Source organism: Osmerus mordax, chromosome 14 (genome assembly GCF_038355195.1).
Source record: "Osmerus mordax isolate fOsmMor3 chromosome 14, fOsmMor3.pri, whole genome shotgun sequence".
In the NCBI taxonomy this organism is placed as follows: Eukaryota; Metazoa; Chordata; class Actinopteri; order Osmeriformes; family Osmeridae; genus Osmerus; species Osmerus mordax.
In genome coordinates, this window is record NC_090063.1 from 4,655,944 (window position 1) to 4,936,763 (window position 280,820).

The 280,820-nt window shown below is 49.7% G+C and overlaps 13 protein-coding genes across 26 annotated transcripts in view; 7 read left to right on the forward strand and 6 right to left on the reverse strand.

Annotated features, from left to right (window-relative positions):
• The first annotated feature begins 14,878 nt into the window (after positions 1-14,878).
• Positions 14,879-48,260, forward strand: rapgef1b (Rap guanine nucleotide exchange factor (GEF) 1b). Of its 5 annotated transcripts, XM_067249911.1 has the most exons (27): positions 14,879-15,051; positions 27,130-27,275; positions 27,688-27,866; positions 29,522-29,678; positions 29,873-29,955; positions 30,142-30,294; positions 30,996-31,046; positions 31,752-31,866; positions 32,761-32,947; positions 33,327-33,839; positions 34,461-34,663; positions 37,360-37,521; positions 39,616-39,762; positions 40,513-40,605; positions 41,584-41,669; positions 42,063-42,168; positions 42,905-42,980; positions 43,440-43,524; positions 43,773-43,865; positions 44,208-44,393; positions 44,586-44,670; positions 44,859-44,953; positions 45,122-45,200; positions 45,471-45,572; positions 46,123-46,220; positions 46,377-46,505; positions 46,753-48,260. In XM_067249911.1, exons 1-27 carry the CDS (start codon positions 15,024-15,026, stop codon positions 46,901-46,903), a joined length of 3,588 nt encoding a protein of 1,195 aa, XP_067106012.1. In that variant the 5' UTR covers positions 14,879-15,023; the 3' UTR covers positions 46,904-48,260. The 5 variants fall into 5 exon arrangements, with proteins under 5 accessions (XP_067106012.1, XP_067106008.1, XP_067106009.1 ...); XM_067249907.1 differs by lacking the exon at positions 30,996-31,046; XM_067249908.1 differs by lacking the exon at positions 30,996-31,046 and having other exon boundaries at positions 32,764-32,947.
• Positions 48,261-48,323: 63 nt separating this feature from the next.
• uck1 (uridine-cytidine kinase 1) lies at positions 48,324-51,389 on the reverse strand. The gene is made up of 7 exons (XM_067249912.1): positions 51,236-51,389; positions 50,278-50,437; positions 49,937-50,033; positions 49,637-49,779; positions 49,463-49,557; positions 49,325-49,373; positions 48,324-49,094 (listed from the first exon to the last, which is right to left on the reverse strand). Exons 1-7 carry the CDS (start codon positions 51,320-51,322, stop codon positions 48,901-48,903), a joined length of 825 nt encoding a protein of 274 aa, XP_067106013.1. The 5' UTR covers positions 51,323-51,389; the 3' UTR covers positions 48,324-48,900.
• A 2,258-nt stretch (positions 51,390-53,647) lies between these two features.
• si:dkey-31c13.1 (uncharacterized protein LOC100002197 homolog) lies at positions 53,648-58,212 on the forward strand. Of its 2 annotated transcripts, XM_067250717.1 has the most exons (10): positions 53,648-53,873; positions 54,042-54,220; positions 54,322-54,450; positions 54,598-54,747; positions 54,954-55,193; positions 55,415-55,790; positions 56,086-56,324; positions 56,626-56,801; positions 57,283-57,547; positions 57,678-57,895. In XM_067250717.1, exons 1-10 carry the CDS (start codon positions 53,741-53,743, stop codon positions 57,756-57,758), a joined length of 1,968 nt encoding a protein of 655 aa, XP_067106818.1. In that variant the 5' UTR covers positions 53,648-53,740; the 3' UTR covers positions 57,759-57,895. The 2 variants fall into 2 exon arrangements, with proteins under 2 accessions (XP_067106818.1, XP_067106817.1); XM_067250716.1 differs by having other exon boundaries at positions 57,283-58,212.
• Positions 58,213-58,622: 410 nt separating this feature from the next.
• LOC136955943 (volume-regulated anion channel subunit LRRC8A-like) lies at positions 58,623-76,058 on the forward strand. Of its 8 annotated transcripts, none has more exons than XM_067249712.1 (14): positions 58,623-58,754; positions 63,992-66,107; positions 68,819-69,088; positions 72,159-72,233; positions 72,589-72,747; positions 73,036-73,111; positions 73,191-73,238; positions 73,364-73,419; positions 73,525-73,587; positions 73,675-73,696; positions 73,874-74,200; positions 74,278-74,394; positions 74,806-74,932; positions 75,034-76,058. In XM_067249712.1, the coding sequence occupies exons 2-14, from the start codon at positions 64,002-64,004 to the stop codon at positions 75,077-75,079; spliced, it is 3,492 nt and encodes a 1,163-aa protein (XP_067105813.1). In that variant the 5' UTR covers positions 58,623-58,754; positions 63,992-64,001; the 3' UTR covers positions 75,080-76,058. The 8 variants fall into 8 exon arrangements, with proteins under 8 accessions (XP_067105813.1, XP_067105816.1, XP_067105817.1 ...); XM_067249715.1 differs by having other exon boundaries at positions 73,874-74,002; XM_067249713.1 differs by lacking the exon at positions 58,623-58,754 and adding an exon at positions 61,649-61,710.
• Positions 76,059-77,371: 1,313 nt separating this feature from the next.
• On the reverse strand, positions 77,372-80,117 carry dolk (dolichol kinase). The gene is made up of 2 exons (XM_067249720.1): positions 80,022-80,117; positions 77,372-79,309 (listed from the first exon to the last, which is right to left on the reverse strand). The coding sequence occupies exon 2, from the start codon at positions 79,128-79,130 to the stop codon at positions 77,559-77,561; it is 1,572 nt and encodes a 523-aa protein (XP_067105821.1). The 5' UTR covers positions 79,131-79,309; positions 80,022-80,117; the 3' UTR covers positions 77,372-77,558.
• Positions 80,118-80,345: 228 nt separating this feature from the next.
• On the forward strand, positions 80,346-96,495 carry nup188 (nucleoporin 188). Its single transcript, XM_067249675.1, has 43 exons — positions 80,346-80,371; positions 81,033-81,087; positions 81,280-81,353; positions 81,448-81,532; positions 81,622-81,702; positions 81,792-81,836; positions 81,934-82,026; positions 82,135-82,254; positions 82,364-82,575; positions 82,782-82,896; positions 83,153-83,353; positions 83,674-83,763; positions 84,701-84,766; positions 85,007-85,126; positions 85,231-85,357; positions 85,643-85,798; positions 85,938-86,064; positions 86,258-86,345; positions 86,481-86,557; positions 86,652-86,766; positions 86,946-87,066; positions 87,265-87,331; positions 87,544-87,669; positions 87,957-88,197; positions 88,873-89,079; positions 89,314-89,483; positions 89,629-89,698; positions 89,794-89,861; positions 90,115-90,310; positions 90,756-90,833; positions 91,026-91,111; positions 91,703-91,848; positions 92,034-92,212; positions 92,324-92,524; positions 92,761-92,853; positions 92,942-93,094; positions 93,217-93,354; positions 93,459-93,533; positions 93,803-94,036; positions 94,166-94,297; positions 94,425-94,495; positions 94,595-94,724; positions 94,978-96,495. Exons 1-43 carry the CDS (start codon positions 80,346-80,348, stop codon positions 95,155-95,157), a joined length of 5,235 nt encoding a protein of 1,744 aa, XP_067105776.1. The 3' UTR covers positions 95,158-96,495.
• A 111-nt stretch (positions 96,496-96,606) lies between these two features.
• On the reverse strand, positions 96,607-131,082 carry cdk5rap2 (CDK5 regulatory subunit associated protein 2). The gene is made up of 52 exons (XM_067249674.1): positions 130,946-131,082; positions 127,973-128,025; positions 126,795-126,856; positions 125,721-125,831; positions 124,370-124,446; positions 123,907-124,030; positions 123,517-123,713; positions 123,252-123,414; positions 123,026-123,079; positions 119,574-119,708; positions 119,200-119,319; positions 118,820-118,912; positions 118,235-118,312; positions 117,995-118,135; positions 117,719-117,889; positions 117,468-117,578; positions 117,171-117,308; positions 116,801-116,980; positions 116,466-116,660; positions 116,170-116,361; positions 115,773-115,905; positions 115,326-115,459; positions 114,905-115,021; positions 114,649-114,795; positions 114,333-114,445; positions 113,944-114,083; positions 111,697-111,837; positions 111,336-111,445; positions 110,812-111,012; positions 110,190-110,288; positions 109,881-110,038; positions 109,282-109,729; positions 107,568-109,188; positions 106,819-106,932; positions 106,202-106,350; positions 105,581-105,963; positions 105,052-105,284; positions 104,479-104,530; positions 103,089-103,276; positions 101,624-101,974; positions 101,292-101,417; positions 100,964-101,080; positions 100,645-100,834; positions 99,964-100,079; positions 99,571-99,852; positions 99,372-99,452; positions 98,993-99,240; positions 98,717-98,875; positions 98,183-98,321; positions 97,900-97,946; positions 97,680-97,734; positions 96,607-97,156 (listed from the first exon to the last, which is right to left on the reverse strand). The coding sequence occupies exons 1-52, from the start codon at positions 131,014-131,016 to the stop codon at positions 97,002-97,004; spliced, it is 9,213 nt and encodes a 3,070-aa protein (XP_067105775.1). The 5' UTR covers positions 131,017-131,082; the 3' UTR covers positions 96,607-97,001.
• Positions 131,083-133,214: 2,132 nt separating this feature from the next.
• On the reverse strand, positions 133,215-208,207 carry col27a1a (collagen, type XXVII, alpha 1a). The gene is made up of 60 exons (XM_067250231.1): positions 207,939-208,207; positions 202,767-202,837; positions 197,382-198,931; positions 191,944-191,997; positions 184,759-184,812; positions 182,452-182,505; positions 182,092-182,145; positions 174,714-174,758; positions 172,382-172,435; positions 171,986-172,030; positions 170,294-170,347; positions 169,633-169,677; positions 163,427-163,480; positions 161,731-161,775; positions 160,647-160,700; positions 159,733-159,777; positions 159,174-159,227; positions 158,574-158,627; positions 158,408-158,461; positions 158,202-158,255; positions 157,937-157,990; positions 157,686-157,730; positions 155,408-155,461; positions 155,281-155,325; positions 154,969-155,022; positions 154,784-154,837; positions 152,654-152,707; positions 151,736-151,789; positions 147,823-147,876; positions 147,581-147,625; positions 147,238-147,282; positions 146,345-146,398; positions 145,545-145,598; positions 144,699-144,752; positions 144,118-144,171; positions 143,881-143,934; positions 143,488-143,595; positions 143,148-143,201; positions 142,864-142,971; positions 142,624-142,677; positions 142,457-142,510; positions 141,518-141,574; positions 141,328-141,381; positions 141,009-141,062; positions 140,844-140,897; positions 140,128-140,181; positions 139,900-140,007; positions 139,587-139,802; positions 139,375-139,428; positions 138,549-138,611; positions 138,311-138,364; positions 138,165-138,200; positions 138,031-138,048; positions 137,867-137,902; positions 137,728-137,754; positions 137,590-137,643; positions 137,182-137,350; positions 136,495-136,604; positions 136,015-136,233; positions 133,215-135,867 (listed from the first exon to the last, which is right to left on the reverse strand). The coding sequence occupies exons 1-60, from the start codon at positions 207,989-207,991 to the stop codon at positions 135,721-135,723; spliced, it is 5,337 nt and encodes a 1,778-aa protein (XP_067106332.1). The 5' UTR covers positions 207,992-208,207; the 3' UTR covers positions 133,215-135,720.
• A 24,808-nt stretch (positions 208,208-233,015) lies between these two features.
• On the forward strand, positions 233,016-236,635 carry psmd5 (proteasome 26S subunit, non-ATPase 5). Its single transcript, XM_067250709.1, has 10 exons — positions 233,016-233,188; positions 233,732-233,876; positions 233,989-234,102; positions 234,193-234,321; positions 234,772-234,881; positions 234,980-235,122; positions 235,296-235,487; positions 235,603-235,712; positions 235,831-235,971; positions 236,202-236,635. Exons 1-10 carry the CDS (start codon positions 233,016-233,018, stop codon positions 236,457-236,459), a joined length of 1,515 nt encoding a protein of 504 aa, XP_067106810.1. The 3' UTR covers positions 236,460-236,635.
• A 1,518-nt stretch (positions 236,636-238,153) lies between these two features.
• On the reverse strand, positions 238,154-239,557 carry LOC136956327 (beta-1,3-galactosyltransferase 9). Its single transcript, XM_067250232.1, has 2 exons — positions 239,552-239,557; positions 238,154-239,266 (listed from the first exon to the last, which is right to left on the reverse strand). The coding sequence occupies exons 1-2, from the start codon at positions 239,555-239,557 to the stop codon at positions 238,154-238,156; spliced, it is 1,119 nt and encodes a 372-aa protein (XP_067106333.1).
• A 908-nt stretch (positions 239,558-240,465) lies between these two features.
• Positions 240,466-249,442, forward strand: si:ch73-29c22.1 (kelch-like protein diablo). 2 transcript variants are annotated; one of them, XM_067250903.1, is made up of 8 exons: positions 240,466-240,568; positions 244,355-244,533; positions 245,173-245,356; positions 246,945-247,088; positions 247,219-247,352; positions 248,381-248,592; positions 248,853-248,959; positions 249,106-249,442. In XM_067250903.1, exons 1-8 carry the CDS (start codon positions 240,555-240,557, stop codon positions 249,167-249,169), a joined length of 1,038 nt encoding a protein of 345 aa, XP_067107004.1. In that variant the 5' UTR covers positions 240,466-240,554; the 3' UTR covers positions 249,170-249,442. The 2 variants fall into 2 exon arrangements, with proteins under 2 accessions (XP_067107004.1, XP_067107003.1); XM_067250902.1 differs by lacking the exon at positions 240,466-240,568 and adding an exon at positions 244,051-244,086 and having other exon boundaries at positions 244,325-244,533.
• Positions 249,443-249,863: 421 nt separating this feature from the next.
• Positions 249,864-277,392, forward strand: kcnt1a (potassium sodium-activated channel subfamily T member 1a). Its single transcript, XM_067250302.1, has 31 exons — positions 249,864-250,024; positions 253,380-253,541; positions 260,319-260,398; positions 260,886-261,024; positions 261,512-261,559; positions 262,212-262,260; positions 262,381-262,440; positions 262,671-262,745; positions 264,315-264,398; positions 264,545-264,639; positions 264,761-264,941; positions 265,422-265,586; positions 266,521-266,657; positions 268,023-268,086; positions 268,271-268,379; positions 269,040-269,148; positions 271,041-271,190; positions 271,536-271,759; positions 271,888-272,104; positions 272,478-272,583; positions 272,716-272,888; positions 274,137-274,208; positions 274,430-274,564; positions 275,021-275,132; positions 275,318-275,419; positions 275,767-275,850; positions 276,050-276,178; positions 276,285-276,582; positions 276,893-276,955; positions 277,051-277,135; positions 277,275-277,392. The coding sequence occupies exons 1-31, from the start codon at positions 249,864-249,866 to the stop codon at positions 277,390-277,392; spliced, it is 3,786 nt and encodes a 1,261-aa protein (XP_067106403.1).
• Positions 277,393-278,267: 875 nt separating this feature from the next.
• The window catches only part of camsap1a (calmodulin regulated spectrin-associated protein 1a), a 25,219-nt gene continuing 22,666 nt past the window's right edge, over positions 278,268-280,820 (reverse strand). The window contains exon 19 of the mRNA XM_067250446.1: positions 278,268-280,820. This exon is cut by the window's right edge and continues 49 nt beyond it. Coding sequence (XP_067106547.1) covers positions 280,579-280,820 — 242 coding nt within the window. The 3' untranslated portion in view covers positions 278,268-280,578.

A 280,820-nucleotide genomic window follows, 5' to 3' on the forward strand; every position in this document is an offset into this window, starting at 1 on the left:
ACACGTCCTGCTCTCTTTCCCGTGCTGGTGGGTGAGTTGATGCGAGCTGTTTCATCCAACTTAACGATGGCCAACGGAATCAATGTGAAAAATGCATTTGGCGATTGATTATCCTACAGGCCACACCACAGGAACAAGGAGACTGCTTTCCTTTCCCCTGTGCTAAGTGTTGCTTGTCAGCCGACACGGGCTGCTGTGAGCACTCATGTGGGGCAGAAAACATCAAGGTTGAACATTCGCAGAGCACACAGGGAATATGGCCCTTTTTTTTTGATCCACTTTTCCCGACTGGTCACTCCGATGACATTCCTTGTAGCGGTGGGCCTGAAGGGCTTTTAGAGCGAGGTCCCCTTTAGCCGTCTGTCTGAACGCCAGTTAGAAAAACATTAGAGTTGAAATATTAATGTTGTAATATGGCGTTGTTGGAAAGCTGTGAGCTGTGAGGAGGCATATTTGTCACACTCCAAAAAGCTGCTGCCGCCATAAAAATGGCGGAGGGAAAAAGCAACTGCTTTTCAGTGCCGGTGACTTCCGGAAGATGACCTTGGTCATAAGAGAGGTCAGAGGGGAAGAAACCTGCAGGCCTGCTAAAGCTAACCTTTCTGGCTCTGTGTTTTCATTCGAATAGGAGGAGAGCAATTTGAATCTGGTCAAGTTGCAGGAACGATGTGCAGTCCTCCTCCTCCCTCCTCCTCCTCCTCCCTCCTCCTCCTCCCTCCTCCTCCTCCTCCTCCTCCTCCTCCTCCTCCTCCTCCTCCTCCCTCCTCCTCCTCCTCCCTCCTCCTCCTCCTCCTCCTCCTCCTCCTCCTCCTCCTCCCTCCTCCTCGTCCTCCTCCTCCTCCCTCCTCCTCCTCCTCCTCCTCCTCCTCCTCCTCCTCCTCCTCCTCCTCCCTCCTCCTCCCTCCTCCTCCTCCTTCTCTTCCTCACCCCTTTTCCTCATCCTTTCCATCTTCATCCTCGTCCTCCTCCTCCTCCTCCCTCCTCCTCCTCCTCCTCCTCCTCCTCCTCCTCCTCCTCCTCCTCCCTCCTCCTCCTCCTCCTCCTCCTCCCTCCTCCTCCCCCTCCTCCTCCTCCTCCTCCTCCCTCCTCCTCCTCCTTCTCTTCCTCACCCCTTTTCCTCATCCTTTCCATCTTCATCCTCGTCCTCATCACCGCCGTTATCGTTACCGTCCTTGTCTTCGTCATCCTCACCATCGACATCATCACCTTCTCAGATTGACTGTAACACACAGAGAAGCACCTATGTCTCATGTTCATCTGTTCTGCTGGCTGGGTTCATCTCATTAATGTTGTCTCTCCTCCAGGTTCCACTGGGCTTTCTTTACCGTCGCAGGCCAACTTGAAGTCTTGCTTCATCAGTCTGTTCCCCAAAGTGCCTCCATTTTAGCATGAAACTTGTTGTGCTTGTATTTACATAATAATCTATCCCAAAAAAAACAACACCAGTATTAAACGTAGATGTAACATTGGGCTTGTTTAATAAATGCCTTTGTACGATATCTCTCTCTCTCTCCGTCTCTCTCTCTCCATCTCTCTCCTTCTCATCTTTGCGCAACAGATGGCCGAGGAGAGAGTCAGCGACACGTTTATTTTCTCTGTTCTTGATTTCAACATGAATTTGGCTTAATTGGATTGCCTTCTGAACCCACATATTCCATATCTCCGCTCCAGCGAAGATATTTTCATCTTTCCTCATTGGGCAACTTGATGTGGTTCTTATTTTGCTTGAGAAAAAGGTTTTCGTTTTCAGCCCAGATATAATTTTTGGGGGCATGTTGCGACACCACAGAGAGTCAGAAGACTGAAACACAATTCAGGAGACTTGAGGGAGAAAACGATCAAGTGCACCCACGTGCATTTTAATGAACAAAGTTAATCTTTTTCTTTTTGAAACGGTTCTTCCCGGGGAGCCTCGCTCCACCATACTGATTGGATGTGTGTCCGGCTCTCCCTGTGTCTCTCTCTCTTGCGTCTCTCTCTCCCTGTGTCTCTCTCTCCTGTGTGTCTCTCTCTGTGTGTCTCTCTCTCCCTGTGTCTCTCTCTCCCTGTGTCTCTCTCTCCTTGTGTCTCTCTCTCCCTGTGTCTCTCTCTCTGTGTCTCTCTCTCCCTGTGTCTCTCTCTCTGTGTCTCTCTCTCCCTGTGTCTCTCTCTCCCTGTGTCTTTCTCTCCCTGTGTCTCTCTCTCTCCCTGTCTCTCTCTCTCTCTCTCTCTGTGTCTCTCTCTCCCTGTGTCTCTCTCTCCCTGCGTCTCTCTCTCCCTGTGTCTCCCTCTCCCTGTGTCTTTCTCTCCCTGTGTCTCTCTCTCCCTGTGTCTCTCTCTCTGTGTCTCTCTCTCCCTGCATCTCTCTCTCCCTGCGTCTCTCCCTCCCTGTGTCTCTCTCTCCCTGCGTCTCTCCCACCCTGTGTCTCTCTCTCCCTGCGTCTCTCTCTCCCTGTGTCTCCCTCTCCCTGTGTCTTTCTCTCCCTGTGTCTCTCTCTCCCTGTGTCTCTCTCTCTGTGTCTCTCTCTCCCTGCATCTCTCTCTCCCTGCGTCTCTCCCTCCCTGTGTCTCTCTCTCCCTGCGTCTCTCCCACCCTGTGTCTCTCTCTCCCTGCGTCTCTCTCTCCCTGTGTCTCTCTCTCCCTGCGTCTCTCCCTCCCTGCGTCTCTCCCTCCCTGCGTCTCTCTCTCCCTGTGTCTCTCTCTCCCTGTGTCTCTCTTTCCCTGTGTCTCTCTCTCCCTGTGTCTCTCTCTCCCTGCGTCTCTCTCTCCCTGTGTCTCTCTCTCCTTGCGTCTCTCTCTCCCTGCGTCTCTCTCTCCCTGTGTCTCTCTCTCCCTGTGTCTCTCTCTCCCTGCGTCTCTCTCTCCTTGCGTCTCTCTCTCCTTGCGTCTCTCTCTCCCTTTAAAACCGTTTAAAATGAGGGTTGCTGTCCCTGGTTGTAACTCTCTGGGGATGTCGAAACGTACAGAACTCCAGTAAACTCATTCGTTAGTATGGTGTCCATCATCTTTCTCATCTCCATTCTCGTCACAGCATCTTTCTCATCCCATAATTGTTGGTTGTCATGGTAACTATCGTTTTCGATTCTCTTTCATCCCCGATCCTCATTATCTTTGAAATAGAGCTTTGTTAGGAGTCACATCACTGAGAGGTGGCAAGAACTCTGTCCCCCAGGCCTGTGATGAATACAACAAATACACACTACTCAGGAAGGGTATGAGGCATTCATCAATATCGTCATTGGAGTTCAACCTGGGAGAGTTTGGTACACAAGCGCATGCGCGTGTCCCGCAGTGAGCGTGTCCTCACATGTGTGTGTGTGTGTGTGTGTGTGTACAGACAGGTTGCAGTTGAGTCCGGGCCGATCTTGATTGAATTTGTGAAGAAATGCAAATATGTCATCGGCGTCGTGACGCCTATGGCGACAGAGAAAGTGCTGCAGCGGGTCAACTCAGAGGTCGGGGACCAGTGGGGGGAAGATGGGGGGGTTCAGTGTGGGGGGGGGGGGGGGAGGGAGGGAGGGAGGGGCAATGATGTGAATTCCATCGATCCCGGGCTTCCTGACAAGTGTTCAGTGATTTCCTGTCCCTGGCAGAAATATTGTGCTTGTTAATCCATTTGAGTCAGAAAATCAAGGAACTAGGGTGGGGGGACGGGGTGGGGGGGGACGGGGGTTGGGGTGAGGTGGGGGACGGGGTGGGGGCTGTAAGGCAGGGTGGGGTGAAGAGTGGGTGCAGGGGGGGGGGGGGGGTGGTGCATTAGAGAGAGGAGAGGTGGGAGCAGGTCAACGCTAACAGGATGCTAATGAGACCGGGCTAATCAATGTGTGCTTAATCAGCCCTTCAACTCAGTACAGACTGGAGAGAGGCTTAGGGGGAGGAGAGGTGGGGTAGGGGGGTGGAGGGGGCGGGCTGCTGGAGGGCGTGTGGGGCTGGTGTTGAGAGGAGTTCATGAGAAAGTGCAGGTCCAACCTCGGATTCACACCACTCGCTCCCTCCCTGGCTCTCTCCCTCTCTCTCTTTCTGTCATGCTGATCTGGAGGCTGTATCACGACAGTCTGTCTGACCCGGCGGTGATGATGCTGTACTTTCACCCCTTTAAGAAAACAAACCTCCGCAAAGACACTGAGTACCACGACTAGGTGACAATCTGGGATTCAAGCTGAACCAAAAGTAAATTGATGGCCATTAGTTACCAGACAGCAATGATGATATACCGCTTGATTGCATCAGTTATGTGCTTTCAAAAAAGCAAACCTGTTTTTTAAGCTGAATCTATTTAGAGAAACCCATTATTCCCTCTAAACATTGGGCTTAAGCTAACTGTTCTCCCCCTGCAACCCTCCTACCTCCCTATCTCACTCCCCTTCTTTCTTTTCACCCTCTCTTTTCTCCTTTACCTTGCCTCTAGGGCACATTGAACAGGGCAGTTTTTTTCCAGTGGGGAAGGTTTCTGGTGTTGCGCATTAATCCTGTCCTTTACCCACTCAGGAAAAGGCCACAACTCAATCAGTCTCATGTCCCCGATGCCGGTGCCCTGTAAAAAATGACTTGGTACCCTGAGTTGACAGGCCTGAGATGGGAAGAGAAGAATTAATCTCACGGAAAGATCCGGAATATAAAAAAAGGAAAAATAAACTAGAAAAGGAACAAAAAATACAGCAGGAACACGGGCAGGCGTTTAGGTTTATCAAGTGTACACACACACACAAACATACATAATTCATATGGACGTGCTCATACACACATTTTCAGGAAATACACAAATACAGTTGTCCACACAGTCTCTCAAACTCTCTGGTAAATAGCACATACACACATTCCCCCATACACACACAAACACACACTCACCCACACTCTCCCTCACACACACACACATACTTAAGGTGTTGCAGTGTGTGAAGATGAGTGCACACAGCCAGCTGTACAGTTACATCAGTGTGAGAGAGAGGGTAGGGATCAGTCCATATTACGATCTAATCTGTATCGCCCACGGCAACCGGGGGAAAAGGGGCTTGGGGGATAGGAGGCTGGAGCTGTGGGGGGAGGGGGGGGAGGGGGAGGCAATGTGAACATGTACTGTTATCCACAGGAGAAGTTCAGAAACATGACTGGTGTGAATATTCCACAGCAGGTCAGGTCAACAGGCAACAGGAAGCTTCCCAAGACTTGGATGCCCCCGGGGACTCTTGACCCGTTGCTTGGCGTCCGCCACTTCCTGTCCTGCCCGATGGAGCCTGACGTGGGAGGCTCACGGCGAAGAAGAGAAGAGGCATGGGGAATGTGTGTGTGTCTGTTCTGCATGCTCGTGTGTGTGTGGCTTGCTGTGAGGGTTGCTGTGTGTTCATTCCTGGCAGGGCGCCAAATCAATGCTCCCACCAAAAGAGTGTGTCTGTGTGCCGCAGTGGGGTCTGTATTGGGATCTGGAGAGAGAAGAGAGAGAAGAGAGAATCAGTCACATCAGAGTGGAGAAATGGAGGATTTGCAGATAGATTGCTAGATCCTTGCCAAAAACTCTGTTCTGGGGAGAAACAGCTAAAGAAGTGGTTTTGTCTCTCTCTCTCTCTCTCTCTCTCTCTCTCTCTCTCTCTCTCTCTTGTCTCTTTCTCTCTTTGTCCCTTTCTGTCTCTTTCTCTTCCTCTCTCTCTGTCTCTCCATCTCTGTCTCTCGCTTTGCCTCTCTCTCCCTCTCTCTTCCCCTCTCTCTTTCTTTTTCTGTCTCTCTCTCTTTGCCTCTCTCTCTCTCTATCTCTCATAGCTGGACTGGACCACGAGCGTGCGATGAACATGAATGGAGATAAATCAGACCAGATCTCATCCCGCTGTGGGTCCATGGCGAGTCCACCGATCAAGTCTCACACCAGCTCATCATCCTTACGGTGCCATGACAACACAGAGGTCAACGTCATCCCCCGATCTAGCGCTGCATCGACCAGCTTCGCTCTTCAATCTGCATGTTCCTCGTCCGCGGCACGCCTTAACTTAGCTGTACGTGTCATATGAACGAGGAGAGCCGCCACCTGCCTTGTAAACCCACAGTCTGTGATCATGGACTGACAGCAGTCTGATGATGTCACACACCAGACACGAGTGTTCCTGTGTTTAATTTGTGGAGGAACACAAGCAAAGTCCTGGCTGGCTGGCTGGGTGACTGGCTGGCTGGCTGGTTGGACAGTTGTCTGGCTGGCTGGGTAGCTGGCTGACTGGCTTGCTGGCTGGCTGCCTGGCTGCCTGGCTGGGTGGCTAGCTGGCTGGCAGGCTAGCTGACTAGCTAGCTGAATGGGTGTTTTGTTAGCTGTTAGTCTGTCTTGGCTGGCTGTCTGCCTTGTTGAATGTCTTGATTGCTGGTTATCCTGCTGGCTGGTTTGCCGTCTGTCCGTGTGGTTCTCGTTAGTGTTGGAGTGCGGCGCTGTCATTAGGCTGTCTCCACACACGCCCACTGTCTCTAATGATGCAGAAGCGGGCCTGGCCAAGCCCGGCACCAGCCGTTTGAAGACGGCGATGAAGGAGAAGATGGGTGGATGGAAAAAAAGGTGAATGGTTTGAAGACGGTCGTGAAAAAAAGGAAAAGAAAACATGTATGTCCTAAAGGTGGAGATGATATCAGAGCAGATGCGAGGAGGGTGTGTGTGAGTGTGTGTGGATGAAGTGTGTGTGTGTGTGTGTGTGTGTGTGTGTGTGTGTGTGTGTGTGTGTGTGTAGGAAAGAGGGGGGGGGTGTGTACATGCAATGTTGCTGTTGTGGGTGTGACGTTGTGTCTACTGCATCTGTGTGTCTGTCCGTTCAACTGTAAACTATACATGTGTGCATCGATGCACCCATGCATCTGTCTGTCTGTCTGTCTGTACAACTGTCTGTCTGTCTATCTGTCTGTCTGTCTGTCTGTCTGTTTGTCAGCCCATGTGTCTGTCTGTCACCCAATCTGTCTGACTGCATGACTAACTGTCTGTCTGTCTGTCTGTCTGTCTGTCTGTCTGTCTGTCTGTCTGTCTGTAGGTGTTTGAAGTCCTCCCGTTGCTATGGGAGCCTTTGAGGGACTCGGGGATCACTAAGCACATCCAGGAGTCAACTCCTTTAAAGAGACAACGTGATCATCTCCAAACTTTTCATCTGTGGTTGTTGAAAGGGGGCCGTACCGACTTGTCTACGGCACTTCGACCGAGCTGCCACATCTCAATCAGCTATTGGTCCAAAACGATCTGCTGGGTGGTCGGACGGCGTCTCAAAGCGTACCCCGCCTATCTTACTGTGTGGCCATGTCTCAGGGGGCTTATGTACAGGCGTCCATCTTGCACTAGTCTTAACATCTAGAGCGGGAATACACGCCTGTCACCAGTACAGCAGAGCAGGGGCGTTCCGGCGCTTTCCGCTCGGCTCTGCATAGGAATGAGAGGGGGAAAGATATTAAATATTCTGTTTGATTGCATATCCAGCTGCAGTTTCTCACAGAGGGGATTTTGCTTTTCACTCGTCGTGCCGTACACAAGCACTTTAGCGCTTTAACAAATATTTTTCCCCTGACAATGTCTCAGCCCACCGCCGCTTCAGCGTTTACACCAAGTAACAAACCCACCGCCAGCTTCACCCAGGGCTGGGCGGAGAGGAACTACCACCCCCTTACACCCCCCACAAAGGGAATTATTGACATTGTTAACTTATGTGTTTATCGTATGGGGGGGGGGGGGGGCAAGCTGTTTGTACAATAAACAAGAGTTTGCATCCCCCCCCCCCCACCACCACCACCACCACCACTAGCTTTTATATAGACGTGCTCTAATCTTTTGACAATGATGAGGGTGACCTTGGCGCCTTTGTAGCGGGTCGTGGGCTCGTTTCGCTAACGGATTTCTTAAGGCAATACTGATTTTCATTGTAGGAGCCGGATCCAGGGATCTCTGAATTGGGCTGCTCCAGCCCAGGTCTCCCTGAAAATCAAGGGTCCGTTTGACAGAGCCTGGCTCTCCTCATCTCTGGCCGGGGTTTTGAAGGCTCATTAGGCCAGGAGATCAAAGGGGTGGCAGGGCCTGCGGAGGGCAGACTGGACGCTGCGGGCTGTTTCCATGTGTTTATCACCCGCGCTGCCATCTTGGCTCCAGCCGCTGTCCGTCCGTCCGTCCGAGGCCCAGATCTCGGCTGGCACGTTCTCTCTGTTCGGCTGCCATTTTGGGTCCATCCATCAGGAGCCTGTGCAGAGGCCGACAGACTTACTTCAGATGGCCTGCCCAAACCTGCATACACACTTATGAGCACACGCACAGACACGCGGAATGATACACACATAGACACACGCTGATAAACATACACACATAGACACACACTCATACATACATCAACACACAAAAACCAGAAACATACCACTAACACACACCATTAGAAAGACAGGGCAGGTCTAGGCTGAAGTGGAAAAACATACAAACAATGATTTCATCAGAATTTGTTTTTGATGCTCTGACCCAATACTCTTATCTCTGGATTATAGCTACTAGATGTACTGCTGCTATGGGGATTAATCTGCTGTTTCTATTAATTGTGCATGTCTTGTTCTAGTGGTTTTATCATTTTCTTTATCTAGCTTCAACTCAAATTATAATCTGCCTTTTGTCCCTGACAAGCAGGTGGTTGCAGATCTGCAATGAAATAGTTTGACTTCCCCTGCCCCTAAGGCCCTGAGATACCTTATAGGACACACACACAGACATAAACCCCACACAATCCACACACACACACACACACACATACACCCCAGCTCTCGGAGCAGTGCATTGAGGGAGACCAATTCCAGGCTTTTATCAGTGTCTGTCAGCACAGCGTGGAAAGCTTTTTCCAAATACTATAACATCCGAGTCAATAATGTATATATCAGAGCACCACTCCCCCACTGTGTGGCCCTGGGTCTATGGAGACCAACACAGCTGATCCTTGGATGTGTGGCCTCGGTCGTGAACTGAGGGGAGGGGTGACGGACAGACAGACGGACATTTCTCCGTCGGTCAGTCTTCAAGGAGGTCCACTCTTCAAGCAACAGTGACCAGAGAGACTGGAGGGAGGAGAGAGGGAGAGACACTCACCGTGCAAACTGTAAACACACTTTAAACACACTATCCAGGGAGTCAGAGCTTTGGTTTTCTGACGAGGGCCTGCTTCTGAATTTGGATTTCTCTTTCCATCCTTCTATCTCTCCGTCCATCCCTCCATCATCTGGTACATGGAAAATAATACACATCATTCTAAGGAACAAAGAAGGAGATTAATGAGTCATGATTGTGTGCGCGTGTGTTGTTGTGGAAACTTAGCTACAGTACACTATTTAAATTGATACGTGAGGTAAGCGCTAAGGCGAAATCAGCAAACACAATTTTGTCAAAGTAGCTTTTAATCCATCTAGTAGCTTCTAATCCGTAGATGTGTTTGCGTGTGTGTGCTAGTGTGTGCACGTTCACGTGTGCGTGCGGTTTCAACTGTGTCATCCGGGGTGTCTGAAAGACCTGGGAGTTGAGTATAGTACAGCGCACCAGAGTTCAGCAGTCACTCTCTGTCACAGCTTAACAGATGTAGCTTCCATGACTAAACCGTCTCCTGGATGGCTGTCAGCACCAGGCTGCCAGAAACGACAGATCCACTTCCTGTTTCTTACAGTTTCTCTTTTGTGCCTGTGTTTGCTCAGTGACTGAGAGGACTGATAATGAGAGAGAGAGAGAGAGAGGGGGGGGGGGGGATATATCTCTACTGTCTGTACTACACTCCCTCTCTCGCTTTCTCTCTCCCTTTCTGTTCTTTCTGCTATAATCTCTTTCTGTCTCTCCCTTTGCTTCTTCCTTGCTCTGTCTTTCTTTCTCTCTCTCTCTCTCTCTCTCTCTCTCTCTCTCTCTCTCTCTCTCTCTCTCTCTCTCTCTCTCTCTCTCTCTCTCTCTCTCTCTCTCTCTCTCTCTCTCTGTCTCTCTCTCTCTCTTTCTCTCTCTCTCTCTCTCTCTCTCTCTCTCTCTGCCTGTATGTGTGCGGGTTGTGTGCATGTGTGTGTACGTGTGTGCTATTCAGCCTGGTGTGCCACAAAGTAGGACTAGGAGTGCACAAGTCAATACCAAGGTATTTCTGTGTGTGTTTCCTAACATGTGGTCGAGGTGTGTGTGTGTCTTTGTGTGTGTTGACAGGTAGGGCAGGATCTACATTAATAATAAGCTGTCAGGGTGTGTTGTTTGGCGGTGGTGAGAGCGATTAGGCCTGACTTGCTCTCTGCATGTGACAGTCTGCGCCACACATGAAATACGTCGCAGAAAAAAGCCACGCTTTCATTTCTCCACTCTAACACTTCATGAATTCATAAACGCACACACTCTGCAGCAACACCCCCCTCTCTCTCTCTCTTTATCTCTCTCCACCTTCAGCTTTTTCCCCCTTTCTCTCTTTCTTTCTCTCCCTCTCTCTCTCTCTCTCGCTCTCGCTCTCGCTTTCTCTCTCTCCCTTTAGCTTTATTCCCTCTTTCTCTCTCTATCTCTTTCTCTCTCTTTTCATCATCCCACTCCAACATCAAACAGCAGAACGCATGTCTATGGATGACATGCAGATAAAAGGTTGTCCTCATTTTATCTCTGACAATCACGTCATCAATAATTCCTATTCAGACAAATCTAAATGTGTTTGCAATATCTGGTTACTATGTGGTGTCCATCCATTGGATAAGCATTGAAAGTATCTTATCTCCTCAGGACTAGGCAACAACCTCACCAGCACCACACACATACACACGTGTGCACACACACACACACACACACACAGACGTGCACACAAATACACACGTGTCCACACACACACACACACACACACACATACACACACACACACCTAAAGGGTCCATGAAGGTCTCTTTTGTATTTTATCATGAAACTTTCTAGATTAAGTATGTGCTTAGCGTGTAAGTATGTGCCTTCCTTGCTCCAGTACAGTGTGATGGCTTTATCGGGGGGTGGGACTGGACCTGCATGTGGACCCGATCAGCTCCAGTATGGCAGAAAGAACCTGGGGTGTTTAGTTCCAGGACTCGACCCCATCACCCCATTAAATACCTCCGTCCTGCGGAGCTGTATAGAGCAGAGGATGAATGGATGACATTTAGTCCAGGAAACTAGTGGATGGGCAGAGGAGGCCTACCGCTGGGAATGGTCTGTGAGACCGCACCTTTCTTCTCACTCGCTCTCCCTCTCTTTTTATTTATCCCTAATTATTCCTGAAATAATACTACTGTTCTTAAAAGCCCTTATCAGTGGGCTGGCCTCTTCAACCCCAGCCCAGAGTATGCCCCCTTGTGGGAGGGGGTGAACTAGGGTAGAGCTGGGAGGGCTGGTGTATGTGTGTGTGTGTGCATGTGGAGGGCTGGTGTATGTGTGTGTGTGTGCATGTGGAGGGATTGGAGGGGGGGGGGCAGTGGTCAGGGCAGGAGATGGGGGGGGGGGGGGGCAGTATCCACATCGAGGTCTCCTGTGGCTGGGTTCCTTTCACACTCACTGCCCCTCTCCGCTCGGCACTCTGGGTAAATGTCAGCCAGAAAAGACTGGGGGCCCCCGAAACAGAGAGGGGGAGAACCTTTCCATAGTGAGGGGCCCGACCCCACGTTTGAACACTCCCAGAAGTGAGAGACAGACAGAGATGAGAAGAAAGACTGAAGGAGTAACAGACAGATTTAAAGTGGGAGACAAAGGGAAAGAGAGACAGATCCGAAGAAAGTGAAAAGAGAAACAGAGTTAAGAAAAGAGAAGTGAGAGAGAGTGAGAGAGAGAGACAGAGAGAGAGAGAGAGAGAGAGAGAGTAGACGGAGAGGTGAGAAGACAGCTGTGCTCTCAACAGAACCGGCCGCACCCTTTAGCGCTCCAAAGAGCACTACAACAATGCCTGGCTCAGCACATAAATAATTCCTGTGTTAGGACCTGTGTGTGTGTGGTGTGTGTGTGTGGATGTGTGTGTGTGTGCATGTGTCCACATGCATACAGACAGTACAGTCCTTTATGTGTGTGAGATAGGTAGTGTGAAAGATTCTCTTAACCTTTAGGTGTCTTTGACTGTGTGTATAGCTATATAGACGGTTGATTCAGCGAGCCTTTGACTGTGAGAGACCGTACAAGTGTATGTGCATATGCGTGTTCATCAGATAGTATGTATGAGTTTCCAGAACACTCTCCTCGGCTGGTTCTCCAGACCTGACGTTGTTGGTGCGCGTTCATGTGTGTATGTGTGTGAGTGGCAGTGACAGAATACTCTGCTCCCATGCAGTATTGAGTGGGTTGTGACCTAGGCATTATGTCCAGTTTGACCGCCATGGTCCCCCATCCAACTTCCTGACTTTACAGGCTGAGGTCACACCACACACACACACACACACACACACAACCATTCACACACTCGCACCCTCAGTCTTAATTCCGCCTTGGAAAACGCTCTTGAAAACACAGTTGCCGGTGTGTCCTCACTGAAGTGGCAAAGACAGAGGAGTCAATTTGTTGTTGAGGTGTTTTTTCCTCGTCTCTCCCCTCGTAAATGTATTCAGTTGTTTAAGCCCCTCTGATCCTTTTCTCGCTCGGCCCCCGACAGAAGGGAGGTGCACGGAGTGTCCTCATCGCTAGCCAAGGTTAACCGAAGCCTAAACTGTGTTTGAGCTTGCCCCGTTGCACGCCCACCACTGCCAAGATCAAACACCCACCCTTTAGCTCTCTCTCCCTTTCTCTCGTCCCTTGACACCCATCTCTCTTCCCCTCTCCTGTCCTCTACTGACACTGTCTCCCTCTCTCTCTTCTCTCATTCTTCTCTGACATGTCTCTCTCTCTCTTTGCACTTAAAAATCTCTCCCCACTCCCCAGCTACAAATCCAGTGGATATCTGGTTTTCTTTGGCACCTACTCTCTCCAATGCTTTATGCGGTTGGTTAACTAGCAGAGCTAAATGTTCACAACCTTCCCGATTTTGAAGCTCATAAGTTCACGATATATTTCCTTTCATATTGCTTTGATTGGGGTTATTTGCAAAAGTAGTGAGCTCATTCTCACTCGGTGCACGGTGGTGCTTTACGCGATTCAAGGTCTTCCATAGCTCTTCAGCGCCACCCTGTGGATGGTCCATTTGCAGGATTGTCGATGTTTTGTTGTCACTGGCTCTGACGTGTATATTCAGCCACTAGGTGTCAGCCTACAGTTGGGTTACCTTAAAAGCAAGACAGAACCACATTCAGTACAGTGCATTACTACTACCAAATTGCATAAAAAAACAAAAAACTGTCATGTGCAGTTGCAGGCCACGTTTTCCAACACTATGAGTACAATGTGTGTTTTCCTTTCTCACTTCAAAATAGTGTCGTGTTGAGTTGCTGGTGATGTTTTCTGTTTGGATGTTTCCTCTGTATAACTCGAGACAACTATCATCTCCGTAAACCTGCGCCTCGTGCATTAATTGTACATAGCGGGACAAGTTAGCCCTTATTTCTCGGCGTGAGAAATGGTTAAAATGCGTGACAAATACAAGGTGTTGCGTGAAAGCGTGAGGAATGGTTGAAATGCGTGAGTCTTACGGCGAATGCGTGAGACTTGAGAGCCCTGGAGGGGTACCTAGACAGCTAAAAGGCTGTCATGGTGTCTTCACCTGCCCTGACAGGCCTGACGAAGCAGAAGAACTCTTTGTTCCTGGTTGTGTTTTTTCCCCTCTATGATTTCACCATAGCCTCCAGAAACACATTCCACACTTACAAACACACTCACTGGCACACAAATACAGTATACACACTCCCACAGGTACAAACACAGATATACAAACACACAGACACACAAATAAAAGAAATAATGATGCACATACACGATCTATCTCTCTCATTCATTTGTATACACACCCTATTACCGTATTTGCTCTTATTGTGTGATGAGTGGGTGTGTTTTTGTGTAGGTGATTATTTATACGAACGTCAAATTCCTCCACTGCGAGAGACAATAATACAATTACACAACATATAGGCTAGCTAAATGCTCATTGTTAAGAAAAAAAACGGATTGAGGGTACATTATTACTGAAAAGAGGCATTGGAAGATCTCAGAGGGAAGATGTCGTGCTCTCCATGAATGTAGATAGGGCCCATGCAGCATGCTCGAGCTCTCTGCCCTCATGACTGAAGCATGGAAAAGCTGACCCAGATCACTCAGGGAATGCAGATCTCCCGGCCAGTCACATCCATTATTCATAACAGGCAAGCCATTCCTCATATACAATCTTCGTATTTCGAAACGTTACCGAAAGCAGTGTTTCGTTTGGATGGTTTTGTCATCTCCAAACCGATTGACTGTGGACCAAAGCAATGTGGTCTGTCTGGGCCGTCCAAAGTAAAAACGTAGGCTTTGTAAACTGTCCAACAGGGGGCTGTGAGGTGCAACATTTGCCAAGAAAGAGACCGTGACAACACATTCAGAAAGTACATACATCTATTGTTACTGTAGCCTATTGGTGGTGGTATCATTATATCATTTCCTATTAGTAGGTATATTATAAGAAGTAGAGAATCGTACCATTTATATAGACTGAAAGCCAAATATTGTCCCAGTGGGTTTGTGAGTATGTTGCATTGGCTAATGGTATATGTTATAAAGCTATCTATGATACAAAAAACATAAATCTCAACATTAGCACAGCATGAAGTTTATGATTAACAACGTATTGAACAAATGGATTTAAACCTTCTGCCTCATCTTGTTGACAGACTGACAATCTTAATTCCAGACACAAGGGATCGCTCTTGTTCACGATGAGGACACATAGGGTCTGGTCTGGACTCCAGACAGTGCTCCGTAGTCCGTACTGTGCCTAGTGAAAATTGCTTGGAAGACGGACCGCGACAGCTCTACATCGAGTCACGCCAATGTGTGCGGCTCATAAATCTATCGCCGTACCACTACCATATTCATCTCACGGACACACGTGTGAACCGAGAATGCGGGAATAATCGGAGGCGACACGGCGAGACGCGTTGGTTGTTGTCTAACGTTTATTGTTGATCTGCGAGTGAAATCACTGCTGGCTACGAAATGTCGGGGAAAATAGAGAGCAAGCAAGGTAAGCACGGTCCGCTAGCCTCCGTACCGCTGCGCGCATAACGGGCTGTGTGTACTCTTACACATTGGGGATGGGTAGGCCTAACGGGGGTCTCTCACTACGTTCTGGTGGTCTACACATATATTACCGGAGCCTTTCTTAGTTGACTGCCAGCTTGGTTTCGCTTATTCGATTAAATAGTGTTTCTGGGATAGCTAATGTCGTTAGCATGCTGCTTCTAAATTCCAGCTGCTAAGCAGCAGTCCAATAATGGGAAATAGCAAGCAAGCTAACGTTTACGTTTATCGTCAAGCCTACTATCGTTGTTTTTGTAAACATTGTATTTTTTATATCCTTAGGACTGTAACTTGAAAAATGTTTTGGCTAGGACCAGCTGTTGTTGTCGGGGTTATTTAGTTGAAATGAATACCATGATGAACGATAGCGCGGTTTGCTACAGTACTGTTCTGTTCAACTGGCTTGTTGTAGCTTGCTAGCTGTATAGCCATTTAATCGGACAACCCGTGGTCACACCATCTCCCAGTCTAATATTAAATCAGGGAATAGTAGGGCACATCCTCACAGCTGGCAAGCAGAACTGATCTCACCGGTTAGATATGCACCGCCGAGTATTCGTATTATTTCTCTCTGTCTGATTCAGCTTTGCTTTGTAAATGAACCCTGTTGACTTGCAATGCTGGCAGACAGTCCACAGACTAGACTTCGGTTAGGTAGTGTGCATCACGCCCCGTCGGTGACCGTAAAAAACACAGTTTTCCATTGTGCACGTGGCATATTTGCTATGACATTAAGTTGTATAGTCATTGTGCCATAATTTGCAATGCATGCGACGTGGGGACAACATGAAAGTGTCACTCCAGTGCTACAAGCCACCCTTGTCTAGTTCGAATGAAAAGGAAACGAGGGGTGTTCACAGTCTGTATTTGAACAGAAACGATATCGTCGGCCAGTCTAGCATCCCACCCGACCCCACCAGCTGTCTCCTCGCCTCCTTCCCGAGTCTATGCGGTGACATACTCCTTTCGTAAAGCAGTATTGTTGGTGTTTTTCACCAAGACAGTATCTTGCCAGTTAAAAGCAGACACACGTTTCAGATTGCCAGTGTGTCAATGAGAAAGGCAGGGTGGGTGTTTGATAGAAAAGGAAAGTGAGGGTGTGTTTGTGTGTCAACCCCCCTCCCCCGCTATCCCTTTGGGAGGGTGGTGTGTGGCCTGCCTGGTTGCATTTACTGGGTCACCTGTTAGTGAGTTGCTTGTGCTCCTCTCTGGTCCTCATGTGCCCATCGATTCCAGATATGTGCCCCAAGGGCGGACTATCTGGCCGGGCAGCTGTCAGCTGGAAAAGGTCTCAGCTCCATGGTGACCAGGCCGAAGCAGGATGAGCCTCAGACAAGAATGAAAGAGGTCTAGTTTTATGATTCTACTGAGGCAGACAGACAAGCACAGCGGAGGTTTAATCGACAGCTAAACAAAGGCATTGTGTGTGGGGTGGGGTGCTAGTTGTTGTGTTGTCAGCCCAGTTTTTTAACTCACAGTCCGTAATACACTCTTGTTGCTTAGCCAGAGCAAACTAAAACCATGGGAGGGTTGTGTGTGTGTGCGCACATGGGTGTGTCGCTATCCTTCTGACTACAAGACAAACTCATCATCATGGCCAGTTGGCTGTGATGTCAAAGGGCTGCATGCTTCCTTATCGCCATGGACACAGTGTTCTGCAGTCACTGTCTGGTTAGTCTCTGGGGGGTGGCAAAAGGGAGGGGGGGGGGGGTTCTGTCACCTGTTTAAAAGTTGCTCAGGCGGTCTGCCCTTGTCTGTGTCAGGCAGTAGGATGCCACTTCAGAGGGCGGCCAGAGGACACACACACACACACTAACTCTGTAACTGGGAATGCTCCAACAGTAACAAATGCTGTGCCTCTGGTGTCGCCCAAGAACTAACAACAGCAGGAAGCCAATCTCACATCCTAACCTTTTCCTTCCACAGTGAGAAAATGAACTGGGAGGAAGAAGAATGTGTGTGTGTGTGTGTGTGTGTCTCGTCAAAGTATTTGACATATCCATGGGTGTGTTAAGTCTTGGCTCTCTGAATGAAACCAACAGGAGGGGGGGCTGCTGTGGGTGAAGGGCTGCTGTATGAAGGGGGGGGACAGTTTGCATTACTCCCAGTCACTGCCTGAACTTGTATAATAGAGAATATCAAAAGACAGAAAGTTGTTTGTGACCCATCTGAGAGAGTAGGCATGTACTCCTACAATGTCCCATGTTGTCTCGAACGAAACTTCCCACCCGGAACAAAACATTTTTTACAGGCGAGCTTTCGTTGTCATGGCTGCATGCAGTGTAACGGACTCGATTTGGAACCATGCGGCCTACTGTAGCTAGTCTATCAGAAGCCTTTGGTTGCTTGCTTCATTCATGGCTTTGTCGCCGTGCATGAGTTTGCCATCTCTTCCCTGTTTGATAGTGTACATGCGTGTGTATTTGCGAGTGAGTGTTAAGAGCTGCTGGTATGTCAGACTGACTATCTGTTATATTATTAGCTCAGTGACTTCTCTATGACCGGACTGGAGGCAATCGAGCGGAACTGATCCATCACTTCCTCGTTGTGGTCTCTCTCTCCCCAGCCGTGCGTGTGTGCGCATCAGTCCATCCGTCCATGTGTCACAGACGGTTACTAGGTTACCAGGTAACTCAAGCTACGTAAGGCAACGTGAAAATTGTTGTTATTGCTGTAGTGGCGGTATGACCGCTCAGGCCTCCAGGCTACGTGTAGCCTGACTGCGACCCGAAGCCCCTATCGCCGTCCACGCTGTGCCGGAGTGGTTGACTTGGCCAGAGGCTTCAGGCTCACAGCGTGCTCCAGTCTGAGTGCTTCTCAAAGCGGAGAGTCTTAAGGGCCTCGGCTTGTGTTGCAATTTTGTGGTTTGATGGCTGTGAGTATTTTAGCTATCCGTTCTGCAATGAGAGGCTTGCCCTCGCTATATAGGCCTGTGTGTGCTGTAATTAGGTTTGAGAGGGAGAGAGCTAGAGAGAGGTAGAGAGAGAGACATAGCGAGAGAGAGAGAGAGAGAGAGAGAGAGAGAGAGAGAGAGAGGGGAGAGGCAGAGACGTAACTCCAGTGCCCTGGTGGGAACCGAGTCCCATATGTGCCTCATATCTGGGAGAAGGACGGGAAGACTGGATGGATGGATGAGAGCAAGATATACCGGAATTGGATCGACAATCTTTCGGCCGGCAAGTAGACCTGCTCAACTGCCCAAGAGCTTTCCCAGCCGCCGTGCGGCCACGCTCTTCGTTTTCGTGAAGAAACTCGCACCGGACCAGTCAGGAAGGCAGGTACTTGGCCGAAACCAAGGCGTTACGGATCTTTGGCCCTCGTGCCTCCCTGTTGTGGTTCTCTCGTGAAGCCACGTGGGTTTTTCCACATCGCCTGAGGGTGTCATGGTCCAGGTCACCCCGGGACCGGTGTCCTAGCTGATCGAAGCGCCCACGACCTCAACAATCAATCGTGGCCTTCAACGTGCGCAGAAGATCCGGACCAGCTCCACCACCATCGCCCGTGACGAGCCGGAGTGCTCCACCAAGCCGCCCCCCCCCCCCCCTCCCTCGCTTGAACTTGACACCTTCCTCTCTGATGGATCATTTTCCTGGGCTCTCGTGATTAGGCCACTGTCAGCCTCGGATCCAGCTCATCTAGAAGGGCTATTTCAGGGCGTCTTCTTCTACTGTTTCTGTGGTGTGAGTCAACCAGGGTGATGGGGGGGAGGGGGTGTCATCATGAGATTGACTAACTGTACAGAGATAGACCGTTGGGTAAGAATGACTCGTTAAGTCCTCTTGGGAAGTGAACAGACAGGCATTAGCTTAGTGTCCCACGTATCGTCATTGAGAGACTGGTAGACTGCTAGGGTCTGCCGTCCACAAGTTTGCGGTTCCCGGTTGGATGAGCTGGATGACGTTTGGATGCGAGTAGATATCGGACTTTTTTGGGGTACCTCACTTTGTTGACCCGGTTCGGAAGCTAGCCGGCAGTCTTCACGTTCAGGCAGCTTGTATGCTGGATCCCTAACCTGCCAGGGAAGTGTCCGCGCCAGGGAGCTACCGGTCCTGGAGTGGCCATCTGGATTATTCTCTTCTGGACTTCTGGTTGCCTACTGCATTTCTCCACTGATTTCCTGGATCTCCAGCCCACTCGCCTGTACCGGTTCCCAGTGTTGAGCAGCTTTTCCGGGGCATGATCCAGGCTCTCGTTCCAGCTGAATGGGCAACGTAAGCTGGAGGAGCCAGCCGTCCTGCGAGGACCTGGCCTCCTCTCTACCCGAAGACCCGGAGGACGGAGCAGGTAAACGGCGTAAAAACCGCCTGGCGATCCGACCCCCTTGAGGGGGTGTTTGAATGCTCTGAAACTGGTTTGCTTCAAGTCAGACAGACGCTCGCTACATTAGCTACCGCGCTGCTTGGAAATGACCGGTTGTGTGATGAATGACAGGTCTGTCTAGACTCTTCGCCATTGTGTTAAAGGGAATTGGTTTTGATTTGAATTGTTGTTCCTCTATTTCGGGACTGAGCCCCCCCCCCCCACCACCACCACCACCCCCCTCACCACCCCCCTCCCCCTTCCAGTCTCCTCTTCTTTCTTCTTCTGCACACAGTATTCCTGTTTTTAGCTTTTATGTTCAGAAAAACAGAAGAGCTGGCAGAAGGTCCCCCAGGGGACATTCCTCCCTGGGCTCTCTGTGTCATGTGGCTTTTGTGAAGGTGCTCATTTGCTCTGCCGAACCCTAGGGTGGACCCATTGACAGCCAGTCAGACACACACAGACAGCGAGGCCACAAGCTCCTCTCCTCCTCTCCCCTATAGTCGACGCGATCCATACAGTAGCAGCCGGGCCGAATCCTGTCACCTGCACATTACCGAGCCGCTCGTTAGAGCTAGCCGTGTTTATTAGGCAGGTCTGCGGGCTGAGATAGTCGGGAGAGTGCTGCAAGCACAGGGAGAAACTCTGTAATTGAGGTGGTTGAGTCCATCATGGAGTAATTACACTGTGCTGGGTGCCGTAATGCCTTGTTTTGAGAATACACGGCCGCGGTGTGTGGGGCCTAATGAGTGTGCGTTTAACCCAGCAGGCGGTAAAGATAGTGTGTGTTATTGTGAGACAGGAAGAAGTGCCATAACCAGCTCCAACACCTCAGCTGTGATGGGAGGGCTAATTAAGGAGTGTGCGCGCCTGTGTGTGTGTGTGTGTGTGTGTGTGTGCATGTGTGTACACATACCAGACATATTCAGACTGGTTGGACATCTAACGACCAGCTACTGTAGCCAGCTAGGACTGAGTTTAGACACAGCTGAGCCATGATGCTGCAGTGTAGCGTTAAACACACACACACACCAGCAGTGCCCTGCCAAACACAGCAACAAACGGGCTGCATTTGATCCACAGTGAAACATACATTGGCCTTGGCTGAGTTAGTGTGTGTGTGTGTGTGTGAGTGAGTGTTGATCTGAGTATAATATTTCTGTAGCCTCAGCAGAGAGAGCAGAAATAGTCTCTCACTGAGGGAAGAGGAGGAGAAAGGAGATGAGCGAAGAGGGAGGGAGCGATGAAAGGAGACAGTGGAGAGGGGAGAGCAAAGGGGGGGGGGGGAGGGAGAGGAAGGGATTCGGGGGGGAGAGAGAAGAGGGGATAAAGGAGGATAAAAGAAGGAGGGGGTAGGGAAGGAGAATGTAACGGGGCGTGTGGTGGGCTGACAGCCTGATGGAATGTGGAACTCTAGAGAAGAGTTCCGTGTTAAGGCATGTCAGGCCTGCGTGTGCGTGTGTGTTTCCTATTCTAGAAATATCCTCTACAGACAGGCACACTGGGACAAACAAAAGCTAGCTGACTTACAAACCCAGACAGACAGAAAGGAGCCTCTTGCACACACACACCTAAACACACACACCTAAACACACACACCTAAACACACACACACACACACACACACACACATTTAGCCACCCTGTCTGGTATACCTGTACACAGTGGGGGACACAATCTCACTCCAAAACATACTTTGGCAAACACACACTCTGTATGCATGCGATCAGCCAGTGTGGAGCATCCTTGGCCCCGCGGGCAGAGCGTGGTCTTTCTGCTCGAGTACGCCTGCAAGAGCGTGACCCACTTCCCCCCCCCTGGACAACCAAGCCTGGCTCTGCCTCTGAAGGCCCCACATGAAGCCTGGGTCTCGCCTGGGACTCCTGCCCGTCTCGAGCCTCTCATCTGTGGGGAGAGCTCCCCGCTGACTCCCACCATCCAGATGTGCGTGTGGGCCTGTGGTTCCTGACAGGCAGGGTGTGAATAGACAAAGCCGTTTGTATGGAGACAGTAGTGTCAGTCTCTTCACAGTGCTGAAGGCCCTTGTGCTCTGAGAGGGCTTCCAGTTAAGCTTCCCTGCCTCTCTCTGCCTCCCTGCCCCTCTCTGCCTCCCTGCCTCTCTGCCTCTCTCTGCCTCCCAGTCTTCCCTCCCAGTCAAGCTGTCTTTAAGTGATTTCTGCTTCAGAGGCTATTTGTGCTCCTAGGATCACTCTATCTGAAGAGCTTTACAACTGCTCTCGCTGTGTGTGTGTGTGTGTGTGTGTGTGTGTGTGTGTGTTTACAACTCAACAAAAGTGTCTTTCTTCAGACGTCGATCCACATCATCAATCTTGTAGCACGCATGTGCTGCCCTGGCCCTGACTCTGCTCTGGACTGCTCCACATTAAAGACGCAGTCAAAAACAAACCCAAAAAACAAACAGTCGGATTCATCGGAAGCGGCAAATAACTGATGCAAAATGCAGGATGCCTGTGCTCGTCCTGATCTTGTCCTGCACTCGTGCAGTTGGAGGGAGCACACAGGGAGGAAACGGGCTTTGCCGTCCCCCCGGTATCAAGGCTCTCAAGATGGCAGCCCGGCCCGGCCTGGCCTGGTTAGTAGTGTTTCCCTGAGCTGACCTTCTGTCTCTACCAGTCTCACTGCAAAAGCACAGGGCTGACACCCATACTGGAATGCTGAACAGTGCACCAAGAGACAGGAACTGGCCACACAAGGTCACTCAAAGGACTGCAGCTTTGTGAGTGTGTGTGTGTGTGTGTGTGTGTGTGTGTGTGTGTGTGTGTGTGTGTGTGAGAGAGACCGCCCGGCTAGCCTGGTGTAGGTGAGTCAGTGTCTTATAGCTGTTGGACTTGGGAGTTGGCAAAGGTAGAGGGAGTGGCTCAGGCTATCTGTGTGTGTGTGTGTGTGTGTGTGTGTGTGTGTGTGTGTGTGTGGTGTGTATATATATATGTGTGTGTAAGGGCGGGTGGGGGGAGTGTACAGGAAATAGGGTGACTGACCTCTTGACGTCAGGAGGGAAGGAGCAGGAGGGGCGGCTGGCTTGACGGCACTGGGGCCGTCAGGAGGATCACATCATGTGGGACATGGACTGGCACACGCACGCTCATTCCTTCAGCGGCAGAAACCATTGCGCAACACTGTGCCACATCTTAACCAACAACACAGTGACACGGACAGCAGCCCATTTGTGGCTTTACTCAGCTCAGCTGTGTGTGAAATACCAGAGCCCTGGGCCATGTTGACGCATTGTGTGTGTGTGTGTGTTTGACTGAGAGAGATGTGTGTGTGTGAGAGACAGACAAATGGTGAATGAGTGTGTGTGTGACTCACAGGCAGCCTCGCAACTAAAAGTCATCCACCAGAGCTCACAGGCCATTGATGGCAGCAGGGCTCCAGCCCAGTTCTGTTGTGTGTGTGTGTGTGTGTGTGTGTGTGTGGTGGCATCATTGTTGTACCAACCAGGCCCTGCGGCATCCTATTCTTTCAGCTGCCCTGCCTACTCCATGAATAGTGCAGGGTGTGTATGTGTGTTTGAGCGCTCTGCATCCATGATTGAATGACCTGGCCCATGGGCATCTCCTAACCCCCGTCAACCACATGCTATCCCGCCAAGCGCTCTCATTAACACACGCACACACATTTCCACACACGGAGACCTCGACCTGGATTTCAGCACCAGGGTCCAATGCGTGGTGGAGGGCTTCTATTGACCAGATGAATGCGTGTAGCACGAACATTACATCCACTGAGGCGAGGGTCCTGTCATGGAAGCAGCCTTTCTGATATGGAGTGGCATTGTGGACGGATCGTCCATCAATTATCACACACACACAGGAGAGAACGAGAGTGCGTGGCCGGGGGAAAGGGAGGGCGGGCGGGCAAGACGGAGGCCCTGTCGAGTGAGGAGAGGGGGACGGGAGAGGGACGATTCCCGAATTGGGAAAGCGAGAGAGGGATGGGGAGGGAGGAGAGGGAGGAGAGGGCGGGGGCGCAGGTGCGTGTTGCTCCTGGAGACGTGAATGTGGGAGCCCTCTCAGCCGCAGACCCCAGGTTCTAATTTCCTGTTTTGCATCTGATTAGCCGTTGTCAGTGCCAGATGCGTGGCACTCTCCCGCTAGTGTTACAGGAGTGAGACATATAAGGTAGTGTGAGACGTGTGTGTGTGTCTGAAGGTGTGATCTCTGACTCACAGGATCCATGGTGAACAACCCTTGAGAGAGCTGTGGTTGTTCTGACAGAGAACTCCGAATCTGGCTCCGTCACACACGCACGCACATGCACAGTTTGCATATGTATGCGCACTCCTAGGTCAATGAGTTACAATTCCGTTCCCCCTGTCAGGGGTCTGGGGCAAGCATGTCGTGTGTGTGTGTGTGTGTGTGTGGCTGCACGTGTGTGACTGCGTGTGCGCAGGCAGGAAACATCGATGTGTGCTGGGGATGTGTAGCTGCAGGCGCTGTGGCATGGCTAACGGAGCATGGAAAAGAACACAGATAATCGATACCCCTGATCCATTACACAAAAGACTACTACTGTGTGTGTGTGCGCATGTTACATGTGTCGCACCCACTCTGATCCTAGCATGCCATGAGGGGAGGACGCTGAGTTCCCTGTGGTCTCCGAGTGGGAAGATCAAGGTGCATCATGGGGGTTGTAGTTCTGAGGCGCCAGGGGAACACTGGGTCGTTGTCCCTGGGGAGAGGGATGAGTGGCGCAGTCAGCGAGTTCGGGAAAGGGGCTCCAAGGGTGCGGACTCCCTTGAACACAATTTGACTTCCTGTCCCGCCCCTGTGGGACTTCCTGTGGCTCATTGTTTCTGAGCGGGCTCAGTGAGAGCAGGAAAAACCAGGGGGGGGTCACACCTCTGTCTTCATCAACCAATAGGATTGGCTGGAGCTGTCGTCACGGCTGGAGCTGTCGTCACGGCTGGAGCTGTCGTCACGGCTGGAGCTGTCGTCACGGCTGGAGCTGTCGTCACTGCTGTTGCTGTTGTCACTGCTGTAGCTGCGCTAGCATGTTTGGAACTTGGAATATCCATGCAGTAGACCAGCCGAAGTTGTCTTCATATTGTGTGTGGTGTGCATGCTCAGCAAGGTGTGTGTGTGGTGCATTTGTTTCTGGTGTGTGTAAGTAATGTTTGCATGCAGGTGTGTGTGTGTGTGCGTGTGTCAGAAAGGATTAGCCATTTAGCAGGACTCTAGCTGCTTACTACGCTTACTACTAAGCAGTGCTTAGTGAGCCTCTTTTAATGGGATCCTTATCTGAGAGTTTTCATGGGATCTGGGTCTATGTAATATGCATGTCACCACGCGCACACACACACACACGTAGCCCCCAGCCTCTCATTTGAGTCGTCAACAGTAATTGCGAGCTTCCGTTGAGCTTGTCTGCCCGTTCTCCACGCCTCATTTCTGTTAACGTGGACTTGGAGGAAACGGGGAGTCCTGCTTTGTTGAGCGCTTGATTCTGTCTCATCCAACGCTCCCCCCCCCCCCTCCACTCCAGACCCCAGCTTGTATCTGCACTCTCTCTCTATTCTCTTCCTTCACCACTCTCGCTCCCCCCCCCCCCCCCCATCCTCCCTCTCCCGCTCTCTCTGAACTCCCATGTTCTGTATTTAACAGCTGGCACCAAGACCTCTCTGACACCCCATGTCATCTTTTTAGCGGCCTCAACAAGTCGGCGCGCCCACGCACACAACACACACACACGCGCGCACACACACTTCTGCTGCAGCTTATATTATACCTACCTCTGTGGTTCAGTGGGTGACAGCTGTGAGTGCCCCCCCCCCCTCCTCCCACACACACTTTGTGTATCACCTGCCCCCCCCCCCCCCTGCCCCTCTTGTGAGGAGAGGGCAAGGTTGGGGCAGCTGTCCTGCATCTAGCCTCTAACCTGCACCTAAAACATATTGTGTCCAAACTTTGCCAAGTGTCTGGTGTGTGTTTGGTGTGTCCATGCAAGTGTGTGTGTGTGTGTGTGTGTGTCCAGAGGGAGTTGGGTGTGACGGAATGGAGGTCCAGGGCGGCTTGACTCCACCAGGGCCGGACTGGCCTGCATCTCTTTATCTGGGTCAGCCTACTTCTGTCTGACTGGCGGGTTTCTGTTCTAAACAAAGAGAGAGTGGAGGGAGACCAGGGAGGGGAGAGAGAGAGAGAGAGAGGAGGACCAGAGAGAGACCAGACAGAGGCTGAAAGGGAAGAGGGATGAGGGAGAGAGATGGAGAGCGAGCTTGCTCAGAGAAGAGGCTTGACTGGCTCTCTGCTTGTGTACGCCGTCCTCCCCTCGGTCTGACATCATCCTCCCCACCCCTTGTTCCAGACACATGGTGACATCACCATTCCCCCCCGCCCCCCCACACTCCCGGTAACCCAGGGCGACTGCAGCAGCTGGAGAGGGACTGCGAAGCTGGTCAGACAGGGAGTTGGTGGTGGGTGGTCAGTGGACGGTGACACAGGAAATGGGGTTCCACCCTCCTCTCTCTCTCTCTCCCCCTTCTCTCGCTCTCTGTCTCGCGCTCTATTCTCTATTTCTTTCTCTCTCTTTGCCTCTGTCCCTCTATTTCTTTCTCCTTCTCTCTCCCTCTCTGTCCCGCCCCCCCCCCCCCCCCCCCCCCCACCTGATGTCGTTTCCTGCCTCCCTCACACTTCCACAGGAGGGGGGGGAGGGGACTTCCCCTCTTCTGTTCTCCTGAAGCCACAGAGGATGAGGGAAGCACCCCGACCAGAGAAGCATTCTGATTGGTGGGGGCAGGTTTTGGAGGTCAGAGGTCACCGCAGGCAGACAGGTTGGGACTGGATCAGCTGTGGCTTTGGGACAGTCCTCTGGTGTGTCACTGAGGCTGGTAGAATGCCACCACAGCTTAGTCAGTACGCACCCCCCCCCCCCCACACACACACACACACACACACGTACACAGGGAGATTACAGGAGCTAGACAGACGGTCTCTGATAAAGTCTGCAGGAAAGACAGGCTTTTTCTTCTTTGGCCGTGCTCCAGGTGTAGGGAAGGAGAGAACAAGGGAGGGAGGAGAGAAACGGAGTGGTATACTGGGTGAAACAAAGGTAGGGAGTATGGGAGAAAGGAACAGAGAGTGTGTGTCTGAGAGAGTGTGTGTGTGTGTGTGTGTGTGAGTGAGAGAGAGAGTTGGAGAGAGAGAGAGAGAATGTGTGAGGCGAGAAAGGGAGAGACTGAGAGACAGAAGGAGAGACTGTCTGCGTGAGAGACAATCACCAGGGGGCTGTTCTCTCTCCTCTTTCCATCACCAGTTGGAGGACACAGTTAAATGACTGCTATTATGAAACTGCTCCTAATTAAGCAGTAAAAAGTGATATCCATCTCCTCTAACCAGCCTGCTCTCAGAGGACTGTGTGGGTATGTGTCCCTGGGTGTGTATGTGTCCCTGGGTGTGTGTGTGTGTCTATGGGTGTGTGTGTGTGTACCTGGGGTGTGAGTCAATGGGTGTGTGTGTGTGTTGATGTATTTGTATGTGTGCCACCAGAGGAAGTGAATGGACAATGTGATAACCAATAGGAGCTCTGTGCTACTCAAGCCTGTACAGACGCTGATAGCAGCCTGCCGGCCGCACTGCTGGACACACACACACACACACACCCTGCCCTTGAACTGCAGCTTAGCAGTCACAAAACGCCATCGTCTCTGTGTGTCTACGTTGGTCTCTATCTCTCTCTCATGGTCCCCCTCTCCTGTCGTCTGCAGACTCCCAGCGCTCCCACCTCTCCTCCTTCACCATGAAGCTGATGGACAAGTTTCACTCCCCGAAGATCAAGAGGACGCCGTCCAAGAAGGGCAAGCAGCTTCAGCCCGAACCGGCCGTCAAGAGCACTGAGAAACCTGTCAACAAGGTGCGTGTGTGTGTGTTTGTGTGTGTGTGTGTGTGTGTGTGTGGGCAGGGGGGGGGGGGGGGAGCACTCTCCCACTTAGTCCTGTTGATCTATTTTTACATTTAGTTTTCTGTATCTGTGTGTGTGTGTGTGTTTGCATCTGTTTGTGTGTTTCCTGTGGTTTGTCCAGTAGAAGACAAACAAAGTAAAAAGTCTATAGAAACACCCTCTCTGCAGGCCGCGAGGGGTTCGGAGAGCGCCACGTGTGGCTCCATTTCAGACCCAATTCATTGATAGAGAGAGCCCTGCATGGCTCCATTCCAGACGAGTTCAGATTCCAGAGAGCACTTATGTCAGGCTTGTTGCAAAAGCATCTTACAGCTTGTGTCTGGTATTCTGACCTGTGTGTGTGTGTGTGTGTGCGCGTGTGCAGAAGGTGAGTCGTCTGGAGGAGCAGGAGAAGGAGGTGGTGAGCGCCCTGCGCTACTTCAAGACCATTGTGGACAAGATGGTGGTGGAGAAGAAGGTTCTGGAGATGCTGCCTGGATCGGCCAGCAAGGTTCTGGAGGCCATCTTGCCTCTGGTCCAAGCAGAGGCCCGGATCCAGCAGAGGTGGGTCTAAAGCTGGGTGCCAGTCCCGTACGATCTAGTAGCGCCTCAGATCCTTGAGGTTGAACCTCTGCGGAACTTTCTACATTCCCCGTTTGGATGTCCCTTTGGTTTAAAGCTGCCCTGTGCTTGATCTGGGCCTCGGTCCTGGCCTTGTCTAGTCAAGAACATGCACAGGTGGGTCTAGGGAATCCCATATGACCTGGTCCTGGGGGAATAGACTTACCGCACAGGTGGGTTGAGTTACAATGTTTATGGTACCCTTGTGGAGCTCTGCGGGGAGGGAGGGGGGGGGTTGTTTTCATAGGGGAGGGGGGTGTAGGTTGGGGGGGATATAGGATAGGGGCCTCCCAATGTGATGATACCTCCTAGTATTACCTGAGGCTAAAAACCAGGTCCTGACAAGAGGAAGTTGTTGTTTCAACACTTGGGCTCCTGTTGAGAATCGAATGAGTTCCTCAGAGCACGGAGGATTAAGAGAATGGATAGGAAGTCGGGGAACCTGCCTAAGCAAGTCGCACAGGGCTCTTCCCGGACCACCGGAAAAAAAACCATTTGGAATAAGAGGAGTTAAAACCACAGTGGAATCGTCTCTCGAAATGACATCATGACACATACCGCCCACAGGCTTCCTGTGTAGTTTAGTCAAGGACTGCTCAGTTTATGTCATCATGTTGTGGTTTGACAGAATTTCATGGTTTTTTTTGTTGTTCGTTTTTTTTTAATATCAGGAACGTGTATATAGTGTGTGTGTGTGTGTGTGTGAGAGGAGGAGGAGGTGGGGAGGTGGGGAAGCTGGGTGAAGAATGGATGTGTGAGGATGCGGCCCTCCTGCTGACGAGAGGGGGCATGTTAGAACGGCTCCCTCCTCACCTCCTCCTCTCCGTCTTCCGCTGGCTCTCGCTCTCTCTCCTGCGTGTCTTGCGAGAGTTAAGGGCGGCCCGCTTGGCCTCCCATGGCTTGTGTCGACTTTGCATTTAATTACAGGTACGGTTCGATTGATGGAGTAGAAAGGGATAGATTGACGGTAAGATGGATGGGCGGCGAGAGCGACCTGACGGATTGCTGAGCATGTGACCTTGGTGTCCCATGCCCCAGCTACAACCCCTCCCACCCCATACATGACATACCTGAAGTCAAACAAAGGCCCCGTCTAACATCTCTAATCAATCGCTTAGCCTAACTGCTATTCTGAGTGGATGCTAACCGCTAATCGGACTGCTAGCCCCTCTGCTAGCCTAAGCTTCAGCCCCGGCTGGTTTAGACATCAGCCTGGATCGAAACGGAGGAGGGATCTTCCAGCTCGAGAGGATGAGTCAGCGACGGCGTGTTCGGACTGGCCCCGACCACAACGCCCTAGTGCAGCCCCGTTCCCAGCCCTCGGCCCGGTCCCAGCAGCACCTCAGCCCTGCAGCCTCTCTCTCTCCCCAGCACCACACCTCTGCCCTGGGAAGCCCTGGCTCTCTGCCTCCTGGTCCTGGTCCAGTTGTGTCCCCAGCGCCCCACGCCGCCGCCTTCTCCAGCTCCTCTTCCCCTCAGAGGAAGCCGGGGAGGCGGAACATGGCTCTAGATGTCTCTGTATTCCAAATGCGTGATGACTCTTGTATTCCAAGTCTAGGAAGTCTAACATCTTAACGTCCTCCCCCCCTCCCCCCCAGCTCGGCACTGTCCTCCTGTCACAACCGTGTGTACCAGAGCCTGGCCAATCTTATTCGCTGGTCAGACCAGGTGATGCTGGACGGCATCGACCTGGAGGACAAGGACAACGTGGTCGCCGTCACCACGGTGATCAAGGCCGTGCTGGATGGCGTCAAGGTGAGAGCCGGTGAAATCGTCTGAGGGCGTCGACCTGTGTACCGCCGCGTGCGTGTTCATGTGTGTTAGTGAGGGAGGGATCTTGAGCCATGGGACCCTGAACTGGATCCACCCACACACACACACACACACACATATAAATCAGAAGTTCCAGATCTGACTGAGAAGGTTGTTGATGAATGTGTGGTTGACAGGAGCTGGTGAAGCTCACCATAGAGAAGCAGGAGCAGCCTTCACCCACCATCCCCAACATGCCCCCTGCCACTGCTCCAGAGAGGTGAGGGAAACGCCCTCCCCTACATACTGTACACACACCACACACACACACTTACAGGCCAACACTATCACAGGACATCTCTTATCAACAAATCTTAAACGCACTCTCTCTGTCTGTCTCTCTCTCGGTCTCTCTGTCTCTGTGTCTCTCTATCTCTGTCATTCTCTCTCTCTCTCTCTCCTCCAGCTCGTCAGAGTTGCCCCTCACTGAGCTGGAGAAGGAGATCCTGAGTAAGACCACGCCCCCGGCCACGCCCAAAGGCGCGGCGGCCCACTCGGCAGAAGAAGACGTGGCCCCGCCCAAACCCCCCCTCCCCGGGGCCAAGATGGCGGAGCTGAGGTAAGGGCAGGAGGGAGGAGGCGGGGAGAAAGAGACATCTCTGGTTCAGGGTCCCGTTTCAACAGGCCACTCTCCCTTTCCCCGTGATCGCAGACTGAGCCAGGGAGATCGTCCTGCTTCCTCATGCTATTTCTCGAACTTCCCGTTTCAACGTGTCTCAATGAGTGCGGCTCTTCTTCTTTTCTTTTTTTTTTACGGTCTACGGTTCGCCGTGGAAACAGAAGTGAGCCCCCCCCCCCCCCTGGTTTCCTCTTGTCTGTGGTCACAGCAGAAGTGGCTAATTTAGTTGTGCGGTCGCGAAACCTTTGCTTATGCCGCACCTCTCGACTTGAGAAATTCACTTGAAAGGCTTTGAGACAGGAATAGATCTGTGGCTGTAAGCACTCCATAGAAATACACCTGATGAACAATAAGGCAGTCAGTTGAAGTGTGTACCTGGGGTGTTTGACAAGGCCGTTTTGAGAATGGCGAGCGAGAACTTCCTTGTTGTCACCAGGTTCCAATCCTTCCCCCGAGAGAAGCTATCAGTCTTGGTGTTTGTACTTTGGGTTTGGTGGGCAGCCCTTTCTATTTCTCTTTGTTTTCTCTCTCCCTCTCTTTCTTTCTCTCTCTTTTCTCTTTGTACCTATCACTCTGTCTCAAATTCTATCTTCATCATGTTCTCTGGTTTCCCTCCTCCCTCTGTGTCGTCACGGTAACAGAGCACAGTTGAGTGCTGATGCTGCCCAGAGGAGACCCTCCCAGAAGGACAAGTATGTCAGCCAATGGGATCGCCCCTCTGCATCATGAGATCCCACCCCCTTTATGACATAACCCCCACCCCCCATACTGCATCCTGATTGGTGGAGTGCTTTATCTCTGCATGACAGAGTCCCCCTAGTTTGCGTCTTTGCATCGCGGCGCACACTGAAGCACTTCCACCCAATCAGGAGCCTGATCAGTGCATGAGTGTGTGTGACTGACCAATCAGAGTCCTCCTTGCTGTGTCCTTCATGGCCCTCTTTTTTTTTCTTCATGGCTCATTGTGATCTGGCATATTGACTTGACCGTGTGTTGAGGTTGGGTTTGAGATTGAAGCCTGTTGTTGCCAAGGATGATAGAAGCCCAGACTCACTGCTATCATCAGGCTACCATCCATCTCTCGAACGTGTGTGTGTACGTGTGTATGTGCGCGTGTCAATGCATATGTGTGCACATATGTATGATCATACACAACATGCTTCCCAATTAACTCCTCCATGGTCAAAGTACTTCTAGTCCACACTCACCATGACATTCCAGGGAATATGACAATTCTAACATTTTAAGCGTCTCTCTTGTCTTGTCTCTCTCCCCCCTTTTCTCCTCTCCTCTCTTTCTGTCCTTCCTCCATCCCCCGTTATCTCCCTCTACCCTCCCTCCCCCCATTTCTCTCTCCCCTTCATCCCTGTCCCCATCTTTCCCTCCCTCCTCCACAGCCCTCCCCCGGCGCTGCCCCCTAAGAAGCGCCAGTCTGCCCCCTCGCCCACCCGGGTGGCGGTGGTGGCCCCCATGAGCCGGGGCTCTAGCCTACCCTGCAGCGTGCACCGACAGGTAGGACTACACCCCAGCTACCATGACCCCTAGCATATAGGTAGGACTACACCCCAGCTACCACGACCCCTAGCATATAGGTAGGACTACACCCCAGCTACCATGACCCCTAGCATATAGGTAGGACTACACTCCAGCTACCATGACCCCTAGCATATGGGTAGGACTACACCCCAGCTACCATGACCCCTAGCATATAGGTAGGACTACACTCCAGCTACCATGACCCCTAGCATATGGGTAGGACTACACCCCAGCTACCATGACCCCTAGCATATGGGTAGGACTACACCCCAGCTACCATGACCCCTAGCATATAGGTAGGACTACACCCCAGCTACCATGACCCCTAGCATATAGGTAGGACTACACTCCAGCTACCATGACCCCTAGCATATGGGTAGGACTACACCCCAGCTACCATGACCCCTAGCATATGGGTAGGACTACACCCCAGCTACCATGACCCCTAGCATATGGGTAGGACTACACCCCAGCTACCATGACCCCTAGCATATGGGTAGGACTACACCCCAGCTACCATGACCCCTAGCATATGGGTAGGACTACACCCCAGCTACCATGACCCCTAGCATATAGGTAGGACTACACCCCAGCTACCATGACCCCTAGCATATGGGTAGGACTACACCCCAGCTACCATGACCCCTAGCATATAGGTAGGACTACACTCCAGCTACCATGAACCCTCGCAGTCTGGTAGGGTAAAATGGCACACAGATGGGTAGGACTATGAGCCCACAATGCACTGTGGCAGGAACCACAACCCTGACAGACTGGCAAAGTATGGCAGGTCAACACAGAATGCATCACCTAGCTTTTAATGGACGGTGTCTATGTGCTTTGTGTGTGTTCTCTCTCGTGTGTGTGTAGCAGCAGGACTACGAGCAGGAGTATCTTCAGAGGCGTTTCTCGGGGGGCAGCCAGTCGTACGGGGGCGACTCCCCCCGCCTGTCCCCCTGCGGGAGCATGGGCAAGCTGAGCAAGTCGGACGAGCAGCTGTCCTCCATGGAGCAGGACAGCGGACAGTGCTCCCGCAACACCAGCTGTGAGACCCTGGGTAGGCCCACAGCACACTGCACACTGCACACTGCCCACTGCACACTCACTGCCCCCGGGGCACCGCAATCAGGCACACGCTCACAAACTCCCATAGATTGTATACAGTGACTCACACACACCCTTCCAAGTAGAGTTACGGCGGACAGTCGCACACACGCGTGCGTCCTTTCACTCGCTGACAAACTCGCACACGCACACTTACACACAGGCCCACTGACACACTCACCCACTCACTTTGTCTCTGGACAAAGAAGATATCTGAAGAACTTTCACTTTCCTTTTTCGCAGACATACGATGCCCTATTGAACCAGAAATATAAAAACAAGTTCAGAACACTCTCTCTCTCCCCCCCTCTCTCCTCCCCCTCCTGTTCCAGACAACACAGAAAACTACGACCCGGACTATGACTTCCTCCACCAGGACCTCTCCGTGGGGGACCACCTGCCCCCCGCCCCTGTGGGGGGGTGCCTGAGCCCCCTCCCGGAGTCCCACAGCGAGTCCTCCTCCCCCGTCCCCGGCCAGCTCCCCTCGCACCCCCGCTTCAGCGCCCCGCCCCCCCAGCACTCCGAGTACTGGAGTCCTCAGCCGCAGGGGGTCCCCGGGGGGGGCGCCCACCCCCTCTCCTCCCGTAGGAGCGCGCCCCCCGCCCTCCCTCAGAAGAAGCGACGCAGCGCCCAGGTGTCTCCCTTCCCGGACGGCGGCTCGCGGCTCCTGTACGAGCGCTACCCGTCGCAGTACGACAACCTGTCGGAGGAGGAGATGCTCGCCACGCCGCCGTTCCCGCTCTTCACGCCGTCGCCGAGCAACGGCGACGTGTTCGTGGTGCAGTACGAGACTGGCGACGTGCCCACCAGCCCCCCGCCCCTCCCCGAGAAGAAGGCCAAACAAAGTGAGTGGAGGGAGGGAGGAACAAGAGTGTGTGTGTGTGTGTGTGTGTGTGTGTGTGTGTGTGTGTGTGTGTAGAGAGAGAGACAGGAAGCAGACTCCAGGATTTGCACAATGGGCCTTGGTTCTGAGGGCATACAGGGCAAACTATGTCACGTCCTGCCAAGCTACTGTATGATGTCATGCTATGATGTAACTACCCCTGGAATGTCATTGTTGATGGAAAAAGTTAGCACTTAGTTCAAAATCCAAACTGACGATGTCATCTCTATAGATAGCTTACAGGCCGGGCCTTGCCATAGTCGAAAGCACATGGCATCTGCTGTATTTAGGTTAGTTGTGTTGCCGACCTTGAGTTACCTCACGGTTTGACCAATCATCATGCAGATGATGGCATCCCAATCACTTTTTATCGCAAAGCTAGTCAGCCTAAAAGCCTGTTAGCGAGCGTGAGTGTATATCAAGAGGAGTAGTTTTATTTTCAAATGTGGGTAGGACAGCTTTTTTAATAACGGAGAATGAGGTTGTATTTGATTTTTTTTTTTATAGGGAGGGGGGGGCAGATTTGGCCACTGGGGGGTGCTCTGCCAGGCTGACTGTGTGTGTGTGTGTGTGTGCGTCCCAGTCCTACAGTACATGCAGTTCGTGGAGGACTACTCGGAGCCCCAGCCCTCGGTGTTCTACCAGACGCCGCAGAACGAGAGCATCTACGAGCAGCGCAACAAGCGCTTCCAGGAAGTCTACGGCTTCAACGACTCCTTCTCCAGCACCGACTCTGTCCACGAGCCCCTGCCGCCTCCTGCCCTGCCGCCCAAACAGAGACAGCTGGTGAGTGTGTGTGTGTGTGTGTGTGTGTGTGTGTGTGTGTCCTGTCCTCAGCACCCCACGAGATGCGATGATCGCCCACTCTGCTTCAGGTGCTACACCGGTCGGATCCGGTTGTGGTGCCACAGGTCGCCCGTCTCACTCTTGAGGTGAAGATGTTCATTAGTAAAGATCACACTGAAGTTCTCATCCAGGTCCCTTACTAACATGGGCTTCATGCCAGGAGAGCGATTACATATCCAACACCTGGAGCAACGAGGACGTTCAGGGCCCCTTAGGAACAACCAAGATCAGCTCCCAAGCTGCCATGCTGGAGAGGAGTCATGGTCGTGAGGCCAGAGGTTGTGGGTTTGAATCCCCCAGGAGAAGCATGCAGTCAGAATGGCTCCCCAGAGAAGAAGGGGCCTGCCTGGGTCACTGCCAAGCAGCCAACCAGCTCCCTGGACCAGATGTCCAAAGGACAGGACTCCTATGTCTCCCTGACCTATGATTGGCCAGAAAGGACAGATGTCAGACATGTTTGTGACTCTGATTTGTCTGTTGAAGACAGAGGGGGCGGGCGGGGGGGGGTGGGGGTGGGGGGGGGGTGGGTGGGTGGGTGGGTGGGTATGTGGAGCCTGGCCCGAACCTGAACTACATTCCTCTTCTAATCCTCATCAATTCTCCCTGCCATGTTATCTTGTTATCCTCCTAGTCACTCTCTCTCTCTCTCTCTCTCTCTCTCTGTCACTCTCTGTCTCTCGCTCTCCCTCTCCCTCCAGCTTCCTCTGAGATGTGTGTGTGTGTCTGGTAGTCAGTAAGGCAGATAAGTCTTTATCTGTGCTGAATCAGATCCCCCCCCTCCCCTCAGTCTGCCCCTACTCTGCCCTGAGCTGCCCTCCAGGTTAATAGTGAGCAATGTGTCTGTCTGACAATGCATCCTGGGGACAGGGGTGGGGGGGTCAGATGAGATCGATGTCAGATGAGTTTGATTGGTCCACTAGCCCTCACGTCAACCTGGCATAGGCAGAGAACAAAGGACTGGACCATCGTTGAAACGTCATTCTACAAATTGGCATAGCAATGGGACAATTGCAACATCTGGCCTCGCCAGTCAACTCTCGACCTCTGTCACTGTCCCCGTCTGGGCATTACATGATTGTGGCCTGGTGACCAAGGTGGCTGCTGGGTAATAAGGTCAGGGTTAGCCTACTGAGCCTACGTTCTAATTCCCGGGCTTGTTAGTCAAGTATTATCCAACTGAGTGTGGTTCTGGAGGGATTTAGAAGGGCAGGCTTAGCCCAGATTCGGGGGGAAAACTCCCAGTGTGCCGATCACTGAGCACAGGAGGGGAACAGAGACAGCGAGATGAAGGGAAAGAGAGAGAGAGAGAGAGAGAGAGGGAGACGGAGCGTGAGAGAGGTGGATGGCTTCCGGGCGAGGGAGAGATTTTGGAAAGAGAGCTTGAATCGTTTCAACTTCATCCCCTGTTCTCCTTCTCCTCGTCTGTCCATTTCAATTCTTTTTTCCATCTCCTTCCGCCGAAGCGGCTGGCCGTGCCCCCTCGCCCGCCCCCCCCCCCCCCCCCCCCCCCCCCCCTGCTGGCTTGTGGGTAATCTGCTGTTGATGTTAGAGAGGTGATGAGGCGGCGGCCCAGCCCTATAAGCCAGTTAGCCCGGCGGCTAAGCCCGTGTTCCAGCCCAGCACGCTCGTCCGACTTGACACGGGGCTTTGGGCATTTGGCGTGGCGTCTGCGGAGGACGAGGAGGGGAACGGGGAGAGGATGAGGACCATGTGCTGCTGGAGATTATGATGTTGCTTAGTGCTGGAGATGAGCCACCTTGCCTGATGTGTGGGGGCTGCAAAGCACACAGACCCAAACACACTATATATGCAGACAGAACGAGAGAGAGACAACAGAGAGGGAGAGAGACAGAGGGAGAGAGACAGAGGGAGAGAGACAGAGGGAGGGAGACAGAGGGAGGGAGAGAGAGAGAGAGAGAGAGAGGGAGGAAGGAAGAGAGAGAGAGAGGGAGAGAGGGAGGGAGAGGGAGGGAGGGGGAGGGAGAGGAGGAGAGACAGACGGACATTCTGTAGATACAGAGAGAGAGAGACGTTTTGTAAATACAGAGAGAGACAAACTATCGATACAAAGAGAGAGACATGCAGAGAGACACTGGGACAGATGGGTTCAGAAAGACGCGGAAAGGGAGAACTCGAGAGGCCGAGTCCTTTCAGGATGACCACATCCACCCTGACTGCAGTACCGCACGTCCAACTCCTTCGCCGTTCTCCCCCATTGTGCCGTCACCGTCAGCCTTGGGACAATCTTGGACCTTTCACCGGCCACAGGGTGTGCGTCTGTGTGGGTTCACGGTCAGTGTGACACACAGTGTTTCTCCTCTGGACATTCTACGACGCCGCGCGCCATTGCAGCGAGCGCGCTCTCTCTCTCTCTGCCTCCGAAACCTAACTCTGCTTCTCCTGTCCGCTTCGTACTGATCAGACTGATGACCTGTCCTTCTCTTTTCTTTCTCCCTCTTTCCTTTAACGCCTCCTCCTCCCTCCTCCTCCACCCCCCCCCTCTCTTCCACTCTTCCTCGAGACTCTTCCTCCGTTCACGCCGATGTTCTCCCCCTCTCTTTCTCTCTCTCTTTGTTTTCCGTCCTCCCTCCTGTTCCCGCTCTCTCGCTCCTTCACCCACCCCCCCCCCCCCTCAGACCTCCCACTCCTCCTCCCCCTCCTCCTCCTCCTCCTCCTCTCTCTCCTGTCACTTCCAGCCCTCGGTAGTGGCCCTGGAGGAGGCGGGGCCTGGGCTGGGGCTCAGCATGTCTGTCTCTAACTCCTACCTGAGTGGCCACGCCTCCCTGACCACGCCCACGGTGAGTGAGTCCCGCCCAATCAGCGCGGGGGGGTGGGGGGGGGCGGGTAAGGGGCCCGGCTTCTCTGTGTGCTGTGCGGTTCCGTGCCGCGGGCCCCTCCCTCCATTTTTTTGGGTTCCGTTCCGTTTGGCTGTGTTCTTGTCTTTTGTTCCTTGTTCTGTTCCCATGTTCCCATTGTGTGTGTGTGTGCGTGCTGTGTCACTTTGTTGTTATGGTGTTTTGTTTGCTTTGTGGGCATGGCTCCATTCTAGATTCTGAGATCGTGGCAATTAGGTGGTGTGTGTGGTGACCGTTTAGACGTCTGTGTTTCGTGACGTGTGTGCTGTTGTTCTTTCAAACTAACTGGAACTAGATGAACCAGGGGATCATCTCTTAAGACGATCAGACCAGGGCCTCCGAGCAGCCTGTCTACCTGCTGAATGGGCTCCGAGTTATGACACCACCCTGACCTCTGACCCTCTGTGCATTAGAGGAGGGGGTGTGTGTTGGGGGGGGGGGGGGGGGGCGGTGCTTGTGCGTGTGTTGGGGGGAGGGGTGTGTGTGACCCTGAGGGGGGACAGGACGTATGCATCGACATCAGCGTGTGTGCATCAACATCTCCCTGAGGAACCGGAGGAATGCTCACCAGATGGACCTGATGCTAAACAGACTCCCTCTTCCCTAACCTCTCCTCCCCGTCCTCTTCGCTCTACCTCTGCCACCTTCCTTCCCTCTCTGTGCACCCTCTCTCGCTTCTCAGCTCTCGCCTCACTCTCGCTCTATATTGTCTAACCTATCCCCTCCCTCCATCCTCCCTCTCTCTCTCTCTCTCTCATCCCCGGTTTCTCCCTTTTTCCACTAGCACATCTTTTTCTTTCCTCCCCTTTCCTCCTTTCTTTCTCCCCTCCTTTCCTCTCTCCCCTCCCCCCGCCCTCTGCTATGTCTGCCAGTGGAATGTCCACATTCCTGAACTCCTCAGGGCGTGATGTTTTGGGGGCAGGGGGGGGGGGGTGCTGTCATGGGAGAAGGGAAGGATGGAGGGAAGACAGAAGGATGGAGGGAGGCTTGGAAGGGGAGAGAAAGAAGGAAAAATACAATTCCTCATTTTCTGTGAACTCCCCTCCTCCCCATGTCTGTCTGATTGGCTACTAGGAGGTTTGGTTCTGTGTGCATGTGTTTGTGTGTCAATAAATGAGCATGTATGAGAGAGAGAGACAGACAGGGAGACATACAGACAGGGAGACATACAGACAGGGAGACATACAGAGAGAGAGAGAGACAGACAGAGAGAGAGACAGAGACAGACAGACAGACAGACAGACAGACAGACAGACAGACAGACAGAGAGACAGACAGACAGACAGACAGACAGACAGACAGACAGAGAGACAGACAGACAGAGAGAGACAGACAGACAGACAGACAGAGAGAGAGAGACAGAGAGAGAGAGACAGAGAGAGACAGAGAGAGACAGAGAGAGACAGAGAGAGACAGAGAGAGACAGAGAGAGACAGAAAGAGACAGAAAGAGACAGAAAGAGACAGAAAGAGAGACAGAGGTGTTTATCAGTGATCTGTTCTGGGTGCTGGTATGCAGCGTCAGGTCTGGTATGTAGGACATGCTCCAGCAGGTTGGTCTGCCTCTGACTGGAATCTCCTCACCTCAACATGCTGACCTCACACACACACTCACACTCTGCACAGATGCCTATTTGTTGACACACAAAGGCTTTGCACACGCACGCACACACACACTCACACTCAAAGTTCTGGAGAAAGGGCAGCACTGTGATCCCGGCATGTGTGTTTGTGTTCATGCTGTCCATCAGTCAGCGGCTCCTCTGTGTGTTCCCTTAACACAGAAGATAAAGCTCTATGTTGCCATGGCAGGAGGTGTGTTGTGTGTTTAGGTGTGTGTGTGTACACAATGTGTTCAGATAACAGTCCATTATAACAGTTCTGCTAGGTAGGAGGTGCTGGAGAACACGGTGAACTTCTTTGTTTTTTTCTCTCTTTCTTCAGCTGCTTTTTCTTTCTGTTCTTTCTTAGCCTCTCTGACCTCCCATCCTGTCCCTCCTTCCCTCTTCCTGCTTCTCCGTCTTTCCACCAATAACAGAGCTTGGACCAAGCTTCCTTGACCAATGCCACCATTCTGGATGGCAGTGGGGGCGGGCCCAACGGTTCCCTGGCCGGGTCATTGGGCTCTGTGGCTGTCTGTCTTCCTTCTGAGTCTTCTCTCACCGACTCTCTCCACACCTCAGCGGTGAGCCTCCACCATCGACAGGCAGGCAGACAGGCAGTAAGACAGACAGACAGACAGACAGACATACAAGCAGACAGACAGGTAGAAAGGCAGGTAGGCAGAGAGACACACACCTCTCGAGATGCACAGTCAGCAGGAATGAGTGCGTGGCCGTGTGGAACAGGAGGACGGCAGATCCTGGATCAGATAAGAGATGGGAGCACGGATATTCCTTAGCAGTGTTCGAGGTGGATTCAGCTCAGACAGCAACATCGTGACACACTCATCCGCCAGACCGCCCATACGGTTACAACTCTCACCATGTGTCATAGCCCCCCCCCCCCCTTCCACACCCACCCACACACAGTTAAAGACTAGTCCTGCGCAACGCAACCTCTACAAGTAAGTTCTCGTGTGGACATGTCGATTGGTGGATAATTAGGTTTTGAGGGCCGGTCGACAGGAGCTGTAGTATCAGCGCAGCTGCTGTTGTTTTCTTACTGTAGTCTGGTATTAAATGTCCATGGTGTAATCGGTGCTGCAGAGAGCTACCATGAGAACACGTTGGTCTCCGTGGTCTCCTGCATTCTCTCTCAACCCAACCACAGAGAGACCACAAGTGAATCACGAACCCTACTGCCCCCTGCTGGTTACCTAGTGGTACTGCAGAGCGAAAGACCCGACGAGACCCTCTGTTATGCAAACGCCTGATCCTCTCCCTCCGTCCTGCTTCCTCAACGGTCGTGTGTGTCCCCTCCTCTCTTCCCGTAGAGTGAGAGCGCCAACGACGAGGGCGGCGAGGGGGAGTACGTCAACCTGTACTCGTCCAGCCAGGCCAATGGGGAGCTCCCGCTTCCCCTCAGAGTAAGTAGCTGACCCAATCAGCATCCAGGGACCAGTTCCATTTCTGACACGTAACCTGCATCCCTGAGTCCCAATCTGGGCCGGTTCCATTTCGACCCACCCCAATCAGTTCTGGATGTAAACTGGAACACAGGCTGTGTCTCATTCCAATATAACGGCTGGTTGAATGAGGGGCCTGTTCCTATCCTGAATTGACTAGGCTCAAATGGGATCTCAATGCAGCCTAACCCCCCCCCCCCCACACACACACTCACAGCATGCAGGTGCTGGGATTGTGATAGGGGGCTTGTGATGCTGCTCATTGGGGAGATGTCTGTGTGTTGTCAAAGTATGGTCTGGCTGATTGAATGTCTGGCTGGCTGGCTGGCTGGCTGGCTGGCTGAAAGAGCTGTGCTTCCAAAGTGTGTGGTATCATCTATTCCAACCTGGACTGAAGCTGCCTGCGCTGATTGAATGGCTGTATGGCCTAGTGTGTGTGGGTGTGTGTGTGTGTGTAACTGACTGGGGATTTACTGTAACATGGTTCACTGGTTTCTAATTTTCCAACATTCCCCATAACAGCCTGTGTGTTTGTTTGTGTACGCCTGTGTGTGTAACATCTGGTTGGTGGCATGTTGTGTATCGGGGTTGGTCTGTACGTGTGTGTGTGTGTGTGTGTGTGTGTGTGCCCACTCATGTGTGTATATAACTCTTGGTGTCTGTTCTGCTCTTTTACAAAACATCTACAAACGATTGGTGGATTTCACACATACATATCTCGTCATAGCCCTATACAGTAGTGTCATGTGACTTGATAAAGGCAGCATGTCACATGACAACTGCTAATACCCTGTAACTAGTGCATGGGATGAACCAGACCCTTAGATACCTCTCCTCATTGCATGGTCTCCTGTTTCACTAACACTACACCTGGTTCCACATGATGTTACTCTCCACTCACCCTGATACATCTCTCCCTCTCTCTCACACACACACCAGGAGCCAATCGCAGCTGATGATGTCCTTCAAGACTCCGCCCCTCAGATGCCGTCCTCCAATAGTAAAGAGGCTTTGGACAAGGAGAGGTATGAGATCAGGTGACCGTGCAGGGTGTAGTGTGTGACTGCTGACATTAGACTCAAGACGCTAATCCTGCTAATGATGCTAATGATGCTAGGTAACATGCTAGCATGCTAGTTTTAATCATGCTAGAACACGGTTTGTGTGTGTGGGCTTGAATATTGCTGAAATGCTAAAACCCTAAGTAAATGAGGCTAGGAAAAAGTGCGGATTACACATTTTGTTACACTGCTAGTCTTGGAAACAGAGGTGCTATTGGTGCCATTAGATTGAATTGTTTTTGCGAGCTGATAGCCAGCTAGATTAGGCTATATGGTTGTGGTGTAGCATGTTGTTTGTTTTTGATTTGTTTTATATATATATGTATTTGCAAGTGTGTTTGTGTGTTGTGTTTGTAGAAGGCAGAAGTCTACAGAGTCGGGCCAAAGCGACGAGGAGGAGGTGGACGAGCTCTCTCTCATTGACCATAAGGAGATTATGAGCAGGATTACACTAAAACAGGAGGTAACACACTCACTGATGTTACAGTATGCTACACACGCCACTGCTGATGTTACAGTATGCTACATGCTAACGTAGCCCCTTACATGGTGTTGGGATTTCTTTTGGTCACAGTTGAATGACGTGAAGTTAGTACCTCATCAGTAGTACCTCATTCAGTAGTACCTCATTCAATACAAAACACATGCATGGAGAGGCTGCTAGTCTGTTGGGATGTTCATTATCAGTTGACTTCCTGCTGCCTTCTAGAGGCAGTCCTGAGGAACTGCAGGGCAGGTTCTCCCTTCATTTCCTTTCTTTTTTCTGTTTGCTGCAGTCTGACAGGACTGTGTGTGTGTGAGAGAGAGAGTGAGGGAGGGAGATTGTCTGAAATTCTGTTCACTCTGCAAGGTCAGAGATGGGGAGGGAGGGATAGTGTGTGTGTGTGGGGGGGGGGTGAAGAGAAGGGGCGGTTTTAGCAACAAAGGACAGCTGTAGCTTTAAATGAAGGTACTACTGGGGTGATATGCTGCTGTGATCAGCATGTGCCAGCTCTCCCTCCCTCTCTCTCCCCTCCCTCCCTCCGTCTCTCTCTCCCTTCGTCAGGGAGGGTGGTGCGTGGCAGGGACGGTTGGGGGTGGACAGAGATGAGGGGAGCTGCATTTTGGGCTAGACTGCATTCCTGTTTTAATTCCTCATCAATGCTCTCTAACCCGCTCTCTCTCTCTCTTTTTCATCGCCCTTTGTTTCTCTCCGTCAGAACGATGATGGTCCTGACGTGAGGGCTGGATCAGGAGACATCCTGCTGGTTCATGCCACAGAGACCGACCGCAAAGGTACGCATCTCTCTCTCTCTCTCCGTCTCTCTCTCTCTCACTCTCTTTCTCTCTCTGTGTCTCTCTATCTCCCCCTCTCAATCACTCTCTCTCTTTTGTTTCTCTCTCTCCCTCTCTTTCCCTCTCTCTCTCTAATCGGTTCATCCTTTATATATGCTACTGTGATTCTAGGTCAGCGTCTACTGTGAGCCTTGATTATAGATCAGAACCTGAGCTTGAGCTAGGCTCATTACTGAGTGAACATGAAGGGACTGATAAAATGAGCTCCTTCACCATATGGTTCTGTTTAATCCAGGATGAGGTTAGATAGTTATAGCTCTAGGCAAGTTGGACTCGCATTATTTATTTTGTGTGTGTGGCCTGCCTCGTGAAATCCTGAAACGTGAAACGGTCAGAAGATGTTGTGTTTTCATCTCTGTGCCTGAAGCAGTGGACTGAACATGTGTTGTCCTCCTCTAGATCTGGTGCTGTACTGTGAGGCCTTCCTGACCACCTACCGGACCTTCATCACCCCTGAGGATCTCATTAAGAAGCTACACTACAGATATCCTTCACACCCGAACCCCTGCAACTGGTCTGACAACCACAACTCAACCGTTTAGCAACAGTTTCAACTGTAATTCTGTACCAGAAGATGATTCGATCCATGTGTCCATTAGTGTTGGTGTGCATGACAACTGTCATGTCAGTGTTGAACTCTGAAAGGGAAGTGGTCTCATGTAGCTAGCAGGGTTGCATGGGAAGATGTTCTTTTCCAGAAACTTCTGTCTGTTTACCTTGACCCCGGAGCACATACACCAGGTTCTGTCACAGCCCAGACACCTTCAAAAAGCGGGTCAGCAAGAACACCTTCTTCGTGTTGGTCCGCGTGGTGGACGAGCTGTGGTGAGTAGGAGCCTCCGGCTGAACTGTGGACTTCCATGGAGGACCCTGCAGGATCTCCTGAGGTTCTGCTCGGAGAATCTGGAAGCAGAACGCCTGCCAGCGTTGCATGTCAGACTTGAGAGGCGCTTCCCTGCTATGTGAAGGAATTTATCCTTTCTCTCTTTTCTCTCTCTCTCTCTCTTGGACTCTCCTCCCTCCCTGGTCTTCCTAATCCTCTCTTCCTTATGTCCTTCGATCCTCTTCTCCTTTCCATCCTCTTATCTGTCTTTCTATTCTCTCTCATGGCTGCACTCGACTTTCGTCCTTTCCTTTCCTCTCATCCCCGCCCCCCGCCCCACCCAGTCTGGTGGAGCTGACGGAGGACATCCTGAAGCAGCTGATGGATCTGGTCTTCAGGCTGGTGTGCAACGGCGAGCTCAGCCTGGCCCGCGTCCTCCGCAAGAACATCCTGGACAAGGTGGAGCAGAAGAAGCTGCTCCGATACACCAACTCCCTCAAGCCGCTCGCTGCAAGAGGCGTCTCGGCCAGGTACGGGGGGGGGGGGGGGGGGTCAGGGGAAAAGCCCCTCCTCAGAGATACACGCCACACCAGTCCTCCTTATAAAAGGACTCGTCGCCAGAGGCGTTTTGGGGGTCTGGGGTCAAGGGGTCAGGGATTGGAGCGGAACTCGCCACGCCAGAGATGTGCTACCTCGGTTGACACTGGCATTCTGTCCTACAGACCGGGGACTCTACACGACTTCCGCAGTCATGAGATCGCCGACCAGCTCACTCTACTGGACGCCGAGCTCTTCTACAAGATTGAGGTAGGAGACACTTCCTGTTCCGGTTGCAGTCAGTCGTTAACGGATGAGATTGGAACGTGTCTGGGAGCTTGGTAGGAGTGAACATGGGCGAGTCAGACATTATTGGTTCTCAATCTTCTGTCTCTCTCTGTCTCACTCTCTCTCTGTTTGTCTCTCTCTCTCTGTCTTCCCTCCTTCCTTTCTCCCAGATTCCAGAAGTGCTTCTGTGGGCCAAGGAGCAGAATGAAGAGAAGAGTCCCAACCTGACCCAGTTCACGGAGCACTTTAACAACATGAGCTACTGGTGAGACAAGAATCATTCTCTTGTCTCTCTTTCCGTCCTCTCTCTCTGTGTCTTTCTTTCCGAGTCTCTCTCTTTCTCAGTAAAACACGCATAAAAAAAAAAAAAACTCACACACACACGTTCCGGGCCCCAGACCTCCCTGGTAACGTCTGTCCTCCTGTCCTCTAGGGTGCGCTCTCTGATCATACAGCAGGAGAAGGCCCAGGACAGAGAGAAGCTGCTCCTCAAGTTCATCAAGATCATGAAGGTTGGTCAAACCATCACACCCAACACATCTTTCACCGCTCCCAACATCCTCAATCCGTTTCCCTTTCTGGACACGGACTAGGAATTTGTCGTGTCGACTCGTGTGTTGACTTGCGACTCCTACTGCATACATTGTGAATCCGTGAAGCATCTGTAGTCTCCGTTGCTCTACGATCCTTGGTACCGGATCTGGAGGGTTCTCCCAGTCAGTAGACTGGGATTGAACGCACTCTCACTGTGACCCCCCATCCCTTCCTGTTCCTCCATGCAGCACTTAAGGAAGCTGAACAACTTCAACTCGTACCTGGCCATCCTGTCGGCACTGGACTCCGCCCCCATCCGCAGGCTGGAGTGGCAGAAACAGACCTCTGAGGTGAGACAGGCCGGAGAGGAGAGACCCGATGGTCTGTTACGCCGTGACTGCACCGTAACGATACTATTGTGATACTGTTCTGGCACTGTTATGATGGCGAGAGGAGGAACAGAGGAGTGTTGGTTGTGATCAGAGGGTGAGATGGGCTGGTCTCGGTGGTGAGACAGGCTGTTCCTGGGTGTGATCAGAGGGTGAGATGGGCTGGTCTAGGTAGTGAGACAGGCTGTTCCTGGGTTGTGATCAGAGGGTGAGATGGGCTGGTCTAGGTAGTGAGACAGGCTGTTCCTGGGTGTGATCAGAGGGTGAGATGGGCTGGTCTAGGTAGTGAGACAGGCTGTTCCTGGGTTGTGATCAGAGGGTGAGATGGGCTGGTCTAGGTAGTGAGACAGGCTGTTCTTGGGTGTGATCAGTGTAGCATCACTGTGCCACGTCTCAGATATGAATCTGTTAAACATGCATGAAGCCAGCCTCGGAGCACAGAGAGGATGTTCATGTCACTCACCTCCCTACTCCCTTCCTCTACTTCCTTCCTGCCTCCCCCCTCTCTCAGGGATTGGAGGAGTACTGCACATTGATTGACAGCTCTTCGTCCTTCAGAGCGTACAGAGCAGCTCTGGCTGAAGTGGAGCCACCCTGTATTCCATACCTGTAAGTGAGAGCAGTGTGTGTGTTTGTGTGGATGTGTGCGTGCGTGCAACATGCGGCAAATCGGGTGAATGGGACTGTCTACTCTTTTTCGGATCCCTCTATCTCTTCCAGCTCTCACTCCACCTCCCTCCCTCTCTCTCTCCCTCCTCCCTCCAGGGGTTTGATCCTGCAGGATCTGACGTTCGTCCACCTGGGGAACCCCGACCTCATAGAGGGGAAGGTCAACTTCTCCAAACGCTGGCAGCAGTTCAACATCCTTGACAGCATGAGGCGCTTCCAGCAAGTGTAAGTCACCAGGATGCAGCCACACACACCAGGACCCAGACTTACACACACACACACATTTATACTATATTCACTGCAGGAGATTATTTATTTTGAAGTCACTTAAATGCCTGCTTTCTGGGTCGTATTTGCATCCAGGCATAACCTCATGATAACCAAAGTCATAGGACATCTTTTATTTTGCCCCGTCCACCTCCCCTCTCTCCCCCCTCTCTCTCCCTCCCTCTCTCTCCCTCTCTCTCTCCAGGCACTACGAGCTGAAGCGCAACGACGACATTGTCTCCTTCTTCAACGACTTCAGCGACCACCTGGCCGAGGAGGCGCTGTGGGAGCTGTCCCTGAAGATCAAGCCCAGGAACATCACCCGCCGCAGGACAGAGCGCGAGGAGAAGACCTAGAGACCTCGCCCCCCCCCCCCCCGACCCCCCGTCTCCGCCCCTTCACAGGCTAGGCCACCCCCCTCCCTCCCACCGTGCTTCAGACACTACACTCACTTTACTACAAACAGACCCACAGATGGAGGGACTGGGAGACCGACGGACACTAAGAGCAGGGGAGGAGGAAGAGAGGAAGGGCAGACTGAGAAACTGGAGATTAAAAACTGTTTACAGAAGCTCCACTGCTGTGGGAGACTGGGTTTGGGATTATAATCTGCACTGGGATTGGGATTATAATCTGTCAACTCGGCTGTCTGCTATGGAGTGAAGCTGGCAGGGGAGAGAGACCCTGTACAACCATGGGAGATAGGAGAGGAGGGAGAGGCACTGTGCTGCCAAGGAGGAGAGGATGCAAGGAGGAGCCCTGACCGGGAGAGGACAGGGAGCTGAAGGCACCCTCCCGTCCGCTCCCTTCTGGATTGGAGATTGTGTGTGCGCTCGCGTGCGTGTTTGAGATGAACACTACTCTATAGCCACCTGAGATATTCCCAACTCACCCCGCCCCCCTCACCCACCCCTCACCCCCATGTGTTTGCCATGGGGTCAGCCCCCCCACCCACACACACACGCATACACACTTCACCCCAGCACACCTTCCCCAGTGTTCCGGAACAGTCTGACAGGAACTGTGATTTCACAAAGCAGACTGGGCTGGGAGTGGGTGTGTCTTGGGCCGGGTGGCCTCTGAGGGGTGGAAAGACCATGAGGGGCGGGACTTACTAAAGAGATTTTGTTCCGAGTTTTTTTGTGTAAGAATCATGTATGGTTATGATGTATTATATACAATACTCCTTTTGTTCTGAAAAAGGATGTTTATGCTCAAATGAGAAGAGCTCATTTTAGAGAGCTTCTCCCAAGTGCCATAGAAATGTGCACTAAAAAAAGCAACAAAAAAATACACACAAAAGAGAATTACTAAAGATGCTGTGATCTATGTCTGTCATTCTCAATCATTGTGTGCCATGTTCAAGTATAGACCACCATCAGGCAATCAGAATCACGTGTGTAGTTCAAACGTGCGTGTGTACAGTACTCGTCAGAAAGTGTGCATGTGGCAAAGAGCGTGTGTTTGTGCGTGTGGGAATGAGAGAATGTGGAAACGTAAACAGCAGTCCATTAGAGACGTGTGTTTTGTCAGTCCATTCAGTGCTCTAGTTTTTCCATTCATATTTCTTTGAAATAATCGTCTCAATCCACACATCACTGTTGTTCTCCAAACCCAATAAAACTGCTCTGTTTATACATACTTTCCTGGGCTGTTTTTCTCCAAGCAGGAGAGAATATCCTGTGATGCTCATTTTGCTCACTGTGAGACACTTGAGATTAAGTTATTTTAAGTTCCATGCAACTTGACAGCTCCCCAAAAAAATCTAAACAGCCATTAACACATTAAGTATTTATTAGTTTAAATTTTTTGGAAGAATACAAAAAAAAAATAGTTTAAGGCATCAGTTTACCTTTTAAATATACAGAACATCACAAGGGCAATGCAGAGGCTACCATATTTTACATTCCCAACAAAATATTAAAACGTGATAAGTGAGTACATGGCCTGATATATATATATATACATACATACATACATTCAGAATTAAATGTTCAAGCAACCAGAAGGTAATTCATGAAAGAGTTTGAGTAACTTCATAAATAGTAGAACTTTAACCAACAGTGAACCGCACAGGTTATAAAACAAATAGTGCAAAGCGAAATTCATTCAAAACAAATATGATCATCGTTTGGGGAAAAAAAACAGTTGCCATGGTGTGTATCGACCTCTTCCCAGCGAAGCTGGAAGGTTGTTCAGAATGGAAGACAACCTCAGGAAGATGTGTGTCACTAAGCACCTGTACCTCGAGTGGTTCTGTGATCTCCAGGCGTGTCAGCGACCCACCTCGCTAATAGAGCTAGACCTCGTCAGTAACGATACACACACACACACACACACACACAGAGTTGTCTCAGTGCGGGCGGCTGCTGGGCTCCAGTAGGGCTCTCTTCCCTGGGGGGTTAGGGATGCCGTTGGCCAGCTCCCCCTGCTCTGAGATGGTCCTCTTCAAGCCCCTGGCGTGGCTGTTAAGGGACCCGCGCTGCCACTTGCAGATGTCACCGTTCAGGATGTCCTGGATGTGCTGAACTATCAGGTTGATGGCCACTGAGAAGAAAGAAAAAGGAGAGAGTGAGATCTAGTACATGTTTTCCTGAAATGTGTCTCAGTTTGCTCCCTCTAGGATTAGGTACAGGGTCTGCGGCGCATACTAAATGCACTATTTGTATGTTGTTTTCGATAAAACCATCTGCTAAATGAATAAATATAAAGTCAATGTAAAACAGGAACACTCAAAATGATGAACAAAATGATGCCTAGTGAGACATTGGTAGTACCCATGTTGTCGACTCCTCGAGGAATGATGACATCAGCATACTTCTTGGTCTGGGAAAATAGAATACAAATCATTTTTAAAGCCGATGAGATAATGAAAAAGATAAATACGGGACAGCGATAGTTCACAGGAGACTCACAGGCAGGCAGAATTCTTCGAAAGCCGGCTTGACAAACGTGGTATACTGAGTGAGGATCTGCTCCAAGTCTCGACCTCTTTTCATGTCACGCAATACTACAAGGAAAGCACAAAAGGTCAGGACGAAGACGTGTGCATGCGGGCGCGCGTGTGTGCGGTGGGGGCGTGGATATACCTCTGCGTGACAGCCTGACGTCAGAGTCTGTATCCACAAACAGCTTCATGTGGAACATGTCTCTCACTTCCTGCATGTAGAATACCAGGATCCCCTCGAACAGAACCACGTCCGCAGGGTAAACTGTGATTTTCTCCTGCAGCCTGGACACACATATACACAAACCTTATGCCTGTAGTATAAGACTGCCAATGACAATGTCTATACATTAGCTGTTTTGATGAAGAGTGCAACTGAATTTCCATATTTTATGTCCTCTGGGAAATGTGGGAATTGTCAAATGTGTATGAAATGTCTTACCTGGAATGGGTGACAAAGTCATATGTGGGGACCTCAACCACTCTCCCCTCTACAATGTCTTTCAAGGTCCGGTACATCAACTCGTTGTCAAAGGCATCTGCACAAGACAAATCAATATTATCCAGTAACATTTAGACAACATGCAGTTTATACTATGCAGGACAGGCCAACAGATTGATTGCTTTCTCTAAATCGAAACTTAAATCTACATTTTAAGTTTCACAATCAGTAAAATACTTGTAGCTTCACTTTTCGTACAGAGGATGCATTGCAACACGTGTGAACTGAATGTATCTGATTTTATATTACAACTACGTATGTTGGTGACTACAGTAACCTACCGGGGTGGTCAAAGTTATATTGGCCCTTCAGCGCCTTGGCCTTCTGGTCGGGAGTCAGGACCCGGTAAAAACTGTCCTGGCTGACTATAGCCACCTTCCGCTGACGATGGTCCACTTTGTTCTGCCCCAACATTTCCATGATCTTGGCACATACCGTTGACTGAAAATAGACAACGTAGCAGTAGTAGTCATTGACATGGTCTATGCTCCTGAGTCCTGTTTAAAGACTCCAGTGTTTCCTCTACGTGCATTTTTTCCTCTACGTGCATTTTGCAGCGAAACAATAAATGAAATTCCAACAACGTTTACTTAAGCTCCGTAGGCCTATGTGTTCTATAATATTCATGATTGTATTTTCAGGTGAGTTTGTTAGCTACAATGTTTTCCTCCCAGATGAGAAAGATGCATAATTGCTTCAGATAGATAGCACTAGTAGTAGGCTACATTACGATTCAGATAGCGAGGGGATCCGAAATTTTAAGGAAAAGAAAAAGTCTTTCTCACTTTAAATCCTGGAGGAAACACTGGACTCCGACCTTTTATTCCCACCAAACATGCAACCGCGTGACCCACTGCTTGTGGAACTGGATTGTCCAAACACAGCAGGAGATTTATTGATGTTGGCTTCACTACAAATTGATCATACTGGCTCTTCAACATAAGCTAGTGGTTTACTTGGTACTAAGCTACCCGCTGACAGCTAATGTGGTTTCCTAATTGATGGCCTAATATGTACATTCTGAATCCGTATTTGATGTTTAGGAAAGGGCAGGGGTGTGTCTGTTGTATGACAGTTGACAGCTATGCTACTGACTAGCAACAGTAAACTAAGCTATCTACTTGAAGTAAAAAGTAGCTAGCGAGCTAATACATACTGCGCCATTTCTGCAACGATAGCCAATCAAGTAAACTAGCACTAGCACACAAAATGTGTACATGACAAAGTTAGCTGTAATACCTTGCCACTTGCAGTCCCGCCGCTAACCCCGATAAGAAAAGGACGGTGCCTCGGCCGCTCCACCTCCATCAGCCCCATGGACGTCATATATGGACCGTTTTGTGAATACAGCTGGTGAATTTGCTCCAAGCTAGTTACTCACTCACTGACAGTCACTGTCCAAAATCCCGGGTCCCGCTCTCGTATGAACGACCGCGAGAGCACACACACCACAAGTCACGAGAACAGAATCCTTGAACATAATCAGAGACCGTCTACGGATTTAGACATTAGACTTATTAGACATTCTCTGACATAATTTATAGTAATTAATTCATAAAGAATGGATGATTAACATGTGACATTTGTATATTATTTTATTAAAACTCAGACTTGAGTCACTGGTATCCTTGCATGGGTTTTAAATACGTAGGCTACTTTTAAGCATTTCGAAATACAATTTAAAATGTATCGAATGTAGGTCTCGGAGTAAACAGATCGAGCTATCATTGCTTTTGAACATTGTGCTCCTATATCATTTCATCATCCAAAAATCCCATTACATCACAATTAACATGTCATCAAGGTTCAGTCTGATATGGTTTGATTTAGTTTCATTTAATTTATCACATGATTAAGTTGTGGGATACAGAGGAAGCAGGAGTCAGTGGGCAAGTCTGAATATCTCAGTAAAATAACTAGACAACAGACCCTCATCTGCTCGGTGAGTGACTGTATGTGTCTTTATTTGTCTTCCAGCAGACAGAAACAATAGTAGCCCCAGTGACTGACTCTAGGTGCCCTCCAGTGCTAGTGAGTACCAAAACCCCCAAAACCTATAGTTGTGAAGGAACCAACCAAGCTCCCTGCCCAAATCTCAGCTCCTACAACAAAGAAGACTATGTCTACTGCCCCTTCGCTCACACGTTGACCCAAACTGTCGACTCCAACCTGCCCGCCCTCCCAGACATTCCCAGAAGTTAGTCACAAGTTAGATCCAAAATGGCAGCTATAAAAATGACATGATTCGATCTGGCCTTGTTATTTCCTGGTTAGACATTGCCCCCCCTAAAAAGCTCAAATAAATCATTGAAGTGGGTGATTTGGATGTCTTTATAGAAGAAAACAAATAAAGAATTAGAAATCAAAAGGGACTTTATTACACTACAGCTAAAACACAATTTAACATTTTCACTCACTCTTTCTCATTCTTCTTCTTCTTTGTCTCACACACACACACACACACACACACACACACACACACACACACACACACACACACACACACACACACACACACACACACACACACACACACGCACACTTATGATTTCCCAGAGTCACTGTCTGTTTTTCCTCCTCCTTCCTTAACGGACTCCTCTGCAACGATCTCCCAGGCTTCTCCTCCCTCTATCCTCCTCACCACCTCTCCCTTGGCAGCCAGAATCTCCTCAATGTTCCTGACGTAGACAAACAGTATCAAATCAATTGTATTTGTATTGCCCTTTTTACAAACAATGTCACAGAGGGCTTCACGACCATAGAACTGCCCCTCAGCCAACCTCAACCAACCTCAACCCTCAAGGAAGACAAGGAAAAACTCCCAGAAAAACAGTCCTGATGAGTTTCTTATAGTCGTGTGCATGATCACTGTGAACAGGGTGTGTGTTGCATTAGGAGGACTCGCCACCCACCTCTTTCCCTCCAGGTCTGAGAACCATCCCAAGTTGTCAGCAATGATGTGGTGTTTCTCACATCCTGGGCACGTCACTATGACAACACCTTTGTGATAGGCCAACTTGGATATGCGCTTTGTGGACCTGGTCGAGCACACCTGTGTGGATGCAAACAAAGTGACATTAAAATCGTGATGTTCATGAAAACTGTAACTGACCTGATAAGTATAATTTATGACCTTGCATGTGTAAACCAATTGATAATGTTTTGATTCAATCTTCCCAATGGCTCCATCGCTTCCCACAAGAGAGGTTTTTGAGAAATATCTTCGCAGAGCATGTCCGTGTCCACACTGATCGATGATAGCTGATACAGTTGGTCCTTGATATAGAGGAGTGGCTGCCCTTCTCATTTTTAACTGGAGAATTTCATCAGGTGCTGAGTGAAAGTACAGTCGTCTAACTGTCAATGACGTAAAACGTGAACATAAGACTGATATTTCCTGATTATTCCAAAATATCGTATTAAGCGTCCGCATGGAGTTTGAAAGTAACATCTTTGGAACATTTGACACCTTAAGATAAACAATGTGCTTCTGTCGCAGTTTTATGACGTTATTAGTAAATACAACCATCATTTTATTTGAACCAATAGTTTCTCTCCAATCGTTTGCGGTCGTTGGTCACATGAGCCAATGAATTTACCAAAACATTGAAAGCGTTTCCGGTTCCCTTCCACAGACTGAGCAAGAAATAGAAGAGCACAAGTTACATGTTAAGCCTGTATGGCACGCAAACTAAACATATGCTAAACAATTAGCTAGTGCAGTAGACAAATTAATGGCTCGCAATGTTTCCGTTAAAGATTATCAACATTTTCATCTGTGAATCGTTACAACAGGTCAATGACCGGATCTGCCAAGTCGAAGCGTCAACTTTTGTCAAATACGTTGTCTACTCAATGGATAAAGGTTTCACTGAAGGCACGTTGTTGTCAGAAAGCTAACCAAGTCTGCCCACGAAATAATGTTGTTGACGGGAATAGTAGTAGCTAGAAACTTTAGTATATATTGTCATGTTATTACGTTTGACAGGTCGCTAGACCTCTCTTGCTCTGTCTTTAGTCCAAATCCTTTGTTTTCTCCCAGTAGATTGGAAACCCCAAAGTAAAAACAAAGTGTACTGGGAATGGCTGAAGGGCAAAGACACTCCCTGCATCCCTTTCGACGGCGTTCCTTTTATGTTTATCGGACAGAAGGTTATGGGGTGCCATCGCGGCCGTGAGAAGGACAGCACAAAGAAGCAGCGTTACATTGAAGCCAGAGCGAAGGTACAGGAAAGACAGGTGTTCTACAGAACCGCGAGGGCCACATACTTCCTCTTGGCTTAATACATAAAATAAATACCGTTCTACTACTGTCATCATTTCAGGCAACCAAGGAAGAAATGGAAGCAAGGAAAGGAAAGAAGGGGAAGAGAGTTCACTTGATTCAAACTAAGAAGTTGTCCTGCCCTGCCAAAGTAGCAGTCACTCGCATTGCCAAGTTTAATGGGTTCAAGGTAATGGAGTGCTGAGTTAAGCATTAACAGCTGCTTAGTGAAGTTGCTAAACCATATGACAATTAACACATTTTACTTAGTAAATATTCTACTTATTCTATGCTGGGTGTCTGAGTGCATATGTGTGTGTGTGTGTGTTTCCAACAGCTGGATACGGATCGAGTGCGAGAGAAGAAGGCTAAGTCCATGGCCATCAGACAAGCGCTCCTGGTGGACCCAGCCTCAGTGGAGTGGAAGATCCTGTACTATGTAAGAGTGCCTAACATCTCGGACCACGTGGGCCACCCTATTGGAAAGGTAAACACGGTGACATGTCTCTCAAGAACAAGATGGGATTATCCTCACTAAATCACAAATGGCGACAAATACGTCAAGTCATTCTTGATTTGACAGAAATGCTATTTTTATTCGATTTTTGGAATCTAGTCCACCTATGTGCCATCATCAAGCACAATAATTACCCAGTGGCTCACCCTGTCCTCCCCTTCCTCTCATTCCCCCAGGGGGCGGACGACGTGGACGACCGTGTGAGGGACTACATCCGCTCCATGGTGAAGCGGGGCGTGACCCGGGTGCAGGAGATGAAGGTCCACATGGTGAAGTACGTGAGGACAGAGCTGTTCAAGGACGGGGCTGCCCCTCCACACAGGAAGTACTTCCCCACCCAGAGGACCATCAGGGACATCATGACTCAAACTCGAACAGAGGAGAACTTCACCAAGATTGACCTTGCCAACCTTGTGGTGAGAAGACTGTGCTGTGCTACTACTAGTTTAGTATTACTGCCGTACCACTACTATATACTACAACAGTGGCAGGACATCTTACTGCTACTATTGTGCTGTGTTGTAAAACTGTTACAACTGTACTATACCATGTATAAGTTGTTATTCCTTTTCTAATTCGCTCCCAAGTTACTGAAATTCATCTCAATTATCAATTGCGTATGTGTGTGTCCCTGTAGTCTCTATCAAACAGCTGGAAAGAGGAGGCGCCCCAGACCAGCTACCTCTTCAGGACGCAGTCGGAGACCCAGAACATGTTGCTATGCTACCAGACCGAGTGGCAACGGGCGCTGCTGCATCTCTACGGCGGCGAGGTCTTCTTCCTGGACTCCGCCTACAAGCGGGCGCGCCTGCCCCTGCCGCTGTACCTCGTGTGCGTGCGCACCAACGCCAGCCTGGTGGCCGTGGGGATGTTCGTGGTGCAGTCCCGCAGCGCCGAGGCGCTGAAGGACGCGCTGGGCGTGTTCAGGCAGTGGAATCCGGGATGGAGCCCTGCGTACTGCCTCACTGAGGACTGCCCTGTGGAGATGGAGGCTGTGGAGGCCGTCTTCTCTGGTGAGCCGGCAGGGTCCCGCTGGTCAGGCTGTCACTATGTAATACGAATGTTCTCTTTATTGCCTAGTTTGTATAAAAGAAGGTTCGAGTAGAAGAGGACGTTGATTATATGCGACACCCTCTGTTGGTCTAGTCAAGGCACTAAAACAGAGCAACCACAACCCCAATGAGAACTGTAAAAAGGGGTGGAAAAATGTCCTCATGATCTACAATAACCCCCCTCCCCCCCTCTACACTGTCAGAGCAAGTGTGCAGCAGGTAGCTAGCAAGCTAATGATTCTGCTTCCTGTGTCAGGCTCTTTGGCGGTCTACAACGACTTCCTGAGGGAGAGGACGTGGACCCAGTGGCTGGGCAACCGAGCCCGTGGAGTCACAGACCAGGCCGAGGTGTTGGAGAAGATGAAAGCCATCGCTGGGGCACTGACCAAAGACGACCACAGGAGGGCGCTGTGGCACCTCCAGGAGAGCTCCATCTGGTCACAGAGACCTCTCTTCAGGAACTGGTTCTCTAAAAAGTGGCTGACAGAAGAGAAGGTTTGTTGTGCATGTCGGTGCTGAGCTGCACCAGGCCTCAGTCGCTAGAGGAGGCCGACTTGAGACAAAGAAGCGCTTTATTGCTCTCTGTGAGGGTGATTGATAACAACATATATTGACTGTTTTTGTCCAACGGCATATTTCCACACATCAATAATACCACCATATCAATACTCATAATCACGTCGCGGACATTGCACAGCTCATTAAATCCAGCCCATTTAAACAACAACGTTTCATCATGTGTGTGTGTTTGTGTGTTTTTGTGTGTGTGTGCACACATGCGCCTGTGCCGTGGCAGAGGTGGGTGAGCGTGGCGCGGGCTGAGCAAGTGAACCTGGTGTCCATCATGAATGGAGGAATGCAGCTCCAGAAGGAGTTCTTCTCCCACCAGGACCTGCGAGTCCACAAGAGCAGCTCCCTCAGTCACATCCTGCGTTTCCTGGCCAGTGACCTCTTCCCTCAGATGCTCCAGAGGTATAGATGGATGGATACATTGTCTGCCAGACAGACACTTCATTCATCATCACGAGTGAAGACATCTCGAAAATAATTAGGACATTTTTGCATAATAGTAGTGTATCAAAACGAGAGAGAGAGAGAGAGAGAGAGAGAGAGAGAGAGAGAGAGAGAGAGAGAGAGAGAGAGAGAGAGAATGCTCAACTCACAACAAAAAACTCAGACATTCAATTGTGAGTTTTATACTGTAGATAAATTCAACCTTCGAACATGTTGCAAAACTCTGAAGCCTGCAGAGCCTTTGACGTGTTCCTACATGTTACACTGATATGGTTAGTTAATGTTATCAAATCAGATGCTACTGGTAAAGGACAAGAGAACATTATTATGTCATGGGTCATTTTAATTGCATATAGATTTCTCAAGCTTATAAACCTTATACATCAGGGACTGTGAATCCGAATCTAAGACAGTCTCTCCTGCATTCTCTAATCCGCAGATACAGCAACCTCAACAGCCAGTCCTCCAGAGAGTTCATCCTCAATCCCAAAATCCCTCCCTTCCTGTGGCACCGGCCCAGAACGGTGGTTTCCTGGATGATGGACAAAATGGAGTCGGCCGTCCAGTGTCTGTTTTCGCAGGTGGAGGTTGTGGGCGAGGGGATCTTCAGGGCCTGGAGCAGCTCTGAGGACGGGTCGAGCCACATGCACCTGGTCCGATTCGGCTCAGAGACCAGCCTGCCGTCGTGCGGGTGTGAGGACTGGGTGAGTCAGCGCCTACCCTGTGAACACTTCTGCCAGGTGTTTAGGCTGCTTCCAGACTGGGGCTGGGAGCACCTCAGCCCCCTCTACAGGGACCACCCCCTGCTCACCCTCCACACCCCTCAACCCTCAGAGGTGGAAGGGGCCGTTGCAGAGCTCGTGGACCCCGCGTCCCTGGATCCCTGCCCGGACTGGGATGGCCCAGAGGTCATAGTTCCGTCCACCCCTCTGGTTCTGTCCCCCGCTACCCCACAGGCCCAACCCACCTCCCAGGTTCTGCTCCTCACGCCAGCCACCCCAGTTCTGTCTTGCCCGTCTGTGGCGAGGGTTCTGGACAGCACGCCAGCCGCCAGCGACCGGGATGAGCTGCAGAGGGAGTGTGAGTCCAGACTCAAGTCTGTCATGGAGGACGTGAAGAAGATCAGAGACTTGGACCAGCTCCAGGAGCTGCGGCAGAAACTGGAGGTTTTGCAGGCGCAGACCCAGAGGATAGCCTCTGCCCAGACCGCTCGCTCTCCCCAGACTACTGGGGGGCTCGTGGGCAAGAGAAAGAGGGCAGGGGTGGACATCATCGTAGCAATGCCAAAGCGTGTCAATGTCCTCTCCAGAATCGATTATGAGAATGTTCAGAAATAAGTTTTTTGCTGTGGATGAATGTACTGGATGAATAAAGAATGATTTAATGTATTTTTTTCCTTTAACAAACACAATGAACTTGTTGCTTAGCCCTCATATATTTGTGTGATCACTGTTTTCTGTATAAAGTCTGGACACAGCTATTTGTTATAATCATATAACCAATTGCTAATGGTTTTGTCAGTGTTTTGAACAGTTGCCCTTACGTTTGGTGAATAACATAATTACGACCAATTGTACACTATTACAACGCATAACCTATGAGTACTGTACGCACTATGCGCAACAATATCGAGATGTGTCCTTAGGTGTTCTAGGTTTCCAGCTGAAGCTGCCTCGGCGTATGAGGAGTGGTGCTGCTAGAAACTGACGCACTCGGTGCAAACGCAGTGTGAAGGCATTGGAGCGCGATGGTCCCATGTTTCTGTGACACAACTTCCTGGGTGGAGACGCCTGTTCCCTCAGAGTTTTTCCACCGTGGCACGGGTGGTGAACGTTGCCCGTCTTCGAAAATCTTAAGAAATGTATCAATTACATGCGGGAGAGGAGAAAGACAGTAACTGCTACAAATTAGGTAAGTTGTCTCTACACGCTAGTTGATGGTACTGTTGCTGTATTTGAGTGAGAGATTGGCTGTATAATATGACATCGCTTCCCGTCACTGAGGTGTTGATTGGGAAGCTCTGCTAAAGAACCTGACAGTAAGATGTTATTTAAATGGATCGTAAACAAGCGATAACACAGATAGCATATTATAAGTTAAGGCGCTATGTAAACAATATACTTGGGCGCTTTATTAACAGCAATAAATTGCACTGAAGCCGCACACGTGCCATAACCAGCCGGTGTGCATTAGCCAATGCATTACTGTACTGTCGTGTCTTATACGTGATTGACAGATCGCCCCGCTAGACTCGTACAGTCGGGTTTGTGTTTAAAGAAGGAAGACGATGAAGCAAATGAGTAGATTTGTTTTGGCAGCGACAACAAGATATAGGTTGTCGTCGTAATTGTAGGCCAAATTATAAACCTACACGCCAAAGAATTGGGTCTATACTGGACTCAAGACAGTATGTGTCAGTGGCCTCTTGTAGCCAACAGCTTTGCCAGCCCATAATTTCTATAAACCGCTGGATGACATTTGAGAATTTACTCAAATACAGACACGTTGTTGGATTCATAAAACGTGTTGGAACTGAATCCTGCCGCCACTCTTGGGCTACAAAATTCGATGTCTTCATCTCATGAAAGTAAGCGCCGCTTTGGAAGTTAACTGTGTTATTAACTTTGTCAGATAGCCTATATTCTTTGCAGGCTATTGTGTTATACAGTTAATCCATAGCCTTGTCCATTATATTCCCTGACATACTATTACACTACTCCACGGTTCCACTCCCTGCATAGGTCTAAAAGCTGTTAGGACTGGCGTAAGCATAATGAGCTCCTACACCTGCATGGTTATTTATTAGTGTGTGTCAGTGGACACGTATGTAACCAGGATGATGGGTGGGGGGTGGGCGGGTTTGGGCTAGAAGATGGAGATGCTTCTGTTATGTAACTGTGTCACTGGCTCAGTGGCTAGACATGGAACAGGTTGTAGGGGTGTGTGTGTTCTTGATGATCATTACTCACACACACACACAGAGTAGGCTCCTTCTCAGAACTCCCCGTCCTACTGTAACTTCCCCTGAAGGGATCTGACCACCAAAGTGAACACCCACAGCCGGTTACACACTTAAAGATGTTCGAGATCTCTATCTGAAAACACAAATGCAGAAACCGAGTTTCTTAACAAGTTAGAAAAGAGGGAGACATAGTCCAACTGCCATCTCTGACTTGTTGGCCTGTGTAGTACTGTAATACGCCAACGTCATCCTTGGTAGAACAGTCCTTGGTTCAGCAGGGGAGCTAGTTTGGTTCTGTCTGTGTGTCCAATGCCCCCGGCCTCTCTCTGTCTCCCCCTCTCGCTCAATACACCTGGACGTAGGCTGTGCCTGGACAATGGCAGCTTTGTCTCCAGGTGGATGAACTCTACCTGGACCGAGATAGGGGTTAGAGGTTGGTTGGTTACGCTCTATATACAAGATAGACTTGGAGCTGGTAGTGTTGCTATGGTGGACGGTATGTATTGCTTTCAGTAGAAGGTTGGCATTAGTCAAGAAAGATGGGGGCAACTGACTCTGGAACTGGCTGTACGTAGCTGGAGAGAGGACTGACTAAGCTGAAGATAATTAGAGAGTTGAGGGTTGTTGAGACATTCACTGTAGCTATCATGGTGGGTATCATTTGTGCTCCTCGAAAGCCAAAATGATACGTTCCCCCTCTAAGATCCTGTCAATGCCCCCCTGCCATCCCACAAAAGCCACTCTGTTCCTGGGCGTGATCAGGTTACTTTAATCCACCTACTAAATGACCTAAATAAATAAACAGCCGTTGTGGCCAGGTCCCTCTTTTTTAGACATACAGGATAGAACAGTATAGCAGAGAGCCCACAGTCTTTGCTATAGTAAACATCTAGTATTATCTAGGAGAGGGTTTCCCAAGAGACCATCTGTCAAATGTTTCTGAGGGGGAAGTTAAGACAGTGTCTGATGCCTCAGTAATGGGGAGGGGGGAAGGGGAAGGTGGATGGACAGAGGCAGGCAGGCAGACAGACAGACAGACAGGGGGAGTTGGCATCTTTGGTGTACTACTACATGTACATTTTTACATTGGCATTTTTGTAACTTAGCAGATATTTTCATCCCAATACAAAGGTCCAAGGCAATGGGTATATTTGTCCAGAGTAAAGGAACCAGAACCTAATGTGCTGTACTCCAATAGGAAATAGTGATGTTGTTTTCCTTCTGATCCAGGACAGACTAGATCCATCTAGGTTACACTGACCCCAGGTGGAGCTCGAAAAAAAATGAATGATTCATCCAGCTGCAATAGTGATCTTAGAAACTCCCATGATGGTGTCGGATGTAAGCCAGAAAGGGCTCTGTCCACTGATACGGTTTGTGCAAAGTCACAGTGTGAGGGGGGCAGAGGGGGGCAGACTATACGGCTGTTATAGTCTCTAAATACACATTCAGTTCCCAAACCCTCAGACACAGACATGATTGTAAGTCGCAGCAGCTTGACTGGGAATATGAACAGCCTGACTTTTTTTCACTAGGCTGAAGTAACAGCGGGGGGGGGGGGGGGGGGGGGGGGGGGGGTGGGCGAATGTAGATTTTTAGTCGAAACAGGGAGTGTGTGTATTTAGTTAGGTTAGGCTGCATCGTGCTATACAGGGAAGCCAAGTTCCAGGGGAAAGAATTAAGATGGCTTCTCAGTCCTCAGACATTCTGGTTTGGACTGGATAAAGCTCTTTTGTGAAACCACACTCCCTCAACCCGCTTCCTGTTGGTTTGGGGCGGGGTCGAAGGGGGGGGGGGGGGGGGTTGTGTTAGGTGGGGAGGGGAGGACAGACGTTGAAGAGAAGGACACTTTTGGAGAAGTCTCAAATCTCGTATAGGATGGGAAGAGGAAAGGAAAATGCGTGTGTAAGGATTTTGTTCATTTTGAAGATGTTATATTTTTGATGATCTGGCACATTTGGAAGGTGAAGGTTTGTGTGTATCCAAAGACGGATACAGGATATATGATTCAGATGAACATGTACAACACAGACACAATGTCAGACACACACAGTTTGTGTTCCAGTGACACCCATCCAAGATATCTTCCTACCCCAGGAAATAGTTGCATTTGTGTTTTCAGATAAAGATCTAGAACATGTTTAAGTGTGTAACCGGCTGTGGGTGTTCACTCTGGTGGTCAGATCCCTTCAGGGGAAGGGGGAAGTTACAGTAGGACAGGGGGAGTTCTGAGAAGGAGCCTACTCTGTGTGTGTGTGTGTGTGTGTGTGTGTGTAAGTAATGATTAATTCCCAGAGGAATGCCCCATGGTCATGTTCTCTTCCATTTCACGTGCTGTCTGGCTGTAGAAGATCAGAACTCCTAGAGGGGCTATGAGGTAGGTTTGGGTTGATGCCAGGACTGGCTGCAGTCTAGAATCTTCTTTAGTTCTTAATTTCACATACTCAGGAGATCTGGAAGGCAGTGTGTTACACTGATATAACAAATATGCAAGTTTGAGACCTGATGACCCTGTCACACGGTACCTTTGCAAACGACTCACCCTGGTGACTGTATGCTAACCAGGGGTGGGGTTGAGAGATTGGGGTGTGAGGTGTATACTTCTCTACAGACACTTAACCACACCCACTGGGGAGCGTGCACAAAAGTAGGAGAGGAAGATAATCTAACGAAGAATACGAAAAGAATGGACACTATTTGCTTTCAGAAGTCATGTTTAATATTGTTTATACATTAATTTATATATAAATACATTTAACTCAATTTCAGACAGGCGTTTAGTGTTGGATGGATTTAGATTTTGAGTTTTACAGACAAAAATTCAAATTCAAGTTCCTTTGTCTTCCCAAGCCGTCACTTTGAGTGTGCTATAACCAGCATGAAAACCCCTGTTAAAAGGTCTATTTGAATTTGAATACTTCTTTTGTTCTAACTTTTTTTATTGTGTTGGGGTCATTTTACTGCTGTTGGCCAGGTGTCCTTTCACTTGGTTGTGATGTTTAAGGAAGAGCCACTAGATTTTCTGTTTAGTTGAGCTCAGAATACCTTGCCATGGGCTCCTTGTCTTAAGCTCTGTGTTTAATATATCTACACACTCCTGTGTGCTTTGAACGTAGCTTCATTCTCATTTCACTTGGAAGTACCCGTGTAGTCGACCACGTTTAAGGTATGATTTTGAATTCCTTGTATTGTAATAGTGCTGTGCATGGATTGTTTTACAATTTAGACGATACTAAACATATTGGCTTTTTAGTCACTAGTTCTCTTATATCCATACCGTGCTCAGTTGTAAGTTTCTTTTTTTACTTTTGATTTCAACTGATTCCTTTTTCAATGCGTGAGTCAGTGTTTATTTTTATACACACATCAATCCTCAGATTATTCTATTTTTACTGTGCGTGTGTGCCGTGTCGGGCACTTTGTATCTAGCTTGCTCTGCGTTCCTGGAGCTATCTGTCGCTGTCTGAACACAGATGAAAACACTTGCAGGATGTTTGGGATTGCCCTGACGCATAGCAGACTGTCTACAGCAGCCAAACATAATGACAGCTCCCCCGGCGCACCAACCTGGAAACTCACACACACCGTGGCCAGGAAATGGCTGACCGGGACTCTATGGAAAGCAGCACAAAGATGATCTCTTAATTTCTAAGAACTAATGTGGTGCCCAGCTGTAAATGGTTGGCCAAATATTGATTGTGATATGAATATCCATAACTGATCTGTTTTGTATGTCACTTAAGGGACTGCCATATTATAATTTAAGATACAATTCATTAAAAGATATCCGTATTCTTTAAGTGACCAAGAAGGGAAGTAAATGTTTGAGCAAGAGAGTGATGGGGCCTAATATCATGTTTATACGATCAAATCAAATTTATTTGTATTAATTTATTTGTACGATGAGCTTGTAAATACAGGAAATAAGTCTTTATATTTAGTCATCACCATATTGTTGGTGTCTGTGTGTGTGTTGTGTTGACACGTTCCAAAGTGTATCTCTGCCTTACATGACTGCTGAAAGTAAAGCTGGTTGGATAATGGAAGTGGTGTTGTACATGTCACAGGCACAAGCTGGTACATGACATCTCCTTCTGTAAGCTTTTAGAGTACCAGGACACACCAGTGCATTGACCTAACATAAACCTTATTTCTCTGCCGCTCCCCCAACTCCCCCACCCTGCAGGTAAACCATCATGATCCCCATCACCGAGCTCCGGTACTTTGCCGATACTCAGCCGGCGTACCGCATCCTGAAGCCATGGTGGGACGTCTTCACCGACTACATCTCCGTCGTCATGCTCATGATCGCCGTGTTCGGGGGCACACTGCAGGTCACCCAGGACAAGATGATCTGCCTGCCCTGCAAGTGGGTGGTCGGTCAATCCTGCAACGACGCCAACGCCACCATCCCCATCTCCTCGGAGCCCAAGGGCATCCAGTACGACCTCGACCGGCACCAGTACAACTATGTTGATGCGGTCTGCTACGAGAACAAGCTGCACTGGTTCGCCAAGTACTTTCCTTACCTGGTCCTCCTCCACACCTTAATTTTCCTGGCCTGCAGTAACTTCTGGTTCAAGTTCCCCAGGACGAGTTCCAAGCTGGAGCATTTCGTTTCCATCCTGCTGAAGTGCTTCGACTCTCCCTGGACCACGAGGGCCCTGTCGGAGACGGTGGTGGAGGAGAGCGACCCCAAGCCGCTGGGGAAAATGAACGGCTCCACGGACAAGAAGGCGTCCTCCTTGTGCGAGGACGTGGAGGCGAGCGTGCCCATGCTCCAGAGGACCAAGTCCCGCATTGAGCAGGGCATTGTCGATCGCTCGGAGACCGGCGTCCTGGACAAGAAGGAAGGAGAGCAGGCCAAAGCTCTCTTTGAGAAGGTCAAGAAGTTCAGGATCCATGTGGAGGAAGGGGACATAGTCTACAGACTCTACATCCGCCAGACTATCATCAAAGTCATCAAATTCATACTGATCATCTGCTACACAGCCTACTATGTGCGCTACATCAAATTTAGCGTCCCCTGTCAGGTAGACATTGAGAGGCTGACAGGATACCGTATGTACCACTGTGCACACCCACTAGCTACCCTCTTCAAGATCCTGGCCTGCTTCTACATCAGCTTGGTAGGGGTGTATGGCCTCATCTGCATGTACACACTCTGCTGGATGGTCACCCGTTCCCTAAAACGCTACTCCTTCGAGTCGATCCGCGAGGAAAGCAGCTACAGCGACATCCCAGACGTGAAGAATGACTTTGCCTTCATGCTGCACATGATCGACCAGTATGACCCCCTCTACTCCAAACGCTTCGCGGTCTTCCTGTCCGAGGTGAGCGAGAACAAACTGAGGCAGCTGAACCTCAACAACGAGTGGACCCTCGAGAAGCTGAGGCAGAGGATCACCAAGAACTCCCAGGAGAAGCTGGAGCTGCACCTCTTCATGCTCAGCGGGATCCCGGACACGGTCTTCGACCTGCTGGAGCTGGAGGTCCTGAAGCTGGAGCTCATCCCGGACGTCACCATTCCCCCCATCATCGCCCAGCTGGCCAGTCTGAGGGAGATGTGGCTCTACCACACACCGGCCAAAATCGAGGCCCCGGCTTTGGCCTTCCTCCGGGAGAACCTCAAGTCCCTCCACATCAAGTTCACGGACATTAAGGAGATCCCTCTGTGGATTTACAGCCTGAAGACCCTCAGTGAGCTGCACCTGACGGGGAACCTGAGCGCAGACAACAACCGCTTCATTGTCATCGACGGCCTACGGGAGCTCAAGAGGCTCAAGGTCCTTCGGCTGAAGAGCAACCTCACCAAGCTCCCCCAGGTGGTGACCGACGTGGGCGTCCACCTCCAGAAGCTGTCCATCAACAACGAGGGCACCAAGCTGATGGTCCTCAACAGCCTGAAGAAGATGGTGAACCTGACGGAGCTGGAGCTGATGCGCTGCGACCTCGAACGCATCCCCCACTCCATCTTCAGCCTGCACAACCTGCAGGAGATCGACCTGAAGGACAACAACCTGAAGACCATCGAGGAGATCATCAGCTTCCAGCACCTCCACCGGCTGGTCTGCCTTAAGCTCTGGTACAACCAGATTGCCTATATCCCCATCCAGATTGGCACGCTGACCAACCTGGAGAGGCTGTACCTGAACAGGAATAAGATCGAGAAGATCCCGAGCCAGCTGTTCTACTGCCGTAAACTGCGCTTCCTGGACCTCAGCCACAACAACCTGACCAGCATCCATGCCGATGTGGGCTTTCTACAGAACCTGCAGTATTTTGCTGTTACCGCCAACCGGGTAAGAACCCTAGAACAGGGGTGTGTCTTTGTCTGTTAGGCCCAACTGTTCTTCTTCCTACTTCTTTCTCTTCCTTTATTCCACCTCCTTTCAACTATTTCACGTCTGAGCACGCTCAAAGGTCGTAGTGGGTAACATGAGGGTAGGGCTTATCATTAGCACGGAGACAGGTTTGAGAGCAGCCATGGGATAAAAATGGGGCATTTCGGACAGGTTTGTGCTTTACTCATTCCAGTTAAAGGGACAAAGGTTTGGCCTCCCAAGAACCTTTGATGGAGTCATTACAGGAAGATGTGTTAAAGTATTATTTCAACAAGTCATTTGTGTACTTGATTGAAAAGTCATATTATTTTTTTATGAATAGTGGACTAATGCAATGGTGTGTGTGTGTGTGTGTGTGCAGTTAAACTAATGTATTCCTTGATGGAGACAGAGGAGTTAGTGTTTCGCTAATGTCCCTGTCACGCTTCCGGCTCGACATAAGAGCTTCTGTCTCCATGGAGTGATGGAGCAGGCAAATCTTTTCTACCACAATCACCCCTTCACAGCAAAGCTCAAGACTGTTGGTTGACTTAGAAAGCAAGGGAAAGTATTTCAGTATACCCTATACAATAGATTTTTATTAGGCTTTCCTATTGAACCAGAAAAATCCCTACGCTCATTGTTTCACTTAATTTTCTCTCCGGAATCTCGCAGGTTGACACCAAATGATCTGATACAAATGACAACATTTAATCACCCACGATTCAATCAATCGATCGATTAGAACAACAAATCACATGACTTACATCAAAGGTTTGCTTAGCAACAGTTATGTATCACATGGTTAGAACAACCATAGAGCATAACAAAGCACTCCGATTGGCCAGTCTGATAAAATACTAAACCAAATGCTTGTCCATACGAGAGAAATCAGACTGACACATGGAGTGAAACAGACTCTGTAAGCTTGCAGGATTCCAATTTGCCATATAGTAGATAGAAAGTTTGGAATGAACTCTTTAGTCTTGGTACATAGCAAACCTCCATCTCACTACTCCTCCTTCACACTTGTCTACCCACTGTGCTGAACAGATGTCTTGGGGGCGGGGGCGAGACCGGCTCCTGTAGATGACACCTCAGGAAGAGTTCATCTTACAAACATATCATTCCCCAGGTCTAGTAAGAAGGCCACGGGGTAACTAATACAGGTGTGGACTTGAAGACATTTTTCACTGGTTGAAATGTGACTTGAGGAAATTCTTCAGAGGCTGAAATGTGAATTCTGGAAATGTTATGAAGCATGAAAATGCAAGGATTAGAGGACCAAGGGTTCTGCATGGTTGTTCTGGACAGATCCAAGCATTCTTCTCGACCAGTCAGTCAGAAGACACGCTCTCTCGCGTGTTTTTGACTCCGGCCACTGTACTGTTACGTGTGCATCACTTGCGCAGTATCTATTCCGTTGAATATAGCTGACTCGTCAAGTTTATCAAGGAATTTGATTTCCAGTCATAAACATGCACAACCCTGCCAACCGTCAAGTTATACAACCGGCCTTTAGCTGTTTGCGTGCACGTGTGTTTTGGATCATATGGCTCCAGTCAAAAAAGCTATTAATATAGTGTTTTAAATTGGACCCAGCCCACTTTTTAAATGTGCATGCGTGTGTTTTGGTGCAGTCACATGGTTCCTGTTAAAGAAGCTATTAATATTGTTGTTCAGCGTACCTGTGTGTGGCACCACACTGAGAATTGGGCTTTTGGAAGAGCGGTATGCGTCCGAGAATAGCCTTGTTTACTAGGCCTCCTTGGTGTGTTCTGGGTTTCTGCAACCCTCCTCCTATACTATGCCAGTAGCACATTAGCAACCCAAATGGGATGTGTAATCATCAGTAAACGCTGTATTCAGATTGACTCGGAACCAGGAGTCTTTTAGCTGGACACATTTGATCAATCTGTAGAAAGAAACTTGAAAAAAAAGGGGAATAATGTGATTTTAAATGTGCGGCCCAATATATGGTTCTCTATTGAGCCAGTTGTTTGAAATTGTAATTGGCTTAATTTCTTGAATAATTTTATATAATGTGCTATTGTGTCTTAACAATGGTCCTTTCTGTTCATTATAATGTACATACTTCGATATGGAATGGAACAATTTGGATGTAGTTAACTAATTCTATGATAAGGCTTTGTAGTATCATGTCCTGTCTGGTTTTATATGACTGTTTCCTATTAGTGTTTAAAACATGACACTGAACTTTGAGTCTAATGCCCGCCTTTGATTGGCTTTCTGCCTCTGGACAGAATCTTTGGCAACTCCATCATTGGTTAAGGGAGCTAAGTTTGTTGTCTGATTGGGTAAAGATAGTGGGAACAGTATGTTCCACCCTCCCCCCCCCCCCCCCCCCCCCCATGTGCTGTTGCCAGTCTGTGGTGCTCAACTATGTCAGCAAAAGAGTCTATGCAATACACACCTTTCAACCCCCATCTAGACAATAACAAAACCTTTTTTATTGTGATACTGCTGTACCCAAAGCACCACAGATTTGTTAGCAACAGTCATGATTTAGAAAATAAATCTAATTATGGATCTTACTATGGAGTACAACTCTTTGTTTGTGACCAAATAGGAAGTACTGTTTTTCCTTCTTTGAATCCAGTGTTGTGTAACATAACTTATAATTCACTTGAATTTACTTCTACCTCTCTGTTCTCTTCTCTGCCCCTCAGATTGAATCCCTTCCTCCGGAGCTGTTCCAGTGCAAGAAGCTCCGCACCCTGAACCTGGGGAGCAACTGCCTGCAGACCCTGCCGTCCCGCTTCGGGGAGCTGACGGGCCTGACCCAGCTGGAGCTCCGGGGGAACCGTCTGGAGTGCCTCCCCGTTGAGCTGGGAGAGTGCCGGCTGCTGAAGAAGAGCAGCCTGGTGGTGGAGGAGGACCTGTTCAACACCCTGCCCATGGAGGTCAAGGAGCAGCTGTGGAGGGCCGACAAGGAGCAGGTCTGAGCAGGAGGAGAGGCTGGAGGAAGAGGGGGACCAGTGAGGAAGAGATGAGAGGCTTGAGAAATGGGAGTGGAGGAGAAGGGAGGACAAGGGTCAGCAGTGGAGGTCAGACAATAAAGGAGTAGAGAGAAAGTGAGGGACAGACATGAAGACAGAGGGAGGTAATTTGGGTTCGGGGTCTGCTGTCCTGGCTGAATATTAAATTTACAGGGTCATAGTTTCTGACTGATCTCCACTTGCCAACTATGTGCCACTCTCACTTCATATGGTGGTTTTTTCATTTAAATTAATAACCAGAGGAGCAAACCAAAAGAGAGCTGTTTGAAAAACCTTTGAGGATCAAGGTACTTTGCAGTACTGAATATCAGTACAGAACAAAGAGAGACAACAGAAGAAGCAACGTGCAAAGACCTGCATGTGAATCTACACAGCACCCCTGGGCGGCTAAAACATATACAATCACTGGAGACAGACATTTAGAAATAGATTGTCCAATTGTTCAGCTACAACCCAAGTAATTCCATCAAGCCAACATTTGAGATTGCGAGAGTGGTGTTTAGATTTCCTCAGTAACAGTTTAAAAGTAAACAGGATGTTAAACCAGCACTCTGCTGAGATGTGTAGGAGGGAGGGTAGTTACAGGATCTTAGAGAGTAGTAGAACTCTACCAATGTCTACAAATAAACATAACAATCACACTCCCTTCACAGACTCTGGAGGACTTTGCGTTGGCCAAGATACAGTCGAGGTTGGATGCAATACCCTGCTCGAGTATTAAGTAGCAAGATTCAAAGACTTTATACGTAATGACTGGTTGAATGGCTTTGTCAAGAAGAGATTTACCAAAAGGGATTTCCTGAAAAGCAACCTGTTTTACTTCTATGGCCTTACATCTGGGTGTATAAACTTGTCTAAGATGATCACAGACATCCTGTCAACTCCTGACCCTCTTCATATGTCTAAACCTGTACGGCTTGTATAATGTAGGGTCGTTCATTTCCTTGTTATAGTTACAGTAGCTGCAGGCTTTATAGGGCATTGATCTCAACATCTCATCCATTGTTTAAAAGATATATCAAATAGATGTTTGATATAAAGAATAAAACAAGATGAGATGACTGCATCTTCATAACCAGTTAGTTACATGGTTTGTCTGTGGAATCTCCCTCAAAACATTGTACATATGTTTTATTTATATACCTGAACCTCTCCCCTCTTCAACCAGTGGAAAATCTCCTGGAACGCTCCTGTCCGTTGTTGGTGAAGGCCAGGTTAAAATGCAAAGGGGCAAGAGGCTGGCAATGCGTAGCCCAAACTCGCTGGTCGAGGTATTGATGGACAAGTGTGTTCAGATGTTACCAGACTCCTTGTAGTCCTTTTTTGAAAAGTAATAAGACAAAGACCAAGCAGGTCTTAACTCCCTCTGCTGCTGATCCTACTGGTTGGTCTGTGTACTGGTGATTAATAAATGTTGCTTACTCGACCTAAGCTGACAGATTGCCATATGATCTTAACTCAGGGCTGGACTGAAGAGGCCTGCTGGTTTTGAGCTAGTAGATAGCTGGCTAGAACTGAATGTGGGCATTTCATGTTGGAAACAATTCTACTAAAGTTCTTTTGTTACCATGAAGTAGCCCTTTGCTTTCCTTGACCTTTAACACAGTGTGAGTGTGTTTCTCTCTCTCTGATGTATGACTTCCTGTTGTGTCACGAGACAGAAAACTGCTTTCTTTGCCTAAAAGTCCATTAACCCACACAAGCACAAACCATTCCAGCCAGTCACTATGGAAAACATAACATAGTATGCATGTAAGAGGAGGCCAAATGTATTTCCTGAAAGGGTAGGGGAACGGGAAAGTGTGCGTGTGTCCCAGAGAAAAAAGCTTGCATGTTGCTTTGCCCACCACAGAAAAATGCTCTGTACAGCACTGTGCCAGCACTTTAAGTATAGGCCATTCCATGATCATTACAACCCACACATCTAATCAACCCCTCAAACATGCAGAGAGAAAGGCTGAATTAGATAACCGCTATGAGACTAGCATGGGTGGAGCACCCCCTGGTGGAGACAGTGTAACAGACATTTCGTTGTCAGATGAAAGGAAAAAACGAATCAAGTTGTGTTGCCGCCCCATTGTGACCATCCTTTAACTTCACATGGCCAGTCCATGTAACAGCTACTGTTTCTTTTTAAAGTTTTATAAGTGACAGACAATATATTTATTGTCTTATGGGCATTGAACTAAATGAACAGATTTGAGTGCAGTCTTCTGTCTAACACTAACACAGGGTGGCTGTGAAGCCCCTTGAGCATGTGTGTGTATGTAGGCCTTTAGTTTGTGACAGTGATTCTTGGTCCATTATTTTTGGTTCTCCATCCTGTTGATACGTGTTGATTGAAATGCTATATGGCTGACTCAGATACTGCATTGTATGCTTTCCCACCCTCTGTCTGTTTCATGTCACCGATGTGACAGAAGATATGTGAGCTGTTTTTGAGTCAATGGACAAATTATATGTATTTTCATCACTGATGCCTATGAATGACGTTTTTTTTCCTTTGCCAAAATGGGTGATAGCAGGCTGAATGGAAGCCCGAGCCCTGTAACAAAGAGCCTATCAAAGCCCAATGGGCATTTTAGTGCTACTACTTTTTGTACTATTCTAAAATAAACAATGTCAATAAAATAAAACACATTAACACCATACTGTCTTTCTTTGTATCTGCGCTTGTCTTGTCACATTGAGTTCATTCAGTGAAATCCATCAAAGTCTTTGCATAACAGTACACACCGCAAACCTTAGCTAGAAAAGGTAAATAAAGGGTATGGACGGAGGTCAGGAGAGTGCATGGCATGCCCCATGGAAAAGGCTCTTGGACTTGACATTGTCAAGTTGGAGTTGGGGCAATGATTCGACAAAACAAATTCACCACCGATGTAAAAGACAGCCACGTCGTTACCACGCAGAGGTAACGAAGGAGTTAAAGTCCAAAATCCTATTATTGCTTCACCATGGTTACAGTTTAATCGAGTTAGACCGCTCTCTTCTTCACATTGTATTTCAGACCCGGATGACTGCAGAGTTTCTCCATATACCAACTATTAACATGGATTTCTTGTCGGATCTAGACGCGCAAAAGGTATGTGTTAACATTTTATTATAAACGCCTTATCGTCGGCCTTATTGGTGACAGTAAACATGTAGCCTAGCTAATGTCGCTGCTTTGTGTTTTGGTTTTATTCTGTTTAAATCGCACGAGAACAAGTCACATGTATTAATTGTGCACGTGCTTTTATAACGTTCAAATGTATCGCGCTCCTGTTAGTGTTCTGAGTGAGTCTGTGTTGACTCATGTTACATAACATTAGCTGCAGCCTAAAGTAACAGGAACAGTAGGCTACCGAATAGCTAAAGTAAATGTAAGCATTAGTCTACTAATATATTGTCCAATATGTAGGTATTAAGTGGTCAACTCTCTGGTGGTCCCCTGGCAGTACCGCGAGGACGGTTACCTGGTTCTTGACGGGCTGCTCACGCCGAAAGAATGTGACTCTCTCAGGGAGCGGATGGGCGAGATTGTGGACCGAATGGATGTTCCACAACACTGTCGGATCCAGTTTTCCACCAATCACGACGAACAACTAAAAACACAGGTATTCAAGGGGTCAACCTATGTATTACTAATGTGTGTTTTTGTTTTATCAGACAATATTTGAACATTGCAATATGTCTTTTCCATGCTTCCTGTCACAAAAGATGCAGGTAAAGTTTCTGTCTTCTTGCTTTAGCTTAGATTAACTACGCTCTCTCGCCCTCTTTCCTTTTGTCTGCATTTGCCCATGTTTGAACGATAGTGTAAACACTAGTCAACCCCTAGTCTGTGCAAACTGACCATAATTGGACGGATCATGTGACTTCAGCAACATTCGTTTCATTTGCAGGGCAACGCAGACTATTTCATCACCAGTGGCGATAAGATCCGGTTCTTCTTCGAAAAGGGAGTTTTTAACGATGACGGTATGCGTTTCAATCAGCTTTGCTATTTGCTCCCCTGCTGACATGAAGCAAAATAAAATAAAACTGTCTCAAATTTTAGGGGATTTCATTGTGCCAAAGGAACGTTCCCTGAACAAAATTGGGCATGGTGAGTAACGTTGGGCTGTGTCCACTGTTTCCCTTAACTTAATAAGACAATTTGGGGAAAAATTAAAGAACGTATGGAAATGACGTTATCACTTTATAATGCAGACATGGTCTTGTCTCCCTCAGCTCTCCATGCCTATGAGCCTTTATACAAGAACGTCACTCATTCACCCAAAATTCAGGTGAGAGAGACCTGGGCTAACTTATGAGTTATGAATGAAACAAACTTTATACTATTAGATTGAAATGAATCACCTCTCTCTTGCTCGCTCTCTCTCTCTCTCCAGGGTATATCTAAGAAATTGGGCATGAAGAGTCCTATGATTCTTCAGAGCATGTACATTTTCAAGGTAATAGAGAATATTACTTTCATCTGGATACTGCTCTGTGTATCTGTGCAACCCTGATTTTACATTTGCCAACCCATTGCTTTTCAGCAACCAGGAATTGGGGGAGAGGGTAAGATGTCTGTAAATACTGCAAAGGATATATTCACAGCAATGTTTAGGTGTGCTGTGAGTCTTTTCAGAGGTGCGACTGACTTTGTGTCCCATTTTCTCTCTGTCTCTCTCTCTGTCTCTCTCTCTCTCTCTCTCTCGGTCTCTCTCTCATATCCCTCCTCTGCCCACCCCTCAGTGACACCCCACCAGGACGCCACCTTCCTGTACACTGAGCCCCTGGGGAGAGTGATGGGGGTGTGGATTGCCCTTGAGGATGCCACCCTGGACAACGGCTGTCTCTGGTTCATCCCGGGCTCACAAAACAGTAAGGCCGTCTGTCGGAAGAGAGACCCTCAGCTGAGCTCACACAGCAGTGCACACAGCCGTCTACAGCGGCACACGACACCGGTGTGTGTTTGTCATCTCAGTTACTGGATGGGTGTAAGCACAAGGCTCCTGCACTTGTCCCATGCTTTCGACTCCAGGTTAGGGGAATGGACAGGCGCTCACTTCAAGGACAAAGGTGGACTCTTTGGACAGAGTTCTCCTCACTCCTGTCAGTCATTGTCTATATAGCTGCTTTTTCCCCCCCACTTCTAGGTGGGATCTCCCGAAGGATGGTGCGTACTGCCGAAGGCACCTACCCCTTGACGGACTTCATAGGCAGAGAGCAGAGCTATGACGACACGCTGTTCGTCCCTGCGCCCGTCAAGAAAGGCAAGTGTCTCACAGAGTAAGACACCTCCAGGGAGTTGCTGTGTCGTTGCTTAGCGATGACCTCAGAGTCACCTAGAGGGCTAGGCCAATGAGACCAGGCCAGAGGCTTGCTGGGGGATGGGGCAGGGAGGGGGTGGGGAGTAGTGCAGTCTAGTATAGTATATGTGCGTTGTGTGTGTGTGTACACTGAGTTTTAGCTTCACTCCAGGGTGATCAGGTGGCAGGGTGAATGTGGGTCAAACAACCAGGCCGAGCGGTTTGGACTAAGCCCGGGAGACTTCTGGCACTTAACAGTGAAGCTGGCCTCCTCACTTACATACGAATCTGCTGAACTGTTCCTTGCCAAATTAATTCTCTCTTGTGAAAGACAACTCTCTTGTTTCCTCTCCTGCTCCACTACTTGTCCCTCAGGTGGGGTGGTTTTGATCCATGGAGAGGTGGTCCACCGCAGTGCCCAGAACACTTCAGATGCCTCCCGCCACGTCTATACCTTCCACATCATGGACTCCCAGGACACCTGCTGGAGCCCCGACAACTGGTCAGGACTAATAATAGTACCCAGGGTAGTGTGGGTATAGGAACTGTTGGAGGAACTGAGTGCTGTAGATTGACAGGTCATTGTGTGCTGTTCCTATCCAGGTTACAGCCCACTGAGGAGCTTCCATTCCCAGCTCTCTACACTTAGACGACCCTGCACACCGAAGGACACAACGTTCCGTCGGCGGGAGGGAGGGAGAGAGAAACAGAGGACATCTGAGTCCCCCTGGAACTGAACAGGACCATGACAAAGCAGTATTCTTCTACCAGCAGATATTAGTTATTTGTAGGCCTTCTGACCATAAATGTAATCAAGTTATGTAATTCTAAATACTAAGCAGAGCATAGAGCAGGAGATGGTTTTGGCTGAGGGATCACAATCTTCAGACATTATGTTCAACAGGAGCAATGGACCAAAATGTGAAGTACAATCCATGGTGTGACATTTCATGATTGGATCAGCTCTTTTACTTTAGAAAATATTTTTTAATAAATGCAAAACACTTTTGTCCGATAAAGTTGTTTTTGGCATTGTTGGTGTCTAGATGATATACTCAGAGCAAAAGAAAAACTTGATGTGAGAAATGCTTGAATTGGAAAAGTATTGCTAAATCCCTGGGTTTCAGTAGTGCAGAAGGAAAGGAATAAAGACATTCTAGCCCTGTGGGTTATCTCATTAAATATGAACTCAGTCACACAGATTCCCCCTCTATGTATGCCTGTGTATACATAACTGTATATATTCAAGTTGTATTAGATTGAAGGGTCGCATAAGTGAATGTTTGAAGATATATACACACACATTTAGTAATAACAGAGTTGAACATCTGTTCTACTTAACCTCTGTTGTCAGATGCTAGTTGCTCCTTCCACAGTGTGTCCTGAGACTCAGAGGAGAGAAGGAGGACAGGGGAGGTAACATAAGAGGCCTTTATTGATGCTTATCTACCATGCAATACCAGTGTTTCCAAACAGTCAAAAGCAGTGATTAAAAAAACGTGTCCCAAAAAATCATACTTTGAACAAAATATCAGAAATTAGCAGTTTGTATTTGAAAAAGTACCACTTAATTCAATTACAGAAATCAAATACTGTATTGGTTCCATGCTGAATAATAAACATTGAAAAATTGTAACAACATACATTGTTTTAAACAGTCCCAAGAATGCACTGCAAACTGGAGGAGGGCTTGAGATTCCAGTGAAATGTCATAACTGCAGTGATGGAGGAGTGGTGTCCCATGGTGTCCCAGATTAGCTCTAAGTGTTACATTTAATGTTAGAGCTCATTTCAGTATTAGCCTAGTCAAGTTAATTTAGTTAATGTGGTAATGATGAATACGTTTTACATTAAAGCCTAAAACACAGGGAAAATAGACATGTTATTGGGTCAAAATCCAATTCAAAACCAATCGGGAGGCCCTGTTTATTCTTTTCATATAAAAATAAGGAAGCATAAGAATCAAGAAAATGTATGTTATCAATGAGAGGCCACAATGACCAAAGAGTAGACCTAAAAAGATTTCAGTTCAACAAAAAATATACTGTAGGGTATTTTTTGTATACAAGTTACAGTACAGGATTTCACATTATAAAGTCATGCTTAAGAGTATTGTCATACGGAAGTATGGACCCGCCCACAGAGTTCACCTTCTGAAAACCAACCATGCTTTCAGCTGTCCTATCCTACACTATCCACAGTACTAGGTAATGACTAATACAAAATATACATCTTTAAGGCGAATACAAGTCCAGCGGTCAGTCTTTAATATATTGCCACAACAAGAAAAGGCAAAATACAATATATTACTTCCATCTGACTCAACAAGCTTGCTTAAATGATCATGTTCTTCAAAAGGCTGTACCAAGTTGTAGGCCTTCTTCATATTTTAAATAACAAAACAAATCACACACATTATAGAAACATATCTTTCAGCAGTGTCTGTTCATCCCAAACTCCTGTGACTGATTATGGGGTTCAAGAGGGGGGGATAGTTCCCATGGTTCAGTGTATCGGTACCTTCCACTACAACACAAAGCTGTGTACAATGCAAAAAACTCATTTGTGTATCCCGTTCTCTTTCTCTCTCACACACCCTCCCTTCCTGCATCCTTACTCAGGATACTGGGAATAATAAATAAAAAAAGTAGTGTAGACATTGAAACATAGCTAGTATCTGAATCCAACCGGTTCTACTGTCATGCTTACAGTACCTCTGCAGAACAGTAGAGTAAAAAGGGACATTGGAGTGGCTACCAGCCAACCATATGAGTTACTTCTCATCATTCATTTATGCAAGCTAAAGATGACCAAAGCTCAGATATCAGATCTCAGATAGTTAAGCCTTATCATGTGACAGCCATGGTGATTTTTTCCACACAGTCAAGTAAATGTTAAGATTATCTTTGCAGCATTAATACCAATGATATCATACCTTCACTTCTACACAACATAGCGCCCCCCCCCCCCATGTTGAATGATGTCCTGATCTCCTGCAGGGTTCTTGGAACTAAAGCTGCTTCCCTGTATTGGTATTTGTCACACTTCCACTCTGACCCCTCACCTTCCCACCCCTGCTGGCCTCCGATAGGCCACCAGTGTGGCTTAGTGTGCTCTGATTGGCCAGGTCAGAGCAGGAGGAGGATGAAGAGGTAGAGGGGGAGGAGCAGGTTGTCTATCTGGGAGGTGTAGGCCTCCAGCATGGCAACCAGAGTGATGGAGCCCACAATCCAGGAGTAGCTGGAGTTCAGGTTGATGGTCCCATCAAAGATGAGGAACATCGCCACGGCGATGATCTGGGCAAACACGGAGGTGGCCGTGCCCTCCATGGTTTTCTTGGTGCCGGGCCAGCGGATCTCCCCCATGGTGCTGCCGAACACAGAGGCCACCGTATCCCCCACGCCCACCGCCAGCACCCCAGCATAGGGCACCAGGCCTCCGGCCCCGGGGAGGATCCCCTTGGGGGAGCAGGGCCCCGGGAACAGCCAGATGGGCAGGGACATCCCCACCAGCAGGTAGACGTGAGTGAGGATGAGGGGCCCGGAGTCACGCTCGTCCAGAAACAAGGTGAGCAGTTGCCTGAGGGGTTGGCCGAGGGGACGGATACGGAAGTACCTCACGTACTCCAGCAAGAGGAAGGCCCCCAGGCAGCCCACGGACGCCACGTGGAGCAGCTGGCGATCGTACACCAGCCCGGGGACAAACGTCGCCACCACTATGAGGTGGAAATACTTCCGCACCACGGTGGACGCCTGGTGCTTCTTGGAGCCTGAAGTGCGCTGGTAGTTCTGGTGGAGCACCACACACGTGGCCACAACCCCTAGGAAGGCCCAGTACGCCAGCAGGCAGAGTCTCTTGTCGTTGAACGTGACAAAGTCCAGCAACCACATTATGGGATGTCTGCGGATGAGCAGCGAGAGCCAGGGCATGAGGATCCCCAGGGCCAGCACGGCCGTCATCATGTGAAAGAAGAGAGACGACACCCAGGTCTCCGACTCCATGAAGCAGAAGAGCAGGGCGAAGAACACCCCCAGCAGCAGCGACCCCACCACCACCACAGGCAGGAAGTAGTTCACCGGGTCGCCCTTGGCCTCGGCCAGGTTGAGCGAGCGCTTGATCAGCTGGTTGATGATGAAGCTGATGCCGCCCATGATGAGCAGGGCCTCGCCTGGCGTGAAGCACCGCGGCAGCAGGTACAGGACGATCAGGCTGAGGTACACGAAGATCAGCAGGACCTCCAGCACCTCGATGACCTCGGACACCGTCAGGGTCTGCTTGGTGGTGTAGAGGATGGCGCTGCTCGCCACACCCGCGATCACACAGGTGTTGGTCGGCACCGGCCGCGTGATCCCCAGCGCGATGAGGGACAGGAAGAGCGCCAGCATCATGCCCGTGACGGTCACCACCATGGAGAAGCGCTCAAAGTAGACGTTCCCGGAGGCGGCGCACCTCTCCTTCAGCACCAGCCCCAGCAAGGGCATCACCATGCAGGCCGGCACGATGCCGCTGTTGGCGGACGGGCGGAACTGGAAGACGGCGCCCCCGTTCTTGAGCAGGCGGTCCCACTTGTGCTGGACGTAGAAGGCCTGGATGACCAGGGCCACACAGCACCAGGAGTGCTGGTTCCACAGGGCTGTGTGGACGCACAGAACCATGGAAAACACCACGGCAGACTCCACCAGCACTGGGTTGGTCTGCATGACTGCGCTGGACAGAGAAGAAGGGGCGGAGGGAGGAAAGGAAGGATGGATGGAGGGGAAAGGAAAGCGGGTGGAGAGAGCGTTTTCCAAATGGGTGTGGTAACAAGACAGCCGGTCAGTTCCTCTCTTGTTCACACATCATCAGTCTGCCACTCTCCTTTCAGCCCAAATGGTTACATCTGCAGAAACAAGATTAAATCTGAATAGCATGTGATGACAACCCTTCCATAATCAAACTGAATATATACAGTAGTGTATAAGAGCCTAGTAAACTCTCTGGTGTCTCACAACAGTTCAGTTTATCTAAAGTCCAGAATTGCAAGCCTGAACTTTGGCCTACAGAATATTGAATGAATCATTGCCACATCATTCACCCACATGCTCACACTACTTAGTGTGGTAGTGTACCGCTAGACTTCCTGGCGAAACGGATGCGAATGGATTCTATCTTTATCGTACAACAAAATGAATAGTAATATCAGTAACTCTTAATACTTCTTTTTACAGGCTACCTCGAAGGATAGCTTGAATTTACCGTGGGCTGTGCTCAGGTCTAACCTTTTGTTCTATATTGAGGTGGGGGTGGGGAGTCAGTGCCATAAAATTACGAGTGCCATTGAAAATAAAGATAATGCAGGTAGGAATGCTTTCTCCTTCGGCAGAACTAACACGAACTAACACGGCACTAGAGGCATTCCCACTGTTGTGAGAAATGCCTTAATGCAATTTCAACCAAGGATGCAGCGACTCAACATCCCTGGTAAGCTTGCTCAGCTAGTTTGCTAGCTGACTGGCTACACAATTCAGGCGACTAGCTACTCCTGTATGTCGCACAAACGCGGTTACCATGTATTGCGCTTGTAAATGAGTATCAAGCAGATGAGTACTTACCAAATTAGTGTAGGACATTAACTGTTGGTCTTCTTCACAGACACCCGACCTTTCAACAATTATTTTCCCCTATCATCTGGCGTTACTCACACCCAGTAGGAGGGGGCCATGTTTGACAGCTGGGTCACGTGGTACACAGAAACGAAAAATGATTCATTATGTTTTATTTTAATCATATGTTTCTGAAAAGTGAATTAGATATCAGCTGTTGAAGTGGAGCAATTCATATAAATGTATCAGCATTAAAAATGAATATGAAACGTTCAGGCTACGTGACGCGGGTGCATGTTGTGGGAAGCAACCAATCAGGTGGCAGACAAGAAGATGGCGAACTCGGAGATGTGTGTCAGGTACCTAGCTGACGAGCTAACTTAATGAAAGAAACTTATATAACTAATTATTTTAGGAATCTAAAGCTATGTGAAGTCTATAAATATGCGTGCATGTGTTAAAGTTAGGATATTTCCTAAATGTCTTGTCACACTTTGAGTTTCTCAAACAAGCTGTATTGTAAGCTAACTTTAGCCAGCTAGCTTTTTGCCTTTCTTTTGAATGGCAGTGAAGCGCGGTCGATAGTTTTCAATCACATGCTGCCAGACAACAGCATACAATACCAACAGCTCAGAAGTTCTTCTTAGTCAACCAGGCACATTTGCTAATGAATACTTGAGTGACTAAGCGGTAGCTGAATAGAAATGCTTTGGGTTTGTATTGCCTGAAAAAGCTAGCTAACGGCACGCTAGCTATTTAGCTAGCTAAAATGTGCGGGACAGCTGCAAGAGTCGTGGATGATGCGTCGCAACAATCTGTCATGTAATACATGATGTAGTAGTGTAATAGTGTACTTATGCATTGTATCAATATACGTATGTGACATTTTACGAATGACTTAGTCTTCGAAATACAATGTCAGTGTTCTTGGCTGTTGTTACAATAGCATGTGAGTGGTATATAGTTTGATAATTATCATGGCTTCATAATATTCAGACGTAGCATATTAAATCCACACAGGAGCAGTCGAGAGTTATGGACCATCTTACTTGGCAGATCTGCTTTGCGGGAGCCGGTATGTCAAGATTTCCTCTGTCTTATACCAGGCATTACAAACAGTGGACTGTGTGGATTTGTTGTATGCTTCAGTTAACATCTGATTAATGTACAAAGTAGTTACGAAAATTCTTAACTTATTTATTGGTGTTTATCCTCTGTATAAAAAAAAGTACTATCCTTGTATGACTTCAATTGTTTATGGACAAAGGCTCAAATCGAAGCAGAGTTGGACAGAAATTGGGAGAGGTTACTGCAGGGATTGAGTTACTACAAAGCACCAAGGTATGGTGGTGTCAATCTGAGTACTTCACATTTTTAAGTTGAATACTTTTCAACAGTCTGCCCGATGATCACTACATATCTGTTTATTTTGTAGTTCATCATCAGCAGATAAACTAAAAGCTGACAAAGATGTTGCACAGACATTGAAAGACTTTGGTCTAAGGATCAGTAAAGTACTGGTAGGTAACTCATTTCAATGTCCTTTAAGAGCTGTCAGACTGAATCTGTATGTATTGTTCTAATCTTGTGGAATATTTGATTGTTACAGGGTCTCAGCGAACAACAGAGTGTGCATATTCTGCAGTGTTACTTACAGGAAGACTACAGAGGGACTCGGAATTCACTCAAGGTGAAGCGTGTGTCTGTGTGTGTGTGTGTGTGTGTGTACATAAAAAAAAAAATGAAACCAGACTTGACTTGTGTTATTTTCCATCAAAGGCTGTCCTTCAAGATGAGAGACAGAGCCAAACCCTCATTCTCAAAGTAGGCACACCCCCAACAGCAATACCATGAAGAAGTTTTGGTCATCCTCTCGTAGAAAACATATTTGTAAATCTGTGCGTGTGTGTTTTCTCCCCAGGTGGCAGACTATTACTACGAGGAGCGCGTGTGTCTGCTGAGATGTGTGCTCCTGCTGTTGACGTACTTCCAGGACGAACGTCACCCGTACCGGGTGAGCAGCCGCTGGAAGCTTAGTCACATCTCGCGCACTTACTCTGGAGTTACACGCTCAAGGTTTCTTTTGTTATCTGTTTGTGTGTGTATGTTGCTGTCTGTCAAGGCGGAGTACTCGAACTGCGTGAGCAAGTTGGAGAAGGACCTGGTGACCAACTACCAGAAGCAGTTTGAGACTCTCTTCAAAGCTGAGGCCCCGACATGGGAGACCCACGGCAACCTGATGGTGAGACGTCCGAGCCCCGCTCCTCGGCTGGTTCAGTATCTGAGCTGAGGTGTGCTCACCCAGGACCAGGTGTTCCTATGCAGTATATCTGTGTGTGTGTGTGTTGCAGACAGAGAGGCAGGTGTCTCGGTGGTTTCTCCAGTGTCTGAGGGAGCAGTCTCTGCTGCTGGAGATCCTCTTCCTGTACTACGCCTACTTCGAAATGGGCCCCACCGACCTGCTCAGCTTCACCAAGATGTTCAAGGAGCAGGGCTTCGGCCAGCGCCAGACCAACAGGCACCTGGTGGACAAGAGCATGGATGCCCTTGTCGACCGCATAGGGTGAGCAGCAGGCTGATTCTGAGATTCACCTGGAACGAAATAAGTGGGCGGACAGCACTGTTTTGGAAGTTACATATAGTAGGCTACCATAATAACTCTGCAGTCTGGATTACTTGAGGCTGTGGGAGGCATTATGATGAAGATGACCGAACATTATGGGTGTCCCTTTTGTCAACATCCAACATTGTTCTCTGTGTGTCATGCAGATACTTCAGCTCTCTGATCCTGGTGGAGGGGATGGACATCGACTTCCTGCACAAGTGCGCTCTGGAGGACCGCACCGAGCAGCACCAGTTCTCCAGCAGTCCCGTCATCTGCAAGGTACGCACGACCACCACTACAGCCAGGATTTCATGTGCACAAGACAGCCCGGTTAGGAAGATGAACAGGGAAACAGACTTGCAGTCGGTTCTGCTATCCCCTCAATGTTTCATGTATGAGACAGTGCTGAGTCCACAAATTATTCTGTGAAACGTGCAGGCTTCTCTATCCATCTCTCCATGCATTTCTTAAGTTCTCCATCTTTCTGTCCGTATCTCTGTCCCTCCATCCACTCTCCTTCTCTCCGCGTCTCCAGGAGATGGACCAGCTGCTCCTCACGTTCGGGGACATTCCTCACCACGGCCCGGTCCTGCTGGCCTGGGTCTTACTGAGGCACACGCTGAGCCCAGACGAGGCCAGCCCGGTGGTGCGGCGAATAGGGAACACGGCGCTGCAGCTGGGGGTGTTCCAGTACCTCACCCCCTTGCTGCAGGGCCTCGGAGGCTCGGGCAACAACGTGAGTAGCAGGACATGGACACACAAACACACACTCACCTTATGGTCGTCGCAAAAACCTAAATGTAGGCATGTGTAACCAAGTTCAATTGGTTCAACTCATTCCGCAGTATCAATACCGCCCAGCCGTGCCATTTAAATAGCTATCTTTTTGGTGGCATAGCTTGCTGAGATGGTTTATCACAGGTGGTCAGTTGCATCTGTGAGTTAGAGGACCTTATGTTGAACTTGAGTGAGGAAGCAAGCGATGACTGACAAGCGGCACCAGTGATGTTGGTCATCTTCAGGATGTTTAAAGCTCCACATGTTCTCTCCTCCCAGTGCACGGCCAGCACAGCCAGGATGTGCATCTACGGCCTCCTGTCCTTTGTTGTCACGTCCTTTGAGGAGGAGACTCTGGGCAGCCAGCAGGTAGGACTGGCCTTACTGATGATAACCTAGCTTTGCTGATAAATCCCTGTCCTTACTGATGATAACCTAGCTTTGCTGATAAATCCCTGTCCTTACTGATGATAACCTAGCTTTGCTGATAAATCCCTGGCCTTACTGATGATAACCTAGCTTTGCTGATAAATCCCTGTCCTTACTGATGATAACCTAGCTTTGCTGATAAATCCCTGTCCTTACTGATGATAACCTAGCTTTGCTGATAAATCCCTGGCCTTACTGATGATAACCTAGCTTTGCTGATAAATCCCTGGCCTTACTGATGATAACCTAGCTTTGCTGATAAATCCCTGTCCTTACTGATGATAACCTAGCTTTGCTGATAAATCCCTGGCCTTACTGATGATAACCTAGCTTTGCTGATAAATCCCTGGCCTTACTGATGATAACCTAGCTTTGCTGATAAATCCCTGTCCTTACTAATGATAACCTAACTTTGCTGATAAATCCCTGTCCTTACTAATGATAACCTACTTTGCTGATAAATCCCTGTCCTTACTAATGATAACCTAGCTTTGCTGATAAATCCCTGTCCTTACTAATGATAACCTAGCTTTGCTGATAAATCCCTGGCCTTACTGATGATAACCTAGCTTTGCTGATAAATCCCTGTCCTTACTAATGATAACCTAGCTTTGCTGATAAATCCCTGGCCTTACTGATGATAACCTAGCTTTGCTGATAAATCCCTGGCCTTACTGATGATAACCTAGCTTAGGTGATATATCACCGGCATTGCTGATGTTACCTTAGCTGTGTTAAATCTGACACCAGTCACCCTATTTTACAAGGACGACACGCAACAAAAATAGAGGGCTTTGGGGCTAAGACCTCCATGAAGTTTTGACAGACTGAACCTCCAAAAGGTATGACGAGCCTGATGTGTGTTGTTGTCCCTCAGCACCTGATCAACGCGGCCTGCGAGGTCCTGTCTGCCCCCAGCCTGGCCGAGCTCTTCTGGGAAACGGTAAGCAGGAGCATGGCTCCACAACGGAGAGGGAGCTCCTCCGTGTAGGCCACAGGGCTTTTATCGGATGGCAAAAGCTGTGTGCAAGATACTGGAATGACTCGTCAAATTCAAATCAAGGCTGTACTTTTTCGGACTCGAAACGATCTATCATACAAACAAGGAGAGTGTGTACATCTCCGAATGTGACATCCTGTGTTCGGTTGATCCTCATGTGTTTCCACTGGTTGTGTTTGTCAGAAGCCCAACCTGGGTCTGGGGATGGTCCTGGACAGTGCTGTAGGAATGTTCCCTCATAAGACTGGGCCACTGCTACAGCTGCTCACCGCTCTTCTCTCTGACAAGTCCACCGCTAAGAAGGTACACACCCACACAAGCTTATTTTGTTTCTTTTTTTTTTCACTTACCCAACCATTCCAAATGACGTTTGAACTCTTATTTTGAACTTTGTGTGTGTGTATCAGGTGTACACATTCCTGGACAAGATGTCCTTCTACACGGAGGTTTACAAGCAGAAGCCCAGTGACGTCCTCTCCAGAGAGGACGAGACTCTGTGGAGGAGACAGACTCCCAAGCTGCTCTACCCTCTAGGTGTGTTCAGCTGGACCTGTGTGTGTGTTAGCTGTTCAGACTTTGTTCAGCTGTGTGTGTGCGTGCCGTTATGTCACGTCTATGCAAATTCTGTATTCTCACTTGTTTCTCTCCTAATGTAATTTTTTGGTATCTTGTCTGATCTCTTTCTCTGCTGGTCTCTCTCTGCTGGTCTCTCTCTGCTGGTCTCTCTGCTGGTCTCTTTCTCTCTCTCCTGGTCTCTCTTCTGGTCTCTCTTTCCTCTGGTATCTCTCTCCCTCTCCTGGTGTCTGGTCTCCCCTCCAGGTGTGGGCCAGACCAACCTGCGTGTGCCTCAGGGGGTTCTGGGCCAGGTGTGTGCGGGTGAGCAGGGCTACGTGGTCCGCTGGGACTACTCCTACAGCGCCTGGACCCTCTTCACTTGCGAGATCGAGATGCTGCTGCATGTCGTCTCCACCGCAGGTACACACACACACACACACACACACACACACAAGCTTCTCCATGCACGCTCATATCCTGATGACCAAAAATGTGCTTAAACTCTATTTTTGGTGCGTTATTTCCTTCTGTCTCTCCCTCCCCTCCGGTCCCTGTCTAGATGTGATTATGCACTGTGAGAGAGTGAAGCCCATCCTGGACCTCATCCATAAGGTCATCAGCACTGACTGGACTGTGTCTGACTGCCTCCTGCCTCTCACCTCACGCATCTACATGCTGCTGCAGAGGTGAGGAACACACACACACACAGACTATTCTCATACAGATGTCTCAAATGATCTCTATGAAGCACGAACCTCTGTTTGTCTGTGGTCTCCCACAGGTGGTTAGACTGTGACCTAAATGAACGTGAGGTCTCAACCTCCACAGATTTCTTGAGCTTTTCTTGCCTTTCATCTTTCCCCCTCCCCCCTCCATCAGGCTCACGTCAGTCATCAACCCTCCGGTGGAGGTCATCGCCTCCTGCGTCAACTGCCTCATCGTCCTGGCGGCCAGGATGCCCGGCAAGGTGGGATTACCGATCATCCCTCCTAACCCGGGGTTATAATCTGTCTGACCGGGGTCAAAATTATGGCGTTGTCTCTCTGTTACAGCGCACGTACCGGCTCAATGTGTTTGTCGCCTTTCTTCTCTCTCTTCTTAGGTTTGGTCCAGTTTACACCACACGGGCTTCCTCCCCTTTGCCTCGTCCCCTCCAACCAACATGGCACAGTCCATCAGGTAGGCGTTCAAAGGCCACATTTGGGTCGTACCAAATATTTGGAGGTGGTGTGTCAATGTAATCTGACGCAAAGTTCCCCCCGTCTTTCTTTAGCGCGGAGGGGATGAAAGCGGGTAACTACGGTAACCTGCTGGTCCTGATCGAGCAGCCGAGGGGGGAGTACTCCGTCACCATCGCCTTCCTCCGTCTCCTCACCACCCTCGTCAAGGTAACGCCCCCGTGAACTCCAGGCGGATCTGATATGCCTTTTAATGTGCCTTTTTTGCCACATGATGTCTTGAATGTATGTATGTCATGAATGTATTATGCTTGTGGTGGGTTTGCCGTTTTCCCCCTCACACACTTTCTGTGCATTTCCTTCTCCCCCCCACACACACACTCACACAGGGTCAGCTGGGCAGCACCCAGAGCAAAGGTCTGATCCCTTGTGTGCTGCTGGTGCTCAAAGAGATGCTGCCCACCTACCACAAGTGGCGCTACAACACCTACGGGGTCAGGGAGAGGATAGGTGAGGGGCTCTGGCACTGCACTGGACCACAATGTGGCCCAATCCTACTGCCTGTCACATGACTTTAGATTTGTATTCTGCTCCGAAGACGTGTTGAGTGTTTTCATTGCACCTCGTCATCTCTCCCTCCCTCTGTTCCTCTCTCCTCCCTCCATCCTCCTCTTCTCCCCCTCCTCCCTCCTCTCCTCCCTGCCGTAGGGTGCCTGATCCTGGAGCTGGTCCACGCCATCCTCAACCTGAGCCCGGAGGGAGAGGACCAGGGCAGGTATGGTACACCCAGGGTCAGATGGAGGACAGACAACAGCGTGTCTAGTGTTGTAAAATGAGATGACTGGTTGACAGTATTGTGAACACCCGGAGATGAAAATGGCCAAAGAGCGCGTTGTCTTTTTTTGTGTATTCAAAAATGGTTGCTTCTTGTGTTCCTATTTGTCACATTCTCACACACTCCTTCACACCGTCTCTCCCTCCCTCCAGCACCCCCACCCTGCAGTCCCTGTGCATCTACAGCCTGGCCAACACAGAGGCCGGCCAGGCCGTGGTCAACATCATGGGCGTGGGGGTGGACACCATCGACGTGGTCCTGGCTGCCCAGCCCAGCAGGTAGGACCTGGGACTAGACTCACCTGGGACTATACTCACCTGGGACTAGACTCACCTGGGACTAGACTCACCTGGGACTAGACTCACCTGGGACTAGACTCACCTGGGACTAGACTAGCCCCTCAAGGGATTCTAATACTTGAGGGGCTAAAGCTCATTTGAGTTTAACTGAAGTATACTAAGACAAACAGTAACTGGCAAGCAGTGTTAAACTCTGCTGACTGGTTGTCCCTCCCTCCGTCTGTCATCCCTCTCCTCCCTGCCCTCCCTCTCCTCCCTCCCTCCAGTGGTGGCTCTGAGAGCCCGGGTCAGATCCTGATCCAGACGGTGAAGCTGGCCTTCTCCGTCACCAACAACGTGATCCGCCTGAAGCCCCCCTCCGACCTGGTGTCCCCCCTGGAGCAGGCGCTCACGCAGCACGGTGGCCACGGCAACAACCTCATCTCCGTGCTGGCCAAGTACATCTACCACAAGCACGACCCCGCGCTGCCTCGCCTCGCCATCCAGCTGCTCAAGAGGCTGGCCACGGTACTACCCACAGTTACACACACAATACTGACTGTTAGAGGCTGTACACACACACACACAGCCAGACACACACAGCCAGACACACACACAGCCAGACACACAAAGATTTTCTTGGTTTCTTTCGTTTCCTTACATAATTCTCACATTTTCATACACGTGTCGTACACAGAATGGGAAGGGGGAATTTTTCATCTAGAATTCAAAGACTTACATTTACATTTAGTCATTTAGCAGACGCTCTTATCCAGAGCGACTTACAGTAAGTACAGGGACATTACCCCCGAGGCAAGTAGGGTGAAGTGCCTTGCCCAAGGACACAACGTCATTTTGCACAGCCGGGAATCGAACCAGTGACCTTCTGATTACTAGCCCGATTCTCTAACCGCTCAGCCACCTGACTCACTTACACGGAGGAATGACAGTGGTCGCAATTTACACCAATGGGAGGGGAACGATCATAATCAATCCTCATCAATCAATGCTACGGTATCAGTTCTACATCAGTAGTAGTAGTTGTCTCTCTGTCACAACTTGGTGGCTCTTAGGTCTTTCTGATGCTGCAGTTGAAGTAGTGCTGAAGCAGAAACACTAGCGTGTGTTTTAGTAGCAGCAGTGATGCCAGTAGTAGTTATGTGATGGCACCACTGTCCCTGTCTCTGTCCTGCTCACGTCCAGGTGGCGCCCATGTCCGTGTACGCCTGCCTGGGCATCGACGCGGCCGCCATCCGGGACGCCTTCCTCACGCGGCTCCAGAGCCGCACGGAGGACATGAGGATCAAGGTCATGACCTTGGAGTTCCTCACCGTCGCCGTGGAGACGCAGCCCGGCCTCATCGAGCTCTTCCTCAACCTGGAGGTCAAGGACGGCAGCGAGGGGTCAAAGGTGAGAGGTGGTTGCCACGGGGGAAAGGATTTTGAGGGCTTTTTGGGCCAATTCTGCATATCTTCATTTGTTTCCTAATGAACCTATTGGCATTATATGGATAACATGGTGACTCAAGTCAATACATGTGAATCTCATTTTTTTTCTTCTGTTTCTTTCTTGTTCCTCCCTTGTCCTGGTCTCCTACTCTCTTCTCCTCCCTCTCTCTCTTCTCCTCCATCTCCCCGTCCCCAGGAGTTCCTGCTGGGAGAGTGGAGCTGTCTGCAGGTGGTTCTGGACCTGATAGACTCTGGCCAGCGGGGGCAGTACTGGTGCCCCCCCCTGCTACAGCGAGCTGCCATGGCCTTCCTGCACGCCCTCTGGCAGGACCGCCGCGACAGCGCCATCTCCGTCCTGCGCACCAAGTAAGACACCAGCACGCACACACACACCCACACACATGTAAGGCCACGGTCACACTTAAGCAACTTCTTCTAGTATAAAAATGGCGACAACCAATAGATGAACAATTTGTGTAATGGGTACTTGAAAATGTTTTTCTACCTTCAGAGAGAAGTTTTGGGAGAACCTGACCACCCCCCTCTTTGCATCGCTCCCCCCCCCCTCCGACAGCACTGAGGTGAGGAACCTGACACACACACACACCTAGAGATTATTATAAATATCACATGCGCGATCTAAGAGGAGACACCTGACTCTGACCTTCTCACCCAGCCCTGTGTGCTGGAGACGTGTGCCTTTGTCATGAAGATCATCGGCCTGGAGATCTACTACGTCGTCAGGTAAAACAATCAAACATGGCCGTCACTGCTTCACTTCCTGACTGGATCACTGTTGTCTTTGTGTTAATGGGTCACACCCAATCTTCTAGAATTCCAATTAGTATATGCCTGGTAAATAAGGTCGTTTTTAGCAGTAGTTTGAGCACATTTTCTACCCGGAATTTTTTTTTTTTTTTTTTTATATGTATATATATTTGTATATGTGTACCTATGTATATATGTATTTGTATATGTTGCTGTGATGTTTTTCCAGTGGCTCCCTGGAGCAGTCTCTGAAAGATGCGCTCCAGAAGTTCTCCAGCGGGCGGCGCTACGAGTTCTGGTCCCAGTACGTCAAGTCCCTGGTGGTGCAGGTAGCAGAGACGGAGGAGGAGGGGGTGCGGGCCTTCTCTGAGATCCAGATGCTCATCTCAGCCTGGCGCATGCTGCTCATACTGTCCACCAGTCACGTACGTGTCTGTTACATACACACACACACAGATACACATACAGACACACGCATACACACACACACACACACAGATACACATACAGACACACACATACACACACACACACACACACACACACAGATACTGCTTTTTCTTTCTTAGTCAGTGCTCTCTCTCTCATACACACATACATGCTCTCTCTTTCTCTCACATACACATTCACACTGGGCTTTCTCTCTTCACTCACTGCTCTCTTTCTCTCACCTGTACTGATTTTACAGTTATAGAATACATATTAGATAAATGTGTTATCTAAATATTATATTTTAGTCTGTTGACAGTATTGAAAAGGTTGATTGACAGATGATAATCAGTAGTAGTTTGGATGCACTTGCCATTATTTCTGGTTCCGGATGGTCCCTAAGCGTAGAGCAGTGTTCTGATTGGCTGTTATGTTGTCCAGTCAGATGTGATGCAGCTGACAGACGACTCCACCAAACTCAAGCTCTTCATGGACGTCCTGGACGCCACCAAGGCTGCTGTGAGTCGTCACGGCAACATCATCCAGCTCCTCATCTCACCCTGTCAACTCCATGACTCCAAGTCTCTCTCTCTGTCTCTGTCTCTCTCTCTCTCTCTCTTTTCCTCTACCCGTCCTTCGCTCCATAGTAAAGTCCTAGTGTCTCTCCCTCCCTGGTTGCTCCAGTATCAGTAAAGTGTGTGTCTCTCTCAGCTGCTGGTGCCCTCCTCAGTGCCGTGTCTGCGTCTGGGCTCCATGATGGCCACGCTGCTCCTCATTCTGCTCAAGCAGTGGAGAAGGTAAACCACACCTCACTGGAGATGCAGGTATGCATGGAGCAGGGGAGCCACATCCAGAGTTAGGGTTTGATTGCGGTTTTCGATGCTGGAAAGAGATGAGCGGTGAAGTCATTTGCTAACGATGCCTAGAATCGTCATGTGATTCATGTGACTTTTAGAACTGATAGAGGTTCAAACCTGAAGCCAATTTCATTAGCGATACATTATAGAACAAGCTTACCATACATATGGAAGAAGAAGAAAGAGAGGTTTGTGGTATATTGGGATTTGTGAAAAGCCTTGAAAGAGGCTTGCACAAACAAGAGGATATTCCAGGACAGTTGTTCCACCTGTCACAGCACAAGGAGCTGTGTGGGTCTACTGTATTCCAAACAGCACACATCATTAACACCTGCTTCTACACCAGTTGGGTTCTGTGGGCCAGTCGAATTCCCTTTCTTTCAAGGCTTTTCACAAACCATAACTTCCCCAAATAAATCTTCATTCTTCTTTTTATACAATGCATACATACGTACACATTATTATAAATCATCATCTGATGTTGAGAAACTTCATTCTTCATCCCCCCCCCCCCCCCCCCCCCCCCCCCAGTCTGGTGGCGGGGGCCCCAGACGTGCTGTCCCCCCTGTCCCTGATCCTGGAGAGTGTCCTGCAGGCCGACCAGCACCTGGTGGAGAGGACCAAGGCCAAGGTGTTCTCTGCCCTCATATCTGTCCTGCAGATACAGGGGCTCAACGGTGGGTTTGTGTGTGTGTGTGTGTGTGTGTGTGTGTATATAAAAGTGTGTCTGTGTCACTGGCGATTACCCTGTGTGGGGTTGGATGGTAGTGTGTGTGTGTGTGTGTGTGGTCTCTTGTTTAACCACCCGTGTGTGTGCGGTTCAGCCGCCTTCAGACTGACTGTCCCCTCTGCCCCGCCCCAGGTGGAGAGATCTCCCAGCTGCCCCAGCTGCTGCTGTGTGTGTGCGAGACGGTGCAGGACGAGGCGCTGGCCTTGATTGACAGCACGCGTCACACGGCCACGCTGGGGGAGGGGCTGGAGGACAAGGACAGCATGGAGACGGACAACCCCCGGAGCCTGCAGAAGGACCAGAGAGACGGGGTGAGGGAGGGGAGGGATCTGAACCAGGACCGAAGGACAATTCCAGTTGATTTAGTTTGAATTTATCTCTAAAATGTTCTGTCTCCGTCTCTCTCTCTCTCTCTCTGTCAGGTGTGTGTGCTCGGGCTCCACCTGGCTAAGGAGCTGTGTCGCGTGGACGAGGATGGGGAACACTGGGTTCTGGTGCTGAGGAAGGTTCCGGTTCTGCCCTCTGTCCTCAGTGCTCTGGAACTGAGCCTGCGCTGCAAACAGAACCTGTACTTCACAGAGGCTGTGCTGCACCTGCTGCTCACACTGGCCCGCACGCCGCAGGTAGGGGAGCGGGATGTGTAGAAAACACACACACACACGCCCCAGGTAGGGGAGAGGGATGTGTAGAAAACACATACACACACACATACCACAGGTACACATTCTACAGGTACAGACACACACTCCACAAGTACACTCACGGCACATGCACACACAAATGCAACCATTACTGGCTGGTCCCTGAGGTGAATCTGAATGAGCCTGATGTGTGTGTGTGTGTGTGCGCGGTCATGCAGGGGGCAGCAGCGGTGGCTGGAGCTGGAGTCATCCAGAGTATCTGCCTGCCTCTCCTCAGCGTCTACGAAGCCCACGCCAACGGAGCCTCCCAGGTGAACACCGTGACCAGCTGACCTCCTGGTGATTCGCTTCACATTTTGGCGTGCGTGTGTGTCAATGCGTGTGCGTGTGTTCTCTCAGGCGTTCTCCCGTAAGCCCCAGGACGCCCCCTGCTGGCCAGGTGTGTATCGTCTCTGCATGTCTCTGATGGAGAGCCTGCTGAAGACCCTGCGCTACAACTTCATCAACGAGGCTCTCGACTTCCTAGGAGTCCACCAGGAGCGCATCCTGCAGGTGTGTGTGTGTCACCTGAGGATTCACATATCAAATTCCATCCAGTCTAAACAAGCAACTACCTAACTACTTCCTTTCCCTCCTCTGTGAACTCTCCTTCCTCCCTCCCTCCTCTCCCCCAGTGTCTGAACGCGGTGCGTACGGTGCAGAGCCTGGTGTGTCTGGATGAGGCTGACCACACGGTGGGCTTCCTGCTGCAGCTGTCCAGCTTCTCTAAGGAGTGGCAGTTCCACCTGCCCAAGCTGCTGCTGGACATCCAGGTGAGGGGCGCACACACACTTACACAGGTCCACACACACACACACACGCACAGCAGTACCAAAGGAGCCTCCCTCTTCATGTTTCATTGTGTGTGTCGCCTCAGGTGAACCTGTGCTACCTGTGTCAGACCTGCACCTACCTCCTCCACAGCAAGAAGATGCTGCACCACTACCTCCAGGTCAGACCAACACACACACACACACTAAGACTACCACACTCACCTGACACACACACATACCAAGACTACCACACTCACCTGACACACACATACTAAGACTACAACACACACCAAGACTACCACACTCACCTAACAGACACACACACACACACGTCATAATGGAACGATTAGAATTGATGTTCTGAAATACTCATTACAAACATTTTACAAACGGCTTACTTGTGTAAATGAGTTCAGATTGTAAAAGGTCACCACCTCCCCACTGGCAGGCAAAGAACGGTGAGGCGCTCCCCCCCAACTCCCTCCCCCGACCCCAGCGTGCCCCCAACACCCCCTCCAAGCCGGCCCCCGGGGGAGGAGCCGCAGCGGGGGGAGGGGAGAGGGAGGAGGTGGAGCAGAAGGCCGTGCTGGCCGTGCAGTGCAGCCTGCTGAAGATCCTGTCCAAGACGCTGGCCACCCTGCAGCGCTTCACCCCCGACTGCTGTCAGATCCTGCTGGACCAGGTCAGCACCTTCCCGGGCCCTCGACAGCACCTGCTTCACCTGGAGCTGGCCCCTGTCTGTCGATGCTGTCAATCCTCCCTCGTAGTCCCTCCCTCCCCTCATCTCTCTCTGCCTCCCTCCCTCCTCCAGTGTATGGACCTGGCAGAGTACAGGACCCTCTTCGTCTTTAGCTTCACCAACCCGGCCTTCGACTCGGACGTGGCGCCCTCCTTCGGAACCCTGCTGGCCACCATCAACGTGGCGCTAAGCATGCTGGGAGAGGTAGTTGTTCCAGCGCCTCCACGTGCCTCCTGGGCGTCTGCGGCAGTCGACTCTGTTCCACTGTGTGCTAAGGGGGGAGTTGTGGAGTAGCTAACAGCCTGGTGTGTGTGTGTGTGTGTGTGCTCAGGTGGAGAAGAAGGAGCCGGCCTCCCTGAGTGTGGCGTTCCTGGTCTCGTCTGAGGAGGTCCAGGCCCTGAAGTAAGGAGCTGGAGAAGAGGCTCACAGGAATATAAAGCTGCCTTATATGTAAGGAACATTTATGTAACTCTGTGTGTGTGTGTGTGTGTGTGTGTCCAGGTCCCTGCTGATGTTCACCATGGAGAACTGCTTCTACGTGTTGATCTCCCAGGCGGTGCGCTGTCTGAAAGACCCCAGCGTCCCCCCCAGAGACAAGCAGAGGCAGAAGCAGGAGCTGAGCTCTGAGCTGGTGCGTCTGCCTCTCCCTCTTCCTCCCTTGTTTCTCCTCTCCCCCCTTTTTCTTTCTCACCCTTTTTTTCTTAATTTCTTTTTAAACCATGTCTTTTCTCTGCTCTAAACACTCCTTTTTCTAAATCTTCAGGCTCTCTTGTACCTTATCAGACATTCAGCCATAGCGTAGTCCTGTTCCAAGTCACATTTTCACTTAAAGGAACATTCTCCTCAACATGTATCCACCACCCTCCCTCCCTCCTCCCCCCCAGAGCACCCTGCTGTCCAGCCTGTCCCGCCACTTTCGCCGGGGCTCCCCCTCCTCCCCGGCCGGCGGCCTGCTGCCCTCCCCCCAGACCAAGCCCTCCGCCTCGGGCTCCAAGGCCAGCCACGAGGGCCAGGAGCCGTTCATCCAGCTGGTGCAGGCCTTCGTCAGACACATTCAGGGATAAGACCCGCCCGGAGAGCCCAAAGAACCAGGAACAAACGGATACAAGGACCACACAGGAGCAAGGACAAGTCGGTGGGGTGAAAGGGTATTTAAAAATTAAAAAACAAGTAAAAATAAAAAAGGTGAGGATGTAGAATTCAAAGCCTAGACACGGCTCGACAGCTGTCTTGATGTGTAGCTCCGTTCCTGGGTGAGCCAAAGTACAGGCAGAGCGGTGACACGAGACACTCGCCTCCTCAATTCTTACAATGGATGAATCATTGTAAGAATGTGTACAGCTAAGAACTTCCAAGTGCTAACATAGACATGGTGCTACTGTCTCCATCAAACCTGATATTTGAATGCATTGTAAATCCAGGCTCTGTGACTGGCTACCAGTTTGAGTGCCTGCACAGCGATTGGTTACTTGTATGTGTTCCTGCTCACTTATCGGGTGCCAGTACACAGGCCACCTTATGAATGTTTAATTGATTTGATTTTGCCAAACAAACATAGTGGCGTGGGGACTTGAGATTTAGCTCACTTTGGGCTAGTAAATGAGTAGACCCTGATCTCTGGAGCTCCAGTGGTTCCTCTCTGCCACAACCAACCAGTCTCTCTGAGGCCTGGTGCACGCAGACCAAAGTCTTCAGTAGGTCTAGATGTCTCCAAGGCAGTCGGCATCCAGAAATGAAACCTAGCTAATTTAACATGGGGAGTCTATAAGGGAACCAGTCTGAGTTGTAAAAGATCTCGGTGCTATCGAATGTGTTGTTTTTGACTCTCCACAGACCTAGTTTTATAGGTCAACTTCAAATTCCCTCATGTGGTGCCAAGCAGAGGAAACTAAGCATGTAGGATGATTATCCTGTGAAGGGCACATTAACCGAATTTACATTATACATGTTATGTACCAGTGACCTGTTAGGATAGTTGACAAGCTTGCCTTGGGAAGTCAGTACTGGTAGTTACTCTGTATTCTGAATCTGTTTGCTACTTCTCTCTCTCCCGTGACTTTTATAATGTCTGGATGGGGGGGTATACTTTTGCTATATATTCAACTCTATTTTTAAACATTCTCTTTTTGTGCTGTGATGTTTTCTGCAATTTTCTGAACTCCTCGCTTCCACCTGTTAAACGATACAATCGACTCCTTTCCAGCTGTTTATACGTGACATAGTGGTCAAGGTGTATACCCCCTCCCTTCATTGAAAAAAGAACACGTTTATATGATAATAAAGGAGCTTTTGTAGAAGTACCAGTGTAGCATCGTACTTGCTTGAATTGTTTTGGTTTGTGCAGTGCCATAGTTTACATACTACTATTAGTGTGTGTATTTTGTAATTAAAGTATGTATAAGTCTATATATTACAGCGTGTCTTTAGGAGATTACTATGGTCGCTACTAGCAACCATTTTTTTAAACATGTTGAGGCATAAACGGGTGGTTTAAACAATTCGAATGAGCACGGTTTAAAATGCAACAATTTACTTTTCTTTTTGAATTTGAACTCAGTACACACACTAGCCCAGGAGTAAAGTACAGTAAGTTTACAGGAACAACTTGGAAGGAACAACTGATAAGACATCTCTCCTCAATCTGTCATATAAAAAGGAAAATTACCAAAGAAATAAAACATGTCCAAATTTCATATTTACAAGAGCCGGACAAAATAGCCTGTTACATAATAAAAATAATCTTTTACAACCTGCGTACCAAAAAATAGGTCTGAGATGTGCTTGGAATACAGTACAACTTCCCAAATATATAATTTGAATATTTCAAAGAACCAATAAGCAGATAAGACAGTACTACAGCAGGGGAAAGGGGCGGGGCCATTAGGTAGCATTAAAAGCCGTGTGTGGTCTAGTAGCTACAGTGCGAGGAGGCGTCGCTGTTCCTCTCCTCCGAGCATTCCGAGTGTCTGTCTCCGGGGGGGCTCCGAACAGGAAGTTGGACAGTCACTTCCTGTTGAGGGGCTCCTGCCGTTCTGAGTCCTACTGACCACTGACTGGCACCTCCTGAAGGAGAAGATAAGGATTATCACATCAATGTAGATAAAACATCATAAACATACACACTCAAATGTGTGATGTCAGGGTTTAGGTAAACCTTGCAAAACTAATCTTTTTAGCCAACAGGTTTGTCTGATCCATGCAGCTTTGAGATTAAATAAAAGGGTTACTTTGAAAACCAGCAACTGTCAATAACAGCATTTTGGTCACAATATCTGGACAAAGGGTGAACGAACAGGGAATGGATTTATGGGCAATGGTCAATTCATGCACCTGTCATCCATCAACCGCTCAGCCTAGAAACATCAAAGCTGAAGAGGTTTAGGTCCCAGCATGCATTTGGGCCTGGAGGTTAGAAAACCATTTCATGCGAAAGCATTCCACAAGAACACCTTTTCCAGATAAACAAACTCTTGAATTCGACAACTTTTGGAGGAAACCAAAAGTTAGCGTACTTAAAAATAACACGAGTCATGCAGGATGACTTAACACTGTGAAAGGCCCGTGCCTCACACAAACACACACTAACCTTCCTCTGGGTCTCCAGACTGACCCTTCAGGCCAAAGAGGGTGTAATAATTTGTCTGACATTTGACCCATATGAACAAGGAAGAAGAGAGAGAGAGAGATAAGAGACACCGGCAGATGGAGAGTTATTACAGAGGAACCTTCCCTGAGGCAGACGGGGTTAGTGGTTGGAATAAGTGATGGACCAGCTCACAGCTGCAGGTTCAGGTTGTAGGACTCACCTCCAGATTCCCCCGGGCCTTCTTCAGAACTCCGTGGGTCAGCGCCACTGGATTCACAAAAACACAGAAAAGGGGCCGTGTCACCACTCTGACCTGACCGGACCCACTCAGCCTTGGATCCGACAACCAACTTCTGTCGGTGCACTATGCATGTAAGGTCTCACTGGTGAGGATAATCCAGAAATGGCTACAAAAAACATGTACGTGTTGAATGGGTATGACTGCTACGTGGGAGGGCCGGGGTCAGAGGCGCGCTCGTCTGTGAGGAGGTGTGAGGACGTACGCTGGTCTATGATGACCCTCTCCATGCCCTCCTTCAGCTGGTTGGTGGAGCGCAGACGTTTCACCGCCCCGTTCAGCATCCTCTCCTGCTGGGACAGCCTGGCCTTCAGGCGGGACACCTCACTCTGCAGGAGCTCCTCCTGACGGGGGGGAGAAGGAGAGAGAGAGGGGGAGAAAGAGAAGGAGAGAGAGAGAAGGAAGGAGAAGGAAGGAGAGAGACAACAGAACAGCAAAATACATCAGATTGATTTCGTTCCCAGTCTTACCACCTGTGGCAGACCACCGACCACAAACAGCGGTTCGTGCTTCATAGAGCTCCTTTGAGACGTTTGTCACCGGTGACAGAGTGAGATGGGGCTTGGGGACCGAGATGATTCCGATGACTCGGGATACAGTGTGTGTGCTTGGAAGGGGAGTCGACATGGTTGTGTCCAAGGTTTGTGCGTGCGTACAGTACTGCGTGCGTCTGGGTGACCGATGACATAGTCCGGTATGTGTATGTCCATGTTCTCCTGTTCTCTGTGTGTGTTCTTACTTGCTGGTGGTTGTAGGAGCTGTTCTCCCCTGTGGGGGGGCTGGCAGGCAGGGAGACCCTCCAGTAGAGCTTGAGCAGCCTGGCTGCCTCCTCCAGGACCTGCTGCATGGTGCTCACACTGACGCACAGGCCTGACACCTGCTGCCCCGGCTCTGAGGCCTGCACACACACACACACACACACACAGTCTTATTCACACACCGTACCACCTTTTTGCACACCTTCACTTTTTGAATACAGCCTACCACACTAATGTGTGTGTGTGTGTGCATTTACCCTGTTGTCCTGGCCCTGCGCACACTCCTGCAGGCGCGTGTCCAGGCTGCGCGTGAGCCGGCGGGCCTCGGAGATCTGCTTGCGCAGGGCGCTGTGGTCCTCCGTCAGGCCCAGCACGTGGCGCCCGCCGCGGCTCGCCCAGAGACGGTGACCCGGCACCAGGCGGGACGGGCCGCTCGTGACGCTGTCCCCTCCAGAGCTGCACTGGGACTCACCGTCCTGCTCCGACCGGGGCTGGCGCTTAGCGTCTGGGCGGACACACACACACACACAAGCACACAGAAACACACACAAGTTAGTACAAACTCACCTTTTACTCTGTAAATGACATTAACCTTCCAGCCGTCGTAGACTTGAGGTCTTGCTGGGTCTTGGTTACCATGGTGATCAGAGGCGGGGTCATGGTGAGAGTGGGAGGAGTGGTGGAGAGGGTCACGACCTGGAGACCTGCCTCCGTCCTCTGAAACACACACACACACACGGTCAACACTACCAACAACACATCAGTATACATCAGAGCGTGTGTGTCTGTGTATATGAACACGTGTGTGTGTGTGTGTGTGTGTGTGTGTGTCTACCTGGCGTGGAGAGCAGGTAGTTGATGTTGATGGTGTCTCTGCTGGGTCCTGAGTGGAGCTGCTCCTCCAGCCTCCGTCTCAGAGCCGTGTTGGTGTGGATGCTCCTCTCCAGCTGCACACGCAGGTGACGCATCTCCTTCAGAAGCTCCCCCAGGTCCAGCGGTACAGAGCCAGGACCAAGGCCAGGGCCAGGGCCAGGGCCAGGACCAAGGCCAGGACCAGGACCAAGGCCAGGGCCAGGACCAAGGCCAGGGCCAGGACCCTGAGCTACGTGAGGAGACTCTGCAGGAAAGGAAAATGGGTCAAACACCCATGGGAATCTCAGGACCAAGACTATAACCAGTACTAATACTAGTACTCTCTGTGACTCAGGGCTAGAGTGTGTGTACGTACCTGTGTGTGTTCCAGTCTTGATCTTCTCGTAGACCTGCAGCTCCACGCGTAGAGACTGCAGGAGGTTCTGGCTGTCTGAGAGCTGCTGTCTCTGGTGCTTCACCTCACACTGCAGCCTGGGGGGGGGGGGGGGGGGGTACACACATCAACATCACCTCACACTGCAGCCTGGGGGGGGGGGTACACACATCAACATCACCTCACACTGCAGCCTGGGGGGGGGGGGGGGGGGGGGTGGGGGGGTGAACACACACGGAGTGAACGTACACACGACATTCCAGTAACCGTCCACACACACACACACACACAGGAAAGGGAGAGGAGAAGCGATGTCACCCAACACCAGACTCCTGGTGTCAGGTGTCCACCCCACTCAACTGTGTCACTGGGGCCCAGGTCACAGGTCCTCACTACTGTGTGTGTGTGTGTGTGCCTCTATTACACATATGGTTCCCTTTGACTGCCATGGTAATGATGATAATGAAGATGTAAAGAGTGTAATGTCACAGTCATTATGATGACAGTATCTTCTAATTGGTGTATGTGCGTGTCGTTTCATGTTGCATGGGGAGATTGGGACGACGATACGACAGTGTTGCTAAAGCATCCATGTGTGTGTGTGTACCCTGTGCAGTTCCTCCCTGCACGGGTACAGGCTCTCCTGCAGGTGTGTGTGTGTACCTGTGCAGTTCCTCCCTGCTGTAGTGCAGGCTCTCCTGCAGGTGTGTGTTCTCCTGGGAGCTCCTCTCCAGTGTGTCCTGCAGGCGAGCGTGTTCCTGCCTCAGAAGCTCCGCCTCCTTCCTGCTCTGCTCCAGCTTGGCCGTCCTCCTGGCCAGGGCCTCGCGCAGCTTGTCATTCTCCTTCTGCTTGTCTGGGACACGCACACAACTATGACGTGCGTGTGCGCATGTGTCTGTCTTATCGAACGTATATGCGTGTGTTGTTGTGTAAAAACAGCTCCCCTGGGGTGTGTGTGTGTCTGTGTGTGTGTGTGTGCTACCTCTGGAGCCCATGCTGAGCTGCTCCTTCAGAACCTGGTTCTGCTCCCAGAGGAGACGCAGCTCGCTGGTCAGCTGACCCTGGTCCTCCATACCCTGGATGAAGATGTTGGTGGCTGCTGGACACACACACACACACACACACACAGTCAGTCAGGGTCAGGTAGGATTGACCTTGGTTCTGAGACCTGCGAAGGGACTAAATCGATCCACAATTTGGAGCCCAAACACATGTAGTAGTACAGTCTTTTGAGGAAATGTTAAAAGGGTGACTGTACGCATGTTGAGTGATTTCATACCGTGTGTGTGTGTGTGTGTGTGTGTGTGTACCTGGGTCTCGGTCCACCTCAGCCAGCCTCCTCTCGAGCTGCTCTCTGAGCCGGTCGTTGGTGCGGATCGTCTCCTCTAGACGTTGTCTCAGAGCCCTGATCTCCAGCAGGTGCTCCGCCAGCAGGTCTGATGGGCAGACACACACACACACACACACATTTACATACACGCTTTCACAGAGACATCTACAGAGACACCTACAAACTGTACAAACAAAGATCAAAAGCTTTTTTCAAGAAGAAATTGATCACCTCTTGATCAACACCAAACCCTACCCCTCACCCCACCTCCAGGTGAAGATCCCCCCCTTAGGTCAGACTCGGGTCCAGTACCTGGGTTCATGTTGTGTTGCTGGGCTGTGTCCTGCTGTGTGCCTGACAGTCCTTCTCCTATCTGGGCCTCCCTCTGTGGCGCTGGCCCTGCGTGGTCCTGGTTCTGGACCTGGTTGTGAGCCTGGTTCTGGTTCTGGTCCAGGATCGAGCGGTGGAGGTCCAGCTCGCTACGCAGGGTGGCGTTGAGCTCCTCGCTGCTCCTCAGCTGGTCCTGCAGGCGAACGTTCTCCCTCTGCAGCCTGACGGAGCTCCCCTCGTGGCCGGACACGCCCCCGGCTTTGGCTCCACCCCCGAAACGTTTGGCTGCAGACTCGGAGGACGTCGCCAGATCTCCATTGGAATCTTTCAGCCCTGTGGTGGAAGGCAATGAATATTAGGATGAAGACACGTGAAGAGAAAGATCGCTCAGCATCTCGGGGTCAAAAATACCCTTGTTCCTTTTGGAAGCTTCCAGAGCCTGCTTCCATCTCCTGAGAGAGACCTCTTCCTGTTTCTCTGTCTGGTCTTCCTCTTTATCCATCTCCTCGGGTCTAGCGTTAGCTAAACAATCGCTGTGTCTGTTTGCCTTGGGTAGACCTGCTTGGCCTTGTACGCAACAGTCGTCTCAGTTTGCGTAGCTTCTGTAGACTATCTTGTCAGCAGTGTACTAGCCTAGCAGCTGCTTTAGCGACGCGTCTCCAAGTTCTCAGGTAACCTGTGAGTTAGTGAGCTCCAACTGTACGTTAGCTAGCTAAGCATCTCTCAACTAAAACACATTCAGGCAGCGTTACAGGAAAAGAACGTTTTGGCTTTGGATCCTGCTCTCTCTTCATCCCCCATCTCTATCTCCACCCCCCCCTCTCTCCATCCCCCCCCCCCTCTCTCTCTACCCCCCCCTCTCTCCTCCCACGTGTCAGTCACCCACATCATGCATCTCTCTAATAGCCCTCATTGTCTCCTCTCAAGGGAAACACAATTTGAAGATTAAACCGGATAGGTGCTCCTGAATAATGCAGCTCCAAGCAGAGGATGGAGGGATGGAGGGCTAGAGGTAAGAGAACACCTGTCCTGCCCTTGGCTGGCCCTCTTTGTTCTGCGGGACGGCTGACTGGACCACAATGGGCCTGAGTGGAAAAGAAGTGCCATTACTACAACATGCCCACTACCCGGCCAGACCAGAAGCAGGGATAGGTCGAGGACCAGAGATTCAGGCAATCTCATCAGGGGGGGAAAAAGATCCATATTTAATGCAGCGAGGACAGACCCGGTCTAATCCTCGACTGAAGTAACCTTCCACCCAGTCACAAACTTTACCAGGCCCTGTAATAATTCAGCCAGTCCAGCCAGTGTCTATATCCACATGACTAGACTACAGCAAAAAAACATGACTATGACCCAAGATATACAATATATAAAAGAAGTATACCAAAACAGCTCAGAGCGGTCCGGTATGTTAATCTGGCTCTGTCCAGGTCCGGCTGCTTACCGTGTAGACCTGGGCGGCCATTTTGTGAGGCGTAGGACGTGAGGCTGTTGCGGGAGGCGTTGGCTTCCTGCGACGCCCTGTCGGAGAGGTCGGAGGCCGAGGAGAGGTGGCTGCTGGGAGTTTGTCCTCTCAGCTGCCTCTGCAGGCTGTGGACCAAACGGGTCTTCTCCTGAAGCTCCTTAGAGAGTCTGAGGGAGGGAGGGAGAGATAAATGGAGGGAGGGAAGAGCAGAGACGAGAGACAAGAGAAGAAAGGCGAATCCAAGGTGAGAGAGGTGAGGCAGCTTAAAGGTGGGACGAACTGATAAGAGACTGGAGTATCCGCTGTACAGCTTCCACACAGTCTGACACACACAGACTGAAACACAATCTGTACTCAGTCCAACGTCGGCTCACAATGCAAGAACCGGAGAAAACCCCTCGAAAGAAGAAGAAAACGTTCACACAAAGGAACAGGAAAAATTAAATAAAAAATCTGTCAATCAACTTCCGTTGTTTTCAGATTTTCCACTTCAGAGTCAGAGTAGCCATCTTGAAGGAGGAGGAGGAAGAGAGAGTTCACAGCAAACGCATGCTCCCGTCCTGGTCCAGTCCACTCACAGATCCAGCTGCTCTCTGGTGCACTCAGACAGGCTCTGGTTCTGCTGGACCAGGAAGTAGAGGTGCTGCTGCAGCAGCTCACGCTCGCCCTCTAGCTGAGAGCGCAGGTGCTCGATCTCCTCCTCCAGCCTGGCGAAGGTGTCTGATGGCTCGATGTCGCCCTCCGGCTGACAGGTCAGGTACTGCAACTCCTGGTGAGGCAGTCCAGGGCTAGCCGCACCAGGGACAGGGGCGAGAACCCTACTCTGTCAGTGTGACCTCATGACTGACACCAAAGCTGAGCCCCACGAGGCTAGGGAGAGCCGTTTAGCAGCGTGGCCTGCTGGTGTATCTGCTCAGGGGACGTAGCTAGTGACTACAGTCAGGGGGTTAGGATTATCATGCTAGTCGAAAGAGGGAGTCAGATGGCTGAGTGGTTAGGGAATCGGGCTAGTAATCCGAAGGTTGCCAGTTCGATTCCCGGTCATGCCAACTGACGTTGTGTCCTTAGGCAAGGCACTTCACCCTACTTGCCTCGGGGGAATGTCCCTGTACTTACTGTAAGTCGCTCTGGATAAGAGCGTCTGCTAAATGACTAAATGTAAATGTATGTAAATGTAGTCGGTTTTGCTAGCCGTGCTAAAATGCTAACCTGAGGCCAAGATCACTTTCCTTCAAGCTCTCGACACAAGTTCTCCAAGGAATAAAGTGTGTTTAAGTGTGTAAAGTCTAACTTAAGGAGAAGGCTTCCTGGAAGAGGTATTTGTGTGTATATGTGTGTGGCTGTGTGTGTGTGCGGTAGAGAGCGGTACCTTTGAGCCAGCTCCAGCACGGCTGCGTCCTCTTCATCTTGATGGCCGCCTCCTAGGAGACGAGGACAGAGAGAGAGACATGGTGAAGGAGCCGTCCTGCTGCATCACTGTCACAACTCTGTTTCTCTCCCTCTCTATCCGTCTCGTTCCCGCGTCCTCTCTCGCCCTCTCAAGGGAGTGATCTCTCTCTCCCTTTCTCCCTCACAGGGGTAGCCTGCATCGTCAGTCTCCAGAGATCGGTGAACCACGACGGAGTACTTGTTTTCTCTACCTCACCCTGTCCACCATCTTGGATGGCGTGCGCCGAGTCACGCCAAGAGAGAAAGCTGCTTGGAGTAGTGAAAGGCCCAGTGTTGGGCTGGTGTGTGTGTTGGTATTGGCCCTTTGGCCCCACTCTGTTTGGGCTGGCGCGGTCGAGATGGCGTGAGTGTGGTGTCAGTGTCACCAAGGGATGGCACACTTGACTAAACAGAGCTGGCTTCACCTCAGGGCTGTCTACTACATCTGGATGACCCCAAACGACCCTGCGTTCCGTGCCACCTTGACCCCAAACCACCCTGCGTTCTGTCCTACCTTTCTCCAAGCGGCCCTCCAGGCTCTCCTGGATATTGAGGCTCTTGTCCAGCTGCTCCCTGAAGACCTCCCCCAGGTAGTAGTCCACGTCGCTGGCCTGCAGCAGCTCCTCGAAGGCCCGGCTCAGCTCCTCCAGCTGGTGGCGCTGCAGGGCACCCAGACCGCGGCTCTGCTGGATCTGCTGCCTCAGCTGGGACAGCTCCCGGGCCTGGGACTGGACCAGAGAGTCCATCCTGGAGGAGGAGGAGGAGAGGGGGTGAGGTGTGTGAAAAGGGGGGATGGAGGGAGGGGTGGAGGAGAGGACGCGGGGTGGGATGGAGAAGTAGACACGGGGAAGAAGGAGGGGATTGATGCAAGGTGGGAGGGGGGAATGGATGGAGAGAGGGATGGGTAGAGGAGAGGAAGGAGGGGGGAGGGAGAGAAACCAGAATGTAAGAGACAGCTGAAGTGAGAGACAGAAAGAGCAAGAGCGCAAAAGGGAGAGAGGGTGAGAGAGAGAGAGACAGTGAAAGAGAGAGAGAGCTGGTACCTGGCAGGAGAGGCGGAGCGGCTCCGATGCTGGACCTGCTGCAGCTGCTCGCTCATGCTCCGGTTCACCCTCCTCTCCCTCTCCAGCTCCACGCTCAGACGCCCGATCCTCTCCTCCATCGCCTGCCTCTCCTCCTCCTTCCCTCCTCCTTCCCCTCGCTCCAGGAGACCCGCAGGGGCCCCGTCCCGGGCGCCGGCCCCGCCGGGCCCTCCGGCGGGCGGGTCGGAGGAGAGGGAGTTGGGCCGCAGCAGGGCCTGGAGGTGGACGGTGACCCTGAGCTGGCTCTCCAGGTGACGCTTCAGCTCCGTGATCTGAGCTCGGAGCTCGGCTGGGTCCTCCGACACGCCGTAGTCCTCGTACGTCTGCAGGCTCTTCAGACCCACCTGGGGGAGGAGAGGGGGGGTGGGGGGAGAGGAGAGGGGGGGTGGGGGTGGGGGGAGGGCAATGGGCAAGAAAGAGGTCAAGACAGAGAGACAGAAAGAGACATAAAAAGGGAGAGAGGGAGCAAGAGTGGAAGGAGGAGAAGATTGCACTGAAGGGTTCGACAGGGACAAATAAAAAATAGTTGCCATGTCCATGTATATGGGGTTTTGACAGCAGGGGGGGGGGTCAGGCTGGTACCTTGGGGGAGCTGAGAGCGGGGGAGCTGGGGTAGGAGGCGCTGGAGGGCGAGTCCAGGTTCTCTGTGGAGGAGAAGGTGGTCTGGTCCTGGGGCAGGGACGGGAGACTGCAAGAGCCGCTGGGACGAGGCTGCAGACCGCCAAACATGTCTGAGGAACCACACACACACACATCGTCAAAAAGGGATATGATCTGAATACCAGCTGACATGAATGGGTAGAGAGTGAGAGAAGAAAGAGTTTAGCTTGGGTGCATAAGAACCAGGGAAGAGCAGGATAGGACCAGACAGGAGATATTATCATTTGGAGTGAGTGATCATTCCAATACTCCAGAGAGAGAGAGAGAGAGACCATGCAGGAGACTCAAGCAGAGAGAGACAAGCATGTCTTCTGGTCACAGCGTAACCAGAACCCAGGTAAAAACCAGAACAAACAGAAGACCCAGATCTCTCACACACACACACACACACACACGTGTGGGTTATAGAATAAGTAGTGCCCATTCCTCATGCAAACAGACTCCAGCAGCCACAAGTGGGATTCATCGTTAGTGTCCACTCTCCAGACAGACATGCACCGAGCGGCTGTCCAGACGGACGTCTAGACGAGGTGTTCTACCTGTGCTACTGCTCTCCTCCCTATCCACCTCAGTCTCACTCTTGCCACTGGTCTCGTAACCCAGGTCCTGCTGGTCCACCTGCACGCCCTTTTCATCCCGCTCCGGAGGGGGCGCTAGACAACACACGCCAAGGGGTTAGGAGCGCCACGTCCACTGGACGCCGGTGTGTGTGTGTTCCTGTCCCTCTGCGCTCGCTCTCAATTTTTCTTGCCACCCCCCCCCCTCTCTTTCAGACAGGGAAAGCCAAGGTCCGTTTTGATCCTGGCTTATGTGTCCGCCGTCGCTTTATGGTCACATGGGAAGAGGAGGCACACAGGTGCCTGCTCTCTGCGACCTGGCTGTCGGGAGCATGCGTCAAAGCCAGTCCAAAGCTCCCTCTGGTGCATACGGTAAGGTCTGCCTCTCATGCCTCACACACCTGCAAACATGCATCTCTACCCACACAGATGCACTTACAGGCTTGTGTGCAGTGTCTATACGGTTTATTTCATGGTATGACTAGGTTATATATAATTAGGGCCCAGTTTCCCCAGACGTGGATTATGCTTAGTCCTAGACTAAAAACCTTTTCAATGGAGATCTTCATGAAATATTTCTCTTACTGCAGGACTAGGCTTAATCCATGTCTGGGAAACTTGGCCTATATGTATTTAGTTATATATTTGAATTGTCCCAATTTTAAATAGTAAATGACTGGCAGACCCATCGTGGCCAGACTGCAGGTGGGATATATAAGGTGACACCTTACCCGTATGTGAAGCTCCTTCACTGGACTTCTTGGAGTTGTGCAGGGCGATGATGGACTGAGCCGTGGCCAGCTTCTCCTCCAGGCTCCTGCACGTCTTCTTCTTCTCCTTCAGGGCCTTCTGCAAGGCCTCCGTCTGAGCCTGGGCGTTTCCTGATGCTGCTGCCCCGGGAGCGGGCTCCCGCAGCTGGGCATCGCGCGTCTCCAGGGCGGCCTGGAGCTCCGAGATCCTCTGGGCATGTTCGTAGAAGAGCCTCTGGAGGAGGCAGAGGTTGTGGTGGGGGTTCTGGGCGGACGGTCCCCCGGCTCCAGCCCCTGCCGGTGTCTGGTTCTGGTGGGTGGAGGTTCTGCAGGGTCCTGCTGAGCCCGCCTCTCCCAGTGCTTCCTTCTCTTTCATGACTCTCTGGAGCCTGTCCAGCTGTGTCTGGAGGTCCGAACCGGTCTGAGCCAGTCTGTCGGCAGAGAAGGTGGAGCCTGTAGCGGCACAGAGAACTGCGAGAGAGGCTATAGCTGCCTCCGTGACTCCCAGACACTCCGACAGACGCCTGCACATCTCCTCCTGGCTCGCACCCGTCCTCTCTGACGACGCCATCTTGTTTCTCCCATGCTGTCCCTCCACCTGTCTGTTGCCGCTGCCCTCCGGGCCAGAGGGGGCGGTGTTGGCTTTGGCGTCCCCTCCCGGCCGCGCAGCAGCTGCCTCGGCGGCCCTCAGCCTCTCCTGCAGCTCGGCGTTGAGCCTGCTCTGCTCCCACAGCGCCTCCTGCAGGGAGTCGGCCTGTCGCTGCAGCTCTTGGTCCGGGCCCCGTTGCCCGCCGGCGGCCCCGGGCCCCCCGGCCGGCCCGCGGCCGTCCAGGGAGGCGTTGACCTGGCGCAGGGCGGCCTCCAGCCTCACGCACAGCTCCTGGGGGTCGCCCCGGCCGTCCGAGCCGTCGGACGAGGACGGCGAGGTGGCGCTGAGAGAGGAGATGGCCGTCTCCGCCATGCTGAGACACTCCACCAGCTGGCTGTTGAGCTTCTCCTTCTCCTGCAGCGCCTTCTGCAGTTCCACACACTGCCTGCGGAGGGCAGGGTCGGAGCCGGGGCCGGCGGGTGGCCCTCCCCCTGCCTGGCTGTCCAGGTTGCAGGCGGTGAGGTAAGCGATGGTGGACTCTGCGGCCTGCAGGGCCTCCAGGTACTGGCGGTTCAGCTTGTCCTTCTCCTGGAGCTGAGCTTGAAGCTCCTCCCACTCCGCTACCTGCTCCTCCAATCGGACGACCAGCCCCTCCTTCTCCTGGCACTCCTGGTGGAGGAGCTCCAGCTGGGCCAGGAGCTCTCTGTCAGACTGGCCCTGCCAGGGCTCCATCTCAGCGGCCTGGTGGTCCTCCAAGCCTGGGCCTTTCCTGACCTCCATGCCCAGTCTGGCCCCCGGGTGCTGGGCCGACCCTAGGTTGACGTCCAGGGTGGAGCTTGGGGAATCGGAGCCTGGAGATGTCTTTTGATCGGACCCGTAAACTCCTCTGTGGTCCTGGTTGGGGGGCTGTGCTTCGTTGGAGCTGTCTGGCTGCACAGACTCTCTGCTGCCCCACCCACTGCTGCCCTCGCTCTTCAGCCTCACAGGAACCGGGAGGCGAGACTTGAGCCCCGCCTGAAACACAGCCAAGAACATCACGAGACCATCGAGACACCAACAAAAGGTAACAAAATAAAAAGAGATCTATACGTTTGAGAGAGATCTTACCGCCCGTTTGGATGCCTGCTGTTGGTGACTCTTGCTTGGTGACCGGCCCTTGGTGTGGAGACTGCTTCCCTGGGGGGTGAGATGATCTCCCCGCGTCTTCCCTTTCGTCTCTCCCTCCTTCCCTCTTCCCCTCCTCTGCGCTCCCTTCTTCTCGGCCCGCAGACTCTCGGTCTCCCGGCTCACACCAGCGACCAGCTCCGGGTCGAGGTTCATCTGCCCGTCGGCGGCCGCAAGAACCGCGTTGGTCTCCAGCTGCTCCTGCAGGAGGCGGATGACCCTGCGGTGACCTCCGGCCTCCGACCTCAGCCTGTCCACGGTCTGCCGCAGGTCAGCCTCGCTGGTGACGCAGCTGTCGTCGCTCTCCTTCTCCCTCCTCTCGGACGACTTCCCCTCCTTCAGGAGCCCTCGCAGCTCTAGGCGCTCCGACCTCAGCCTCTGGACCTCGTCCCTGAAACGTCATCATCCCTTTCGTCATCACTCTTCAAATATAAACATCAGGAAAACCCACAAGCCTGACGTGTCATTCGATGTTTGTTTTGGACGTCGATATCTTGACCTGAGCCAGCAGAGAGCCATATGGAGATGTCCTGGTGTCTCACCTGAGCTGATTGGCTGACAGGACTCCACATTCGTCCAGGAGAGACCGGAGCAGCTCTCCCTCCCCCCTCTCCCCTCCCCTCGGGCTGGCGTCTGCCATCGTCCCCTGCCCCCCGTCCACAGCCTGAGAGAGACCATGAGCAAGGCGAGGTAAGGAACTCTGGGGAATGAAACACCAGGAATACGGCGACTTTGATTCGGGATAAGCTGTTCGTCATGCTTCCCCCCCCCCCCAAAATGTCTTTGATTTGATCAACGTCCATACGAGGAAGGCTCGTCCCCTCCTTCTAGACATGCTCCCCCGTGCATACCTGACCCGGACTGCGGTCTGCCTGCAGTATCCCATCCAATCCTGAGGGGGGCGCTGTGCCCTGCCCTCCAGCCTGCTGCCTCATCGTCCTCTCTATGAGCTACAGTAATGGGGTGGCAGGCGAATGTGACACACATGGCTTGGTAAAAGAAAATGCAATGAAAGAACAGAACCCGTAAAAAGCACTGCACAGCAACGGCAGGATGGGGTGAGAGGCCTAATGGGAGGAGGAGGAGGGGGTGGAAGAGGAGGAGATGGAGTAGAAAGAGGAGGAGGAGGTGGAGGACAGGTCCATGGACACAGAGATAAGAAAACAGGGACTGGTTAGAGGAGGGATGGAGAAAAAGAGGGAGGTAGGAGATGCTACCTACAGCAGACAGACAAGACACAGGTTAGAGAGTTCAGACAGATCACTACTGACAAAAGTGCCACGGATAAGGCATTAGTAGCTACCAGGCAGAGGTGAAATTTCAGGGTCAGAAGTCAAAGGTTAGGAGGAAGTGGAGGATGATCCTCAGATGCAGAGGAAGGATAAGGAACTAAAAAAACAAGGAACTGGCTGGTTCTGAACCAGCTCGTTGAGCCAGGCAGCCAAGACATTGGTTTATATCTACGTGTCTAACCTGTGTCCTGGGCTTGCTGCCTGCGAGGCCAGCCTCCGTCCTCCCAGAGGGGTCGAGGGTCGGGTCAGGGTCAGCCTCCGTCCTCCCAGAGGGGTCGAGGGTCGGGTCAGGGTCAGCGTCTGTCCTCTCCTCCGTCAGCCTCCTCTGGAGGTCAGCGTTGGTAGCCTGAAGCCTGCTGACCTGATCCTGCAGCTCCACAAGCTGGAGCAGAGACACACCCAGGGTGAGAAAACCCCCACCTGCTGTACAGGCTCAATCACCTAGATCAGATCGAACATATTGATACATCCACTCACTTTCCAAACGCGTAATGTGCAGAATTCTTAGGCACCCAAAAATATATCAAATGTATATAATATATATATATATTATTTTTTTTTTTACTTTTTCGCTGTACATCCAAGGATATATTTGAAATCCAAATGATGGGACTCGATAACCAGACACGAATCATTGGATACGCCATGAAACGTGTTTTTGGTGGGCTTCTCTGGAAGATTAGCCGGTCCTGGGTGAGAGTTCACCTTGTGTCTGAGCTCCTCGTCTGACAGCTGGGACAGCCCCCTCTCCTCCCCCTCCCCCACGCAGATGCTCATGTAGGACGTCTGGTCGGCCACGAAGCTCATGGTGTCTGCTGCAGAGGAGAGAGAGGAATCAGCTACGCGTGCCAACCGCATCCATCACGGTCGTCGTTCACGGTTCACGTTTAGCGTTTTCGGAACTCCTGCATTTGGCCATTCAAAGGTGTCACACTTCTTGAGGGCACAGACTAGAATTGTCTGCGATGCTAACAGAGGCTAAAATACAGGATAGTGTTCCTCTAGATGGTGGTTGTGTTGTGTCTGTACAGGTCCGGCGTAGCGCCCCCTGGTGGCAGGGTCTCACCCGTGTCGTTGGTGGCGCCCACCCCTCCTCCGCGGTTCTGGATGGCTCCGAGGCGGGCCTGCAGCGAGGCGTTCCAGCGATGGGCATCCTCCAGCTGGTGTCGGACGCTCTCCATCTCCCTGGGGTCCACCAGATCCACACCTGCAACACAGGGTGGGGGGGGGGGGGGGTGAGGCTTCTGTGAATATGATTCGGAGCTTCTTGATTCTGTAGGTGTTACGTTGCTGACAACATGGCAGTGATATAATGATTTGAGATTTCCGGGTTCTGAAGTACATGTTCCAAAAAACTGAGAAAAGGGTTTAGACAGAGGTTCTGAAGAAACAGGGAGACACATTTTAAAGAGTATCAATTGAGTCTCTGAGACAGGTTCTGAAGACACGGCTCTGAACATGAGACCTGGTTTTGGGTACCCGAGGATAGGATGGTTAGATGTTCTGTTGTTGTTGGTTCAGTCAACTTGTGTGCAACCCACTAAAACCTCTATAGTCGACTTGATTTGCTTTATCATACCTATGAAGTTGCTTGGTTTGTTTAACACCTCTAACTGTCACTTTGTTTTAATTGCAAAAGTTTGGTGGGCATCCAGACAGATCTATACCTCCAACACATCTTTTCATCAAGTTTTTCCACTTTTCTTTTTCATATTATTTTATCTGTCTCTACTAATATTATCTTATTTTTTTGTGTTTGTAAGATTTAGTGTTTGTCATGTTTAATTTCTTTAGTATTTTCCGAATGAAACTGTATTACGATTGATTCCATAAAAATTATATATATATATAAACAGGTACTTTGCGCACACAACACAGGCTGGTCAGCCGGCTGTGAAGAGGGGGGTTGTTGACTAAGTGCTGCCTTACATAAGGCCTGAATCATAGTGCTGCATGTAGAGCTGGGAGCAGGCCAAGCATGTTTACAAAAGCCTGGCTTATTAAAACTGTCCGTGAGGAAATTGCGGGTTATCAAAAGAGACAGATGGGAACTTTCCCCTTCTCTCCCCCCATCCCCCCCAATCCATTTCTCTCTCCATATTTCTCTCTATTTATAGAGCGAATGTTCATCCTCACCCTGAGGTAGAGTGAATATGAGACCTCGTTGCCAGGAGACCTATTTATACACACCTGGTCCTGCCAGCCAGACGGGAACACACACACGTGCCCCGCAAATGAACACACTCGACACATGCACGCACGCTCCAATACACACACGCATTAGACGCTGGGATGAATAAGTCCTCCATTTTAGCCAGATCCACACCGATTCCTCCCCCTCTTCCTCTCTACCTCCGTCCTGCCTGACTTGATCGGCGCTGCTCTCCTTCCACCCCTACACCCACAGGGCATCAGGCTGCACGTGACCTAGCCACACGTGAGATTTCATAAACCCCCAAATATCGCCAGGAATTAGCATCATGCTAACGTAATGTGACCCGGTGGGCCCCTTATCACGGGGAGGAGACCCAGAGAGAAAGGGGGACGATAAGGAGGTCGTTTGACTGTTGTCTATCTTCGAAGAGCTAAGCTCTTATGAATGTGAGGATAATCTCCGTGCATGAAATAGTCAGTGCTTTTAAAGCCCACTATTCCTCCAGTGGGTTATGAAACGACAGGAAACGTGTGGTGTCTGATTCATATGAGGGACAGATGGCTGGGCTGGGTTTGGATTAATGAGGATGATGATGAGAGGCGGTAACACACACACAGTTTTTTTTAATGGACAAATCAAACAGAATTTAACTGAAAGTGTGAAGTGAGAGACAGAGGGACAGACCAGACACACAGCATGCTTTATTACACGGATGATGATGACGATGAAAGACATGACAGGTGAGGAGTTTGTTGAGCGTGGACATTAACAGCCAAAACAATCCACTGTAGACTATCCCGTAACTCGGGTCCAAACAGATGAGGATGTTGGACAGAAGGGAGGACAGGCCAGGTGACAGAGTAGATGACAGAGCAGGTGACAGAGCAGGTGACAGAGCAGATGACAGAGCAGATGACAGAGCAGGTGACAGAGCAGGTGACAGAGCAGATGACAGAGCAGAGAAGCAGCACAGTATAAGAGGTATACATGCAGACGACACGCCAGACAGACAAGGCTTGTAACCAGGCAACGTTACAAGTATGAGAAGGTGCAAACAGACATGAGAACATGACACAAAAGCTGTGTTTGTGTAGCATGAATGTGTGTGTTTACATCCCTCCCCCCCCCCCCCCCTCTAGAAGTGTGTGAATGTGGCACCTTCTCGGAGCTGGGCGCGGTGGATCTCTCGCTCCAGGTCCTCCCTCAGCTCCTCGTTGGTCCTCACGCCCTCCTCCAGCTGCTGTCTGAGGAGCTGCACTGCCGTTAGCTCCATCTGCAGCGCGTGGAGGCGCTGGGCACTGACACACACACACACACGCACGCCCTTCAGCACGACCTTGTGGTGCAGTGTGCACTTTTACCATTAAGTGTGGATCTTCAGCTCGTTTTGTCTTTGTATCAAAAAAATTCAATAATCAAGCTCCCAAAATGTTTCGCCTTAAATCAATATTTGAATAAAAACAATTACTGTCCACCAAGAGGCCAATGACAAATCCCAAATAGGTATCTCCTCCCCCCCCCCATCCGCCCCACTGAGCCTGTCCTACCTGTCCTGCTCCTTGACGGTGCGGACCAGGCTGGAGTAGAGCTGCTGCTCCGCCCTCAGCGAGCGGTTCAGGGCCTCGCGCTCCATCTGTAGGACGGCCAGGGCCGGCAGGGCCTGGGGGGGGAGGGGTGGAGGTCAGAGGTCAGGATGCCATTATTGACAGCCCGGTTTGACCACCGCTGGAAACTTACTTGTAACCCTTTTTGGGATTTCAAATATGTATTTTTTCAACCCCAGAAATGAAGCTGATTTAAGTATCCAGTCAGAACAGACCAACAATAACTATATCTAAATAGTTTTAGCAGTAAAGTGTGGACCTCTTCGTTCTGGCGGTCTCCCCCAATGATGGTTCTCTCCCTCTGCGGGAGGCTGGGGAGGGAGCGCTCCAGCCCAGCCTCGGCAGCCTGCTGCTGGGCAGCACCAGCCTGGCTGTCCCCTCTCTGGCCCAGACGCTCGTGGAGCTCCTGTCAGCAGGAACACAACATAGTTCTACCCATGTCCCCTTTCTGCTGTATACTTGACGACTAAAAAAACGTGTGTGTGTGTGTAGTGGTGTGTGTGTGTCCGTCTCACATGGATGATTTCATCCTTGGTCTCCAGAGTGGCGGTGAGGGACTCGACGTTGGCGGCCTGGCCTTCGATTCGACCCTCCAGCTCGGACAGGACCGACTGCAGCTCCGCCACGGAGATCTGGATCAGCACACGGCAACATTAACCCTCCCTTGACCACAGGCAAGTCACCCTCAACCACTTTTTGGTGATGTGTGGTTGTATGTGGGGGGATAAAGCTAAAAAGGCAGTAAAATAATGATTTGGTCTGTCTGGACAAAGAGTACTTGTTCACCAAGTGACGAGTCAACATGAGATCAGAGACACGTATTAGGCCCAACAGAACGCCAGAGGACTCTCTCTGGCTTCTAGAAATGTGCCGCGTCACTGCTTTCCTACTGTCTAGGCGTATATGGAGTCAGACTGTCGCAGAGGGCCTGTTCACCTTCAGCTCGTTCTCTCTCTTCAGGGCCTTGTTGAGGGCCTCGGTCTTATGAGCCAGCTCCTTCTTCAGGACCACGGCCATCTTCTTGGTGAGAGGAGCTTTCTCCATGTTGTCCTCGCTGTTTCTCCGCTCGGCTGCGGGAGGAAGGAGAGAGGACGGAGCGTGAGAGACACCTTTCAGATGCTCGGTGTCGACAATGTCTTTAAAAAAAATCGGGTTTGTGTGAGCGTGTTATCGAGAGAGGCTGTATCCAGGGCAGGTAGCTAGCTCATCGTGGATCCAGAGAGGTTGTATACGGTCCTCGTGGTCTCATGCCAAAGAGAGAGACAGAGAGAGAGAGAGACGGAGACAGAGAGACAGAGACGGAGACAGAGAGACAGAGAGAGAGAGACAGAGAGACGGAGACAGAGAGAGAGACGGAGAGCTGGGGGTGTCATGGCTCCTCACCTTCCCTCTCCTCCAGCTGATCCCGCAGCACCTGGATGGTCTGCCTCAGCTCCAGCACCTGGGGGGGGGCCGCCTCCTGCTGGCGCAGCTCCAACAGGAAGTGGTCCCTCTCCTGCCCCCGCTCCAGCAGCTTCTACGGGTGGAGTGGAGGGAGGCAGGTCAGTACACAGGCATCTATGTGACTCGTTAGCCTACTGTCAAGGGACGTTCTAGTCCTCTGTCAGCAGTCTCGCTGGGAGTCCGTCCCGTCTGCCTCTTCCTGTGGGCATCCAGCGAACTAACAAGGAACGAGGAAGGCCGGAGAGAAGCTTCCTGTTCTAATGAGCTCGGGGAGCTCCTCTCTGTCCCCCTGACGCTCCTCTGTGTGAGGAAGTCTCTCCTCCCCCCTCAGACTCACGCTGATGATGGCGTCCTTCTCCGCCAGCTGAGCCCGGAGCTCCGCCGTTTCCAGGTGACCCTCCTGCGTTGCCGCGGTGCTGAGCTTCTCCGCGGCCGCGAGCTGCTGCTGCCTCTCGGCCCGCTGCCGCTTCATGTCCTGGATCTCCTGGGCGCGCTCCGACAGAGCGCGGTTGTAGCGCTCGGCGGACTCCTGGAGGAGGGCGCGCAAGGAAATGTTAGCGAGGCATAAGATACCGTTATTAAACATAGCATCATAGTGTTCAAGTGAGATAGAATGTGTGTGTGTGTGTTTACCTTGAGCAGCTGGTCCTTGCTGCTGATGGTGGCCAGCAGGCCCTCCACGGCGCTCTCGTTGTCGGCCACGAGCCTCTCCCTGGCCTTCACAGCCTCGGCCAGCATGGCCTCGTTCACCTTTAACCTCTGAGCCATCTGCTCCGCCAGGTCACGCGCCTGGCTCTGAGACCGGCTCAGCATCACGCCAGCCATGTCCTGCCGAGGGAACGAGGGGAGGTGTGTGTGTTGTTTGTTGTGTGTGTGTGTGTGTGTGTGTGTGTGTGTGTGTGTGTGTGTGTGTGTGTGTGTGTGTGTGGGGGGGGGGGGGTCAGGCGCGCGCTTGTGCGTGCCCCTACCTCCATGTCCTTGGTCTTGCCCTCCAGGGAGATCTGCAGCTGGCTGATGATGGCGTCCTTCTCCCTGAGGGACCTGTTCAGGTTGTCCTCCGCCTCCTGCTTGGCCCTCTGCAGGTTCTTCAGGGTGTTCACCTGGTGCTGCAGCTCCACGTCCTTCTCCTTGACGAGCGAGTCAAAGCTCTGCGGCGGCGGGAGAGGGGACAAGCAGAAGAGATGAAAAACACGGAGGAGACAGGAAGGGTAGGGAACGTTCGGGGCATTCTGAAAACGCAATGCATGTGGAAAATATCTCCACTAAAAACACCCGACACGGGGAGTGTAGGTTCTACTGGGTCCGTGTATGGTGCGGGAGCCCTGAGGTCTCTCTTACGCTGATGGTGTCCTCGTTGTGAGCCAGCAGGTTGCTGAGTCTCTCCAAGTCTCTCTCCTTCTCTCGGAGGGACAGCTGGAGCTGGTGGATCTCGTTGTCCTTCTCCTCGACGGCCGCAAACTTATCATCCAGCGCTTGCTGGACGACAGGATCACAACAAAGTGGTATTTATACACTACTGAAGGATAGGGGGAGGCTGAAAACACAGTAAGACACTTGATAGCAGTCGGCAGGTGTAAGAGAAAGAAAGAGAGACAGATAGAGAGAGGGTGGCGCCTCTTGGGAGAGTCAACACACCTCCAGAGCCTTCTCCTTCTCTCTCAGTCGCTCACGCAACTTAGATAGCATGATGTCACTTCCTCCCGGGCTCCTGCTGTGCTCCAAGTCTCGAACCATGTTCATGTACTCCTGGGAGGGGGGGGGGGGGAGAAACGGACAGTAGACAGGGAGGAGAAATAGAGTGACAGGAAGCAGGAATGGACCAAAATATCACCCAAAACACTAAAGAAACCCATTCGCTCCCCACCAGCAGAACACGGAGCTCCTACCTGCAGCTGCTGCTCCTTGTCGGCCAGGGTGGTGGTGAGGCGCTGGATGGAGGCGTGCTGGGCCTGCAGCTTCCTCTGGGTCTGCTCCAGCAGCTCCTGGTAGTGCTGCTCCAGCGCCGCCTCTCGCTCCGCCAGCTCCCCGCTCAGCTTCTTCAGCTGGTTCTGGGCTTCCTGGGAACCAGGAACAACCACGAGATCATCAACAACAACAACAACAACAGCAAGAACATTGACTGGGGGGGTGAAAACTAGGCCGGCCTCTGCCGGAGGTCTTACATTCAGGGCCTTGTCTCCCTTCTTCTTCTGCTGCTGCAGGTCCTCCAGCTCCAGCTCCTGCTGCTCCTTGGCCTGTTGCAGGTCGGCCACCTCCTGCTCCCTCCTGCCCAGCGACCGCTGCAGCTTCTGGGCCTCCAGAACCTGGCCGAGAGGGAGGCGGAGGGAGACGTGGAGGTCAGTGGGCCGGCGGTTAGCGTAAGACCGTGGTGTCATATCCATCCGCCTCTACTGGCCCCTTACCTTGGCGTGGTGGTCTCCCTGTAGCAGGGCCAGCTCCGCCTGCTTCTCCATCAGCAGGTTCTGGTGCTCCTCTGCCCCCTGGGGAGGAGGGCAATAAGAAATATGGGGTTACCACGGGCAGGTGTGTGTGTGTGTGTGGCTGGGGGTACTCCAGTGAGTATAAACTTTATATTTATTTGACCATGTAGTGGCAAGATTGTACACATTTAAGCACGTCTCTCTCATATTTCTCTCTTCCATTCTTTTTCAGACTCGCTTTATCTTTCACTCTCCCTCCCTCCCTCCCTCCCTCCCTCCCACACACACACACACACACACACACACACACACACACACACACACACACACACACACACACACACACACACACACACACACACACACACACACACACACACACACACACACACACACACACACACACACACACACACACACACACACACACACACACACACACACACACACACACACACACACACACACACACACACACACACACACACACACACACACACACACACACACACACACACACACAGGTTGGATTAAAGACAGCGTAAGTAGTGCTTGATATTGGCTTGCCTGGTATTTCTGGAGCTGGGCTTTGTGAGCTGTGTCCCTGGCCTTGGCCAAAGCCTCATCCCGGTCCTCAATCTCGTGACACAGCTCCTCAACCTGAGCAACGCCACCACACACACCCAACACCGAGTTAGAGAGAGACCCTTACATAAGACGTCCAAACACTTTGATCTGGTACGCCCAGGGCGTACTGTAGCGTGGCGTACATGGATGAACAGTTAGCTTGCCTTCTAACAGTCAACGTGCAAACTACATACATATTTAATCTGTCTCCGTCAAAGTTGGTGAGAATATATTCCACATGACCAACAAGACATCATAGATATAATGTCACAATATTGTAGTTCCTTTTCTTGCGGTTGGAAAGTGCCCTGTAAGCCCACCTCCTTCTCCTTCTCCCTGAGGACCAAGGTGAGGCCCTGGATGGTCTTGTCTCGTTTCAAAGTGTTCTTCTTCTCTGAGGAGAGCTCCTTCTCCTTCTCTTCAAGCTGACCAGTGAGAGCCTGCCACCAAAAATACATCATACATTAGAGAAATCAGGCTGCGAGAACAGAATTGGCTATGTTTACATTGTCTGGTATTAAAATTGTAGAGTTTAGTTTAAAAAAAATTATGTCCTAGATGACACGTTTTTCTTTAGGTACTATATGATACAGTTAGGATTAGGAAAGTAAAGTGGAAAAAAAAGTGACTTGTTCCACTAAACATATAACATAATGTGATGACACCGTTCTGATCTCCGCCTGTCCCCTGGTACCTTGGCCTGGGTGTGAGCGTCCTCCAGGGTCTGACTGAGGGTCTGGTTGGAGGTCCTGATCTGCTGGAGCTCCGCAGCCAGCTGCTTGTTGGAGCTCTCCAGCCTCCTCTGGTCGCTCTGCTTCTCCTCCAAGCCCTGGAAGGGAGACCGGACAGAGGTAGGTCAGGGCTGACTGAAGGAGAACCAGACGTGAAGGCTGGAACAGCCGGGCTGGTCCGAGACAGAGGAAAGCAGCTCTTGATTCAAACATCTCAAAGAGAGACGTTTCGGAGCTTCTGTGCGCCTGCCTCTAGAATACTACACACATACACACACACACACACACACACACACAAATAAACCAGTGGACAACCTCAATCAAGTTTAAGACCGTTCAAGACCAGCCAGTTACACACGTTAATCCACCGTGACCTCTATTCTATGGAGATCTTGGTCCGACGTGTACGGAGCATGGCTACCTCTGCCTTAAGAGGGGCGTAGTCATCGTCGAACTCCTCGGTGAGGTCGTGGAGGGACTTCCACTCGGCCTCCCTGTGCCTGCTCCTGGCCCCAGGCCCCGGGGTGAGGCGGCCGGGTGGGGAAGCCCCCGCCGCGAGCCTCTGGAGCTGGGGGAGCCGGCTCTCTGGAGGCGCCCTGACTGGACGCCTGGGGATGGAGCGCAGGAGGTGGAGCAGCTCGGTGATGACAGAGGGCTGGGTCGGGGGCGGCTGGGTCGGGGGGGGCTGGGTCGGGCGGGGCTTCGGAGGCTTTCCTGGTGGAGGTCCTCCGGGTGGAGCTCTGGTTTGCGTCTCGGAGGAGGGGGCCTTCTCTCTGAATCTCCACACCTTTGACTCCCTCAGTTGTCTCCGAGCTGAGGGGTCTGAGGAGGTGGGGGCCCCCGAGGGGGCGTCAGGGGCGAGGTCTGGGTTCAGGGACTGCAGAGAAGTGGAGCGGGTGACCTTACGCTGGACCAGGTCCAGGTACATGCTCCTGGAGCGGAGCTTGGCCGACCGGAAACCCGGGTTCTTCACGGGGGGTTGGCTTGGTGTCCCTGCCCCGAATCCGGACTGCTTCCTGGGGGTTGAGCGCCCGTGGCCCTCCCCGGTCCCACCCAGGATGTCCAGACTCACACACCTCCTCACACGCCCCCCGGACAGCCACCCGGCCTCTCTCTGCTGCTGCTTCTCCAGGGTGTGCTGCCCTCCTGCCAGACCTTGCCCCTCCTCGGGGCTACCCCCCCCAGAGGACCTCCGGAGGGGGATCTTGCTTCTGCCGCCGCCTTCCCCGCCTCCCCTCTCCCCGGCCGGGTTGTTGCGGGTGTAGATATGGGCGATGCACTGGGCCAGATGGTCCTTCTGGGCCTGCAGCTTCTGGAGCTGGGCCCCGTGCTCCTCCTGGAGCCGGCCCATCTCCACGTCCAGCTGGACCACCTTCTCCAGCTGGAACACGCACTTCCCGCACAGGAACTCGCTGCGGCCGTTGCGGGCCACCTCCCAGCCCAGCACGTGGGACAGGACGACCTGCAGCTTCCTGCTCCCGGTGAAGCTGAAGATCCAGCGACACTGGCTGCCCGCCATGCGCACGCCACACACCCGACACGGGTCCCTCATGGTTCGGTCTGGCTCTGTGCTGCTAGATCACCACCCGGACTGGTCCACCAAGCGCACACACACAGGCTCCACAAGGTGCTTCACACACAAGCTGGGGGCTGTCCCGTGGTGGTCCTTCTGCCAGCCATGGCAACGGTTTGCCTGTCTGTTCTGGAGAGCGCAGGAGACTGAGCTCTTCCCGGTCAGAGCGGAGGATAGCAGAGCTGGGCAGTGTACCTAGCTTAGCCCTAAGCCTCTAATCCTTCTTCCTCCTCCTCCTCCTCTTCCCTCCCTCGCTCGCTCGCTCTCCTCCTCCCTCTCCAACCGCACATTCAATCAGACCCAAATCCCCTAGCTGCCACTGTCGCTGCATTGATCTGTGTCACGGCTGCTTCCACCGCCATCCCCAGCACTCTCTCTTCCAGACAGGAGTGCAGGGCTCTGGCTCCGGCCCGTGTCAGGTGAACCCTCTGTGGGGCCGGCGGGGCTAGGTCGGAGTGGGTGGTGATGGAGGTTGTGGGTTAGGCAGCCTTTGACTGTGTTAAGGTGTGGGCAGTCAGATTGGAGATGACGGCAGGTCTCCTCAGGTCAGACTGGTGCCACCCACCCACACTGCTTGTGTGTGCCACACTGCTTGTGTGTGCCACACAAGCAGGTTGTGACACACACACACACAGATGACACACACACGAGTCAAAACACACATAGGCCTCAACTACCTGTTCTCCTTGACCCTCCGTCACCCCCCTAATCTGACAGACAGGAAGCAGACTGACTCTGACAGGCCTGAGTGCTGCTCAGTACGGCGGCCGTGTTTTGAACCGACTTGCCTGTAAATAACCCAGAGGGGGCCGGCGCGACGCCAGCCTGCTAATCCAGCACTAACCCCCTGGGCTGCTTCCAGGAAGGCCCGAGGACCAGGGTCAGAGGCAGAGTAACACACCAGACCATTCTGAACTCTCCACTCGGGCAATAATAATAGTGGTTGGTCGTGGGAGGACGCACTTTCTTGATCCCTGAGGGGGGACTTGCGGAAGCAGGCCTAATGACCGCTCTCTGTAAACTTCAAAGAGCCCAGGCACTCCATGGACAGACTCGACTCTGCACAACAACCACGGAAAAACACACACACACACACACGTACAATCACACGTCCAGAAAACCCATCATTCAGTCAAACACGCACAACAGGAGCCCCGCAGAGACGAGGACAACCCAGGAAAGCTGCCAGAGACCGTCTTCTCACTGCGTCACCAACGTCACCGCGCTGCTCAAACGGCACACACAGCCTGGGAAGAGTCACACGGCTCAGGAAACAGCCACATGGTGTGTGTGTGTATGTGAGTGTGTGTGTGTGTGTGTGTGTGTGTGAGACAAAGAGATAGAGAAAGAGCGAGAAAGAAATTGAAAGAGTGTGTGTGTGTGTGTACGACTTGATGTCGTTGACGCAGACAGAAATGAGAGATGGATGGCTGGAGGGCCAACTGTGACCCAACACAGAACAAAGGAGCTCCAGCTGAATGGCCGGCCCAGAGGCCCCCGTGCCCCAGACATGGCAGCACCCACACAAACCCCACTGCATCCTGGGTAGAAGAGGGTCCTGGGGAGAGGTCACCAGGGCTGAAAAGCCCTGCTCCACTCTCAGACCAAGCTTTCACCTTGATATTCTTTATCTATTATAAAAGTACAATAGCGGTACAAAATGATTAAATGATCATACAAAAAACCTTAAGCTACATGAAGGGACAGCCCCTTGGCCTTTACTGTATGGTGATAGAAACTCATTGAAAGTGATTGAAACCGGACTGATTCCAGACTGAGGGCTGGTGTAACGGGGAAGGGAGGAGGGGAGGAAAGATGGCAGCCAAAGAGGTGAGGACCAACCTGCTCGCCCATCTGGGTCTTGTCCTTCTCCCGGTCCAGCTCAGCCCTCAGCGCCTGCCAGGGACACAGCACAGACACATCAGGTGACGCGCTTCACATCCTCTTGATGAGAGGCAACGTCAAACACTCGTCTCTGTAGCGTCACTGGATTAGGACTGAAACCATTCTTCAGTCCTAACGATCCCCCCCGACACCCAAACCCATCCACCAATGAGAGACGTTCTACCTGGAGTTCCTCGTCTCTCTGGCCAATGAGAGTGGTGAGTTGTGTGACCTGAGTGCGGAGGTCTGTGGACGTCGGGTCGGTGTTCTGGTCTCTGCTGGCCCGGTGGAGCTGCTGGATCAGCACTTCCTGGTTCTGGACGGACGTCCTCAGCTGTTCGATCACCCTGTGGAGGGACACAGGAAGTGATGCGTGTATTAGTTGATGCGCGTCTCCATCTTGTTGCGTGTATGCTATGCGTGCGCGGGCGTGCGCGTCCAGGTCGTACCCGTCCCTCTCCTGCAGGGCCTGCTGCAGCTGCTGAGGGGCGGGGAGGCCGGAGGACGGCTGGGGGGCGGAGCCGGGGGCGGAGCCGGGGGTCAACCCCAGCGACAGCAGCTGCTTCTCCATCCCGATGCTCCTCATCTTCTCCTGCTCGGCGATGGCGGCCATCTTCTCCACCTCCTCCTCCGCCGCTCGCACGTCCTGACGTGGAGGACAGGCGCCAGTTAACACCGACCAGGCGAGGGTTAGGAAGACCGAAGCTTCGAAATATCCGTTCTAGGGAATTTTTACCACCTAATGGGGTTAACTAATCTGGATTAAAGTACTGGTGAGATATGAGCTTTATCATATAATGGTGTGTGTGAGTGTGTGTTTGAGAGCAACTAGGTCCAACCTGCTCCAGATCAGAGATCTTCTTGCTTAGTGTTCCTCTGAGAGTGCTGATCTCTCTCTGGGCCTGCTCCCTAACACGCTGGGAGTCTCCCGCCTCCCGTCCCGCCAGGCTCTCCAGGGCTTTCCTGGGAGCGACACACACACACACACACACACACACACACACACACACACACACACACACACACACACACACACACACACACACACACACACACACACACACACACACACACACACACACACACACACACACACACACACACACACACACACACACACACACACACACACACACACACACACACACACACACACACACACACACACACACACACACACACACACACACACACACACAGAGATACACACAGAGAGAGATACACACACACAGGCAGGCAGTGAGATGACTGCCTTGGACCCAGGCACAAGAGATGAGCTGGTTCAGGTTGATCAGGACTCACGATGCAGAGACCAGTAGCTCCTGCTTCTCCGCCAGGTCTCTCTTCATGGACTCCACCTCCACCTTCAGCTCGATGTTCTGAGGAGGGCAGAGGAGGACACACTCAAAGCCTCGGAGAGCAGAGCGCAGGCTGTGCAACAGGACATCACATTTGGTTCAAAATGAGTTCACACAGATCATAATTGAACACAAATGCATAGTCCACCTAATATAAAAGAGAATCAAACCCCACACAAATCAAACCAAGACGACCTGTAATACAACCTGATCTAAAACATCTGGATTCAACTTTTGGCAAACACGAGAACCATTTTAAAAGCAACATTATTTATTCATTTCGATTTTGTGTGCTTCCTTTGGAGTCGTTCCTCTGCTGAGTCGGAGACCATATAGGGTAAGCTTCTCGTGGACGGTTGGAGTGTTGGAGTGTTCACAGAGAAGCTGTGCACCAAGCCCACGCTTCACCAGGAGCCTGGGGTTGGACAAACCAAAGCAGGCTGACCATAAGAGCGGCATTGTGAGTGTCTGCCAGGTGTTTGAGGAGGAGATCAACAGCAGGCTCCAGCCCCAACATAAAGCACTCAGATGTTGGGCCCTGGGGGAGGGAGTCTGGAGGACGGAGCGGAGGGCTGGAGGACGGGGGGGGGGGGGGGGGGGGGGGGGCTGGGACAAAGACTTGTTGTACTCGGGACGGGGGGGTCAGGCACAGGGTTGGAGCTGCTAGGCTGTGGTGTCGTTAAGGCCCGGGGCTCAGACTGAGGCTGTGGTGTCATTAAGACCCGGGGCTCAGACTGAGGCTGGGGCTGTGGTGTCATTAAGACCCGGGGCTCAGACTGAGGCTGGGGCTGTGGTGTCATTAAGACCCGGGGCTCAGACTGAGGCTGGGGCTGTGGTGTCGTTACGGCCCGGGGCTCAGACTGAGGCTGGGGTTGTGGTGTCGTTAAGGCCCGGGGCTCAGACTGAGGCTGGGGCTGTGGTGTCGTTAAGGCCCGGGGCTCAGACTGAGGCTGGGGCTGTGGTGTCATTAAGGCATGGGGCTCAGACTGAGGCTGGGGTTGTGGTGTCATTAAGGCATGGGGCTCAGACTGAGGCTGGGCAGATGATGGAATACTGGGCTGTGGTTGGACGGGCCTGGGGTGGTGTCGTCTGTCTAAACATCCTGTCCAAGATGAATCAGAGGGAGTCACATAGCTGGGACTTGACAACACTGAGGGGAGTCAATGACAGAATGTGCACCGGGTGTGCTTGTGCACATGCAGCCAGGACACCCATACACACGAGTAAGAGAGAGTGAGAGAGAGACATAGACAGAGAGACAGGGAGAGAGACCGAGGGACCAACTCGAGACGGACCGTTTTGTAGATGTCCTCTGTGGAGTCGTCACATTTCTGCTGCATGTGCTCCTCCATGAAGTAGATCCTCAGCTTCAGGTTGAAGTTCTCCTTCTTCAGGGCGGTGATTTGCTGAGGAAGGGCAGAGGCAACGTCAGCACACTGAGACGTGACGCTTCTCCTGTGACTGGGGACAGGAGTGGCCTGAGGAGGCACACTGGCCTTCAGACACACAGCGGCGAGGCTGATGGGAAACGGTCGCTGGGGACGAATGATCCTCTTTCTGTCCATCTGTCGCCAAATGCTGTTAGTTAAAACACAACAATACTAACGAGGTCAAACAGAAGAGACCATGTGAGCATTTTCATCCCTGGAGAAAGAGCAGGCGTTTAAGAGCATGCCTCTGTGAGCAGAGGGAGAGAGGGAGGGAGAGAGAGAGGGACAGAATGAGAAAAAGAGAGAATGAGAGAGAGAAAGGGAGAAAGAGCACTGTATTCTAGTTTCTATTGAGGGCTTCTGTTTGGTCAGGGGATGGAGAAAAAGAAAAGAGAGTCTGAGTGTGTCTGAGTGTGTGTGTGTGTGTGTCTGAGAGTGTGTGTGTGTGTGCGTCAGACTGTGCATCATTGTGCAGCAGGCCTATAACTACACACATCTGGGGCTGGGGGTTGGGCAGGGGATGAAGTGAGAGTGTGTGTGAGTGTGTGTGTCTCTGTAACAGAGTGTGTGTTTGAGAGTGTGTCCGTGTATGTGGGGGAAGGCAGAGTCTGTCCAACTCTACAGAGCTCTAATCATACAGTCAGCATGCAGGGAAATCTGAGTAGACCACAAAAAATGCATGCTTCGGAGCACTCCGATTCACTCTCTCTCTCTCTCAAGTCTCCTTCCTTCATGCATGTTCACCACTACATCTCCATACATGGCTCCCCCCCCCCCCTCCGGGTTGCCAGGGCAGCAGAAGGTGTCTCAACCCCCCCCCCCCCCCACATAATGTGGTTAAAAGGTCCACAGCACTACCCACCAGATGGAATGGGAGGTGCAGAGAATATCGTGCAGGGGGGGAAAGAGCTGTGTTTCGTGGGACAGACAAGCACTCACGTTCTCATAGTCCTTCATGGTGAGCGCCTTGACGGGAGACATCTTGTCTGGGAACGACAGAGCTGTGGGACAAGAGAGAGAGGAGGTAGGAGGGCAGGCGCCACACACACACGAGGACCTCGGCGCCGTGCGACCCACTATGACGTGAAAACACACTCTCGCCAGAGAGACCAGCAGAGGTGAGAGGGGGAGAGAGAGAGACCCGCTGCAGAGCTGCCCCGTTTAGACATGCACAGGTCGGGGAGCCAGCCGGCCCTCTAACCACACGGCTCATATGACACTATAAATGATTCAGCTGCACGTTTCACGCCGAAACGGTCTTCATTGTGACGCTCCGTTTCCGCGACAGCCTGGGCTGCGGCCGTTCTCCACATCTTGGTGTCCAGACACAGGAAAGAAGCAACGTGGATGACTATCTAGCTCTGCTGATGGTCCGTTTGTCCGGAGCTCCCAGCAAGCCCCGTCTGTAAAGACTCAAAGTTGGGCCCACGTGTCAGAGGCCAAGTCTCCGAGTCACAGACGGTTCTCCAGGAGTCACGGTCACCCCGGAGTCACGGTCACGGTGCCTGGCTGTCACCCTCGGGTCACCCCGCTGCCCACACAGCTATAAATGGCTCAGGTGTTCTGTTACCTAGGGGATCTACAGCTGATACAGACAGAGAGCTGGCCAAGTGTGTGTACGTGTGTGACATGTTTGCTACCAGTGGATTCATTGGTGCGTGTGTGGCCGGGACAGCCAACCGCTTTGCCATTCGGATTTGAACCTGGAGCCAGTGAATTAGCTGTTCGTACAACCTTTAGTTTCTCTGTGTCTTGTCTCCTCTCAAACTGTTTGGAGCTGACAAGGCGAGACTTCCTGTTCCGACAAGAACCGGGAATGAGCAGGGAGCTAATTAGCAAGATCTCTCTCTCTGCCTCTCTCTCTCTCTGGGGGCACAAGACACTGGAGTCACGGCAACGCACCAGAAGAGACATTAATGAACACTCATGGGATGGGGGGGGCGGGAGAAGAGAGAGAAAGACAACAACAGATAAACAGAAAGCAATGACAGGAGATTTGACAGGAGAAAGAGTCAGTGAGGGAGAGAGAGAGAGTGAGAGAGACAGAGCGAGGGAGACAGACAAAGAGAGAGAGACAGACAAAGAGAGAGAGAGCTGAGAGACTGCAAGCACCATACCTGTCATGCTGTCCATGGAGAAGTCCCCAGCATCTGGGAGTCTGGATCTACAGCTGGTGAGACACAGTCACATCAAGCCCATTAGAGAAGCACAGACGTACCGGGAGCATAGTGCTCCACAGATTCAACCAGCTGAGGTATTGGATGCAGTAGCATCACACAGATGCATCAAACTCCCCAAAGCATCACAGCTGTAATGATTAGCCAGCTTAATGTAGCTGATCCCTCCTGCGAGCCGGAGTGCTGGACACGAGCGCGCAGATGAGAAGCGCGTTTGGTGTTTGTGCATTACTCACGCTCGCCTGGCCCCTGAGGAATCTCCAGAAATAGCTGGAGTCTGGAGAATGACTCTGGGCTCAGTTTAACCTGCTCTGACAGTGGCTGCTTCCCAACTGCCCGCTGTTTACCAGTGTGTGTGTGTGTGTGTGTGTGTGTGTGTGTGTGTGTGTGTGTGTGTGTGTGTGTGTGACCATGTGCCAGTGGCATGCAGGCTCTAATGTTCAGACAGAGGGAGTGCACTTTCGCAAACTGCCAAAGCCAGGAGGGTGGAGTTTTCACACTTTTTAAAATGAAAATAATTTCACACTGAAGTAGAACATGTATATACTGCATGTTTAATGTACAGACTACCCTGGCATCATGTAAAACAAATGCACCAAGCAGTAGTGTTTGGCAGCCTAAAATGTATTTCTATGGTTGACAAACAGAGCTGTGGTGTTGACCAGCAGGACAAGGATGAGAACAGTGGCGTTAGGCACAGAGACCAAACATTTCCCCACACACCACATCTGATCTGGGCATGGTTAATGACACATTATCGGGATAACGACACCAAGATCGACATATTACATTGCAAAAACCACGGTGCCACATTAAGACACAAACGTCCAGCATCGCGTGCTCTGAGATCCAAAGATGGGTCAAAAATAGATGGTGTGCAGGGCCTTGTCCCATGACTGGACGCGAAGCCATGCTGGACATGAACATGACTTGCAGGGTAGTCCATGATCAGTTATTTGAACCTGATCTAGAGGTGGTGACTCTTGGCTCCAATAATATGTACAGCTGCTCTGTATGATTTCCTTCCTACCCCCCCTCCTTCCTGGCAGTAAAGGGCAGTTGATCCCTCCCCCCTACCCAGTCCATAATCAGAGTCAACAGCTTTACAAGCCAGGACCAGTATTCTTAATGCATAGGCTAGAAGCTAAGCCTGATTCTTGACTCCAAGACATGTCTAAATGAAAATTTGTTCTTAAAAATGATGGTCAAGGTCAGGGCTGAGCTTTAATCTGTGTCCAGTAAACTGTTTCCATCATCATAGAGCAAACCAGCTCCAGCAGAGGTCCAGCACTGACCCCCGACCCAGTGACATCAGACAGGAACAATGACATTGAGCTAACAGACTGCCGATGAACAGACCAACTAGCGCAGACACCACACCACACATATGTGTTGTTACAGCAACTGATATAACTGCAGGATAGGCCACACCAGTAAGCTCTACAATCACCAAGTCAGCATGAGAATGGTGACTAAGATGGTCACCATTCTTTGGTGTTAATCAGACAATATGACAAAAGCAACATGTTTCATAGCTGGGTACAGATGGGTACTATAAGTGCGCTGAAAACACTAACTGTAGTAAACAACAAATACTTTACTCCTCATTCAAAATCTGCAATACAACCAGAAGCTGTAACAAGCCTCTGCAACAAAGAAGGAATAAACACCAACTTCCTCTTCTTACGCGTTCCTGTTTGTAAAAAAAAAATCCTTTTTACAAGTAGGCCTAGTACAATAGAATGTTAAATAATGGCGAGGAATATTTTATATTATATTTTTGATCTTCGTAGCAAACGTAGTAGTAACCGAACTAAGGTTTAATTGCAGAGCTGAGGAGAGCCGGGTGTCAGAATTGTGTAATTCACACCATTGCTTTTCTTAACGTCTTGTGTTACCGTGGTGGCTTGCCACCTGGATAACCCCGTTAAAAACACAGGTTTAATACTACGGAGATGCCACTGGTGGTCTATTTATCAAAATACAGCAACTATCCAACGTTAACTAAACCACTACACTCTGAAAGCATTGTTTTAAGCATGATACGGCTACAATACTGTCGGGTATAGATTCAAGGATAGAGATTGACCTACCGATATTACACCAACTTCATCGTAAGCATCCAGTTAAGAAATGGAAGAAAGAAAAGTTTTCTAACGCATAGAATTGGCGAACAACATCCTTGCTAAGGACCTTCAAAGTTGCACAGCTGGCTGATGAATTCCGCTATGAGAGCACCAACAAATTTCCGCTTTTCACGTGTTCACGACAAATATGACAGGGCTGTGTGTACGACAAGGGTAGAAGGGATGTAGCTTAACTGGGTAGCAGGTTTACAGTAGCAGCTACATGGGTTCATAAAAAACAACCTAGGCTAGCTATTCTAGCTCTCGTTGAGCGACAGATGATGATCACCCAAACGCTAGCTATAATGCTAGCTAGACGTTTGCCAGGTTTTCAACCGAGTCTGGTAACTTACTTGAGAGCTAGCCATGTAGAGCTAGAGCTAATATTATTATATTCAAACTGACAACGTTAGCTAGTTTTAAATCCATCACGCCCGCCACACGATTAATGACGAATTAAAATAGACTAAACGTTTTACTAGTTAGCGAAATAGCTAGCTTAATTTGACACAACATCCTATCCTGCTGGCTTGCAGTTGTAGACAATCAAAGTAGCTAGATACCTAGCTGTAGTGTAGGTGTAGTAGTGATAGCTTCCGTTTTATTCTAAAAATTCCACTGTTATGGTGTAGGTAGCAAAACAGTGAGAGATATAGTAACCTAATACCTATCTAGCTAATACAAGTATCTCTGGCATTAGCTAGCTAGCAACATAGCTTAGTTAGCACGTAGCTAGCTGAGAAAACTAGCTATATTAATGTCAGACTAGCTAAATCTGTTTTCTTACCTTCCATTTATGTCTAAGGGAAGCGTCTGATCCTCCCCGAGAACGGAATCCATCATAGCCACCGTATTCATCCAACTCGAGTTGTTCAACTTTTGGGGTTCTTATTCAAATCAGCTTTCATTTTGATAGTCTCACGTCACCCCTGTGTTTGTGTATACGCGTTGGAAATTCTAGGGTGGAGATACCCAAACCGGCGCGCAGTGACAGTAGCACAGCGATTGGTCAAAACCAGAGCCCATAGCCATGTCCCACTCCGTTCAAAACTATTGCCATACACGCGTCATTGGTCACAAATAGATGACAATGTATGCTTCCAAAATTGAAATGAATACGAAAGTACTTGGGTTTACCATAGAATTGTGTTGAAAGCAGGAATTATTTGAAGAAAGGATTAAGGTATACCTCAATTATTCTGTCTCCAGAATGAGAGGCTACATGTTTAGACCAAGTGAAATCAAACATTGACTACCTACACCTAACCGTGTCCTACCTGTTTTTGCAATGCCTGGCTGGCTGGCTCAAGTTTCAAATACTGGCGGGATCGGACCTCTTTCTTTCTCTTTCACACACAGACATACACAACAACACTCACGCATTTTTATGTTATTCCTGTGTACTAGTAATGCCTAGGACGAACAAACAACAAACATTATCCAATACATGTTGCTGAATGAATATAAATAGTTTCCTATTTGAATGTTACTTCTGATAAGCTCGTCATCATCAAATTACTCTGTCCCAGATAAGTTGACATTTTCTACCACGTTTTCTATCCAGTTTTCTTTCAAGAAGAAATTGTTCGTAAAGTGACAACTCAACGTACGGTATAAAATAAGACATTGGTTCTACCTAGTGGACAAATAGCAATACTGCAAGCTTTAGAGAAAAACGTATTTGTAATGGGTATGCAAGTATTTAAACCAACAGGTCCAAACACAGTTTAAAAAGTATTTATTGAACAACTCAACATTGTACATAAAAATGCAATGGAAAGACAAATGTATGATGGCACCTGTAATAGTCTGACATGGAGAGTTGTGAGATATTTGGCAAATATTTTCCAAGAAGGAAATAGAGTAGGCTACACAGGCACCAGAGAATTAGCCTGGCTCTGCCCTCCTACGTACTGCCGCTAATTTTAGGTCTAGGTCTGGGATTTCAGTGTTTTAGTCGGTTTTCAGAAACAATTTTTTGTAGGTCCAATCAGCGAACAGAGGGAGTGGCTGAGAACGATGACGTTTATGTCGTGCACTAGTTTGAGTTGTAGTTCAGTAATGGCGGCGGTAAAAGATGCGAGCGAAGCTATTCTGCGGTTGTGGCAACTCTTCCGAATATCCATAAATTAAAGCCGGAGCAAGAACAATCCTTGCTGAGTTTTGTTGGTGGCCATGATGTTGTGGCCCCCCTCCCCACGGGGTTCGGGAAAAGACACTCAAGCCACTTTTTGTCACAAAAACTGAATTTCAGCCTAAACCGTGCAACGGAACGTAAATAAAAATACAAGCAACTCAATCGCTACCAAGACGAAACTTTTGACACCGACGTTGTCTATGTAGTCCAAATATTGACGGATCCTTAGGGGTAGGGTTGCCACCTTCAATACAGAAAAATAAGTGTACGCGGGGGTATCGCCAAGAGACCCGCCCTTCTCTGACTCTGGCCGTGAACCAGGAAAAAAAACGATCAAACCAACAATGGCAGCGAGTATTACCCAATCACTGGCAGAATAGGACGAGTCTTCACAGAATTCGGGTGGGATGATTTGAATGGGATGCTGCATTTGAAGACAACTCAGAAAATACGGGACAAAACCCGTCCCGTATTGATTCAAAACGGGACGCGCTATTTTATTGTCAAATACGGGACAATTCCGTATTTTAAGGGACGGGTGGCAACCCTACCTGTGGGACACTGTCATCATGGTCAAAATGTGCACAAAATGTGCAACACAAATCATTACATGTCGTAAATAAGCTAATTATTATTTTGCTGCTAGAAAATTAACACACATAGGCTACATTTACACTAGCTTGGCCATGCTCCGACTAAAGGTCTGTGACGTCACTGCAAGTAATTGGTTGATGCTGCCTGAGAGGGTCAGGGGGATGACTGTGTCAAACTGCTTGTGCTCCTTTACATCTAACTACTCTATCCCAGATAAACACCACATTTTATTTCATGAAGAAATTGTTCATAAAGCGACAACTCAACCAACTGTATAAAATAAGACATTGGTTCTACCTAGTGGACAAATAGCGACACTGCAAGCTGTAGAAAAAGAAATATTTTTATTGGGTATGCAAGTGTTTAAACCAACAGGTCCAAACCCAGTTTAAAAAGTATTTATTGAACAACTGAACATTGTACATAAAAATGCAAGGGAAAGACAAATGTATATTGGCACCTGTAATTGTCTGACATGGAGAGTTGTGAGATATTTGGCAAATATTTTCCAAGAAGGAAATAGAAATAGAGTACACAGGCACCAGAGAATGAGAGCTGAGAGCTCCTCAGAGTAATGTGTAAAACTGTGAGGTATTCTTAAATCATTTGAACGTTTTAAACTGATTTACAAAAACAGAACTTTCACATATTGACATAAGTTTCTTTAAAAACACTAGTTATAGCCGGTACAGTACATGTTTGATTATCATAGAGAGGAAAATAATCTGAGAAGGACAAAACAAAAATTAAAAAAATAAACGACAATAAACATTGCAATAAATTTGTTCTCTGGAGCCCCAAATTTACACATAAAATAAAAATCTATAAACTCCAAGACCAGTTGGGCAAACTGATACATAAAGTTATCAGAGAAAAGATCTTTCATTGCTTTGACAAAGAGAGCCTTGCTCATTCGGCAACCACGGTAAAACAACATTTAAATAACATTAAATTAGCAAGAGCGGATCCACTGTATACAACACGGCTTGCATAATTATACACATTTGTGTTCAATATTAACGAAAGGCTTTTCCTATTTAATCATCCCTATCTGTAAAATATTACCTACATTGGTGGGATTTGTACAGATTAACTGATAATGCCATGTTTAAAAAATGAAAACATCAAACCCTGTCTTTTTATGAATGGATACACAATTAATAATCAAAAATGTTCTTCAATATTTCTCCAATATTCCTTTCAAATAAAACATTTTCTTCTCAGAGTGTTGATGTCAAGTTGGTTTGGTTTTGTGGCAGAAGTTTAACTGAATGTTAAGGACAAGTTCATCCAGTTATCTATTCAGTTATTTGATCTTTTATCACATCTATCTATGTAGGGTGCATTACAGATGCTGAACTTTGGTGACATGGATGTGTGTGTTTGTTTGCTTTGGCAGAGTGGTGTGACCTGTTGTAAGAGCACCAGGTTACCGTAGCACCTCAGACTAGGTGGATAGCACCGCTTCAGTCCTGCTTTGTTATACTTCTGACTCCCGTTCTCACTTGACTATTAGGAACATGAACAACTTAGACCAGCACCATGTTTTTGTGGGACGGGGAGGAGACCAAGCAGGTGTGATCTTCTCCTTCCATACCTTCTCCTATTGAGCTAGAAGGGATAGGATATGATCCTATGGGGCCTAGCTAGAGGGATAGGATTCTATGGGCCCTAGCTATAAGGGATGTGATCCTATGGGGCCTAGCTAGAGGGGATGTGATCCTGGGGGCTATGAGTATCTATCTATCTTTGGCAGGAGCAAGAACTCTAGTTCTGGGTATGAACTGGCATATGGCACTGGTATAGGACCAGTTGACCCTCCCAGAGTTCTAACCTTTACCATGCATAGGGAAATGACCAAACTGACTTTAGATCAGTTCCTTGGCTGACCTCGCCAGACAGAGAGAAGGGGTCCTGCACCTTTGGGAAACATGTAAAGTTTTCTTATAGGGATTCTGTTTTTGTGCTTTCTGCTAATTTGACATTACCAAAGAAAAGGTGCAGGGTCTCCCTGTCCAGATTCACACAGGCAAGATAGAGTGAGAGAGAGGGGGGGGGTAGGGGGGGGGGGAGATAGGACGAGCACCTCTGGCACAAATGAATAAACAGCACCCCTGAATGGACATTATCCGACAACGTCTGGAATATAATATAAAACTATCTTTATATTTTCTATTGCACTTGAAGATTATTTCTTTACATGAAGTTATACATGTTTAAACGTTAAAGAATAAGCATACATACGTATATATGTACATTTAATTGCTCCCAATTACTTGAATTATTGTCTCGAACAGAATGTTGTTCCTTTGTATTTTAAAGTACACACTGTATAATAATTTACTATAAGTTTCTCGGTAGAGGGAGGGGAGTTGGCAGTATTGACTTGGCCTGACTCTCCCTCGACCTGGCATTGTTCCAGAGAGGGAGTGTGTGTGGGGCTTCAAGCGTGGTCTCCGAGCACACATCCACAGCCTGCTTGGGGGTCAACCCTTCCCTGAACAGCTGGAAGGATGCATTGCCTTTGTTTTGAGGAACTGCTAGTTCGAGAACTCCACTCCTCTTCCTTCTCTGTTCATCTTCTTCCACCTCATCCATGCCCCCTGTTCCGTCACCTCCTCCCTCTGTTACATCAGTCTAATGAGAGAAGGGGGTAGCAGTGTGGGGTGAGGTGGTGATGTGTGGGGGAGGCGGGTGTCCCTTCTGGACCATGCTTTGTCAGGGTGGGAGAGAGTGGGAGGGGGGGTGTCTGAGAGGTCAGGGTCCGTCCCTGCTCACACACACACACACATACACACACTTACACAAACACGCACACACACTGGGCTGCCTTACAGGAAGCACACAGGTCCGACCTCCAGGTGGTAGTGAGATCCGGGCGTGGTCAGGGGCAGGTTGTAGATGTTCACCACAGGGAGAAGCTGGGGGTCCTGGGAACGCAACAGGAAATGGGTCTGGTGCCAACGGCCATCCTTCATCTGAAATACACACACATACATACAAAATATGGTAGTAGAGCATTTCTCTGGGAATTGTAGTTTCCAAAGAGATGAGAGAAGGAGAAACTGGAACATTGTGTAGAACATCTAGTTTAGAACATCTAGAGTGGAACAGGCAGTCCATACCCAGCAAGAGTCTTCGAGAACGTAGGGCTCTAGATCTCCCCCCACCTCGATCATCTCCCCGCTCCAGGCCCTAAAACGCACGGCCTCCTGGGAAGGTGGCAGGTCAGGGGAGGTCCTCCAAATGGAAATGTTCAGGCAGTGGATGGTCACGTGCTGCACTGCCTCGGAGCTCAGCAGGTGCAGGAAGTTCATCTGGACACGCCCCACACTCATCTCCAACTGCCAAGCCAATCAGAACCGGTGGTCAGTTTGGTGAGGTTTTCAGAGTAATGTTTCTACAAAGTTCTAGAAGTATTTTTGCAATGATATTGGGTTAATGTGAGTCGTTTCAAGAATTCTGGACACGTAGGAAGCATTGTAGTCCAAGATGAACCCTCAGAGAACATTGTTGAGTAGAACAAATATTTGATGTTACGGTGTTATGTTTATTTGGAAGGATGCTTCTCAGGGTTCCTAACTGTTTCTGGGCTGATTCAGTACCTTGGAGACAGTGATGGGTCTTAGACAGGTCTGCCCTCCTCCTGTGAAGTTGCAGGACACCTCTATTGTGTCTGAGGAGCAGCCAAGGTTTGGGTCGACCCAGTAAGTGCCTGAGAAGAAAAGAACTACGATCAATGCTGGGTCTCTCTCTCTCTCTCTCTCTCTCTCTCTCTCTCTCTCTCTCTCTCTCTCTCTCTCTCTCTCTCTCTCTCTCTCTCTTACAAACATGTTCCCTCTATCTCTCTCTCTCTCTCTCTCTCTCTCTCTTACAAACATGTTCCCTCTATCTCTCTCTCTCTCTCTCTCTTACTCTTACAAACATGTTCTCTCTCTCTCTCTCTCTCTCTCTCTATCTCTTTCTCTCTCTCTTACAAACATGTTCCTCTCTCTCTCTCTCTCTCTCTCTCTCTCTCTCTCTCTCTCTCTCTCTCTCTCTCTCTCTCTCTCTCTCTCTCTCTCTCTCTCTCTCTCTCTCTCTCTCTCTCTCTCTCTCTCTCTCTCTCTCTCTCTCTTACTCTTACTCTTACAAACATGTTCTCTCTCTCTCTCTCTCTCTCTCTCTCTCTCTCTCTCTCTCTCTCTCTCTCTCTCTCTCTCTCTCTCTCTTACTCTTACAAACATGTTCTCTCTCTCTCTCTCTCTCTCTCTCTCTCTCTCTCTCTCTCTCTCTCTCTCTCTCTCTCTCACCATCGTTCATCCTCTGTTCACAGCTGTGGAGGTCCCTGCAGATGCGTGCGGGGTTGTCACGGGTGCCCAGTGGGTTCTTCAGGCTCTGGACCAGGCTGCTGAGGTAGTGGAGGGTCTTGAAGATCTCTGTGCCCTGATCCAACATGGGTAGGTCCATCAGCGGCTTGCTCTGCAGATGGAGGGGCAGATGTGAAAGGAGGGAGGGAGAAGATAGAGTGAGCAGGTTTGGAGAGAGGCAGATGAAAAGCGCCAAAGATAAAGAGGGATGTGGAGCGAAAAAAGGAAAGAGAAAGGAAAAACAGAATGAGATGAATTGACTGACTGACACACAATATTCATGAGTAAATTCGAGATCATGATTAACACACTGATAACACGGTTGTGACTGTCTGTGCAGCTCTGACTGACCTCGGTCCTGAGTGGAGAGTGAGAGTCCACAAACACTTGCAGCCCTTCGTCTCTCTGAAACACACACACTCATGGTTACACCTGGCCTGATCCAGTGATGTCTTAGATACGGATGTTTGATGGCATGAACAGACTTACGAATGAGAGAGGGATACCGGGAGGACCCTGGAGAGAGCGAAAACAAACACGTAACTTAAACACACACCTGAAGTAAGGCATTTTCTCAAATCAACACAACAGTGTACATGGACAGAACAACAGACAGTAGAGGACTTACTGGGGGTCCTGGAGGTCCGCGAGGTCCAGGAGGACCCTGTGAGACAAAACAAACATCTCTATCATGTTATCTTCCAGCTACACTATGATTGAACACCTGTTTTCAGAACAAAGGGAGCATCTTGTCATTGTGTAATTGAACAATACACCAGACCGCACACATACCCTGGGGCCTTGTATCCCCTGTTCAGAGAAGACAAAGAAGACAAAGAAATTCATGTCAGGTTCATCGTATGGATATGGTAGATGCTTCTTCCATAGCTCATGTGAGGCTGGTTCTGCAGGTCTGAAACACTCACCATCTCTCCACGGCTGCCCTTGTCTCCTTTAGGTCCCTGAGGAAAGGCATGTTTACCGTTAGAAAGGAATCAGGAATGAAGATGGGATGAGAGGAGGAGAGAGACATGCATTGTAGCAGAACAGGAACAGTAGGTCAACTACTCACTGTGCTGCCATCAGGTCCTATAATGCCCATGGGACCAGTCACTCCACTTCTGCCCTGTAGAAGAGAAGAGACGACTTTATTCACCCTCACATGGGGACATCCATCCACAGAGGGAGGGATAGACAGAGGGGACGGGGGAGAGAAAGATAGGGAGATGGAAGTCAAGAGGGCGCGATTGTGAGAAGGTGAGAGATATTAGTAGTCATATTGGAGTGATCTGTGCTTTCGTTCTTCTTACCACGGTCCCCTGTGGTCCTTTAGGTCCCTGTATGCCCTTGGGCCCAAAGTCCCCTGGAGGCCCCTGCCAACAACACAGACATGAACATCGTTATCTCCTTCACACCCAACACGCCTCCTTCACACACAACACGCTTACTTCAGACAGCGTCACGTGTTGACACTGCAACTTTATATATTATAAATCATGCACAGCACCCCCCCCCCCACTCCCATGACCCCCCCCCCCCCCAAACAGACTTGACCGAAACACAAGAACCTTGCCCATCTTTCACTGTCGCACTGTGTGTGCGTGTGTATCCGTGTGTGATTTACTGATTTGCTGTGTGGTAGGCGTGTGTGTGGACCGGGTTGCATTTAAACAGCTGTGTTTGGTCCTGTGAAGAGGGTTTACTGCAGTGTGAGGGGCAGAGCCAGGGGTGTTTATGAGATGGGGTCTCGGAAAGGCTACAAATCTTCTCCTGCTTTAGCTCTCCCCCAGGGAAGACAGCTACTACTGTAGAACAGCTATGACAAAACCTTGCCCTCCACACCCTCTCTCTCTCTCTCTCTCTCTCTCTCTCTGCTTCTCACTCCATAATTCTCCACTCTCTCTCTTCCTCTCCCTCCTCACCCCCTCTCTCTCTTTCTTCCTAATCCTCTTTGCTCTCTTTCTCTTCCTCCAACTCCCCCTCACCCCTCCTCACCCTCTCCTCCTCCCCTTCTCCCATCTCTACTTCACCTTCACCCAACTTGATGAGTTGCTGGGTCATTCGTTTTTGTGGTGATGTTTACGGTGAAGTCTTTATGACAAACCTGCAGCTTCAAGTCGAGGGTTGTCTACCTACCTTTGGACCGAACACTCCCAAAATTCCTGGGAATCCTGACTCCCCAGGATCACCCTGGAGCAGAGATGACAGACCGTTACTCAAGCATCCACATACTACTACCAGCCACACACAGAACAACGAGCAGGATGCTGAAGAGGACTGAACAGTCCTCACAATTACACAACTGAACCGGAGCCTTTGGGCTGAGCTGTGGTTCCATCCCAACCTACCGGCTGTCCTTTGGGCCCCTGGTCCCCCTGTGGTCCGGGGAGGCCCATCCCTCCTCTGAACCCCCTCTTCCCTGGGGAGCCGGTCTGGCCCGGGAGCCCCCGTTCTCCCTTGGGTCCGAACGTTCCCTGCTCACCCGGCAACCCTGGCCCGCCCAACTTGCCGCGGGCACCGGCGTTGCCAGGTACACCAAACTCCCCGTCGTCCCCTTGCTCGCCCTGCGGCGGAGAGACGGAGAGCGGACCGCTCACGTTACAATGTTGGAGTATCGCACATTCACCCTCACACTGGGAATACCACATCATCCTGTCTCACCGGCACGCCCATGCTCCCGTCCTTCCCCGGAGCTCCGTCCGACCCCGGGGCGCCCTCCTGCCCCTCTCTGCCCACCACGCCCCTCGGACCAGGCAGGCCCACCACACCCTGGGGAGGAGGAGAAGGAAGAAGGGATGAGATGCAGTTGGAACCACTGAGAACCGAATGAGATGGAGCGCGAGGGAGCGAGAAGGACTCAGGCAGGACAGGGCATGCCTCCTTCCTTACCAGAGTTCCTCGGGTCCCCTTCTGTCCTCTCTGACCCTGCTTGCCCTTCTGACCCTGGAGTGTACGAGGTGGAGGGAGAGAGGGCGGCGGGGCGAGAGAGAGGAAGAGAGAAGTGGGGAAGGTCAGAGGGAGGAAGAGAGAAAGACGGAAGGAAAGAGAGAGGGAAGGGAGAGAGAGGGGGGAAGAGAGAGAAAAGAAAAGGAGTGAGAGAACGAGGGAGCGAGATAGGCAGGAAAGAGCAAGAAAAAGGAGACAGGAAAAACGAGAGAAGTGGTTGAGAGGGTTGCAATAGTAAAACAATAACAATTCTAACTCAGACTTCAAAGCACACAGTGAAGGTGACAGCCACAGTCGACTAGGGTTCCACAGAGCCCTGTCAATATTTGTGCCGTGACAAATGCACCCATGTGTTTGTGGGTAACGAAGGTCTCCATCCTGAGTGGATTAGATTGCATTTGGGCTCGCGGGGGGGAAGGGGGGGGGGGATCAATGCAGAGTGTTGACAGGAAGAACAATGAGACAGACTGGAGGTTTGGACTGACTCTGATCTAAAGCAGAGCAAGAGAAATGGACTGAACATCAACACTGTCACACTTCGCCAGAAGGAGGTTAGAGGATGCACACACACGCATACACATTCAGTACGTGCACACACGCACATGCACACACCCTGAACACACACATTCATCGGAGCCATGCTATTTTGACACCCTTACTAGATCTCCTTTGGCTCCTTTGGGGCCTTGCTGTCCGCGAGGTCCAGCGTGACCCTGCAACATCAGATTAGAGAGCAGAGATGAGCAGAGCGACCACACAGGCCAGCCATGTTCCCACTGATCCAGGTGCAGCGTCTGAAAACATGAGTGGAAACCATCACTCACGGGCAGGCCGGTGGCGCCATGCTTGCCTCTGTCTCCATCCACACCTGGCTGACCCTGTGGAAAGGTCAAAGTTCAGCACCGACAGTCTTTCATTTAACCTGGTATTTATTTAACTTATTTGTGAATGTCTTTATTCCTTTATATCCTTTCCAAGAGGGAGAGCCCTGTCTACATGATTAAAAGAGCATAACTGGGAGATAGAAGTACAAAAGAAATACCAATTTGGTATATTAAAATATTCATTAATCAGTATGAATCTAATCTAAGTCTGGATCTAAGTCCAACGATAATGGCTGAATGGCACTTTGGGCCGACTTACTATGTATCCTGGGTCCCCCGACTCGCCCCTCTCCCCCCTGTTGCCTGGTGGACCCTGGAATACACAGATTTATGATCAGGAGACACACACCGTGAACGCCCCACTCATAGTAAATTCAAAGGGAAAGTAACAGGAGGACAGTGAGAAGAGGATAGAGAGATAGGGAGGGAGTAAGAGTAGAGGAACGTACGATGTCACCCTGAGGACCAGGAGGCCCCTCCACCTTCCCATCATCCCCTTGCTCACCCTAAAGGGAAAGAGAGAGACGGAGATATGTTATCATTATTAGCATATGGCCGATGATGGCACATGCGAATGTTTGTTTCTTTTGTTTCTTCCACGATTGATTGAGATCAGTTGTTCCGTTACAGATGGTATAGACACAGTTGGACAACACCACCACTCGCTGACAGCGTGCTGAGCTGGGGTGATAAAACATCATCTGAACCAGAGTGGTGTCTGCACTGTGGCTAGCATGCGCAGGGTCCTAACTGCATCCACATGGTCAAAATGAAGAAACACCTCCTCGCAGGAGACAGGAGGAACCAGCCAGCGTATAAGAACCAGATGCCTGCTTCTCCTTCTTCTTCTCGCGTCCTCGCCTTCTCCTACTCTTTTGTTCTCTTCTCTGTCTCTCTAGCTCTTTTTTCCTCTCTCCTTGGGTGTAAACCGGGAAGCATGCAGTGCTGATTCTGCGGTTCAGTGACTAGTGCCAAGCTAGCCTGGTATGGCTGTAGAGACGCTAGCTACATCTGAAGCAGGTTTTAGCGGATGTCAACAGCACTCAGACCTCTGTGTTGTTTCAGGGTTAAGAAACGGTTGGGGTAGACAGAGAGGTCACTGAGGTCGCACAAAAAGTCTGCTGGTCTTGTTGGGCGTTCAAACTCAATAGGACCGACAGGGCAGGGACAGGAAGGATGTAATTTCACGTGAGGAGATGAGGGTTAGCTGTGCTGAGGAGCAGACGCTCTCACCTGTCCAATCCCATTAGCTGAGCTCAGGGACTAAAGAAGGAAGGTGTCATTTCTCAAGCAGGTAAAAGGAGGCCTGAGGAATATAGGCTGGTGATGGAGCCGGGGGATATGGATGTGCGGGGGAGGGGGTTAGACATCAAGTGAGGGAGGTGTACCTTTTCACCTTTTGGTCCTGGACGCCCTATTGGGCCCTGGGGTCCCTGGTGACCCTGCATAGACACACACACACACACACACACACACACAATGGACCCTGTGACAAACTCTGTATACATAGGACAGATCAAAAGTAATATATTATTCAAACAACGGGTGAACTTACCTCATAACCAGCCAGACCTAGCTCCCCTTGTTGACCCATTCTACCTGGGGCCCCCTGAGAAGAGAAGACAACAGGACATGACTGAGCCAGTCTTTCCCAAATCTTCCATAAACTCATCACACTCACAGGCCCAAGAGTATAGCCAACTCAGTGTTGCTCTACATTTTCATTGAAACCTAGGCTTGGTTCATGAAGGCTGTTTTGTTATATGTTTGTATATTGTAGAATGGTCTACTTTACCACAGGTCCAATGGTTCCTCTTGAGCCCTTTGGCCCAACAAACCCAGTTGGTCCCGTCTTCCCGACTGTTCCAGTCTCCCCCAGGTGACCCTGGTGACCTTTGGCTCCCTGGATACACAGGCATCATGGGAAAGATAGAACACGCTCACAGACTGAACTGACTGACAGGATAGGTTAACAGCTCGTTTGTGTTGGAAACCAACGAAGAGACAGGTTGCAACAGTGATGGTTTTTGTTGGAACGCCAGTGTTATGAGGGGGTTTTGAGGGAGTGTTTGAAAATACCTTTGGTCCCAGCTTGCCTCGTTCACCAATCTGGCCAGATTTGCCTTCCTGACCCTGGAGAGGAGACAGGCAGAAAGTTGCTTTTCTGTGTTCTGTTTCTACTCAAAGCGATCTGACACTTTTAGTTCCTCATTCAAGAGAATGGAGTATGAACGGAGAATGAACAAGACTGGCTGTGTTGCAGGTTGGGTAGTTGGGTGTGTTAGGCTTAGGGTTAGATTGGGTGTGTTGCCAGGTTGGGTGGTTGGGGAGGGGGTTGAGTGTGTTGCCAGGTTGGGTATGTTGCCAGGTTAGGTGGTTGGGTATGTTGCCAGATTGGGTTGCCAGGCTGGCCACTCACTCGAACGCCGGTGAGTCCAGGATCTCCAGGAGGACCTTCTTTTCCCTTCAGTCCAGTTTCTCCTTTCTCTCCTTTGTCTCCCTCCTGCCCCATGTCACCCTTCTCACCCTAGAACACATAAATATACACCACACACACACACACACACACACCACACACACACACACACCACACACACAAGGAACAGTTTTGTTTCAAGAACCGGTGCAAGAACAACAACAACATCTCTCTAGCTATCAACCACATCTATCCAGAGTACAGTCTATTTGAACTGCTGCTGTAGATTTGAGATGAACAACATGTGTAAAGAACCTTACGTGTGAGAAGCTAACTGGCCACAAGGGGCAAATCTTTGGATTAAAAGAGTGAGTCGGCGATTCAGTTAGGCTTTACCTTGGTTCCATCAGGACCAGAAAGCCCAGCTTCTCCCTCCAGCCCTGGTTCTCCCTACACACACACACACACACACACACACACACACATACATACATACATACAAACGCACAAACACAGTAGGCCTTATAGGAAGAGTTTCCATTATAAAATACAGTAGTAAAATACAGTAGTCTGAACTGATAAGACTGCAGCAGCAATGAGAGTTCAGATGTTCAGTACATCAGTAATACTGACCCGTTGTCCTACTAGTCCCTGTTCTCCTATGTTCCCAGCGGCTCCAAGAGCTCCCTGACACACACACACACACACACAGATAGTATATTATCCATAAATTGGCAGCACACATGTTTTCACTGACAGACCACATGTTTAACAAAGTGTCCATTTAAAGATGGAGGACAATCAGTGACAGGAGGACAAATGATGGTACAACAGTGGCTGGGTGATCTGGCAGGCAGGCTGGGTGATTAGAGGCTACATGCTTTACAGTTATGGGCTTGTGGTTGGTATGGTTTATGGCTAGGGGCCTGTCGTCTTCACAGGGACCCCAGTCTGCTTCACAGGCCTCCTGGGGAGGTTAACCAGGGGCTTCTGGATAGGCTTGGGAGGTGGGAGTAGGGGCAACGAGGCTCCACACACTGAGGGGTTTTATAATGGAGAAGCAGGGAGCAGTGTTAGTGTTCTGCGTATGGGTGTGGGTGTATGCGAGTGCGTGTTTGCATGCACTGTGTGGGTCTAGGGCCTTACAAGAGTTCCAGTGAGAGAGTTCTGCTTGAAAACACCGGGAGAGAGAGAGAGTGTGTTTGAGAGCCTACCTTCTCTCCGGGCTCGCCTAGCAATCCGGACTCTCCAACCTTGCCCGGAGGACCCTGGTAGACGAGGAGAAAGAGGAGGTGGGAGGAGGAGGATGGCAGACGTGGAAGAGGAGGAGTAGGAGGAGATGTTGGAAGAGGAGGAGCAGGAGGACAAGATGGAAGAGGAGGAGCAGAAGGAGATGGTGGAAGAGGATGGTGGAAGAGGAGGAGCAGGAGGAGAAGATGGAGGAGGAGGAGCAGGAGGAGAAGGTGGAAGAGGAGGAGCAGGAGGAGAAGATGGAAGAGGAGGAGCAGGAGGAGAAGGTGGAAGAGGAGGAGCAGGAGGAGAAGATGGAGGAGGAGGAGCAGGAGGAGAAGATGGAAGAGGAGGAGCAGGAGAAGATGGAAGAGGAGGAGCAGGAGGAGAAGATGGAAGAGGAGGAGCAGGAGCAGAAGATGGAAGAGGAGGAGCAGGAGGAGAAGGTGGAAGAGGAGGAGCAGGAGGAGAAGGTGGAAGAGAAGGAACATGAGGCGGAGGGAGGAGGCAAAAGAAAAAAGGAAGATGGGGAGGAGTGGAGAGGGAGTGGAGAGAGGAAAGGGAAAGGATGACAGAGAAGAAAGAGGGGAAAGACAGAGTAAAGGCAAAAGAAGAATGGAGAGAGAAAGTAGAGGCAGAAGTGGAGCAGAGCACAGAAAGAAGAGTGTTACTCAAGGTTTGGCTCTCCTCGCCTCTGTTTCCGTTCATTTGTTTAATTGAGAAGATCCTTCGAATCGGATATCATGAAGGATTCAGTTGTGAGGTGAACAACTGTCTGCTCGGCAGTAAATCAGTTAGCTCCATGAACACACACAGAGACAAGAACTCACCTTCAGACCAATCTCTCCTAGTGGTCCCACTGTCCCTGGTGGCCCTGGGGGTCCCTGTTGGACACACGCACACACACATGTACAGAGTTACGACCACGCCAGTGAAACATGAGCCAGCAACACATCACTGTCAGGACGCCATGTGTGTCTCAGCTAACTGTAAACCTGCCAGATCAGTCCCATTCACCATCTGTACTCCTTGCCTCCTTGTCCCTCACTCTCTCTCTCCCTCCTTGTCCCTCACTCTCTCTCTCCCTCCTTGTCCCTCACTCTCTCTCTCCCTCCTTGTCCCTCCATTGAACAAAATGAAAGACTAAACATATTCTCTCCTTCTAGGATTCTCAGGAGTCACCTCTCTGGACTCAAGGTTACGCTAGGGTGAGGATGTCCTTAAACTCTGTATGACCTGTGTTGATATGGGGCCAGCTTCCTGTTTGACCTGTATTGGTAAAGGGACAGCATCATGTTTGACCGTATTGATACAGGGCCAGCTTCCTGTATGACCTGCATTGAAACGGGGCCAGCTTCCAGTATGACCTGCATTGAAACGGGGCCAGCTTCCAGTATGACCTGCATTGAAACGGGGCCAGCTTCCAGTATGACCTGCATTGAAACGGGGCCAGCTTCCTGAATGGTGTGTATTGATAGGGGCCAACTCTATATGGCTCTGTGACTCCACTAAGGTCAATGTCAGTACCTGAGAACAATGGGCTCTGTCACTGAGAACAGCTGCAGGCCTGAGCAGGAGGGATGGGAGGAAGAGAAAGAGAGAGCAAGAAAGGTAAGAGAATGAGACTCACTGGTTCGCCCACTATTCCCTTGTCTCCTGGAGGTCCAGAAGGTCCTTGGATACCCTGCAGACAGAAGGTCGGAGAGGTTCAGAAAACACACACATTACATTTAGTCATTTAGCAGACGCTCTTATCCAGAGCGACTTACAGTAAGTACAGGGACATTCTCCCCGAGGCAAGTAGGGTGAAGTGCCTTGCCCAAGGACACAACGTCATTTTTGCACGGCCGGGAATCGAACTGGCAACCTTCAGATTACTAGCCCGACTCCCTCACCGCTCAGCCACCTGACGCCCCGCACACACACACACACAGATGTAAATAGGCACACGGAAAGAGAGTAAGCTGAGCGACAGGAAAAGGACCTAAAGAAAAACTGTCAACATTAACAATGCCTTCATCTTGAGTGACACTCGAATATAATAACAGCCTCGCCACTATAAACACACACATCATTTAGGCAGAAACACGTTAACACAATAACTTCCATAACACAGTAACACACACAGAGAGACACACAGCTCAGACTACTACTTGGACTGGATTAGGCAGAACGTGCTGTCATATGATATGCACCTGCTATAAAAGGCATAAGCGTGGTGTGTTAGTGTTATCTGAGATGTGAGGAGGAGGGGAGGGGAGGGGAGGGGAGGGGAGGGGAGGGGAGGGGAGGGGAGGGGAGGGGAGGGGAGGGGAGGGGAGAGGAGGGGAGGGGAGAGGAGAGGAGGGGAATGGAGGTGAGTGGAGAGGAGAGAAGAAGAGAGGAGAGGGGAGAGGAGTTGAGGGGAGAGGAGGGGAGAGGAAAGGAGAGGAGGGGAATGGGGAATGGAGTTGAGGGGAGAGGAGAGGGGAGAGGACAGGAGAGGAGAGGAGGGGAGGGGAGGGGAGAGAATGAAAGACTTACAAGGAACCCTGGAGGCCCAGCTTCTCCCGACTCTCCAATCTTCCCCTGTGAAGAGAACGTAAACATGTGGAGCTTCAACCGCATCATAACAGAGCCGGATCTCTGCTCACACCAATAGTGTTTCTAAACACACGCAGTGAAAGGACACAAGCCATCTGGGACCAACACAAGGCACGCTGCAGTACCATGAACAAGGCTAATTACTAGCTGTACTTTGTCTCCAACAAAGTACAGCTACTATAGGAGACGGATTGATAGAGAGTGATACAGAGAGAGAGAGAGAGAGAGAGAGAGAGAGAAAGAGAGAGAGAGAGAGAGAGAGAGAGAGAGAGAGACATTTTACCTGCTCTCCCGGGAATCCCATTTTTCCTGGAGGACCATCAAGACCCTGTGGAGAGAGGGATGAGAGAAAGGAATGAGAGAGAAGGATGGAAGAGGAGAGCACGAGCAGAACGCGCACATGCGCGCAAATCCTGCAGACGGACAGACACAATCACGTTCCTCTCGGTGATTGGACTCCCACAGTGCCTGACCCATGAGATGACCTACAGTGATATGAACTTTGAACCCAGGCAGGCCTCTTACCTTCTTGCCCTCTAACCCTGTGTCGCCTGTTGGACCGTCTGGGCCTCTTGCACCCTGAAACACAAACAGCTGTCACTCTCCAGTAGGGGGCACTGGTGCACAGCCCGAGAGGCACAACACAGTCAGTATTTGCGCTCAGTCAGGAACGGTGGGTCTCTTTCCTCTCTGTGTAGAAGACAGAAGGTACGTGTGTTTGTGTATGAATGCAAGTGTGTGTGTGTGTGTGTGTGTACGTGTGTGTAGTCTTCCTTTTAGCTGTGCACTGAACAATTAGCGTGGCCTACTGTAAGAGCTTCTTTATGCGCGTGTTCATAATACTGTGTGTGTGTGTATGTGTTTGTGTGTGGGGTGCCAGAGATACACATGGTTACAATCTGAAGAGAGGGCTCTAGACCTCCTCCTCTTCACTACACACACACACACACACACACACACACGCATTCGAACATCCACACAAATCCACGACAGTCAGTTTGTTTGGGTTTGTCCGGCTCATCTGTCAAACATAATCGATCAGAGCTCCTCTGAGCCAGATTCCCTGAGCACTGAGGAGAGGTGATGAATGAGAGACAGCCCGAGGAGACGACAGACCAGCATCCAACCCCCGGCCCAGTCCGGCTACACTACATCAGAGTACAGTACAGTACAGTACAGTGGAATCCATCTGCTAAGCATGTGCACCTATGTGGGAGGCTTCCTTCCCCGATGCCAGGGGCTGTTGGCAAGCCACCGGTCCCTGTTGCATCTGACGTCTGTCCACAGACAGATTGGAATCCTGGTGCACGTATGGGCACCTCTACCTTACAGTACCATCACCGCCACCCAGGAAGGATTTGACATCTAACACTGCTAACCTGAAGAACAGATTACAGACCGTTGATAGACTGCAGTCCCGCGGGCAATTTTAGCCGGAATAAGAGTTTTGAATAACTGGTCTGATGGCAGAACTAGGTTCGCTGTTGGCCAGAATAACAGATAATAGTTTGTTGATAGATGACAGCTCTATGGGAACTGCGAGCCAGAACATCATATTTCTTAGGACAACCATTTATCTGCGTCCTCCCAGCCGGCCCAGACGAACCACATTGAAGACTCATTCTTCTCTCATCTGCATACATTCCCTAACAGCAACTATGGGGAATGTATAGCTCTGGAAGTACTATGAGATCTCTGGAGGACTGGGTGAGGGACAGCCTACAGCTGGGATCTACAGCTGTAGGCTGAAGCCCACTCCACACAGAGCTAAGGCCAGTAAGACTGGTCACAGCTTTTGGATGAACAGCCATCGTCACACCCGTCCTGAATCCGGAAGTTGTCCCGATGAGGTGGTGTCGTGCCTCTGACACATCAGCCTGTGTCACACAGTCAGTCTGGCTGTCTGGGGTCAGCTGGATGAGCGTACGCCATCACGACCATGTAGCTTCTTTAGAGTCCGGGTTTCTCCTGTCCAGCTGTCCACCACCCCTCTGGACTGCCCCGCCCCTCTGGACTGCCCCGCCCCTCTGGACTGCCCCGCCCCTCTGGACTGCCCCACCCCTCTGGACTGCCCCACCCCTCTGGACTGCCCCGCCCCTCTGGATTGCCCCGCCGCTCTGGACTGCCCCGCCCCTCTGGACTGCCCCGCCCCTCTGGACTGCCCCGCCCCTCCGCTGCGCTTCAACTGCAGCTCGGTCGACATCCTACTTTGTGTTGTACTGTAATCCAGTGGAAACCACTCGGAATCACCAGACACCACTAGCAACCCACAAGAAGTTGAGACGCCTGCATGCTTATCTTTCCCCCCGCGCGGTGGTCTTTATGAACACTAAAATGTATTCAGAGAATTATCAAAGAATTTGGAAGCACCCAACGACACAACACAACCACACAACTCAACGCGGTATGGACGGACCACCGAGAAGGAGAGAAGCCATGATGACATCAGAGAGTTACAATATGGAAGCGATTAGCAGCAGATTTGTGGGTCAGTCAGGAGGAACCATCAGACATAAAACATGGCGGTGATCACTCGTAGAGAGGAAGAGAGAAAGAGAGAGAGAGATTGAGGAGGAAAGGGGGAGGGGAGGGAGTGGGGAGAGAAAGGGAGGGATGGGGAAAAGAAAGGACAAGGAATGCCTAGAGTGGGGAAGAAAGGAGAGAAAGAAAAGCGAGGGAGAGAAAGATAGAGAGAGAAAGAGAGCGAGAGATAGAGGGGAAGCGAGAGAAAGAAATGTCCCGTGATCTTGGTTCCTCCAGTGCTTCATTAGCTGTGTGAGTTTACTGTGGTGGTGTCCCAGAACTGACACCCTGTTCAGCCACACTTACGGCCTACATACATACACATATACAAAAGGACTGGGCCTTTCCATAAAAGGGCAGCATGAACGCTTTCTTGAAACCATGAACTTGGAATGAAGTCCAGGATTAAACTCTTATGAGGCAAGCTGCCCCTCACTGACTGGTTGTCGTTTCTGCTGGAGAGCCTAACAGAGGCAGACAGGCCAGCCGACTATAACAGTAGATCAACCCCAGGTAAGAGCATTTATCTGGGGTCGGGGTTAAGGCTGATCTCTGCATTGTCTCAAACTCCTCAAAGAGTCTACACTTGTGCGCGCATGTGTGTGTGTGCTGTCTTTGTGTACGTGTATGTATGTGTGTGTGTGAATGCGTGTGTCTGAAACAGTGTCTAAGGTCTCCTGGCTACAGGTTATCACCCGATCAGAGTGCGCTCATCAGATTTACAGCTGGGGAAACAGCTCGCATTAGCAATGACTGGAAGCACAGCTTAGGATATGTGTGTGTATGTGTCCAGTCTGAACCGAACCAGGCCCTTCTTCCTTCTTCCAAGGAAGGCTCAGACACAGAGACTGGTGTGTCTTGCCAAGTGTTTGGGCAGACAGACAGTAGATGAGTGCAGCTCAGCGGACATCCTTGAAAGGAGCTGGGGGAGACTTGAGGGGTGAAGGGGGAGGGGGGGCTGGATACCGCGAGGAACGCGCCAAACCTGGCTGCCATGTTTCCACCCCCTTGGCACAATTCATCTTTCAGCACCCCTATCCTCTCTCCATCATGTCCTCCCTCCATCACGACATTCCTCCCGTTCACCGCAAATCATCGTCCTCTCCCCAGGGCACGCGTCATTGTTCTTCATCTTCATCATCAACGGCACGACTTCCATCCTACCTATGACCCTCTGAAAAAACGTGCATAAAACCCTTAACCAGAACCCTTGAGGCAATACTGTGTTCTATGAGGAATGATTCTCTGAGGATACACCAGACGGTTCTCCCACAGCAGAACTCTAGCGGGACCCTTTTCTCTCTATCAGTTTATTCAAGGGTCTGCATCCAGTCTGCAGGAACACTGGCTGCCTGTCACAATTATCCCCGGCAAGGACGTCACATTTTCCATGACAAACATTAAGCTGCAACGTCAACAGCCGTTTTAACGAGTCGTTGTTGTCCGTCTGCTCGATGGAGCGCTTCCAAGAGTTCTAATGAGCTCTGACTGGTGCAGGAGAGAGTACAGCATGGCACCGCCTCCCCAATGCTCTGACCCTAGCCACGGCCAGTAAACAGACATGACATCACCGGCTCGGTAGGTCATATCGCAACATCGCCCTCTGGCTCAGCGGTAGCTGCATCCCCCCTCCCTCCCTCCCTCCCTCCCTCCCTCCCTCCCTCCCTCCCTCCCTCCCTCCCTCCCTCCCTCCCTCCCTCCCTCCCTCCCTCCCTCCCTTCCTCCCTCCCTCCCTCCCTCCCTCCCACACACACATACAAGTACACAATACAAATGCCTGCACACCCACACCACTATTGTATACAATACACATTCACACCAACACACACGCATATGCACACCCACACACAGTCCCTTCCCCTGTAGTCCCCAGAAGCTAAGAGAGGAGGGGGAGTTATGAGAGCGTGTGTCTTACCCGTCTGCCTTTGGGTCCTCTGGTACCGATGGGCCCACGAGATCCAGGGGTTCCCTGTACACGTGACAGGACAGAGGGGAGGAAGACGAGAGGGAGGGAGATCAAACAAATATGAGGCCTGACAGACGGCAGTGTCCCCCTCCCATCTCGCCACCCTGTTTCCATTCCTCCCTTTTCTCTTCCCATACACACACACACACACACATACCCCAACCCTTCGTCCCTCCTGTGCACCCACTCTGACCCTCAGAACACACTCTAGGGTTTGTTGTTAGATGTCACCCTGCCCAATTAAAGATCCTGGTCAGGAACCCTGCTCCTGTGAACCCCTCTGAGCTGCTCAGGGCTTACACAGACGCACACTGCCCCTCCGAGCCCAGTGTTTATGTTTGTTTTGGTACCTCCGTGGCCCCCTGCCTGTTCCAGAGCTCGGCCCAGACCCAGGCACAATGGCAGCCCACCGAGGAGCTCTGGGCCAGGGGGAAACAGCAGCGAGGCGGGGGGGTAGGTGGAGGTGGAGGGTCTAATTGGTGGGAGGTGTTGGAGGTTTGAGTGGCAGGGGGATATGCAGCTACAGCAGGTGGCTGCCAGCTCTGATCATCTTCACAGCCAAGCAGCTTAGCCACGCAAGAAAGCAGGCAGGCAGGCAGGCAAGCAAGCAAGCAAGCAGGCAAACAGAGAAACAGACAGACAGGCAGACAGGCAGGCAGGCAAGCTAGCAGACAGGTAGACAGGCAGGCAGACAGACAGACAGAGAGACAGTCTGTGAGGTGAGAGAGAAAGAGAGAGAGAGAGAGAGAGAGAGAGAGAGAGAGAGAGAGAGAGAGAGAGAGAGAGAGAGAGAGAGAGAGAGAGAGAGAGAGAGAGAAAGGCGGTGGGGTGGAAACGAGAAAGAGAGAGAGAGACTGACTGACTTACCGGATTTCCTGGTGGCCCGGAGGGCCCACTTTCACCTGGTGTCCCTGGGTGTCCCTGCAATAACACACACACACACAAACAGTATAAAGCAGCATAAAGTTGATTAACTGTGAGTTATTAAAACACATCCAACAGGTTCCAGCTGAAACCAGAAAATAGCCAAGAAACTAAAGATTACAAACACTCCAGAAGGCGGATGTGCCTTTACTGTTTGTGTGAGCGTGTATTCTCTGTGTTTGTACATCTCTCTCTGTGTGTGTGTCTGAGTAGTTTATGTTTGAACACGTCTGTGTGTGTTTTCTGTGTGTGTGTGTGTGTGTGTGTGTATGTGTGAAGGAAAGAGAGGCTGTGTGTTTTCTATTTTGAATAATGTGCCAATAGCCCATATTTGATTAGCGGAATTGGTTGTATGGCTCAGAGAAGGGGGCCTGGATTGTGTTCAGAACCTCGCTTCCCTGCACAATTCTGAGCATTCCAGTGAGGGAGAGAGAGCTAGGCTCATTAACACTCAAGCCAACATATCCAACTCAGTTATATTAGGGAGTGACTGGGTTTATGCAAGGGGGAGAAACACACTCACTCACAAACACACACACACGCACAGACACACACAGACAGACACAACCACAGAAAATACGCACACATACAGATGAATGGCGGTGGCAGGTTGGTCACAGTAATGTCATGAACCCACGGCTGTTGTGTGGCCCACGGTTTCTATGGTGGAAACATCTGTTGAACCACTCTGAGCACTGTAGAATCACTCTACAGACTATTGGGAGAGAGAGACAGAGAGAGAGAGACAGAGACAGAGAGAGAGAGAGAGAAAGAGGAAGGGAGAGAGAGAGAGAGAGAGAGAGAGAGAGAGACAGACAGAGAGAGACAGAGAGACAGAGACAGAGATGGAGAAAGACAGAGAGAGAGAGGAAGGGAGAGAGAGAGAGAGAGAGAGAGAGAGAGAGAGAGAGAGAGAGAGAGAGAGAGAGAGAGAGAGAGAGAGAGAGAGAGAGACATTCCTGTCTCATTGAAAGGAATACTACACTACAATAGCATTACTATGGCGTTAAGGTGTGTTAGTTTTGGTCCTATAGATAGCATTTATCAAACTGAGCCTTTGGGATTGGCAGTAGAATGTTACTTACATCAAGTGCACCTAAAGTACTTCAGATGGTATCTGACCCAGGTCTACACAGTAGGTCGTTCAGATCATGAACAGGACCTTGGTTGCTACAGGCAATAAACTCTGTGAGTTCTCTATCTCAGACTGACTGCAGAACCATCCAGGTCAGCATTCTGCTATACATTAGAGCATGAGGAGGTCCTTTCCTCATGCTGTGTGTGTGCATGCAGCTGACTTGGCCAGCACTTCCTGGTGTGTGACTAAGTCAGGCCTCGGAGGATTCCCATTGGCCAAGGGCCAGCAGGAAAGCAGGCGGTGCGTTTGACTTGAATGACGGCCGCCTCCCATTCATCCTCTCCTCTCAGAGCAGACATTCACTGTCACAGACCAGCAGACCACAGCGCTGCATCACTTCCCAGGCACGCACATATATCACATTATATGAAGGCTATAAACCTAGAGGCTATTGTTCTGGGGATCACAGCGAGAGGTAAGAATTGGGAAAGAGGGATGGAAAAGCACACAACCCTTTCCAGAAATGAACCTGATGGTTCTGACCTCTCAGAGCCTCTAAGAACCAACACTGTATAGCAGAGGTGTGTGTGTGTGTGTTTACTGTGCATTTCTGTACAGAGATGTTCTCTGTCTCAGAGACTGAGCCACGTATTCCCATGGGAATAACACTGACATCTTAATCTCATGCCGCCATAATGCTCCCCCATCCCGCATGTTAACCCCCCCCCCCCCCCTCGCCCTGGTAGCCCCTCCCCTCCCCCCCCTCGCCCTGGTAGCCCCTCCCCACCTCTACCAACGCACGTCTCCGAAGTCCATGCAAGCAGAGAGAAGGACTGAAAGGCAGACAGACAGATGGACAGATAGACAGGCCAAAACAGCCAGACAGACAGATGGACAGACAGAGGCAGAAACACACAGACAGACAAATGACTGAAAAAAAAGACAGACAGATGGTCAGACAGACAGACACGGACAAACAGACAGACAGCTCTTACATTTGATCCTTTTTCTCCTGGCGGTCCTGGCAGGCCCATCTCGCCTCGATCCCCCTGGAAATGTACAATCACAGACATGACCATTGGTCATTTTAGACAGACGCACAAACATTGTTAACCGAAGCCTGAGAGTTGGAGGATCGGTCGGACAGGTTAAAGGTCACAGGACAGGTTGGGAGTCTCACCTTCTCTCCTGCCAGCCCCGTCTCTCCCACAGGCCCAATGAAGCCCACCAAACCCTGAAGGGAAACACACACACATGCTTGTTGGCGACAAGGTATGAACACGGTTAAGTGTAAACAGGATCCCATAACTGGCCAATAGACAAGCGTGAGGGCTTGTGATGGCTGGGTTAGGTTACATCCAGAGAACGAGGGTCCGGGGACCATAGTTATAAGTGTTCCAGAGCAACCGTGCTGGTTCAGGACCGGATCCCTTGTCCTCAACATCTCATTCCAAAAGCCCTGTAGGGCTCCTCAATGCCAGCGCATCCTTACCCTTTCACCCATGGGTCCTGCCTTTCCTGTGATCCCCAGTTCCCCCTGAAGGACGACAGACATGCATTACACACAAGACAGGGGGTCTGTGAAGGTTCCTTCTGTGTGTAACAATGTGATTGCTCACCTTGACCCCCTCCGTCCCAATACTGCCAGGGAAGCCCTTCCTGCCGACTCTGCCCTGAGCACAGGAAACAGGAAACGGTTACCTGACTGTAGCTGATTCTGTACTGTAGGACTCAAAACAACACCAGATATTGCAGATAAGGCCACAGGTCATTGGTTTCTCAAGGCCGGCCTTGTAATTCAATAAATTTGTTCCCCCCTTTATTTGAAAGCAGGATTTTATTCGTCTCTTGGTCGGTACTACTAAGACTGATCTATTTGTTTCTTTGCACTTAGTAAGTTAAATCAGGCACACCCAGTCTTTGAAATTAGAAATCAGCCCAGATTTATAGAGGCTTAGTGTTCCTCCAGGAGAAGAGCAGTGTTCTGCAGGCTCCAGCTCAGAGAAGGTCTGGCTCGTCCTACCAGGTCCTAACAGTATGGCAGGAAACAGGAGAGCTCAGCCAGCGACTGTAAATGACGCTCCCATGTTCCTCAGTTCTGGGAGGGTTAGCGGCAGGCTAATTGTTGTTTCACAAAACTAACTCAGGCTTCGAAACGCCTTTTTTGTCCAAGGCCCAAAAACTCACAATGCCTTTCAATGGCTTAGAGAAAACTCCCATGTAGTTTCAGGCCAGCTCTCCAGGAACTGTAAAAAACTCACTCCGTAATTCAGTCAGAACGTAAAAGCAAGCATCTGCAGTAATGTGAGTATTACTATGGATTTGGTGAAGTATTTATTTAAATATGGCCATCCAGAAGCTGACCGCAGCACTGTGTTTTCCTACCTCTCAGTTCACCAATTTAGATTTATATCTGTGAGCCCAAGTCAGCCACTGAACACTGGGGGAAAAAAGAGAAGGAGAGAAACAGAGAGAGATGGAATGAAAACGAGAGAGGGAGTGGGAGAGCGAGAGAGAGAAGGACTGAAAGAGAGAGTGAGAGGAGAGGGAGGAAAAAGAGGCAGAGAGAAAGAGAAAGACAGAGAGAAAGAGAGACAGAGAGAGAGACAGAGAGAGAGACAGAGAGAGAGACAGAGAGAGAGAGAGAGAGAGACAGAGAGAGAGACAGAGAGGGAGACAGAGAGAGAGAGAGAGAGAGAGAGAGAGACAGAGAGAGAGACAGAGAGAGAGACAGAGAGAGAGACAGAGAGAGACTGGGTAATGAGGATAGCAGACAGATGTTAGGTGAAGCTCAGAAGGAGCAGAGCTGTGTGGCTCACAGCCAGGGATCACTCGAGATTCTGAGCACCAGCCAAACATCACTTCCCTCGGGAGATGGAGGGAGGGAGGAAGAGGTCGAGGATGGGGGAAGAAGGGAAAGGAAAGAGAGAGGTAACGAAAGAGGATAGAGGGAAAAGGAAGAAGAACTGAAGATAGGTACCAGAGAGAAAAAGTCACAAAGACTGTAGGAGAAAGAGAAGCATCTTAGAGTTGTCATGCTAAAAACAAAGCACGTGGTTTATTGCCCTACACTCCTCGGTAACAGTTAACGTCAAACTGGAAATAGCGACCATCACCACCCAGTGGCCAAGAAAAGGTAATGCAGTATCCGCTCACTAGTCAATTTGGCGACTCAGTTGCAACACCTCCAACAGTTAGACTGTAGCTCTGAAAGATGATGAAAAAGCTCTCTTTTTCTGATAGGCTTTTTGTTCACATTTCAGCCTGTGGTTCCCATGAGTCTGACTGACTCATCCCCCACTCAGTTCTGCCTGTTACACAAGCACATGCTGCTGGATCGTCACCACCAAGCTGGTGTTCCACTGTTCTGCTAACAACAGGCTTTTCAACTGAAAGTAAACACTGTGATACTCTGCAACTCTGCACGCCTCATGGCATGCTAATGGATTTAGTCAATCTGTTCTTAACCGCACATTTCGTCTGAAGTAAGAACAATCCCTGAAAGTGTGGGGAGACAACCACAGGCCAGGCAACCACACACACACGCACACACACACACACACACACACACACACACACACACACACACACACACACACATGCAGGTAATGATTCAGTGAGAAGTGAGTTAGTGAGAAGTGAGTGTGTAACAGGAGCCAGAGGCCTGACTGAGATAAAGAGCTCAGTCTGAATGAAAACCAGACGCTCACATTGATTCCTGCTAACGCCTCTCCTAACTTCCTCAAACAACGTCTTTATCCAATCAGCATTCCCAGGCCTTTCTGCCAAAACATCCTAATCCAATCACCACACACTTCACCTCCCCCAAAACAGCATCTTTGTCCTATCAGTGTACTTTCCACCCCCCCACGATGCCTGCATCCAATCAGGACTCACCTCCAGTCCTGTCGGCCCTGGTGGTCCGAGTGGGCCCTCTTCTCCCTGGAAATGGGTACGATGTCATAATTAGTATGGATGCTTTATCGCATATGGAACACTGGTGGTAGCTGCTGGTCGTATTCACAGCTGTTGACATTACAACAGAGGGCTAGCCTTAAGGGCTATCCTTCAGATGAAGGAGGGAGGTTTAGGGTGTGCACGTGCATATGGCGTGTGTGCGAGTGTGAATGGCGGCGGTGTACTTCTACCTCTAGTCCGGGCACCCCTCTAGGTCCTGGTAATCCTCTCAATCCCATCTTCCCCTGCAGGAAAACACAGCAACTTTGTTAAGATGTTCATTAATCTGTACTCATTCATGTCATTACAAACAACCATCAGGTTAGTGAACAGTTAAACTCCCAATATGTACAGAAACATCCAATATTGATGGCTGAACGTTAAATAAAATAAATGATACACAATGACAATGAAAGTCCCCAAAAGAAAGCGGTCAAACAGGAAGGTTCTCTTTACCTTGGGACCTTCTAAACCGTTCTCTCCAGGGGGGCCCATGTCACCAGGAAAACCCTGTTTTTCAAAGCGTGACAAATATATCAACAACGTGTTTCATTTCATATCAAACTCCTTTATTATTATTATCCCGAATATGTTCTGACATGTGTATAAATAGGTGTGTTTACAGTGTGTGAGTACATGTGTGCGTGCGTGCGTGCGCTGACCTCGGCGCCTGGTGGCCCAGGCGTTCCGTCAGGACCTCTCTCTCCTGTCCTTCCCTAAAATTCAACAGCAGAGGACGACACCAGCAGCGGTCATGATCACGATGACAGAGGGTGAGGAGAGAGACTCACGGGGTAGCGGGGGGGGTGGGGGGGGGGGACTTCTCACCTGCAGGCCGGGCTTCCCCCTGGGTCCAGGTAACCCTGGAATTCCCTGGATGCCCTGTGTCACACACACAGCAAAGACTTTCTGTCACACACACGGTAAAAAGGTTGTCACACACACAGTTAATAGCTACACACACACACACACACTGTGAAGAGCTCGTCACACACAGTAAAGTATTTCAGTCACATGTGTCAGCTATATAGCCATGGATGTATGTGGGGGCTATAAACATGGATGATATTGAAGCTATATAACCATGGATGTCTATGGCCCAATATAAACCTGTAATCCCATAGGACCTATATAACCATGGATGTCTATAGGAGCTGATCCAGCCATTAGACATGCATGCTCTGGTTAAGATCTCCTGTGTCTTCTGAGACCTCTCTGTTCTCTGTGATATAAAGGGTCTGTGTGTGTGCCTGCGTGTGTGTCTGTGTGTGTCTCTCTGTGTGTGTGTGTGTGTGTGAGTGACCGAGAGATGGAGGCAGGGAGCTTTACATCAGGGGCTTCAGATCACATCTGGCTGAACAGTTCTCCAGTGGGACCATCCTGTATTCATACTGTGTGTGTGTGTGTGTGTGTGTGAGAAGGGTTTACCTTGTCTCCCTGAAACCCGAGCTCGCCCTGCTCGCCAGGAAGCCCAACTTCACCCTGTTAATACAGAGAGAGAGAGAGTGAGAGAGAGAGAAGAAAGAGAGAGAAATCAATAAGTGGAATATCTCTTCTTTTTGCTGATTATCAGCATTTTTTACAGCAAATCCTCCATAGAGTTTTGTGACAGGAGAGCATTCACACACTAAACTCCCATGACAGCACAGATAATCACTGCAGCATGACACAGCGGATTTTATGCAACAATGATCTGTGTCACTGAAAGAATGGATGGCTGCTTATCCATTCATCCATCCATCTATTACTCCATCCATCTGTTACTCCATCTATCTATCTGTATTACACAACATTCCAGTCTAGATTTTCAAGTCAACAAGATACAAATCTTTTGACCATAAGCTTTAGAAAGGGCAAAAAGCAACACTTCTTTTGGACAGCGAGAGGACTGGTTTGACCAACGGGAACTGTTGATGCTAGCATGCAGGGAGTGCACATGGTAACATGCAGCTCAGACACAGGCCAATAAGGGGAATATTCAGATCACCTTATCACCTTTCAGTCCTGGCGCTCCTGGGTTCCCAAACACCCCCTGAAAAACATGCACACACAGGTTAGAACAGGAATTAACCGGTTTTGACAGGAAGTAACATGATGGTTAGCACAGGACATGATACCCACTGTTGAGGTTATGTCCATGTTTAAATGCAAAAGGCTGTTTTAAATTATTACTAAAATAAAGGGAGTCAGATGGCTGTGAGCGGTGAGGGAGTCGGGCTAGTAATCTGAAGGTTGCCAGTTCGATTCCCAGCCGTGCAAAATTAAGTTGTGTCCTTGGGCAAGGCACTCCACCCTACTTGCCTCGGGGGAATGTCCCTGTACTTACTGTAAGTCGCTCTGGATAAGAGCATCTGATAAATGACTAAATGTAAATGTAATTACTTATAGAACAACTGCTACACTACACATTTTCGGGTACTTTACTCTAAGTAATTCTACAACTGCACCATTCATACACTAGTCCAAACCCCTATACAATTTGCCACAGCAGAACTGATGGGCCAGACAACCATTTAGTTGGGCTTCCCCTAGGACTATACACACACACACACACGCAGACACACACATACACACCTGCTCTGGACATAAGGCCCTAGTTCATCTGCACACATACTCACTTGCTGCTGCTCTTTCAAAATGACACACATGTACACACACGCAAGCACAAACGTGCACGCACACACACACAACATACTTTCGAAATAAGGCCCTGGTTCATTTTGCTGCAGTTTCCTGTCACGTGACTGGTGCTCTTGAAAAAGCGTCCCCAGGACAACAGCATCTTATTCTACGGTGGGGTCCCTGCAGGATCGCACTACTACACTAGAAAGTGCATACTGTATGAGAGCCTCTCAGGAAGACTGGTGAAGGAGAGGGCGTGTGTGTGTGTCGAGTACTCACCTTCAGTCCATTAGGTCCTGGAGGTCCTATTCCGCCTACAGGTCCCATGTCACCCTGCCACCAGGAGAGAAAACATACATAGTTATACAGACATAACAGGCGCTTCTACACACACACACACACACACACACACACACTCCAGGGGCTGGATGCCGCACAGAATAATGCATGGCAAAACCAAGCGGCCATGAGATCCAAGACTCAGAGCCAAGAGGTTAGAGGCATATTCAGATTTGAATGAAGACCATATTTCTATGAACTTCCGTAGTTATTCCTGTCTCTCGGCCTCTCTATCCCTCTTATCCTCTGCCTTTCTCTCTGCCCCTCTGTCTCTCAAACAAGTTAACAGCGCACCGAGTGCTGTTTCTCCTCTACACTACCACCAACACAGTGGCTTTTACCATGCTCCACATTGCTAGAGGGTTACCCCAAGTTCAAGGTTTCTGGTCGAGTGAGAGACATCCTTGAGTATTTCCTCATTGTAACATGCCTACTTCCTGTCTCTTGTCCAGGCCCATTAGCCTCAGGAGGCTGTGTGTGAGTTTGTGTGTGTTTGTGTTTGTGCGCGTGTGTGTTTGTGCACGCGTGTGTTTGTGCACGTGTGTGTTTGAGTCAGATGGAGGCTGTGGACAGGGCCCAGAGCTGCAATCAACTCCGACCTCCAGGCATCCAATGACAGGCCTAGATCTGGCTCAGAATAGAGAGGACTGGAGAGGGACCGTATCATAACACACCACTCTGCTGTGCACGCCCTTGTGTGTGTGTGTGTGTGTGTGCAGGAATGGTGGGCAGGACAAACCTACAGGGGAGGGGCCGTCAGCTCTTTAATGAAGCTAAATTAGAGAGAAGGTTCAGTCCATAACCAGAGCTCAGACAGCATGACTGACAGATACAGTGCGTCTGGGCCTCTGTGTGGGCCATGTATGGATCTCTGGTGCAAGAGAGAGGGAGAGACTTCCTGTCACTGGGTCTAATAGAGGTAGACTGTAGTAAGGCCTCCGACACACAGAAGTACAAACAAAAACACACGTATACACACCAATATACAGTACGTGAAGCAAAAAGAGACACATTGTATACTTACAATAAGCCCAAAAACTCCAGCAGGCCCAGGGGCTCCCAGCTTGCCCTGTGAGAGAGAAAGAGAGAGAGAGAGTCAGAGAGTGGGGACAGCTTTCTGAGGATGTTGGCTCTTTTTACACAAACACAGAAGAGAGGCTCAGTGTTCATTAAAGCCTGTGAGAGGGGGGTAGTGTGTGTGTGTGTGTGTGTTTGTGTGTGTTTATGTATGTGTGTTTAGTACATACGTTTGTGTGTATGAAGATAGAAAGGAGTGCAGAAAGAGGGTGGAAAAGACAGAATGAAGGATAGTCCCTCAACCACCAGACCACTGGACCATGAGGGATGAGATGTTTCCCTGGTCTGTTTATGTTTTGGATTTGGTGCCCATTTTAGGATCTTCCCTCCAACAACATTTCCTTTTGAATGCTAGTGAACACGTTTGGAGTGTGTATGTGTGTGTGTGTGAGAGAGAGAGGGAGAGAGAGAGAGCATAACATGGCATTTCCACATCAACTCAAGTGGTGGAAAAACTCAGATGCCAAGGCAAAGAACTAAGCTTCACTCTTTACTTTTGGGGTTTTGAAACAGCAGGGCAATTAAAATGATCAATCACCGAGGAATACATTCAGGTAAAACTTAGTTGTAAGACTGTTCTGGAACACTAAAAACTCTGTTCAAAGAAAGTCAGACAAGAGAACAGGGCCAGTAACAGCAGGATCTTCTCTGCAGGTTCTCATGGTTTTCTCATCATCCCGTGACTGTCACCGTCCAAATCCCCAGCAATGAAACGCCAGGAGTATGTGTGTGTGTGTGTTGGAATGGTGAAGTTGCGGTCCATCCTAAGTGCTCTTAAAATTTTCACTCCATTTGGGTGAATGAGACACATGGAAAATTGAATGCAGGAGGATGGAGGGAATGTGTGTGTAGAGAGAAAAGGTGCGAGTGTAGAGATGGCAGGAGTAGAGGGATGAAGAGATAGAGGGAGTGTGTGTGTGTAGTGATGGAGTGTGTGTGTGTAAGGATAGAATGAGTGTGTGTGTGTGTGTGTAGAGATAGAGGGAGTGTGTGTGTGTAGATAAAGAGGGAGTGTGTGTGTGTGTAGAGATAGAGTGAGTGTGTGTAGACATAGAGGGAGTGTGTGTGTAGAGATTGAGGGAGTATGTGTGTAGAGATAAAGGGAGTGTGTGTGTGTAGAGATAGAGGCAGTTTGTGTAGAGATAGAGGGAGTGTGTGTGTGTAGAGATAGAGGGAGTGTGTTTGTAGAGATAGAGGGAGTGTGTGTGTGTAGAGATAGAGGGAGTGTGTGTGTAGGTGTGTAGAGATAGAGTGAGTGTGTGTAGAGATAGAGGGAGTGTGTGTGTAGGTGTGTAGAGATAGAGTGAGTGTGTGTAGCGATAGAGTGAGTGTGTGTAGAGATAGAGGGAGTGTGTGTGTAGAGATAGAGGGAGTGTGTGTGTAGAGATAGAGGGAGTGTTTGTGTAGAGATAGAGGGAGTGTGGGTGTGTGTAGAGATAGAGGGAGTGTGTGTAGAGATAGAGGGAGTGTGTGTGTAGAGATAGAGTGAGTGTGTGTAGAGATAGAGTGAGTGTGTGTAGAGATAGAGGGAGTGTGTGTGTAGAGATAGAGGGAGTGTGTGTGTAGAGATAGAGGGAGTGTGTGTAGAGATAGAGGGAGTGTGTGTGTAGAGATAGAGGGAGTGTGTGTGAAGATTTACTCACAGGGTCTCCGTCCGGCCCGGGTGGTCCTCTCTCCCCAAAATCCCCCGGAAACCCCTGGAGAGAAGAGCAGCTTTAAAGTCCTACTGCACCCCAACACACACACACACACACACACACACATGCATCCACACACACAAACACACATGCATCCACACACACACACATATGCACGCATCCACACGTACATGCACACACAGATGCATACTTCAGCACACACAAACACACATGTTGTAAGTAAGGTAGGCATGTATTCAGACAACGTAATAATGAATCATTACGGGTCATAGCAACATTGCTCAAACTCTATATGGTTCCACCTGCTCAGTAGTTGGTAAAGGATAAATGGGTCAAATTATGAAAATTAAGATAATAACGGACTGTAAGGGAGATAAAAACTGAATGGTGCATTTCAAATTAAGAAGTTCTTAACAAGGTCATACTACAGAACCACTGGACTGGTACACTAACCTACAATGCATGAATACTGTATTACTAAAATGTATACGCAGATTAGAGTGGGCAATTATAGCATACAGTCATTTTATTCCCATTTGGAAGCTATTTAATGAGGCAAATATGTTCAAACGAGGTGCCTAGTCACTCGATTATGGTTATTGATGCCTAACGGGTGTGTCGCGTAAAAGACTAAACTTTTGAGGATTTTCAAAATACTGCATAACCCAGCAGCCAGCAATTTTAGCTGCATTTATCCAGCCCTAAATGAACATCTAATCTGAGTTACGGGGGTGCGAAAGCCACAGCCTACACACACCTCCGCACACACATCCGCACACCCATCCGCACACACATACACACACACATACACACACACACATACTACACAGCTACTGGCACAGGAGCTACGGCTAACTACAGTGGATAAACTAAACCATTCAGGAACACTTAGTGTAACTGGCTGCCGCATTCCTCCTGCTATGTTATGTAAGCATCCTAATTAGGAAGCGATGGGAATAAACCTAGAACTGTGGCTGTATTTACAGGCAATCTGATCCAGTGTTCCTGTACCAAAACCAATGTGTTTCAGTTGCTGACGATGCTAAACCAGCTAAACCAGTCAATTAGCAAACGCTTTCAACTGTGGGAGGATTTGATTATTATAGTTGATGTGCTGAAGGGGCTTTGAGATCCCGACACACAGCTTTACAGTCGTCTAGTCTTGGCTTAAAATACTTCCATTAAGATACTGGAATTAGGTTGTGCATTAAGGACCTCTTAGTCCAGGCAAAACGACATGAGAGGCCAGGACTGGCCAACAGCAGTCTAGCTACAGTAGCCTGCTGATGTTTAACAATGTCAAAGACAGAGCACAGTCTAAGAACCATGACCAGCACCCCACCACCACAACATCGAAAAACGGATTTCATACAAGCCTTCGTTATCGAGCGCCAAGAAATGATCTGGGAGTTTAGGCACTAGAATGAGCGAGGAGGAGAGAGATTCCTCTGAAGGGGGGGTGGGGGGTGGGGGGGTGGGGGGGCTGTGGGGATTCGCCCGACACCGCAGATCGCTTTCCACGCCGCCGCACAACAGAGGAACACGAGCAGTAAGAAATCAAGACTGCTGTCATTGGCTGCCCAGTGATAAATCATAGAACTATTATTGCTGCCATATGAAGACTGGAACACACAATGGAAAAGTCTGAGGTTCTGCGAGCCAACAACACTCCTCACAGCAGAGGCAGTTCTGTTTGGAAGACGGGCCCGTCGAGGCCCAGGCCGACTGCGTTTGAATGATGCCAGGTAGCCCAGCCGTGGGTCAGGGTATCTGTGCCATCTGAGTGGATTACGCAGAAGGAGTGCTCACTGTCAGTCTGACTACCAGACAACCATGTATGAAGACTGTGGCGCGCACTAATACACACCCGCACACACACAGATACAGACGTAAACAGAATCTCTCGGATGACAGTTCGGACTACGATATCTCCTAGTTGGCGACAGACTATCACACAGCTTCACGCAGCTTCAAAGCTAATCTCTTCAGACTGACATCCACTGTTTCCACGGTGTGAGTTCCAATCAAGGCCACGCGAGGCACGGAGGAGGGGGACTTACGGGGCAATAAAAGGGAACGAGGACACGCGGGGGGTAAAGAAGGACGGACAGGAGGGAGAAAGCTGTGTTTGGAAGTGATGATCCTGGAAGAGAGAGAAGGATCGGAGAGATAAGTGGAGGGAGGGAAGGAGGGTGGAGGCGAAAGCAACATGTAGATAGTAGAGAGAGAGTGTGTGTATGTGTGTGTGTGTGTGTGGGGGGGGGGGGGCTCTTGGTCGAGGTCCAGTGAGATCTCTTTGTAATATGCTGCTGAAGTTTCCGGTGTTTTCCATCCTGCAGCTCAATGACACAATGATCATGTCTCTGCTGGACCTCGGCCAGTAACTATGGTGACTCTGTGTGTGGTGTGTGTGGTGTGTGTGTCTGTGTGTGTCCTCACTGGACCTCGGCCAATAGCCTAGAACAGTTCCAGTTCTAGTTGTGGGGGTCAGTTGTTATAAGAGCTTTAAAGCCTCCCTCTTTAAAACCACTACTGCCACACACACACACACACACACACACACACACACAAACCAAGTCAATCTCTCCCTTGCGCCTTCAGTTATAGCAACAACCTGCATCAACCTGTGTACTATTCAATCCCGTTCATATTGGGACAGTAGAAAAAAAACTGTCGAAAAACAGTAGAAAAAAACAACCAGGGTGGGCTTTCTCCTCTGATGTTCCTACTGACAAACTGATGTTTGTTCTCTCTCTTTAAACTCCAACCAAGCGTCTGTCAGCGGCTGCCTGCTGCCCCTGGGTGCTGGAGAGGACAGAGCTGTGCTGACAGCACCAGCTTGAGTCCAGGCACAGCTCTGAAGACAGGACTGGAGTCTCTGTGTCTCTGGTCTGTCCGACAAGGGATGAACTGGAGGCTTCCAGACGCACACAGAGACGCGTGCACACGCACTCCCTAATCTCTTCCAAACTGTGCTGTGCTCTTGTATGACCAGTCCTATAGCAAGCATGTTTACAAGTATCACACATTTGGACTCACATTGCACCCTGTAAAGAACAACTTAACTAGACAACAGCTGTCACTTCTCAACGTCTTGGAGGCGGAGGCTTCAGTGTGATGGGAGTTTACGTATACAGTTAGGTCCATAAGTATTTGGACATTGACACAATTTTCATCCTTTTGGCTCTGTATACCACCACAATGGATTTGAAATGAAACAATCAAGATGTGCTTTAAGTGCAGACGTTCAGCTTTAATTTCAGGGTATTTACATCCAAATCAGGTGAACGGTGTAGGAATTACAATACATTTTATATGTGGCCCCCCCCTTTTTAAGGGACCAAAAGTAATTGGACAATTGGCTGCTCAGCTGTTTCATGGCCAGGTGTATGTTATTCCCTCATAAAGGGAGTTCGTTATTTCATTGACAAGGAGCAGATAAAAGGTCTAGAGTTCATTTCAAGTATGGTATTTGTGTTTGGAATCTGTTGCTGTCAACTCTCAATATGAAGTCCAAAGAGCTGTCACCATCAGTGAAGCAAGCCATCGTTAGGCTTAAAAATCTAAACAAACCTATCAGAGAGATAGCAAAAACATTAGGTGTGGCCAGATCAACTGTTTGGTACATTCTTAAAAAGAAAGAACGCACTGGTGAGCTCAGCAACACCAAAAGACCCGGAAGACCACGGAAAACAACTGTGGTGGATGACAGAAGAATTATTTCCCTGGTGAAGAAAAACCCCTTCACCACAGTTGGCCAGATCAAGAACACTCTCCAGGAGGTAGGCGTATCTGTGTCAAAGTCAACAATTAAGAGAATACTTCACCAGAGTAAATACAGAGCGTTCACCACAAGATGTAAACCATTGGTGAGTCTCAAAAACAGGAAGACCAGATTAGTTTGCCAAAACACATCTAAAAGAGCCTGTACAGTTCTGGAACAACATCCTATGGACAGATGAGACCAAGATCAACTTGTACCAGAATGATGGGAAGAGAAGAGTATGGAGAAGGGAAGGAACTGCTCATGATCCAAAGCATACCACCTCATCAGTGAAGCATGGTGGAGGTAGTGTTATGGCGTGGGCATGTATGGCTGCCAATGGAACTGGTTCCCTTGTATTTATCGATGATGTGACTGCTGACAAAAGCAGTAGGATGAATTCTGAAGTGTTTCGGGCAATATTATCTGCTCAGATTCAGCCAAATGCTTCAGAACTCATAGGACGGAGCTTCACAGTGCAGATGGACAATGACCCGAAGCATACTGCGAAAGCAACCAAAGAGTTTTTTAAGGCAAAGAAGTGGAATGTTCTGCAATGGCCAAGTCAATCACCTGACCTAAATCCAATTGAGCATGCATTTCACTTGCTAAAGACAAAACTGAAGGGAAAATGCCCCAAGAACAAGCAGGAACTGAAGACAGTTGCAGTAGAGGCCTGGCAGAGCATCACCAGGGACGAAACCCAGCGTCTGGTGATGTCTATGGGTTCGAGACTTCAGGCTGTCATTGACTGCAAAGGATTTGCAACCAAGTATTAAAAGTGACAATTAGATTTATGATTATGTTAGTTTGTCCAATTATTTTTGGTCCCTTAAAAAGGGGGGGGCCACATATAAAATGTGTTGTAATTCCTACACCGTTCACCTGATTTGGATGTAAATAACCTGAAATGAAAGCTGAAAGTCTGCACTTAAAGCACATCTTGATTGTTTCATTTCAAATCCATTGTGGTGGTATACAGAGCCAAAATGCTGAAAATTGTGTCAATGTCCAAATACTTATGGACCTAACTGTATATATTGACTTATCTACTAAAAAGCCAACAGGCCACAGCTGCAGAATGACATCACTGTTCAGGGTGGCATATTCTTCTCCCAAACTATCTTCGACAAACTCCAAAACTTGGTCTCTTTAGTAACACCAACTCCAAATGTTTCCACGGTGAGGAACCCCAAAATAACGGTCTCTCTTTCTTTCTCCAACAAAAGACTTCTCTTACAGCACCACATGTGCTGCTGCTGCTGTAATCTGGAGTGCTAGACCTGCACTTAGCCCTTTTGCTGATCTCTTTGGAAATTATGAAGGCGCAAGTGAGGAATGACGCAAACGCAGACCTTGTAAACCTTTGCATATGTGTGTGTGTGTTTATGTGTGCGTGTGTGTGTGTATGTGTGTGTGTTTGTGTGTGTGTGAGGGTGTGTTTAGGGCGCCTGTTTGCACCAAAGCTCCTGAAGCCGACCCAGATATTAAGCAGAGCTGGATAAAAAGCTGGGGACAGGGTAGGATCAAGGCATTTCTCTAAAACAAAGGTCTGAACTCCAAATGACTGAGGATGAGGTATGCCCTCAGAAATACAATAATGAGGCATTTTCTCAGCAAGAACATAATGATGCATGTCCTCAGCAATAACATAATGAGGCATGTCCTCAGAAATAACATAATGAGGCATGTCCTCAGCAATAACATAATGAGGCTTGTCCTCAGCAATAAAATAATGAGTCATGTCCTCAGCAATATCATAATGAGGCATGTCCTCAGCAATAACATAACGAGGCATGTCCTCAGCAATAACATAACGAGGCATGTCCTCAGCAATAACATAACGAGGCATGTCCTCAGCAATAACATAACGAGGCATGTCCTCAGCAATAACATAACGAGGCATGTCCTCAGCAATAACATAATGAGGCATGTCCTCAGCAATAACATAATGAGGCGTGTCCTCAGCAATAACATAACGAGGCATGTCCTCAGCAATAACATAATGAGGCATGTCCTCAGCAATAACATAACGAGGCATGTCCTCAGCAATAACATAATGAGGCGTGTCCTCAGTAATGAGACAACGAGACATCCTCAGAAACATAAGCATGAGGTTGCAGTTTGCAGTAGGATAATGAGCCAATCACAATAATGTGATCAGTATGAGGTGAGTCGCAGTATGGGTTTCATTGCGCTAGTAAAATGAATCAGACTAACCCAAGTATTTGACAGTATTTGCATGTTATTGACCCAGGTCCACTTATGCATCACAAAGGCTTTTCAATATGGATTTGATACAATAACAATATCTATCCACAAGGTTCCATCCCCACTGTCTAGTAAAGTAGATCTAGACCCCCCATTCATTTGATCACAGTATGAACTGGAATGATTATCTATAAAGTATGTTGAGACAAAACTTTACCGGCCTACCCATCTTGCCCCTCTTCCCTGGTTCTCCAGGAATGCCCTGAGAAAAGAAGGATGAAGGGGGGGGGGGGAGATAGAGAGATGGAGCAGAGAAAATCAGATGAAAAAAGTCAGCAACAAGTACACACTATAAGACACGTTCCTAAAAGACAAACAGACAGACAGACAGGCAGACAGACAGCATGACTCAGCTAACAGAGTTGTCTGACTGTGGAAGTGTCTGTTACATTCTGGCCCTGATGCATAAGGCCCTTGAGGCAGAGATAAGTAGGCAGGCTAATCACTGGATGTTAGAAGGCTGGCTGGAGAATGCAGAGTGGAGGTCAGGCAGTTTAAAGGCTCTTAAATGTGTGTGTGTGTGTGTTGTATGAGTCACCAACACTCCCACACAGTATTACAGAACACCCAGCTGGAGGCTGTTCCCACATTTGGAAGCTAACACACACAAGCACTCACTAACTCACTCACTCACTACCTCACTCACTCACTACCTCACTCACTCACTACCTCACTCACTCCTTACCTCACTCACTCACTCACTACCTCACTCACTCACTCACTACCTCACTCACTCATTACCTCACTCACTACCTCACTCACTCACTCAAGAATGAAGAAGCAAGAAGCAAAAAAGGAGAAGGGTCTCCTCCACTCACTCTTTCGCCATCAGACCCAGGTAAGCCAAAAAGTCCTGGGATTCCAATGAAGCCCTGCAGAGAGGAGAGGAGAGGAGTGGAGAGTAAGTCTTCTAACACCTGAAGGCAGTATGATACCAACAGCGGGGCTCCTCAGGTGCAGAGACAAGGGGTCCAGTGCTGGGAGGCTCCGTCGGTCCGAAGGGGTCTCCGTGAAGAACCAAGCCATGAGGCAAGTGTATATGCCCATGGACTGCATGGTGCTGGCTTCCACGATGTAGTCCAAGGGCACATACCCTCACGCCAGGGATCTCTGAAGAAGAACAGGTCGGCCGGCTGGACTGCTGGAGGACAACAACAACAACAACAACAGCAGCAGCAGCAGCAACAACAACAACAACAACAGCTGCAGCAACAATGACATTGACACTAACAGTGACAACAACAACAATGACACTGACCACGACAAACGCCACAACAACAACAACAACGAGAACAATAACAATGACAACATTGACCCCAACAAAATCCACTGCAGTCAAGGCTGGAGGCTCAAATAGTGTTCTGGTGAAACGGACGTACTGATCGACAGGTGGTGATGTGACACGTGGGGGTGCAGGATAGAGTTAGATAACAGAGGAGGGTGACATGGATGAGGTGTGGGGTTCACTGATGATGGTGAGAAAGACAGAGAGGGAGAGTGAGGAAGGAAAGAGGGAGAGAGAGAAAGAGAGAGAGGGAAGGGTTCCTTAAGACAGCAGGGCCTCATTTGGAGGTTAAACAGGAAATTCCAGGCAAAGGGGGCTGGTGCAGGGGGTGGAGAGTAGAGGGGGGGGGGCATGGGGTGGAGAGTAGAGGGGGGGGGGGCATGGGGTGGAGAGTAGAGGGGGGGGGGCAGGGGGTGGAGAGTAGAGGGGGGGGCAGGGGGGTGGAGAGCGGGAGGTTGGGGGGGTGGAAAGCAGGGGGGGGGGAGGGGTCATGGAGGGGTGGGGGTGATTAGGATCAGCCGGAGGAGCTGATAAAGGAGCTTTATTGCAGCACAACATAAATATCCGTGGAACTTAGCGAGTGTGCGTGAACACGTGTGCGTGCACGCGTGTACATGTGTATTTGTGTACATTAAGTGCGTTTGCACGCTGAGGCATATCAACGGTCACATTCATTCACTAACTACTGTATATAATGAGACTTATGTGCTCGAGCATAAGAGCTTCAGCAGGACTTATAGACAAGCTGACCTCCACAGTCCACAGCAGTGCGTGCGTGTGCATGTGTGTGTGTGTGTGTGTAAGTGCCTGTTTGCATGTGCACATGTGTGCATTCATGTATGTATCTTTAATTCTCTACCAGTTGGCAGGTGGTGTGTTTTGCTGTACACTCAGGAGAGAGACTTGAGAGAGACAGAGCATGCACATGCACATGCACACACACATGAGACACTATTAGGAAAGAAGCAGAGCCCAATGGGAAGTATAGGAAGAGTTTAGGAGGATGGAGGTGAGTGGGTGCATGAGAAATGAAGGGATGGAAAAGGAGAAGAGGGGCAGGCAGGAGAGGAACTGGAGGAATGGAGCGGTGAAGACGAAAAGGAAGGAATAGATTATTCTAGATAAATAGGACTCTAGGGGTGAAGTGGAGGAGCGGGTGGGGTTTGTCAGGTGACGGGACGGGGGGACGGGGGGAAAGGGGGACGGGGGGCGATGGGTGACTCACCCGAGCTCCTTTGGGTCCCATGGCTCCTATAGGTCCTGGTAACCCCTGTAAACCAGACAGAAACAGTAGTTGAACGGTTAACCAGCATCACTGGTCTACAGAACAACACTGACAGAAGCAGAAAGGATGTGTTTGTGTGTGTGTGCGTGTAGTAGTAGATAACATGTGTGTGTGTGTTGATAAGCCCTTGACTACTTGACAACTGTGCCAGACAGACCACTGATCTCCAGTACCAGTATCTCTCTAACACTAAGCTGTGACCCCTGACTGCCTATTGTACCAGTCCCTCTCTCCTCACTCGCTGCCTACAGCACAAGTCAGTCTAACCCCTGACCTTTGGCCACTGACCCTGCCTACTGTACCAGTCACAGCACAGCATCAGAGGATTTACTGCACCTGCCTGCCAGGATAACCTTTGGCACCTGGGCTTCCGTCTGGACCTCGTTCTCCCTGCGCAAAGAAAGAGAGAGAGATCAGAATGACACTTACACAGAGAGACAGACACAGCTTTGTGCAGGGTAACAGAGAGTGTGTGTGAGGAGGGTAACACATAATGTGTGTGAGGGTAACAGAGAGTGTGTGTGAGGAGGGTAACACATAATGTGTGTGAGGACGGTGACACAGAGTGTGTGTGTGAGGGTAACAGAGAGTGTGTGAGGAGGGTAGCACAGAGTGTGTGTGAGGGTAACACAGAGTGTGTGTGAGGGTAACAGAGAGTGTGTGTGAGGGTAACACAGAGTGTGTGTTAGGGTAACAGAGAGTGTGTGTGAGGTGCTCCAAGGTTCGTGCAGCGCTTACTTTGAGCAAGTGCTCCACTCAGATCCAGCCCCCTCTGAAACCTTGTGTGTGTGTGGAGCAGGTCTATAAAAGCCCTTTGTTACTACCAGTATTGCTGTTGGACGATGGCTTGTATCTGTGTGTGTGTGTGTGTGTGTGTGTGCATATATGTAGGCTAGCCCCAATTTGTCCTGTCAGACCTGTGGGGAGTGGAAGTGAGTGTGTGCACATAGTATGCGTGTGTGCATGAGTGTGTGCGTGCGTGTGTGTAAAGATGTGTGTGCATGTGTACGCGTGCAGGGGGGGCAATCCTGGAGGGGCTGTCTGGAGAGGACGGGGTGGGGAGGGGGCAAGAGGACTCCAGTGAAAGCTTGTTCATGTATAACTTCCTTTGACACACTCCAGCCCTGCAGAGTGCTGCTACACTGCCTGCTATTCACCATACAGAGGCCTGGCCCCCTCCCTCACAGACCGGTTCCCTCTCTCTCACACTCTCTCTTTCCCTCCCTCCCTATCTCTCTCTCTCGCTCTCTCTCCATCTTTGTGAAGCAGCCAGGTAATTATGGAGAAAGAGAGGTGAGTGGGGAAAAGGGGTGAAGGGGTGAAGGCGTTTCTCTTTAGGACCATGTGTGTGTTTATGTAGGGGGGTCGGGGGGCGGGGGGTCTCATCATTTGGGTCAAGGGTGTGACCTCACGAGAGCCATCGTGACATTCTTCAGAATGTTGCCGTCAGTCGCTGCCAAGCTGCAGTGTGACTCAGCCAGTGGAACTGCTGGGAAGGTCAACTCATCTCCATGAGAAAACAGGGGGCGTCTGTCTCCTCTCTGCTCCTTTCCTCTCCTCTTTTCTTCTCTCTTCTCCTCTCTTCTCTCATCTCCTTTCCTTTCTTTTGCTCTCATTTCCTCTCCTCTCCTCCAAGGATGACATCACACTACCAAGAACACTCATAGTTGTTCCATTCTGTGTCCTGACTTTGGCTCAGGCATTTCTCTCTGTCTGTCTCTTTCTCTCTCTCTCTCTCTCTCTCTCTCTCTCTCTCTCTCTCTCTCTCTCTCTCTCTCTCTCTCTCTCTCTCTCTCTCTCTCTCTCTCTCTCTCTCTCTCTCTCTCAGGAATTCAATGCTCTTGGCTGAAAATAGTCCTGGACAGAGGGATGGGCAGTCCAGACCCAAAATAGACCACGATACTGCACTACATTATAAGCTACTGGGAGAGAGAGAGGGGTGCAGGGTTGGGGGGGAGTGGGGGGGTGCAGGGTTAAGGACCAAATACTGCAAAAAGAGAGGAGAAAGACACAGAGAGAGATCCAGTGCTGCAGTGACACGAGACTGGTTGGTTCTGGCCCAGTTTTGTCCTGTCTCTGGAGCTGGTGTCTCAGTGCAGTACAAGGGCCTCTGTCATCACCCCAGCTCCATTTCTGGCTTCCTGCAGGTCTGTTTGGCACTGCCCACAGGTGGCACTGAGACAAAACAGTCCAGTACCAAGACGACATGAGGCTCCAGGACAGCCTCGAGGGAAGCTTTCCAAAGACATGGACCAGACTTGGACATCTGACAGTTGGACTGTCACATTGGAGAATGATAAGTACCATGCATTGCCACGGCGACCACAGCAAAATCACACATCCCACAATGTGCATGGCGATCACTGCCAGCCTTTGCGGTGTGGTCTCTGTGTGTTTGTGGGACTGTGTGTCTGTGTATGTATGTGTGCGTGTGTGCGTGTGTGTACGTACGTACGTGTGTGTGCACAAGTGTACATATTCGTGCGTGTACACGTGGGTGTGAGGACCAGGCCTGACGTAGAGAGACAGAGGGTTATGGGGGCTGGATCTGATTAGATAGGACCAGAGAAGTATCTGTAGAGGTCAGAGGTCGGGGGTTCAGGAGGGCAGAGAAGATTAAAAGATGCAATTAGGAAGCTGCAGAGAGGGCCTTCCAAGGGCTACTTACAGGTTCTCCTGGATGACCCGGGGGACCAGCATGCCCTCTCTGTCCCTGAGGAGGAAAGCACACACTGTTCAGTGGGGGGAGAGAGACATGGGGAGGCCAGGAGAGAGAGAGAGAGAGGGGGGGGGGGAAGAGAGAGACAAAGAAACAGAGAGGAAGACAGGAAGAGGGAATGAGCCACATTTAATATGACTCGTAAAAGTCATGAGTGAAGTGTAAGACATAGAACATCGGGAATATGACGCACACACACACATACACACACACACACGCACACATAAATACACACATACACACACACACACGTACACACACATGCTAACACATTAATGGTACGACAGTCATGGAAAACCTGAGGTAACACACAGGCCTCGCTCAGCCTGCTGGGAGCTGACAAGAGAGATTTTTTACGCAGTTAAATATGCATGTTAAAATGAACAACTCTTTAATAGCCAATACCATGCGCAAGGAATCCATCTAATCTGTTGTTGTCCTGAGGTTAGAATTTCCACTCAGACCCAACTGACTGAGACACACTCAGAGTGGAAGCCAGAGCCGCTACACAGTTAGGATATAAATGTTTTCCTGTTGGAGTCAGAGCATACACACACAAACACTCAAGGTCAAACACACACACACCCACACACACACTGACTCATATTTCAGGCACGTACACACAGGCAAGCAGAAACATATTCACACACAAACAGATGCACAGACCAACACAGGCTCTCGTGCACGCATATGCGCACACACACACACACACACACTCCCCTGCAGCCGACGGGCTGGATCCACTCCGGGGGACGAGGGGAACTTCTGGGGTTTTCTGCTGAGGCAGCAACACTCCCCTCAAGCCCCCCCTCCCCTCAAGCCACCCCCCCCCCCCGACAAAGAACGGAAAAACAGAATCAAAGGTGGGAGGACGTGCCTCCACAGACCACATTCTGACAGAGGAGGGGGAGAGGGATGGGGGGGGGGATTTGCAGAGAGAGGGGGGGAATCAGGAGGGGCATAGGGAAAGGCATAGGGAGATAGAGAGAGAGAGAGAGAGAGAGAGAGAGAGAGAGAGAGAGAGAGAGAGAGAGAGAGAGGTGGAAAAAAGAATCTGGAGGAAAGAAAGGAAAGCTTCCCTTTGTCTCGTTTTCTTACATGCAGTTTCTGAGTCCCTGGACACGGTACTGGCCAGCCCTGAGGGATGTCCTCAGCACCGCCCAACCACGTCTGACAGACCTTCTGTCAACACTTCCAAATGTCAAAAAAATCAGCATTTCCTGTCTGAACACGATTTAGCCTCATCATCGCCTACAGTAGTTGCTTACTCATCCCTAACTACCAACTGTCCTTCCCAACCCCAGGCACCTGGCCTTGCCTGCTTCCTGTCTTCGGAGACATCACCTGACCTACCTACCTCTCTCTCTCACCTCACCTGGTGCACCCTACCTGCAGGCACCACTAGGGGGAGACTGCTCTGACCACCCCTCCTCCTGACGCCTGCAGGCCGCACAGCCGTGCAATAACAACAGCCCCTTACAGTATTAATAGTGTACTGTACATCCCATGCAAGTTCATCCTATAATGACCTGCTGACCATGCATTTGCCTGATATGCTTTAGTCATGTTCTAGTCATGTTCCAGACTCGTTCCAAGCGTGTGTTAGCTGTGTCATTAACCCTGAGGAGGCCATGTCAGGTGGCTTTCCTCCCGGGGTCACGTGTGTGCTAACGAGGGCGCCCTATCCCGTCTGCCGCGTTTGTGTTCACAACAACGCTGCTTTAACAAGCATGTGCGTTCAATCACATAAAACCCTCAGAATGCCTTTCATTTAGCTCTAACACACAGCACTGGCAGTAGCTCTCTCTGTTTGTTCTTTTTTCCCTTTCTTTCTTTCTTTCTTTCTTTCCTTCCTTCCCCCTCTCTCTCTCTCTCTCTCTCTCTCTCTCTCTCTCTCTCTCTCTCTCTCTTTATCGCTAAGCCCGGCAGCCTGCTCAGCACTTTTCTGCAGAAGGAATAAAAGACACATTGTGTGTTAGTGTGTCGGTGTCTGCTTTCCTGCATTCTCCTCTCCCTTTCTTTCTTTCTCTCCTCGATCTCTCTCCCCTCTCCCGCTCTGTCCTCCCTCATCCCCTCTTCTCTCATCCTCCTTTCATCCTACCGGGATGTAGGTCAGTGAAGATAGCCACATTACATTGAGGAATTTAGCATGGTAAACTCTGCTGTGGCAGGCTGGTCCGGACACAGACACACACACACACACACACACCTGAACCCCCTGGCCCTACACTCTAGGCGGCGCGAGAAGGCTCTGACTGGAACACAACGTCGACACAGGGCCCACTACTGCTGTGTCTGTCACACCAACCTCACTTCAGGACCAAGATATCAACAGCATAGCTGTGTAAGACGGGCGGAGGGTTCTTACCTCCTCCTTCGCTCTGCCTCTCTGTTTCTCTCTCTTTCCCTTTCTCTTTCTCTCTTTCTCCCTCTCTGTTTCTCTCTCTCTCCTCTGTTTCTCTCTCTGCCTCTCTGTTTCTCTCTCTCTCAGTTTCTCTCTCTCTCTCTCAGTTTCTCTCTCTCTATATATTTCTCTCTCTCCCTTTGTTTTTCTCTCTCTCCCTCTCTCTGTTGCTCCCTCCCTCCTTACCTCCCTTTGTTTCTGTCTCTTCCCCATCTCTCTCTCTCTCTCTCTCTCTCTCTCTCTCTCTCTCTCTCTCTCTCTCTCTCTCTCTCTCTTTCTCTCTCTCTCTCTCTCTCTCCCAGACAGAGACACATGTATGGTTAGGGTCCAATAGCAGCAATGGAAACACATCTCTCACGTCTGACCGTCGTTTACCGGAGCCCATGGCCACACAGAAACATCCATTATTAATAGAAGAATACAGGGAGACGCTTCTGAGAGCTTCCTGTTTCGGAAAGAGGGAGAATTGATGGTTGATTTGAGTTGACCATAATAATGATGAGTTTGGAGAGGATGAAGTTTGAGCACAGGAGAGGAGAGTTTGGCGTGGATAGCGTTTGAGACACACACACTCCTGCACAGAACACACACACACACATAGGCAGACATACTGCAGGAACGTTTATGTAACAGTGGTATCGTAATAATAGGATGAATGATATAAACATGGTTAGGGGGAAGATAAACCTGTGCCATGCCTACTCTGGCTATTCTGATTGCAGACTAAACTGTTTGTCTTCCTACAATCAATCCCAGTGATCTTTAAGTCTATCATGATGGACTCAACTCAACTGTAGCTCTATGAATGCACTCACTCAACTACCTTCTTGCCCGCCCGCTCACTCACTCACTCACTCACTCACTCACTCACTCACTCACTCGCCCGAAGATAGAATGTAAGACTGAAACATATGGAGAGACACCCGAGATTTTTTTTTTGGAAAAGTGTACAGCAGAATGTAACACAGCCTGTCGTTGAGGCTTGGCCCTGCGTGCGTTTGTGTGTGTGCTTGTGTGTGTGCTTGTGTGTGTGTGTGCGTGTGTGAACCTCCTCTCTCTGACCTCTCCATACTGAAAACCCATTCAGACTCGGCTTGGCAGGACACGAGTAGAACACAGCGGAACACTCTCGGTATGTCCGAGCTCGTGAAACGACTCTCCCCTATCACACATTTTCTACGGACTCCTGCTCCCTCCTCCACCCTCTTTCCATCCTTGGAAACCCCACAAGCAGAAGAGAGAGAGAGAGAGACAAAGGAGAGGGAGAAGGGGGGAGGGCAACGAGGCTAATGCAGGTTGAGACACAGTCCAGTCACAAACCCTGCTGTAAAGTCTGCAGGGTTTTTTATAGGGTGTAATACAGAGGCAACGGGAGGCCCAAATCCTCTATCCCAGGCCCTCCGCACCCAGTCAGACCCAGGATCCTTCCACAACCCAGACCTCGTCCCCATGATGTCAATGTTTCCCAGCAGGGAGACCCAGCAGAGTGACAACCCAGAACATTGTGAGAACCATCTTAAATTATAAAACCAAATGAAATATCCGAAGACTAATGTTTTGACTGATGGTTCTTCTTTGTTGACTAGAAGCCTTTAGCCGTGTGCCAAGCACCCTAAGACTCTCGACAAACATCGTAGTGGAACGCGCCAATTCTTTCTCATACTGTATACATGAAAGACAACCAGTCTCTAGTCTGGTTCTGTTTTCAAAGAGTTTCTGCTAATGAGGACTGGGTTAAGTTGGAGGCAGCGTCCGCTGATGGGGTTGGAAAGAATCTGCTCAAGAACAAAGTATCTCTTGTGCGTCAGATGACACTGAACCTCCTCACAGAGAATCCAACTGTGAGTCGAATGGTGTGAGACTTCATCATGGAAAGATGAAGTGTGTGTGTGTGTGTGTGTGTGTGTGTGAGCGAGGGAGGGAGAGAGATGTACGTCCGCATGTGCATGTATGTGTGGAGAGTGTGCATGAGTGTGTTTGTGTGTGTTTCAGTGGGTGTGTGTGTTTGAGTGTGTGTGTGTGTGTTTGAGAGTGTGTGTGTGTGTGTGTCTAGTAGCAGACGTCGACGGTCACAGTTTTACGAGATCCATACAGTCATTTCTGTGGTCAGCTTGTCATACCTGTGGCAGGAAGGCATGATGTCACACCCTGTATCAGATCCTCTGTGTTGATGCGGTTGCTGTGGAGATGACCTCCCTCCCCTGAGGGTGGTGATGTCACCAGCAGGTGAGAGACTGACTGGTGTCTGAGAGACAGTATGGTGGACTGTTCACTAACACAACCTCCCTATCATTTTGACCCAGAAATTCACACCTAGGTCACACGAGCACACATCCCACAGAGAGGAGAGAGAGAGAGGAGAGAGGAAAACAGAGAGAGAAAAGAACACAGTCTCTGTTGTCATTTTAAATGTAATGATAACATCATGGCTTTATTTGACTAAGTTCTCACTTAGTCAAATACTTACACCTATCTCACCTATCTTGTATGTGTGTGTGTGTCTGTATGTATGTGTGTGTGTGTCTGTATGTATGTGTGTGTGTCTGTATGTATGTATGTATGTATGTATGTATGTATGTATGTATGTATGTATGTATGTATGTATGTATGTATGTATGTGTGTGTGTGTGTCTGTATGTATGTGTGTGTGTCTGTATGTATGTATGTATGTATGTATGTATGTATGTATGTGTGTGTGTGTGTGTCTGTATGTATGTGTGTGTGTTTGTGTCCTTATACTTTCTCACTATACCGGTGGTCTATGTTGATGAGTTCTGTTTCCATCATTAATCCAAACCCGGGGGCAGGGGGGGGGGGGGGGGGGGGGGCGGAGCCACCTGTCAACACATCTCTCTTAACCAATCACCTTGTGTGTACCAGACACTCACACCTATGGCTCAATATTCTCTGGTTTGAAAATCACCCAGCATCACTCTGCCAAGTCTCATTTAGCAGAAATAGTAGCTCTCCATATTTTCCACCAGCTTTCACATTTCTGTGTATGTGTGTATGTGTGTGTGTGTGTGTGTCTTGAGCCGCAGACTCTTAACAAAAGCCACATGTTGAGGGCAGACCGCCAGCTAGACCTGATGCTCTGTTTCATTGAAAACGCTGCACTGGACACCGAGAGACACACACACTTTCCACCTACATGCATTCACGCACACACACACATGTACTGTCTCCACGTGCAAAAGCATGTCTGTACGTGCAAACACGCGCCTGTTGTTGTGACAGCAACTGCAATCTGTACGTGGGTACCTTTTGGTGCAGCTGCTCAAGGTTGAGTGTAATGTTTGTGTACGGCCAGTTTCCTTGGCAAAGCTGAAAAGTTTTATTTCTATGAGGCCTCGGGGGAGGGGGGGTGGAACGTCAAAGTCCCTGAGTTGTGTCAAACTGATTTGCCTGCTAAGGCCATTTGTCGATACTAGAAAAAGAAGCATGTCATTTTCACTGTATTCACAGACAAGGTTTTCTAGAATTCAACCATGAAACGTCTGACAAACACACACAAAGACACGCATGTGCACACACACACAAACATAAAAACACACACACACACCCTTGGGACCAGTCCTGGTCGGTTCCTGTCAGAGTCCAGTCCAACAGAACCTGTGGCTAAGTTCCCTTTCCTAGAAGTATGAATCACATAATTCAACTCTTTCCTGCTCTGCTTGACACCAGTGACTGTACAGTACGTGATCCCCCCCTCCCCTCCCCTCTCCTTCCCACACACACACACACACACACACACACACTCTCTTCCTGCAAACGCGTAGACCCCCTGGAGATGACCCAACTGACACAGATGGTTGAAGTGGTGAGCACAGCAGAAAAACTGAGAGACAAAAGGGGGGAGAGTTGGGGGGAGGAGGAAGAGAAGAGAGATAGAGTGATGGCTCCCCTGACAGAGGGAGGGTTATCACACCACTCCAACTCCCAGCTGCAAGATAAAGAGAGGGGGGTGGGGGGGCGGAGAGAAAGACAGAGAGAAAGACAGAGAGAAAGACAGAGAGAGAGAGAGAGAGAGAGAGAGAGAGAGAGAGAGAGAGAGAGAGAGAGAGAGAGAGAGAGAGAGAGAGAGGGAAAGACTCCTGCAACGTATGTCTGTGCAAGGCAAAGCTAGTGTAGATAATAGAACACACAAACGTTATGTCATGGCGGCAGTGACTAACGCACCCGTCTGGACTCAACAGTTTTCATACTTCTCAATGGCCGTGTTTCGCCGTATTTGGCTTGGTGATGATATGATCTCATACACACACTTTCTTGGCCCCAGCACTCGTGTGTTTGTAAGAGGACTGTGTCTAATAATAAGCGCGTGCATGTGTTAGTGTGCGTGTTTCTGCTACAGTATGCTGAGCGAAGGAACACAGCTGTTTCTACAGTCCTTTGAGGAACCGAGGAGTACTGTGAGGATTCCGAAGAAACAGAGAGCAGATCCTCTCTAAAAATAAAGAGTGCTGGGCAGAACCATGTGGAACAATAGACAACAGAACAAAAAGGTTCCATATCCTTTTCGGATGTGTACTTTTGCACCGATTAGACCCCCCCGTGGTTCTTACAGACCTGGAAAGGGTTCTGTAAGCAATGTATTTTCCCCTGTTACTTTTCCAAAGGATTCTATATAAAACTCAGAGAGCAGTAACTCAGAGAGCAGACTTGGGGGTAGAGAGATGGAAAGAGAGGTGTAAGTAGAGCTGGAGAGAGAGATGGAGAAAGAGGGAGGTGGAGAACAGAGGGAGAGACGGAGGGAGAGATTGAGGTAGAGTTGGAGTTAGAGGAGGTAGAGAGGTGGCGATGGAGGGAAAGATGGAGGGAGAGATGGAGGGAGAGATGGAGGGCGAGATGGAGGAGGGAGAGATGGAGGGAGAGATGAAGGTGGAGAAGAGGAGGAGAAGAGAAAAAACGCTTCAGTCGTACCTTTCGACCGACTTGGCCTGTCAGCCCAACCGGTCCCAGAAGTCCTGGGTCTCCCTGGAAACACACACACACACACACACAAACACATACAAACCATGAGTTGGCCAAACCAATAACAACCCTGACATCACATACTGTCCAACAACACACTCCGTGAAACACATTCAGGCTGTGTCAGTTTCAGACAGAAGGGACAGCACTTCTACAGCGCTGATGATGCGCACATTAAAGGGCAGGTTTTCCCACACAGGGATTAAGCCAGATCCTAGATTTAAACACACATCCACTGAAAGAGCTCCTTGTCTAGGACTGGGGTTAATCGGAGCTCTTTACAGGAGGAGATGAAGCGGTGTGGGTTACCTTCACTCCTTTAGGTGCAGTACCAGGAGAGAGCCCTGGGTCGCCTTTCCACCCCTGGGGGGAGAGAGAGAGAGAGAGAGAGAGAGAGAGAGAGAGAGAGAGAGCTTAGAGACAGGGTCTATGCATTCAAAACCATCAGGGTTCACATTTCCTGGCATGGAGGAGGGTGGTTGAATGAGTCGCAAATGAGTTTAACTGTAGCAAGCCAAGAGCTCGGTCCCAGACCAGACCAGACTGGAACAGACCAGACCAGACTAGGCCAGACCAGACCAGACAAGGGAAAACAATCACAGAGCAAGGCCGAGCAGAACCTTTTTCTAAACACACCTGCCCGAAAGAGGAGGCCAGGGCCAGGGTTACGCCCCCCCCCTGCCCCCCCCCCCCCCCCCCCCCCCCCCCCCCCAAGGAGGGATGCCCTGGCTGAGGAAAGGGTTCCACATGTTGGCTCCTCTCAACTCTTCTATAAAACACCATTAATGCTATTCCATCCAAGCCTTTGCAAGCTCTGGAAACCTACTGTCCGGTTTGCCCGTGGTCGTATGATCTGGCTATGTCCGGTTTGCCCGTGGTCGTATGATCTGGCTATGTCCGGTTTGCCCGTGGTCGTATGATCTGGCTATGTCCGGTTTGCCCGTGGTCGTATGACCTGGCTATGACATCGTTCTTCAAGGTGTGGGGAGGGGGGGGGGGGGGGGGTTTGGTTGTTCAAAGTCATCTTTACAAGGTTAAACATCTCTGTGTATGCCAATAGGCAGCTCTGAAATACGGTGCTCTGCCTGCCATTTAGGGGGGAGGGTGTGTGCGAATGTGTGTGTGTGCTGGGGGGTGTTGTGGTTGCAGGTTTCCTTGTCCGACACCTCTGTCCCCAACACGCAACACAGCAAATGGGCAGGGCGGGCCGACCTGGGGTCTGTAGTCTGGGAACATGGCTCTATGGCTCTCAGGAAGTGGAAAATGTTTGTTAGGAAGGCGGCTTGTTTGCAACGCAGTTAGTTAGCACACCGCTCCAGAGAACTGAGTTGCTGTTGATAATCCAAGCTCTTACAGTCCTTCTAAAAAATAAAGAGAGAGAGAGAGAGAGAATGAAAGAAAGAAAGAAAAAAAAGAATAAAGAAAGAAAGTAATAGTGGAAAGAGAGAGTAATGATAGAAAGGAGGTAGAATGGAGTCATGTTCTCCGGTGATCCGCGGAACACAGGTTCTCTGGCTCTGATTCTGGCTGGGCTGGGTGGGTAGCGTGGGGATGTGCAATCTGATTGTGTGCAGCTGTGGCCATGTTTATGTCAGGTCTTTTTATAACAACCTTAAATATAGGTAGGCCTCATTAATGCCTGTGTGGAAATCAGCAAGAGAGAGAGAAAGAGAGATACTGAGAGGTAGTGAGATGAGAGAGAGAGAGAGAGAGAGAGAGAGAGAGAGAGGAGAGAGAGAGAGAGAGAGAGAGAGAGAGAGAGAGAGAGAGAGAGAGAGAGAGAGAGAGGAAGATGATCTGTACATGGGCCAGGTCATCATGTGTTCACAAGTAAAAAGGTAGACAGGTTTATTCAGGGGTCAGAGTTTCCATCTCGCCATGTCTTCCCCACAGCCCTGATAAATCAGCATGAACTCTGCCCTCTTGCCCCCTCGACCCCCTCAAACCCCTCCCCCATGCTAAGGAGGAGACCTCTGGGTCTGGGGGAGGGGGGGGATCTCCTAGAATGACAATGCACACGCCCACACATGAAGACACACGTGAACACATACACATGTGAACACCCAAACACACACACACACACACACACAACTGTAAAACCTTCCCCTTCCCTCTCACAGAACACAGAGACCTGACATTCACCTCCGTCTGAACGCTAGATGCAACTCCCACACTGGTCATGAACCTGGTTTGGTTGGTATTTGCAAATACAATCAAATACTTGGTGTCATTGTTTGTGTACATGTGCGTGTGTGTGTGTGTGTGTGTGTGTGTTGTGGGATGTTGGTCCTAATAGGTTCCAGCTGATTAGAGAACAGACATAGAGAATGCAACACCTCATCTCCATACTCCTTCAGCCCATTAAAGTACCAGAGCAGGTACATAAAGCACAGACATGGTTTAATGTGGAAAACCATACAGCAGACGGCTGGCACTAGACAACTATGTGTGTGTGTGCGTGTGTGTTTGTGAGTTTGGGAGTGTGTATGTGTGTTTCAGGAAGTATTTTTATGTGTCTGTCAAGGAGGTTTTTTCAGGAATTATACAGTGTGTGTGTGTGCACGTGTGTGTGTGTGAGAGAGTCAGTGTCTGTGTCTGTGTGCGTGTGGAACATACCTTAGACCCCGGCGGACCAGGTCGACCAGGGTTGCCATGGGGACCAGGGGCTCCCTGTAAATCAAAAAGAAAAACACATTATCAAACGATGATGAAGAGGATGATCAATCTTCGTGTTGGCAGGTTTGCTGAGGCTGTGGGTTCGAGAGATGCACAGGCTGGTAGAGGTCCAGCCTTCATTTCTCGCTGCTTTCTGCTATCTGCTTTCTGATGGATTTTGTGTGTGTGTGTGTGTGTTACCGAGACAGAGAAAAAGTGAGTGTGTTCATACGTATGTGCGTGCATGTGTGCCTTTGTGCGTGCACGTGTGTGTGTGTGTGTGTGTGGTGGGGGAAGATGGGGGTAGCTTGTGGAAAAGGCTCCTCTCTGCTGGAGGTAGGATGGAGGAGTAGAGACATATGGATGTGGTTTTCCTCCTTCCCTCTCTAGTTGGCTCACACTCCACAGTCTCCCTGGGCCAGAGACTGGCGTCACACGCACACACACACACACACACACACACACACACACACACACACACACACACACACACACACTCACTCACTCACAAAGGCAAACCCTAATGCACCCATGAGAGTTCATATACACTCCTGCACACACACACACACACACACACACGCACACACACACACGCACACACACACACACACAGAGACTTTCAACATTGTTATTGTTCAGCGTCTTAATGAGAATTGCAGCTCAGCTCAATTAGAGCTTTAAATTCCTCCGGTGGTATGTGTTTCACTCTGCAAGCTGTTGCTAGGAACGAAAAAAGACGTTGACTTTCAAAACAAACAGAGCAGGGGTATACAGTAGCACAGTCACCCCCCCCCCCACCCCCACCCGCAACACACACACACACAGGCACACACCCGAAGCTGCTCTGGGGGCTGTAGGCCAGGCTACTACACCTCAGGAGCAGTTGGGAGGGCGATGACAAGGTCCTCAACCCATCTCCAAGCTCCCTGAGTGGGCGTCAGCGTGTGCGACAGCCCCCTCCTCCCTCCAGAGCTCCATATGGCTGTGGCCGGCCCACAGAGGGGTCCCCCACCTGCGTCCGAGCTGCCTTTTTCCAACCCGATACTACTGACCTCGGACCCTTGACCTTCCAGATGACCCTACACGTGGCGTATCACCCTGGTGCCCCTCCGGCACCCCCCCCCCCCAGTCGCCCGCCCAGCGTCAAAGGTGAGGCGTGTCAGAGAGCGCGGAAAAAGTGTCACGACCGGTTCTAGAGTGGGGTCAGTGACTTTCATTGTGGGGTGAGGCGGAACCATTCAGGCAACAAGCTGAGAGTGGTTTAGAGTTTAACATCCCTCCACCAACACCCCTCGTCAGCCAAGTGGCTCTTTATGGTCCTGTGAAAGGAGGTTCGAAATGCGCTTACCTGCGTCTGGATGACATGGCCGTAAAAGCACAGTCGAAAATGCCGACAAGCTACACACCACACTACCCACTACACGCAACCACTACCTGCTAAACACTACCCACTACATGCCACCCACTACATGCTACACAATACCCTCTACACGCTACACACTACCCTCTACATGCTACACAATACCCTCTACACGCTACACACTACACGCTACACAATACCCTCTACACGTTACACACTACATTACATTTACATTTAGTCATTTAGCAGACGCTCTTATCCAGAGCGACTTACAGTAAGTACAGGGACATTCTCCCCGAGGCAAGTAGGGTGAAGTGCCTTGCCCAAGGACACAATGTCATTTGGCACGGCCGGGAATCGAACTGGCAACCTTCAGATTACTAGCCCGCTTCCCTCACCGCTCAGCCACCTGACACCTGACACTACCCTCTACAAGCTACACGCTAACCACTACACATTACATGCTACACATTACATGCGACACTATACCCACCAAACGCCACACTCCACACACTCCACACGCACCAAGTCCTGTCCCCTATATCTGGTGGTGCTCCCTTACACATGGACAGTGTTAAGGTGGAGGTGGAGGAGGACTCCATGCCATCAACACACTGGAAATAAACCAGATTCTTCTTATGGCCGGTCTGTGGTTTACCTATGTTTAGCTCCTAGGATCGCTGGCATGACTGGCACACACACACAGACCCACAACTGGTTATGTGCCGCACGGAATTATATGTCATGACGCCTCCCCATTCTATTTGAAAGCTCTATAATTAAGGTACTGTATGTTGGCATCTTTGGCACAGGGACCCATGGTCCAAAGCTGATATAGCATTGGCATTTCCCCTTTACGTGCGTTATTTGTGTGTTTACGGTGGGTGTTAGCCATGGCAGCTGTCTCCCTTCTCAACTAGGTGTATAATTAGCATATGTTTTCATTGTTAGCACAAAGACCCTGGTATACATTACAGGGCTATTTCCTTGGTAAAGTTGCTTAATCGGGGCCATGCCAGGGTGCGGCGCACACAGATGGAGATTCAGGGATATAGAAGAGGAAGCCACAACCTCTTGCGCTGACCACCAGGGCGTCACTTGCGGTTACCGTGGTAACGAGGCCTTCCACTCCTGGGGGTTAGTACGGTGTCTAAAATCGGACAGAGTGTCCGAAACACTAAACAAATGCTGCTTCTAAAAGTTTCATGTTTCTAAGAGTGTACAGCGCATAAGAATAACGTCGGAAGGATGAACTCCTCTATGTCCACAACCCTGCTTGGAGAGGATAGAGGCCATGTGTGGGACCAGCCGCGAGGCTGTAATGGCGTTGCCCCATAAAGATGCTTTGAATTTATACAACAGGTCATAAAGAGCGCTGGAACATGTATATGGCAGACATGAAAGATAAAAGTTGCCCCGTGTGAAGCTGTGCCAAGTGAGAGCACCCCCCACCCCCCCCGCGCCCCCCCCCCCCCCCCACACGACTGGGAAGCACAGAGCCCGCGTGAGTGGGAAGAGAGAGAGAAAGGGTGTGAAAACACAACACGCTCCTCTCTCTCGTACTGCGGGGTCTCTCTTTCGGGGGTAAATCCCAGAGATGTGAAGGGGGTACAGAGAGAAAGGAGGGAGGGAGGGAGGGAGGGGGGTGGGTGGGCAGAGTTCAGGATTTTATCCCAGGTCTCCATGAGCCTGTGTATTTTCCCTGAGCTGTGGTCCTACTGAAGGGAGGGTCATGTACACTGTGGAGAGAAGCAGGACCAGGTGTCACTGTGCCTGCCCCCCCCCCCCCCCACACACACACATGTCCCTGGCCTGCTCTGCCATGTCAGCACCACCACAGGAACTCTGGAACAGAAAGGTAAGCTGGCGGACTGGCACGGACAGCCAGGCAGGCAGGCGGACGGTCGGTCGGCAGGATGGAAGGACTGACAGGCAGACAGGAGGCTGACATCACAGACATCACAGCCCCATAGTCCAGTCCCACGTGAAGGATTGTAAATACTCCACAATGACAGAGAGAGCAAGCCTGACAGAGAGAGCAAGCCTGTCCAGAATGCTTGAAAAAACATTATAAAAGATCCCTGGTGTGCAAGAGCCAGAGTAGGACTGAAATACATCATGCAGCACATCAATACTGACCCTATAAAACGAGAAAACATCGCTAATCCACAGCAATATTATTTATTTTACAACAAAAACAGTAATAGCTCAAATAACTGCAAAAACAGTTTCAGCATCTCGCCAAGCTATCCGTAGATGATGCCTGACCAGGACGGCACGACATGAACTTTAAGTACAGTTAAGCTTTCCATTAAAAGTGCATGAAAACAGTAATAAGCTGTGCCTGACTAACTTTTACTGGTCTCACTAGGACTGAGCACGAATCAAGAAACACTTAAAAAAAACAACATGGCTCTGGTTTCACCAGCCCTGCCAGGTGGGCAATGCCCCTGTGCCCTGGTCCCTCCTGAGCACTGCACACACACATACAGACTAGGAGCAGCCAGGAGGAGGAGGAAGATGAGGAGGGGGAGGAGGATGAGGAGGGGGAGGAGGGGGAAGAGGGGGAAGAGGGGTGGAGGATGAGGAAGAAGATGAGCAGGACTAGTTGTAGGAGTAGAGGCAGAACGACTGGAGTTGAGCCCCAGTGCAAAGTTCATTTCCCAGGTTTTATGACAGCCGTATTCCTATGGAGGCTTGTCCACAGAGCTCAGACCGGGATCAACACGGACCCCTAAAAAATCGGATCTGACGCCATGACACACGGTTACCATGGCAAAACAAAACACTGAGCTCAGTGAGTGGAAAACACAAGTGGTACCCTCGTCACGCCAACACAGGACATCAAACACGCCAGCTACACGCCAACACAGGGCACCAACCGTGCCAGCTCCACGCTAATCCAGCTACCCACAGAGATACCTTATCGAATCTATTTTTCCATCTCCCGTTGGATTTGATTGTAATAAAAAGGCACAGCGTGTGTTTGTCTCTGGGCACTTCCCTTGGTAGGGTAGGTGTTGGGCGTGGTGCTGGAGTTTGTAGGAGGCTAGATAGACAGTGTCTCTCTCACTCAGACAAAGGCTCTTTTGAAGAGGGCCCCAGACACAGGTCTCCACAGAGAGGTCATAGACCGTCTGCCTTTGGGTCAGACTTACAACCCCAACCAGACTGGCGCACCAGCACATTGAGGCGTTTGTTTTGCTTGGATGGGACTGATCCATTGGTTTCAATGTGCTGGGTGAGTTAAAACAAGCTCACCCAAGTGTTAACCCCAGGCTCAACCACAGTCGCCCTGGTCCCAGCCCTTTCCCGAGCCTCACCTCCCAGCCCCCAGCCCTTTCCCTAGCCTCACCTCCCAGCCCCCAGCCCTGAAGCTGTCTGGGACACATCACCATGCCACTGCATCATCAGCGGGCAATGTTGACCGTGGTTGCCACAGCAACAGTGTCTCACACTCACGTGTGTGAGGTCAGGGGTCAAACTAGGCTCAAGGGTGGGGTTCCTGGAGGGTTCAACAGTATCACCATACCTTGAGACAGACCACACTCTGAGCTGGTGTGTGTGTCCAACGTTTCAGAATGTCAGCTCCCATTCTTATTCTTAACGTGTATTGGAGAATGATCCAAAACATTCAAGGAAATATTGGCGATTGTTGTCATTGGAGCTACTTGGTAAACTGAAAGCGGTGTCAGAAGTGTATTTGCCTTGTGCGTGTGACCCAGGTGTGCAGCATCAGAGCCAGCTGAGTCAGAGCCTGCTGTCACACCAGGACGAGGAGGAGACTTGGATTTAACAGTGGAACAAAGATGGCTGTATAGTATTTTACTATGGTATTTCCCAGTGTTGCTGACTAACGATCTCCCTCTCCCGTTAACGTGGAGCAGCTGTGGGCGGTCGACAGATCCTCGTTCCTCCCCGTACGACGAGAAGGCCCCAACCTGCACAGTCACCGGATTCCTGCTTGATTTGTAGAATCAATTATGCGGAGCATCTGTGTGTGTGTGTGTGTTTGTGTATTTGTGTGTGTGTGTTGTTGAAACCCTGATAAGCTAAGAGGTGTTTTTGTTTCAAGGGTGGCAATGAACGATGAATTAGAATGGATGTATTGGTGTCATTTTCAGAGGAGTATATAATACTGCTCAACCAACTGTATGTGTGTTGAATAGTTTTAGTCATTGTAACTGTGTAGATGGGCCTTTCATTTTACAGTGAGGGATGGATTTGTTTGTTTGAGGTGTCGGTTCAGCCCTTAAGGGGTTGGGCCAACTGAGGGCGGGTTAGCGAGGGGCCCAGCTGTAAACCGGAATCAACACATACAGCATCCATTCAACTTTTTATGGATAGTCTTGTTTTCGCTGTGGCCGTTTTGATGCTGAACCACTTCTAAGACAACAAGGCTGGAAACAGAAGCTCCACTTTGTTTGGTGTGGCTGACTGACCGGGGGTCAGAGATATCAACGGCATATCTGTGACTGGCTGGGTTAGAATTAGAGTTGACTGAGTGTCTGGCTAGCTCTGTGACTGACTGGCTGAAAGACTGACTGACTGACTGGCCGGCTGAATTACTGACTGACTGATTTGGTGACTTGGTTCTGCTAGTGCACACACAGGCAGAGCAGTGAGTTCTGCTGAAGATTTAAACAGCTTTCATTAGAGCCGGACAAAGAGCTCTTTATTCCAGAGCGGAGGGCTGCTGTACCTTGCCCTGTTCCTCTAGTCCGGGCTCACTCTGTCTATCTCTCTCATGCTCATTTGCACGCTCATATGCATTCACACACACAGACACACACAGACACACACAAGCACACGGTAACATTCATTCAAGCATGCGCATACATACACACTTCTTTTCGAACGCCGATTGTTGCGACGTGTCCACCATCATGTAACTGACTCGGCCTCCTCCTTCAGCTCCTCACACTGCTCCACCCTCTCCTCCTCTACCTCCTCCTGTCTCTCCTCCTCCTCTACCTCCTCCACCTCCCGTTCCTCCTCCTCTACCTCCTCCACCTCCCGTTCCTCCTCCTCCTCCACCTCCAGCTCCAGATGAACAGGGCCCTGTGGAACCTTATGCCTGAGCTCTGTTTACAAAGCTTTTATTGGCCATCCTGTCGCACAGACAGCCTTTTGAAAGAGCCTCTTTATAGGTGCTTTCCTGTTTACGCCTCAGGGTTCGAGGTCAACACTCGCAGACTCACACTGAGTGGGGTCAACCTGACTGCATAAGAAAACTTTGGAGGGTGGGGTGTGTGTTTGTATGTGCATGTGTGTGTGTGTGTGCATGTAAGGGGGGGGGGGTAGGCTATTATGGTAATTACAGAAAATGATCTGAGACCGTGTCTGCAAGGCTGGTACACAGAGACACTCTTCTATTTGAGCGTGTGTGTGTGTGTGTGAGTGTGTGTGTTGGCGCTAGACTTCACAGGGAGCATTGTCCGGAGTAAGACATCGCTTAAGTAAGACACAGGTAGCACAGGCACACCGGAGAGAGGCCCTTAAATAATGTTATCCTGGGAGTTTAATCCCTGGTACAGCCACAAGGTCCAGACTCGGGCATTGGAAGGGACCTGAAGGTTAGGGTGGCTGGGAGGAGGAAGATTGGGACAAGCTGGGGGAGGCTGGGGGAGGATGGATGATCATTTAGGGGTGAGGATGGAGGAGGGGTGACCCTGGCTGAGCTATTAGGTGTTTGAGCTTGACACACTGATGGGTGTGTGTGTGTGGGGGAAGGGGGACTTCCAAACAAACAGCAACCAGAGCGGGGAGACAGAACCCAGACTCACCGAGGACCCCCTCTTCCCTGGCAGGCCTGACTTCCCTGGAGGTCCTGGTGGTCCCTGGAGGAGAGAGGGGGGGGGAGGGAAAGGTGGCAATGGAAGGTCAGTTACACTTTGTCCAAACGTTTAGACATCAAACTATATCCATTGAAAAAGATACACACACACACTCACACACACAAACAGAACCCTTTCACTTCACTTCCATACTCTAAGATCATTATCAGACCATAAAGACTAGCTTCATTGTACCTTCATTCAGAGGCAAACCTCCTCTGGGTCCACAATGAACGGTGGCAGAAAGAGACAGAGAGAGAACGAGAGAGAGAGAGCTTGTGAGAGCGAGAGCGCTTGTGAGAGAGAGAGAGAGCTTGTGTGTGTGTGAGAGAGTTAGAGAGAGAGAGAGAGAGAGAGAGAGAGAGAGAGGAGAGAGAGAGAGAGAGAGAGAGAGAGAGAGAGAGAGGCATGCCACCTTTCCTGTGATGCAATTACAACCCTGCTGCTATAGTGCCGGTGAGAAGGGGTCAGCCTATCAATCATAGGCTGCAGTGCCTGTGTGGTAGGAAACACTAGAAACACTAGAAACACTAGCACAAACATGTGATTTCCTGTCTCTCTCTCCTTTCTCTCCTTTCTGCTATCTCCGACCATCTCTTTTTTCTCCAGCTATCTCTCTCTCAATCTCTCTCACCCCCCCTTCCCTCTCTGTATTCTCTATAGGCCTCACTACCCCTCTCTCTTTGGCTTTCGTGACCGGGTGTGTTAAGTTTATCAACTGTGGCAGGTTTGTGGTCATTCATTTTCTTTTCATGAACCGAAAGGAAATGGAGAAGCGAGGAACAACACAGAGATTGACCGCCGCTACGGTGCCTCAGGCAGTCCAAAACAAACCCAACACTCTGAAACCACACTTTGCTCACACACACACACACACACACAAGATGATGCGTGTGAGATGAACCTCTATGTGAGCTGATGAACACATACAGTTTTCATTCAATAGACACACGGAAACGTTAGTCAATCTGTGGAATATTTTGAACAAAAATTGCTTAAAGCTTCCTCGGCCAGAAATATTGTCAATCAGCCTGGTTCTGAGGAAAACACGTCCATGAGCAGCATTCCATTCAAAGCCACCTTTGTTGTAGAATTTGAGGGGACCACACCCACTGTTACTGGTCCATCTATCTGGGCACTGTCAGTCACAGTCACCACCCCACCCTGCCTCCACCCCCCTGAACCCACAGCCCTCCCAGACAGCAGGTCAATCTAACAGACTGACCACCAGACCTGACCTGAAAGAGAGAGAGAGAGAGAGGGAGGAAGAGAGAAAGAGAGAGAGGGCGAGAGAGAGAGAGAGAGAAAGAGAGGGCGAGAGAGAGAGAGAGAGAGAGAGAGAGAGAGAGAGAGAGAGAGAGAGAGAGAGAGAGAGAGAGAGAGAGAGAGAGAGAGAGAGAATGAATGAATCTACCCCCTCATAAGTTTATCTTCCTGAGTCTAGAGGAAGTTGAGAAAAGAGAGGAAAAGATGAGGAAAGATGGGCAAGAGTTATGGTGGGTGGGGTGATTTTCAGGTAGAGATTGAGTGACAAGGAGGGATAGAAAAAGAGAGAGAATGAGAGTTACTGGCCAATCAGTCAGGAGGCTTTCAAAGAGAGAGAGACAGAGAGAGAGAGACAGAGAGAGAGAGAGAGAGAGAGAGGAGAGAGAGAGAGAGAGAGAGAGAGAGAGAGAGAGAGAGAGAGAGAGAGAGAGAGAGAGAGAGGTGGAGAGGGGGGAGGAGGGAGCGTGAAGACTGCTGCAGGCTGAAGAGAGTCTTTGTGTGGCAGCACTCAAGAGTCACAGGAGCAATGATTGACCTACTCCACCTACCTTCCTGTTGTATCTCCCTCTCTCTCTCTCTCTCTCTCTCTCTCTCTCTCCCCTCTCTCTCTGTCTCTCTCTCTCTCTCTCTCTCTCTCTCTCTCTCTCTCTCTCTCTCTGTATAGTATATATATGGGAAAATGTGTCCAAACTTTTGACTGGTACTGTATATATATACCAAACACGTTCTCTGTCAAGTTTCTCTCTGTTTCTCTTATCCTTTGAATAGACAAAGTGCCACAGGTGACAGACTATTATAGAGACATGATTTTCCAATCACTTAATGTCTGTGTGCATATTTGTGTATATAGATATATTTGTGTAGGCGTGTGTGCGTGTCACAGAAGTCCTGAGTGACCTACTCCACCCGCCTTCCTCTCGTATCTCCCCTTCTCTCTCACACACGTGACTCTTTTCACTGTCCAAAGCTTCTCTCTGTGTCTCTCTTCTTTCTTCCCTCTGAAGGGGCGAAGTGCTATGGGTGACAGACTGTCGTGGAGACCTGAATGAAAGGCATGCTTTTCCTCTCACTTAATGTCTGTGTCTGTACGTGTACTTGTGCATGTGTACACACCGTGTTTGTGTAAGTGTTTGTGTGTGTGTGTGTGTGTATGTATGTGTGTGTGTTTACACTCTGCCCCTCAGCATGCACTAGTGGTGGCAGACTCCCAGTGAGAGCTCCCCACCCCCATGTGTGCAACGTGGCATGCGCCCCCCCCTCCCTCCCCACTCAGGCAGAAAGAAAGGTTCCCATTGAGGAGAGCACACATTGCTTAGAGAGGGCAGTCCACAGGGGGGTGGGGGGCAAGTAGTCACCAGGGCAGTAGAAGTGTTTATATAAGAGAGAGAGAGAGCTAGAGCGAGAGCGAGATAGAGAGAGAGAGAGAGAGAGAGCGAGCGAGAGAAAGAGAGAGCGAGAGAGAGAGAGAGAGAGAGAGAGAGAGAGAGAGAGAGAGAGAGAGAGAGAGAGAGAGAGAGAGAGAGAGAGAGAGAGAGAGCGAGAAAGCAGAAATCTATCCCTATGTTGTGTCCTGGAGAAACCATGATCCTCATAATGAATACCTATCACACACACACACACACACACACAGATATACACACAGACACATTGTACAGTGCACACACCCACCCACACCCGCACACAAGCGCACGCACACACGCCGCACACTGTTCAGCTCCAGCCGGCTGACTGTCAAAAGAGAGGGGCCCCTCCTCCCATCCCCACAGTCTCTTATAATAAATAGGTCCACTGCTGAGTCTGACAGTCCACACATGTGCGCTGCGTGTCCATGACTGTGTTTAAGTCGGAACACGTACATGTAGCCTGCCTTACTGTACACACAGACTGCATGTCTCATCGCACTCTTAACACGCGTGTCTCCATCCATCAACACAGACAGCCATCATTTAACCCCCGTCGACTTCCTGCATCTTTATGGTTTCTCTAAGCGCCTGCCAGCCCAGAAGAGAGAAGTCTGCAGTCCGCCCTGTAACAAGCTGTTTGGTCAATCTCCTTGTTACTTTTAGGTTTAGGGGAGTGTTTTCAAAAGCAAGCATGACGCAAGGCAACCTTCCCTGAGTTCAAATGCTTTTGTTGTTTTTGTGGTACTGCGTGTTTGTAAGGTTAGGACATGTCTTTGTCAGGGACCGCAATTACAAGTTCAATTCCAACTAACACTCAAGATGCTAAAACAACATAAAACTGGTGAAAGTGTGGGTCAGATGGCACACAAGAACATGTCACAGATCTCGTAAAGAAATCTAGTACAGATGTCCAGACATCACTTCCTACCATCTAGTTCAGATGTCCAGACATCACTTCCTACCATCTAGTACAGATGTCCAGACATCACTTCCTACCATCTAGTACAGATGTCCAGACATCACTTCCTACCATCTAGTACAGATGTCCAGACATCACTTCCTACCATCTAGTACAGATGTTTACACAGCAGCACCTCCCTGTACAGTACCTAGCACAGATAGTAGTCATCTACAGACAGCGCCGTCTCATGTCTAATAGAGATGTCTAGTCATCATGTCCAGACAGCACCTCCTCCTGCCTGCAGGCCTGTATAAGAGGACTGTCAACCAGGCTGATTACAGTGTGAGTGCTAAGAGCACAAGGTGGAGCGTGATGTCTGTCACACCGTAGGCCTTTCATAATGACAGACACACGCACACACCCAAATCACAGTCTCAGAGATAGCCCTCACTCACTGCAGTTGAGAAGTGCTGAAAGAGAGAGAGGGAGAGAGAGAGGGAGGGAGGGAGAGAGAGAGCACAGAAGCCCTCCGTCCTCCAGAATGAGGCCGTCTCCCCTCTACACTGTCCTGCTATGTTTGCTGATGACTTCCTCTCTCGGAGCAGGGGAGAACAGAGGACCTATAAACGCTGAATGGCCCGGCTGTGGAAGCTGCGGAAGATTCCCGGCAGCTCCTATCTCAACCATCTGACAGGAATACCAGACCTGTCTCATCCATGGAAACTCCGAGCTTCTCCTGGAACACTGGCAACTTGAAAGCTAGAAAGCTTGTCTGTCTGTTTACCTGTCTGCCCGTTCGTTTAGCTGCCTGTCTGCCTGTCTGCCTGTCTCTATGTCTGCCTGGTCTTCAAACTACAATGGCAGTGTGTACCTGACCTCTGGCTCTGCTTTGAAAGCAGGCGGTGCAACCTCCTCCCCACACACACACACACCTACACACACACACACACACACACCCACACACACCTTCTGTGACCATAACCTCCTTGTTGGAGATAGAGGAATCTGGTGCTGAGACGGGAAGGCGTCAGTGCTTGCAAGCCGGCCTGAGTTGGGGGAGAGGGGGGAGGAAGCGAGGGAAGGCAAAGGGAAAGAAGGAAGAAGAGGGAAGCCCCTGCCAAGTTCAACCCAGCCCAGCCAAGCTTGTGCAGTCTAGCTCAAGTCCAGTCCAGTCTAGTCCAGTTCAGTCAAGCCTCATCCCCAGCCCAACCCAGCCTCAGCCCTCATCCTTGTGTCTGTCTCCTGGCTGACAGGACCACACATTGTGGGTGGCTGGGCGCCATGTTTCCCATGGGGGAATCCTCTCCAGGCCCCCCCCCCCTCACCTTGCCAATCCCAGGCTGCCAAGGCTTTGATGAGGCAGAGCCTCCTGCAGCCCCAGAATCTTCCATAGCCCCAGAGCCACTAAGCTATGATTGTTCCCAGGCAGGAGGGTGGGGTGAGGGGTGGGTTTGGGGGCTACTGGGGGGTCTCAGGGCTGGGGGATTGGTGATCTAGGCGGGTTTGTGTGGGTGGGAAGGGGTTTTGAAGGTTTGGAGAGTTTGGAGATGGAAAGGCCTGTAATCACACTGGATAAAAGCCAAACAGTCCGGGAGAAAGAAAAAGAAAGAGAGAGATTGAACATCCACTTTCCACTTTCTCCGCTCCACTACCTCAGAGAACTCGACATGCTAAAGGCGACGCCTCAAGGGGGCACACACACACATACACACATCCGCACACACACACACAAAAACATATACAGTACACTCTCATGGCACAACATCACAAAGAACGTTTGAAAGTAGGATAAGACCCCCACACACACACACACTTACTGGTAGTCCTGGCTCTCCCTTCAGCCCCAGGGCTCCATCCAGCAGGGAGTAATAGGTGGGCTCCACATCCCAGGTCTGGAAGCCGTCTGTGGCCGGCAGGGTGACCGTGGCGTATGGGGATCTGGGGGTGGACCTGGGGGTGAGGGGGGCCTTGGTTGTCCGGGGTTGCTTGGGACTGGCAGGGGACTTGGTGACCTTGAGGGTGGTGGATTTAGATGAGGTGGTTTTGAACGGGGTCAATTTAGATGGTGCAACTTTGGAGGGAGCAACTTTAGAAGGGGCTACTTTAGAAGGGGTGAGTTTAGATGGGGCAACTTTGGAAGGGGCGACTTTGGAAGGAGTGAGTTTAGATGGGGCAACTTTGGAAGGGGCAACTTTAGAAGGGGGGACTTTAGCAGGGGTGGCTTTGGGCTTTGGAGGGGACTTTTTGGCTGGGGTGGGTTGGGGTTTCTTAAGACTTGTGCTTCCTGGCACCTGATCCGACATGTCTGGTTTCTTCTTGGTGTTGGTACCTTCAGCGGTGGAAGAGCCAGCAGGTTTCCTGGTGTTTGGACCCACCGTGGTCTTCTTGGGGGTGGACTTGGCAGGGGTGGGCCTTGGGGGTTTGGGGGTGGGGGTTCTCAAGGAGTGGCGGACTCCAGTTCTGAGCGGTACCGTCACGGTCTGGGTTCGGATCTTGGTGAGAGAGACAAGTCCCAGCCGGGCAGTGGCGGTTGCCACGGTACCGGGTAAGGGCTGAGGAGGTGGAGTGGTGGGTTTTAACGGGAGGGAAGGAGCCACGTAGCGGACAGCAGAGGCGGCAGCAGCGGCGCTCCGAGCTGGGCTGAGGCCCAAAGGTTTCCTGGCCATGTCCGGGGGCACCAGGGCCAGGGGGGCCCGGGTGGCCGTGGTGTTGGGGTCCCGGGGGATGAGGGGCAGAAGGGGGGGCAGGTTGGGCCTGTAAGTGTCGGCCTCCCTGCACTGTTTCTTAATGTACTTGCAGTAGTTGTGAGCTGCCTGCGCAGAGGGGACCAGGTCCAGCTGGCACACGGCTCCTTCGAAGTGCACCGAGGCCTGCTGGCTCACCTTCCCCAGCAGGAAGGAGCTTCTCTGGGGGTCCCTGCCCCCATCCTCCCCGTCCTCCCTGTCCCACACCAAGTCCGCATGAACACTCTGCCCACCGCAAGCCGCGTACAGAGTGGCCGTCCGCCCACTCACGTCCAGGGCCAGGTGGTGCCACTGGCCATCGTGGGGGTCGTAGGGCAGGGAGACGGAGGTCCGGGGCCCCGTGTGGAGGACCAGGCGCCCAGGACTCAGCTGCAGGCCCAGCAGCAGCTTCCTGCGGCCGGAGAGCACGGTGAAGAGGAACGCGCTGTTGACACGATGTGAGCGGAAGCTCAGGAGCAATGCCAGGTCTGGCCAGTAGGGCGGCGGTATGACGGAGCGCAGGGGAGCCTCCAGGCGTGCCCTCTGGGTGAGGATGACCCCCGAGCGGAAGGGGATGACCCCGGGAGGGACGGAGCGAGGCGGCTTGTCTCCCTGGAGCCCCAGCCTCTGGAGGATGTCCACATCTGGAAGAGGAGGAGAGGAGGAAATTGGGGTGAGAATCATGGCTGCACATCTGCACAGAGACTAAGTTGATACAGAGAACACTTCTACTTATCGTCAGGATTGATTAGAAGTGCAGAGGGCAGCCATGACGGCTCATTACTGTACGTCTCTCTGCAGGTCACAGGAGTGTACAAACATTCCAGTGTAACAACAGCGCACAAGTGCGGCCTGGACCGACTGGGTTTGTTTCTGAAATGAGCGATTCTGTCTGTCTGAATAAGATAATACTGAGAAACATGGTCAATAGCTCCATGGAAACTCAGCTTGGACGACACACACACACACACTTGCCAGATGTGTGCTTGGAGTGTATGATTCCAAACTAAGGAGTCAGACAGTCCTAAAGGCGGGAAGAGTAGCTTTGTCTCCACAGATCAGTGTTAACGGGACTCTATGGGCTCGCTTTTTTGCTGGTTTGGAAAACCAGTTCTTCCTGGAGAGAGGAGAAGGAGAGGAAGGGGGGAGATGGGGAAAGACCTTCAACATTGTTGAACAGACTGTTATCATACTGCCGTGTCAGCTGACTTCCCCTCAGAAAACCCATCTGCAGCTATTAAGCTCCCTCGATTTCATGGAAGGAAAACATTGAATGACGCCACTCATTGAGAGCAGGGCGCGGGGGGAATATCCCTGATGAGGGTGATTTTTAAACAAACCTGGCACCCGAAGCTGTCATGGCCTGATAGGTAACTGCCTATCAAAGCCCGAGGAGACTAAACAAAGCCTGCTGGGATGGACTTGTCTCCATGGCTGCCACAGATGGTTTTGTGGTACATGTACTGTATCATTGTGACAGACGTCAGAGCTTACATCCGAGCAATGAACCATGCCACCCTCGTCATTCAACATATGGAACAGTAGCTGGGAGCCCAGGCAGGAAGAGGGGGATAAGGAGGAGAGGGAGGAGGAGGAGAAGAAATTACCTTTCACCCCGGCCCCTATCCGTCTCTCTTTTTCTCCTTTCATCTCCGTTCCATCCTCCCTCTATCCATTGTCCTTCACCCATCTCTCCTTTCTAACATGTCCCTCGCCCCTCGTCCAACCCTGTTACCCCCTCCTTCCACCCTCTCCACTCCTCCTCCCCCTCCCTTTCCTGTGAGGCACAGGCTAGACCTGATCAGTGGGCTGGAGGTGTTGAGCGGATCAGTCAGGACAGAGCCCTTCTCTCTCTCCCAGGGGCCACTGCAGCACGCTCCCCTCTGGACAGAACGCTCTTTGTCCACACAGACATCCTTCATATAGAATACACACACACACGCTCCCCAGACTGAGACGATCAGTTGGTGGGCAGGCTGATAGGACAGATAGAAAGGCAGGCAGGCAGGCAGGCAGGCTAAGCAGACAGGATAGAGCCAGCGTCTAACTAGGACCTTTCTTTTCGTGTCAGGAACGTGTCTTTTTACGCCGGGAATCTGTGCGTATGTCTGTGGCTCAACAATCTTGCAAATCAGGCACTGAATGATGTTAATATGTGGCAGGTGTATTGCTCAGGATCCAAGGATGTGCAGTGAAGCAGGTGAAGTTGTTTGGATGTGACAAATTAACAAAAGCATATTTGAGATGAGATAAAAGGAACAGCTTTTGAACAAGCAAGGCAGGTTACTGCCCATTAGGGGGTTTCCTGAGGGCTGACAAACATTCGTTAGTTAAGTTCGACGAACTTGCATGATTTCCATAACGTTCTCAAAGTTTGAATTATTTGGGAAAATGAAGAGGAGTTGGTAAATGGAGCAGATAATGAATGACGATTATCTTTGTAACAGTAATCTTAAAAAGAGAGAAAGGCAAGCAAAGCATATTGACATGGCACGACTAACTTGCTAACCAGCAGGTTGACAGAAAGCACGAGCATTTGCCGCCAGCGGGCACAAGCTAGCACTGCCAACGCACTGAATGAGGCCTCAGGCCATGTAGTGCATTCTATGTTAAGACCAAAACTGGGAGACAGACTCTGCTGATGCAAGTGTTTGTTAAAGTTGCAGAATGTAGTGTATGTGTGTGTGTGTGTGTGTGGGTGTGTACTATACATGTGTGTGGTAGTTTAAGCAGTTCTGTCAGCAGCGGAGGCAGAAGTCTGTACCAGGCTCTGACACACTAAACAGGCTAATCCCTTCCTAGTGACCGCTAGAGGGAGGTCAAAGGTCACAGTTGCCACAGATAAGGGCCATTGTGAAGGGTTGTGGTGAGGTGGGGGGCTGTAATTCAGTTGTGAGCTAGCTTATGAGATAAATAAAGATGCAGTCTCAGCCCCAGCTCCAGCCCCCACTCTGATGCCTATATCAGGCATCAGCCAGTTACCCAGTGATCTCAGTCATGGGCCCCAGCCAGGGGCCTCCCTGATGGGCCTGCAGAGGTCCGGCAGCGGGCCACCTCCACTGGGGGCTCTGCCTGTTCAGTGCTGCTTGTAACATCACGGTGTGGGACTGAGAGGGGAAATAAAACGCTCTGAGAGAGCACATTCCCCTTTATATGACCTACATGGGCAGGAAAACTGTGTAATAATAGGGCCTCTCTGATAGACATGGTAAGGGGGGTGGGGGTTGAGCGAGTGTATATGAGAGAGAGAGAGAGAGAGAGAGAGGGAGAGAGAGAGAGAGAGAGAGAGAGAGAGAGAGAGAGAGAGAGAGAGAGAGAGAGAGAGAGAGAGAGTAAGAAAGAGAGAGAGGCAGAGTAAAAGAGAGAGAGGATAAAGTGGTGGAGAGAGAGAGAGAGAGGGAGGCAAAGGCAGAGACATAAAAGAATAGAGAGAGATGGAGAGAGGAATAGCTAAAGTCATTAGAAGAAGTAGAGTGAAAGAAACAGACAGTTGGTTTACAGTGGCTTTACCCCAGGAACAACACAGCAATCAGACTTAGCACAGTTACCTCCAGTCTGGTGTTACAAGGTTGAATCTGGCCTCTCTTACCATGACTTGATCATGCCTCATAACCCCCCCACACACACATACACACACATACACACACACACATTCACACACACATCCACACACACACAAACACGTACATACTTTATTGTGTTGATGAGGACATGATTGGATGACGCACAGTACCAGAGCTTTGCGCCAACATCGCTCATGTTCTCTCTATCCAGGCATGTCGTTGCGGTCTGTAAGACTTTCCCTTACCGAAAAACCCTCACGGTTTCATAAAACATTTGAAACTGGTGGGAATGGTCTGGGTCTGGACCCCACACACATGTGGTATTGTGCTCGTGGTGTGTGGTCAGGCTTGCAGTGGTAGGCATGACGAGCTAACAGTAGGGCAGCTGCTGTACTCTGGTTAAGAGAAGACCCTGGCTCCTGCCTGGTACTGTACTCTGGTTAAGAGAAGACCCTGGCTCCTGCCTGGTACTGTACTCTGGTTAAGAGAAGACCCTGGCTCCCTCCTGGTACTGTAAGAGAAGCCTGGTACTGTTAAGAGAAGACCCTGGCTCCTGCCTGGTACTGTACTCTGGTTAAGAGAAGACCCTGGTTCCCGCCTGGTACTGTAAGAGAAGCCTGGTATTGTTAAGAGAAGACCCTGGCTCCCTGGACTGTTTTGGATGTTTTGGTTTCAAAAGCACAGCTGTGTTTAGCCTGTTGAATATTGTCAGGCCTATCGGAAGACCGGAAGAAGAGCTAAGAGTTAGGAGTTAGGTGGAGAGGAGTTGGGGGCTAGGAGAAAGATGTAGAGAAAGGAGACACGAGTCACGAGCTAGGAGATAAAAGAAAGGAGATAGTAGTTAGGAGTTAGGTGTTAGGAGTTAGGAGATGGGAGTTAGAAGTTAGGAGCTAAGAGATAGGAGTTAAGCTCTTACCTTCAGGATGTACTTGTGCAAGTCCCAGGTAACAAGTACAGTAGAGAACGGTACAGAGCAAGAGAGCTCTCCTGTGAAGGACGAGAGGAGAGGATGATTAGAGACCGGGGAGGAATTCCTTCTTAAGGAGGGGTGGGAACACTTGTTATGTTAATAAATATAAACAGTAAGTCTCCTTATAATCTCCCTGGTCAAAAACCTGACCTCCATTCTTCCCAAAGTTATTGGTCCAATATAAAAGTTTTACCAGCATTAGGTCAAAAGGATATTACAATCTGTAAACGATGACGGAGGGTCTGAGCGTTGCTTTTCTACCTTGGTTGTCTGGGTGATTTGAGGGTTTGTTATTAGTGGAGGAAGCCTTGGTCTGGAACTGGCTGCAAGCCCTGGTATCATTCCATGACACCAGAACTAACATCTCTGAAGGACTAAAACAGACCAGTCTGCTTGGTCACTTAGCCTGCATGTCAAGTGAACTGGGGCTCCCTGGTCTGTAGAAGCCATTGAGCTCCTATCCAGGGTAATGACTCTCTCAGACGCACAGAGCCACCGGCCTGCAGAGGGGAAGCATGGTATTTGTCTTCATCTAAACCAAAGAAGAAGTGACTGGAAACACACTGTCACTTACATAATAACCTGGCAATAGAAGAAGAAGAGATACAGTAGCAGTCCGGGGTCATTCTGTCCATCATCCCTCGCTCCTCCTCCCCTCCTTTCCTTCCCTCCACCGTCTCTTCTCAAACTACCTCCCCTTCCCCCTTCCTTACTGTCTCCCTCTCAGCCATCCTCTTCAATTCCCCTCCACCCCCCTCTGTGCCCCCTCATCTCCTCCCTGCCTCCCCTCCCCACACACACTCAGCTCCCCTCTCAGAACCCAGCAGGGCACAGCCAGGTGTGTGTGGCAGACAGAGGGGGCGAGGCCTGTGAGGGTGATTGATTGACAGGTTGAGGGCTGTCTCAGTGGGTGATGAGGGAAGCTGGTGACAGGAAGGGCTAACCCTGTTTACATTAACTTAAGCAGACACACACACACACACTCACACACAGCCGTAAATGACTTTAGCAGCTGTGAATTTCTCCAGACAGAATGTGGGGGTGAAGCCACAACACAAACAGTGCTACGCAGGTACACCGAGACAGACATACACACACACACACACAAGGCCTCGACACGCACATCAACGATCACATGATACACACGCTACCAGGCATAAACGCTGGCACACACACAGGCCCCGGAGAGACAGACACACGCGCACAAAGGTCTGAGTCCTCCCTGAGGTGCAGAGCACCTGGATGATTAACAGCAGGAAGTGTGTGTATCCGTGGCGTCTGGCTGCGGGGCCGTCTGACCACAGCCGCGCACGACTGTGAGAACGGGAGAGCGCCGCCGTCTGATCTGATCTCCCGGTTAGAAACGCAGCGCTGTGCCATCCCACAGCTGGCTGAGGCTGCCGAGACATGGGAGAGGATGTGTGCGCGTGTGTGTTCATGTGTGCGTGTTTATGTGTGTGTTTCTCACCCCAGCAGGCAGCTGTTTGCATTCTCAGATATTCTCTTATCTGACTGGGCGGAGATCCGTTGCTGGACCTGAGTCATGAATTCAGAGAATTCCCCTGAAGAGCAACTTCTAATGACCCCGACTCCAGCCACGAAACATCTGCTTCACCTGCACTCCATAGCCCTGAAAAAGACGCTGTTTCCCTCTTGTGTGACACAGTCAAGACACAGTTCTACAGTTGTGAGGGAGAGGCAGAGGGATTCTAAGTGGTGTGTGTGCGCGCTTGTGTGTTACGGCGAGTGAGTCTAATGTAATGTGAAGCTGTGCAGGACAGTTCCCAGAGGCAGTGGTGAAAGTGCTAACGTCGCTGACACGTGTGTTATGTCTGTTGAACACGTCTGTGTGTGCCGGCGAAGGTGTCCTATGGCAGCCCTGGCACTGGTGTGACAGCTGAGCTTGCGAATCACAGGGACCACGAAACGAGCCCGCCCCCGTCGTCAATCACAGGACGCCTGAAATGACCGTAAGCTTCGTCTCCCACACACACACACACGCACACACACACACTCACGCAACGCAGTTCCTCTTTAGTCTGTTCTCCAGTCGACATCATCAGAGGTTCTGTGCTACAACGCTCTCAGGAAACATGCACTCACTGAACAGGACAGGAAAGGCATCCAAGATCGCCTCCGCTTGAGTAAGAGGGAGTTTGACAGGAACAGGAAGGGGAAACTCTGTCCTTGAAACCAGATTTGTCAGTTATATGTTTTCGATTGTTACCCAACACTTAGTCTCCGATGTGGTTTCATCGTTTTTGCTGATTCGCCCGTTTCTCACAGCTGTCTTTCTCTTTACCTTCCTCTCCGCTCTCTTTCTCTGTCCTCGCAACCTCTCTCTCTCTCTCTTTACCTCTTGTTGTCTTGCGCACTCGTGCACACATACTCATTCTCTCACTCAGTGGTGTGTCTCCCTCAGACCCCACACACGTACACGTGCACACACACACACAGACACACACAGACATGCACACACACACGTACACATGCACACACACACACATGTACACCTGCACACACACACATGTACACATGCATGCACACACACACATGTACACATGCACACACACACACACATGTACACGTGCACACACACACATGTACACATGCACACACACACATGTACACATGCATGCACACACACATGTACACATGCACACACACACATGTACACACGCACACACATGCGCGCGCGACAGCCTGATGCCTGAAGACGACAGGGCCCGCAGGGAATCCGAAAACAGCCACTTTCACTGGGTCGTTACGAGTTTGTGTGGTTTCTCTTTACTTCCCCACTGCTCAATCATTCTGGGAGAGGAATTCCCATAGGCGACCCTGCCCCCCTTCTACACAGACACACTTTCACACACTTTCACTGACACACAGAGTACAAACACACCAAGTACAAACACACGCACACACACACAATGAGTACATACACACTCTGAGCCGTGAGCACACACCCTGGTGCTGCCCCCTCCTCACATGGTCAGTGGAAAATTCCTACGGTTGAGCAGACACTGACAGACATTGATGAGGAGAGGAGCATATGCAGCCCCCAGTGCACCACTGGCCTGGCCTACACCTCCAGCCCCCTCCCCCCTTTCATCTCCGCTGCACAACTCTTTAATGACTGGCTAGGATTGACCTCTCTGACTGAGTTTTTTCTACAGATAATCAAATGTGTATAATTCCTTGTTATTAGGCGTTTTTCCTTTAATGGACAATAACAACGTTGCAGACGTTGTAATAAGTGTGCTACTTACAGTACCACTTTAGTGGGAAGATACAGAATATATAGTGGAACATATTTTTTATGATAAAACGATCGGAAACATTATAATAGTTCAAATCGGCCGTTGTGGAAGTTTATTTATTTATTCATTTATTTTGCAAGTCAATCTAATTTCAATGGACTGGTCACACTTCTTGTCTGAAACGCTTTGATTCTATCCAGATGGTAGCTGCAGGGGGTTGTGCCCTATCACAGAAAATACTCGTAAATGTCAGATGACGTGAAGGGCGACACCTAGCGGACACAAAGGATGGAACAAGTCGTAAAGGCACGCGTTTTCTACTGTACACTATTTGGATCTGTCCATAGCTCTCGCGGAATTACGGTGTCCGTTGTGGAGAGAGACAAACATCCATAAATACGATGAACGATCTGTTCATGAATTTAAGCTTGGAGTGCTAGACTTTGGCAACTGTCAATTCCCCAACAAGCAATTATTTTAATAGCACTTTCCTGGTCATGTTTGGTTATGATTGAATGCAATGCTGCATTAAATACTGCTGAAATGGGAAATCAAAAATAAAACGTCCATGGTTTTAGTAGGAGCCTACTTCTTTTTCTTAAAACAAGGTTTAGAAACAATATATGTGTTAAATAGAAATGTGTCTTTAAAGTGTCTGGTGTTTGACGGGTCAGAGGTGTTTTGACGCTACTCCGGACATTCCTTGGTCCACTTCCTTGCTCTTCCTTCCTTTCCTCCTCCTCTCATTGATTGATCCATTCATTCATCAGCACAATTATAGCTTGACTGTCTGGTCTATATTCATGCTCAAGAACTTTAAATCAAAGTTTCAATAAGACAGCTCAATATAGAAACCAAAAGCTGACTGTCAGATAGGCCTAAATCATGTAGGGCTCGTTGCATAGTGTTAGCAAAATGTGCGCATTAAAATTGACTTTTTGGAAAACATCACTGATCACCCCATCAAACAACAGTCGATGCGAACCGTTGACCAAAAAATGCCAGACTTCCTCTTGGTTGATTAATAAAGATAGACTCCCCGAAGTAAGTTCTCCAAAATTTAGCCTACCACTAAAGGAAAAAAGGTAAATAGTAAGTGCGGTCCATGTTATTATTGTTTCTATCGTTGGGGTCTGAGTAGTTTAAAATCTGTTTACTGTAAGCAGTAGGATAACAGTGTAAACTCTTGAGAAAGAAAGCTTTCCGTGGATAACCTACTGCCTAAACTGTTGCGGGGAGAAATTCATATTTCCATGCGCTGTGCTGGAAGAGGAGTAATGAGGGTCCCAGTATGCATTCCAATGATTGCATAGTTTATCCCAAATCCGAAGTTGGACATTAAAAACTAATAGTAATAAAATACATTTACAATGCAAAAGCAATAGGCCAGAACTTATATACAGTCACTGTTTTAGCATCAATGTTTAACTTTTAGCAATAAACACAATTCAAACAGATTTGAAGTTGTAGGCTAGGCTATATAATACAAAAGCAATGACTCGGAAGCTAAAGCTTAATAGCAGCAACTGCATAGCCTATTTGTTGACCGTTGCAGGCGTCAGAGAGGTGGGGGCAACAGGACAGTTTAATGACCGATTCAATTGACTTCTGGACCGGTGCCAACCGGCACAGGTAGCGCTGTGGGTACTATAGCTTCAGCCCTATTGGGCATTCATTCTAAAGTTATAACTATTTCTAGAACCAAGATAGTCCCTTAAATCTTGTTGACACTAGCACGTCTTGCCCCCATCTCTGTCAGTGAGATCTTAAAAAGAACTTCCGTAGGCTATGGGTGGGTAAGAGTAAGGTATCGTCACTTCAGCAAAGCATCTTTTAGTAGGAAGAATAGCCTACTTACTTTGTGTCGAGATGAGAGGTTCTGCAATCTCTCCTTCGGGTCCCTAAATTCATTTGTATTCATTTGTCCTGGCAGTCAAAAACCTGACCCTTTAATTACAACGTGACTCCTTTGCAAGGGGGACAGAAAGCACCAGTCGCCGTCTTACACATTTGAGAAGCTTGAAATATCGTTCCAGAGGAAAAAACTCCTAATGATTCCCCTATCAAGCCCGACATAAATTCCTGGATTTAACGGGATAGTTAGACAGGAAGATTTCCCGGATGACTTTCTTCCGTTATTGCCCGGTGGTTCATTCATTTATGCCGATCCAGAGTAGAGGACGTAGGAGTCGGAAAGAAAGTTCGGTTCGTGAAGGGGTTACGGAGTCAGGAGCGCTGGAACCATCCTTTTCCTTTTTAAATAGCCTCTCTGTGGGTAAGACAGGGCAAAGGCACCGCAGAGCCAAGTGTCAAGTTACAAGCCCAGTGGTTGCGCTGAGCAACTACACGCGTTCTCCAGGGGGTGGCCACACGGGCCCGCTTAAATCCAACTGGTAGGTTACTGCACAGTTAAACGAGCCGTTGACATAAACCCCCAGTCAAGTGCGCTCGTACCAGACGCATATTGTGCGAAAGGTCACCAAATCTGTGAAAGCAAAGCCATTCCTTCTACAGCTCGTTAGTGTTCCCTCCCTAAATTCATGGTCTAATTGAATTAATAGATGCAATTCGAAAGCATAATTAGCCATGATGACCCAAGGCGTCAGATTATTTCCTGTGCCATTACAGGTACTTAAGCCTCTTGACTTGCCTTCACAAACCCTGAGACCTGCAATCCCTGGCCATTTTTTCAGACAACTTCTCAGCGTCTAGTTACTCAATTACCTGTAGTATAGACTTGGTGTATGAAAGATAGAGAATGTGATTGATGCTAATGACTGCTGTCCTGTGGGCTTACATCTCTTAAATGTCAGATGACGTGAAGGGCGAAGATCCAGGATTCCAGTGAGTTCTCTATCTATCTCTCTGTCTCTCTCCGATTCCCTGTATCTCACTCCCTCCTTCCCTTTCTCACTCCCTCTTTCCCACCCTCTCTCTCCCGTCTCTATCTTTCTCTCTCAAACGCACACACACATTTACGTAGAACAACGCTCACACTGACAACCACACATACGCTAATCTCTAAAATGCGTGTCGCCATTAGTCCTTTTCCCACTCACTTCTCTGTGACTGTCACCTACGTCAATGTTATCCCTCTGACTTGTTGACAGAAGCACTCTGCAGCCCTTAGTGGTGCAAGGCACCACACCTGGACCACACCTAAGGGTCAGGGGGCCTGGCAGCAGGGCCTACCCCAGAGCTGCTGAGGCTTCTCAGCTTGTCCTCCTGACCTCTCAGGGTCTCCTCCAGGAGCAGCTATTACACCCAAACATCTGTTTGCACGTTCACAAACATGACTCCCCCCCCCCCCCCCCCCCCCTCCTACCCCTCCTTGGCAGGAGAGACCTGGTCTCTCCAGGAGAAGTGAGGCTTCACCTGTAAACAAAATACCTGGAAGGCTGGGGAGAGAGGCTTTCTGTTTTGACAGATTCATATATCTTATCGACTTCTTCTGGTCTCACTGCTATGACACAACACGGCTGCTTAGAAGATGGGACAAGGGGATGATTCATGGGGCCCAGATGATTCAGGGCTCCAGATGATTCAGGGCCCAGATGATTCAGGGCTCCAGATGATTCATGGGGCACAGATGATTCAGGGCCCAGATGATTCAGGGCTCCAGACGATTCAGGGCTCCAAACGATTCAGGGCTCCAGATGATTCAGGGCTCCAGACGATTCAGGGCTCCAGATGATTCAGGGCTCCAGACGATTCAGGGCTCCAGATGATTCAGGGCTCCAGATGATTCAGGGCCCCCAGCTTTGGGGCCTAGAACAGTCTGGAAGGATAAGGGACTGTACATGGCCAGGACTAATATATCTGCCCTTTGCAATGTCTTCTCTTGGGAACCAAAATTCCTGGCAATGCCCCTTGATGATAATGTCAGTGTCAGGTGCCGAGTTTCTGGACTGTTACAACAGGCTTGCTGGCTCCACTCACAAGCCAGACATAAATACCATAGCACAACACAACTACGATTACCACAATTACTGTAGATCAATAAACAACACCTTGTCTTTTGCCTCTACTTCAGCCTACCTTCATAATAATCACCCCCTCTGTCTAGAACTGACTGCAGCCAACCTCATCCACCCTGCAAAACAAAAACAAACCGTTTATCAGTTTTATCAGCCCAAACTGGGAAATGTGCACATAGATCATCTGATAGAGACAGATTGCAATTTGGTCCACCCTGCACCTCCATGTCCACACTGTGTCTGCACACCCAGAGTCTGTACACCAGCTAGCATAAACAACCACGGCACCTGAGAGAGGTAACGGTCCACTAGCTTCAGTGCTTCTATTACGTAAGAGTGAAAAGAGCTGTTCTGTTGGTGAATGTTTCATGGACAGGTGTAAGTCTATGTCTTATCGAGTATGTGATTGTCAAACACAATTGAAAGGGTTTGTGAATCCCTCTATGCCTAATTGTTGCCGTAAAAATGTCACCCCATGGTGTTTCAAGACAGCTAGGTCAGAAGCACCAACATTAACAGGGATGCCACAGTCACAGTGACCTCTCTCTCTCGCTCTCTCTCTCTCGCTCTCTCTCTCTCGCTCTCTCTCTCTCTCTCTCTCGCTCTCTCGCTCTCGCTCTCTCGCTCTCTCTCTCTCTCTCTCTCTCTCTCTCTCTCTCTCTCTCTCTCTCTCTCTCTCTCTCTCTCTCTCTCTCTCTCTCTCTCACACACACACACACACACACACACACACTCACACGTACACACATACAAGCACACACAAATGCAGGGGCCCCTGTCATTGTCTCCATAATACACCTTCTTAATGTCTCTAGTTCAGAGACTTAGTGATGTCACAGTTACAGTGACCTGGCTGTCCCCCTACCCCCAGGGGTGTAAAAGGGGTGGGGGGTGCTAATAGACCCTGACTCATTACTATCCTCTTTACAGGCCCTACACACACTCTGTACCCTGTGCTTGTCTTCTGGGTGTCACCGCTCCACACTCCCATACACTCCCAACAAACACTTACCCCTCTCTCCCTTGTTTTAATTACAACCACTGGCTTGCGCTCTCTAGATCCTTCCCTCATTCCTTCCTTCCTTCTCTCTCTCTGTCTCTCTCTCTCTTCTCTCTCTCTCTCTCTCTCTCTGTCTCTCTCTTTCTCTGTGCCTCTCTCTCTCTCTCTCTCCCTCCCTCTCTCTCTCTCTCTCTCTCTCTCTCTCTCTCTCTCTCTCTCTCTCTCTCTCTCTCTCTCTCTCTCTCTCTCTCTCTCTCTCTCTCTCCCTCCTCTCTTCTCCTCCCCTCGGCCCCTCTCCTGCTACCTCACTGCCACCCTAAAGTTGCTCAATTATGGTCATTGGCACCCAGCTGAAGGCTTCCTTTATCCCACCCCCACGCTCCAGAAATAGCCCCCGCCGGGGCCAAGAGAGAGGCCAGATCAAAGGTTCCCTGAGAAGGGAAGGGGTCATTACTGCTGCACTGGGGCGGGACACACCCATACGGGTGGCGGGGACACACCCGGGGTGCCAAATTGCAGCCCAGGCCTGATGAGGACACAAGGCTGCTCTTTGATGCAGTAACACAAGGCTTGTTTAGATGTCGGGGCTGTTGACTGTACACTGGAGGTGGGTGTAGGCCAGGCTACTGTACACATAGCTCCACTGTGGTAGTAGCCTCCTGTGACCTGTGCAACAGGACAGAATCTCTCTATCGGTCGAGATGAAGCTGTGTACTCTATGGAGGCGGAAGGAGTAGGCTAGGCTGCTGTAGATTTCTGTGGGACTGGTTGTAGCCTATACTGTGACCTGCACAACCAACCATGGTCCTCTGTGTAAACTGTGCAGGAGAAAGACGGAGTTGTATATTGTAAACTAGGACTGGGCGGACAGTCGGCGTGGCCATGGTTGGCTTCTCTACACATTTACTTGACTCAAAGTGGACCTTGCATAAACAAAACAAAATACAGCGGTAGCTAGACACTCCATGTGATTTGGTTACACAGATTAAAGGGGTGGGGGAGCTGAACTGGAGTGGGCAAAATGTTTGCCCTCAGATGAACTGTGTTCGCTACAGAGTTGTAGCCAGATGATAGATTTTGCACAGCAGCCAACATGTCTATCTCTGACATGTCGTCAGGTCAACCAGTGTAAATGTTAACTATCAATAGACTTCTGTTGAAACATTCAAGGCTAAAAACAACCGTAGCCGTACAGTGAGCGCCCAGTAGCTTTCTGACACAAAAATAATCAGGAGACACTGTTAAATAAATGGGTCTGTCTGAGACAGCTGCGTGTCTGTGGGACTTCATGCTGGGTGGGTTTGGGAGGGAGCGGAGTGTCTCCTACTGTACACAACATGACTATTCATGCTGGAAGCCTTGTTCTGTGTGTGTGTTTATGTGTGTGTGTGTGTGTGTGTGTGTTTACGTGTGTGTGTGTTTTCCGTCCTCCACAGACTAGTTCCAGCCACCTGTTTATGTTCTTGGTTGTTGGCAGCTCTCTCCTCCTGGCAGGTTGGGACACAGACTGACAGTCTTCTCTCCCAGGGGGCGGGGCTGCTACCTGGACGTCCCGGAGGGGGGGGGGGGGGGACTGCCTGCATGGGGAGGGGCGTAATCAAAGGCTGAAGGATTGTATATATTTTACATTTACAGTAATTCAATTAGCAGACACTCTCCTCGTAAGTGACACACCGAAGAACATGATTTAAGTGCAGCCGACAATCAAGGACCAGAGGTGCACAGTCCCAAACAGGGTCGCATAGGGTAACATCGGGATATTAGACACACAGTACACCGACATCTGAACCCGCACAAGTAGAAAAGAGGGATTGCAAAATGTACTTGAAGAGAACTAAAACGTCTATAGTTACAGCAAGAATGGGGAGAGTGGAAGCACACACTTTAGACGTAACCTTTGCATGAAATAGAGGGGGGAGGAAAGAAGGAAGGAAGGTGGTAGGTTGTAAAGTGCGAGAGCTGGGGGGGGGGTGTCAGGAGAGAAGTGGTTTGGTATCTTCCCTTTCCTCCTATTTCCTTCTGACACACTTGTCCAATTCCTGGCAGTGACAGGCGTTGATCTTGGCATTGCGAGCACGGCCCCGCAAAGTACACAAGTCAGTTTACACCAACGTCTGTGTGTGTGTGCAGGTCTGTATGTGTTTTCTGTGTGTGTGTGTAGGTGTGTGTGTCTGTGTGAGTGTGTGTGTTTCTGTGTGCTGACGAGCAGGTGTGTGGATGTCTGTGTGTGTAGTGTGTCCGTGTGTGTGTAGGTATACAATACTACTGTAGCTCATGTGACATTCCTCCAGTGTCCTAGTGCTGTAACCAGAGCGAGCTTACTGGATAGAACCATCTCTGTGGCAGCTCAGGAATCAGATCCAGATTCAGCTCCATCGACTTTGATTCAACAGATTCAATTGCTCTTTATTCCAAGAATATCTTCTTGACTCCCCTTCACTTTTCTACCCGAAGGTATTTGACTCGTGTATTGGACTTGTGCAGCCGGGTACGAAGCCATAGACAGAGGACAGTGGAGACCAGAACAGAGAACCAGGTTAGCGAGGGGGACGGAGGTGCGTGTGTAGTGAGTGTGTAGTGAGTGTGTAGTGAGTGTGTAGTGCGTGTGTGACTGTCGGTTGGTCAGGGCAGAAACAGCAGGTCCCAGTGCTAAAGCCCTGCCTTCTCTCTGGCGTGAAATCACTGTTGAGATTCCGCCGATGACTTGGGTGAAAGGAGTTCATTATACCAGGAGAATACGGACTAGACAAATATTTGGCTTGGTCATTATGTTCCTGCATCCTCTGGGCCAAATCCCACTCTGCCACACCGGACCACTGTTCTACCCCCAGGTTACTGCTGCCTGCCCGCCCCCCCGCCAACCATCCCCCCCCCCATCTCTCTCTCTTTCTCTCACTCTCTCACACTGAATAGAGAAATCTAATATTTCAGCAACGGAAGGGAAGAAGGGGTGAGAGAGATGGGTTGAAAGCGGTGGGCGAGGGAGAGAAAGAGGAGGGCGTTGGAGAGAGGGGGGCATGAAGTGTTTTCTCCGAGAGTGAAAGAGAGAGCGAGAGGGAGAGTTTCAGGAAAGACTTGGGGGGAACTCTTATACAGTGTATATTCACCTACGTACACCCTCTGTTTTTGTAGGAGGGGTGGGGAGAGGAAAGGGGGGGGGGGGGGTTCAGACAAGCACTCAGGTGGTGAATTGCTCCGTATCTCCTCCATTTCTATCACTCTGTCATAACTCAACAGTGGGCAGGATCTATCCTTCCAATAGCCCCCCTTCCTCCCTCCAGACCCTCTGAACAGATGCTCATTCACTTAGACTTCTCGCCCCCCCCCCCCCCCCCACCACCACCACCACCACTACCACCATCTCCTCTTCTACCTCCCCCTTGCCTTCCACCTCTTCTTCCACCCCCTACCCAACCTCCTTAACCCACAATTCCCTCCTTTTCTGCCCCTTCAAAAAAACAAAACCCTGTTCACCTCCTTCTATCACTCCTCCTAAATACCTCTTCCTCAGCTCCCCTCCCCCCCTGCCCCTCACCCCTTCTCCAGTCCACCCCACCTCTGCCCCCTCCCCCCCCTGCCACCCTCCCAACTCTCCTCATCTCCTCCCCGGTTGTCCTCCCTTCCCCTTCCCCCTGTCTCTCAGGGCCAGGCCTTTCTTCCTATTGACTTGGGTTGTGTCCCCTGCTGCTGGGACAGCCTCAGTGACCATCCCTGACGGAGTGTGTTTGATGTTGAATGAAAGCAATTCGGGAAGTCTGCTGTCCAAGTGTTTGATATTTCTGTGTGTGTATGTGTGTGTGTGTGAGAGAGAGAGAGAGAGAGAGAGGGTGTGTTGTAGAGGTAGGAATCATACACAGGAGTATGTTTGTGTGAGCAAATAGAGGAAAAAGTTTGATTGTGCGTGTGTGTGTGTGTGTGTGTGTGTGTGAAAACAAAAGCCAGTCCAAGCCAGAGGCCTTGAGAGCCCTAGCTCAGCTGGTCCTGATACTGAGATAATATGGGATATCATCCTGCTCACTGTGGCCACGGTGATGGCAGGAAATTGGGGTATTTTCCGGCAGAAAGGAGACAAGTGACCCAGGAGTCCCCATTCATATCAATCAGACAGCTGAGTCTCCCCAGAGACAGAGATGATGGGGCCAAGGTCAAGGGTCAAGAAGATGCTCTCAGCATTTTGGATTCAGACTTCCCTCCCTCCCTACCTCCCTCCCTACCTCCCTCCCTACCTCCCTCCCTACCTCCCTACCTCCCTACCTCCCTACCTCCCTACCTCCCTACCTACCTCCCTCCCTCCCTCCCTACCTACCTACCTACCTACCTACCTACCTACCTACCTACCTACCTACTGTCACTACATACCTACCCACCATATCTACCTGTCTGCCTACCTACAGTAACTACCCTGCCTACAGCACACATCACCTCACCTCCAAACCCCATCTTTTCTTCAGCACAAGTTATCTACCCCTTTCCCTCCATCACCCTGCCGTTCCCAACCCCCTCCCAGCCTTCTCCTTCGCTCCTCCCTCACCTATCTGCTCTCTGCTCCCTCCCTCTTTCTCTCCATCCCTCTCTCTCTGTGACCTTGCCTCCACCCCCTGGCTCTCATATGCCATGGGAGGAAGCCAAGTTGGAAGAGAGGAAAGCCTTATCCTTTCTTTAAATCCCGCACGAAGTCTCTCTGACGAAGCCCTCAGGGCCACATAATAAACATTTCATTTCCCCTGGCAAGCAACAGGAAGGCTCACATGATGTAAAGGAGCAGAAATAGGGACTGAAAAATGCTTGTCATTCTGCGTATCTTGGGCCTGGGTTTATAACGGACAGGATCTGGGTCCGAAGGCAATGAAGGGGTTGGAGGAGGAGGGATGAAGGGAGCGGGGGGGGGTTGGGTGGGGTAGTGGGGTGGGGGGGGGGGGAGAGGCTTTTCATAGAGGGACATCAGGCTGTCTCCCTCCAGCCTTATGGTCTTAACTTTAGTAGGCTGGATGAAGAGGGTGATATTTTATTCAGAGGAAGAGAAGAGATGGGAGTTTGGGGTCACGTGCAGTCAAAAGTGAGTTCAACAGGCCCCCACACACACCCACATAAGCACACACATACACACACACTCAAAGTGCACTCTACAACAAAAATAAGTCTATTTACAGTGTGTTAAACCCTTTTTTTATCCGTCAAGAGATCATGATAAAAACCTTTTCAGATCATCCAGAGAGAACTATTTTAACTTCCACTCTGCACATTTAGATTTCTGCTGCCTGTGAGTTTCATAAACGGTTATTTAAACAGGGTTATTCCCTTGACTCATTATTTCTGAAAATTTGGTGCAGTCAACAATTAACTCTGTACAACTCATGGCTCATTTCCTACACCAGTTGCGGGGAAGGTGGCAGGCCCGCTTGAAATTGCTTGACCACAATAATTCCCCCATAATTCACAACCAGGAGAAAAAACATATTCAGAATTTGCTCTCCAGTTGGCAACAGAGCCGCAGATTTGTTCTCGTGAAACAGTATGTCTTGAGACGGTGGCAAGAACGGTGAACATGGATCCGTGAAACTCCTACACACTCCGGGTTTCTCTTGGTGATGAAGTGCCTCTCTTGTGCAGGAGATGCAGATGGATGGTGTGTGTATGCAGTTGTTTCCTCTCGCTGCAGAATGATGCACATGGCAGGGCGGTTTGGACTCTGGCTGGATGGTCTCTCTAGATCTGTCTCTCCACCACAGAAGCACTGTGGGAAAGTGAGAGAGAGACAGAGAGATAGATATACAGAGAGACAGAGAGAGATACTTTTCTCCTATCCCTGAACCGCATCCCTAAACCATTCCAGAAAAGGAAGCAGACCATAATTGTCACTATTTCTATGAAACAAACAGCTTCTGCGGTTACATTTTACAACATGGTCTGCTCCCGCTCATATTCATCTCCATCTATCACCTTCTCCATCCATGCATCCATCCATCAATCATCCTTCCTCTCTCCTTCTATCATTCTCCCTCTCTCCTTCTATCATTCTTCCTCTTTTCTGACTGAACCTGGGTCTGATGCCACAAGGGTGTGTATGTGTGTGTGTGATGTAGAAGATGTGGTGTGTGAGTGTGTATGTGTGTGTGTACATTATCTCCGAGTGTATCTGTACCAGCCTCGCAGTCTTCAGGCAACACAGGCCAGCTGGTCACAATGCTGCGCTGCCCTGAGCTGTGTTTACCCATTCCATACATTTAAACAGGAAATTAAGAATCTCTCTAATGTGTGTGTACAGTATACAGTGTGTGTGTGTGTGTGTGTGTGCGCGCGCGTGTGTGTTTGCAAGCGTGGGTGTGTGCTGGTGCTTATGTGTACTATTCCCGGCATGTCCTTCTCAGAAACACACTCTGAATCCTGATCATATTTGCTCCCTTTTATTTCTCCTCTCCCTCCTTCCCTTCATCTCTCCCTTGCCATCAGACCATTGCCAGGCATGAACTGCCTGTGGCCAAGCTGGCATCATCGGATGCCCCCTGGCACAGTACCATCCCTGAATCCGCCTCACGCTCAGCTGTGCCAACCTGCTGTACACGTCTCGTCAGTACTGCCTGCATAATACTGAGCCCTGCTCTCCTATCTGAAACTGTCATGTAAATAACAGTGCTGGTGTCCACGGAGAGCTGTGCAGCTTCCTGTTGGTGTGCGTAGTGTCTGGTTATGTAAGGTGGGCCTGCTCTGCTGTTCCTGGTCTAGGAGGGACCGGAGTGGGTGGATCAGGGGACTCAGACGTGTCTTTACAAACGTCCTGCTTATTTTCTCCCCAGACAAATAAGCACCCTCAATCCTCTCTTTCTCTGTTTCTCTCTTTTTGGGTGCACCCCCTTCTCTCTCTCTCTCTCTCTCTCTCTCTCTCTCTCTCTCTCTCTCTCTCTCTCTCTCTCTCTCTCTCTCTCTCTCTCAGTGTCCATCCCTCTCTCTCTCTCTTTTTCTCTCTTTCTCTCCTTCTTTCTCTCTCTCTCTTCCCACATCTCTTTCTCTGGTCTGAAGTCCGTGTCCAACCAGTGGTAGTTTATTGCTTGCAGCATAATCCTCTTTTCGGCACACTCCTGACGTGATTGCAGAGTGGAGACGTCTCAAAATGGCCCCTGGATCGTAACCATAAGCTTTAAATGCCACTCTGCCGCTCAAAAAACACAGGCCCAGGTCTCCCGTTGTAATTGCTGCAGTGCTGCTGTTGTTGTTTTTAACAAGCACCACTTAAGCCCTTGTTCCCGAAGCCCTCTGTTTTGAAGGGGACTGTAAAGAAGAAGGATCTTTCATGCGGGGACAGGAATGCAGGGAGGGTTGTTCTAGTGAACTCATATAACTGATAATGATGAAGCCCAACTTGACCTTTAAGGACCCAGGAGCTTTACTGTGAGAGCAATGAGGCCATCTTTGTTTTAGTGCAAAACACCAACCAAGCTCGAGATGATTCAGCAAGATCTAGAAAACCAACAAATACAAGATCTAAATGATCTGCCAAGATAAAATGTGCACCAAAATCTCTCTAAAGACATATAATCCAAGTCTTTCAACCATAAACTGGAACTCAACCTAGAAGTGAAGTTATTTTTATTACAAAATTAGAAATGTTTGATACACAACACAAAGAGTGTTGTGTATCAAAGTCTTGGCGCAAAATAATCAGCATAATTTCCTTCTTGTAAAATATTGTTAAATGTTTTTTACGACTCTGTTCATGTCAGAATCAACAAACAGTTATTTTCTTGTTCACAGAACGCAAAAGCTGTATAAAACCAAATGTCAGCTTTAATGTGCAATACATCACTAATAAAACCACTATGAAATCATTACAACATGAAACCCAGTCGTTATGAAAGAATAACTTCATACTGTAAGTTTTTCATGGTTTGTTCCACAGGATCATTATAACTGTGTTTCCACTGATTAGCAACATTGTTTCCATCAGTTTCGACTAAATTTTCCCCCATGTGCAAATGAATGGCACGTGAGCCAATTTATTAAATCATTTCAAGACAAGTTGCACCCTGAACTACTGTAAAATACTGTAAAGTCAGACCAGTTGACTTGTTTATCTTTGTACCTTTGTGCGCAGAAAGATACCCCCACAGCCCAGGATGGCGTTGTGATCACAAGGGAAACTTGCTGTTACTAGTGTTGAGGAGCAGGATTTCCTCAATACCAAAGGGGAGTTTCCCCCCTAAAGTGATCAGGTCATGGCACCTGTGTGGTCTTGGTGGGGTTCACAGACACAGCCCCTCTTGAAATGTGAGTGACTGGGCCTTGTGACTGTTGAGGCTGCAGCAGAGGGCAGACATTCTGTAGAGGCTGTGATTCTGTAGAGGCTGTGATACTGTAGAGGCTGTGATACTGTAGAGGCTGTGATTCTGTAGAGGATGTGATACTGTAGAGGCTGTGATACTGTACAGGCTGTGATACTGTAGAGGCTGTGATTCTGTAGAGGCTGTGATACTGTAGAGGCTGTGATACTGTAGAGGCAGTGATACTGTAGAAGCTGTGATTCTGTAGAGGCTGTGATACTGTACAGGCTGTGATTCTGTAGAGGATGTGATACTGTAGAGGCTGTGATTCTGTAGAGGCTCAGAAAATGTAGAGGCTGTGACACTGTAGAGCCTGTGATATTGTAGAGGCTGTGATTCTGTAGAGGCTGTGATACTGTAGAGGCTGTGATTCTGTAGAGGCTGTGATACTGTAGAGGCTGTTATACTGTAGATGCTGTGATTCTGTAGAGGCTGTGATACTGTAGAGGCTGTGATACTGTAGAGGCTGTGATTCTGTACAGGCAGTGATTCTGTAGAGGTTGTGATTCTGTAAAGGTTGTGATACTGTAGAGGCTGTGATTCTGTAAAGGTTGTGATACTGTAGAGGCAGTGATCGTGAAGGGACTGTGATTGAGGCTGAAGTGGTGAATGGCGGCTCTGTCTGGCAGCACTGTTGTTACTGGTGGAGGGAGAGCAAGGAGTGGGAAGAGAGGGATTAGAAAGATAGGAGGAGAAAGGAAGAGAGGGAGGGAGGAGAGAAAGAGATGGAGATGGGAGGGAATGAGAGAGAAGAAGGAGAGCTGACGAGTGGAGGGTATGAAGGAGGGAAAGAGGGAAAGCGGGAGATGGAAGGAGGGAAAAGGAGGATGGACGGTACCTGGAGAAGCGAAAAGCATATTTCAGTAGCAGTGAAAGCTGGCCCTCTTACAGCACAGGGGTCTGTGAAACGTTTCTTGCATGTTTGGGTAAACACACTCCTCCTTCCCTCCCTCTTTCTTTCCCTCCCTCCCTCCCTCCATCCCTCCCTCTCCCCTTCCCTCCCGCTGGCCCCTCCAAGGGTCAATACCAGTTACATCACAAAAGCTGGATTCATGGCCCACTTCTTAGGTGTGGAGGAGGGAGGAGTGGAAGAGTGGAGGAGGGAGGAGGAAAGAAGGAGGAGGGAGGAGGAAAGAGGGAGGAGGGGAGGACACTGCTTTCTATTTTTCTATTCAAATATTTCTTTCTTTTTTCTGCCTCCCTTCTACGCTCTCTTTTCATGCCATTTCACCCTTTTCTTCCCCTCAGTCCTTCAATTAGCCCTCCCCCTTTCTTTCCTTGTCCTCTTTTTTCCCTTCTTTTCTGGACTCAGGTAAATGGAGGCTCAGAGAGAGTTGGGCAACTGAGGCCGCTGCCTGCCCACACCACTACCCACAAACCCCTAGGAAGAGAGAGGGCAGCTGCCAGTAGGCCAATGGGGAAAAAATAATTCCCCAAGTCCATCAACAACAAACCAGCAACCCCACCACAGGATTCCCCCCCCCCCCCCCCCACACACACACACACTAACAACTACATCCATCTGCTTACCCCCAGCCTAATCCATCCATCTGCCCTGCTCCCCCCCTTTCCCAGAAAAAAACCCACAACAGAATATTACATTCACCCCTGAGTGTCACTTCAGAATAAATATCAAAACCAGAAATGTTTAAAGGAGAAACAGAAAAACTCAATATGGAGAAGGAAAGTCAAAGAACAGGTTTTGCGAGGTAGAATGCTCCCCATGGCTATCAAAACCACTTGTTCAACTTTCTTACTCAAAAGAGGGCCTTCATTTTAAAGGATAGTAGTGAGGGAGGTACACCGCTGCCCCTGCTGGTCGGATGTGATAAAAGCATGGCAATCACCTGTTACTGTAATACAATTCACTCGACTAGAACATCATTTTCACAGTGATCCTGAAGACAAAATGGATCTGGCCGGGTGTTAATGTGTTACATAAAGCGAGTAAGTAAACACAATACGGCACAACATGAGAAAAAAAAGATCCAGTTTTGCCAAGCCGTCTTTCGCAAGAAAGCAGAACCAAGAAAGGGGAAGAGTGAGCAATAATAGAGAAAGTTAGTGAGAGAGACAGGGAAAGAAAGAGAGAAAGAGAGAGAGAGAGAAAGAGAGAGAAAGGGAAAATTAGAAACTACTGTCTACTCCTGCTATATTTTTCTTTAAACATAGGCTTTACAATAATTAAGTTTATATATACATTCCCCAACCCAATGCTTAGCATTCCCAGCCAAGTGTATTTTTGATGTCAGAGAGCAGGCAGAGACCGCTGTCATCTGCTAACATGGCCTCAATCCCCTCCCTGCCTCCAGCCTGCAGCCTCCAATATTTTATCCTCCAGCTTCTAGCTTCCTGTCTCTCCAACCTCCAATGTAGAATTAGATTATATTCTCTAGTTCAGACCTACGGTTCTAGTCTCCAACATAGCCTCAGACCTCCAGTCCGAAGTTGCACAGCCTTTAAATCTTATGCAGGCTTACGCCACACTCCCTTCTCTACCCCCTCGCGCTCCTTCTCTCCAACAAAACCACCACACTTGTCCCAGTAAACCAAACCCTAATGACAGGCTTGCCTAAAGTTGGAGCAGTAAAAGACCTGCAGGGTCGCCGTTTAGAGTCTATTTCCTACTGTTCTGCACAAGCCAGTGTGTTTCTCTCTCTCTCTCTCTCTCTCTCTCTCTCTCTCTCTCTCTCTCTCTCTCTCTCTCTCTCTCTCTCTCACTCTCTCTCTCTCTCTGTTTCTCCTCCATATTCATAGCCGCGCTTCCGGTTTTCAGCCCAAATTGACGGTAAGAGCCCTACGTGCAAAGTCTGGCAGAGGCTGTCCGTTTTTCTGGCTTCTATTTTCTTGCCGTTTCAGCTCAGCTGGAATAGAAAAGAAGTGAGCAATTTATAAGAACCTGATTGCGTTCCCGCTCTCGGACGCGGAGCAGGATGCTAACCGGCCCCTCTGAAACCTCCAGAGGGGCCCCTGTGTTTTTCCCTCTCTTCTGGGGCCCTTCTTCAATGGGCCCTTTCTACAAAACTCATTAATATCATGGTACAGTCACACCTACATTCACCGGCTTCACTTCCTGTTTCAATCCAAACAGGTCGGGGAGAAGGAGAGAGAGGGAGAGAGAGAGAGAGGGGAGGGAGGGAGACAAACAGACTTTTGAGAATTCCTCCGTGTTTGCCTCGGTCAAGAACAGCGGGCCTGTGTGCGGTGCGACTCTCAGAGCCCCGACTGAGAACGCTCTCACGGGGGAACATCCATCAAAAGGTTTAATTTAAAGGGGAGATGAAAGGTGAGCTCTTTAACTCCTTCCTTTACCCTCTGCCCTGCCGACTCCTGACACCTTCTCTCTTTTGGGGGGGGTTTCTTCTGCGTTACAGCTATCAGGCACCTGAAGCTCGGCCCCGTGGCATGAGGAGTTGCCTTCATCGCATGGTCACGGATGGCTCCCTCTCTTTTCTCTTCTCTTCTCCTCCATTCATCTCCTCTCTTTTACCTCCTCTTCTTGTTTTCCCTGTTTTCCTCTCCTTTCCTTTCCTTTCCTCTCCTCTCCTCTCCTTTCCTCTCCTCTCCTCTCCTCTCCTCTCCTTTCCTCTCTGTTCTACTGTTAGTACCCCTTCTGTATCATTAGACTGCAGTCATGCAGTCTGTCTTGGCTTTGGAGGGAGCGCGTCTCTCTAACACAGTCCTGGACAGAAGCGCTTTAATCGCCGCCACCAGCAACGTGGAATTAACTCTCCTTCCGTTGACTTAGAAGCACACTACACTACATATTCATAAAATGCATAACTTTCTACTTAAACTTGGAGCTGAGGGTGGAGTTCTTCCTGCTGTTAAAGACTGTATTCAGGGCGTCGTGAGGTCAGGGAAGAATGTTTGCGTGGGTGCGCTGCTCTCCGCCAGCCGTCTGCACTGCATGTACACACACATAAATGGCAAACATACATCAACATGAACGAAGGCAGCCCCCCCCCCCCCCCCCCCCGCTGTGACACCTTCCACCGCAGGAGACAGCGAGGGACACACAGCACTGACAGACTGGCAGAGACACCAGGTTAATGACACACGCTGGTTACAGAAGTGACAGAGAAGTGACAGAGACATAGGGATGCTCCGTCACGGAGACTTCAACTCATGTCCAGCCAAGCCTGCCAATTAGAGCGACAGAAATCCCAAACACAAGTCACACTGCAGGTCCAACCCTATTCTCCAAGCAGACCTGATATTGCCGTACACGACCGTGACATGTGTTATCTTTGCTTCATCGAGTTCGAACTCACAGGACGTTTTGTCGTTTTTTATTTTTAGGAAGGCCCACAAGTCTTAACCTCCAGTTGAGAAGGTTTCCCAGGGCTTCCTCTGTGCTCCCTCTGCAGCTGTCTCTCTGCCGTTTGGGGTTGAGGTTTCTGACTTCTCTGTCAACAGACAGAGGGACGGTGTGACAACCCAGGGCTGCCCCATTTGTGAGCGCATGCATGTGTGTGTACGCACGTTCATGTGTTTTGACGCACGCCCGTGTTTGACACATCCATTTCGCTCAGATGTGTTGTAAATGCCGGCGTGTGTGTTCGACCGTCGTCCGTCCGTCCATCCGTGTGTGTAGCAGGTCACGCTCACATCTCGCTCCCCACTCATCCAAAACACACCAAACACACCCGGCGTCGAGTGCTTTGCAGGAAGGCGTGGTACTGTAAACAAACGGAACAAATGGTCAGTGCTGACAGTGTCCGACCCTCTCACACACCCGTGTGCGTTCAGGTCTGTGAGAACCTTCTAGATGTCCGCTCAGCTGGCATCTCTCTGAGGCCAGCCGGCAATTTGTGGACGAAAAACTGCTCGAACCACGACTGAATGGGATTTATTTTTAGTTGGCCCTCCAACTGGCGGACAGGAAACGGACACTGGCAGATACACGCACCAGGTGTAACCCCTCCCCCTCCACACACGCTTCCTCTGTCCAACGCTTTCTTTTTCTCTCTCCTCTTTCTATTCGTGCTCTGTCTCTGCTTTGCAATGTGGCCATTTGTCCTAAGAAATATGCTTCTTCTTTCTTCTCTGTCCTTCGTCCCTCCATTGCACTTGTTCTCTCTCTCTCTCTCTCTCTCTCTCTCTATCTCTCACTCTCTCTCTCTCTCCCTCTCTCTCTCTCTCTGGCTTTTGCTCTTTTTCTCCCCCTCTCTCTCCCTCTGATTGTAAAGCCATGGTCAGTTCTCTGGTGAGTGCAATGCAGCCATACTGAATGAATGTATTGAAGGAGAGATGACTCTTTCCAGAGCTCATAAACTCCGGTGTGAAAGAATTTCCCTTCTGAATATAGCTGTTTGTTTAAAGACCCCGCGGGTGCCCTTGAAGATGCCAGCTGGACAGTCCGTCTCTCCTGTGGACTCACAGCAGGCAGAGTATTTAATGCAGGACCCCAAATGGACGGCCTTTACTTATAACAAAAACAAACGTTTGGGGATTTTTGGAATGACGACAATAGAGAATTGAAATGAATCCAGACAGACCTGGCAGTCATAGCGTGCCTCTGTATGTGTGAGGGTGTCTGTGTGTGTGTCGGTGTGTGTGTGTGTGAGGGTGTCTGTATGTGTGAGGGTGTCTGTGTGTGTGTCGGTGTGTGTGTGTGTGAGGGTGTCTGTATGTGTGAGGGTGTCTGTGTGTGTGTCGGTGTGTGTGTGTGTGTGTGAGGGTGTCTGTATGTGTGAGGGTGTCTGTGTGTGTGTCGGTGTGTGTGTTTGTGAGGGTGTCTGTATGTGTGAGGGTGTCTGTGTGTGTGTCGGTGTGTGTGTTTGTCTGTGTCTGGGTTTAAAAATGAAACACTGACATTGTGGTCTTGACTAGTAGAAATGACAACCCCCCCCCCCCCCCCCCCCACCACCTCATCCCCCCCATCCACACACCAAAACACACACAACGACGCACACTCTTTGTCCTCTGTGGGAGGAACTGGGCAGGACCAACTGGAACAGTCAACAGTCCAGCCAGACCAGTGGTTGGCAGACTGACCTCCTCCAGCCACCCAAGGCAAACAGGCGGTCAGATTCCGGAACAGCCTGACGTGTGTCCTAATGAGCACGGTAACCAGCCTGGAACCGAAAGACACTCCCTAGCTGTGCATGTGACCTGAGGGGTGGGGGTGCACATGTTTTGTCTCTCTCAATAAAAACAACTGTCTTCCTTGTCCTACACCACCAAACAAACAGCCCTCGACTACTAAGTAATAGTATTTATAATGAGCAGTAATACAGTATATGTGATGTGATACATTTAGGACGGAACTCTCTGTCTGACAGTAGAGAAATAGTGGACAGTAGAGTCCTGTTCATGTAAGGCGGCTCTCCTAACACAATGGGGTCAGGGATGAGTGGGCAGGACCAGCGGAGGGAGCCAGGATCCTGGACACATGACATTCACACCCTGCATTTTTCACATACCAGCGCATCAACCTGGAGACCAGGAGAGTCTCACAGCTGGGGCCCTACACACACACACGCACACACACATTCAAGCACACACAAATGCTAGCACACGCGCACAAGTACACACACATACACGCGTGCGCGCACACAGACGAGCCTGCATGCACATGCACACACACAATGGGTCTCATCACTGCGTGTGCTTCGGTGTGTCCGCATCCACGTTTCAACGCTGGATGAGTGTGAGCTGGATTGGAGCAGGAAGTCCAAGAGTGGAGAGACAACAAACAGTGTGCGTTCTAGGATTATAAAAAGGACCAAATAAACACCAAATAAGAGGGTTAGTATGAGACAGGGATCCTCAGTCCAGGCCTCAGATATCTGCTCCAACCGAGTACTGTGTGCATGCGTGTGGACTCTGGAACAGAGCTAGCTCGATTCGGCCCAGTATACCAGCGGCAGTCATTACAGGGCAGCTGAGGGCTGAACAGGAACTGGTGCACCAGAGTATTGTTGCCTGTCTTTGTTGTTCTAATTCAGGCTCAATTACAGCCTTCGGTCCTGGGAGATGGACGGTCTTCGGATTCGATTATTTTTCTTCGATTCAGAACACTTGGCTTACTTCACATTCACTTTGCCTGAAAGGGATGGCGTGATGGGTATGATTGCAGAAGAAAACCTTGATTCAAACTACAGCTGAAATTGGTACCTCAGGTTTATGGGAACATAAATCATGCTCAGGTATGATAATGAAGCCTGTTAGGATTGCCTGTTAAATATCTAGTAGGTTTTGTGTCACCTTGTTGTGGAACCCACCTAGTTCAGACCTCCACAATCCACCTCACCCTCCCCTCAGTCCTGTACCTCAAACCTCCACCTGAAGCCAGCCCTCCACTCCAGGAGTCCATCACCCACCCTTCCAATAGCCCCAGTCACCACCCCTCCACCCCAGGCCCCTGGGTAGCTCCTTCCAGGGGGAAAGCAGCTTATCAACCTGCCTGCTTTGGAGGCCTGGCTGCTTGAAGGGCCCAGTGAAACAGAACTCCATTCAGGTCAGATTAAGATCACATTCTGAGGAGGGACAATGAGACCAGTGATCTAGAGCCAGCCGAAACAGAGAAGATTGTTACCCTGTTAGCTTTGCCCTGGGAGAAACACTCCAGCAGCTAAGCTACAACCCAGCCTCACACAGAGACAATTTCACCATCAGTCTGCAGACTCGATAATAAACCCCACAGTCAAACCACGGTCTAGACTGCTTTTGAGTTTGTTTTTTTTCATCAAAGAACACACTTAGATTCTTTGTGGTATTATCTTAAACACAGACATAGCAGTTTTAGAGCACAGCTCAATTTCCTTATGAAACTACAACAAGATACAACTGGTACAGAGAGGGGAGAGAGAGGGCGAGCTAGCGAGCTGAGACAGAGAGAGTGAGAGAGAGAGAGAGAGAGAGAGAGAGAGAGCGATTGAGCAAAACGAGTGCATAAAGGCTCAAGGACAAGAGAAGACTGAAGAGCAGAGCAGAGAAAGATAGAGAGAGGAAGATAGAACCCTAACCCTGGTTTAGAGGAGGTGTTGACACAGCTAGGCCCATTGGTGGAGGTGTTGAGAGACCAGCTGCTGCACTCGTGGAACCGGGAGCCCCTTAATGAGAGCTGTGCAGCACTATCTGCTACACACATACCAAGTGTGTCCTACTGTAGACAAGCCTGACATTTCATGTCATTTCCCTAGCCTACTGTAGTTGTAGCTCCTTAATTGTAGCCAACCTTCCTTCCTTACTGAAGCTAACCCACTTTAACTGTAGCCAACCTTCCTTCCTTACTGAAGCTAACCCACTTTAACTGTAGCTAGCCTACCATTACTTCCCCTAGGGTCCTTGTGGTGCTCCCGATGAGGAAGTTATAATGGGATGCATGGAGTGATGAGGTCGTTTTAATGGGAACCCTACTTTCTAATTAGCGGTAGGTTTTTCTTCTCTTCTACCCTCTATTGAGTTCCTTTTTGGAGCCCTGCTGAGGTCCACACCCTGCTCTCCACTCCTCCCTCCCTTCTTACTGTCTGAGCTCCTCTCTTTGCACACTTACCCCCCCATCTCTTAATGTCGACCTTATTTATTGACCCAAAATGTTTTATGTGAATGGCAAAAGATTGTTACTGCCACGGGGCAGCTATGCCACAACACCAACCTCGAAACTGCACTAATGACAGATCTATAATGACATATTACAGACTAGATCCGAACCCATCTACTCCCCTTGTATATGTGTTTCAACTGAGACTGTAGCCATGATGATGAGGTGAGTCAGCACCAGGCCTCACTAGTTTACCTCAGTGGGAACCTCAGGTACCTCAGTGGGAACCTCAGGTACCTCAGTGGGAACCTCAGGTACATCAGTGGGAACCTCAGGTACATCAGTGGGAACCTCAGTGAGAACCTCAGGTACCTCAGTGGGAACCTCAGGTACCTCAGTGGGAACCTCAGGTACCTCAGTGGGAACCTCAGTGGGAACCTCAGGTACCTCAGTGGGAACCTCAGTGGGAACCTCAGGTACCTCAGGTACCTCAGGAACTGGGCTCACAGGATTCGCTGCTAGCTGGTACCAGCTGAGATACGAGCGGCCTGCTCTTTATGTTCGGGTCTGTGTTCTACTCGTAACAGCACAGACACGTGAACTTGGACTCTACGTTGACCAGAGAGAGGTGATGCAGTGCACACCCGGCTTGAGTGGCTGGAAAACCAAGAGAAAAATGTGTTTGGAGGGCACAGGAGCTTGGGCATCAGTCTGGCTGAACTTTGACCAGTGAAATGACGTTACTCACCGATGCTGAACAAATAGGAGTAGAGTAGGTGCGGTTGACCTCTACACAGCTATTTCAGACAGGAAGAGGCTCTGATATGAGTGATTTCAGGCTGTCCATGTTTGTTTCATTTTTAGTTCAAGGATAAACTGTCAAACCGGAAAGATGCTGCATCACCAGTTAGGATACAGGGATAGAGGGTAAAGACTAAATAGTGTTCGAAAATATGTCGTTTTGAACCTACAGAATACTAGCAAGCTAGCGAAATTTAGGTGTGACCACCCATTAAGATTTGGCCTCCTTTCCACTCTCCTCCATTCCTTCCTCTCTCTATTACTGTAAGGCAACACACCATCTGACTTCTTGAACACACACCTGCACACCCACACTGTGTCTTAGTTCAGACGCAGGTTACTAATTAGAATGTATGACATTAAAGTACATACAGTCAGGCTAAAACAGTAGTTGGAATCCCTTAAGAGTTACTGGGGGAGTTTGTTTCATTAAAGGGTAATCCCCTTCCAGGAAGAAGGATCAGCGATGTCTCTGAAGTGGGGAACTGAAGAACACCCGATATTACGAGAGCCAGAGAGGAGAGCAGAGGAGTGGAGAGGAAAGGAAAGGACAGGAGGGAGAGGAGGGGAGAGGAGGGGAGAGGAGAGGAGGGAGAACAGAGGAGAGGAGGGGAGAGGAGAGGAAAGGATGGGAGAGGAAAGGAGAGGAAAGGAGGGGAGAGGAGAGGAAAGGAGGGAGAACCGAGGAGAGGAGAGGAGGGGAGAGGAAAGGAGGGGAGGGGAGGAGAGGAGAGGAGAGGAGGAGAGGGGAGAGGAGGAGAGGAGGAGAGGAGGAGAGGAGGAGAGGAGGGGAGAACAGAGGAGAGGAGGGGAGAGGGGAGGAGAGGGTGAGACTTTAGACATTAGACTACAATTTCAATGACTTGAAAGTCTAGAGCAGCATTTCAAGTTATTGAAATGCTCCATTTCCTCCTCCAACATCTATGGCCACACAAAATGGACCACTATACATCATGGAAAACGAAACTCCTTTGACTCCTCACTGCTAATGAATGAAGCACTTTTCCATTTCTTCCGTACAAGACTCCAAACATTCAGATAGAACTGACTGTAATAGATACTGGAATGCCCCATGGCCCAATGTTCACTTATAAGATGTAGAGAAATTCATTTCCTGGAACGTATTGCATTAGATTTTATGGAAACTTCCAAATGCAACAGGTTTTAAAAGGTTACTTCTCACCCACCATATGGACAGCCAAGAGCTACATCTGATTAAATGATAGAAATAGAATAAAAGTATCTACAATGAACAGCAGGTACTGTTAGAGCTGGGATTGGTGAAAGAAAAAATTGGTTTGACATGGTAACCCAAACCTCAAATGAAAGATTATGAAGTTTGTAAAAAAAAAGGTAGGGGGGGAGGGAGGGGGGAGAGACCACAGATGTCGTCAAGAGGAGTGCGTTTATTCCTGAGGTTATAGGGCCTCTACGCAGCAGAGTGAAGACCAGAGGGCCACATGAACATTGGGTTTCAGCCCACACGCCCTGCACACAGCCCACAAGCCTGACAACTTGTGGAGTTTCTACACATAAACAGCACACACACACACTCTCTCTCACTCCCTATCTCACACACTCATCGGCCTTGCACGCACACACACTCTCTCTCACTCCCTCTCTCACACACTCATCGGCCTTGCACGCACACACACTCTCTCACGAGAGCAGATGTGCGGACACACTCTCTCTCCCCCTCACACAAACACAAATACACACCACAGTGCCTCCATCAAGTTGATTAAAACGACCAATGAAATTAAGAGAATCTTTAATCAGATGGTCCATTGATTTCCACCACAGTCGCCCTCCTTTAACAGACAGACTACCTCCAGCATCCTGCAGTCAGAGTTAATAGTCTAAATAAGTTATTTGGGCTTTGATCTGAGCCTGCCTGTCTGCAAAGAGATAGAGTGAGAGTTGTATGTGTAGATGTGTGAGAGAGAGGGAGAGAGAGAAAGAGTTTGTGCTTGTGTGTGGTTGGGGGAGGAAAGGAGTGGGTTGGTGGGTGGGTGTTCCTTGGGTTCCTCTGTAGATAGGTAGTTCAGTGAGTAGAGGCATTCATTAGCAACCCTGAGCACTGAACCACCCACATACAGTTTACCGACCCCACGACCTCACATTAACAAGCACAGCAGGCGGTGTGTGAGTGTATTTGTGTGTTTGTGAATGTGTGTGTGCGTGTGAGTGTGTGGAGGTGTGAGGAGGGAGTCACAGGCTTTCCCTTCCCTCCATTCCATTTTGGAAAATCCCAACACCTTGACGGCCGCTTTGAGGTGGCGGTGGGTGTCCTGAGGACTCGCTGTGCACAGAGCATGGATTCTTACCTGTCCCCAGGGAACACTGCCCCCACTTGGAGACTGGGGGGTGGGGGGGGGGGGGGGGGAGGAAAGGGAGGGGTGAAGAGGGATAGGTAGGAGGGGTGACAAGGGAGATGGGGTGAGGAGGGTGATAGGGAAGATGGGGAGGGGGAGAACGGGTGAGGAGGGTGACAGGGATGAGGGGGGTGATGGGGTTTAGGGGGTGAGGAGGTTGAGAAGGGAGATCTGCCATTGGCTTTTGTTTAGACAGAGAAGACTGGCCAATCTCCTCCCAGCTCTCACCCACTGAGGGTTCTTCAAAAGCTACAGCAGCCCCACCACTCTCCAGACCAGGAGGACTCCTGTGGGGCTCACACACTTAATAATTCTCTGCCCTGGCATCGTCCCCATGACTTCATGTTAGTATTCCTATTTCAAATACTGCTAGGACCGCAGGACAGGAGGCCGGCCACGCCAGTACAATGTTCCTGAGTTGCTGACAGTCTCCCTAGGTGGCTGCTCTCTCTCTCCTCCGCCTCTCCTCCACTCCGCATACTCCATTAGTGGAAAGTATGTAAGCCCAACAGTGCCAAATAAGAGTCAAATGTAAACTAGAGAGCTAAGAGCACATTTGTCTTGATATCATCCCCAGCTAGGCCACTCTGGTTTTACCATCTATTTCTGGGTGACTGCTGCTTCTGATCTGCTGCTTTCCTAACTGACTGACTGACTGACCAGCTTTATGAACCGTACTCTTCCTGGGGGGCACTTGAGTCTGGCTGGCTGGAGGGTTAATATTATCACATCAAATGGGAAGTAGCTGCCATAACATGCTATTGACCTTGAGGCCTTCATAGAGACCCTGTGGTGTCAAGATTGGAGGCTGGCAGGCTGGATGGAAGCTGGCTGGTTGGTTTGCTGGCTGGCTGGTGGGCTGGCTGGCTAACTTAAGATTGGAAGAATGGCTAGTTTGTTGATTGTCTGTCTGTCTGGCTAGTAGTTGACTGGTTGATTAGTTGTTTGCTGACTAACTGGAGGCTGGCTGGTCAAAACGGGGGCTAGAGAGCGTGCTGTGCCAAGGCCACAACCCAGAGGCGTTGATCCAGATTAATCCAGATTGATCCCGGGGAGTGATCCGCGAGCACTACCGGCGGCATGCCAGACAGATTGTTGGGATAATTGGTGTTTGGCCAGGAGGTACAGGCTGGTAAGGCTGGGGCTCTGAACAGCCTGGTCTGATGGGGAGAGACAAGCAGAAGGAACAGGCTTTACCCCCACACGCTGGAGCTAAGCCAGGAGAGGAGGGGATCAAAGATGTTCTGGATGACTGGCAGAAGAGCTAAATATCTAGAATTGTGTTTTTTTCTTTCGCAGTTCTTGTTCTATAGAAGATGGGGAAGGGAATGATTTGCAGCATATACTTGACTTAGAATTCAAATAGAAGGAGATAGAAAGGTGTTGTTCGACTGTATTGCAGTGACAGTTGCTTAGAAGAGAACAGGTTTAAGGCTGCTGTATTTCAAACATACAGGTAGCCGATGTTATCAGACTGCCTCAATGCTCGTGCTTGACCAGTCAGGAACCCTCTGTCCATTTTGCTTTAATACTTTTCTTCACCCTTCTTTTATTAACTCAGTTTCTGTATGATTGCAATCTAATTACACATATGCTATTGTATGCGTGCTTGTTGCTAAGTTCAGCACGTTGTGCTTTTCAATAGCATCCCTGTGCATTCACGATGCCTGTGTAAGCGGGTGAATAAAAAAGGGAAGCGTGCAGTCTACAAGCTCCATCTATTGGTGGAGGATGGTTAACAAATATTTTCTCTGGTAGTAGACTATTAAATAACTTTTTCGTTGCTTTAACACTCAACGTATTGCATTAGTGCATTGTATTGAGCAAAAAAGCGTACTCTTTAGTAGTTTGTTACTACTAGCCTACTTTTCTAACCATACAATTGTGAGACGCAGTTACTTAACCATGGGGCCTTTTATTTTGAAATTCCAGGAGGTTTAAATTGACGCAAATTTGACGCCATAACAAAGAGCATCATGGCTGCCTCCATTGGAAGTTTGCTTGCAGAAATTTCAGATCTTGAAAATCCTATTGAAGAATTGGAAGTTCTGAAAACTGCACTTTTAGCCATCCCGTTGAACGCCCTCAGTGACACAGTCCGTGGACAGCGGCTAGATGTTATATTTTCTCTTTTGAACACAAATGACAGGTCTGTGAATCTGTAATGCTAGTGCTGACTCAAGCTAGCTACACTCTTTACAAGCTAATTAGCCATTTTACTACAGTGTGCTGACTAGGTTGTCTCTAGATAGTTGGCTGTCTTAGTTCTTGCTCTGCATTTTTCTAGTTAGCTAAATGCATGTCCAGCGTATTGGCTAATGAGCTTATGTTTTCTTCCTTATTTACCTGCTTTGATCCACAGTTAATGCTTACCAAGTCTGAAAGCTAACGAGTAGCTAGTTTACTTAGCAGGATAACAGACTGTTAATTAACGCCCTCGTGATTTAGATTTATGTATTAACAAATTATCAAAACAAAGTTAACTAGACTACCAGGTTGCTAGTTATCTACAGTACTGCAAAAAGCATGAGCTAGATGGCTGAAAGGAACAAGGTCCAGCAAGGACCATTTATGAATGCTACAACAAAGGGGACATGTGCGACCACAGTCGACTGCGAGTGCGAGCGTGTTTTGCTGTTTCAGATGGGCTTGCTGGATTAGCGAATCTCTGACGCTTGGTATTTTTCCTCAGTGTGCAGATTGAGCTGTGTGTGGACATCCTGGGTCGTGTCCTGCAGGCCCTCAGCCCCGTCCACCTCGTCCAGAACTGCCGAGATGAACTCAAGAGCGGCTTGACCCACTCAGACGATTCCGTCAAGATACTAGCCCTGACACAGGTAGGCTGGAAGTGTAGAATACATTGAGCCTAAAGCAATACATCCGCATAATCATCGCTTTTAGCATATGCTAAGTGAGATAAATTAAGGCTTTCACACTGTCGTCCTGTAGATACGCCGTATTGTGAAGCACCCTGAGGCAGTCACAGAGGTCCTGAACAACCATGACCTTCTGCGAGGGGTCATCCACTGCATCGAGGCGGAGAAGATTTCTGTGGGCAAAGAGGTTAGAAGGGCGATGATATTGAGTATTTAGATACTCTCTCTACATGATTAAGACAGTGTTATAAAAGTGTTCATATTTTCAATCCCACAGGCGATCAAAGCCCTCAAGCCTCTCAGTGAATCCAAACCCGGCCTAGACGCGCTTTTCCGCAGTGACCTCTTCAAAGAACTGAAGGATGTGATGGCCACCAGTGACATCGTCAGATACAGAATCTACGAGGTGCGTTCAATACCATACGGAACCATACAAGTATATTAGTTCATAGTGCACATGGCTGTGTTGATATATGAATTATATATAATATGTAGGTTAGTTCTTGAGGAGATTGTCCAATCATCTTTACTGCAGCAATTTACCTGCAGCCAAACGGAAGGGTTAGCAAAGAAAAAGACAAATTTGAGAACAACTTCCTTGGCATGACCTTTGTAAATTACTGCAACTTATATTATATTTTATTGTATAGTTTATTTTAATTATAATTCCACTTAGTATTGCTAGTTATGTACCCTTATAGTTAGTCCTCATATTTAAATTTTAGATTCCTATATGTTTAATGTTTGCACCTTCCTGCCAAAGCAAATTCCTTGTCTGTGCAAACTTTCATGGCGAATAAAAGCCATTCTGATTCTGATGACCTCTCCTGTCCCTCTCCTATCCTTGGTGGTGTAGCTGGTAGTGGACCTCTCCTCGGTGTCGGCCATCTCTCTGGGGTACTGCGCCAACAGTGGCTTCCTCTCCCAGCTGCTGGGAGAGCTGACTGGGGATGATGTACTGGTCAGGTGAGGACTGAAACTCACCGTCTCTTAAAACAATCAAATAAAAATGCTATCTCTTTCCTTAGTGTCTTCCTTATTAAGTAGCTTCCATCTTGTTCCAGGGCGACAGCCATCGAGATGGCGACCTCACTTGCCCACAGTCAACATGGCCGCCAGTACCTGGCACAGCAGGGCATCATGGACAAGATCTCCAACATGATTATAGGGGCTGACTCGGACCCCTTCTCCAGCTTCTACCTGCCTGGTGAGTGGTACAGTGTAAAGGAATATCGAAAGAATCAATCTATACAGACCTCTCCCTAAACTCTCGGCAGATCTGCATGTGTGAAAAAGCCTTTTTTTTTTTTTTACGTATGCGTCCATGTGTGTTAAGTCCTGTGATCTCTGACCGTCCTCCCGCCCGTCCCTCTCCCCCAGGCTTGGTGAAGTTCTTTGGGAACCTGGCCATCATGGACAGCCCTCAGCAAGTGTGTGAGAGCTACCCTGCCTTCCAGAACAAGGTGTTTGAGATGGCCCTGGACCCCGACCCCGTCATGACCGGCGTGGCCCTGGACACGCTGGGCGTCCTGGGCTCCACTGTGGAGGGAAAGCAAGTCCTCGGGAAGACGGGTATGCGTGTTTTCACTCTATTGGAGAAGTAATACTTGGAACAGAATTGTAACAGTTGAGCTATTCTCTGGTGGTAAAAACATAGTGTGTATAATGTGTGTGTGTGTATTCCCAGGCGAGAAGTTCAAGTCTGTGCTGTTGAGGATGAGTCAGCTGGCCAGCAGTGGAGCTACAGAACTGAGAGTGCGCTGTCTGGAGGCCATCTCCACCCTACTCACTCTGCAGGTGTGTGTGTGTGTGTGTTCTTCCGGCAGTTGGCGTGCGTGTCTGAATTTGCATCATTCATGCCTCTTCGCCAGCAGTGATGCGACACCTGTTATTTGAATGTGTGTGTGTGTTGCAGACCGAGCAGCAAACCGAGGACCTGCTGCTCCTGACCGAGTCCTGGTTCCGTCTGCTGTCGGACCAGCCCATCGACATGATCCGTAACATCAGCACCCAGCCCTTCCCTGAACTGCACTGTGGAGCCCTCCGCATCTTCACTGTGAGTTGGGGGAGAGAGAGAGGGGAGGGGGGGTAGGAGTAGGAAATGGATAGTTGAGAATGGGGGGGGGGGGGGGGGGGGGGGTGGACAGAAGGGTGACCGAGAGAGCGACAGGAGACTGGTACTGAAAGCCTAATCCACTTCGCCCACTCATCTCTGTCTGGACGTGTTATACGGCACTTCTAGACCCTGACCCAAGTGTTGTCGGTGTGCGCGTCTTTCCCCCCCAGGCCATCGCCCACCAGCCGTGGGGTCAGAAGATGATGCTCAGCTCCCCGGGCTTCATGGAGTACGTCGTCGACCGCGCCGCAGGCCCCACCAAGGAGGCCAAGGACGCCAAGTTCGAGCTGGTGGGGGCTCTGGTGGGCTCCTCGACGGCGGCCACCATCTTGGGTAGCCAACACTACCTCCGTCTGAAGACCTACCTCAGAGAGGGACCTTACTACGTCACGGCCATTTCCATTGTGGACACTGAAGGAGCCGAGTGAGGTCACACGTGCAGCCGTTGTAGAACTCGATACTCCGAAATACCCAGGACCAACGGTGTTTAGAAATCTTTTGTCTGCGCAATGCCATCCTGACCTTATTGGCTTGACTAATGAATTTCCTGTTTTTGTATTTGCTATGTTTTATGTCATTACAAGTAAATAAGTTGTTTCATTGTCATCTGTCTTTTATTCCTATGTCTTGTGTTTGAGTGCCATGGACTACCCCTCCCCCCACACACGCATGCACACACACACACACACACACACACACACACTGTCAGCAAGCTACAGAACCTCAGAAATCCATGGCTGGCATTTCTAACCTATAATCTGAATTCTCTTAACAACGTGTCTGGTCGTTAATGAATCTTTTAGTCTGGGGTTTAGGACAGGAAGGTCAGCGTCATTACTTACATGAGTTGCGGAGTGTGGAGACATTCGTTCAGACCGATGAGTAATGTCTCCTAGAATACATATCAGACGATGGCTGGAGAAGCCTGGCTGTAATGGAGAACCAATAGCGTGTGACCAGACCTCCTCTGACCTCTAGGCAGACCACTTCATCTAAATTCACACTTGCCCAACGAGAACTTTTTGGATGTGTTGTCAGAGATGCGCGGTAGAGGAAGGCCTACCTTCTCTTGCTACGTGCACACACAGTCACACACATATTCGGATATATATTCATGCAGTCCATTTGTGATCTAATAGCTGGAGGACCCCTCAGAGGCATGTTTCTCTTGGCTGTACCCAAGCAGAGAGAGGACTGGGCAAGAGAGAGGCAGGGAGAGATGGCCAATGGAGAGAGAGAGAGAGAGAAGAAGCCAGCGGAAAGGCAGCATCCTTGAGACGGAGGCGGTGAGGCCCAGGAAGGCTGAGGCAGGCTGAAGCTGCTGTGGAGGCAGACAGAGAGCAGGGCTCTCGAGTCTCACGCATGCGCGGAGACTTCCTGCCGTTGCAGTTTCGATGACCACTACCTCTAAGATAGATACCGGTAATTAAAAACTGTTCATTACGTTATGAGAACAATCCCACTTTCATCCACATTTAAACAAAGTAATAATTATTAAAGCTGTCTCTCCGCCACTTCCCAGAAATGCTGTTATGCTTGAATACTATAATATTCTAAAGGAGAAGGGGGTGTTGGTACTGGACCTCAGGGACCCATGTTCTAACTGCAGAACGGATACAGAGCAGGGATCTGGTCCAGAGGTCAGGAGGTTCTGGTGCTGGCCCAGAAAACACAAAGCAATGCAAGAACCCACAGAGCAAAGAAGGCTTTATTAGATTTGATATAATCCCTCTCAGCCACGTTCCTTTTACAGAGCAGAATGTATAGTTCTATGTGGTCCCTTTATGATGTAACTGTGTAAGACACCAGTGGGGGGAGCCGCACTCAACACAACAGTGAAACTTGATACTAGGAAGGCATCGTTCCTCTCTACAGCAGTCTGGTTCCACTGGTCACTCCTGCCTTCTAGAATTATCTACTGTCTGTTTGTCTGGCCCACAGCCATGAGTCTGCTCCAGTCAGCGTTCCACGTCACTCACCCTGCCTGACAAGAACGACGACACACAAAACGTTCTCCACATGGACTCACACATAAACACAGCACAACTGTGGGCACGAGGCCTTAGAACGGACACATTCACTTTGTGTGCGCATATATTCCCACACACACCCCAAAAATGACTTAAAAGCCATTAGAGTTGTTGACCACCTGCCGCTGAGAACTCGAGGACAGTTTGTCCAGGTAGGTGAGGGCCTTGCAGGCCACCAGGCCGTAGTAGGTCTCCAGGAGGGAGCAACCATCGTCCTCCTGCCCCACACCTCCCCACACCCGCCCCAGCTCCTCCGCCCCCACCCCTGCCGAGCTGAACAGCCAACGGTAGCAGCAGGCGTTGTAGCGGACGTGCTTGTCCCCCGAGAACCTGGCGCTGTGGACGGGCACCACTCCAGCCTTCTGGGCGCACAGGCCCACGAACACGTCGGACGGTACCGGGGAGCGGACGACGGAAGAGGCCACGTACACCTTCCTGACCACGTCCTGGGAGAGGACGAAGGCGGCGCCCGAGCAGTAGTCGGGGAGGTAACGTCTGGGGTAGAGGGCAGGGGGTAGGTAGCTGGGGCTGGAGGGGTCTCGGTCCGGGGGGTCTTTGTGGATCACCCTCCCCAGGTACAAGTCCTCGGGGTGCCTGCGCAGCCCCAGCAAGTACCCACCAACGGCGGGCAGGTTGACGAACACGGCCTCCTCAGCCAGGAGCAGAAAGCGGGCCATGGGGCAGAACGCCATGACCCAGCGCAGCACCAGGACGGTCCGCTCAGTCTGGCTGCGCAAGGAGTAGGTCATGGTCACGTGACCCTGGACCAGGTCACCGTGGCGGCCCGACTCCTTCAGGACGGCGTCCTGGTCGGCCGACGAGGGGGAGGAGCCTAGGAAGAACAGCGTCCGCACGGGGAAACCCTGTACGTGTGATAGGTTGGCCCAGGTGGCTCGCACCGCATCCCGCTGGCTGACGTTGTAGGGGTAACTGAAGACAAACGTGAGGAGGAAGAGGTCGGAGTTGAGGCAGGCGTTGGGGTTGCTGATGGGGTAAGACTGGGACACGTTGTCCTGGGAGCCGCTCAGGTCCAGTTTCCTGGCCCGCTCTCTGATGTCCAGAACCATGCTGTCGGTGTATACACCCGGGGTGGGCTGGAGGAGGTACTCCTCAACAAAGTCTGCCCCAAACAGCAGAGCGTGGAACAGCACAACGTTGAAGAGCAGGAAACACCACTGGTGGGTCCGCAGCCTACACAGAGAGAACTGGAGAGGAGGGGATGGGGAGAGGAGGAGAAAAGAGGACAAACGAAGAGAGAATGAAAAAAGAGAAGAAAAAAACAGAAAAAACAATGGGTGTCAGAACAAGAGAAAGGTTATCAGAAAGACACACAAAAACCTATACAAAAAAACTACGATTCAGTTTCAAAAACTGAACAAGAACAATCTTACAATCATACAAGGTATACAGGATTTCAGACACTCTGGGACAGACCGAGGACAGAGTCAAGCCATTCCTAATGCTACAGGGGACCACAACAGCTAGCCTACCTGCATGACGTCTCCAAACCACCCGCTCCCGTGCTCCTGAACCTGCTGTGTGGCTCTTCACGGCTGACCAGAAGCACCGGAACGCTCCGACCAGAGAACACACAGATGTCTCTGTGGCCACGTCAACAACACCGCAGCAGGCTGGCACAACGCTCCCACCTCCAGGTAACTGACCCCCCCAGGTAACTGTATCCACCTCTCTCACCCAGCTCAGGTGGCGTTCTCAAGGAGAGCGTCCTCCATCATGCATACTTTAATGAGGGCCTCATCACTCATCACAGAGGGACATCCCAGGCAAGGAAACAAGCATGTCGACAAGCTGACCGTCTCTTGCTTTGGGACATACCGTCACCATGAGGATTCATGTAGGAAGAGCACAGGTATTCCATACAGATTTTTTTTGCAAGGGTATATTGAGAATGAATCCCTGTGTCTTCCTGTGAAGGGTCCCCGAGCTATCTTTGCTGTTTGTCTTTCAAAAGGGAACACACTAACTCACCCTCAGCTTGTCAGCACCCGCATACACACATGCAGACTCACAGAAGTACACGCACACGTTCTGTGTTGCAAACTGATCCCACAAGTTGACGAATCATCCCTGCTACATTGTGTGTGTGTGGTTGTGTGTGTGGAACACAAAAGGCATTCACTGAATGTACCTGAATACTTCTCTTGGTTTGTCTGCTTGGGGCTTCTGGAGATGGCAGACATTCACTGGATGCATCTGAGTGTGTGGGTGACACGTGTGTGTGTGTGTGTGTGTGTGTGTGTGTGTGTGTGTGTGTGTGTGTGCGTGTGGGTGTACTGAAAAAGCACATGTCCATAACCTCTTCTGCCAGAGGTCAGAAGAGCTCTGCAATGAGACGTCTGAGCACTCCTGTACCAAAAGAACACACACACAGCACACACACAGCACAAAGAAACACAGCACTAAGGGGTACAGTAGAAGACAGCCCACAAAGGACCACTGGAAATTAGTCGAACCCTCAGGATCAACATCACCATGCCCTCAAAGGCGTAAGTACAGATACCAGCTTCTATTTTCCATTCTAACTGATTTATTTCTGAGTGGGGGTGTATTTTTGCTTTCAATATTTGTGACTGCTCATAATTTGGTCGTCTTCACGCGCTTTAGAAGGCATTCTGTCTTTGGTAGAGGATGATGATGACGTTTTTTCATTTGGAATATTGGAAGAGGTTGGTCGAACTTGAGGATTTTCTGCAGAACGGTCTGCCGTTACCTTGACTGATTTCAAATGCATGTTTGGTATGGAGATTTAATTCCTGTTCGGTTCACAAAAGTTTGTTGGCACCTTGTTGACTGACTCACTGTTCTAAAATTCCGTCCTCCTCCTGTCGTATAGAACTGAAAGCTTTTATGCGCCGTTTTCTGGTTTAACCCTTGTGTTATCTTCGGGTCATTCTGACCCATCAGTCATTGTGACCCACCGTCGTATTGCGACAACTTTACCGCATACAAAAACAAAGTGAAGCATTTTCTTTCAACCGTTGGGCTGTCTCAGACCCCTAACATTGCAAAGGTTAAAAGAAAATTATTTTATTTGTTTTTGTTTTGGGTAAAATTGGGTAAACACAACAATGGTTCGTTATGAACCTTTGGGTCATGTGACCCGAAGGCAGCACAAGGGTTAAGCGTTCAGAAGAAGCTGTCTATTGTGTCGCGGGACTCGAACCGGGAATGGGCGCGAGGGGTGGAAGCACCAGGCTTCGCAGTGACACCTGCACGATGGTCGGGGATGTTAGTGACTCGAGATTTGTTGTTATCAATTATTATTATGGGATTTGTTGTTCTCTGCTGTCCACGAGGCTGCTTCTCCCTCCACCGTCACTATAGTGATACGAGGACATAATGAGTTAAGCCCTACACAGCTTTAACTCATTATGTCCCCGTATCCCCTAGTGTCCTCTATCTCCAGGGTCTGTTCGACTCCCTGTCCTGCTCTAATCTCATTGCTACTTCCTCCGTTCTGTTAATGAGTGATCATTACTGTAGGATAGGTAACTATCAATTATTAATAACTCAGGGCGCAGATGAGCTATATGGGACTCCATGCTTTCTCTGTCATGTGAACATCGTACAAGTTCATCTTCCTACAAAGACAAACACCCACACACACACACACCCACACACACACAGGTGTTGTGTTTCCTCTGGTATGTGGTGACTGTCTCTCTGTCTCTCTCAATATATCCCCCTCTAGGAAGAGGGGGATATATTTTTTAGAGCTTCATGATGTGCTTGTCCTTCACCAAAGGTGGCCTGCATGCCTGTATGTGTGTGTGTGTGTGTGTGTGTGTCAGTGTCAGAATGTGCATCTTTCTATCCCCTTCTGCTCCTGTCGTTTTTTCCCCCGGAGGGATCTTGTCATCAGGCCTGTCAGTTGTGTTTCTACCTCTCCCAGGCAGAAACAGCAGTTGAAGGCATTGAGAGTGGGATGACAGCAGTGTGTGTATGTGTGTGTGTGTGTGTGGGGGGGGGGGGGTAGAAACCCTATAAATTAGCTTGAAAAGTGGAGAGGACGTTTCCAGATTGAGTTTCCAGTCTGTCTCTGGGAACCAGATAGGATGAAGATTCCAACAGCATGCTGAACTGTGACTAACACTGGAAACGTTTGGTAACACCGATACTAATAAAGGCTGTCGCTATTAAAAACTCACTAACACTATATTTGGAGAGTCAATATGTGGATGATCTGTCTATGATGTTCAAATGGCAAATGACTATCCACAAAGCCTACCTTTAAGCCTAAACCTAAGTCCAGCCAGAGGTTGAGTATCAGCTAAGCTGTAGTTGACATCCTGTTAATCGTTTCTTAATGGTATGACCATCTGCAGTCAGCCTGAAGGGGACTCTCCAAATAAAGTGTAACAACAGATTAACTCTCAGTCAGATGGCTGAGCGGTGAGGGAGTCGGGCTAGTAATCTGAAGGTTGCCAGTTCGATTCCCGGCCGTGTCAAAATGACGTTGTGTCCTTGGGCAAGGCACTTCACCCTACTTGTTTCGGGGGGAATGTCCCTGTACTTACTGTAAGTCGCTCTGGATAAGAGCGTCTGCTAAATGTAAATGTAACTCTATTCACCCAGATCTTCTACTCTGCTGAAACCGACCACTCACTCCCATCTCTTAGTTTATACCAAATGCCTGCAGGCTCCCTTTGGAGCGGATTCCTCTCCACATCTCATCACATCCCAGGACTGGCTGAAACGGCTGGTATTTAACATGAGCTATGTCCAACATGTACTCAGTAAACTGTACATGATGATAAGACAGAGGAGCATATTACAATCAGTTAGTATCCAACTGATAACAATGTTGATTCAAACCGAGGGAGTCTTCAAGGTGGATCCTTGGTCTGCATGTTCTGTGGGTTCTCTGTGTATTCTGCTAAGCCATGACTAAACACTCTCTCTCACCTGGTTCACTGTGGGGTTTGTGTGGTCTCTTTCATTACCTTGGAAACCTGAGAAATGCTGCAAATTAGGTTTGTGTGCTATTGACTAGTTCCGTAAAAATTAATCAGTCCTTGTGTTTGTGGGTGTGTGGATGTGTGTGTGTTAGTGAGTGTGTGTGCGGATGTGTGTGGATGTGTGTGTGTTTGTGGGTGTGTGTGTTAGTGAGTGTGTGGATGTGCGGGTGTGTGTATCCTCCACATCTTCACATCAGATTTGCAGATTTTACAGAAAACTGAAACCTAGAATTCAAATCTCTCTCCCTCTCTCTCTCTTCTCTCTCACTTCCTGGCCAGTTGCCTGTAGATCTCTTGTCATCTGGAAATGCACACAGAGGAGACCAGCTCTGTTCACTAGCCTGTGAAAATTCACGCGCAGATATACTGAGCATGAGTCAGAATAGGGACTAGGCCTCTGAGGCTGGACACACACACACACCCATACACACACACACACACCCATACACACACGCACACACACACATACACACACACACACATACACACACACACCCATACACACACACACACCCATACACACACGCATACACACACACACACACGCATACACACACACACAAACACCCACACACACACCCATACACACACACACTGAATTACAGAATATGTAGCAGATGTGTTTGCGGTTTTAAAGAGAAACATGGCAATATGCAAAGCAGACACGTTTGCAGTTAGAGAGGGAACTTGATCCAATTCTGAGACTCTAAAGGTCTCGAGAACACATAGTCAGTGTCTGCTGCTTGTGACTCACCAGATCTGGCCCATGTGAAACAACGTTCTGTATAAGGACTCAAGAACATTGATACCAACATGGGTATTCGACAGGGTGTGTTTGTAAGGAATGTGTCTGCGGAATGTGTGTGTGTGTGTGGAGAGGGTGTGTAGCATGTGTGACTAAGGGGATGTGTGTGGGAGTGTGTTGCAAGGAATTTGTGTGGGGTTCCGAGGTGCGTGCGATGGGTGGGGTGTAGACCTAAGGCTCTTGGGCCCTCAGTGTCTCTGAGTCCGGACAGAAGGAGGATGGGGGTGTACAATGAGCAAGGGTAAATCCTACTAACACAACTCTTTCAGAATGCCTGTCTTATCGCGTATCATCTTTTATGAAATTATACATTTCTTCTATGGTGTTATACTTTCAAGCAACAGTTGACTGAAAACGTTCCACTATCACCATCCAGTATTACATGCATTTTTGTGTTCTGTTTGTGTTGACAGTCTACATAGCTTACGCTTGAGCTGGCACATGAATATTGTATTGTTTCGTTCTTTCATATTTTACAGAGCACTGGTCTATTGTCTTCTCCATTACAGCGAGGGTCTGGGAGAGTCAGAAGCGTTGGCCATACCGCCGAAAAGCGGACAAGATTCCGGAGGCGTTGCCACGGCTCGCCGCGGTCGACCCAGCGCCAACGGGCCGCTCGCCAACCGACAGAAACTCAGTAGACTCCCGTCCATCCCTTCCGCCCAAGCCTCCGACATGGTTTACGTAGGTCAGTCCCTCCACACCCTGGGGGGTGAGGACCCTTCCTGGTTACCTACAAGGGTTGTATAAAGAAGGACACTTCAGAGAGATAACTATGCATGGGATTCTCTCCTAAGAACACCCACACTGGGAGCCAGCCTGAGCAGCGGCTGTAGAGTGTCACTGTGCTCTGACCATCAGAGAGTCTGACTTCTCTCATTCTGGGTTCTTTATATCATCTTTAGTTTTGGCATTCATTGCTTTTGATAATCTGTTGGGTGTCATCTGTGTGTGTGTTAGGCTTATCGAGTTGTGTGGTTCAAGGGAGGACTCTCTCACCACAAGCTGTATGTTGGTGACAGCAGAGCAAACAGGGTCCCTGTAAAAATGCCTGCAGACTTTATTGGAAAAGGGACATGACATGCAGGCAGCAGACGGCTGTCACTGTCATCCACCTTCACATGACAAAGCAGCTGTGAAAACACTATCCTGTGTGTGTGTGTGTGTGTGTGTGTGTGTGTGTGTGTGTGTGTGTGTGTGTGTGCGTGCGCGTATGTGGTGTGTTTTCGATGTACTTATGCGTATGTGGCGGGTGTTCAATGTGTGCGTGTGTTGGATGTGTGTGTGTGTGTGCATGTGTGTATGTACGTGTGTGTGTGTGTGTCAGTGGGTGGCTGGAGCAGAGACGATCCCTCCTGCCCAGTGGAGCAGTTCTGCACCCAGCACAACGAGTGGAAGATGTCCGCCCCCATGATCCGTCACCGTGGCGACACTGGAGTGTGCTCACTGGGGGGGCTCATCTACACCGTGGGGGGGTACGATGACGTCACCTGCATGAGCAGCGTGGAAAGGTGAGAGTTCACGGAACTAATTATGACCATTCAAATTCCATAGTAGAACACTGGCGTGAACTTTTACCCTATTCATCAGAAGTCATGTGACTCAGCACCTGCTTCCAAATGGGTTGAAATCCTAAATTCTGATGACGTCAGGGAGACCCAGAATAGCCCCACAAGAGTCCAGGTCAGACAGACTAGGTCATGTCCTAGATCTAGATCATCTGCTCCAGAAGGTCAAGTCCAAATCCATGTTGTCTAGGAGTGATGGACCACTTCTGATGATGGCTGCATGCTGTTCACTCTCTTCTTTACTCACCCCCCCTTCTTCTTTCACCACTCTCTCTCTCTCTCTCTCTCTTTCCTCTCTTACCTTGAAAAACAAAAGTATATTTTTTCACTTAGATACCACCACATAGATACTCACCGATTCAACGACGACTGCGTGACAAAACATACACAGAGGGCCTGATGATAACACAAGGGACAATAGCAGAGTGTGTGAACACAGGAGGTGCAGGGAGCCAGGAGAGAGACAAGACCAGGACCGGAAACGCACACAAGGAGGCACACATCACTAGGGCCAGGGAAAACCAGAAAGAAAAAAAAACCCACAAAAGGGCACGGCCCTGGCCGTTTCATTCTACCACTTTCTCAAGGTGAGAAAGTAAGGTAGCAGACATCTCCCCTGTGCCGGCTGATGACACCCAGGGACAGGCAGCTAACCCATCCAAACTGTGAGCAGAGGAACCGTCTGGGCTCAGTAGTCCAACACAGAGAGTCACGAGGACGGCTCGTTCTGGGTTTGGCGTGCCAGACGGGATCAGTTTTACTAGTCTGTTAGTGTGAGCGTGCACTATGTACATGTGTGTGTGTACTGTGTATATGTACACTGTGCTTGTGAATTTGTGTGTATGTGTGAGTGTGTCTACTGTTTATGTGGGTGTTTATATGGGTGTGTGTCTACTGTTGGTGTTTATGTGTGTGTGTATGTGTGAATGCTGCTTCAATCCTGCGCGGTATCTTGTGTCATCAAATTGCCTCCATCTAAAACAGCAGAGTATTTATTTGTTCTGGCCGTCAGATGGCCGTGTCCTTGATCTGCAGAGCTGTCCTCAACGGCTTTCCTTTTCAATATAACATTTCTGTAGATAATTCATGTATCTAAACCATGTCTTAATCCCTCAGATATTCTGTATTGGAGGAGAAAAAGAAGGAAGAAAGAAATGAGAAAGAGAGAGAGACTGGAAGGGGGGTGGGGGGGCTACTCTACCTAAATCAACGAGTGACACATCACACAGTGACGCACGCAATGTTACCTAAGCAGCAGTACAGTCAGGTCTCCATGGTAAAAACTTCAGCTGAACTCCTTATCAAACACGATATTGCCATACAGAAGCCTAACCATTCGTAACACCTCAGTATCTAAAACAAACAAATTCAACAAACTCAGAGAGCTCTTCAATGACAGCTGTAGAGCTTTTGACAGTTACAATCACATTTTTACTATCACCCTCCCTCCATACTTCCCATGAATCATCTCTAATTCACACTGCCAGGCCCAATACCTCCTTAACTCCACCCCTCCCTGCTGCCCCCTCAGGTACGACCCAGAGACCAACACCTGGAGCGGAGATGTGGCCCCCCTCAGTGCCCCCCGCAGAAGAGTGTGTCTGCTGGAGATGGACGGCTGTCTGATCGCCCTGGGGGGCCACGACGGGGTCGCCTGCGTCAACACTGTGGAGAGGTACACACGCACACACGTACACACTCACACGTGCGCACAACACATCACAGTTACACACATAAACACACAGACACACGCACATCACACTCACCAGGACGAACGCGTCTGAATCGGTTTCTCCTGGGTTCAGGTACAACCCGAAGAGGAACGCCTGGACCAAGCTTCCCCCGATGTCCCGTCGCAGGGCCGGGGCAGCCGCCGCGGTGCTGGGGGGCTGCCTCTACGTGGTGGGGGGCACGGATGGACAGATGCCCTTGGACTCAGGTACACACCCAGGTTCCACTGGACACTCAGCAGATCTGGGGACAGCATACCGTTTTGTGCGGACATGAGGTCATCAAATTAAGTTTGGTGTGCGGAATTTTCAGGTGTTGTTTACGTTGCATTAGTGACTATCACGCCCGCAGAGAAAATAACATACATTTTGAAGGGGTTAGTACAGTAGTCCAAGTATTCCAGTAAATGTGGCTTCAAGTTCTGCAGTCTTGCTCCAGGCACTTTTAACTACAGGCTATAGGGGAAGGTAAAGTTGTGTGAATACTGACATTAGTGGGACCCTGGGACATGAACTTGTGATGTGTCCTGTGGAGACCCCAGAGGACCAGGTCAGAAAGAGCAGGGGTCACCAGTGATGTCACTGCTGGGGTGCCAAACGGCTGTAAGCTTATGCCACGTTTTACACACACATCTGACACTATCGTCACAATTCACAGAAGTGCACACACACACACACACACACACACACACACACAGGCACACACGCACACACAGCAGATGGCGTCTGCAGTGTTAAGGCCTCGTCGCAGACTGCTCTGAGGTATGTGGGGCTTGTGGCCAGTTGGCTCTGGGCTTTCTATTTCTGTGACGGAGGTCAGAGTCTACAGGGCCCGTCACTCACTCTCAACGCACTTCATTCATCTGTCAGCCACCAGCCTGTGGGAGGAATGACTGGAGCAATAGGGGGGGAAGAATGGAAGGGGAAGGAATAAAAGCAGGGAGAGACTGAACATCATTGGCCCCTGAGCTCCAAATGCGTGTTATTATACTGCTGACTGCATGTGAGGGAGAAAATTGGTACCAATCTACGTGGTCAGAACGTCCTGTTACACTGGGCAGAGAAACAATAGACTTTGAATGGTGTTCGTTCTTAACGTTTGACTTCCTGCCTTTTTTCATGACTGCAGCTATACCTGTCCTCTGGAACAGTGTCAGCTGAGATGGCAGGCCCTTAGACTAATGAGGATCCATCCTACACTAACACAACCCCTGACCCTTGACCCCCCCCCCCACAGTGGAGCGCTACAGCCCATTGGACGGCTGCTGGGCCATGTGCCCGCCCATGCTGACGGCAAGAGAGAACCCGGGCTGCGCCGTGTTCCTGGACCGCCTGTACGTGGCCGGGGGGCGGGACGAGCTGCTGCTGGAGCTCAGCACTGTGGAGAAGTTTGACCCGGAAGCGCACCGCTGGACCCCGGTCCGACCAATGAGGAGCAAGAGGCACCAGGTGGGAGGTTTCTGCAGGTTTCCATACTTTTTGAAATCCATCAAATGCTGCATTGATCCACAACCGAACCAATCCGCTGTTCCCTCATGTCTGTGTGTGTCTCTGTGTGCTAGGTCTCCTTGATGGTGTTTAATGGGATGCTGTTGTGTCTCTGTGTGCTAGGTGTCCTTGATGGTGTTTAATGGGATGCTGTTGTGTCTCTGTGTGCTAGGTCTCCTTGATGGTGTTTAATGGGATGCTGTTGTGTCTCTGTGTGCTAGGTCTCCTTGATGGTGTTTAATGGGATGCTGTTGGCTGTAGGTGGAACTGACGGAGTTACAGACCTCAAAACCATGGAGGCTTATGAGCATGAGACCAATTCATGGAGGTGAGTCACACACACACACACACACATACGTGTACGTGGCACAAAATCTCTTCTTTCGTTCATTTCATTTCATTCTGTGCTACATGTTAACTCTCTACTCCAGTTAACCATATGTCCAGATGATGTTCTCTACTCTGTTTTCACAGACACTTTGGCAGCATGAAGTCCAAGCACCCTGGTGGTCATATTGCTCTGGTCAAACCCTTTTAGAATGTTCTACTTCCTGATTGCTGTTTACTCCATGTTAATGCCGGAATATATCAATATAAAATTGTATATACTGTCAACAAATAAACAAGGACACTGTTGATATGAACCTGAATAAACATATGCTATTGTTATGCAGCCACATGTAGAGAATGAGATGTATTTTATCTCTGTGTTTGTGTATACCCGCTTGCCCTGAAATAATTTTCAATGCTAGGAGCTAAATGTTTATGGGCGTAGGAATAGCCAGCAGAGGGCGCTAGTATCCCTAATTCTTCCAAGACGCGCTTCATGTTGCTGTCTTTCTTGCTGTCATAAAGTGTAGTAAGCTATCGTCCTTACCACAACCAAACCTTCAGTGCCCGACATTTGTGAGTTTCGAAGTCAGTCGTATCTTTTATCTGCGAGAAGTTCCACTCAAAACAACTTGTCGCTAAACATTAATGAACAAGAGAGTATGGAACACCTCAACATTTGATCCATGTGGTTGTAGCGCTGGTTGGTTGATAGTTGTCACTTGTGTGCGCGCCTGCACCACAATAATTAAAGACCGCAGGGTTGTACCACTACAGTACACATCCACCTATTTACCTACCTACCTACCTACCTACCTGAGAAGATGCGCAGAGGAAGCTGATACGACCACCTTGAGAGAGAGGTTGCTCAAGGGGTTACCTCCACCTCAGGCCAGCCTCCGATGCCATTAACCCAGGACAACGACTCTCAAGAGGGGAACTTTACAGCAACAGACCCCCCGTCAGACGGCACTGCCGGAGCTCCGGCCAAAATGTGCAGCGAATGTTACACCAACCAGACGTTTGTGTACGATGATGGGACTGCGCACGACCACACGCCCAGGTAAAGAAAAACTATCACTTACTATAATAATGTTACTTAAAATGACAATGAATGCTACAAATACTAAATATGACTGATTGGCATTTTAATTGAAAAAAGTTGCAGTTTAATTTTATCGAGTTATCCGCCGATATTTTCTGAACCGTGAACTATTTTCTCCATGCACATTCAGTCTACATTTGTAGTTGAGTTGAGATGAAATAGAAGATTTAGAAGAATAGAATAGAAGATTCGCAGCATATAGACTGCGCCTGTGAGCACAGGTATATAACTGTATGACTTTCTGTAGGATGAAAATATAACCTCAGAATTATCAAATTTGCCTCTAAAAGTGCAACATCATCTCCACCCAGTGTGTGTGTGTGTGTGTGTTCGTGTATGTGCATGCATATAGGAGTGTTTGCCAGCACGTATGTGTAAGTGTGTACAGTATTGATGCATACAGTAGGTGCATTCATGTGTGTGTACGTGTGTGTGCACACAGGGTTTTCACTGAGTGCCTAGATATTTTACTGTGTGTGTGTGTGTGTGTGTAGCTCCAGTTTCTGCTATGTTTAACTAATATGGGGTGAGAAAGCTGAATAGATATCTATGGGTGTTTCTGCTAGCTCAACGATCATGCTAGACAGACCTCCATGTTAGTACATGAATAATAATTGGAGCAGGTAGTATATTTATGTAACCTGTCATGAACTCCCAGGCATTATGGGGCCTATTGTCATCCATGTTGCCCCTGGGGTGAGTTCCTTACATCAATGTGGGAACAACTGGGAAATAAAACGCTCGTCTTTTGAACAGCCTGCATGAATACTGACCCGTACACACACACAAACACACACACACACACGCACACAAACACACACAAACACACGCACACACACACACATACAATAACGAGGTAGGATGCTCTTCTAATGAATTACAAATTGAGTTTTCTCATCTCTCATTCTCTTTCTTTCATGCGCTTCCTCTCTCTCTCTCTCTCTCTCACTCGCTCTCTCTTTCATGCTCTTCGTCTCTCTCTCTCTCTCTCTCTCTCTCTCTCTCTCTCTCTCTCTCTCTCTCTCTCTCTCTCTCTCTCTCTCTATCTCTCTTCCTCTCTCTCTCTTCCTCTCTATGTAATTCTCTCTCTCTATCACTCTCTCTCTCCCTCTCTCTCTCTCTCTCTCTCTCTCTCTCTCTCTCTCTCTCTCTCTCTCTCTCTCTCTCTCTCTCTCTCTCTCCCCCTCTCTCTCTCTCTCTCTCTCTTTCTTCATCTGCCTCTCTCTCTGTTTGCTCCTCTTTCTCCATCCCCATAGCTATAAGCTGAGGAACCCATTCATTAGCGAGGTCAGTGCTTTGTCAAACTCTGCCAGCCAGAAGCAGCCAGACTGGGGACAGTCATCAGAGTGACTCGTCTGAACCAGCCAGCTAGTCAACCAGGCTGCAAGAGACAGCCTTCAAACTGCAGGGGGAATACTCCAGTAATTAATTAACGTCCATATGAAATCCTGGTTTGTTGATTTCCTCTCTGTGTGCACACAGGGTTTTCACTGAGTGCCTAGATATTTTACTGTGTGTGTGTGTGTGTAGCTCCAGTTTCTGCTATTTTTAACTAATATGGGGTGAGAAAGGGGGAATACTCCAGTAATTAATTAACGTCCATATGAAATCCCGGTTTGTTGATTTCCTCTCTGGCTCAGTTTGAGCATTCTGAGCTCATCAGATAATGATTAGCCAATTAGCATTGCATACCTATCAAAAGATAATTGGATAGGGGATTTTTGAGGCCCTAACCAGGTGCCAATCATAGGGATTAGTCGGAGAAAAGCATCAAAACCACGGAACTCTAATAGGGATGTATTAAAGACCGGTCATAGATACTCTCCTAGCTCTGAGATTGGGAGGCATCGGAGCACTCTCAGAAGTGATTGGGGAGGTCCAGGTCTTGAATCATATTAGCAATCTCATCCAGACTGCGACTTCATCCTTCCTCCTTAAGCCTCAGAGCAGGAACAATAGCAGCTACTGAGCCTCTTGACCAGAACAGGGGTCATATGAAGTGGTTAGTTGGGCTCTGCATGTTTAGAAAGACGCCCAACAAAGTGAGAAGCATCAGACTCTTAGTTCCAAAATCTCTACTGACGTTTGTTTTAAAATTGATATTTCAGAATATTTACAGTGTGGTAGGTATTTACGTGTGGACTATGAGGTAAGTCAACCAATGGTTGTTCTTAATTGTTTTACTTATGTGCATTTATCCTTCTTTCACTGTAAACACTGGGTTTCTGCCCCCCTCCCCCCCCCCCCCCCCCCCACACCACCTTTGGGAGGCAGGCATGACCCCAGCACAGCACACACACTGTTCCCATGGCGACAGGTAACTCCTTCCCCCCATCCCCTCTTCCTTACTTTCATCCGTACCTACCTAACGCATGCCAAGTGTCACTCAAAGACTCCACGATGTGGAAGGGGCTCCACACCTCAGTCCATACAGTAGGATAGGAAGAGGCAGCCTTCACCCTTATCGACTGATCCAGGGTCAGATCTCTCTCGTTTACCTCATACTAAAGACATGGAGTGCAGATGTCAATCTGACCCCAGGTCCCCCGATAGGGGTAACTTCCTCAGCATGTTAAGAGCTGTCAGAGCTCAGTGCGAGACATGGAATCAATGAAATGTATTACATTTTCCGGTGTTATTACATTTTCTGGGGAATTAATACATTATTTGTTGCTTCAACAGCAGCATTCCCATACAGTACTAATGCACTGCTGATTGGATATCAACCTCTTGTACTGTTGGTTTTCTTCTTCTTCTTCTTCTTCTTCTGCATTGGATGGAGGGACAAAGCTCCTGAAACTGCATGACCAGGTCCTCCAAGCATGTACTTAGGCAACACACTTGTTCCTGTATGTGAACTATGCAGTATTGTATGCATGAGTCAACATGAGGCATACAGGATACTGCACCTTCAGACACACTAACTGCATTGTCTAGGACCATCTGCACTAGGGTTGATAATACTGGCATGGGCTGATGCTGAATGAGTGGGGTCTGTTGTTAGTATAACTGATGAAACATACCCTGACCAGAGCCACTCGATGATGCGGGACGCCGCAAACGCTCGTCCCAGTCGGGGGACAGATGTGACGGAATAGACCGTTACACCCTGTCTCCCCCTCCCTTCCCCTTTTCTCCTCCCTCCTTCCTTCCTACCATCAACCCCCTCTCCCCCCTATCCACCCTCCCTCCGCTCAGTCCAAGCGGCTCCCTTTGCCTTCCTTCCTCAACACAACCCTCCTTTCCGTTGTCTGACTCTGCGTCTGCCTCTCTCTCTTTTGCCCCCCTCCCCCGCCCGCCCCGCCCCACAAAGCTCCTCTCCGGAGCCCCCCCGGACCAGCAGCAGCTCCAGCGGGGTCCTCTTGGACATCTCTGCCCTTAAGACGGAGGCGGAGACCGAGGTGCCCCCCCTGCAGCCACGCTTCCGCTTCCGAGACCTGCTGCTGGGAGACCTGAGCTCCCACAACGACGACAGGTAGGAGGCAGCGGGGAGGAGGTGCCGGAGAAGCTTCTAGAGATGCGTAAGCAAAGCGGGAGGAGGCGCAGAGGGAGAACGAGGGCTTTCTGTACGAGGAGGTCAGGGAGCAAGAGCAAAGCAGGCGAGGTACAAAAGGCAGACTTCGAGAGGAGGTGCAGGAAGGTGTAGGCAAGAAGGCTTTGGAGGAAGGACTGCAACATGATAGGAGGGCCGGGAGGTGCAGGCTATGAACTGTGCTTCTGGGTGAGGAATGGTAGGCGCTGTCCATGGTGCTGAAGTGTCTCAGAGTCTCCTCATGCTGTAGGCTCAGATGTCAGCTGGCACTGTCAGTTCTAGAGAGGAAGGAAAGGCGTCCACTACGATGTTCTTGCAAACCTAACTAAAAAGTAACTATTATCTATGTTCATTTGCAAGGTTTGCACCATGCCAGAGGACAAACCTTTCCTTTGCCATAGTAAGACGATCAAACACTGTTTTGATAGAAGAAGGAAAGCACGAGTAAAATAACGCAAGTGAAAAGAGAGAGCGAGAGGGAGGTGCAGAGGCTGCACAATGAAGGGGTTTGTTTTTCTTCTTCTTCTGAGTGGCACTTAGAGGTTCTGCTGTTAGAACTAACCACAGGAGGTGACAGTGGAGCCACTGTTTCTGTCTTTCAACGATAAGTCTGTGGTCGGGCAGCTAATCCCAGTGAGCAGTGAGAAGTGGATCAATATGCCCCCCATCCCCCCATCCCCCCGTCCCCCGTCCCCCCGCCGTCACACTGCTAGGTGGGTGGTTCCCCGATCTCACACAATCTTTTCCCCTGAATTCCTATAAAATGTATCTCTCCGCGTTTGGTACTGACAGACCATTTCAGAATCACTTATAAATACACTCTATGGTGTTTATGTCTTTATGTCACTATGTAGTCCTTTCAACTCTCTGGAAAGATTACATTTACATTGAGTCATTTAGCAGATGCTCTTATCCAGAGCGACTTACAGTAAGTACAGAGAGATCCGTAGAACCGTTTCTTACCCAACAGTGTATACAGAATACTTATATATTTCTATTCAGTTGTAGAATTATTAATATTAATATTATTGTATTAGATGAACAGTATTTATTTAACAGTCAGGGTTGATAAAGTAGAAACAAATTTGGTAACGCACGGGTTTACGGTGAACCTTTTCTTTGAAGTCGTGTTTTTTTCTCTATGAAGTCTGTATTTTTCTTTACAGCTTTAGTACTTCCTTTTCTCTGCCTGTGTGAACTTCACTGCTGCTGAAGGTAGATACTGTATGAAGGACTGTGTGTGTGTGTGAGAGAGAGAGAGAGAGAGAGAGAGAGAGAGAGAGAGAGATGGGTGTGCGTGTGTGTGTGTGCATGCATGTGCGTATCTGGCAGGATTAATTACGGAGCGTTTCTCGGGGTCTCTCGTCTCTGTCTCCTCCGCAGCTCTGTAAATGTCACCGGCCACATCTGCCTTATTCACTCACATCCATCAAAGCTATTACGGTGGGTCCGACACACAAAGGCCCACGTCAAACCTACAGATAACAACTCACCTCTCTCTCTCATTTCTCTCTCTTTCTGCTCTATGTCTCTCTCTCTCTCTCTTGCAATCTCTCTCACTCTCTCTCACAGTCACACACATACTCTCACTTCCTTTCCCATTTCCCTCTCTCATTCTCTCTCCGGCTGTTTCTCTCTACCAGTCATTATTTATGTTTTTTTTCTCTCTCTTTTTTTCATTTTCTCTCTCTCTGTGCCTGACTGGGTGGGAATGACAAACGTCCAGCACTAAAAGATGGGGACCCAGGTGGCATTAGCAGTTAACCTTCCTGTCCCTATCTCCAGTTTGAACCTTTATGTATTTTCTCCTTCTGTCGTCCCTCCATTGTTGACCAAGCTGAAAGCTGTTTACTGTGCACCGTCTTTAAAATGGTAGTGATGACAACGCAGCTGTCTGGCAAGGGTGGACAGACTTACAGTATATATCCCTTTGTGTGCAAATTCTGAGATGTAATTGGGAGAGAGGAAGGGATGGATGGATGGATGAAAAGAGAGACAGTGACAGCTAAAATAGGTGTAAGATTGCAGAAATACAAGTTAAAAAAAGGGGAAGGGGGGAAAGAGAGAGAGCACGAAGGAGGGATGAAGGGTGGAAGAGAGAGAGAGAGAGAGAGAGAGAGAGAGGAGAGAGAGAGAGAGAGAGAGAGAGAGAGAGAGAGAGAGAGAGAGAGAGAGAAAGAAAGAAAGAGTGGGTAGGAGGGATGAGGCTGGGTGACGGAGACGGTCGGGGCGGGAGTGAGTGAGTGAGAGAGAGTTCCCCCTGTCTGTGTGGGCGAGGGTTAAGTGAGCCCGGTTCAGCCACTGTCTGTGTGCGTTTTTCTGAGAGAAACTGACTCATTGTGTCAGTGAGTGTATCAGTGAGTGGGTCAACACCTCCACACACAGAGAACATGTGTCCAGCAGGTTATTGCAGAGAAGGGATTAGAGATGACAGAGATAGTTTGTGTGTGTGTGTGCCTGTGTGTGTAACGGTATGTGTGCAAGTGTTTGAGCAATTGTGTGTGTGTGCACAGGTATACTTGGTTGCGTGTGTTTGTGTTTTTCTACAGGCATGTGTGTATGTGCGTGTATATTCAGTGTGTGTGTTCAGTGGGAGTGTGTTCAGTGTATGTGTGTTCTGATGTGCGTGCTGTTTCGATTGTGTTGGGCTCCAAGAGATTGTTTGGGCTACAGTGTGTGCTTTGTGTGTGTGAGGTATCATTGTGTAAGCAGCCTTTCTGTCTTCGGGTGTTAAGTGTATAAGACTGTGAGCAGCAGCAGAAAGTAGATACAGTACAAAGACAGAGAATGCTATGCGCCAGTTTGGGTTATTCCAGTCTAGCAATGTTGCTGTGGCAACAGGACGATCAACCACGCAAAGCCATTAGGAGCAGCATGGAGAGAGAGAGAGAGAGAGAGAGAGAGAGAGAGAGAGAGAGAGAGAGAGAGAGAGAGAGAGAGAGAGAGAGAGGTTTCTGGTAGAATATGCTATGTGCGTGTGTGTGTTTGAGTGCGTGTGTGCGCGTGCGTATATAGCGCGTAGCACTATAATTGCTATGGCACATCGTGCACCTGAGACCTGCTGCTGCTGAACTTGACAGGCAGAAAGATCAGACTTGAGACAACACAAGTAGTTCTTCGTATTTGACGTTCTTCCAGTTCAGTATCTCAAACACGGACAATTAAATTGAACATAAGTCTCAGGCAGCTTTTTATGCACAGTCCCCTGTTTCCTTTAGTTGTCGTTACATAAACACTGCGATGAGCGCGTCAACTTCCCTCGTTTCATCTACGTGAGTCATACATAATACTGGGTAGCCTACTGAGGGTACTGGGTTTTCGAAGAGCGCTTTGAGGAGCGGTTTTAAACTATTTCCAGTAATGCGCGTCAGTGTGCGCGATGTCTGGTCTCCTACATCAGGATGTGGTGTTGGTGGCGCGCTTGGTGGGAACATGTGTTGAGAGCGCGCATCATTCCAACAACACGAACGGCCACAGGTGTTCTCCGGTCAGTCACCAATGAGAAACCCGTTGAAACCAACAACACAATGGATTCAAAGACGCAGATTCCAACCTGGGTTAGCCCAGGCTTGGCCACTTGGAGGCTGGACTCTTTTGGAAGTGATGCGGGGCAAAGGTACCTTTTCCGTGCATACACACTCTGAAAGATGTGTATTAGTTTACATAAATCAACTAGTTTTTCAGCAGAAACTGCTCGCGTGTACTGCAGGTCTTCTTTACTGCAGTGTATTGAGCCCATGTTCAGGCAATCAATGTGAGATTGATGAACCAGTAGCTTATATGTTTTACTAGATTGGCTTTTATGTTTTACTAGATTGGCTTTTAAAGCCAATCTAGTAAAACATATAGGCCAATCTTTTATAAAAGCCGACTATAGTTTAAAATAAGATATTCTTCTTTTAAACTATAGTCATTTTAAAGTTGTATGTGCATGCGCTTAGATGACTATTGTGAGACTAAACCGTTAGCATGTTGTTTTTAACAAGATTTACCCGTGTACCACTATTCGTATTGAACCTTTTGGTAAACAGCTATACAGCCTACCTCTAAAAACATCAAATATGAGCAGTAATGTGGTTTTCAGGGTTTTGGTGTTACTTTGGCATAACTGACTTCCCCATATTTCACTGAAATGATAGTTCGTCATGCTGATTCTTTGATAACTCGCCCCATCCAAGCGTGTCGCCTTTTATTATCAAACAATAGCTGTCTCAAGCGCGTACTGTAATGTTGTCGCACTTGGTTTGCAGCAATTATGATCATGAAGTACCTAATTACTTTCTCGGGGCCACGATCTCCATGGAAACACATCTGTTTGACGCTGATAGGCCACTAAGTGTAAATACTTGACAGGGATGGTGGACGTTATTGTTCTCCAGAGGCCTGGGTCGAGGGTCATTAGCTTGATTCTCTGTAATAACCTCCTATAATGAAACAACCAAATCCAATGAAATGGATGCCTCTATTTTCGATCTTCTTTTGTTGGGTTATTCTCTGTAAGTGGTTGTGTGTGTGTGTGTGTATGTGTGCGTGTGTGTATGCGTGTGTTTTTGTGTTTGCGCGTGCCTGCCGAGTGTACGTGTGCGTGTGTACCCGTGTGTTTTTGTGTTTGTGTTTGTGTGTGCGTGCGCAGTGATGAGATGTTGGACCAATCAATAACTCTGACTCTGTTTCACTCCCAGTCCCTTTTTGGCTCCTTCTCTCCACCTCTCTCTCCAACTCCCCCTCTCTCTGACCCCCCCCTCCCCTCTCTCTCTGACCCCCCCCTCCCCTCTCTCTCTGACCCCCCCCCCTCCCCTCTCTCTGATCACCCCCTCTCTCTGGCCCTCTGACCCTCTCACTTCCTGACAGCTTTAAATGGGTCGGCTACAATCACCAGCAGTTCTGCTGAAGCCTGAAATGGCTGTTTCTGTCAGTCTTCAAACCAACTGTTTGTGTCCCTTTGTCTCCACTGTACAATCAGTCTCACCAAAGGCCGCCATCAGAAACTGGCACGACAGCACGCTTTTTACTACTGCCTCTTTCTCTCCATCTCTCTCTATCTCACCCCCTTTTCCACCGACGAAGTTGAGGGCTGTTTCGCAGCCGGTGCCCTATCTTGAACCAGTCCTTTGCATTTCAACAACAAAAGAACCAGTTCACGGCCGGGAAAGCTGGTTCCAGAGCGGCACCAACTCTTCGCTGGTGTAGAAGCAGTCCACTTATGTCCAGGGCTGGGGGTAGGATTATTGTGACCCACCAAGTACTACCTAAATTTGTGACTGCCATCTTTTTTTTTTTTTACTTATCTTCAGCAAAGAACTTTTGTTGATTGTAAATCAAAACATATTTGTTAATTACCGTTGTTCTTGAACGTAATTATCGTTCATAGTAGTCATGATGAGCGGCACATAGTCATTGGACCACTCGTGTTTTGACGCCAGTGTGTGCTTGCAAAGCTATGAGCAACCCTTGTCGGCCATGTTGTTGCTTGAAGTTGGCACTTGCCTTACTGGGAATACAGAGTGACACCATAACGTGGCTCTTCAGCTTGTGGGAAAAACAAAACCAGGACTCGTTTGGTGTCGGTAGAAAGAGGGTGTCTCTCTCTCTCTCTCTCTCTCTCTCTCTCTCTGTCTGTCGTTCTCTCTCTCATTCTCTCTCCCCACATCTCTCTGTCTCCAACTCTCCCCCTCTCTCTTTCTTTCTCTCTCCCCCAAACGTTCCCGTTCCCTTCCTCTCACTCCATCTCTCCCTCTCTCTGCTACTATGTCCTCAATGTATAGGAAGAGTGTCTTGTGGGAACTGACAGCTAAGTGATGAACTGAAACCTAAATCCCTGTGATGCTATTTCAACCATGTACTTTGTCTGTCCCAGTGTACAGGTAGGAAGATCCAACATGGCACCATTGCCGTCACCCTTCTCTCCATGCAGGGATAAACTTAGAATGATTTTACCGTTGCATCCTGTAAATCTAGATCATTGTTGAACCACAGTGCTGCCTCCCTCTCTGTCCCCAACTGTCCTTCTCTTTTTTCCCTTAGGTACTTTGGGTTTATTTAATGCCACTTGCAAAGCCTTTTATGGCTATCCTTATAGAATGTTCTGGCAAGCGCTCTAAAATGTGTCTCTGTTGCTCTGTTTTCCTCTTTAGTCTTTAGTCTTCTCTTTCGGCTCCTCACTGTCGGTTTCTCTCTCTGCCTCCCTCTGTCACACATAGTTAACAGTCACTCACTCACACACACACGTGTTATTTGGTCCGTTCATCAAACACTGTTAAGAAGCCTGCATTACCCAGATGTGTGGCTGCTTTCTCCGGACCTTTAGAGAAGATGAAGTCATAATCGGATTTCACGTCTGTGTGTGTAGTGTGTGTGGGAGGGTGGGTGGGTGTGTGTGAGTGGATATTCAGGTGTGTGTATGTGTGCATAATCCCGTGTGAGTATGCGTGCGTGTTTCTGTGTGTGGGTGTGTGTGTGTGTGTGTGTGCATGTGGGACAGTGTGTGAGTGAGGTACGAAGACTGGTAATTATGTTTGAATCCTCAGGCAGGCTATTAGGAACAACACTGTGAATATTTACAACAAGTCAGTTGAGCTTTGGATGGCTATTTGTTTAACATCAGTTTACATTTAACAGTGTGAAGATGTTAGGAAGTGAATGTGTGTATGTTTGTCAGTGTACAGTATGTGTATAGGTGTGTGTGTGTGTGGCTGTTTACCAATGTCTCTCTCTCTCCAGGGTGCAGGTGGAGTTTTATGTGAACGAAAACACCTTCAAGGAGAGACTGAAGCTCTTTTTCATCAAGAACCAAAGATCAAGTAAGTTGACTGGCTCTCCTATTCATCTTTAGGGGCGATCTCAGCTTGTAAAAACAAGTGATTGAGTCCAGGGCCCTCTGAAGATGTACAGACTGATGATGATATGGGAGCTCTCGTCGTCAAAGAAACAGGACCATTGAATTCTGACCCTGCCTAATAAGAGACCTTGTCACACTTGGGTCAAATACACCAATGACTTGTACTTGAAAGGTTTCTTGAGGTGTGTTTGGTTTGTGCATTGACTGGGAAATGCTACTCTAATTGGCTTATGGTCAGTAACAAAGGACTTGTGTACCCTTGGATGTGTTTGATGTTGAAGTGAGGTAGCATGGACGCCTCCTCTAGCACTGCAGCGCATCCTCCTACTTGTATGTCTAAGTTTGGCCTTGTAGCTGGTGTGAAGGTCAATGTGTATATTACACACACACTCACCTCTCATAAACACACACACACCTCTTTCTACTCCCTTGTCTACGGTGCTCCGCAGGTCTAAGGATCCGAGTGTTTAACTTCTCCCTGAAGCTGCTGACCTGCCTCCTGTACATCATCAGAGTAATGACAGACAACCCCTGTGCCAGCGGGGCCAACCTCCACCCAGGCCAGCGGGCCAACGGCACCAATGGGAGGTCAGATCAAATGTACTCTAACCTCAGTACTCAACCTTCTGCTTTGTACTTGTTATCTGGAGGACCTTCTTGTCAGTGACCTGCTGATCACCTCTCACATTAATTATTATCTGTCTCTCTTTTTCTTCTTCACCCTGCCAACCCCAAATCCGTTTTTCCCTCTTTTCCGTCGACACATACACACACCACACACACACACACATCGTGCCTCTATGATTATCTTCTCTGGTTTTATTTGTCTGTCGCGCTCTTCACCATTTTACACAAACACTCATCATCATTTCACCCTCTTTCTCTCCTCTGTCCCTCTATTACCCCCCCCCCCCCGTTCCTTCATGTTCTCTCTCTCTCGGTCTCCTTCCTTTCATTCTGTCTCTCACTCTCTTTCACGCTCTGTCTCCCTGCATCTCTCTCATTCTCTCTCTCAATCTCGCTCTCCCCACCTCCTCGTCCTCCTTTCGCCTCCCCCTGTCTCTCTTGTCTCCAGTGTGAACTGCCAGTTGAACAGCTCCTCCCAGGACAACGAGATAAACTGGTGAGAGGAGGGTGTTACATCTGTCCCTGGAAGGAATGGAGGGAGGGAGATATCGATGTATCCCTTTGAATGGATTTTTAGCCTCCAGTGTTTGTGGTGATTCTCTCCGTGTGGAAAGCCCCCCCCCCCCCATTTGATCATACACTTATTAATCATTAGACTTTCCTTACTGAACAGATGGTGAAAGTGTATGTTTTTGTACAGCTGAAAAATGATAGATGAAACAGGAGGAAGTATTAGATCATAACAAAGCATATCATGTAATGTAGGGCTGCAATTGGTTGCAGTACACAGTCTGTTTAGAACACTATCAATACCAAGGAGGTTATGTAAGGTATGTGCTTAGATTAGTGCTGTCTGTATGTGTGTGGTTAAATAATAGGTTTACTGCAGAGATACAGTGCCTAAACCATTGTGTGTTTGTGTGTCCTGTGTGTGTGTGTGTGTGTTCATGTACTGTGTGTGTGACTGTGCCCTGTTTATCTGTGAGTGTGTTGGTGTGTCCTGTGTGTGTGTGTGCGTATAGTGTGTATATGTGTGTATATATCTGTATATATCTGTGTATATGTGTGTATATGTGTGTGTGTGTATAGTGTGTATGTGTGCATACATGGGTGTGTGTTACAGTAGCTCTGTGCTCCCCTGTCCGCAGGGAGCTGATCTTCTGGGTGGACCGGAAGGTTCCTGTGTGGGCCATCCAGGTGAGCCCCACAGCAGATCAGACACTGAGGGAAGAGGGGTTTATGAAAGAAACAAGAGAGATGGTAGAGAAATGATGAAATGGGAAGATAAAGTGAGATGAAATGTACCGTGTCTCTCAGGTGATTGTGGCCATTATCAGTTACCTGGAGGCCATGTTACTGATGTATCTGAGCTACAAGGTGAGATACACACACACACACACACACAATTCTTTCAGACAGGTCCATTTCACACAGAGTCAATCTGGAATATTAACAAACCATAATTAATGTGATTGGCACAAATAATTTACCCAGGCACATAAAGGATGTAGACTTAATGATAATTACAGGGTATTACAATAATGACAGATGAGACTGTTGACTGAGAAGTGTGTGTGTGTGTGTGTGTGTGTGTGTGTGGCTTTCAGGGGAACATTTGGGAGCAGATCTTCCAGGTGTCCTTCCTTCTAGAGATGATCAACACCGTCCCCTTCATCATCACGGTACGCCTCGGCTGCATCTCAATACTCTTTGTTACCGTAGCTCTTTCCATCGCAGTGGAACAGTGAGACTCGGCTGCGTGTCCATACTGTTCACCAGCTTCCTCTATTGTACCGTCGTCACACAATGAGGGCTGGAGGAGGACAGGGGAAAGCAGCAGGATATCAAGTCTGTCAGTGAAGAGACCTTGTGAAGGACGTCTCTTCACCGCATCCTTCGCTACTTCCTTGTCCTGTTGAAAAGCCCTGTGGGAGTCCAAGTCGTGAATGTCATCTCTGGCACTTAATTAGGTTTAAAAATGAAAACCTGTCAAACCTGTGTTGCGCTTCCTGCAGGGTGTGGGGGGGTGGGCATCCTGCTGTCTTCGGGGCATGCGTTCCTCTCAGCGGTGTGGGCTTGTTACCACGGGCCCCAGTGCACGTCATTATGACAGGCCCTATATAATGCTATATTCGGAGTCAGGTGGCTGAGCTGTTAGGGAATCGGGCTAGTGCCAGTTCGATTCCTGGCCGTGCCAAATGACGTTGTGTCCTTGGGCAAGGCACTTTACCCTACTTGCCTCGAAGGGAATGTCCCTGTACTTACTGTAAGTCACTCTGGATAAGAGTGTCTGCTAAATGACTAAATGTAAATGTATATTTATATAGTAGGGCTGGTGTGTTTCATAACTAACTAACTAGCGTGTATATTAGCGTGTATATACACACTAGTTAGTTGGTTATGAAACACACACATGCACCATTAAGCGTAAATATATTTTACCAACAATGTGTTGAATTTGACAGTTGAATGAGTTAGGCCTACTTAGACTATTATATTGGTAAAGTACAGAGGTCAAGAGAAACCTATCAGGACCATGGATTGCGCTTTGACACGCGTTAATGTAAACAAAGTGGTCACTTTGACATGAGCTGCTTACTTCTAGCTCTGAGCCTCTGAGGGCATTGAGTGGCATGAGGAAAGTGCGCTCTGTATTTCTCGCACATTCAAATAAAAGCGTATTAATAGGGTATAAAAATAGGGTATAAATAGCAAGTGAATATCACGCGAATATCACATTGAATTCGGCATATTTCCAAAGCTGACAATTCAAGAGAAGGTGAACCCGCTGCTCTTCTCCCAACTTCCGAGCTGGAGGGCCCGCTCTCGACGGGCCCTCCGACCGCACGGGCCCCAGTGCGACTACACTGCCTGCACTGTCTATATTTACGTCGAGTTATGTCTGGTTCCTCTGAGGCATGAGTCAACACATTGTCTTTTGCAGCAATGTATTAAGGAATATGCTGTGTTGCTGCATATCCAGGATAAAATGCAATATCAAGCACAATAGAGTAGGACTCGCTAATCCAAATGATGGAAACATGATGGATTGGTATAAAGCGCCTCCGCCATCCTCTTGCTGGTCTTTTCAGTAGGGAAGCTGACTGAAGCGGTGTTTGTTTTTGGTCATTTCCCAGTTGAAACTCAGCGGGTGGGTAGGAGGGCTGCTAAGCCTAGGTTGAGGTATTCTTAGATCAGGGATGTTTGGGAAGATAAATGGAACTGTCTCAAATTAGCACTGTTCTCCTCAGATCTTCTGGCCTCCGATAAGGAACATCTTCATTCCGGTGTTCCTCAACTGCTGGCTGGCCAAGTGCGCCCTGGAGAACATGATTGTGAGTTTTGGTTTTGTGGTGCGTGATCTTGTGAACATACTGAAGATCCACCAGCCGTGCATAATAGAGTTAGCTTGTTTCTCTGCACCAGCAGAATACTTTACTTGGAGGGTAAGAGTTCTAGCAAGTTCCTCCTTCCTCCACAGAATGATTTCCACAGAGCCATCCAGAGGACCAACTCAGCCATGTTCAACCAGGTCCTCATCCTGATCTGCACCTTGCTCTGCCTCGTCTTCACTGGGTGAGTCACCTTCGACCTCCAATCCATGGCCTCTAGCCCTTAGACCTCTGGCCCCCAGCCCCTGACCCCACCCAGTCCCCCGGTTAAGTTTGTCCTATTCATCCCTCCGTCCGTCTTGTAGGACGTGTGGGATCCAGCACCTGGAGAGAGCAGGGAAGAACCTTTCTCTCTTCAACGCCTTTTACTTCTGCATCGTGACCTTCTCCACCGTGGGCTTCGGGGACGTGACGCCCCGCATCTGGCCCTCGCAGCTGCTGGTGGTCATCATGATCTGCGTGGCTCTGGTGGTTCTCCCTCTACAGGTGGGAGGCTGGAATTGTAGCACACGTTACATCAATGATTCTATTTCTATTTAGATCTGTTTTCAGGCAAAACGTCCAGCCCGTCATAGCCTTGAGCAGGTTTCCTAAAACATTGTGGACAATACATTTTTGGAGTCAAGTCATGTCTCTCGCGTCTACCAGTTGAATATACAGTTGAACACATTCAGCTCTGAGGTGGCCATGGCCAAAGCTATATTCTACTACGGGAGCCAATCAGATAAGAACAGTCTGAGCATCACAACAGGGCAGATAAGACATCCAATCAAACCAGCCAAGGGAGACGGAGAGGTCGGGGTCAAGGTCATCAGTTTGACTTTTGGTCAATTAAGTTGACGTTGCTTATCCTTGTTTACGTTTGATGTTAACATTTGGTGTTAACATTTGATGTCAATGTTTGATGTTTCCGTGTGATGTTTATATGTGATGTTTCTGTGTGATGTTCATGTGTGACCATCTCAGTTTGAAGAGCTGATCTACCTGTGGATGGAGCGTCAGAAGTCTGGCGGGAACTACAGCCGCCACCGCGCCCAGACTGAAAAGCACGTGGTGCTGTGCGTGAGCACGCTGAAGATCGACCTGCTCATGGACTTCCTCAACGAGTTCTACGCTCACCCACGACTGCAGGTTAGATATATACTTGGCACACACACACACGCGCACACAAATACAGTATACACACATACACACACATGGACACGCGTCAAAAGCAAAGTGTACACAGAGCATACAGGGAAAAGCGTTGTCAGCAAGTTCACTTCTCCTCTGTTGACATAGAGCAGCACAAACATGGAAGAGGAGAGGGTTGAAATGGGGATGACAGCAGCCAGACTTTACACAGTGATTCAGACCAACCTGTCAGACCACTGACCTCAGATAACTGTAACCACAGCCATTTATTAACACAACATTTAACACCTCTGAGATATGCCGAATATGACCTCATTACATCTGACTGCCTTTGACGTCCATTGATATTCAAAATGATACGGAGGGTGAGGATGACGACGAGGACTGGGATGATGACGAAGACGACGAGGATGACGGTGGTGATGATGGATGAGGGGAGTGATAGTGATGGATGAGGGCAGCGATAGTGATGGATGAGGGCAGCGATAGTGATGGATGAGGGCAGCGATAGTGGTGGATGAGGGCAGCGATAGTGATGGATGAGGGCAGCGATAGTGGTGGATGAGGGCAGCGATAGTGATGGATGAGGGCAGCGATAGTGATGGATGAGGGCAGCGATAGTGGTGGATGAGGGCAGCGATAGTGATGGATGAGGGCAGCGATAGTGATGGATGAGGGCAGCGATAGTGGTGGATGAGGGCAGCGATAGTGGTGGATGAGGGCAGCGATAGTGATGGATGAGGGCAGCGATAGTGGTGGATGAGGGCAGCGATAGTGGTGGATGAGGGCAGCGATAGTGATGGATGAGGGCAGCGATAGTGGTGGATGAGGGCAGCGATAGTGGTGGATGAGGGCAGCGATAGTGATGGATGAGGGCAGCGATAGTGGTGTGTGGATGAATGACGGGATGTCCTCCACTGTGGCCCCGCAGGACTACTACGTGGTGATCCTGTGCCCCAGTGAGATGGACCTCCCGGTGCGGCGAGTGCTCCAGATCCCCCTGTGGTCCCAGAGGGTCATCTATCTGCAGGGCTCCGTCCTCAAAGACCAGGATCTCATGAGAGCCAAGTGAGTGGGCTTCCAGGTGATCCCTCCCAGGTCCCCCAGCAGACAGAGACAGTACCAGACTCACTTACAAGTCAATAAATAGCCTGTGGTTTTATATTCTATCCAGATTTTATACACCACTGTCTATCCGACATGCCTTCTCGATCCCTGGTGTTTGGATGTCTTCTCCTGCTCTATTTCTCTTGCCCTTCTCTATTTTTGTCTCATCATCCCTCCATCCCTGTGTTCCTCCATCCTTCTATGCCTGTAAACCTCCATCCCTCCCTCTGTCCATCCCACCAGCTCTCCATCCCTCCATCCCTCCCTCTGTCCATCCCACCAGCTCTCCATCCTTCCAGCCCTCCACCCTTTTAACGCTCCATCCCTCCTTCTATTCCTCCAACCCTCTCCATCTCTCTGTCCCTTGCCATGTTCCTCTTTGACCTGGCTGATATGAGAGGAGAGAGACCACACATCCATGGTCTCTGTCCTTCCTGCAATGTGCAGGACCGACAGGCAGAGTTCAGTGGAACTGTTTTAAACCAGAACACACTCACTCTGTACAGATGACATGGAATATGTTACCGGGTATGCGTCACACGCACCCACACACACACACACACACACACACACACATTCACACACACACACACACAGAAACCTACAGGAAACACACACCGAGTATAGGACCCACATCAACACCCACATCCACACACATGCCACAGTGCACACACTCATACACATGCTCAGAAACATGCACACACACACTCACACACTCCCCACCACACACGCACATGCAAACACACAGACATACTGATATTTGAGATTGTATTTCTTTTAACGCTATACAAATAACCTTTCATTTCCATTGTCTGTGAGAACCCACAACGCTCTAAAAGGAACTTCTCTATTTCAATGTTATCAAATCATAAATATCAGCTGTGTGTTGCTGGAGCAAACACAGCAGGAGAAACACCTTTGTTAGAGAATAGAGAGAGAGAGACAGACAGAGGGAGGGAGGGAGGGAGGGAGGGAGGGAGGGAGGGAGGGAGGGAGGGAGGGAGGGAGGGGGAGAGAGAGAGAGAGAGAGAGAGAGAGAGAGAGAGAGAGAGAGAGAGAGAGAGAGAGAGAGAGAGAGGAGTGGGTGTGTTGTGGTGAGCTGACATCCTTTCTTTGGCTCTGTTACAGGCCACCCACACGCCTCTCCTCTACAACCGTCTATCTTGTGAACTTACATTTTGTACTCTCCCCTTATTGGCATGACTGTCCCATCCATTCATCTCTGATAGGGTGAATCGACAGTTTGTGCAGTTCTGATTGGCTTAACTTCCTGGCTGCTCTGTTATGATTGCCTGAACGCTCTGACTGTTATTGTTTGATTGGCAGGATGGATGACGCAGAAGCTTGTTTTATCCTGAGCAGTCGGAACGAGGTGGACCGCATGGCTGCTGTAAGAACACCTCCGACCGATCGATCCTCCGTTAATTAAATAACTAAGACAAAATCCATAATCAACTGAACACTATAGAACTAAATGAACCACTTATTTGATTCTGTCAATATAAGATTATCAAGTTATTGAATAGAGTGAGTGATGAAGCAACACGCACGTGTGTGTGTGTGTGTGTCCGCAGGACCACCAGACCATCCTCAGAGCCTGGGCGGTGAAGGACTTTGCTCCCAACTGCCCCCTCTATGTCCAGATCCTCAAACCAGAGAACAAGTTCCACGTCAAATTTGCTGGTGAACATTCTCACACACGTCGTCTCTCACTACAATAACCTTAAGTGGCGAGCCTCCCGCCTGTGTTATGATACGCTTCTTCTATAGGTAAGGTACACTGTAGCCTTCTCCTTATAGGACCATGGGCATCTGCTACTGTGACTAGGGGCCGTCAGTGCCCTGACTGGATCATCCATCTATTTCTGAAAGAGGATTTTTTAAGCTTTGATGTGATAGTGACAGTGGAGAGAGACAGGAAACGTAGGGAGAGGTGGAAGGAAATGGCCCCGGCTGGATTGGCCCCTTACGTCAAGGCCTTAGCGAGGGAGTCAGGTGGCTGAGCGGTTAGGGAAGCGGGCTTGTAATCAGAAGGTTGCCAGTTCGATTCCCGGCCGTGCAAGATGACGTTGTGTCCTTGGGCAAGGCACTTCACCCTACTTGCCTCGGGGAGAATGTCCCTGTACTTACTGTAAGTCGCTCTGGATAAGAGCGTCTGCTAAATGACTAAATGTCTAAATGTCTTAGCCTATGTGGTGTGGGCTCTACCCGGTGAGCCCCACTTGATAGGATCCTTTACAATATCCCCTCCTTCCTGTCTTCCTTCCACAAGCAAGCTCTCAATGTTAAACCTGCCAGCCTTGTTCTGATGCTCCTCTCCGTGTTTCCTGCGTTCTGACCCAGACCACGTGGTGTGTGAGGAGGAGTTCAAGTACGCCATGTTGGCTCTGAACTGCGTGTGTCCGGCCACCTCCACCCTGGTCACCCTGCTGGTGCACACCTCCAGAGGACAGTGAGTCCCCCCGCCCCCATGGACCCACACACACACCCACACACACACACACACGCCTTTTTCCCTTTTAATTCTATAACACAAGCAACAAATTCCCAACATTAGCCCTTTACCACAACCTGTGAGGAGACTGTGTATTAATAATAATGTAAATCGTGTGTGCGTTTGGCAGACACTTTGATTCAAAGCAACACGCAGGGATTTCAACCTGCAGCCTCTTGATCTTCAGTCAAATGCTCGACCACTGAGCGATACCCCTCCATACTCACTTTAATACTGCTTTTAAATGAATGTGTATGCATGTGTACATCTATGGTCAGGCCCACAGTGAACGTGTTATGGAACAGCATACGTAGCATTAATTCGAAAAAGGTCTGCTCTGTCTGAATGGCTGAGTGTCCTAGAACTCCCTCTCTCTTTTGAACGGAGAAAAGGTGTCTTTCTTTTGTGTCCGTAAAAGGAGAGTGGATATCTGCTGCCGTTCCTTGGTAGTTGCTCTTCATTCAGTATGAATGAGAGGATAGAGAGAAAGAGGGCGACACAAGAGAGTACATTTGGAGGGAGGTGAAACCTCAATCTTTTCCCCAGGAGTCACAACGTTAAGTGTGTCTCTGAATCGAGCCGCAGGCCCTCTGCACTGCTCTGGGCTTCCGACTCCACTCCCAGACCAGTGTTTTGTTGTCTGACAGACCCTCCACGGAGACACAGTCCTCCTCTGCAGCCCACCGCAGCCAGAAAGGCACTCTCTCTCTCCCACGGATCAGAGAGCAACAAACAGCTTTTGTCCGCTTAATGGAAACGGGGGATTCATCAGCAGGCTGGTTCGTCAGACAGAGCAGGGAGACAGCGGGAGAGCGGCTTTCTCAGTTTGAGGCCCGCCTGCTTCCTACCTGTTTCCTGCCTGCGTCCCATCTCTGATGATAATGACGGGGGGTGAATTGTTCTGAGGAGGGAATCGATGGTTAGCGCCTCAGCGGGCGCCGCGCTGATCCCGGCGGCCCAATAAACACATGAGGAAACTAGGGAGTGAAACTCATAATATAATCAAGCTGCTCAATGTTTGCCCAAATCATACACGCCAATCCATACATGCGGTGCTCAGTAACATTTTATTTTCCGACTGACTCGCACAGACCTACACTTAAAATATTTTTCTGCGACCCACATTTCATGAATTGTCACACTTAAAATGCCCCCAAAACAAGCAAAATTATTTATACACAGCTACGCTCTGTACTGTACTATTTTCAAACACGTTAACCAAACCCTTATTTAACACACCTGATTCTGTTCATTTGTTGGTTGACAAGCTAAATCGGGTTTGCAACAGCTGGGGGGCACAAGTGTCTATAGCTCTACAGCTCTCCAGTGTTGGAGAACCCAGGAGAGTCCTGCTCCATGTTTTGGATAATGAAGCACACAAACTCCACAGAGATGAACCAGGTTAGAGTAACCCTAAGAGTCTGAGGTGATGAGGGTCTGTTGAGTCATGAGTGGGATAGGGATAATTATCCCCGGACACTTCTCGGTTCTCCTGGATAGGCTTAAAGAGGGGTAATTACTGGAGTTAATGACCCAGGTCAGATTGGCAGCCTGGCAAGATCAGTGAGAGATTAGCCTGTCAAGATCCTGTTCACCAATCAGAGGGGGAGCCGAGTCAGGGAACCTGGCAAACGAGGGACACCTTGATCTGGATGGAGGACGTGGGGGTGTTGAGAGCGGCGTAGGGGATGCTGCGTGTGTGTGTGTGTGTGTGTGTGTGTGTGTGTGTGTGTGGAGGGATGAGTGGTACACTCATCAAATGTGTCTGCAAATGCGAGATGGCCTGGTATTTCATGGTTTATTATGGAGTGTATGAGACATGTGTTGTGTTGCTGTGGTGACGTCACCAGAGAAGGTCAGCAGTCTCCCGAGCAGTGGCAGAGGATGTACGGCTGTTGCTCCGGCAACGAGGTCTACCACATCTGCCTGTGCGACAGCAAGTTCTTCGGGGAGTACGACGGGAAGAGCTTCACCTACGCGTCCTTCCACGCTCACAAGAAGTACGTTGAGAGCTGACAATGCCACAGTTCAAACTGGGGCGGAGGGCTCCGCAGTGGGGGGTGGTGGTGGGGGTGGGGTGTGGGGGTGGTGGGTGGTGGGTGGGGGTGGTGTGTGTGGGGGTGGTGTGTGGGGGTGGTGGGTGGGGGTGGTGTGTGGTGGGTGGGGGTGGTGTGTGGTGGGTGGGGGTGGTGTGTGTGGGTGGGGGTGGTGTGTGGGGGTGGTGGGTGGGGGTGGTGTGTGGGGGTGGTGTGTGGGGGTGGTGTGTGGGGGTGGTGTGTGGTGAGCGGGGAACGACAACTGCACGGGATCCATCACAAGTCCCAACTGTTTGCGTGTGCGTACAGGTACGGTGTGTGTCTGATCGGGGTGAAGCGCGAGGACAACAAGAGCATCCTGCTGAACCCGGGCCCTCGCCACATCATGGCTGCCAACGACACCTGCTACTACATCAACATCACCAAGGAGGAGAACTCCGCCTTTATCTTCAACCAGGAAGGAGCGGAGAAGAAGGGGCGGGGCTACGATGGGCCGTCCCGCCTCCCCGTTCACAGCATCATAGCCAGCATGGGTGAGGGGGGGGGGGGGGGGGGGGGTTGTTACTGTAATAAGTGAAGGGGATGAGAAAGCTGGAGGGATGTGAAACGGGTGTCCTTGGTTGCCATAGTAACTCAGGTGGTTGGCATACTGCATCTGCAGGTACAGTTGCCATGGATCTCCAAAACACCAGCCCGCCAGACTACTCGGGTGGGAAGTTGGCCCCTCCCACTGTAAACGGTGCAGGCAGTAGGCGTCCAAGCATTGCTCCCGTCCTGGAGATCGCCGACTCCTCCTCCATCCTGCCATGTGACCTGCTTAGTGACCAATCAGAGGATGACAGTACCTTCTCCGACGAGAAAGGATCTTCCTCCACTGAGTGAGTGAGGATAGTGTGTAGTTGTGTGTGTGCGTGTGTGTGTGTGTGTGTGTGTGTGTGTGTGTGTGTGTGTGTGTGTGTGTGTGTGTGTGTGTGTGTGTGTGTGAGAGAGAGTAAAATGGAGCGATAGATTGTGTTTCTGAAGGTCTGCATGTTTTTCAATGTTTATCACCTGTCATTCATGTCAAGTTAAATGAGTTCATAAAGTTAGTGCTGAAAGATACACAAGGAACTATAGTGCCCCCTTGTGGATTGTAGTATACAATATACATATAAATGTATATCTGTAAAGGAAGAGAGGCGTAAATGTGTGGTTGTTGCTTACCATTATTTTATTTTAAGTGATATTGAATTGTATGTATTGTGTTGCCAGGTATATGAAAGGATATCCCCCTAATTCCCCGTACATCGGGAGCTCCCCCACGCTCTGCCACCTGTTGGTACAGAAAGCTCCCTTCTGCTGCCTGCGGCTCGACCAGGTCAGAACACTCACACAGCACACACGCATACACACAGCACACACACACACACAGCACACACACTAACACACACACACTAACACACACACACTTTGTGAATTTGAAACGTGCGTCTGTCCCGTCTCCCTCCAGGGTTGCAGACACAACAGCTTTGAGGACGCTAAGGCGTACGGCTTTAAGAACAAGCTGATCATCGTGTCTGCAGAGACGGCAGGGAACGGCCTGTATAACTTTGTGGTACCTCTTAGGGCCTACTACCGCCCCCGCAAGGAGCTCAACCCCATCGTGCTGCTGCTGGACAACCCGTGAGAGAGAGAGAGACACACACACACACACACACACACTAGAGATGTACAGTACACACGGTATGGTAAAAGTAACAAACAAAACACACAGTCACACTGCTAACACAAACGATGCCATTGTGCACTTTCAGTTGCGTGGACAGTTAAGTGTGGTGAGGACTGCCATTGTTTGTCCCTGAGGTGGGCTGCTCTCTCGGTGTAACAAATTAGGTTGTGAGTGACAGAGGGAGAAGAAACGTACCGAACGCTCCTCAGCCCCTGCATGGTTGCCATAGTTACCCTGCCCTACCTTGAACCTGTCTCACATACGTTGCTCCGAGCAGGGATGAAAAGAGAAACATGTATTCTTATATAATAAATATATAAATAATGGAGAAAGAAAGGGTTCCGCGTCAACGGCGATGTGTCCGTCTCATAAAGACCGTCTTAAACGTTCACACGCACGCACACACACACAACCACACACATACACACACAAAAACACTTTCTCTCTACCCTTTGTAGAGAGAAAGGGTACACACGTTTGAAACGTGTGTGTGCGAGGGAACAAAGAGAAATCTGCTGTATCTCTGTAGCAGGGGCCAGGGGCCAGGGCCAGGGCCAGAGATCAGGGCCAGGGCCAGAGATCAGGGCCAGGGGCCAGAGATCAGGGCCAGGGCCAGGGGCCAGAGATCAGGGCCAGGGGCCAGAGATCAGGGCCAGGGCCAGGGGCCAGAGATCAGGGCCAGGGCCAGGGGCCTGAGATCAGGGCCAGGGGCCAGAGATCAGGGCCAGGGGCCAGAGATCAGGGCCAGGGCCAGGGGCCTGAGATCAGGGCCAGGGGCCAGAGATCAGGGCCAGGGCCAGGGGCCAGAGATCAGGGCCAGGGCCAGGGGCCTGAGATCAGGGCGAGGGGCCAGAGATCAGGGCCAGGCGCCAAAGATCAGGGCCAGGGGCCTGAAATCAGGGCCAGGGGCCTGAGATCACGGCCAGGGGCCTGAGATCACGGCCAGGGGCCAGAGATCAGGGCCAGGGGCCAGAGATCAGGGCCAGGGGCCTGAGATCAGGGCCAGGGGCCTGAGATCAGTGCCAGGGGCCTGAGATCACGGCCTGAGATCACGGCCTGAGATCACGGCCAAACACAAATTCACCTTTCCTACATATCATAGAATAAACCCTAAGCTGATGTTGGCTTCCTGTAATGTCTCAGGCCTGCTACCTCACTAATGATTACTGTAACAGAGAAGCATGTGTCTATGCTTCCTGTAGTCCAGACAACCACTTCCTGGAGGCCATCTGCTGTTTCCCTATGGTCTACTACATGGCTGGAACCATTGACAAGTAAGATGCTCTCTTTTATTGGACACACTGCTGATTAAACGTACCTGTTATTTGTGGCTCGATTTAGAAAATATATTGCCCCAACTAAGTTCACACTTGACAGGGAGTTACTAAAAACTCACAAGAATATACCTAGCATTGTGATGCTTACTGCAATGACACCTAAGATGCTTGTTGTGTGCTTGCATGTGTGTGTGCATGTGTGTGTGTGTGTATGCCAGTCTGGACAGTCTGCTGCAGTGTGGCATCATCTACGCTGACAACCTGGTGGTGGTGGACAAGGAGAGCACGATGAGCGCAGAGGAGGACTACATGGCCGACGCCAAGACCATCGTCAATGTTCAGACTATGTTCAGGTGACATCTCTCCGTCTGTCTCTGTCTGTCTCCCTCTGTCTCTGTCTCTCTCTCTCTCTCTCTCTCTCTCTCTCTCTCTCTCTCTGTCTGTCTCTGTCTGTCTGTCTCCCTCTGTCTCTCTCTCTGTCTCTGTCTGTCTCTTTCTGTCTGTCTGTCTGTCTGTCTGTGTCTGTCTCTCTGTGTCTGTCTCTCTGTTTCCCTTTCTCTCATTTTTGGTATCTCCCTCTTCTTCCTTCTCTGTAGGCTTATTAAAGCCTGGGTTCATATAGCATAGCACAGAGCATTCATAATCAAACGGATTATTCTGAACGCAATTATGTAAATCAGAGCCCTGCTTGAATCTGTTTTTACTTTCCCTATTTCTCAATGTCTCTCACTTCGCCCCCTCGTGCCCCGCCCCTCTCCCCGTCACTAACCACCCCCCTCCCTCCCTCACCCCCCCCCCCCCCCCCCTAGACTGTTCCCCAGTCTCAGCATCATTACGGAGCTCACTCACCCTTCCAACATGAGGTTCATGCAGTTCCGGGCCAAGGACTGCTACTCCCTGGCTCTCTCCAAGCTGGAGAAGGTGAGGGGAAGGATGACGAGGGGAGGAGGGGAGGAGGTGATGGTAAGAGGATAAAAAAAAAACAAAAGGCGAGAGGTAGAGGTGAGGCATGACCCGAGTGTTCAGACTCTGGCGTTGGCACTCTGCGTCTCTGAGAAGCAGCGTGGTTAGCTTTCTAAGCCGTGTGTGTGTGTGTCCTGTTTCAGAAGGAACGAGATAAAGGTTCTAATCTGGCCTTCATGTTCCGGCTTCCCTTCGCTGCCGGGAGAGTCTTCAGCATCAGCATGTTGGATACTCTGCTCTACCAGGTTAGGATTCTGTTACTGTCCCTTAACGCTAACCCCCTTAACCCTTAACCCTCACCCTAACCACACCCTCACTTAGCCTTACCATTTCCTTAGCCTCACCCTAACTCCAACCCTTACACAAACCCTTCCCCAGACCCTAACCCCCACCCTAAATGTCATGTCAAAATGAGATATGTGGTGCTGTAGTTACAGGAGCTGTATTTCTAGGACAATAGGGCCCTCTAGTGGACAGTCTATTTGTAGGAATTGTTCAACATCACTGCGTTCCCCAGCATGCACGTGGAACAGCCCTGGCGAGTTGTCTTGAGGAAATGAGTGACTAACTGAGTGTCGTGTTTCTCGGTCAGTCGTTTGTGAAAGATTACATGATCCTCATTGCCAGACTGCTGTTGGGCCTGGACACCACACCAGGGTCAGGATACCTCTGCGCTGTGAGTCATCTCTGTGTGTGTGTGTGTGTGTGTGTGTGTGTGTGTGTGTAAGAGAGAGACAGAGAAAAGAGAGAGAGGAAAGAGAAAAAAGAAAGTGCATGACAAATGGAAGAGAGAGAGAGAGAGAGAAAAAGACAGGGGGAGAGAGAGAGAGAGCGCTCGAACAAATCTCAGGACCCGTTTCGTGCCTGTCTCTCAGATGAAGGTGACGGAGGAGGACCTGTGGATACGGACGTATGGTAGACTGTTCCAGAAGCTCTGCTCCTCCAGCGCTGAGATTCCCATCGGCATCTACCGCACCGAGTCTCATATCTTTCCCACCTCTGAGGTGAGCTGGCGCTGGGGCCAAGAGGGTCTCTAGGCGCTGTTCCTGTGTGGCGGGCGGCAGGTCCCTAAGTGCTAACAAAGTCAATGAGACCGTGCCTCCCTCCCAGTCCCAGGTGTCAATCAGCGTGGACGAGTGCGAGGACCCCAGGGAGAGGGGGGAGGAGTCCCGCAGCAGCGACCAATCGGAGTATCCGCTGCTGAGGAAGAAGAGCATGCAGTGGGCGAGGCGCCTGAGCAAGAAGAGCGCGAGGCGCCCGGCGCCCGCAGGCCGCGACCCCATCCGGGACCACGCCCAGCGCATGGCCCAGCAGCGCCTCAGCCTGTACAGACGCTCAGAGAGGGAGGAGCTGTCGGAGCTGGTCCGGAACCGCATGAGACACCTGGGCCTGCCCACCTCCGGATACGGTGAGGACGCAGCCCTCTTCCTCAGATTCTGTTTGATATTATCATTATTTTTGATTAGTATTATTGACATTAATATACTATGTAGTAATGGAAAATCCACTGTGCTTTGTTTACCTTTTCTCTGTGTGTTTGTCTGTCTGCTGTCTGTTTGTGTGTCTGTCTGTGTGTCTGTGTGTCTGTCTGTGTGTGTGTCTGTGTCTGTCTGTCTGTCTGTCTGTGTCTGTCTGTGTGTATGTCTGTGTGTGTGTCTGTCTGTCTGTCTGTGTGTCTGTCTCTCTGTCTGTCTGTGTGTCTGTCTCTCTGTCTGTAGAGGACGTCGCTAATCTGACAGCCAGTGACGTGATGAACCGAGTAAACCTGGGTTACCTACAAGGTAAACACAACCATGCTCCACCGCCAGTAGGGCCATCTATGACCTTCTGACATGTGACTTTGTCCTGACACTGGGTTGTCATGCTTGTGTTCCAGACGAGCTAAACGATCAACAGAACACACTCTCCTACGTGCTCATCAATCCCTCCCCTGACACCAGATTGGAGATTAATGATGTTGTGTATGTATCCCTGTATTTGTGTGTGTGTGTGCATGCTTTTTTATTGGGGGGGGGGCTGTTTAACGGTCTGCATGGTGGTGCACAAGTGGGTGTATGTGTGTATGGCGCTGTGTAGTGTGTAATTGATTCCCTCTCCCAGGTACCTGATCCGATCGGATCCCCTGGCCCACGTCCCAGGTGAGCCCCCCCTGCTGAGCAGCAGTGTGAGGGAGAGGCAGGAGTCCAGCACAGGCTCCAGGGACGACACACATCTCTGATACCTGCCCTGGACCCCCTCGTCCCTGGGTAGAGACTCACCAAGCACTGGGTCCTGGACTGGTACCATGGTGGACAGGTGGTTTTGTGCGGTTCTGGTCCTGCAGAGATACTTGGGCACCCCCTGGTGCTGGTTTACCTAAGAGTGCCTATGGAAGCCGGTACCAACCCGGTAACTTCAACCCAGACTATGGACCTTAATAATACAATACAGTACAGCATAGAGGATGTACATAGACGTATTCAACAACAGCATGTACTTTTGGAGAACTTTACCTCAAGGTTATTAACCTGAGTCTCCTCTGAACAAAAATCATGTGTTTATTATTGAAGACGGGTCAGTCCACAAGGACATAAGACACAGGATATGAGATCAGAGGAAACACGTTGAGTGATTGGTGCACAGGGGCAGAGAGTGTCTGGTGGAATGCAACTTCTGTGAGAACTGGATTTATGGGTCTGGAGACAGGAGGAGTCACAGAAACACCAACCAGGTACCAAAGCTGCTCGATGTTCCTGTAGCAGTTAACATTCACCAATGATCTCATGATTACAGTGTATCTGCCAACATTTCCAAATTAATGATATAAGATTGATTTGTTTACAGGCTTGTTGGCAGTAAATGTCCAGACCCATGGCAATAGTGTGTCACTCAACTGTTTCGAGTTTCAAAGTGAATACTTATCGTCTTCAAGTTATTTCAGTGTTATTTATGTTTATAAATATTTATGTTGTTGTTAAATAATTTCGTAGGATAGACGAGATGTTTTGCACAACTGTTACCCTTTAAAGGCACTATGTCATTCCATTCCAACTGTCATCATTGAGCCAAAAACTCTATTTTGATATGTATATTTATTCAGAAAAAGATATTACATTTGATACGGTTTTAGGATACAAATGATCATCAGTGTTGCATTAAACTAATGAGGTTGTATTGATGGGCAATGAAGCTCATTCAGACAAGGCTATTGTGTGTACCATACACCCAGCCGTGTATTAGAGATCCAAGACATGACTCATTCATCATAGACCATGTCACACGCATACAGTCATAACACCAAACAAGCAATTATGTCTGCAACACTGAAGTGGTGAACATTGTTTTCACACCAACAGTAGATGTACTGTAGAACTTTACAAGATCGCTCTTTATCTGGAAAAAAAATCTGAAAACATTTCAAATGGTTTCTTACTAAATGTAACGTATGTGCATTCCAGTACTATTTTGTCAGGAAACAATAAATAAAAACTTTAAAAGTTTGTTTTGGTTTCAGGTTATTTCCACAGGTGACTGGAAATGCAAGAAAAGAGTGCAGTCCTAGTTTCATTTTAGCAGTAGTATTTATTACATTTTAGTGTTTCTCATCAAAATAAATATATGATACAATATATTAAAGACACAAATAAAATCTTTGAAAGCCTGTAAAGGAATACTAAACTCAAATAGTGCCAGCTTTTTTAGTAAACAGAAACTGTACTATGTACAAAACCACTACGGAACAACCAAAATGTACAAAATGCAGCAAATTATATCAAGTATTGTGCCGTCGGTTTCCCTGGAGGCAGAGTCTGTTACATTAGAGATAGTCTGAGAGCAGCCCTTAGTGAATGCCAGGCAGAAGGCTCAGGTCACATCTGCATCAGGTCTGATCTCAGATCTGATCTCAGGTCTGAAGCAGCAGAACACCGTCTCCATGGAGACGGACCAGCAGGCCCTTCAGTGCAGACGTGGATCAAACCCTCCAAGGTCTAATACTTTACATGAAACACTTTGAAAATACTTTTGATCAAAGCTTTTAAAGGTAAGTTGGATTTAAATACATTTCAAGGTGTATGATGTTTCTTGTTCGTTTCCAGTTTTGCAAGTGTCTTATTAGCTCCACGGTACTGGATAAAAAAAATACAAAAGAAAGTGCACCCACAGTACTTGACAGTAGTGCTATTATACCCAGGTCTGACACATCGCATGTCGACCTCTGCCAGTAGGCTGTTTTTTGAGTCCCAGCTCCAGGTCAGATCAGTAGAATCAATGCACCGTATCGGTCAAATATAACGAGCTGAACCCAGATGCACTGTTATCAGGAGCACTGTAGAGTGAATACCGTACCAACTGAATCTAAAAACATTGAATAAATACCCCCCCCCCCCCCCCCCCCCACAACACAACAGCAGCTCCCACATCAAAACAAACTGTGCTGACGGTGCTCTGTCCTTTATGGTGTACACCCCGAGTTTAAAGCATAATTCAGAGAAAACACATTCATAGCGAGACAAACTGTCACGCAAACAATCCCCGACCCCCCCCCCCCCTCTCCAAAAACATATCACACGCTCACACACAGACGCACAAACACACTCAGACAAGATGAGACTTGGACCGTACATGAGGCTGGTCATCTTCTTTCTCACCATAACAAAAACAAGCCCAAAAGACCAGCGGTGATTTGTCCGGAGCGTTCCCATGGTAAAGCACGGTGAGAACAGCACGTAATATTAAAAGGTGGATGGCCAGACCTAGGCTACGTATACAACCGTGGTTTTGTGTCTGTGGGATCACAACAGCAAGGTAGTTGAGCCAGGCTGTGGCATGTTTAATAGCAAAACCAGGTTGCTAGTTAGACGTGTGTACCAAACATGGGCTATTGTAGGCTACTTTCAGCAATGCCAGTAGTAGTTGCACTTTCTTCTGTAGTATTTAGTCTCAGTAGTGTTTCAGTCTGTCCCTGTTTCCTCACTACAGAGAGGCAGTCAGTCTTCATCACCGCTGAGGTCTATATGTGAAAATATAAGTCCTTCAACCGGAATCTCATAATATTTCAAACATAAAAGTGCCACATGCAAAAGAAAGAAAAGAGAGAAAAAAAAGAAAGAAAGCTCAAATAAATAATAATAACCCTAAACTGAGGAGTGTGCATTCAGTTGGAAGGTGTTCATTCATTAAAACATTGGTTTCTATAGAGATATCCCTCTCCACCTTTCAGAAGGCTACACCTACACAGTGTTATAAGACTCCTCCCCTTCCTGTCAGCAGGCCACACCCAAAGATTACTGAGTCCATGTCTGTTAGCTCTGAGACTACTGGGTCCAGCCCAATAGTGGTCGGACGAGGAAAAATGCCTTCATCCTCCTCCTCATCCTCCCTTTTTGCTCCTTACTCATTTTATCTATGAGATCAACCTTCCTCCTCACTTTTTACGTGACCCTCCCGACCTCTTGGCCTGCCAGAGGTGGTTATGGATGGTCAGGGCATCCACGCTGACCGACACCGTCTTGGCAGGGATGACGGTAAACTGCTTCCTGTCCGAGCTGTACTTGTACAGCTTGTCGATCATCTTGCGGCCGATGGTCCGAGGGCCGGTGCCGGTAAACTTGGCGATCTCCTCCGTCTCCGGGGAGAAGGAGTAGATGGCCCGGAACTGGCACCCAC

Bases quoted from the DNA above. Each gene is read 5' to 3' on its own strand.
- rapgef1b (XM_067249911.1), top strand. From the start codon at position 15,024: ATGTCGGGGAAAATAGAGAGCAAGCAAG. The intron at 27,276-27,687 runs GTGCGTGTGTGT...GCGCGTGTGCAG, and splicing joins CTGAGAAACCTGTCAACAAG to AAGGTGAGTCGTCTGGAGGA. The intron at 32,948-33,326 runs GTAGGCCCACAG...CTCCTGTTCCAG, and splicing joins CACCAGCTGTGAGACCCTGG to ACAACACAGAAAACTACGAC.
- uck1 (XM_067249912.1), bottom strand. From the start codon at position 51,322: ATGACGTCCATGGGGCTGATGGAGGTGGAGCGGCCGAGGCACCGTCCT. The intron at 49,780-49,936 runs GTAAGACATTTC...ATGTGTGTCCAG, and splicing joins GACTTTGTCACCCATTCCAG to GCTGCAGGAGAAAATCACAG. The intron at 49,095-49,324 runs GTACTACCAATG...CTTTCTTCTCAG, and splicing joins TCGAGGAGTCGACAACATGG to TGGCCATCAACCTGATAGTT.
- si:dkey-31c13.1 (XM_067250716.1), top strand. From the start codon at position 53,741: ATGTTTCCGTTAAAGATTATCAACATTTTCATCTGTGAATCGTTACAA. The intron at 53,874-54,041 runs GCACGTTGTTGT...TTCTCCCAGTAG, and splicing joins GGATAAAGGTTTCACTGAAG to ATTGGAAACCCCAAAGTAAA. The intron at 56,802-57,282 runs GTATAGATGGAT...TCTAATCCGCAG, and splicing joins TTCCCTCAGATGCTCCAGAG to ATACAGCAACCTCAACAGCC.
- LOC136955943 (XM_067249712.1), top strand. From the start codon at position 64,002: ATGATCCCCATCACCGAGCTCCGGTACTTTGCCGATACTCAGCCGGCG. The intron at 74,201-74,277 runs GTGGACTCTTTG...CCCCACTTCTAG, and splicing joins CGCTCACTTCAAGGACAAAG to GTGGGATCTCCCGAAGGATG. The intron at 74,395-74,805 runs GCAAGTGTCTCA...CTTGTCCCTCAG, and splicing joins CCCTGCGCCCGTCAAGAAAG to GTGGGGTGGTTTTGATCCAT.
- dolk (XM_067249720.1), bottom strand. From the start codon at position 79,130: ATGCAGACCAACCCAGTGCTGGTGGAGTCTGCCGTGGTGTTTTCCATG.
- nup188 (XM_067249675.1), top strand. From the start codon at position 80,346: ATGGCGAACTCGGAGATGTGTGTCAG. The intron at 89,862-90,114 runs GTAAAACAATCA...ATGTTTTTCCAG, and splicing joins GAGATCTACTACGTCGTCAG to TGGCTCCCTGGAGCAGTCTC. The intron at 91,849-92,033 runs GTGGGTTTGTGT...GCCCCGCCCCAG, and splicing joins GCAGATACAGGGGCTCAACG to GTGGAGAGATCTCCCAGCTG.
- cdk5rap2 (XM_067249674.1), bottom strand. From the start codon at position 131,016: ATGAATACGGTGGCTATGATGGATTCCGTTCTCGGGGAGGATCAGACG. The intron at 110,039-110,189 runs GTATGCACGGGG...TTCATTCCCCAG, and splicing joins CAGACCGCAGTCCGGGTCAG to AGTTCCTTACCTCGCCTTGC. The intron at 100,835-100,963 runs GTAGCACACACA...TGCGTGTCCCAG, and splicing joins GCTCAGCATGGGCTCCAGAG to ACAAGCAGAAGGAGAATGAC.
- col27a1a (XM_067250231.1), bottom strand. From the start codon at position 207,991: ATGAATTTAGGGACCCGAAGGAGAGATTGCAGAACCTCTCATCTCGAC. The intron at 159,778-160,646 runs GTGAGTACTCGA...CATGTTTTTCAG, and splicing joins CAGGACCTAATGGACTGAAG to GGGGTGTTTGGGAACCCAGG. The intron at 147,877-151,735 runs GTAAGACACACG...TTTGTGTTTCAG, and splicing joins GAGGACCCAAAGGCAGACGG to GGTGCAAGAGGCCCAGACGG.
- psmd5 (XM_067250709.1), top strand. From the start codon at position 233,016: ATGGCTGCCTCCATTGGAAGTTTGCTTGCAGAAATTTCAGATCTTGAA. The intron at 234,882-234,979 runs GTGAGGACTGAA...ATCTTGTTCCAG, and splicing joins GGGGATGATGTACTGGTCAG to GGCGACAGCCATCGAGATGG. The intron at 235,488-235,602 runs GTATGCGTGTTT...GTGTATTCCCAG, and splicing joins GCAAGTCCTCGGGAAGACGG to GCGAGAAGTTCAAGTCTGTG.
- si:ch73-29c22.1 (XM_067250902.1), top strand. From the start codon at position 244,064: ATGGGGGTGTACAATGAGCAAGG. The intron at 247,353-248,380 runs GTACACACCCAG...CCCCCCCCACAG, and splicing joins ACAGATGCCCTTGGACTCAG to TGGAGCGCTACAGCCCATTG. The intron at 248,593-248,852 runs GTGGGAGGTTTC...TCTGTGTGCTAG, and splicing joins TGAGGAGCAAGAGGCACCAG to GTCTCCTTGATGGTGTTTAA.
- kcnt1a (XM_067250302.1), top strand. From the start codon at position 249,864: ATGCCATTAACCCAGGACAACGACTCTCAAGAGGGGAACTTTACAGCA. The intron at 272,105-272,477 runs GTGAGTGAGGAT...TTGTGTTGCCAG, and splicing joins AAAGGATCTTCCTCCACTGA to GTATATGAAAGGATATCCCC. The intron at 276,956-277,050 runs GTAAACACAACC...CTTGTGTTCCAG, and splicing joins AAACCTGGGTTACCTACAAG to ACGAGCTAAACGATCAACAG.